Raw genomic sequence first — 288,358 nt, 5'->3', positions numbered from 1 at the left:
GAGTGAGTGGTTAGGCTGGCTACGTGTAATCCGTCCGCTTGATGGATGGGCAGTTGTTGGGGGTGGATGTACAGCACTGCTCTGGTTGTTGGTTCCATTACCATTGGGCAAATCAGAAGCTGAAAATGAGAGAAGAGACATTCTAAGTTTTCAGGCATCTTCTTTCTTTATATTAAAATTTATTTGTGCTTTGCCCATGCAGATAAAACAGATGTTCAATGTAATGCTTATATTTACCTTCCCTTTGCTTCCCATCACTGTGTTGATCTATGGTAGTGAGGAGAAAGAGCCCAGTGTAAGCTGTAAGTCATGAACTGAAAATTTCACAGGGCTGAGTACTCTTTCCAACCACATGTGACAGAGCTGGGTGCCTAAGCAGCCAATCATCAAGCACTAGAACTCTGGGATGTGGTAGGAAGAAAAGCGAGTCATATGATCCTCAAAACCTGGAAGTCCTGGGTATGTAATTTTACTTAGCTGGGCAAATAGAAAGGCAGAGAAGTGAAGAGAAGGGAAGCAAAAGCAGATATTGTGGGATTGCCATTAAAGTGATCCTGTTGCATCCCCTAAAGGCTGCATTCACACCTGAGCATTTTGTAGCCTGAAGCTATAAAACGCTAGAGGGAAAAAAATACATTATTCTCTATGGAGATGGTTCACATCTCCACTCCAAAACGCTTGAAGCTCAAACAAGTTCTGGACCCTTTTTTGTTGCGCAAATCGGGCGGATTTGGGCGTTTTTGAACGTTTGTATTCCCATAGAAACGAATGGAAACGCTCGATTCAATCGTCTAGTGCGACAACGAGCATTTCTACAGGCGTTTTGTCGCTTTAATCTGTTCTGTGAAATAGAACATTCACCCAGGAAGAAGATAAAAAAAATCTACAAACATAGCAACAAGTGATGAAAGAGATGATCATTTTTCCTATTGGCTAAAATAAAAAACGCGAAGTTCAAAAACGTCGGACAACGCTGTATTCAAACGCGCTTATCCGTGTGAATACGCGCGACAAAACGTGCGACAAAATGCCAGAAAAAACGTCCGAAAACGCTACGCTCAGGTGTGAATGCGGCCTAAAGGCCAAAGCTTAGGTTTATTTTAAGCTATATTTATGGTTGCATTTCTACTTCTAGTAAGAAAACATGTAGGTATTCTGTTGGGAGATTATATATAAATACTTGGGGCCAGATTCACAAAGAGATACGACGGTGTATCTACAGATACACCATCGTATCTCTGACTTAGACAGGTCCTATCTATGCGCCTGATTCATAGAAGCAGTTACGCATAGATAGGGCGAAGATCTGACAGGTGTAACTGTGTTACACTGTCGGATCTTTTTTTTTAATTAAAAATGGCACCGGGGGCGTTCCCGCTGATTTACACTGAATAATATGTAAATCAGCGAGATACGCAAATTCACGAACGTACACGGACCCGACGCTGTGTTCTTACGTCGTTTCCGTAGCGCGGTACCCGTCGTATACTTACCCTTTCTAAAAGCAGGCGCAGCCAATGTTAAGTATGGCCGTCGTTCCCGTGTCGAATTTGAATTTTTTTGCGTAGTTTCCGTAAGTCGTTCTCGAATACGGAACTACGTAGTTTACGTACGCGTCGCAACCACTGACGTCCTAGCGACGTCAGTGGGAGCAATGCACGCCGGGAAATTTCGCGGACGGCGCCTGCGCATTTAAATCGGCGCGGGAACGCGCCTGATTTAAATATGACACTCCCCTAGCCGTGGAATTTGAATTCCGCTGGGGGATTTAGGATCCGCCGTCGCAAGTTTGGAGGTAAGTGGTTTGTGAATTAGCCACTTGCCTCCTAAACTTGCGGGAGCGGATCTTAATTCACGTAGATCGAGCGGATCTATAGTTCCGCTGAGCTACGTGAATCTGGCCCTAAAGGTGCATGCACTTAAAAAGTTATTTTGATCATTACCTGCCGGAGCCACACTGCTGGAGGAGCTGTGATTGGCTGTTCCTGGCAGACTGTCTGCTTGTGCCTGAAATTATAAAGTCAAATGTAAATTAAAAGCAAACAGAAAGCCCTCATGACTACACATGAGAAATCTTGTAACCCTTGGAAGCTTTGATAATTTGTAAAAGTGTTAAAAAGGGAGTTCAGAATTGTCATAAGATCTGAATCATTTTGACATTGAAACCTTGTGACTCCTAATAAAAGCCTAAATACAGCCAAAATAAAAACCACAAAAATCAACACAAGGGACATAACTTAAAGTCAGCGGAATGTGTCCCTTGTGCTGATGCCTCTTCTCTTAGATAAAATCCTCTTTTGCAAATGGAAATCCCTCCCGACTGCAGTTGCATAAATTTGATCCATGTGTGGGCAGGCTGAATGTAACAAATTCAAAAAACAAAGAAGGGGAAGGCCCAAACCCCTAGTGCATTATCCGAGGAAAAAAGGAATTTGTTGATATGAAAAGCAACCAATGAAATGCATACTCACAAAGGTGAAAGGATAACATGAAGTAAAGAATTCAAGTTTCTGCAACCTCACATGCGCCTTTCCCTTCTTTGTTTTTTGTAGTTCCACATGGGATACAGTGCATTGAAAAAATATTCATACCCCTTGAAATTTTTAAAATATTGTCATGTTACAACCAAAAACGTAAATGTATTTTATTGGGATTTTATATGATAGACCAACACAAAGTGGCACATAATTGTGAAGTGGAAGGAAAATGATTAATGGTTTTCAATTTTTTTTACAAATAAATATTTGAAAAGCGTGGCGTGCATTTGTATTCAGCCCCTTCATTCAATACTTTGTAGAACCACCTTTCGCTGCAATTACAGCTGCAAGTCTTTTTGGGGATGTCTCTACCAGCTTTGAACATCTAGAGAGTGACATTTCTGCCCATTATTTTTTGCAAAATAGTTTAAGCTCTGTCAGTTTAGATGGAGAGCGTCTGTGAACAGCAATTTTCAAGTCTTGCCACAGATTCTCAATTGGATTTAGGTCTGGACTTTGACTGGGCCATTCTAACACATGAATATGCTTTGATTTAAACCATTCCATTGTAGCTCTGGCTGTATGTTTAGGGTCATTGTCCAGCTGGAAGGTGAACCCCCACCCCAGTTTTAAGCTGTGGATCTCAGCAGCTCCTCCAAATTACCATGGGCCTCTTGGCTGCTTCTCTGATTAATGTTCTCCTTGCCCGGCCTGTCAGTTTAGGTGGACTGCCATGGCTTGGTTGGTTTGCAGTTGTGACATACTCTTTACATGTTCGGATGATGGATTGAACAGTGCTCCGTGAGATGGTCAAAGCTTGGGATATTTTTTTATAACCTAACCCTGCTTTTAACTTCTCCATAACTTTATCCCTGACCTGTCTGGTGTGTTCCTTGGCCTTAATGATGCTGTTTGTTCACTAAGGTTCTCTAACAAACCTATGAGGGCATCACAGAACAGCTGTATTTATTCTGAGATTAAATTACACACAGGTGGACTCTATTTACCAATTAGGCTGCCTTCTGAAAACATTTGGTTCTGCTAGATTTTAGTTAGGGGTATCAGAGTAAAGGGGGCTGAATATGAATGCACGACACACTTTTCAGATATTGATTTGTAAAAAAAATTGAAAACCACTTTCCTTCCACTTCACAATTATGTGCTACTTTGTGTTGGTCTATCACATAAAATACATTTAAGTTTTTGGTTGTAACATAAAAAAATGTGGTAAATTTCAAGGGGTATGAATACCTTTTCAAGGCACTGTATGCCCACCCTAGGAGGGCTGCATCTAATGGGCATTGGACCATGTATGTAATGTGATACTGGTTGGCTATCCCTCTGGGGAGGACAACCGAGCACTGGGAGTTGTTGACTGTTTTTTCTTGAATGTACCAAGAAGTAGCTCGATCAACTCGGGTACAAGCAGCCTGTCGGATTCACTTGCGATTATCACTAACAGCTGCTATAACCGCTAGCCATAATCACTGCAACCCCCCCCCCCCCCCACCACAGGGAACAGACAATTGCTTGGCAGGAGGTTCTGCTGACCAGCTCCAGATTAGCTGAGTGCGCTGACCGGAGTGTTTTGGCGGGGAAGCTGTCGGAATACAATAGAACAGAAGGGGAGAGCGCTATACTAACATCGGATTGTTAGTACAGAGGCTCTGACCTAACCTGTCAGTTTTTTTTTGTTCAGGCTGCTGGGTTGAGCAGAAAAAAGTAGAGTGTACTAGGCTTAAGAGTGCCCAACTATGTTTCTGTCTAGTTGATCCATTCATAGAAGCCATACTACAGCTTTATGAGTGAAACAGAAAAATGTTATATACTGTATAACTGAAATTGGTCACAACAGGAATTATCTTCCCTTAATTAGGATTCACAAGGTGACAAGGTGACAAAATAAACTTTCATTTACAGTTGCACACGTATGGATGCTAGTTTTCAAAACATAAAGAGTGAGTGCAGGCGGTTATGCATTTATAGCCATGCACAGCGTATTCTGTAATGCATATCAATGGGAACAATTACACTGAAGCTGTGCCTCCCAGGTACCACAACAGCTGCCATAGTTAACTCTGTACGGCTGTATGCCCTTATGTATGTCTGTGTGCAAGAGCCCTTTTTATGTGTCCAGAGTTTTGTGTTGTGTACAGCATGAATGAGTATTTTTTTTACATGTCTGAAGCCACTTGGAGCTGCATGCAAGCAGCCTATGTAAGTGAACAGGTACGCAACGGCTGTACAGACACAACTGCATATCTGAGTTTAAAAGGTGTGCAGGGACAGGTGCTCAATGCTGTCCCCCACCATGCAACAAATTCATGTACCTCTTTCTGACAAGCACAACAGAATTATAAAGATTCTATGACACCTTTACTGAATTCCAAGGAATATGTAGTAAGACTGTGCCATCTTTGATCGCCATGTCATCAGGACAAACAAAACTCCTCTCTTCGTCTTCACCTGACAGGTTAATGCAATGCACATGTGGTTAGAGACTGATTCCCTTTTCTTCAGAAGTAACAGAGTAGTTGGTTTCTATCTTAACAGAGATTTTCCTACAGCTTAGAAATTGTTCCCGATAGCAAAGACATCTGACTGTCAGAAGCATTTGTCTTCTCTCTCCAGGAGGGACCTTTATGTGTTCTGATTTTTGGCCTATTGCCACAAGAGATTATGAAACAGAATTTAATAACTGAGATAAGATGGGGCCTCACCACCAGAAATGATCATACATGAGATTTCTACTACTGCTAACAGAAGAGACATTCACCTGTTTGTTTTGGGATTGCTGTGCCACATACTCAGGGTTTGGTTCACTAAAATTAGGCGCTTCAGAATATAACATGCAAAATCTGCAAAAGAAAATTGACAATTAACACAAAAATGGATCAATAAAATCAGAAAACGATCAAACATTTGACAGCAGATGTTGTTTTTTACAGGTGATGTACAGAACAAAGAAAATACTGAAGGATCCGCATAGACCAATCCTTTGGTGTGGTTCCAGGTATGTCTGAGAATCCATCATTGCAAGCTTACTGAAGAATTCTGTAGACTTCCAGGATTAATCTAACTAAACTTAAAACTGCCCCACCCTCTTCTAACACCTATAATAACTACCAAGAGGAAGAAATATACTGTACATATACTCACCTATTCTTAGGCTACTTCGTTCCAGTTATGTGATGTCCCCTATGTCAGGCAGCGCCAACTACAGGGTAAATAAGGGAGTGCTCTGACAAGGGCTGGAATGCCTAAGCAGTGACATCACCCAAAGCCTTACTATGGGCCATCCGTTGTCAGTGCTCCCACCTCTCCCATGAAGCTGTTGCTAGCTGACAGACGGAAGCTGATCGTGTTACCGCAGAAAAGCAAATTGAAAATAAGCAAGTATATACTTCCACAGGGTAGTTAGTATTGGTGTTAGAAGAGGGGGTTGGGCAGTTTTAGGATTATTTAGATTTAACCTGGAATTCCACTTTAAAGTTGAACTCCAGCCATATCTTAAGTCATGCACAGTTGTGCCGGCTCCTCCCCTGTACTGAAACTGCTTAAAGCGTAGTTTCACCCAACTTTACAAGAAGGTCTTAAACAAAAGACCACCCCTTGTTTTTGGATGTATACATATTATTATTATTTATTTATTTTTTACCTTTTAGGAAGTACAAAGATGTACTTCTGCCCCAGCCAGGCCACAGTGAATACATAATTCCTTCTCCCTCGCTGCCTTCTGGGACCTGTGTATGTTCCAGAAGACAAGGTGGTCAATTATACAGCACCACGCGACTCGCGTATGCGCAGTAGGAAACCGGTTGTAAAGCCTGAAGGTTCCTCTGCCAATTTCCCTTAGTTGCAATGGTGGTGCCTGCACCCATTCCTGTGGACAAATCCGCCTCAGGTGGCCGACATTGCGGGCTCCCCTGACAGGTAAGTGTCCTTATTAAAAGTCAGCAGCTACTGACCTTTAGAAAAATCTTTTTTGAGGCTGGAACCCTGCTTTAATCTGATATTACTGCACACTGTGAGCTTCTCAGTCTGACACCGTGGCTCCGATCGTGGTATGAAGCCTCTGACAGAGACTTCTTACCACGTGATCAGCTGTGACCAATCGCAGCTGATCATTGCGTGAACCAGGAAGTGCTGGTAAACAGCTTTCTTCGCTTTACACTGACAGGGAGAGACAATCCGTTGCTCTCCCTGTCAGGGGGGGGGTCTGTGCTGATAATCAGCACATTAATTATCAGCACAGCCCCCATCAAAAGTTGCCCATCAGCTGCCAATCAGTGTCCAACACCTGCCAGCCTGTCCCCATAATAAACATTTATAGCGCAAAAAAAAATAATTAAAAAACGTAGAGGTGATCAAATACCACCAAAAGAAAGCTCTATTTGTGGGAAGAAAATTATAAAGTTTCGTTTGGGTACAGTGTTGCATGATCACGCAATTGTCATTCAAAGCGCGACAGCGCTGAAAGCTAAAAATTGTCCTGGGCAGGAAGGTAGGAAAGTGCCTGGTATTCAAGTGGTTAAATCATGGAGGCTCAGCATCATATATGGGAATTACCTAGGGCAATTTGCATGCATATACAGACTGCCTAGGGGTGTCCAATCTTCCAGACTGACATTCACTCATAAAGGCATTTTTGGTTTAGCATAACTTTTGTCAAGGGCCAGACTGCAACACTGCTTGCATGAGGTCTGAGGGCTCTTCAGAGGCATACTGAGACATGGCGATGTGATGTTTTCAGTAAACTAGAAACAGCACCCTGCTGGTCCCTCCTACTACCTCTCACCATCACCACCTGTCTGCATTTCATAGAAAAGCATTAGTAACCCACTGTTGATGTCACTGGTATGTCATGAAAAATGAAAAGGTTTTATTTTAAATGCAACTAGCATGTTTGTTAGGGGGGGGGGGGAAGAATCAGACAAGGCAAAATATAAGCAGTCTAAACATATATAACATTATCTTCCAACTTAAAAATGTTTTGGAGTCACTAGCAAAAGTGCACCTAACATCCCACTGTGACCTAGTCACAGATAAACAACATTTATGGCTTTTTATGGCATATAAAGCCAGCAGCCCATAGAAGCCACCCCATCCCTCTTCTCCTGTGTCTCTGAATATCTGCCACTTCATAATGGGAAAAAGAGTTGTAGCGCAAACAGAAATTATTCAGATTCAACATTTATACAGCCTGTATGCTGTATACAAGAATATGAACTGCTAACCATGTGACTGTGAAAGGAGATTTAGAGAAGGGGAAATTATATTCTTTATATTATACAAATAACAACAAGGCAATGGATTTTCAAGAGCACAAATAACAATGTAAACAAAATTATTTTCATGTATATGGCCTGTTAGGCATTGTAACGGAATGACCTGTGACAAACAGAGACTTTTGAAGGATGAGGGGTACTCCTGTGCCAACGTCACTAATAACTCTTGGGTCTAGGTCACCTTGTGTCCGTTTTGGGCATAGGGTGACTGATAAATATTAATTAGAAATTACATGAGATGGGACATTACTGTTAATTCATGTATTGAGCCAGGAAATAAGGGACACATGTTGGATTGTTTTAGCATGGACAGTAATCCACAATACATTTCTTAATGTCTGCAAAGAACTAATATGCTGACTCTACCGGTCAATAATGACTCATTCCTCTGTGTAGCACAGGCTGTTGAGATGGTAATTGAGTCTGTACTGGGGTGAGGTGGATTTGAGCTTGGTAGACAGCCTGGCTCCTGAAAGATCTTTCATTAAGTATGCTAATACTGTTTTATGTGTGGAATGTGACTTCTTAGCTGTAGTAATTAGGTCATGTTAAATCGGTGCCAAGACCTCTGTCATAGAAATGTGTATTCTGCCGGTGAATCACTTATTGTCGGAGACGGAATGTCTGGGGAATAATTAGCTCAACGGGATGTCATTGTCTAAGAGAGTGTGTATTGAAGTGATGTGTGGGTGGAGAGTTCTTTGTTCCTTTGATTACTGTAATATGTTGTATATAAGGAGAGAGTGGGTAACCGCTCAAAGAGAACCAGGCAATCTGATTCCTGTGGTCCGAGCCAAGGGTGCAGGCAGTGCAATCAAAATGCAGGTTAGGATGAAGGAAAAAAGCTGGGACAGCCGCACTCCAAAAAAACTCCTCCTTTAATTAAAAATCACAAAATACATGCCACAGCAAAAAACAGCACAACAAAAGAAAAGCTGACGTTTCGCACTATGCCTTAGTGCTTCTTCATAGCTATGAAGAAGCACTAAGGCATAGTGCGAAACGTCAGCTTTTCTTTTGTTGTGCTGTTTTTTGCTGTGGCATGTATTTTGTGATTTTTAATTAAAGGAGGAGTTTTTTTGGAGTGCGGCTGTCCCAGCTTTTTTCCTTCATCCTAACCTGTTGTATATAAGACTGAGAGTTACCATTAAAAGTGTTCATACATTTTGACTCAGAGAACGGAGCTTGTCTCGTTATTTCTGGGGAATGGAATGGATCAGGTCGTGTCTGATGTCTGTTGTATTGTTGAGTGTCAGATAAGCTGTCGTGTGGCTGATGGAATGGGAATATCGTAAACGGTGGTGATCGTTACAGGCATACTTATTAAAGCTCTGACAGGTAGATAGGTTAGCAGGGGTGAAGTACAAATGAAAGCTCTGTGAGCTGAAAGTTGAAAACATCATGTGGTTAAGGGTTGTAGCCTTACTCTCCAATCTTCTGCAAGTCACCTCCCCGTCCTGTGTAAAGAGTCAGACAGCCTTTGAAGACAGAAGCATAGCTGCAAATAGACAGAGATATATCAAAGATAAAAAAGATGATTAAAGACCAAATCAATCGAATTTTTTTTTTAACTGGATAAAATAAGGTAGGGCTTCAAACCTCAGTTAGATGTTTATAATGAATGATATGAGGAAGTCAGCATGCCAAATAATCCCAAATGAGAACATTTACTGAAGTCCTATAGCAGCAGCAAGGTTACACCGACGGCAGCTATCTTTGCCAAGGTGACAAGCAGAAACTTAAAGTGGAAGTTCAGGCAAATGCATCCAACGCTAAACCTGCTGCCGCATTCTAAACCTAATCTATCTAACCCTGTAAAGCAAAAATCAATATACTTACCTATTCTGCAGCCGATCCGGTCCCAGCATCAGCTGTCAGCGGCAGCTTCAGTGTGGAGGCGGGTACAGGAGAGACAGCTGACAACTGAAGCCCCATAGTAAGTCTATGGGTCATGTCACTTTCCAGCCATTTCACAGCCGTCGTCATTCGTCTCCTACACACAGCTTATGCCGCTGAAAACCGGAGCGGATCGGCTACAGAATAGGCACAGTGCCTTGAAAAAGTATTCAAACCTCTTGAAATTTTCCACATATTGTCATCTTACAACCAAAAAGTTAATGTATTTTATTGGGATTTTATGTGATAGACCAACACAAAGTGGCACATAATTGTGAAGTGTAAAAAAAATGATAAATGGTTTTCAATTTTTTTTTACAAATCAATATCTGAAAAGTGTGGCATGCATTCATATTCAGCCCCCTTTACTGATACCCCAAACTAAAATCTAGTGGAACCAAATGCTTTCAGAAGTCAACCTAATTAGTAGAGTCCACCTGTATGTAATTTAATCTCAGTATAAATACAGCTGTTCTGTGAAGCCCTCATAGGTTTGTTAGAGAACCTTAGTGACCAAACAGCATCATGAATGGGAAGGAACACACAAGACAGGTCAGGGATAAAGTTTTGGAGAAGTTTAAAGCAGGGTTAGGTTCTAAAAAAATATTCCAAGCTTTGAACATCTCACAGAGCACTGTTCAACCCATTATTCGGAAATGGAAAGCGTATGGAACAACTGCAAACCTACCAAGACATGGCTGTCCGCCTAAACTGATAGGCCGGGCAAGGAGATCATTAATCAGATAAGCAGCCATTAGGACCATGGTAACTCTGGAGGAGCTGCAGAGATTCACAGCTCAGGTGGAAGAACCTGTCCACAGGACAACTATTAGTCGTGCAATCCACAAATCTGGCTTTTATGGAAGAGTGGCAAGAAGAAAGCCATTGTTGAAAGAAAGCCATAAGAAATCCTGTTTGCAGTTTGCGAGAAGCCATGTGGGGGATACAGCAAACATGAGGAAGAAGGTGCTCTGGTCAGATGAGACCAAAAATTGAACTTTTTGGCCTAAATGCAATGTGTGGCGGAAAACTAACACTGCACATCACCCTGAACACACCATCCCCACAGTAAAACATTGTGGTGGCAGCATCATGTTGTGGGGATGCTTTTCTTCAGCAGGGGCAGGAAAGCTGGTCAGAGTTGATGGGAAGATGAATGGAGCCAAATGCAGGGCAATCTTAGAAGAAAACCTGTTAAAGTCTGCAAAAGACATGAATCTGGAGGTTCACCTTCCAGCAGGACAATGACTCTAAACATACAGCCAGAGCTACAATGTAATGGTTTATCAAAGCATATTCATGTGTTGGAATGGCCAAGGTCCAGACCTAAATCCAATTGAAAATCTGTGGCAAGACTTGAAAATTGCTGTTCACAGATGCTCTCCATCCAATCCAACAGAGCTTGAGCTATTTTGCAAAGAAGAATGTGCAAAAACTTTACTCTCTAGATGTGCAAAGCTGGTAGAGACATACCTAAAAAGACTTGCAGCTGTAATTGCAGCAAAAGGCGGTTGTACAAAGTATTGACTCGGAGGGGTTGGCTGAATACAAATGCACGCCACACTTTTCAGATATTGTAAAAAAAAAAATTAAAACCATTTATCATTTTACATCTACTTCACAATTATGTGCCACTTTGTGTTGGTCTATCACATAAAATTCCAATAAAATACATTTACCTTTTTCGTTGTAACATGACAAAATGTGGAAATCTCAGGAGGTATGAATACTTTTTCAAGGCAATGTAAGTACAGTGATTTTTGCTTTACAGGGCTAGATAAATTAAATTTAGAATATGGCAGAAAGCTTTACTTTATGTCTCAAGTACTGAAACATGGACAATAAAGGGGTGATGCATGGGTTAGTGCACTGCCGTGCTATTCATATATTTTTTTTTAGCACCCTAACAAACTACTGCGCCTAGTGGTAACCTTTGTAGGAAAAGATGCTACCGGTCAAGTTTTCTGTTGATTCTGGTGAATTGGCAGGTCATGATTGAGGGAATTCACAAAGACTGGAGCAGACAGAATCGGGTGCTGCTGTGCATGGTAACCAATCAGCTTCTAGCTTTCATTTTCAGAGCATAAAGTAGAACTTTATTCAGGAAATTTAGTTTTGCTAGATCATATCAGGCTGGCTCCTTTTGCACATGCTCAGTTGCCCTCCATTTTTAGGCACTGAAGTTTGTAGAGGCCGATCTGTTGACAGCCTTAGGCATCACTCACACCATGTGCAGAGACATCAGTTTTTCTGCACGCGTTCTACAAGGGCACAAAAAAAAAGAAAGAAAAACAATTGTTCTCTATGTGACCTATTTACACCACAACACTAGTATGACGCGCTGATTTTTTTTGTGCAGGAATCTGCAACATGTATAAAACTCACTGAAATGCACATGAAAACAAATGTAAACTTGTGCGTCTGCAAGTGAAATCTGCGCATGTTTCCATCAGTTTTTCTGCACGTATGGTATGAATGAGGCCTAAAATAAACAAGCCCTCCTATCCTTTACAGCCAAGGAAGCTTCTTCTGTTTGATCTGCAATTGTCATGGTGTTGCACAAGTGATCAGTTATGACACCAGCATTTTGATGGTTTGACAGTTTTGGTTGAGGACACAAGCAAATGTAACAGTTAGCAATTCTGGCATTCTAGGAATGCAACAGTTTTTTTAAACCATTTAATCAATGGGTTTATTTCTGCTTTATGATTTACTGCTGTTCATGGGCTCTGGGCTTCAGCAAAATGGCAGCCTCCAGCAAGAAGAACCAGCAACAAAGCTGGAGGCAATTTACAGCACACACTAATTTTGGTAGCATAATTATTAAAGTGGAGTTCCAGTCTCCCAATCCATTTTTTTTCTAAAAACTCCCCTGTAATTGTTACTACTTCCGCTGCAACATTAGGATAATGTCAGCAATGCGGTTCTTTTTGTTCTTATAAAATCATTATAAACTAGCTAGATCTTGGAAGCAGGCAGGGTCCATGGCTGTTGTGGGCATCTAAAGCCAACTTGTCTTAATTTCTGCGATTCGGTGCACCTGGCTACCCAGCATGCACCTTCTGATCTATCTTGCACAGTAATCCCACTGTGTGGCAATGTTTCTTCCTGATGTGTTGCCATAGCAATAGCGCCTAACTCCTACCGGTTGCATAATTTCCGGTCTGAAAATGACACAAGATTTTGGTATTAGGCGATTCCCATAGACTCATGGAATAGATGACGCTGATATCCCAGGAGTCCATAGGAATCGCATTGTGACATAATCGCCTAGGTGGCCTAAGCCGGAAGTGCTGCATAAAAACATAGAAAAAAGGTTATTTAGAAAAAAAATATTATTGCCTTTTAGGATAGCTGTGAGGATAGCCATGGGAATGACTGCAAATTAAAAAAAATAGATGGAACTCTGCTTTAATGTGGAATGTATCTTCCTTGTTGTTGTTATGGGTAAAGTTTAGCTTTAACTGTACGAACTGAAGATAGAAGCTGATTGGTTGCCATGCACAGCTTCTCCAGATTCTGTCTGCTTCTGGTTTAGTAATTTAGTGGGAATTTATCAAAACTGGAGCAGATAGATTCTGGCGCAGCTGTGCATGTCAACCAATCACATGCACAGATGCTCCAGGTTCTCTTACATAGCCACACACATAAAATATGTGTGTTTATGTCACTAGCATTTTCAATATACCTGACCTGTACATTGTGTTTGCTAAGAAACCCGTCTAGAAGGTTTTTTTATTATTTATCTACACTCACCGCTGACACCGCCAACTGTTCACAGCCTCACCTCTCTAACAGTAAAGATACAGTTTAGGAATAAACAGATTTTTGTCCAACTTCATTGTGTAGCCTTTTGTCTTCTTTAGAGACCTAAGATGAAGTAGTTTCCTCCCAATGCTAGAGTTACCATTTAAAGATTTGTATACTGCGATCATATGCACTCTAAGGTGTCTATTCTCCAGGGAGAATAAGTTTCATGTTTGTAGTCGTTCCTCATGCATGCTAGTAGTCTGAAGGCTATGCTTGCTGCAGCTTGGCACTGCATGCTATTGCTAAGTCTGTGATCTACAAGAGCCCCCAGATCCTTTTCTATCCTCGATTTTACCAAAGGTTCTCTCCCTAGTGTGTAACTTGCATTCATATTTTTAGTTTCAAAATACAATACTTTACATTTTGCTACAGTGAACCCCATTTTCCAATAAGCTGCCAACCCCTCTATTTTTGTGAGGTCTTTTTGTAAAGTTTCTATATTCCGTTGTGAAGTTATTGCCCTGCTTGGCTTGAAATATTCAGCAAACACTGAGATTTAACTATTTATTCCAACCTCTACATCATTTGTTATGAACAAGTTAAACAGAACTGGTCCCAGGACAGAGTCCTGGAGCACTCCATTCACAACTCTAGACCATTCAGAAAATACACCATTAATCACCACCCTCTGAACCCGCTCCTGTAACCAGTTTTCTATCCATATACATAGGATTTCACCAATGCCAAAATGTCTAAATTAAGCATTTATGGGATACTGTGCCTGAGCAAAATACAGATACATTATGTCCACAGGCTATCCTCTACCTAAATTACAGTTAACCTCCCTCATATAATAATGAAAGGTTGGTCTGGTAAGTATAATCTGCTTCATTATTTGTAAATTCCCTTCATAACGTGAATTGATGCAACACATGAATGTGCTGTAAATGTTATTGAATATCCAAAATATTTAAATCAAAACAACAGCTATGATGAGACACTTAACAGAGATTTAGTCTAGATCAGGGGTCTCCAAACTGTGGCCCGAGGGCCAGATGTGGCCCTTTGCTAGCCTTAATCTGGCCCTTGGGCACTATTCCTCCCACTGACACCAACAATGGGGCACTATTTCTTCCACTTATACCAATGATACTATTCCTCCTACTAAGAGGGGCACTACTCCTCCTATTGACTATCAACTCTGAGGCCATATTTATTCTTACTGATTTAGGGCACAGGACATTTCTACCCCCACTAGCCACAATCCGGCCCTCCTAAAGTCTGAAGGACAATAAACTGGCCCTTTGTTTGAAAAGTTTGGAGACCCCTGGTCTAGATGGTGTCCAAATCTATAACTGTAGTCAGTTTATATGTCCTGTACAGTCATCATCTCCACCAATCATTTACCCTTTTGTAAGTCTGATGATATCCCCAGGCTGGATCAAGTTTCCCACATCATCCCAAACAGAGATGTTGATGCTTCCCGTCTTGTCAGCCACTTTACAAGTTCTCACTTCATGTCCATCCTTTGTCTTGGTGACTCTGCCTGACAGTTAAAGTTGTGAACAGTGGTTAATAGAAAATGTTTTTCCTACAATTAAACATAATTATGCATTATTAGGGAAATTGCAAACTGCATCGCATATTCAAAATAAATAAAATTGTAATGCTGCATTGTACTAATATACACCACATACTAGCACATTATGACAGACTTACCTGTACATAAAGCCCTCCAGCACAGCACTGTCACGGCCTGTCTATGCTGCCATCTTCACCTGGTCTTCCTTCCAGGTTTGCAAGTTCCGGCTGTATGAGTGGCCGGGGCTGTTATGACGTCACTCCCACACAGGAGCCCTCTCTGGTATGGTATGCCGTCCCTTCAGAGCGCATGCATCGCTGACTGCATGTTGTGTGAATATCTCCTAAACAGTGCACGTTTAGCTGATATTCACTGTACCCTAAAGTTAAGCCTACAGGCCTACCTGAAGGTACAAGTTCAAAAGTGGAGTTTAATTCCACTTTAAAGGAGTGGTAAAGACAGAAGGTTATTTTATCTTAATGCATTCCATACATTAAGATAAAAAGACTTCTGTGTGTAGCAGCCTCCCCAACACCCCCTAATACTTACCTGAGCCCCATCTCTGTCCAGCGATGTCCGCGAGTTCCTCGGCTATCCGGCACTCTCCTCCTGATTTGCTGAGACACAGCAGTGGCGCCAGTTAGCCAATCAGGAGATAGAGGGGGCAGGGCCAAATGGCAGCTCTGTGTCTGAATGGACACACAGAGCTGCAATTAGGCTTGGGTGCCCCCATAGCAAGCTGCTTGCTGTGGGGGCATTCAACAGGAGGGAGGACCTGAGAAGAGGAGGATCCAGACTGCTCTGTAGAAAACTACTGCACAAAGCAGGTAAGTATAACATGATTGCTATTAAAAAATCTTTACAATTGCTTTAAGTTTTTTTTTTTTTAAAGGTGTTTATTTATGATTTTTCATGAACACAAAAATAAACAATATAGTACACTACAAAGATCACTTGAAGTTTAGTTATAAAACAACCCATACCCCAGAAAGATCTAAATACATAAAGGTAGAAAGTGCAATAGAGATGTGGGAGTTCAACATCTAGTTTTAATTCAGCTGAACTCAGATTTATGAGCCTCTGAATTCTGATTGGTTGCTATAGGTTTGTGAATTTAGCAAAGCATTATTTGCTTTGCTGAATAATTTCAAAAGTGCTCCAAAAAAAGCTGGGCACAGATGACTTTTTTTTTTTTTTCCGATCATCCAGCAGGCTGAATGAAAAAATCTAACTGGGGGCGTGGTCTGAGCATGGCTGTGTGAGGACGCACAGAGCAGGAGATCCACCTGCAGATCCAGAGGAATGGCATCTCCCTAGCTGAATGCTGGCCGGTATGAGTACAGTTAAGCAGCGGATTACCAGGACCTCTCGTAAAGCAGGGGAGAGCAGTAAGACACAGCCGGACATACAACAATTTTTCCCTGCATCTGGGAAGTGAGAGCAAAGAGAGGATGCGGAACTACTGAGAGAGGGGTGCGAATTGAGAGGAAGTGGAGAGTGGATAGGAGGGGAGGACACCCGGAATATATTGGATACTGCGGCCGGAACAGATAGCGTGGCTGCTTGGAGAGAGACGGAGAAAGATCTGCGGGCGTTAATTCAATTCAGGCTTTACCTACTAGAGTGGACCTGGAAGCATTGCCCACAAAAATGAATATAAAGGCTCTCATCTCCAAAGTGAAGGAGGTGCATTTGGCAGATATGCAACAGGTGTATGCTGAGATCAGGAAGGTAACAGAGTGCTTTGATACAGGTGAGGAAAGACTATCATCCCTGGGAGAGAGAATTGGTGTTCTGGAGAAAGAGAGAGAAAACTATATGGAAACAGTATCTGATATGCAGCTCCAGATTGAGGAATTGGGGGACCGCAGCTGTCGTTGTAACCTGAGGCTGAGGGGGGTCCCAGAAGTTCCAGATCAAGAAAACCTCCAGGAGAAGGTAATGAAAAATGTTCATATGGTACTAGAAGGTAAAGTTCCAGCTAATATGGACATGGATAGGGTACACAGGGCTATGGGCCCCAAATCAACTAACCCCAAGAGGACACGGGACATAATATGCTGCCTACATCGGTATGCGCATAAAGAGACATTACTGAGGAAAGCACGGGAGGCAGGCACAATTAAAGCTGAGGGGGTGATGGTGAAAATCCTACCTGATGTCTCCCGTGCTACACTGCAGCGTAGAGCTATGATGAGGCCATTGGATTGTGTAAAGCGGGAAGGGGGGACATACCGCTGGAGTTATCCCCTGGCGGTGGTGATAAAAAAGGACTCGGCCACGTTTTTGTTGCAAACGCACAGTGACCTTCCCAAACTGTTCGCATTTTTGGGGGTGGAACCGCTCCTTGTCCCAAATTGGAGAATACCAATGTTACAGTCAAAAAATGATAAAGAAGCTTAAAAAAAGTAAAAAATTAGATGCAATAATCAGCTGACTTATGTTAAATATTAAAGTGGCTCTTGTCAGAGGGAGAGGAGAGGAGAAATAATTACAAATAAGAGAAAAGGGGAAGTCCCAAACCCCCGCTGTGTTGGGTTGGGGTGCTGGTCCCCCTGCCCCTCCCCCCCCTCGGGGGAAAAATTATTTCTTTCTGAAGAAGTACACATTGGAGAGTCATTGAAATAACATCATGATAAACTAAGGAGAAGAGGAAATATATATAACACTCATATTATGACTGACAATCCCTTTTGGATGGTGTTTTTTTTTTCTCCTCTCGAATTATGGAATTTAACCCAAACTGGTCAGTTGACCGAATAGGATAATGGATGGAAATATATAAAAATCCAGTCTGGGTTATTTGTATGAACTTTATTTAATTTATTATTTGAGAAGGGGACTAAAGAAAAAGGAATAAATTATCATATTTGTTATAATGATCAATCCCTAGTTATGGTTATTGAAATATTTAAAAGTTAATTAGGTAGTGGGGGCGGAGCAAGGAGTAGGGGGAGTTAAAAGGTGGATAGGTTTAACATAAAAATCACATTAAGGGAATAGAAGTGGTATAGAAGAGAGGGGATGATTTTTTCTCTTGGGTTTTTTTTTTTTGTGTGTGGTGTTTTTGGATGGGAAGCGGCGTGAGAAGGCTTTCCCTTATAAGGTGGGGGGGTAATAACACAAAAACGATAACACAGAGGACACAAAGAGGGAGGGGAGTACATAGGGGTAGGAAGGAGGGGGGAGTAGGAGAAGAAATATATGATATTATAATATAATAACACAGTTATATAAAATAATATATATATATATATATATTTTTTTTGATGTTAGGATTATGGATGGAAAGCGGTGTGAGAAGGCTTTCCCCTATAGCATTAACACTGGGGAGGAATTGGAGGGGGGGGAGGAGAAGGTGGGGGGGGGTAAAAACACAAGATGATTACATAGATGACACAGAGAGGAAGTGAGCACATAGGGGTGGGAGGGGAGGGGGGAAGGGCACGGGTAGGGTACATATATAAAAGGGATGTATTTTTGTTTTTTTTCCTCTATTCCTTTTGATTCAATCCCATTAGGCTAAAGGATCAATAACAAGATTGGGTTCCCATGTTAAAAAGGGAAGGAGGAAGGAGAATTGTAAAGAGGGGAGAATAGATAAGAAATATAGAAGTTAAAATAGGTAATAAGATGCGTAATATTAAAATGTATGATGTGTATATATAAGGGTGTACATATAAGTTATGGATTTGTATTGAGACTCTGGTGAGGGGAAGAGAGAAGAGGAAAGAATAGGGAGAGGGAGGGAGGGCAACCAGGGGACGAGATAAGAATAAGGGACATTGGGGGAATTACATGTAATAAAGAATAAAGATTTCCTCTCCTTTCTATTTCTCTTTAAGAGCGTTATTGAGCTGTATTGGGATATATGCTATTAGTAAGATATGATGTATACAATAGGTGGAATTTGCTTGGAATGCTCAGGCCTGGGGCAGCTGTGCCCAACCTTGGCCCCTCAATAGGTTAACACTCAAGGAATCGGTTTGATCAGAGATTGAGTGAATAAAGCAGAATAGCTTTCGAAGTCCCCGGGAGGCTTTTTGCTTTCCGTGGAGCTCTTAGATAGGTAGGGAGGGGGGAGGGTGGGTTTTTATTTTTTTTCTCCTCTCGTCCTTCTCTTTCTCCCCTGTGTGTCCTGGTCCATCTGTCCTCTCTATGGTATTTTGTTTTTGCTCTGGGTAACAGAGATTGGGAGCAATGGAATCTTTGTTAATCATGTCGTTTAATGTAAGGGGATTTAATATCCTCGAAAAACTTTGGATGTTATTACAGGACCTCAAGAGACAGCATATTGATATTGATTTCATTCAGGAAACCCATTTTAAGGAAAAGAACCTTTCCATGCTGAGGAATAGAGATTATTCAGTGGTGTACCATGCAACTAACCCAGTCTTTAAAAAAAAGGGTGTATCAATTTTGATATCTAATAGGGTGGCCTGGGTCCACAGAGACTCCTTGATAGACGGGGAAGGAAGATATCTGTTTTTAAAAGGAACAATTGGAGGGATAGGAGTTATGTTGGCGTCCTACTATACCCCCAATATACAACAAGAAGTATATGTTCAAAAAATGATGAAAAGATTAGTGGAATTCACAGAAGGGCAGTTAATTCTGGGAGGAGATCGTAATGTTCCGTTAATACCTAGTGAGGATACTTCATCAGGGACATCATCAGTACCACCTAAAGTAAGCAAGGGGATTACAAAGGCAATGATAGAGGCAAAAATGGTGGACATATGACGAATGCTGCATCCTAAAGAAAGAGATTTTTCTTGTTATTCTAAATCTCATAAGGTATATTCACGAATAGATGTTTTTTTTATTCCTCACAAACAATTACATTCAGTCAGGGAAACCACTATTGGTATGATCACCTGGTCAGATCATGCACCGATCTTTCTGAGATATGATTTGACAGAGAGAAACCATTCAGCACCAATAATGTGGAAACTTAATGAAAGCTTACTGCGGGACCCAATGGTTATGGAGGATATTCGGAAAGAGGTGAAATGGTTCTTTCAGGTGAATGATAACTCAGAAAGTACACTGGGAGTAATTTGGGAAACACATAAAGCTGTAATACGAGGTGTGCTGATTAAACATGGAGCAAGGATTAAGAAAGAGAGAGAAGTTAAATTAATAGGTCTATTAGGAAAAATTCAAACCCTAGAGGCACGACATAAGCATTCCCAGACTACGGAAGTAGAACAAAATTATTAGAAACCTGAAGACAAGTGACTGAGCTACTAAAATATAGAGCTAAAATGGCATTACAAATAGGACGTAAATGTAGCTATGAATCAGGTAATAAGTGGGGAAGACAATTAGCAAGAGCCTTATGGGAAATACAGACAAGGACATATATACCCTTGGTTAAAAAGAAAGATGGAACTGAGGTTCAATTGCCTGGAAAAATTGCAGAGGAATTTGGCGACTACTACTCCTCACTTTATAACCTAGAATTGAATGAGCCAGATCAAGTAGAGATGGAGGAATATTTAATTTCAAGTGGTATGCCGAGTTTGTCGACAGAGGTTGGTGAGGAGTTGCAGTCTCCAAAAACATTGGAAGAAGTTCAAAATGCAGTAAAATTAGCAAAAGTAGGTAAAGTGCCAGGTCCAGACGGATTTACAGCACAGTACTATAAGACGCTTATTTCTGAGTTGGGACCTTATATGGTCAGAATGTTTAACGAACTGGGGGATACAGCTACCTTTCATCCAGAGACAGTGAAAGCTACAATTTCAGTGATACCAAAAGAGGGTAAGAACCTACAACAATGTAGTAGTTATAGGCCAATATCATTGCTGAATGCTGATTTGAAAGTATTTAGTAAGATAATAGCCCTAAGGCTACAACAGCAACTTCCCTTCTTGATTCATCAGGACCAAGTTGGATTTATACCAACAAGAGAAGCAAGGGATAATACCATCAAGGCCCTAAATCTGATGCATATAGCCAACTCGACTAAGACCCCCAGCGTCTTTTTTGGAACAGACGCAGAGAAGGCCTTTGATCGGGTGGGATGGGGGTTTATGTTCTCGGTTCCACGATATATAAAAGTTGGAGAGAAAATGATTAATTGGATTGCGAGTATGTATAAAGGACCCACAGCGCAAGTGAAAGTAAATGGAGTTGTCTCCCACCGTTTTGAAATAGCAAATGGGACAAGACAAGGATGCCCGTTGTCCCCTTTGATATTTGCATTAAGCTTGGAGCCCCTTCTGTGTAGAATTTGGTTAAATAAAGATATTAAGATAATTGAAATAGGGGGATTACAGCATAAAGTCGCAGCATATGCAGACGATATGCTGTTTGCAATGACAAATTCAATTGTTTCACTCCCAAATTTGCTTAAGGAAATTGGGCTATATGGTCGTCGTTCGTATTTCAAAATAAATTGCACAAAGTTGTAAGCCTTGATGGTAGCAATCCCAAAGAAAAGGATGGAATCAATAAGGCAAATCTATAAATTTAAATGGTCAGATCAAGGGCTGAAGTATTTAGGGACTAGATAGCAGATAGGGCTAGAATCTATGAATTAAATTTCATACCAATATTAAAGCGGATGTGCCAGTATAAAAAAATATTAAAAGCCAGCAGGTACAAATACTGCAGCTGCTGACTTTTAATATTAGGACACTTACCTGTCCTGGAGTCCAGCGCCGTCCGCAGCAGAGGATGAGCGATCGCTCGTCTCTCTGCTGCTCCCCCCGCCATCCTCAGTGAGGGAACCAGGAAGTGAAGCGCTCCGGCTTCACTACCCGGTTCCCTACGGCGCATGTGCGAGTCGCGCTGCGCCCGCTGATTGGCTCCCGCTGCGTGCTGGGAGCCGAGTGTTCCCAGCACACAACGGGCGACAGACGGGAAGTCAGAAAAACCCGTCTTTTGCCCGTAGCGTGTGGCCCGAAGTGGGTGCAAATACCTGTCTTTAGACAGGTATCTGCACCTCCCTCCCCCTGAAAGGTGTCAAATGTGACACCGGAGGGGGGGCGGGTGCCGATCAGCGTGAGTTCCACTTTAGGGTGGAGCTCCGCTTTAAGTAAAGTGAGTGAACTACTGGAGAAATGGCACAGGGGTATGTTTTCATGGATTGGAAGAAGCAATATAATTAAAGGATCACTAAAGGAATTTTTTTTTTAGCTAAATAGCTTCCTTTACCTTACTGCAGTACTGGTTTCATGTCCTCATTGCTCGTTTTTGCTTTGATGTTGCTGTAAAACTGCTCTGATCTCCACACTTCCTGGTTGCCTGTTTCCTTATAACCATCATACTGGGAGCTTTTCACGATGGTCTAAGCCAGTGGTTCTCAACCTGGGGGTCGGGACCCCCTCGGGGGTCAAATGATAATTTGCCAGGGGTCACCAAATCCTGGGCTTTTCCTGAAGCCCACACCTCTCTCCCAGCCTTTTTGTGACCGTCTACTCGGTTCACGGCATGGCTGAGGTGCAGAGACTAGAGGTTATCTGACTGGTGAGGCACGTGAAGTGGGAGGGGCTGAAGGAGACAGTATCTCCTGAATTCGGCATAGGTGTCACTGCTGCGAGACACCACAAAGTTGGAGACACAGTGAGTAACACTACCAGTGATTATAGATGCCATTAAAAGGCCCCACTACAGTTCTCAGATCAGCAGATGACCTGGATCAAGAGCACCTACATTGGATCAGAACTCCCCCCAGCACTGCCACTCATCCCATTCCCCCCACCAAGGAGTAAGAGAAGGAATAAAAATAGAGACTACATGGAAGGGAGCGGAAAAGAGGGGGAAGAAGAAAAGAAAAAGAGAGAAACAATAAGGCCCCGTACACACGACCGAGTTTCTCGGCAGAATTCAGCCAGAAACTCGATCGGAGCTGGATTCTGCCGAGAAACTCGGTCGTGTGTACACTTTTCAGCGAGGAAGCCGACGAGGAACTCGTCGGGCCGAATAGAGAACATGTTCTCTATTTCCTCGTTGTTCAATGAGGAAAGTCGGCCCGCCGAGATCCTCGGCGGCTTCAACACTGAACTCAACGAGGAACTCGATGTGTTTGGCATGTCGAGTTCCTCGGACGTGTGTACAGGGCCTAAGAGAAAGGACAAGAAAGATGGCTAGAGAGAGGGATGGGGAAAAAAACAAACAAGAAATTAGGATAGAGAGAGAAAAAAGGGAAAGAAAGGAGAACAAAGAGAAAGCATGGTATATCCTAAAATGTACCATAAGGGGGTTTTAATACTATACGAGTGGAAGGGACTCAGGGAGCTCTAAATGTCCGTGGGTTAGGGGCACAAATTACTTGTCTTGCCTTGGGTATTGACAACCCACACTATGAAAATAACTTTACCATTAGGGGTCCCCACAACTTGGGACATTTTATTAAGGGGTCACGTGAGAACCACTGGTCTAAGCTGTCATTACTGTGTGTCTAAAACTTAACAGAATCAATCGGATTCATTTTAAAAACAAAACACTGCCCTGGATTTGTTTGTTTTTGTTTTGTGTGTCTCTCTAGCTCACATGAACATGAAACCAGTTTAAAAGTGAAACTAAACTGCAGGCACATTATATGATTGATTTTTTATCTATTTGTTATAATTTTTAAAAGGAATCAGTTAACTTGTATGTCTTTATTATACCCTGTAAACAGTCATTTCAGCAAACATTTTTTTTTTCCTTTAGTGACCATTTAAGATGAATATCCTACCAAAGATCCTGTACCTTCTCCAGGCAGTCCTAATTGCAATACCAAGAATATTTTTTAGACATATCCAAACATTATTCATGAAATTTATCTGGGCAGGAAAACAACCGAGGATTAAGAGGACATTGTTATCTTTACCAAAACAGTATGGAGGGTTGGCTGTCCTTAATGTATATAAGTATTATCAAGCAGTGCATCTAGGACGAGTACTGGACTGGTGCCGACATAGGGATATGAAAATCTGGCCAAACTTAGAACAAGCACAATGTAGGGAATTATTAAGCAGAGCCCCCTGGTGTTATAAAAATATTACAAATAATACTAACACACGGTCGTTTTTTGTCTTGTAAAAAAACGTTGTTTTTTCTCATGAAAAAAAAACATTGTTTTTCAAACTTCATTTTAAAAAACGACGTTGCCTACACATCATTGTATTTTCAAAATGCTTTAGCAAAGCGTGGTTACATTCAGCACGTACGACGGTACTCTGTTCCATTCAAGCTCGCGTCATAACTTGCTTCTGAGCATGAGCGGGTTTAAAAACGTTGTTTTAAACGTCGTTTTACCCACACACGATCATTTTAAATGACACAAAAAAACGACATTTTGAAAAACGACATAAAAAATTTAAGCATGATAAAAAAAAATTTGGGTCGTTTTTCAGAAGATAAAAAACTACGTTTTGCCCACACACGATCATTTTAAATGACCGTTTTTTAAAACGTCATTTTATTTCATCACAAAAAATGACCGTGTGTACACGGCATAAGAAGCATTCAATAATAGGGCCCACATTACGAGTTTGTCAAAATCTTTTCTCTGGGGATAAAATATCGACATGTAATTCACCATTGATGCCTATATTAGGTAATCCCCAATTTATACCGGGTATACAAAAAGGACCTTTTGTTTTATTAATGAAAAGGTAAATGGCCAACAATGCAGGAGCTGATGCAGAAGAATGGCCCTTTCCAACTCGATTTTTGGCAAGCAGCACAAATAAGACATTTCTTAAGTACGGTAGGGGCGCCAAGTAGGCTGGACCGAAGTCTAACACAATTTGAGAAACAATGTATGTAAAAAGAACCAATAACGCATGCAGTATCTAGAATGTATGGGCTATTGACTAAACCCTTGGAGAATTTTCAGTTGCCCTTTTTTCAAAGATGGGAATTAGACCTGGGGAGGACTTTCTGGGAATCTCAAAAAATTAAAATGATAAATGCAATATTTAAGACAGAAACATGTACAAAAATGCATGAAACAAATTACAAAATTATCTTACAGTGGTACAGAACCCCGGAAAGACTCCATAGATTCTTCCCAAAGGTGACAGGGGAATGCTGGAGATGCCAGACAGAACAGGGTAGTATGCTACATATGTTCTGGTCCTGCTCTAGAATTAGGAAATTTTGGAAGGATGTTCGAGAGACCATTCAAAGATTTAGTGAAGCAGAAATACCGGAGGATCCAGCATTTTTTCTTTTGCATTTATCGGAGAGTTCCATTCTGTGTCACTTATTGAATGCTGCTAAAGCGTGTATACCACTTAAATGGAAACAGAGACAACCTCCTACTATGAGTATGTGGTATCAAAAAGTGGAGGAAGTGAACAGGATGGAAGACCTAGTATGGACAAGTAGGAAAAATAGAGAAATCTATTTAAAAATTTGGTCACCATGGAATGATTTCATTGCCTCGGGAGAGGGGGCGGATGGAGGGGGACTGAGGGGGGGGGGGAGGCGGAGATGTTGGGGGGTGGGTCTGGGGGGTCTCTTCCTTTTTTATTTATTTTTTTGGGGGGGGGTGTATAGGTAGGAGAGCGAAAGGGGACTACAAATAGGACTCCTGAAAAAACTACCATTTTTAAAACTTTTTTTCCATTGATACATGTTCCCTCGGGCAAGACCCGGGTTCTCAAAGACGTTTTCACAGGCATTCTATAGACACCCAGCAGGTACAATATTTAAAGGAATTTTTCATTTTATTTTATTTTTTAATTTAAGCATCGTTAAAATCACTGCTCCTGAATCTTTAGATGCAAACTACAGAGCACACGGCCAGTACACACCAAGTAGCTTTAGGTGCAAACTACAGAGGACACTATAAACCACGTAAGAATACTGCAGCTAGCACAATCACCTGCCTGCCAGTAAATTAGAAAGAACTGATCTAGCTAAACTATACAGTGTATAAATATATTTACAACACCTGGAATGTATATATATATCCTCTACACACTGTAACATTAACTGACTAGCCTGCCTGCTCTATCTACCTGCAAAAAATGACACTCTCTTAACCACCGCAACACACTACACAAGGCCGACCTGCAGGCGGCCTTTTATAGTGTGGGGCGTGTACTAAACCCCCTGAGCCATAATTGGCCAAAGCCACCCTGGCTTTGGCCAATTATGGCTCTCCGTTTTTTGCAAGCTGTGATTGGCCAAGCATGCGGGTCATAGTGCATGTTGGCCAATCATCAGCCAGCGATGCCACAGTGAATTATGGTCTGTGAAACGTAACTCGAATTTGGCACGAACGACCTGTTTTGTTCGTATTTCGATGAACGATCGAACATACGATGTTCGAGTCAAACATGAGTTCGACTCGAATACGAAGCTCATCCCTATAGTGGACCTGGAAATCCGTACCTGGCTAACGAATTAGCAGAACAAGGTCTGGAAGGTTACTTCCAGACTAGCCTCGTAATGTCCAGTTTAACGAGGTCTGGGTATGACACTCCAAAGATAAGCTTTACAAAGGCCAATCCAGAAAGTTTTCATGTAGAGACCAGTTCAAAATCTACGTACAAAAAATCTTGATTTATTCGAGAGAAAAGATGCTAGCAAAAAAATTGGAGAGACTTTTCTTAAAATAGCTGAGAAAAATGCTAGGACACTATCAACATGGGGTTTTCTGTGTTGGCCTACAATCTTTGCCAGTTTCCAATCCTGCTGTTGGTAGCAATATAACTTGACAGTTAATTGACAAAAAATAAAATGTAAATGTTTGATTTTACCCATACACTTTAAATGTTTTAAAAGAAACAAATTAAAGGGGTTGTAAAGGATTTTTTTTTTTCATAATAAGCATCCTTTACCTGCAGACATTCCTCTTTTCACTTCCTCATTGTTCGTTTTTGTTCAGAAGTTGCTCTATTTCTTCTCTGTTCTGTTCACTTCCTGCTTGTCTGATTTTACTGACCACCGTGATGGGAGGCTTTACTGCGGTGGTCAGAAACGTGCTCACCCCCTCCTGGGAACTACATCTGTGTGGCAGGACGCTCTCTACGTGTTAGAGACTTCAAGGAGGTGTGAATTACTGGGCGTGCCGCAATTCATACTGGGAAATGTAGTTCTTACATGAACTAGCGATGCAAACCAGGAAGTGAATGAGAGAACAGGAACTAAAACGCCGGAGGTGATATAGATGAAGGAATTTCATAGGTATTTACTTGTTTTTTTAACAGAAGCATTACACTATTCTGTCTGTCTACCTTGCAGACATTAATTTTAGGCAAAAAAATGTTCTCCTTTACAACTCCTTTAAGATTTCTTTAAACTGAATGAAAAAAAAAAACATAACGTATAAATGTATGTATTCCCTTTAATACAATATAATTGAAGCTCAGAATGCTGTAGTCACTGTTTATTAAAATTAAAGTCTTGGTTGGGAATTGTGAGCAATGAACAATGGCGAATATTGGCTGTAGATCCCGCAGAAATTAAAAGTTTAAAGCTTTAAATCGTGAAGATTTACATAAGGCTATGGATTTCAATTTTTAGCCATGCATGTGACTGTAATATTTAAATCTCCCTGGACTCAGCTTTTTGCCTTATCACTTTTTTTTAAAACAATGATCTTTATCCTAGTATATTAGATTTGTGGATTGAGCCTGTCATACTATAAATATTCCTTCAAGACCATAAAAATAAAAACTACCTTGAAATTTTACATACCTGTTTCAAGAACAATAAAAATTACATTCAGGTTTTTGAGACCAGGCTTCACATCTTTTACAAAGGTTTCAGTAGTCATAATTGCCCTTCTGTAAAGCTGACGCTTTAATCACTGTAAAAAAATATAATTCAACAGTTATTCATGCACATTGATGTAGTCCTTTCGGCCTTAACTACCTAGAACTAAAAGCCAACCAGCACAATAGGAGTGTCCACAATGTCATATTCCATAATAATGTATCTGCGTGGCTTTATGACTGTTAACATCACTATCATGAATTACGTAATGTAATAACTTTATATATGTTCATCATCCCCATTATTTAGCAGAGTGTAGAATCGCATAATACTAATGCAGGTTATAGAGGTTTGTGTGGGACTTTTTTGTTTATTATAGTTGTTAGTAAGATCAATGGTTCAGCCAGCCAGTCTCATTAATATAAAACAAGTTATTAGCAATGGTACTTACACACAAATATTGCTATGAATTTCAGACAGACTGCCTTTTGTACTTCAATTTTCCATCTTTTAATTAGGTGTTATGGATTTTTTTTTAGGCAGGTATGAAAAAATCCTGTTAATTAAAGCAGCAGTAAAGTCTTAAAAAAAAAAAAAAAAAAAAGAATTCCACCTGCAAGGCAACATTCATAATGTGCTAGTATGCACCGCATACTAGCACATTATGAAAGACTTACCTTAAAACGAAGCTCGCCAGCGGCACGCTGTCACAGCTCAAGAGGCTTTCATCTTCACCTGGGATTCCTTCTGGGTTCGGGGACTCCGGTTGTCTGATTGGTTGAGCTGCGAAGTAGTCACTCCCGCTTACACACGTGGGAGTCGTGGCTGCTGCACACAGGTCTGAAGGAACGGCACAGGTATACCGTTCCTTCAGAGCGCTTGCACGGCTGACATGATTGACTGCCTCTTGCTAGAATATCTCATAAATGGTTCACTTTTAGATGATTTTACCTATAGGTAACCTTTATTTTAAGCTAACCTGTAGATAAAAATAACACAAAAAAATAAGTTTACCACCAATTTAAGAATGCTTTCAGAAATTGAAGTGTTAATAGTTTATTTTTATAAATTAACAAAATGGAAATCCAGGTGAAATCAACCACCCTTTGCCTTTAAAACAGTGTAAATTCTTCTAGGTACACTTGCACAGTTTTTGAAGGAACTTGGCAGGTAGATTGTTCCAAACATTCTGGGGAACTAACCACAGATTTTCTGTGGATGTAGGCTGCCTCAAATCCTTCAGTCTCTTCATGTAATCCCAGACAGACTCGATTATGTTGAGATCAGGGCCCTGTGGGGCCCAAATTATCACTTCCAGGACTTGTTGTTCTTCTTTATGCTGAAGAGAGTTCTTAACCACTGCCCTACCAGCGCATTGTAAAATGATACTGGCAGAGACATCTTCTTCCTCCAGGGGGGCATCATATGACGTCCGCCCATTTTTTTGCATCCCAGGGGTGTCCAGCGCGGCGATCGGGAATAAGGCGTCAGAGTAAGGAGCCGATGAAAATGTTTTTTTACCACGTGACCGGCTGTGTCCAATCACAGCCAGTCACATGCACTGTCTTTGTGTATGCCTCCAGGGGTACGCAGTGCGGCAATCAGGGATGAGAAGTGTCACTCTGACACAGCTCATCCCCGATCAGGGTAAAGAGCCAATTAAATTGGCTCTTTACCAAGTGACCGGCTGTGTCCAATCACAGCTGGTCACAAATTTTAACAAACTGCTGTAACTAGCGGTTACTGGGTTCTCCCTCTCACACACCCATCCTGTGTGAGGAGGAGATTGTGGTAACAGCTAGTTATCACCTACAGTACACAGTAATTGCCCCAGTAATAAAGAGCACCTGTCACCAGCTCATCAGAGTACCCGAGTACCTATCTGCAGCCCATTAGAGTACCCGAGTACCTGTCTCCATCCCATTGGAGTACCCGGGTACCTATCTCCAGCCAGTCACATGCACTGTCTTTGTGTATGCCTCCAGGGGTACGCCGTGCGGCAATCAGGGATGAGAAGTGTCACTCTGACATCAGAGTACCTGAATGCCCGTCTCCAACCCAGAGTACCTATCTGCAGCCCATCAGAATACCTGTCTCCAGCCCAGAGTACCCGAGTACCTAGCTGCAGCCCTTCAGAGTACCCAAGTACCTATATGCAGCCCTTGAGAGTACCCAAGTACTTGTCTCTAGCCCATTGTACCTAATAATATCAACTTTTTTTTTTTACTTATATCACAAAAAAAAAACAGTAGTGATTAAATACCACCAAAAGAAAGTTATATTTGTGTGAAAAAAATAATAAAAAGGTACACCCCCAAGAAGTACACAGGGGACTTTAAGGACAACTATATTAAATACTGGATATATATATATATATATATATATATATATATATATATATATATATATATATAAAACATAGAAGATTTATTGAAAATGTTAAAAAATAGGTGCATACATCACCATATAACACATTGATAAAAACAATAAATGCAGTTGATTTGATTGAAAATGTTATTCTCCTGTTATATCGTCCCAACACAGGAATGCTTTCTTTAGGAGCATTTTCATGAGGAGATTTTTGCAACTAATAACAATCTATAATTAAGAAAAACATATGTTTAGAATAAAAAAACAACAGAGACATGGAATGAGCATCATGGGAGATACTCTTAAGAAAAATCCTAACAATCAACCGAGGGCGGACATTATTATTGCAAAACTAATTTTCTTATACCTGCATATATATCTTTACAGACTGCTCTTTGATGTGACTGTGCTGTGTCCATGTGCCACCTCTAAACTAGTGGCATCTGCAAGCTGATTTTTATCTACAAACGTCCAAGGTCCATATCTTTATACGTTTTCTGGGAAGCCATACAAACCCTAGGATACCACTGTTCTGCTTGGGAGCCTATCAGAGTTATCTATTTCTTTGCCTCTATGCACCAGTCGTCTTCACATATGTGCTTGTGCATACATGTCAAAGTATTCCTGTATATCTGCTATATCACTGGCAGTGCTTGGGTGCAGACCTCGGTTGATCAATAGTTTTTTTTCTTTAGCGTATTGCCCATAATTCTCATTCCATGTCTCTGGTTTTTTTTTTTATTCTAAACCTATGTTATGCTTTATTAGAGATTGTTATTAGTTGCAAAAATCTCCTCATGAAAATGCCCCTGAAGAAATGATTCTTGTGAGATCCTGAAACATGTTTGGCGATATAACAGGAGAATAAAATGTTCAATCGAATCAACTGCATTTATTGTTTTTATCAATGTGTTAGATGGTGATATGTGCATATATTTTTTAACATATTCCATAAATCTACTATTATATATATATATATATATATATATTAGGGATGCACCGATATATCGGTGGCCGATACATATCGGCCGAAAATAGCAATTTTAGGGACAAGCCGAAACACATTTAAAATCGCCGATAATGACCGCCCTCCGTGGGCGGTACCATTTCGTCTAGGAGGGGGGCGCAGTTTTTTTTACAAATGCATTTGCGGCCGTTAGACAAGTACAGAGCGCGGGCAGCGGCAGTGGCACTGTACAAATTGTGTGCCGACTGCCGATCGCGCTCCACCGGAGTCCTCCTAGCCCCTCCTAGCCCCATTTCCTGATTTTTTTACTCCCCCCTACGGGGGAGTCTCTTGGTACAGTCCAGCGTCGTGCGCCGTGTGATGTCACTGCCGGAGGGGAGGGAGGACTCGGAGCGCTGTGTCGGAGCTGCCTGTGACACAGAGGAATCGAGCAGTGTGCTCCAAAAAAAAGTAAGCACTAGCAAAACATAACCTGTTAGAACTTGAAATAAAATGAAATAAGGAACTTAGAACAAATGAAATCGCTGGATTGGGGGGGTGGTTAATACTGACTGAGGTGACTGACCAGCACTTAATGAAAAAATGGCAGGTAAAAATAAAAATTATCTGCCATTTTTTCACAGTGGCACAGTGAGGCTGCAATTAATGTTTTTTTTGGTAGTCAGAGAAGGCAAGCATGGCTCAATAACACACAAACGTTTTTTTTAAACGTTTGTGTGTTATTGAGCCATGCTTGCCTTCTCTGACTACCAAAAAAAACATTAATTGCAGCCTCACTGTGCCATCACATGCAGCCACTGTGCCAACACATGTCGCCACTGTGCCCATCAAACGCAGCCACTGTGCCAACACACGTCGCCACTGTGCCCATCAAACGCAGCCACTGTGCCAACACACGTCGCCACTGTGCCCATCAAAGGCAGCCACTGTGCCCATCAAACGCAGCCACTGTGCCAACACACGTCGCCACTGTGCCCATCAAACGCAGCCACTGTGCCAACACACGTCGCCACTGTGCCCATCAAACGCAGCCACTGTGCCCATCAAACGCAGCCACTGTGCCCTTCAAACGCAGCCACTGTGCCCATCACATGCAGCCACTGTGCCCATCACATGCAGCCACTGTGCCCATCACACGCAGCCACTGTGCCCATCAAAAGCAGCCACTGTGCCCATCACACGCAGCCACTGTGCCCATCACATGCAGCCACTGTGCCCATCACACACAGCCACTGTGCCCATCACATGCAGCCACTGTGCCCATTTAAAAAAATGTAAATATGGGGGGGGGGGGGGGAAAGTAATTTTCGGTTTCGGTATCGGTTTCGGATTGATTTTTTTTTTTTTCGGTTTCGTTTCGGTTCTGAAATTTCCATTTCGGTGCATCCCTAATATATATATATATATATATATATCCAGTATTTACTTTAGTTGCCCTTAAATTCCCCTGTGTACTTCTTGGGGGTATCTCCTCTCTTTTCCATGGTTACTAATTATGGGGATGTTGGCAACAAATACCGTATATACTCGAGTATAAGCCGACCCACCTAATTTTGCGACAAAAAAATGGGAAAATGTATGGACTCGAGTATAAGCCTAGGGTGTCCATCTGCATGTCTCACTGTGCCTCACTGTGTCCATGCCTCACTGTGCCCATGACTAGACTTACGTTTAACATGGGAGTATATAGAAGGGGTGCTTTGAAAAATCGGTGCTCCCCAGCCATAGGTCTCCCAGACAGCAAACACACTTGTAGAGGAGAACTGGGGCTACACATGTGCCAAGTTTCGGGTCCAGGGGACCTACGGCCGGCCGATACCGGGTCCCCAAATTTACCAGAGAAATTACCCTTTAACATGGGAGTCTATGGAAGAGTTGCCCGAATTTGAAAAATCGGTGCTCCCCGGCTGTAGGTACCCCGGACAAACAACTTTGCACACTTGTAGAGGAAGAGCAGGGCTATATGTGTGCCAAGTTTGGAATCCAGGGGACCTACAGCCAGCCGTTACCAGGTCCCCAAAGTCCAGGTGATCAGGCGCAAAAAGGTGACTTAAGTATAAGCTGAGGGGGCATTTTCAGCACAAACAATGTGCTGAAAAACTCGGCTTATGCTTGAGTATATTCGGTAGGTATTTTTTGGGTGAATCTTCTCTAATTTCAAAATATTGTTTGGGTACAGTGTAGCATGACTGAATAATTGTCATTCAAAGTGTGAGAGCACCGAAAGCTGAAAATTGGTCTTGGCAGGAAGGGGGTAAAAGTGCCCTGTATTGAAGTGGTTAATGACATTGGCTGTATGTTTGGGGTCACTGTCCTATGGCAGAAAAATCACACACCTCCTTGATGGTATGACATGATGGATAAGTATTTGCCAATTGCCTGTATTTCTCATCACCAGGGACATCATTGATCCTGACCAAATCTCCAACTCTATTTACAGAAATTCAGCCCCAAACTTGCAAAGAACCTGCACCACCATGCTTCACTGTTTCCTGCAGACACTCATTGCCCGCACTCCAGCCTTTCAGGGAACGAACTGGTTTCTGCTACAGCTAAATATTTCACATGTTGACTTGTCAGTTCAGAGCACGCAATGCCATTTTTTACTGCACCCCAGTTCCTATGTCTTTGTGCATAGTTGAGTCGCTTAGCCTTGTTTCCACGTCAGGTTTTTACCTGCAATTCTTCCTTGAAGACCACTTGTGGCCAGACTCCTTCAAACAGTAGATGGGTGTACCTGGGTCCCACTGGTTTCCACCAGTTCGGTGCTGATGACACTGCTGGACATCTTCTGATGTCGAAGGGAAGTAAGCATGGTGTGTCTTATCTGCTGCATTATGTTTCCTTGGCCAATCACTCTGTGTATGGTCTTTAACATTGTCTGTTACTTTGTGCTCCTTCAAAAGAACTTGAACAGCAAGCACATCTAGAAACCCAAGCTTTGAAATATTTGTCTGGGAGAGAGCTTTCTAATGCAGTATAACTACCATTGTGTCTACTCACTTTAGTAGCAGAGTTTGGCTGTTCCTCACCCAGTTTAAAGCCTCCTACACAGCTGTTTCTGTTTATGACTGTGTTTCAAATTACATTTGAAATTGGTGATCATTGACACCTGCTTTGGTTAATCATACACCTGACTCTAATCCTACAAAATCCTTGAATTTGTTCAAGTGTACAAAGTGTGCAAATGTAAGAAGCCAATCTGATTTGATTTAGATTGTCCTTCTGTTGCATTTTGTAAATTGATTACATTTTTTTTAAATGTTTACATAGTGTCACCAGTCAGTGTTCCTATTCACTGCCTCAACAGTCATATGATAATGCTGCACTGCTTTAGTGACTGTATGTAAAAGTAAATGTGGGGAAAAAATTTATTTAATTTTCTCATTTTCCAAAAAACTATGACAAAAAATTACGCACCATGACTCTTACTAAATACCTTGGACTGTCCACTTTAAAAAGGGGTCATTTGGGGGTAAATCTGTACTGTCCTGGCATTTTAGGGTGTCAAAAAATGAGGCAGGCAGTAAGGACCTGGATTGATCAATCTTCAAATATATATGCCATAGTTTGTAGACTATAACTTTTATACAGACTAAATAATATACACTGATTTGGGTTATTTTTACCAAAGAAATGTAGCAGAAAACATTTTGGCTAAAATGTATGAAGAAAAGTTAGCTATTTAGTTCAATCTTTTTCACCTCAATGCATTCTATGACTGGTTCTGTGACATAAATGGCAACTGAAAATCAGCCAGTGACACCACATGCTCCTCTTGGGAGGAAAGAGCCACATCATCTGATAATTATATGAGAAGATCTCCCATAGACCCAGGAATATTAGACCCTTTTCACACTGGGGCATTTTTCAGGTGCTTTAGCGTAAAAAAAAAGTGCCTGTAAAGCGCCTGAAAGAAGCTGCATCTTTCCCAATGTGAAAGCCTGAGTGTTTTCACACTAAAGCACCTGAAAAACGCCCCAGGGTGAAAGGGGTCTTGGCGTTAAAAATAACGCCTGTAAATCGCCTCAAAGAAGCCTCATCTGCAATCCCAATGTGAAAGCCCGAGGCACTGCGCTGGCAGGGTGTCAAAAAAAGTCTTGCAAGCAGCTTCTTTGCAGCGCTTTAGGAGCGGTGAATACACCGCTCCTAAAGCGCCCCTTCCCATTGAGGCGCTTTTATTAACGACAAAGCGCCTGAAAAATTCCTGCCCTGCAGTCTTCGGTGTGAAAGCCTGAAGGCTTTCACACTAAAGCGGTGCGCTAGCAGGACCGCTCCAAAAGTCCTGCTAGCCGCATCTTTGGAGCGGTGAAGGAGCGGGGTGTTTACCACTCCTTCCCATTGAAAGCAATGGGAAACCGCGGTAATACCGCCAGCAATGCGCCTCTGCAGAGGCGCATTGCCGGCGGTATTAACCCTTTTTCGGCCGCTAGCAGGGGTTAAAACTGCACTGCTAGCGGCCGAATATCGCGGTAAAAACGACGGTATGGCGGCGCTAAAAATAGCACCGGTATACCGCCAGCGCACCTCCTGCACCCAGTGTGAAAGGGGCCAAAGGGCTCTGAAAGCACTCAGGCTTTCACATTGGGATTTCAGATTAGGCTTCTTTCATGCGCTTTTTTTAACGCCCAAAGTGCCTGAAAAATGCTCCAGTGTGAAAGGGGTCTTAAGCACCTCAGAGTCAGAGTCTGCTGGTGAATGCATGTTTTTGACCGGTGGTCTCCAAACTGCAGCCCAGGTGCCGGATGCGGCCCTTCACTTGCCTTTATCAGCCCCCCCCCCCGGAGCACTTTTCAGCAGCAAGGAGGGGCAGAGGCAGGCACTATCACAAGCTGACAGGTAGGGAGGGGGGAGAGGAGATGACGGAGGCACGTAAACTGACCACGGTGTCAGGGCTGAGCAGCAGTGATAAGCTGTGGTCAGTCTACAGAGAGGAGGGGAGAAATTGGCAGGGTCAGCCAAGTATTTTAGGGGGCCAATTTACACAGCAAAAGCACTGTGCTGTAATAACATGCTTTAAAGGGACAAGATCCACTATTATTTTATTTAGGGTAACAAACACTTTAACTTGATGGGTTTAGTTCCACTTTATGATTTACTGCTGTTCAGCAGCTCTGGGCTTCAGATAAATGGCCGCCTCCAGCAAGAAGAAACAGGAGCAATGCTGGAGGCAATTTACAGCACATTAATTTTATTAATGTGGAATGTACGTTCCTTTCTAAAAGAACATTATTTTTTATCAAGTTGTTATGGGTAAAGTTCCCCTTTAAGGCTGCGTTCACACCTGGGTGCAATTTTCGCATATTTGATGCATGCTAAAATGCATATCAATAAATACGCTTGGCTTGTGGATAAAATTTGGTACATGAGCTCTTCTTTTGACACATTTTCCACACAAGGGGAAGTCCAGTCAAGTCAATGGGTTATCAGGTGACTGTAGCCTCAATGGGGCAGTACATACATGACTGAACCCACACCATTATCACCATGAACTTCCATAGTATATACCTGGATTATTTTCAGCATTAGGTGACCTGGCTTTGCCTGTCATTATGGACAGTAATGGTCTGCTGACTTCTGAAGTGAAATAATCACCTCCTGGGAAGTCCTCCAACCCCCCCTGAACACTACAAATAGCCAAAATGGCGGCTACATGTACTGAATGCCGTAATTACTGTCTGTATCGAGGCCCGTGACGTCAGGAAACATTGACTGGCAACTCCCTCCTGATTGGACGGACAGTCTCGTTGCGTCAACAGCTGAAGAATGAGTTAAAGGACAACCTCACTTTTGCCATAAAACTGCCCCAGCCCTCCTTCATAATCCTGTAACCTAATGTAGAGCAGAGCCCCCCCACTCCGGAGTGTATCTACCTCTCCGTCACTGCAGCGGCCTCCTCCGTTCTAAACATCCTCAGTACAGAAATCTCCGGCACGAGCCGCGCCTGCGCAGTAACTCCCCATAGAATTGAATGGGGCTGTACTCCAAGGAGGGGGCAGCCAGCGCCGGAGGTTCTGCACCGAAGATGTAAACACCGGAGGAGCCCCCCCCCCCGTCACGGAGAGGTGAGTGAACACGTGTGTGGAGGGGGTCCAACTCACATTAGCTGAGGGGCTATGGAGGAGGAGGAGGGGGGCAGGGTTTGGTGAACTTGTACTTTAAAGGTTTTCCCTATCCCCAGGAAACATTCAGCCTTAATCTCCCGCCCTCTTCTTAAGCCCCGCCCCCTCTCTTCTATCATTGGCTGTCGGAGCGCAGAGGCCACGCGCTTTTAGGACAGCTCGTTTACGCGATTGGCTGAGACGTCCAGTCGGTCAGGCAATGGAGGGCGTGGCTTGGCGGTGGGTTGCGTAGCAGCAGCGCTGTGAGACCGGTGGTGGCGTCAGCGTCTGTCAGGGGGAGCGGAGAGACGGAGTGTCCGGGGTCCGTAGGCTCCCTGCCCCGGGAGAGGCGGCGTCCACTCCACTGGGGTCGGGGGTTGGGTACGGTAAGTACTTTCGGGTGTCTTTCCTGCCCCCCTCCCGGTGCGGCGTAGGGAATGGTGTGAGTGAAGAGGAGGCCGCTGAAGGGGGGGTGAAGATGCAGGCAGGTGTGGAGAACTGTGTGGTATTGTATGGTGGTGGGCACCTCAGGCCCTGTACTGAGGGGGGAGACGGCGAACAGCTGTTACTTGTACGTTTTGCTATTCGTATGTACATGGAAACAAACCTAGCGAAGAATGAATGGTGAGGGCTGGGGGAGTCCTAGGCGTCATGGGACGTTGGTTTCTATCTGCAACTACTCATGTCTGACAGTCCTTTGGAATGGATTCCTTTCCAGTGCAGACAGTTTCATAGATTTACTATTTTTAATGAAATCATAAAGTGGTTTTTAAACCTGAATATTTTAATATCAATTCCAGTGACTTACCATTTTTCTTCTTCTTCAGTAAGCCAGTACAACGAATAGCAGACTTCCTCTTCTGATGGAGTGGCTCCTTTGCCCTGTTTAGACCCTATGGAGCCAGCATGCAAAGGTGGCTCCATAACACCTGATGCACAGACCACAGGCAGCAACAGAAGACCAGTAAAGTCCAGGAACAAGTAAAAACATTCAGGCTGGGTTCACACTGGTGCAATGTGGGAATCGCAACAATTCAGATGCGATAACCCGCACAGGAATTGCAGGCAGTTCACACTGCTCTCTGCGAACTGCCAACGGTGTCACTATAAAGTTAATCGCACCCCCAAATCGGTTTGCAGAATGCATTCCGACCTATGGCATCAGATTGCATGGGTCTTAACACCCATGCAATCCGATTCCACTGTGGCCCACAAAAAAAAGGGGGCCTGCACCATTTTGGTACAAATGCAGTTCCAGCTGTACACACTGGCTGAATTTGATGTGCACAGGCATGCGGTGCGAATCGCATGCAATGTCTGGCATCACACCAGTGTGAACCCACCCTTCGCTATCCACGGACTCCATGAATGTATCTTGGAGATGACCAAGACACTCGTGCTCTTCACCACAAATAAGATTAACCTCTTAACAAATATGAAAGATCCCCCACCACAGAGATCAGCCAGGCATGTAATTAAAGTGGTACTGAACCCACAACCGTAAAATCGGTCTGTATGTGCAGTAAAGCATGGATGTTATACTCGCTGTCAAGGGGTTAATCATCCTCACGTGTAAAAAGGCCTCTCCTCCTTCCACTGCCCTTATTCCATCTGCTGACAGAACGGTGCAATGGGGGCACTCTGCACAAACTGTGTGTTCCCCCTCCCCCTTGGAGATTGGCCCTAGCACAGGGCCAATCAGTACTGTCCAGACACAGGGTCAGGGGGTTCTGCAACCTCATGGGACAATCAGGGGAGAATAAAAACTCCTTCAAGCTTTAGAGACACTGATGGAAGGCTCAATACTGCTATACACTGCTGATGAGAAAAGGTATTTTGCAGTTCATGTTTGCTAAAATTGCCTTTCCATGTGTACTGTGGGAGACCAGATATTGTGAATGCAGTGTCCTGGGTTTAGTAACACTTTAACAGACCTCCAGACAATGGCAATAGCAGGACACCACCTTAAATTTCCAATGATCAGCATGTCAGCTCAGGCCACATCCACACTCCTTAAGGCTGCATTCACATCTAGGCGGACGAAATCGCGGCGTTTTGTTGCCGCAAATCGCGGTAAAAATAGCGGCGTTTTGTACCGCGATTTGCGGCGACAAAACGCCGGTATTGTCCGCCTAGATGTGTCCCAAGATGACCCCCTCTATGGAGATGATTCCCATCTCCTAGCCGAACGCTCGAAGACGCCTGAAATAAAGGTCCGGGACCTTTTTTCACGCGACAGGCGTCCGGCGTGGAGATGTGAACCATCTCCATAGAGGGACATCTGTTTTCAGCCCTCTGGCGGCAGCGGCGTAGCGCTACAGGCGTAAAAACGCCTAGATGTGAATGCAGCCTTAGAACAGAGGCCATACATAGTGTAAAAACTGTCAAACGATTTTATTTAAAACAATAGACCGAGGCAGGGTGGATTTTATTTAAATCGCTAGTAAAAAGGCTTTAAAAATCATAATTTTTTAAAGAGCAACTGTCTCCTCCTCTGACCTGCTGTTGACTCACTGACAGTCCCATTCACTTTAATGGGAAGGCTGGTGATTCGGCAGAGACACAACAAGGTGAGGGACATGGTGGCAGCAGGTGAGTGGATGCCAGCTAACAGGTGCTGCCCTGATGGATCTGAAATGACAGGTGCCCCTTTTAAATGTAAGGACTTATTCATGCTGGTAGTTAGAATCTTTGCAACCATAATGAAGGTTTCCTATTTAGAATAATAAGCTGTCAGGTTAGTTAAACAGCGATATCCGAACCAATTCAATCATACAGTTTGTAGTGTACATAGATTTGCAAGACAATAGGATAAATTAATATTACTGAACTTTTGTTTTATCTCATGGTTACAGGCAGCCCCCAGGTTACAAACAAGATGGGGGCTGTAGGTTTGTTCTTAAAGGGTCACTAAAGGAAATTTTTATTTTTTAGCTAAATAGCTTCCTTTACCTTACTGCAGTACTGGTTTCATGTCCTCATTGCTCGTTTTTGCTTTGAAGTAGCTGTAATTCTGCTCTGATCTCCACACTTCCTGGTTGCCCGTTTCCTTATAACCATCGTACTGGGAGCTTTCTCACGGTGGTCTCATTACTGTGTGTCTAAAACTCCTCAGAACCAATCAGATTCATTTTAAAAACAAAACGCTGCCCTGGATTTGTTTGTTTTCGTTCTGTGAGTCTTCTCGACTCACCTCTCATCCGGAACTTCATGTATGTACCTTTAAAACCGAACGTGAAACTAGAGGCACATTATATGATAGATTAAATTCAATTTTTAATCATTTTTAAAAGGAATCGGTTAACTTTTATGTCTCTATACCCTGTAAACAGTCATTTCAGCAAAAACATTTTTTTCCTTTAGTGACCCTTTAAGTTGAATCTGTAAGTTGGAGCTTCAGCCCAAAAATCTATTAACCCTTCCCTATGTTATCCAAAAAGCTTATCAACCCTGTAACATTTGTTTTGCTGTCCGTGCACCTGTTCAGAAGATTTCACCTCGCTTCCTGTCCCAATGAGAATTGGATTTAGAAAATTCAGTTTTTTTGGGGAAACATGGACTGGTGATAAAGCATCAGTGGATACACCTTTTTCCCATAACTCTTACAGGAGTGAATTTCCTCTTCTAGGGGTAGATTTTTCTCTCACTTCCTGTTGTGTCCCCCAGTTTGTAAGTAGGAGTCGTTTTGTAAGTAGTGAACCGCCTGTACTGTGAAATTTGTGTGAATGCAGTGCTTGGATTCATTAAGTGAGTTAACCAAAAATGTAAATATTGCAGAATATACAGCATCGTGCTACATAACTAAGCCCCATTTCATGCTGAATAAACAAAATGTATTAATTTATCTTAAATAGAAAACCATCTTTAGATCGATCATTCTAAAAGCATTTTCTGGATTCAGGATGTGCACTCATTGAATGTGTATACATTGACATCCATTGTGTATACATTGACAGCCCTCTAATCCCTCCTGTATTGTAACTGTACTGTCTTCCCGGATGTTATAATGCGCTGCTTAAACTGTTGGCGCTATATAAATCCTGTATAATAATCCAATATTCTGATGTTTAGTGGATATCTCTCTATCGATTATTTTCATATTGATTTGTTGGCCGATTATTGTTTCGATTATTCAAATAGCCTTAAAAAAAAATATATATATATAAAAAAAAAAAAATTGTGCCAATTTGTTGGGCAGATTACAAAACACAAATTGCCCCAAAAACACATTACATGCTTTTCTGCAGCTTCTCCATTGAAGTATATTGAACCAGAAAAAAAACAAATGGCACCGTTTTGCGTTAAAGTCCTTGCCCTTTCCAAATACACCCCGCAACACCGATCTAGGTAAAGAGTCTCCGTCGAAGACTCGTTACCACGTGATCAGCCGTGTCCACGGCTGGACACGGCTGATCACGATGTAAACAAGAGCAGCCGTGATCGGCTTTTCCTCACTCGCATCTGTCAGACGCGAGGAGAGCCGATCGGCTGCTCCTCTGACGGGGGGGGTTTGTGCTGATCGATTATCAGCGCAGCGCGCCCCCCCCCCCTACCGAGGATGCCCACACTAGACAACCAGGGATACCACCAGGGATGCCCACCACCAGGTATGCCACCCTAGACCACCAGGGATGCCATCAGTGCCCACAATGGGTATCACTGATTGGTAGGCATTGTTTGGCACTGGCATCCATCAGTACAAAATATTACAGTACATCTGTGCTGCCCCATCTGTGCCCATCCGTGCCGCCCCATCTGTGCGCAGCCGTGAAGGATAAAACTGACTTATTTACAAAGTTTTGTAACGGAAACAAAAAAACATTTGTTTTTCAAAATTTTCGGTCTTTTATTTTTTTTTTTTTGCAGAAAATAAAAATCTCAGAGGTGATCAAATACCACCAAAAGAAAGCTCTATTTGTGGTAACAAAATTATAAAAATTTAGTTTGGGTACAGTGTAGCATGACCGCGTAATTGTCATTCAAAGTGCAACAGCTGAAAATTGGTCCAAGCAGGAAGGTGCATAAAGTGCCCAGTATGGAAGTGGTTAATAATATAAAACATTTGAGGAATTTTTCTTTCTTTCTTTTTTTTTTTAAAATATACTTTACCAGTTGCTATGTAGTGCTCCCAATCTTCCTTCCTTCCTAAACTTCCTGGTCTGCAGCGCTCCTTCACTTCCTTCCTTGCCTGTGCTCCTCGGAAATGTGAGTCGTCATTTTAATGGGAGTCTGTGGACAGTACTGTGATAAAAAAATCGCGTTATTTCCCGACAGGAAATTACACGATTTAATGAAGTTACCATAACTGGGTGGGACGTTCCTCCGTCGCCGTCCATTGTTATGGTAACATTTGGAAAACAATCGGCGCCATGGAATGCGCGATATCGAGACCCGCATGCACCTCTCCATAGCTAGTCCCAGAAGAGGCAACGATTGGGCTTCACATGCCCACAATCATGTTGGCAACGGCCAGAAGATTTACTAAGCTGTCAGAATAACACACGTCCGTAATCTTTTTTTCTTTTTTTAATGTTAATAATGCATTATGCTCGTATAGCAGGGTGAAAAAAAACATGGCCGTAACTCTGCTTTAAAGAGGTTGTAAAGACCCTGCAAGGCAAAGGCATAATGAGTTGGTATGCATTGCATACTAGCTCGTTGTAAAATACTTACCTTCGACCAATGCCCTGAATCGGTGTTCTTCCCGTTTCGTGGCTCTGACGGTGTGATTGGCCAGAGTCGCGATGACCTCACTCCTATGCATGCACAGGTGCAGCTGGTCGCATCACAGCTACTAAAGAAATGGCATGAGTGGCCCATTTGTTCAGTGCAAATGTGCTGACGATGTCGGCAGCTGTGCATATGCGGAATATCTTCTAAACTGCAAGTTCAGGAGGCATTCAAGGTACCTACAGGTAAGCCTTGTTATAGGCTTACCTATAGGTAAAATTGGTGTAACAGGGTTTACAACCACTTTAGGCTGCATTCACACCTCGGCGTATATACGCCTGAAGTGCGACGCTCGTGCCGCTGGAGGGGTGAATTTCCATTGATGTCTATGAGATGGTTCACGGCGAACGCCATACGCCTGCCGCCTGAAAACAAGTCCCGGACCCTTATTTTCAGGCGGCATTGGCGTTCGGGCATAGACATCAATAGAAATTATCTGTAAAAAAAAAAAAGTAAACAAATCGCGGCAAAATACGCGGCGTTACAATGTGAATGCAGCCTTAAAGTGGATGTAAGGATAACAAATTGCGAACAGGCAGGCATTTTTGTTGCCAAAGAAACCTTCAGTTTTCTCTTCTGAAATAAAATACCTGCCTATGCACAAACGTCTGCAGAACGTATGTCAAGCATGTGCAGCTCAGTTTACATTCCACCACAGATTGACTCCTGTGTATATGCGATAGGGACGTCATCTCGTGCCAGCCAATCAAAAGACTAAAGAGCTACACCTGTAAGAACCCAGGGGGAAGATGGGGGCGACTGACCTTGTGGGCATTGGCTCTTTTGGAGCTTGGGCGAGTATTTCTTATGTTTTCTTTAGTTCCGCTTTCATTGTCTCTGATATAAAGTTGTGTACAGGGATGTTTATTCTTCTGATAAGGTGACCTTGTGATGTGCCTAGTCGGAAATCAAAGGCCTCACATGGCTGCAGAGGGGCATGCGCCATAAAAAGGGGTATTTCTGTGCCTAGGAGTTAAAGGTGTTCATGCACAGCCTGTAAAAATCAGTGATAGGCTGACAGACGCCACTGTATGAACTTCAGAGCATTTACATGCATGCAGCAGCAGATGACCGGCCCTGGACACAAATTGTCTGCTTCCAGAACTGCTTAGCCGTCCCTTATTTAGGGCTCATTTACACTTGCTTTTACTTCAACACGCATTAAAGCACCTACCCTTTTTTTTTTTTTCCCCCAATATGTGTTTTTGATGCTTCTGTGATGCTTTTTTGAAGCTTGGCAGATGCCTTGTTTGTCTTAATACCAAACCTGCAATTTCTCCAAACAAAGCACAGCTAAAGCTGAATGAATGCCTCTCAAAAGATTCAGGTGCTTCATGCAAGCTTTGTCATAGACTTATATGGAGGCTTTAAAGCACCACTGAAGTGATGAGGGGTATCATTTTTGAAGTGAAGCAAACTGAAGGTGTTAACAGGACTGTGGGGTATCTATTTTATTTAGTGACAGGGGCTTTGGCTTTCATAGAGCTTTAAAAAAGTGTTTTGAAGAAAATGTTAAGCCCTTGCTCTGAAGTAACTGCTCAGATGTGCAGGTAAATGTGTACAGCTGCAGCCTGTCATTGATTTGTATGCTATATTTAAACACATGCGAGTCCTGGGCATTGAGATTATGCTTCTTTGTGCACTCTGGCCAAGTGAAGTCTACAGAGGAATTTCAAAAATCAAAAAATCATTCTGTTACCACGCACCTTTTTGGTGTGTGTGTGTGTGTGTGTGTGTGTGTGTGTGTGTGTGTGTGTGTGTGTGTGTGTGTGTGTGTGTGTGTGTGTGTGTGTGTGTGTGTGTATATCCTGGGTAAGCATACTTTTAAGTCCTAAAAATGTCTTCATTGTCATTTTCTCCCCCATTGCTCTAGTAAACAAACACTTGGTTCAGCATTTTTTGTCTTTAGCAGAAAGCCATTTATGCAATAAATATTTATTGGCTGCAGCAGGGTTATTTTATCACATGGTAATCCTATGCTGCCCTGATTGTCTTTGTGACAATGTCACAAAGACAAATTGTGATTACTATTCTATTAATGCTCTGCCAACATCTGTGTATTTTTCCTAGATGGTTTATCTGACAGAACCTGTACTTTACAATTATAGAGATGATTGGATGTTATTACTGGCATGGTTGATATAGCTGTTGCTGTCTAGTTGTTCAGATTCCTCCTCTTCTTCTCTAGTGAGGCTCTTCAGTACTGGTGGTGGGTTCACACTAGGCGGGTGACCCCCCCCCCCCCCTTGTCTACTGTAGCAGCGGGACTGAATGACGCTCTGCTTCTCCCTGTGCTGATTGGAGCAAGAAAATGACAGATCAGGATGTCATGGAATGACCCCCCCACCCCTTTGAACTGACAATGTGATTTGCTGCTGGCAAGTGACCAATCCTCTGCTCTACACCAGTGTTTCTCAAGGCCTCAACAGGTCATGTTTTTAGGCTTTTCATTATTTTTCACTGTTTTTTTTATCAGTTTCACTGCCTTAGTTATTACCACGGCTGCTTCACCTGAGACCTGTTGGTGCGCCTTGAGGACTGAAATTGGTCCTCTGGTCTACACACACACGAGCTAGTGTATAAGGTGCTGTTTTTGTATCCCAAATTTATTGAACAAGGTATGAAATGCTTTAAATACTTTTTATTCAGAAGTGATCTAAAAGGCAATTCTTACCATTTTGTGTGTGTGTGTGTGTGTCAGCATGCCTCCATTTCATTCATGCTGAAATCAACTTGCTTGTTCTGAATGAGGAATGTGTAAGACACATGAGAGCACATGACTTATTAATGCCACCATGCCTTGTGTTTAAAGGGCTAAGTTCACCTTTAAGGAAAAGAATATGCTCATATTTCCTGTTCTTCTGTAGGGGCTTTCAGTTGGAGAGCTGGAGGAAGTGTCACTGGCCTAGGAGTGTGGTGATTATTGCACTTGTATTACATTAAAAATACTAGTCCATCTGCAGCGGCAACATGTCGCCACCCTGAATATTGGTTGTGCAGGATGCCAGGGATGGGTCCTGGGTGGCAGGTGTATTTCCATGCTATTTGGTTGTGGTCCCTTTTTTGATTTGATGGTTTGAAGTCATTGTTGAGTACTTGGCAGTTCTTGTCCATGCAAAGTGAGGGGTTCTGGGGTAGTCTGTTTGACGCTAGAACTAGTTTTCAGTATTCTATGGATTGCCAAGTCCTCATTGGGGACACTGAATTTGGAGGTTCAGAGAGCTATTCGGGTGGCAAAGAATCTTTAAAACCTGACTACAGGGGCTTGGGTCCTAAAGAGGTTAACCCCTTTGTGTAAAAGTCCAAAAAAGGGGGGGGGGGGGATAACGCCCATCACCTGTCTGAGGGAGCGAGAAGCTGTACACATTTAGGAGCAGGAGTGGTGAAATATTTGTGGCTGATATGGTTAAGCTTCTGTTAGTGAGTGAGTGAGAAACTTATATAGCGCAACAAATGCGAACTTAATCGCCTCAAGGCGCTGGCGACCAGAGTTGTACAGGACTTTCAGAAGAGGTGGGTCTTCAGTTTTTTTCCTAAAAACCCGATGGTTTTCTTCCATGCGGATGGTTGTGGGTAGAGCATTCCAGAGCCGTGGTCCTTGGACCGAGAATCTGCGTTCTCCCTTAGATTTGTAGTGAGATTTGGGGATTTGGAGAAGGTTTTGGTTGGTTGACCTAGCCATTGGGACCCCTGGAGAAATCATGGACTTCAGCCCTGCATGGACAAGGTTTTTGTGAGCGGATTATTTTGTCTTTGTCTGTGTTTAATAAGCGACTTTTTTTTTTTTTTTCACTGTAGTATATTTCACTGAATTAAGTGTGGATCTGAAACCTTGTCTTCAGAGAAATGGTGAACTGTCTGGGTGGGAAACATTTCAGCTTGTTGGCCAACCTACTGCCAATTTTGTTGCCATTGGTGTAGATTTTTTCTGTTTTGTCTAACTCGGATGATCTGCCTTTTCAGTCCAGCAAAGATTCTGGTCTATTCACTCCTGTTGCTCTGCATATTTAGTTTGATTAGATGGGTGACTTTTGAAGAGTTCTATTGTGACCGCAGGGTCAAGATCCTATACCCTAATGTGCACCAGCCATTCCTTATGTTGAGGCATGCTGAATTATATGAATGTGAACTACTGGGGTATGACAATGATGGGTATAGGCTCTATTGATGAGATGGGAGTTCTCGCCATTTGTCAGCTAGACAACTTGGAGGTGACTGCTGAAGAGGTCTGGTTGAGTTTAGGATTAAGCATTAAATAGGTGTTCCCACATAGTAGCAATGTCCCCTTTGCGTGGGTTTGGAGCAAAGAGAAAATATGAGAAAGAAAAGGTGTTTTGCATCTGTTCTGTGTGTATTTTGAAATGCAGGTACACTCTAAATGCCTGTGCCCACATTCTTCCTTTGTACTTCCAAGTTTAAACTTTAATACAGATTGAACTACAATTGTACTGTAAAAGCTAGGGGTGCACCAAATGGAAATGTTTTAATCCAAAGTGAGGGAGAGAGCCCTAATATATTTTCCTCCATTTCAAATTTTATTTTTGGCCATGATTGGCACCTTTTTAGTGCAAGAAAGGTCAAGAAAATTCAGTTTACAATCCCTAAACATCTCTTGTTATGTCTGCCATCTCTTACTTAAACACACTACTTAATGGTATTGGCAAGATTTCCATTTGGTGCACCTCTAGCCAACATGATACAGGAGATGGTCAGAGACTGTAGACGTGATGCAAAAGATCAGATGCTGCCTCACCAGTGTCCATCAGATGCAGCCTGCATGTGCCGTGTGCCTGGATCAGAGCAGCGATCTCCGTCTGTCACTGAGCTGGATTTAAATTGCCAGGGCTCCAGTAACGATGTTCCCCTTCCTGCAATCATGTCACACTAATTCAATGTCCCACCATTTTATCAGTGTGCCGTCTATCACAGGAGGCTGGACATTGTTACTGCGGTCCGTGCAGTGTAACTCCGTGACACACCAGAGATTATCACTCTGTGAGAGGGAGGAGGCAGGGGAGGACTAGGGTGTGCCAGGATGACACCCCCCTGCAATGGCTGACACCAGGGGCAGACCCCACCCCTTTTCCGGCTTCCATTGTTTTCTTTTGGCTGATACCAAAAAACACAATTTTCAGCGGCTAAAATTTCGGTGCACCACTAGTAAGGGCACCAGGGTACGCAAATCTGTGACATCAATAAAGCACAGCATAGAAAAGTAGTGCAACACACATGTCAATATGGCAGTGGTGTAGAAAGGAGAAGTTGTGGTTCAGTCAGGAAGGGGCAGGGGCTAGGATGGGAGGGGGGGAGAGGACCAGGGGGAAAGAGTAAAGAGGGGCTTTAGGTTAAGGAGGGCAGGAGGGGTCCAAATCTATTTTCAAACCTAGTTTAAGGGATTAGGCTTAGAGACTGGATCTGTGGGGGCAGCGAGTCATCTCCCCCCAACCTCATTATGGCAACAGGTCCCCATGCTTAAATTATGGACTCCAAAAGGGGCTAGAAGGAGACCCTTTGTACTGGAGAAACAGAAAAAATATATAATGCAAACTGTTTTGGGGTAGTGGCATGTAAGGAATTGTTGAACAAAAAACGGACGAAAGCAAATTAGCTGAAAACATACAACACACATTTGGTGCAGCTGTGCATGGTAGCCAATTGGCGTGTTCAATTAAGGTTTAACAAAAAAAAAAAATGGATGCCGATTGGTTTCTCTTCCAAAGGGACTAGCAGTAATAAAACCGTAAGAGGTCATGTAGTCACAATCCATATATAATGCGTAGGAAGATTAAGGTAATGCTCCTGGGTGCAGAAAGTAACCATTGTTATAGTAGGCGCTCTGCAACTGGAGAGTTCTACCAGTAATGCATGGCACCTCAGGAGGGCCGAATGTGAGTTACTTGGTTCCTTGCAGTACAGACACCAGAGAAAGGATACTGGTGTTCCCAGCCCATAGCCAAATGGACACAACAAGGGTGTGGTCTAAAAATCGCCAGAAATAGGCCACGAAGAAAAATAGTCCACCGTGGTAGAGGTGGGTAGTCATCCAGCCACCTGGGAGCTGAAAGCTTGAGACCTCTAGGTGCATTGATCATTAAACGGAGTTTTGGCTTTAGTGGTCCAGGAGTGCACTGAAATTGAGATGAAGTTGATTGCTGGGATACACAGATCTGCAGGAATCCTCAGGCCCTTGATTTGCAAGCGGTATCGGAGGTCTTTTAAGTGTTAGGCCTCATGGCAGTCAAACAAAGTTTTTTTTTTTTTTTTTATTTTTTTTTTTTTTTTTATATATGTTTTTTTTTTTTTTTTTTTTTTTATTGCTTGTTGTGTTATAGATCTGGAGGAGAGCCCCCCCCCCCCCCCCAACAGAAAGGCAGTTTCATGTCGACCAGACCATAAAAAGAAACAATGGTATTCCAGTAAACCTAGCATAAGTACAACCAGGCACTAGGGAGACTCAATACACCAATAATGAAACTTTAGATTGTACCTAATGAGGTAAAAACAAGGTATGCCCCATGTTATATAGGACTGGGAATTATCAGAGCACTGGATACCCTAAGAAACGGGTACCACCCAACTCCTCTAAAATGTACATCAATAAAAGGAGGGGTGGGAGGTGGAGTAGAAAGATGGGTGAGAGAGACTAAGAGGGCTGGGAGGGGGACAAAATTCTATGGATAGATTGGTGGTATATCTCGGCAAAGGAACCCAGTAGTCTCCTACAAACACTCTATTCATCAAAACTAATTTTCCCCTTTTTCAGAGAAGACAAACCTATTCCACAGAGACCAAGTTTGAGTTACATTCACACTTATGTTGTGAGTATCAAGTCCCCCATTTTATTCCACTTTTTTAAACCAGAGGCCAATGGTCGGTGCCTGTGGACACTTCCAAATAAGAGGAATGCAAGACTTGGTGGCGTTAAGGAGGTGACTAATAACCGATCACTTATACATTTTCGCTTGGATGGTAGAAACGTGGCAAAAAAAAACCCAATTCATCTGGAGCCTTTACAGTCTGTAAAATGTTGACTATCCTCCAAACCGCTCTCCAGTAATACTTGAGTTTGGGACAAGACCAAAAGAGTTCATATAGCGTTGCCAGAGTCACCTTGGTATCGCAATCCTGCCCATGATAAATAGGAATCATCCATCAGTGACAACAAGAGTACCCAGATGTGTCCATGGTAGTCTGCCAGAGAGCATGATGGAGACTCACTTAGATTTGGCAGCTTAGTTAGTGATGTCATAGGGTTAAACTGTTTTTAAGAAAGGGACGGTTGTCATCTCTGAAATGGGTCTCTTGAATATATGCTACTTCTGTGTGAGTATGTTTCAAGTCATGCAATAGCATGTGTCTTTTCTCAGGGACAGTAAGCCCTCAGGATTGAGGGATGCTATGGGTATAGTCAGGGCCGCCATCATGGGGGTGCAGGCAGTACGCCCGGATGGCTACCCCCCCTTTTTTTTATAATTTTTATTTTTTTTATATATTCTTTTTTTGAATTCTCTCAATTGGCGGCGCCCCCCCCCCCCCCCCCCCCGCTTCTCAATTTCAGGCGCCAGCACCCCCATCCCGGTTCTCTGCAGCCTGAGGCTGTGTACGTGGCCGCATAATTCCTGATGGCAGGCCTGGGTATAGTGTCCATCATAAGAGGGGGGAGGCAAAAAATGAAAGTGTGTGTGTGTGTATATAGATACTTTACATCTTAAGAGTTTTAAGATTACACTTCTGAATTGCATATTTCCAAAATTGGAATACTAGGTTGTTCATTTTTGGCCATCATGGCCAAAAGGCGACCATTGTGATCTCCCTGCTCAAAAGATTGTATAGATCCATCCTCGTGGCCTCAGCCATATGCAAATGTAAGGGGTCCGTTTGTATAGCATTAACGTTGGATCAGCAGCATATTGGGCTGTTTTTTCATCCACTATAAACAGTTGTTTTTTTTACTCGTTGAGCCTTATTAAAGCGGAAGTCCGCCAGTTTTTTTTTCGCAGCTGCTGATTTTTAAAATAAGCACACTTGCCTGTCCAGCGTGCCTGCGATGTCTGCACCCGAGGCCATCCCTCGGTCCTGCTGCCACTGCCCTTTTCGGTAAGGGAATCAGGAAATGAAACCTTTCCCTACTGCGCATGTGCGACTCGCCACTGCCACCTGCTGTCTTCTGGGAACCGTGTGCCTCCCAGAAGACAGGGTCGGGGCACCGGAGGCACCCATCACCATTGACAGGGTTCTCGGAACTCTTTGACCCAGAGATCCTGCAGAAGACAGACCCAGCGATGTCCTTTGCTGCCTGCACAATTATGCTGTTAAGGAAGACATTCTCCAGCAGGCCTGGCACAGAGGAAACGTGGATTTTCATGGGGTACAGATTACTCTTCTGCTTGATGTGTCCCAGAGAACCCTCCAGATGCGCTGTTGCCCCTGCTAGAGAAACTGGGCGACCAGGGGATCACTTACAAGTGGGGCCACCCTTTCCACCTCATCGCATGCAAGGGAAGGCCGCTTTTAAACCCTTCGCCATCCATCAGATGTACCTGCTTTCCTCAGCTTACTCAAATTGCCCCCTGTGTCGCTGCCAACTGGCTGGCAGCTGTTCTTCCGGCAAGCAATAATAACCCTGCTGCAAACCTATCTGGCAGACCCCAACGGTCTCGGCGCAATCGCCGGTCGCAGAGGAGATCGCAGGCTCCTCGGGATAATGAGCCTCCAAGGTTGGCTTTTACAGGTTTAAGGCCTGTCTTAAACTTGGGAGATCCCCCTCTGTATGTAAATTCTGCTTCACTTTTACATTGTACCTGTTGCCTCACTTGCCGGAGACTCCTTGGACTGGTGTCCCTCCTCAGGGGTGACCTCTGGTTATCCTAGACTGACTGTCGCAGAACCCCTGGTCTTAACTGTCCCATGGGAGGACTTCATGGGTTCAGTTCTGATTTATCTAAGGGGGGGGGGGTCAAATAGATTCTCGTGTCGGTCTCATGTAGAGGTTGGCTGGGCCTACTGTGATGAGTGGGAGGGTGCTGCTTTACCTGGGTGCTCATCCGGGGACCCCCCCTACCCACTGGTTTTCCACTTGCCCTGCGGGTTTGATCTGCAAGAGGACCATTTACTCACTCAGGTCAGTGTGTCCTTTATTTTTAGTACCTGTGACTGGTTTGGGAGACTGGGGGGGGGGGCTCTGGGGGGCTGCCCAGGGCGCATGCTCAACCAATAAGCTTGGGTCAGACTGAGATGCCACAGGTGTCTGCAGTGGTGCTGGATCTGCAGATGCCTCTCCCTCCTGCCTATCATCTGAGTTGTTTTTGTTTTTTTATTTTCTTGAACACTGGTTTTATACATGTTGGTCAATGTATAATAGCATTTGGTAACGTGTGCCCATATGGCGGAGAGTGATCTGCTGTATCTGGCCTTAGGAAAAAAAAAGTGTGTGTGTGTGTGTGTGTGTGTGTGTGTGTGTGTGTGTGTGTGTGTGTGTATATCTATATCTATATCTCTCTCTATCTTTCCCCCTGATTTGGTTCACTTTTGGGGCCCGAAAGATGTTCCCATCTAGGAATAAATGTATTTAGCAGTACTTGAATAGTAGACGGAGCTATGGTTCGCTCTCACTGGGTACTGACTCTCGATGGGGCAAGCGGTCTCTCCAACCGTCATATTTCTGTAATGATTTTATGTTTGTAAATGTTCCATTGTTGTTGCCACTCCCTGTACTCTCTGAAATGTTACTTCTGTTTTAGTTATTTTGTTATTGAGAAGTTTACCATTTGTAATGCGGTTCCTACTTCGACCGCCTCCAGCGGGAGATTGCTGGGGGTATCCCGCGCATTGGGGGCTCAACTCCTAAAGTGGCTTACCCACCCCCTTCCAACTAGGCCTTAGCTGCCCTAATTCTCAGTAGCCCCCCGTTTGGGAGATTTTGTTTTCTCCCATCTTTTCTACACCTCCCCAACCCCTCTAACAATGTCATTAAAATTTGTGTCCTGGAACGTGAAAGGCTTAAACGCTCCAGTTGTTTAGCTGAACTCTGGAGACAAAGGCCTCAAGTAGTGTTCTTGCAATAAACCCATTTCCAAGCAGATAAGATCCCAAAACTATACAATAAGCATTTCCCAACAGCTCATCTGTCGCCCACCACAAAATCAAAGGTCACGTGTATTCTCCTGGCCAAAACTGTACCCTGGCAGCTGTTGGACCTCCATACCGACCATGAAGGCAGATACTTTTTTGTAAAGGGTACACTCCAGTCGCAAACTTTCATTATGGCTAACCCGTACCTGCCGAATGTAGATCCGCTTCCAGTACTTGAATCCTGCCTGGCTGCATTGGCTTCCTTTGAGGGAACTTTAGTGTTGGGAGGGCGACTTGAACCTCGCCATTGATTCCCCTGCAGAGACTACTTGGCCATGTCCCAGAGATCTCAAAACGGAGCCGGAGAGCTGTTGCACTCACATCAGCTAGTGGACATCTGGCATATCCTCACCCGCAGGAGAGGGACTACACCTTTTTTCTCGGCAGTTCATGACTTCCATTCCCAGGCTAGATCTTTTCCTAATCTCCCAAACCACGATCCCACTTGTTTCTGGGGCCCAAATTGGACATATCGCTCTCTTGGACCACGCTTCGATCTATAGTCCTTGCCTCGCAGCACCCGGCACCTAGATCGGCCACGTAGCGACTAAATGAGTCCCTTGTACAGGACCCCAAGTTTAAGACATTCTACGGGAGCTGGAACTTTTTTTCGAGAGTAACACTCGGTTCCGAATCCTCTGTTTGGTCAGTACATAAGTGCTACATTAGAGGAATGTTCTTTAAACATGGTCACAGACTTAAGGTGACAAGAGCAAAAACGCTGTCCAGGTTGCTTGCAAAACTCCATGACTATGAAAAACGCCATAAATTGCATCCAGACAGGGCCCTGGAAGTGGAAGAAACCAGTCTCTCAGAACAAATCAGGAAACACTCCTTATTTCAATCTCAGAACAGACTTGAAGGTGCGTAGGTCCTTTTATGAATATGGTGACAAATGCAGCAGGATGTTGGCGAATGCCATTCGAACCCAATGCAACTTATCCTACATTCCTGCTTTATCCACCTCAGCGGGAGTTAAAGCTCACGATTCCATGGAGATGGCGGAGTCATTCTGTGCTTTCTATGAAGCCCTTTATAATCTGTATCCCCGCCCTTTGGTGGACGGTCCCCAGAATGGAGTGGAAGCTATACTTATCTTGCGGCGGCAAACCTGCCTTCTCTCAATGCAGAGGAGGTGGAATTGCTTTCACAGCCTATAACCACAGACTAACTTGTGTGCGCTATTGCTGGATCTCCGAAGGGGAAAGCGCCTGGCCCTGACTGCTTCAGTTTCCTATTATAAAATCTTCCAACTGTTGGAGATCCACTTTGTCACCGCCTTCAATGCAATTCTAAATAACCATACCATGCCACTGGACCTTTTGCAAGCATCACCGTTATTCCTAAGCCAGGAAAAGACCCGCTTCTTTGCAAGTTACAGGCCCATTTCCCTGCTTAATTTTGACCTTAAAGGGGTTGTAAAGGTTCATCTTTTATTTTCTAAATTGGTTCCTTTAAGCTAGTGCAATGTTGGCTCACTTGCCTTTTCCTTCAATTTCCATTTAGAAGGGAAATGGAAGGAAAAGGTAAGTGAACCAACAATGCACTAGCTTAAAGGAACCTATTTAGAAAATAAACGAACCTTTACAACCCCTTTAGTTATTCACAAAAATTCTGGCCAAGAGATTAGGTTCTGTCCTCTAACGCATAGTCCCCTTAGATCAGGTATAAATTTGATGCATGTGATACTATGCCACTGTGTAAACCGTTTATTTTTTGATTTAAAAAAAAAAAAAAAATCTGCTTATCCGGTATCGAAACACCTCTAGAAGAAAATGTGGAGTATGTAACATGGTAAGTCTTCTCTACCCAAGGCTTCTTAAGGGTCAAAAGCTTACTCTCCATAAAGTGAGTTTCTTGAAGTGGCATGAACACTCCAGTTTTAGTGACTCAACCCATATGTGTCCACGCATGTGTTTTTGATCGGTTGTTTGGAAGCTATTAAGCATGTCTCGGAAAAATGTTCATGATCTGTGTAGTTCATGCTGGCAAAACCACCACATGTTGTGAACTGGTCAAGCTTAATTTTGGCATTTACAATTAAAAAAAGGAAATTGTGGGGAAAAATATTAGTGAAGTTGAAGCTTTGTGATCCAACTATTAAACTCCCTGTTACAGGAGTCAACCCTGTGTAATCTCTGATAGATGACATCTCTGCCCTGACTGGGCAGCTGACATTGTCCCTCTTAAAGTGGAGTTTCCATCCCCAATTTTTTTTTTTTTTTTTCATTATTGTGCTCATTAGACCTAAAAAAAAGTTAATTTTTTTTTTTTTTTTTTTTCTCATCTGGAAATGCCTGTTGCTATGTGGTCCCACGAAATCTGCCTATGAAATCACCTAGGATTCTGACATCTCCCTCTCTTCTAATGCTCCTGGGAAATGTGTTTCATCATTTCCCAGGATGCAGTGCGCTGTCCAATTATCACTCCCCATCCAAGACTTCCAGGAAGTAAGTGCCTGTAGGCTTCACAATGACCACAAGCAAAATGACAACGGTGTAGACATAGTTTTATAAACTATCTTTTTTTAATATCTATGCGGATCGGCGGCGGATTGTAAAATAGTAAGTGACCGGATTTATATTATAAAAACGCAGGAAGAAAGGACATACATTTAAAAAATGCTAATTGTGGTTCGAACTTAAGTTCATTGTCCCATTTAAGATATGTAGTATGTAGATATGTAGTAAAAAAGTGTTTCTGCTTTATTAGTAAACTGTAATTGCTAACGTCATGTTAATGAGGCTGTAAAGAGTTGGCATTTTTCTTTTTTGTGTGTGTTTTTTTTTTTTTTCTACTCTAATGCTTTGTGTGTGAGTTCATAGGGTTGTTGCTACTATTTTTCTGTATCTAGTTTTGCAGGTGATCATCGTTCTTCTTACGTTGCACAGATTTGTCAAGACATCCTAGTGTAATGTATGATTTTGGGTAGCGCTAAAACCCCTACCGGTTCATTTTTCCTGTCTACTATTGGGGAAATCTCTTAGCTTCCTGTCCTAGCAAAGCAAGAGGAAGTTAAAGGAAATCTCCCAAAGTAAGTATACATGGGTTGCGTGTGTTGATTTTACTTTTCATAATTATTATTATTAATAATATTATTAGTGAACAAAAAGACAGATCCCTACATCCACACAAGCAATGTGGATCACCGCCCCAGTTTTGTATTCTGCCCTAATGCTGGTTTTCCTGACAGAACACCCATACTGAAATTTGTCTGGCTCCTGCTGAATTTCGATACGTCTATAGCCAGCTTTAGATGGATCTCCCTTGTGCAGGTGTCCACATTTTGGAAGATTTCACCTTGCTACTTGTTCTGGGGTCAACTCTGTTTTTGGACTTCCTCTCGCTTTTACTTCTCGATGGCAATGGTCACTAGTACAAATGAAGGGGGGCACAGATGGCAATAAAAACTTGTTACCCTTCCTTAAGCTATCCAAAACTAAAAATGGCTTCACTTGGAGATGCTCTTTTGTGTACATTTTATCACCTAAGAAAGATGCATAAAGATCAGGGTGGATTACATTTTTTACTTGTCGATTTTAAATCCAACTTGCTTTAAATCCATAATTTTGAAAGTGCAACTGTCATCTGTCCCACAGCAGCTCCTCTGACCCGCTGTTGACTCGCTGACCACCTCATTCTCTTTAATTGGACTGCTGTGAGGGACGTGGCAGGTGAGTGGATGCCCGCTGACAGGCGCTGCCATGACAGATCTGAAATGACAGGTGCTCTATAAATGTAAGGGCTCATTCTAGCTGGAAGTTGGACACTTATTATTCGCAAACAAAACAAGGGTTTCCTGTTTAGAATAAGCTGTCAGGTTAGTAAAACTGATATATCTGAAACTGATTCAGTCATAGTTTGCAGTTTACATAGATCTGCAAAACAATGGGATAAAGCAATATTTCTGACCTTTTTGTTTTCTCATTGATGGGCTACTTTCACACTGGGCCGTTGCGGTAAAGCGCCACTATTTTTAGTGGTGATTTACAGTCTTTTGCGGCGCTATTCATTGATTTCAATGAGCAGGGGTGCTTTATTAATAGTGTATACACTGCTCCTACAGCGCCTCAGATGCAGCTGGCAGGACTTTTTTGAGCGTTCTGCCAGTGCACCACTCCAGTGTGATAAGTCCTTTGGCTCTGAGTAAAAGGAGAGGCTTTCAGGGCACTTTGCAGGTGCCATTTTTAGCTCTATAGCGCCTCAGTGTGAAAGTAGCCTTGTTGTGTGAATGCATCTAAATGGAATGTGTTTGTTTTTTTTTGTTTTTGTTTTTTTTCTCCTCTAAAAGCATTTTTATTAAAATGTTGTTTTTAAAGTTGAACTTTTTATCAGGGTGGATATTAAAATAAAAAATAAGATATCCTGCATTCTGTTCCTTTTTTTGTTCTATTACTGCAAAAAGGAACACCTTTTGAAGAAATTAATGCTTGACATCCCCCCCACTGTTGCACCATACAGAGTGTGCAGTTGCTGAGCTCTGAGGCTGATTATTAGGTACTTGCCTACACAACTCTTTCTAAATGCGAGGTAAACTTATGGAGCAGAAATGCATAACTACTGTTTTACAAAACAATGTGACAAACTATGCTGCAGCCAGGTGCATGCATGGCTGTGTATCTTGTGTACATGGCCTTGGAGGAGGTGAGCTGTCAGTTCTTGGCTGTGATTGGGGGTTGCACTACGTTGTTTAACAAATGACCAGGTGTCTGTGGGTACATATTGGAGATCTTTTAATGCTCATGAAAGTCTTGTCTTAGCTGGGTGGCTGCCTCCACTGTGAGTAGTGAAACACCTTGGCTGCTGAGATGTACAGAGATGTGTTGCAAAAACGTACACCAGCCTTTTGCACTCAGACGCTTGATGCAACTCGGTGAGAATCTGAAAGGCAATTTGAAGCATCTGAAGGCATACTGCATTTGATTTAATTCCGTGTCTGAGCCCTGGTTCACACTGGGTACGATTTGGAACGATTTGAGATGCGATTTGACATGTCAAATCGCATCTCAAATTGTCGGCAATGGCACTGTCCTAATCAGTGCGACGCCGCATCTGCGATTTCAAAAAGTAGTTCCTGTACTACTTTTGCGATTTCGGGCCGCGATTTACATTAAATTGCGGCCGAAATCGCGGCAAAATCGCGGCCGCGAAATCACGGTAAAATCCCGCATTTTACCGCGATTTTGAATTCGCAGCAGTGTGAACCTAGGCTCAAGGCCAGCTCTGCAATTCCTTGACTTGGCCAGAGAAATTTGCCACACATGTATACAAGCTTAAAGTAGTTTGTTACACATACCTAGCGCTAGTCATCTCTCTAATGTATGGCTAAAGCTTTTTACAGTATAAAATGTTTTCTTTGGACATTCATACAATGGGAGTTGCCCACAGCTTCTGAGTGAGAAGTCTGACACACCCACAGTAATCTGTAGTGCTTTATTTTAGGATCCTTTTTTATATTTGGTATAGTTGTCGTCAGCTGTGAGTAGCTATGTTAATTAGTGTGTGTGTGTGTGTGTGTGTGTGTGTGTTTTTTTGTTTGTTTGTTAACTTGGTTGAGCCTGTATTTGGCAAAGGATCTGGTGTAAGTTCAGTGGAATCCTGTGTATGTGATATTGATCTATGCATCATTGTTGGGTAGCCCATACCTTGGTCATTTGTTTTTCCTTTTAACTAGTGAGTTGAATGAAAAATACACATCCTAAGTAGATGGGGGAATCCTTCACACAGGTGTTGTTTTCACAGCAGGGACACTTTCCCTGACGAAATATACACTGATTAGTGCTGCTGGCAAACACATCGGAAGCCTTAGCAAGTGGTCACATGTACTTGCAACAAAGAGCTTTCTAGCTGTGCTTAGGGTTGTGTTTAAATTTTGGCTTGTTGCTGTAGTTCTGCTGTGTTTTTGAAGCTAGCACCTCTTGTGCTAGGTATTTTTAGAAAAGTAACAGCATAGCAGAGAACTGCAAAGTGGCGAGAATTGAATTAGCAGAGTTTGTTATTTAGTGACTCTGGTGGAATGTAAGGGGGGGGGAGAGAATTGTCCCTTTACAATGTGTTTCAGCAGAGCCACTAGTATGTGTGTTTTTTTTTTTTTTGAGTGCGCTATTCATTTTGCATCCAAAAAACATGCCCAAAGCTTGTGTGCCAATTTTCTCTCAAGCGTCTTCCAGGACAGCCCATGAGACCTAGGGCTCCTCCTACCAGGACAGGAAACACGTTAACCCCCACCAGATAAAAGGGCGGTCCTCCAGGCCCCATGCCAGTATTAGTGTTTCCTCCGGACGGGGGGTAACATGTTTCAAGGAACCTGGTCCCCTAGGTCTCATGAGCAGAGGCTCTAACGGCTGTTTAGGGGTATGTGCTAATTTAAAACTAACCTCCGTGCCATGTGCAGTGTCCACTGGAGAGGTGGTAATCTGCGGCTCTTTTTCTCTGTGCCTGGAGAGGGCCAGGACCGGGATGGCGTCGGGTCCCTAGCGTCTTAGCAAAAGCTGCAGCCGTTTGGTGGTGACGGGTCCCGCACACAGCATGGCTGTCTCGTGCTAGGATTCCAGGAAGTCACTGGCGCTGGAGGGGCGGAGCTTCTGCCCTCCAAGCTGGCCCACAGGAAGATCCGGAGGGGTCGCTTCCGGGTCGTATGACGTCATCATCGGGCGCCGGAGACGCGGTTCCAGTCTCCAAAACGGCGCGAAAAAGTAGCTTTAAATGGCTGGCTGGTGATCGCTGGTAGAAGCAGCACAGGCTGTTAGAATACCAGTCGGGCGGCATGGATTCTCCTGCAGTTCCTTCTCAGGCAGATGCAGTCTCCAACACCAGCACCTCTCAGGTAAGCTTTAAGTATGGACTTTTTTTGCTATCCTGATGAGTGTTCTCCCCCCCCTCCCAATCATAGGATTTGGTGTTAGGGGACACACTTTCCCTTCTCCTGCACGTGGTGATGGAGTATTTATTTGTGGTTTGTTACTTATGGGGGTTATTTATTTTATGTCTTCCAGGGCAAGACCCAGGAAAAATCCCAAGCGCAGCCACATAAGAGAAAGTGTGCGGTAACAAACTGAGCTCCACTTGGAACAAAGCAGTTTGTCGCACATGTATAGATGCTTTAGTGAAGGATGACCCAGTGACCTCATGTCAAAAAATGTTGACTTCGGTCAGGGATGAGCTTGCTTCTACTTTTGGTTCATTTAGAAATCTAATTGACAAAATGCAGGCTCCCCAACAGGGTACATCTTCAAAAAGAAAGGCTTCAGTTGCTTGCACCCCACAGGTGAGCGTAGAGAGTGAAGACTCTGAGGCTGAAGCCAAATCTACCCATTCTTCTCCGGAAGACTCGGAGTCAGATACAGAGACTAGGGATAGAGTATCCTCTAAGGGCTCAAGGTTTAAACTGTCTTTAGAAGATGTGGATAACTTGTTAAAAGCCATCTATACTACCCTTGAAATGGAGTCGGAGGAGGTACAAATGTCCAAACATGACCTTATGTACAAAGGGTTGCACAAAAGAAGTAAAAACTTTCCAGTGCACGATTCCCTCCTTGATACGATCAAACTGGAGTGGGAGAATCCAGAGAGAAAACCTTTCTTTTCTGGTAACCTAAAAAGACGGTTTCCATTTGATGAGGACGCAGCGCTACCGTGGAACAAGAACCCTAAGTTAGATGCTCCTCTTTCAAAGGTTTCAAAAAATTCGGACCTGGCGTTTTATGACATGGGTACGCTTAAGGATCCTATGGACAAAAAATGTGATGTCCTCCTTCATAGAGCTTGGGATTCAACTATGGGGAATCTCAAACCAGCTTTAGCTTCCACTTGTGTAGCCAGAAATTTGGAGGAATGGCTTACACAAATCCAAACCCATCTTTTGGCAGGTACTTCTAGGGAAGAGATTTTAAAATCCTTTCCTCTCCTGTTTAGTGCTGTGGGGTTTTTGGCTGATTCTTCTGCAGAATCAGTAAGGATGACGGCCAGGACTTCAGCTTTGGTGAACTCAGCCAGAAGAAGTGTTTGGCTTAAAACATGGTCTGGGGATGCAGCATCTAAATTAAGATTATGTGGGCTGCCTCTGACCGGGGAGCATCTTTTTGGCCCAGGTCTGCAGGAGGCTCTGGAACGTACGGCTGATAGGAAAAAGGCCTTTCCAGAAAAGAAAAAGCAGACTGGAAGAAAAAATTTTCGTGGCCAAAACAAAGGCCTGCCATGGCAACAGGGTCCTAAAGAAAAGGACAATAGGCCCAAGAAACATTGGACCGGATACAAAGGCAGAGGAGGTGTTTTATTTAACACACCTCAGCAGCCCGCCAAACCACAATGACCAGCTTCTGCCAGTGGGGGGAAGATTGAAGGCTTTTCTCCCACAATGAGCAGCTGTCACCTCAAGTCCCTTCATCCTGGATCTGGTGGCAAATGGGTACAGACTAGAGTTTTCCTGCCAGCCACCAGAACGTCTTTTGATCACCTCTCCTCCCAAAGATCGGGAGAAAGCAAGAGCTCTGGGTCTCCAAGTAGGAGAATTGTTAGACCAAAAAGTCCTGATTCCTGTTCCCCAGTCAGATCAGAACAAAGGGTTTTATTCCCACATTTTTGTCATCAGAAAGCCGTCAGGGAAGTATCGGCTCATTCTGAATCTTCGATCTCTAAATCGATCGATCAGGTACAAGCACTTCAGGATGGAGACAGTGTTCTCTATCAAGAATCTGCTTTACCCAAACTGTTTTATGGCCACATTGGATCTAAGGGATGCTTACCTACATGTCCCGATCCACCCAGCATTCCAGAAATTCCTGAGAATAGCGGTAAAAATGGGAACGGAAATCAGGCACTTTCAATTTCAGGCCCTCCCCTTCGGTCTGTCCTCATCCCCTCGTATCTTCACAAAGGTATTGGGGGAGGCGCTGGCACCACTAAGGTTAAAGGCGATAACTATCATCCCTTACCTGGACGACCTATTAATAGTGGCAGAATCTCACCAAAAATTACTAGCAGATCTCCAGACTGTGCTAGACTTTCTTCAGTCCCTGGGCTGGCTGATAAACAGGGAAAAATCTTCCCTAGATCCAGCCCAGAGGGTGAAGTACCTGGGTTACGACTTTTGCTCAGTAGTCCAAAAAGTTTTTCTCCCAGAAGAAAAGGTCTCCAAGATGGTGCAAGCAGTGTCAGCCTTACAGACCAATCAGTTGGTCTCGCTGAGGGAAATTTCAAGGACGGTAGGTCTCATGACCTCATGTTTCCCTGCGGTACCATAGGCAAGGTTCCATCAGAGACCATTGCAGAGATTCCTTCTGAAAAATGGGATGGGGACGCCAGGTCCCTAGAGTCAAAAGTTTGGTTACCTACCAAGGTAAAGAGAAGTTTGTGGTGGTGGAGAAAGAATCTGCACCTAACAAAAGGCCTGCCATGGTCCATCTCGATATCCAAGAGGATCACGACAGATGCAAGCGCCTGGGGATGGGGAGCCCACCTCAAAGATCAGGTCGCACAGGGAAAATGGTCCTCGAAGGAAGCAAGAGCTTCATCGAACCAGAGGGAACTGCTAGCGGTTCACAGAGCCCTGCAAGCCTTTCAATCGGAGATCAGGGGTCACAATCTCCAGATTCTGTCAGACAACATTGCGACAGTGGCGTACCTCAACAAACAAGGAGGCACGAGGAGTCGAATTCTTCAAGGAATAGCACAAGAAATGTCCTGGGCAGAAGTAAATCTAGGCTCAATTTCAGCAGTGCACCTGAAGGGGACACAAAACAGTCTGGCAGACTACCTCAGTCGCCACAGGGTGGAGCGAGACAATTGGTCGCTTCATCCAGAAGTCTTTGCGGAGATCACCAACAAATGGGGTTGTCCCGAAGCAGATTTGTTCGCGAATCAGGACAACCGCAAGACAGGAGTTCTTTTCTCTAAACCCAGAGGATCGATCTCTGGGGATAGATGCCCTGGCAAATCCATGGCCCTTCGACCTTTGCTATGCCTTTCCGCCGATCAGACTCATTCCAGAAGTACTCCGGAAGTTTCTCCTAGAAGAGACCGACCTTATTTTGATCGCCCCCTTCTGGCCCAAGAGGCCATGGTTTTCCCTGCTACAGTCTCTGGTCTCGGAGCCTCCACTGAGACTTCAGAACAGAGAGGACTTGCTGTCGCAGGGTCCAGTGTCACACCCACAGGTGGTTTCATTAAGCTTAACAGCTTGGTATCTGAAGAGAAGATACTGAAGGCTCAGGGGTTTTCGGACAAGGTGATTAAAACCTTGGTAAATTGCAGAAAACCAGTCACTAGAGCCATTTATTCCAAAGTTTGGAAAAAGTTTAATTCATGGTTGTCTGAAAACCAAAGATCAACGCATGATGTTCCTTCTATTTTGGAATTTTTTCAAGAGGGTGTCGACAAGGGTCTTTCAGTTAGTACCTTGAAGGTGCAGGCGGCAGCTATCAGCGTTTTCCTCCAGTTTTCTCTTTTGGAAAATCCCACGGTAGCTAGATTCTTTAAATCCATTTCAAGGGCCAGGCCAGTAGTGGTAAGACAGGGATCCTCAAACTACGGCCCTCCAGCTGTTGCAGAACTACACATCCCATGAGGCATTGGAACACACTGACATTCACAGACATGACTAGGCATGATGGGAATTGTAGTTCCTGAACAACTGGAGGGCCGTAGTTTGAAGACCCATGTGGTAAGAAGTTGTCCAACTTGGGACCTGTCCCTGGTACTTCAAACTCTGGTAGAGTTTCCTTTTGAACCTTTAGAGGATATTTCTGTTAAACTACTTACCTTAAAAACATTTTTTTTAGTAGCCATTACCTCAGCTCGTAGAGTAAGCGAGTTACAGGCCTTATCAGTGAGGGAGCCTTTCCTCACGATTCTGGAGGATCGAGTTGTATTAAAAACTGATCCAGGTTTTTTGCCTAAGGTAGCTAGTACATTTCACAGATCACAGGACAGTGTACTGCCATCCTTTTGTAGTTCACCACAGGGTGATCAGGAAAAGAAATTTAGTTTTTTGGATGTAAGAAGAACCCTTCTTGCATATCTAGAGGTCACCAAGACCTTCAGGAAGACAGACGCTTTATTTGTACTATTTTCAGGTACACACAAAGGTAAAGGTGCATCTAAAGCCACATTGGCTAGATGGATCAAGCAGGCAATCTCAGAATCCTATAAAATCAGAGAAGTTCCCACACCTTTTGTTACAGCGCATTCAACAAGGGCTTTGGCTGCGTCTTGGGCTGAGAGGGCTGGTGCTTCACCGGAACAAATCTGTAAAGCTGCCACATGGTCCAGTTACTCGACCTTTATTAAGCATTATCGCCTGGATCTGCTATCCGCTCAAGATCAGGCGTTTGGTCGAAAGGTCCTTCAGGCAGTTGTCCCACCCTAGACTGGTAAGTTCTGGCTCATCGTCTCATGGGCTGTCCTGGAAGACGCTTGAGAGAAAAGCTGAGTTAGGCTTACCGGTAACTCCTTTTCTGAGAGTCTTCCAGGACAGCCGGATTCCCACCCGGTTTTGTTGTATGGAAGTTATGTTATTAATGCATATGTTTTTCAGGGTAGTCCTACGGTTCTCGAAGACTGGCATGGGGCCTGGAGGACCGCCCTTTTATCTGGTGGGGGTTAACGTGTTTCCTGTCCTGGTAGGAGGAGCCCTAGGTCTCATGGGCTGTCCTGGAAGACTCTCAGAAAAGGAGTTACCGGTAAGCCTAACTCAGCTTTTTTACACTGAGTCTGGCATATTTAGCATTGTGTGCTTTGTCACGCTTATTGTGGCAAAATCATATCATCAAGTGTTGTGATTCTGGAATCGCACATTTCTGCCTACAAATCCAATACGCTCGGGTGCAAACAGGCCCTAGTCTTTATCAGGATCATACGTGACATGTTGACCGTACAGGACATATGTTCCCTCATATTAAGAAATATCTGAACAAATGCCATGGCAGTATCGTGGCAATGATTCCTGTAACGAAAGCTTGTTTGAAAAAAGACAGCATTTTGAAATTACACTAACATGTTAAGATCTTATAGTAATTGTGCTTACATTTAACTCGAGAGGAAACTAAAAAAGCTTTATTTTAAAACGATGCTGGCTGTGGGGCGTTTGTGTTTTTTGTTAGGTTTTAATGCAAAATAAAATAAAACGTTTGCTTGCCAGCAATGTACACTGACCGTACCAGGCCGCATGCCCTCAACATTGGGCGGTTGGTGTTTTGGGGCAGGGGGGCCCTGCACCCCCACCCAAAGCACCTTATCCCCATATTGATGAGGACAAGGGCATCCTACTGACAACCCTGGTCTTTGGTTGTCAGGGTCTGCCGGTGGGGACTTACCAGAATCTGGGAGCCCCCGTTAATAAAGGACCCCCAGATCCCGGCCCCCCACCCTATGTGAATGAGTATGGGTTACATTGTACCCCTACCCATTCACCTGGGAAAAGTATCAAAAATAAAATGCACTACACAGGTTTTTAAAGTAATTTTATTAGGCAGCTCTTGGGGTCTCTTCCATCTTCTTCCCTGTCCAGCTCTTCTCCGCTCTTTGGTTCTTCTGTCTTTCCGGTGTCTTCTGCCGGGTTTCCTCCACCTATCTTTTGCTCGGTCTTGCCCGGTCTTCCATCTTCTTCCCTCTGCTGCTCTTCTGATCTTGACACAACGCTCTCTCCCGCTCTAATGCACATTGTGCCACCTCCTGTTTGTAAAATAAACTCGGTATGAATGACCCAAAACCAGTTTGTGCTCCTCCAGCTGTACGAAAGTCAGGTTTTTGATTTTATTATTTTTTTAATGTGTGTGTGTGTGTGTGTGTGTGGTTTTTTTTTTTGTTGTTGCAAAAAAAAATCCAGCTTTTCCTCCACAAAACTGATTCATTGTGCATGTAAATGAATCAACCTCAGTGTCAGATTGTGTATAACTAACCTACTTTGGCTGTAAAAAGCAGGTTTCTGTATCTGAAATTCAGCCAGGAGAAGGTGTGACATCACAAAGTTCTTGGACTTCCTGTTTCCTTTCTTTACCAGTCCTGATACATGTCCCATGACCCTTTTGAGCCTCTGTAGTTGCAGGGCAGGTGATTGGACAAATTGTCGAACCTGGCATAATGTGGAACCTACTTCACTTCCTGTGACTTGACATCGGCTGTTTCACTTAACTGCACGCACTGCATCATTAGTTACGTCAGCGCTGACATCGGGAAACGTTAAAAATGGTAAACAAAGGACACAGAAAAAAAATTCCAGCGATGTACCATCTCGATCGGAGGGGGAAAAAATATAAAAAAAAAAACCTGCCGTCACGATCCGCCTCCATGGGCGGTTCCCGTCGAATGACACTACACCCGCCGTGACGCCTCTTAAATAGTGGTGGCCCCGCCCTTGACTCGCGTGCGTGGATGCCCCCTCTGACGCCACAGGGTTTTTTATTTTATTTTTATTTGCATTGATACACCTTTTATGACAATACCATACATATAAACCTTTAAAATTGGCACTTTTGATTTTTCTCTAGACTTTTTTTAAAGTGTTCCGTGGCTTTCGAATTTGACACTAACACGCCAAATTGTTAGCTATTCGGCGAACACCCAATGTTCACGTTGAGCTTGCGTTCGACTCGAACATCGGGCCCATCCATAGTCGGGACAAGTCTGATCATAGGAGGAGAGTAGGCTGAGTTCCCAGCATAGCTAGAGAACTGACCATGGTGTGCTGACCTGGCAGGAACACCAGGGATTTCACACAAAGGAAACGATACAGAGAACAGGATACATTCTTGATCTAGTACATTATACAGTAGGCACATATTGGAAATATGAAATGTTGCAGTAACAAAGGCTTTAAGCTGAATTTCAATGCATGTACAGTTGAGCTACCAATCAACGTTTTTAATAATTTTGTCAGGTTTCTGTCGCTCGATCAGCACACCTGGCAATAGCAGGCTGATCAGTGTATTCTGAAAGCAGGAAAGTCTCCTGGGTGTCAGAATACAATGGCTCAGCTGGAGGAATCCCCCATCTACATCAAGTTGGAATACTCTGATCAAGCAACAAAAGAGGGCAGTTGAACAAAATACTTATTTATGGGATGCAGGGGACCTCGCCAAGGGACCCTGCTGAAGCATTGTAGAATATAATTTTTATATACTTTTTGCTTTATATTTATGCAAATGGGGGGGGGGGGGGGGATATTTTGTGCCATTTTTCAGTCCACTATACCATCATATTTCTTCCATACATTCCTTATGTGTTTGTTTTGTTGAAGTTAATTTGTTTTGTGTGTGTGTGTGTGTGTGTGTGTGTGTGTATATGTGTGTGTGTGTGTATATATTTGTGTATATAGTGTATATAATTTTTTTTTTTTTTTTTTTTTTCATGTCTGAGTGTTACGGCTTTATAAGGCAGAGACTGCTGCAGGGGCAATATCCAGACTTGGGTGCATCTCATTTGCATGCTATTAACCCAGATCTACTGTAAACTATGAAAGCTGCTGAGAATTTAATACTGGTGTCACTCGTTAACTATTCCACAAATTATTACTTTTTTTTTTTTTTCTGGCACACTTCCCCCAGCTTTATTAAGTTAAGCGCAACAAAATTTCTTTCTTTTGTATATGCGTTATAAAATGTGCAACTTGTACAGAGCTTTCCTCTATATAATTTTTTATTATTTCAGAAGGTAGCCGAGCAAACCCCTTCTTTTTTTTTTTTTATTTTTTTATTTTTTTTTTCGTGGCTTAAATAGGGATTTAAATGTTTGTTTTTGTTTTTTTTTTTTTTTATTATTATTTTTTTTTTTTTATCCAGACTGATTGGTAGGCAGATTGTTTTGGCAGCAAAATGTTTGTGTGTGCGAGCTATCGGGATTGCGTCTCTTTTGTATAAATGAAGGGTGAGAAGTTTAAATTCAAAAAACTTATCAGATCACAAATGCAAGTTGATAAAAAATAAAAATAAAGAAATGGGTCTTCTAAAGTGATATTCCAAAAATTGTACTTGTGCAAACTACAAACTAAAAACAAAACCTATGTGCTTGACCAAGACAGCTGGGAAAGCTGCTTGAATTGACGGTTAAAAGTACAATTCTGTTAACCTGTGTGTGTTCTTCTGTTTTTGTTTGTTCTAAGCTACAGAATTCTCTGACAGTCTCTAGCAGTGGCAGTGCGGTGATATTGGGCGCAATAGCGTCTCCCCCCTCTCCTGCACCGCCACTGAAAAAAATACATAGATTCATGCATTGCAGCAGTTATTTTGTATTTGGAAGTGTCTATCAGAGCCAGCGGCTCTGGCTGACCCCAGAAAGGTAAGTGCCGGGGGGGGGGGGGGCAGCAATCTGGCAGCATTTTACAGGACACAGTGTCCTGCGTTTGGCATTGCAGTGTCTGCGTTTGATGGCACAGTGAGGCTGCAAATTTTTTTATTTTTTTTTCCGCTTGTTTGCGCCCCCCAAAAAATTTGGAGCACCAGCCGCCACTGGTCTCTAGTGCTACTAGGTATGCCAGTGACCTCACTTCATTGTTCTACACCAGAGATAATTTTGCCCCATTAAGCATGCAATGTAAAATATTAATATGTTGAATTAGTGAAGCAGTAAGCAGCCTTACCCCATCCTGCCATCCCTATTCTCAGAAAAAAAAATGTTTCCGTAATATGGAGACTTTATATACTATTGTGTATCTGTGCACTGACAGTGTGCTGGTTATTTTGTGTGTGTGTAATTAATATATATATGTGTGTGTGTGTGTGTGTGTGTGTGTGTGTGTGTGTGTGTCTCTCCGGAGCTAGGCCGAAGCCGCGGCCTTTCCTGATGCTGTGACCGCAGCGGCAATCCGCGGATTGCCGCCGCGGTCACAGCATCAGGAAAGGCCGCAGCTTCGGCCTAGCTCCGAAGCCGCGGCCATCTTTGTACACCCTGCGCGGCAGCCAACCAGCGGGCCTGTAACAGCCAATCGGCGGCGGCCGCTGCCGACATCCTCCACTCTGGGGGGGGGAAAAACGTCCCCTGACATGCTGCGCGCCCTGCCTCTGCCTAGAAACCCCAGAATGCAGCGCCGGCCTGCGCTGCATTCTGGGGTTTCTAGGCAGAGGCAGGGCGCGCAGCATGTCAGGGGACGTTTTTTTTTCCCCAGAGTGGAGGATGTCGGCAGCGGCCGATTGGCTGTTACAGGCCCGCTCTGCCTTCTGGGGATTGTAGGCAGAGGCGGGGCAGCACGTCAGGGCCAGGGACATTGGAACTTTCTTGTGCTGGGTGATGGAACAGAGCCTGGAGCGCTCCGCTGGTGGCAGTGAATGACATTGGGCTGTACTGGTGGGCACTGATGAGGTGATGCACTGATGAGGTGATGCACTGGTTGGCACTGATGAGGTGATGCACTGATGCGCGCTGGTGATATGCGCTGGTGAGATGCACTGAGGATATGCGCTGGTGAGATGCACTGAGGATATGCGCTGGTGAGATGCACTGGTGGGCACTGATGAGGTGTGGCACTGTTGAAATGATGCACTGATGAGGTAATGCACTGGTGATGTGCGCTGGTGAGATGCACTGATGAGGTGATGCACTGGTGATATGCGCTGGTGGGCACTGATGAGGTGATGCACTGGTGGGCACTGATGAGGTGATGCACTGGTGAGATGCGCTGGTGGGCACTGATGATGGGATGCATTGGTGGGCACTGATGAGGTGGCACTGGTGGGCACTGATTGACACCAATGAGGTGGCCCTGATGGACACTGATAGGCTGCACTGGTGGGCACTGATGCGCTGCACTCCACCCTAAACAATTATCTCCTCTCCACCCTAGGTTTTTGGAGATGAGGAAAAAAAATCGGCCTAAAATATCGGCCGCAAAAATCGGCAACACATATCGGCCCCCCCGATTTCCATATTTATATATATATATATATATAATTTATATAATGTGTGTGTGTGTGTGTGTGTGTGTGTGTATATATATGTATGTGTATATGTGTGTGTGTGTATGTGTGTATATATATATATATATATAATGTACACCCCTTAAATTTTTTTGTAAATATCTTGTATCTTTTCATGTGACACTAAAGAAATGACACTTTACTACAATGTAAAGTAGTGAGTGTACAGCTTGTATAACAGTGTACATTTGGTGTCCCCTCAAAATAACTCGACACACAGTCATTAATGTCTGAACTTCTGGCCATAAAAGTGAGTATACCTCTAAGTGAAAATTTCCAAATTGGGCCCAAAGTGTCAATATTTTGTGTGGCCGTCATTTATTTTCCAGCACTGCCTTAACCCTCTTTGGCATGGAGTTCACTGGAGTCCTCTTGTACTCCATGACAACATCACAGCGCTGGTGGATGTTGGAGACCTTGCGCTCCTTCACCTTGAGGATGCCCCACAGATGCTTAATAGGGTTTAGGCCTGGAGACCTGCTTGGCCAGTCCATCACCTTTACACTCGGCTTCTTTAGGAAAGCAGTGGTCCTCTTGGTGTGTTTGGGGTTGTTATCTTGGAATGCTGCCCTGCAGCCCAGTTTTCGAAGGGATGGGGATCATGCTCTGCTCCAGAATGTTACAGTACATGTTGGCATTCATGGTTCCCTTAATGAACTGTAGCTCCCCAGCACTCGTACAGCCCCAGACCATAACACTCGCACCACCATGCTTGACTGTAGACGAGACACACTTTTTAATCATCACCTGGTTGCGGCTACACATGCATTACACCATCTAAGTCAAGTAAGTTTGTCTTGGTCTCATCAGACCACAGGACATGGTTCCAGTAATCCATGTCCTTGGTCTGCTTGTCTTCAGCAAACTGCGGTCTTTCTTGTGCATCTTCCTTCTGGGATGACAGGCATGCAGACCAATTTGATGCATTTTGCGGCATATGGTCTGAGCACTGACAGGCTGACCCCCCCACCCCTTTAACCTCTGCAGCAATGCTGGCAGCTCTCATACATTGATTTCCCAAAGACGACCTCTGGATATGAAGCTGAGCACATGCACTCAACTTCTTTGGTCGACCATGGCGAAGCCTGTTCTGAGTGGAACATGTCCTGTTAACCGCTGTGTGGTTTTCGCCGCTGTGCTTCAGCTCAGTTTCAGGGTCTTGGCAATGTTCTTATAGCCTAGGCCATCTTTATGTAGAGCAACAATTCTTTTTTTTCAGATCCTCAGAGTTCTTTGCCATGAGGTGCCATGTTGAATTTTCAGTGACCAGTAAGAGCGATGACGCAAAAAATTATTTTAACCATAAGTGGTTTAACAGGACATGTTCCACTCAGAACAGGCCTCGTCATGGTCGACCAAAGAAGTTGAGTGCATGTGCTCAGCGTCATATCCAGAGGTCGTCTTTGGGAAATCGGTGTATGAGAGCTGCCAGCATTGCTGCAGAGGTTAAAGGGGTGTGTGGGGGGGCATCAGCCTGTCAGTGCTCAGTCTCTCCTCCGTGTGTCACGGAGATGCAGGCTGTGTGTTACAGAGCCGGTTTTCCAGGTCTGTGTTCGGCGGCGCTGTAGCAAGGTCCCGCCCCCCTAGACCAGCTCTTGTGATGGTAGATTAAATCAGTGTTTCGCCTATCGCACAAACCGGTCTAGGGGGGGCGGGACCTTGCTACAGTGCCGCCGAACACAGATCCGGCTCCATGACGCACACCAGTGTGGCTACATTTATGGGCGCAGTAAAGCTGCATTTGATGGCTAATGTGAGGCTGCACTGATGGTTACTGATATGCTTTATGTCAGGGCTCGACAAATCCCGGTCGCCATGGCGACTAGAAATAGCCTCCTGGCGACTTGGCTTGGAAGGTGGGCAAAAAAAAAGTCCCCAGCTCTTCCTTGTGTGAGCTGGCGCCATCTGGTGGTGGCCGTTGGTATTACAAGTTAAGCATTACAAGTTAAACAGCAATTCTAATGTAATTTTTCATTATTTTCACTGCCATCTTCTTCCCTCTAATTAGAACCCTCAAACATTATATATATTTTTTTATCCGAACACCCTAGAGAATAAAATGGCGATCGTTGCAATACTTTCTGTCACGCCGTATTTGCGTAGCGGTCTAACAAGCGCACTTTTTTTGGGAAAAATAACACTTTTTTTAATTAAAAAAATAAGACAACAGTAAAGTTATCCCCATTTTTTTTTTTTTAATATTATGAAACATAATGTTACGCCGAGTAAATTCATACCCAACATGTCACGCTTCAAAATTGCGTCCGCTCGTGGAATGCCGACAAACTTTTACCCTGTGTTTAGGGGGGGGGGCAACTGGTGGCAAGTAACTTTCAAGGCCTGGCTAGTGACTTCAATTTTTTGAGCCGTGTGTGTGTGATTATATATATATATATATATAATTAGTGCTGTCAGTTAAACGCGTTATTAACGGCGTTAACACAAACCCATGTTAACGCCGTAAATTTTTTTTATCGCTCGATTAACGAGGCGGCGTTCGGGGGTTATACCGGGATGATGATTGCAGCCGCAGGCATCATCCCGGTACCGTTGTTTAGAGCGGGCGATCGGCTATCCAAACATAACAACCGATGCGGCTAAAAGCCGCTCGGTTGTTATGCCGGAGGAGCAGGAGGGGACATCCCCCCCCCCTCCCGCCGCCTTTCGCCGCTCTGACCGGGCCTCCCTTCCGCCGCGTTCTGTGTCCAGGCGGAGACTGACACTAAGCCGTAAACGGCTTTGATTCAGTCTCCGCATTAAAACCACGGAAGCGGCGTCATGACGTCACTTCCGGGTTTCTCGGCTGCCAATGGCGCCGGATTTAAAAAAGTACACAGTATTCAGACAGGCACACAGTATCTGAATACTTTGAAGTGCAAAGGAGGGCTCGGAGGTCTTTTAGACCCCGATCCCTCCATAAAGAGTACCTGTCACCACCTATTGCTGTCACAAGGGATGTTTACATTCCTTGTGACAGCAATAAAAGTGATCAAAATGTAAAAAAATAAAAAAACACAATTTAATATTATATAAAAAAAAAAGAAAACAAAATGTTTTAAAGGGTGAACCTCCTTAATCGCGCGATTAATCGTGAGTTAACTATGACATTAATGCGATTAATCGCGATTAGAAATTTTAATCGCTTGACATCACTAATTATATATATATATATATATATATATATATATATATATATATATATATATATATATATATATATATATATATATATATATATATATATATATAAAAAAATTTTTTAAAGTTCAGATTTATCATGGTCTCGTTTTAACAGGGGAGGAGACTAATATTTTTAATACACACACATATATTGCATATAATATAATCTGTATGTATTAAAAATATTAGTCTCCTCCCCTGTTAAAATAAGACCATGATAAATGTTTTTTTTTTCTTTTTTTTTTTTTTTTAAATGTGACCTATAAACTGTACCACTCAGTTGAACAGACTAAAATCTTTTGGGGGGGGGGGGGGGGGAAAAATAAAAAAAATGTGGTTGCATAAGTGTGCACACCCTCTCATAACTGGGGATGTAACTGTTCAGAATTAAGCAATCGCATTCAAACTCATGTTAAATAGGAGTCGGTACACACCTGCCATCATTTTAACCACTTGCTTACTGGGCACATATACCCCCTTCCTGCCCAGGCGAAATTTCAGCTTTCGGCACTGTCGCCCTTTGAATGACAATTGCGCGGTCGTGTGACGTGGCTCCCAAACAAAATTGACTTTTTTTTTTTTTTTCTTTTTTTCAAATGGAGCTTACTTTTGGTGGTATTTGATCACCTCTGCGGTTTTTATTTTTTGCGCTATAAACAAAAATAGAGTGACAATTTTGAAAAAAACAATATTTTTTTTTGCTAGAATAAATATCCCATTTAAAAAAAAAATATTTTTTTCAATTTAGTCCGATATGTATTCTTCTACATATTTTTGGTAAAAAATATAAGCGTATAGTAATTGGTTTTCACAAACCTTATAAGGCCTACAAAATGGGGGGATAGAATTATTACCATTTTATTTTTTACTAGTAATGGCGGCGATCTGCGATTTTTGTCATGACTGCGATATTACGGCGGACACTTGACACATTTTTGGGACCATTCACATTTATACAGAGAACAATGCTATAAATATGCACTGATTACTGTATAAATGTGACTGGCAGGAAAGGGGGTTAACACTAGGGGGCAAAGAAGGGGTTAAATGTGTACCCTGGGAGTGATTCTTGCAGTGGGGGGAGGTGACCGATGGTTGTCCCTATGTACAAGGGACACACCATTTGTCTCCTCTCCCTAACATGATGTGGATCCCTGGCTCTGTGACTGCTGATCGCGGGTGCTTGGGTGACATCGCGGCCGCCAGGAACACGCATCGGCACCTGTGTGGCAGGCGCGCGCCTCCTGGCAGATTAGAGCCACCTTGCGGCCGTGAATAGTCAGCCGCCGGATGGCTAGTGGTTAAAATGCCTCTGATTAACCACAAATCCAACCGCGGCTAAATTCTGCAAAAACGCATCTGACGTCTCCCAAAAGCATGTGGGAAATGTGTTCTGGTCTGGGGAAACCAAAGTTTAACATTTTGGCCATAATTCCAAAAGATATCAACAGTTCTAAATACCAGTCAATACTGGCACATCCTTCAAGCTTCTGCTAAAAAGCTGAACATGAAGAGGAACTTCATCTTTTAGCATGACAATGACCCAAAGCATACATCCTAATCCACAAAGAAATGGCTTCAACAGAAGAAGATTAAAGGGTTGGGAGAAAAAAAATATAGTGTGTACAATTGTGATCTAAGTCATATTGGATTTAGGGCCGAAACAACTAATCGATTATGAAATTAATCGACAGTTTTCATAATCTATTTAATCTGCCAGTAACATAATGGGGTTAAAAATAAAATTAGCCCTTTATAGTACAAAAAAGCAAATTGCTACTGTAAATATTACTTTCACTGTCCCACAGTAAAAAATGAACCCCCTTACAGTAGCGATTATTTGCTCTTTGTACTTCTTTTTTTTTTTTTTTTTTGGTGCTTTTTGCAGAAACACACTACAGTTCATTCCCATGTTTTCCTACGGGACACGTTCACATCCATGATTTTTTTTCAGCTGCTGCGTATTTGGAAAGGGCAATGACTTTAACACAAAACGGTGCTATTTTGTTTTTTTGGGCTCAATATCCTTCAATGGCGAAGCTGCAGAAAAGCATGCAATGTGTTTTTGCGGAGTGTATATGTGTATATGTGTGTATGTGTGTATGTGTGTATGTGTGTATGTGTGTATGTGTGTATGTGTGTATGTATATATGTATGTATAATATATATATATATATGTGTGTGTGTGTGTGTGTGTGTGTGTGTGTGTGTGTATATATATATATATATATATATATATATATATATATATATATATATATATATATATATATATATATATATATATATATATATATATATATATATATATATGTGTGTATGTATATATATATATATACACAAATTTCTCTTTTTTATGGCTATTATCCGATTAACCAAAACAATCGGGCAGCTAATCGATTATGAAAATAATCATTAGTTGCAGCCCTAATTGGAATTGAATGTTCTTAAACATTACTTTTTTTTCCTCATTAGGTGTAATGGGAGTGGTTTCATAACTCCCACTAAGTACAGAGGCACAGACAAACACATTTCCTAAATCTACATAATATAACTGGGTACTAACATTTATAGGTAAAGTTAATCTGGGGAACATCCGATTGCCTCTCGGGGGATCAGGAAGGATTTTTTTTTTACCCTGCTGTAGCAAATTGGTTCATGCTTTGCTGTTTTGTTTGTTTTTGTCTTCCTCTGGATCAACTGTGGGGGTATAGAATTTGGGTACATGTGATTGTATATTTTATTTATTTTCCTTGTTGTGGAAAAAAGTGAATCCAATTGAAAATTTGTGGGGTGATCTGAAGAGGGCTGTGCACAGGAGATGCTCTTTCTATCTGACATATTTAGACTGTTTTGGCAAAGAAGAGTGGGCAAACTTTGCCACGTCAAGATGTGCCATGCTGATGGACTCATACACAGACTGATTGCTGTAATAAAATCAAAAGGTGCTTCAACAAAGTGTTCATTCAACCGCTTCTCTCTGGGGCAACGTCATGATGTTGCAGACTTTAAAGGGGTGTTCCAGTAATTTTTTATGTTTATTAAAAGCCAGTAGCTACAAAAAGTGTAGCTGCTGGCTTTTAATAAAAATACTCACCTGCTCCACGTTCAAGCAATGCGCCAGCCGGGGCTCCGCGCCTCTTCCACCCCCCCCCCCCCCAGCCCCCCCTCTCCGGCCGGCGTTATTTTTTTTTATCATTCTAAGTGTGGGCACCTGGCCGTGACGGCTTTCGGCTTCGCGAGCGGCGCTGCGCAATCCGATTGGACAGGCGATCGCCTAGAGGGAGGGGCTGCCAAAAGGCGATCTGACTATTCGCCTTAGCAGCCCCTCGGCAGAAGGAGTAAGTGGGACAGGAAGTCCCACTCCTCCTGAAGGCCCCCCCCCCAAAAATTACATGCCGAATGTGGCATGTAAGGGGGCGAGGAGTGGATTAAGCAGAAGTTCCACTTTTGGGTGGCACTCCGCTTTAAAGCGGAGTTCCAACCACAATTGGCATTTTTTAAATGTATGTCCTTTCATCCTGCATTTTTATAATATAAATCTGGTCACTTACTATTTTACAATCCGCCGCCGATCCGCATAGATATTCAAAAAAGATAGTTTATAAAACTATATCTACATTTTGCTTGTGGGCATTGTGAAGCCTACAGGCACTTACTTCCTGGAAGTCTTGGACAGCGCACTGCATCCTGGGAAATGATGACACACATTTCCCAGGAGCATTAGAGGGAGATGTCAGAATCCTAGGTGATTTCAAAAGCAGATTTCGTGGGACCGCATAGCAACAGACATTTCAAGATGAGTAAAAAAAAAATTTTTTTTTTTCTTTTAGTCGTAAGCTACAGTTTAAAGCAAAATTGTTTTTTTGATGGAACCTCCACTTTAAGTGGTGATATCTGAATGATGCCTGCGGTTACAGGCATCATTCAGAATTTTTTTTTTTTTTTTTAACCTGTAGATTCCCTGCACCTTAACAATTGTAGCGATGGGAGGGGACGTGTGTGGTCATCCCCCCCCCCCTTCTGGTGCTTCTACTGGCTTGCCCTTGCGATTGTCGAGCCGGAGAAGGAATCTGCCGACACTGGAAGTTTTGCTATAGAGAATCCTGCAGGCCTTCTGGTCCCCAAAAATCTGACCTTTTGGAGGCCCGGCGTGATGTTTTGACGTCACGCCTGGCCTCTGCATTTGAAAAAATGTCGCTGCCTCAGCTGGGAAGCTGAGATCGTGTGTTGTGCCTAGAGGCGAGATCTGGGGACCTATAGACCCTAGATCTTGCTGTAAAGAGGACCTGTCATTCCCATTTGCCATTCCCTATTACAAGGGATGGTTATGTTCATTGTATTGGGAATAAAAGTGATCCAAATGCGTTTTGAAAAATGTCTGCACTAATACCATGCGAGATAAAAAGTTGCAACGACCACCATTTTATTCAATAGGACAGGGGTAGGCAAACTGCAGCCCTCCAGCTGTTGCAGAACTAAAAGTCCAATTGTACCTCTGGGAGTAGTTGTAGCTGCCAGCCTTGCAATGCCACAACAGCTGGAGGGCCCCAGGTTGCTTACCCCCGCCCTAGGGTCTCTGTTTAAAAAAACATATATAATGTTTGGGGTCCTAATTTTCTAGAAAAATATTTATATTGCATTTAGGAGAGATGTCAGAATTGGCTTGGGAGGCAAGTGGTTAAAGCGGAGGACCCCCCCGAAATTTTTAAAAGCCAGCAGCTACAAATACTGCAGCTGCTGACTTTTAAAAATGAACACTGACCTGTCCAGCGCACCCACGAAGTCGGCAGATGAGGACAAGCAATCGCTCGGTACTTGGATGCTGCCGCCGCCATGCTCGGTGAGGGAAACCGGAAGTGAAGCCTGTTTTTATACAGGTATCTCTCTACCCCCTTCCCCTGAAAGGTGTCAAATGTGACACCAGAGGGGGGGGGTTCCAAAAAGCGAAAGTTCTCCTTTAAAAGTGGATTTACACCCAAAAGTGGAAGTCCAGTCTGAGCTTGTTTGGCTGGACTTCACCTTTGGGTCACAGGAGTACACTTAAGTTTTGAACTCCTGTGACCCGGTTTCAGCTGAGCGGTCTGAAGTCCGCTCTCCGCTGTCACTGAAATCAGACCAGGCACTGTCATCACGACAATTTAAGTCTGAATTCGGCAGGTGCCTGGACTGATGCTTATCTCGGCGAGCTGCTGACAGACTGAGACGACCACTCTGCTGCTCCTCCACAGCTCAGTGCTCCAGTGAGCGTGGAGATAGACAGGAGAGCTGCTGACTGACAGCAGCTCTCCGTTTGGGGATCTGTGAAAACTGAGCCATCGGTGCTGTTCCATGGCTCGGTTCTCAGTGCAGAGGCGGCGGGGGGACAGATGCAGCATTAGACCAATGCTGCATCCACCTAAGTAAGTATAAATGGGGGGGGGGCATACTTTACTTTTTAAGGGTGTGTGCACTTATGCAACAACATTTTTACTTGTGGCCTTGTAAACCACAATTATTTCTGAACTGCGTAGTAAGTCTTTGTGAAATTCCTTGCTCCAGCAGTATAAAATATCAGCCCTTGCCAGGTCAAGAAGTTGGAGTATGACTGAGAACTGGGTTGAAAAATTCATTGGGCTAGTCGGCATGGCTGTGAGAACTATTGGTCATAATACAAACTGTTACAAAATCCATGATCAACAAAATGGAAGAAAAACATCTCACTTTTTTTTTATTTTTTTAACTGGGAAGAGTTTATTAGACAAATCAGCATTACATTACAGGTGCACTGCATTAAATACAATGATGTACAAATCCAGTATCAGGAGCATACATTGCTGTAGGACCCCAGGCACAGTCTCTTTAAAGAATAGACATTCAGAGAGGATGGCAAATTAATGAATGCCAGCAAACACTGTGCAGCCAGCCCGCCCAAACTTCAAAACAGAATAAATACAGGGGAGGGACCTCAAACATTAACTGTCCTATGGGGCCCCCGTGAACACCCCCCCCCCCTCAGTCAGGAGAGGGGGGGTCAAGGGCAACCCGTGTTTCTGTACAACTGGACCAGATCTTGTCAAATTTGTCCGGGCACTGTCTATTTTCGTAGGTCAGCTGATATAGGGGTAGGACCGAATTTACTGTGCGTTGCCAAGGGGCACAATTGGGAGGATCCTCTGATTTCCACTTCAACAGTATCTCACGTCTAGCATAAAAGAGTGCAAAGGTCAGTAATAATTTACAGTACCTATCCCCCATAACGTCCTCTAAATGGCTGAGTAACAGGATTGTCGGGACAACCAGAATAACCGTCCCACTCACATCAGTCAGTCTGGAGGCCACCGCCGCCCAATACTGCTGGAGCGTGGGACACGGCCAGACCATGTGCCAGAATGTTCCCAGTTCTAATTTACACCTATGGCAGTTGGGGTCCCTCGACGGGTAGATACAAGCTTACCGCTGCTGGGTGTAAAAAGCTCTGTGAAGGAATTTGAATTTGCGGCGATTAAAGAGGGGATATATGAGGAAATGCAGTCCTCCCAGCCCTCCTCATCCAAGGACGGCATATCAGCCTTCAACTTTTCCCAGGACCTAGTAACCTTGGTATCATACACCACCGTTAGACGCAGGTATAAGGACGATAGAGGGCGCACCATCACACTGGAGGTCAGGAGGCGGCGGCGCTCAACAGTCTGACTCCAAGGTCAGGGGGGGGTCAGAGAATTGGGCCTTGAATGCATGCGCAAGCTGCCAGTACCTAAATTGAAAAGAGATCGGCAAGGCATGAACACGCCGCATCTCCCGACAGGGCATAAGCCTGCCCTCATGAACTATCTGACTCAACTTAATAATACCCTTCTTAGCCCAGAGGGAGGGGTCCAGGATGCTGTTCAGATGGGGCAGCATAGGATTGCTCCACATGGGCATATGCGGGGACACAAGGGTGGGCTTCCTACAGATAAGCCGAGCTTCCTGCCAGACCTTAACTGTGGTCCACATGAGGGTCATCATAGAGGGATTTGCCTGGAGACCCCGGAATGGCAAATTACTCGGGGCCGCATATGAGCCCAGAATGCCGCCTCCAGCGTGATTGCCGGATTCTGCCTGGGCTGGGAGAACCAGCACTGCCGCCCAGTAGTAGATCACAAAATTCGGAAGTGCTTACCTCCCTCCAGATAAATTGCGGTAGAGGATCTGCCTCGCCACCCGCGGTGGTCGCCCAGCCCACACAAAAGATAAACTCTCCAAACGTTAAAAGAACGTCCTAGGTATATGCCAAGGGGTATTACGGAAAAAGTATAAGAACTTTGGAAGGTAGACCATTTTCAACAAATTAATCCTGCCCATCGGTGTTGTCTAGTTGCCAGTTGGGACATAAGTGGTTGAACATTCTTGCCAAAGTACTCACCCGCCCCAGTACTAACCCTAATACCCAGATATTTAAACTCCTTCACCCATGGAAGCGGTGTGTGTCGAGGTTCGCAAGAACGAGGGATGGAGCGGGAACAGGACCGATTTATTCCAATTGACGCGTATGCCCGAGTACCAACCAAACGATCAATAAGGTCCAGGGCCACTTGCAGTGAGGATGAGGCATCTACCAAATAGAGGAGGGTATCATGCGCATACAGAGACACCTTTTCCTCTATCGGCCCTATCTGTAATCCCTTAACTCTCGCGTCCGCTCTCAACAATATGGCAAGGGGTTCCACCGCCAGGGCAAACAAGCCTGGGGAGAGGGGACACCCCTGCCCAGCTGGAATGTGTCAGAAAGGTAGCCATTAGTTCTAATCCTGGCCGAATTGCAGTTGTATAGCATACGCACCCATTTTATGAAGGCCGGTCCGAACCCGAAACTAGAAAGCACCTCCCACAGGTAGCCCCTTCTCGACAGTCGAAAGCCTTGTCTGCGTCGAGTGAGGCCACCCCCCCCCGCTGAACCCTCCCCGGCTCTATCGATGTGAGTGAGAAGGCATCTAATGTTGATGTCTGTTCCCCTCCCCGGCATGAAACTTGTTTGGTCCGAATGGACCTGGGCAGTTATGGCCAGGTTTAGTCTGTTCGCAAGGATCTTTGCGTCAACATTGAGCAAAGAGATGGGACGATGCGAGGAACACAAGGTAGGGTCCCTCCCTGGCTTTGGAATGACCACAATCGCTGCCTCACTCATGGAATCAGGGAGCCTCCCCAATCGCGAGAAGGGAATGAAATTTACAGACGAGATTCACAGTGTAGTGCTTATACTCCACAGGGAGTCCATCAGGTCCCGGCGTTTTCCCCACTTGCATGGACTTAAGGACCCACTGAACCTCCACAACCGTAATGGGGGCATCAAGTTTCGTGCGATACTTCGGGGTAAGAACCGGTATGTCCATGTCTTCCAGGTATATCCGAAGATCCAAGACCTCGTAATCTGCCTTTGAGCTGTAAAGGAGTCTATAGAAGTCAGCAAAGCATTAACCGATGCCCTCCGGCAAACAGATAAGTTCCCCCGCAGGATCCTGAACACCCGAGATACACATCCCAGTAACATCCCACATTTTAAGATGCATATTCAAAGTCTTTTCAGTACCTGAGGAGCAATTCTAGGCACCATGTTGAGGCCTCGTACACTGCTTTTTTGGCGTGGTTTTCTAGTTCCTCCCTTTATGGCTTGCTTTTTATTTATTTTTTAAAAGGTAATGTGCTAGTATACATCGCATATGTGAAACTTGCCTGAAAACTAAGCATTCCAGCGATGCTATGGCCACTTCCATCTTCACCCAGTCTTTCATTCTGGTTCCGGACTCCGGCTGTGTGACTGGCCAGAGTCACGATGACGTCACTCCCGTATGGCCGTTCCTTCAGAGCGAATGCACCGAGGACTTCATTGGCTGCATATATAGTAAATATCTCCTAAATGGTGCAAGTTTAGGAGATATTTGCAGTGCCTATGGGCAAGCCATATAGGAGGGGGAATAAAAAGGGAAGAAGGGGAATTGACTTGCATGAAATTTAACTTTTGGGTGGCATTGGTGAAATTTTCCTTTTACTTGCCTGGAGACAACAGAAAATTAGGAAATCTCTCCAATTGGGGGGATTGCTTCCTTTGCATTTTGTTCTGGTTACATCTGTCCCAATGACAATGGACAACAAAACAAATGGGAGAAGGTGGTGTGTGTTGTGTGGGTTTTTTTTTTTTTTTTTTGGAGCTAGGAGGCATGGACAGAACAAAAGTACTAATCCTCCTACTCTCAACCAAAAAAAAAAAGTTTATTATAAGGTGTAATTGTTCTTTTCTCTAAAAATGTATACTCCTGGTTTGAATGAAGAGAGGTGGACACATTTATGAAGAGGGTACATTTTGTATCGCCCATAGCAATTAGAATTCAGCAGTCCTCATCTGTGCAGCTAGGGAAAGGAAGGATCTGGATGCTGTGGGCAACATTATCAAATAAATGTCTTTAAAATGTAATGCTATATTTTATTTTTTCAGTGTTCAGTGTCGGTGATGAGCGATGGGGTATGATGTAACACGCTTCCAGGGTGATGTGGACGAAGATCTTATCTGCCCCATATGCAGTGGGGTTTTGGAGGAGCCAGTGCAAGTAAGCGGTTTTTACTTTTACTGTGAATACTGTTTTGGCGACCTCGCTTACAAAAAGATACTGATAAGATAGAACGCGTGTAGAGACGAGTGACAAAAATGGTGAAAGGTCTGGGAGATGAAACATATAGAAAGCAACATCAGGAGCTTAATGTGTACGGTCTAGCAGAAAGGGAAGACCTGATTGAAACCTTTAAATAAATCAAAGGGAGTAAAGTTTCAGGACGGCAAGAAAAAAAAAAATATATATATATATATATATATATATATATACCGTATTTGCCGGTGTATAAGGCGACCGGGCGTATAAGACGACCCCCTAATTTTACATATTTTTTTAAGATTTTTTGCCTGTACTCACCGTATAAGACGACCCCCCTTCCGACGCTTTATATTTCTTCCTTCTGGAGCCAATCACAGCGAGCAATGTATTTTATTAATGAATACAGAGCCTGCTTGGATTGGCAGAGGCTGTAACATCATCAGCCCACGCCTCTCTGACTCTCAAAGCCAATCCGAGCAGGCTCCTATATGTAGCCTGCTCGAGTTTGGCAGAGGCTGTTATTCCAATCCGAGCAGGCTCTGTATTAATTTGAATACATCGCTCACCGGGATTGGCTAAGCGGTATATACTGTATGTAGCCGAAGCTACATACAGTATTACCACACATCCAGCAGGCATCCGAACAGCTGACCCGGCGTATAAGACGACCCCTAATTTTTGGCCAGTTTTTTTAAGTGTAAAAGGTAGTCTTAAACGCCAGCAAATACAGTGTGTATGTGTGTGTATATGTATATATATATATATATATATATATATATATATATATATATATATATATATATATATATATATATATATATATATATATATAGCCAGACTATGGACTTACTCTGCCATCTCTCCATCTCCTGATGTTATATTGTAGATTGAGGTACTATGTGGTGTACGTACTTTTCTTGTGTTACTGAGACTTTGCCTATTCTGCCATTGTCAATGTACTACTTTGATTACTTCCATTTTACTGAATTTTGTACCATGGCTTTTTTGTTTTCTATAAAGGAACAAAAAAAGCTGAATGCAATATAATGGTATGGCGGGTAATTGATATTTCCATGTATTGGGAACTGTGAGCTATTAGTACTTTATTAGTATTTTTTTTCCCTATTTAATTTAGGGTTTGAGATGTATAACAATATTGACCATAATTCCCTCCATAAATGATGATCTCTGCTCCAGGGCAATTTAACAACATCAACCCCCGGAAAGGTTACCTACCCCCCCCCCCCCCCCCCCCATTTATGACCAGGCCATTTTTTGCAATCCGGCACTGCATTACTTTAACTGACAATTGTGTGGTCGTGCGACGCTGTACCCAAATAAAATTTGATAAATTGCTTTCCGTTTGGTGTTTGATCACCTCCTGTGTTTTATTTATTTATTTACTTTGCACTATAAGCAATAAATAAATATATATATATATATATATATATATATATATATATATATATATATATATATATATATATAAGATTATGACTATTTTTTACTTTATGCTAAAAAAAAAAAAAACTACCGATTAAATGTAAAAAACAAATGTATTCATCAATTTAGGCCAATATGTAGTCTGTTACATGTTTTTGGTAAAAAGCCAATAAGCGTATATTGATTGGTTTGTGCAAAAGTTATAGCATCTACAAACTATGGGATATATCTTATGAATTTTTTTTTTTTTATAGTAATGGCTGCGATCAGTGATTTTTCAGCAGGACTGTGACATTGCGGTGAACACCTAGCTGACTTTTTTTTTTTTGACGCACTCTTTGGGGGACCAGTGACACTAATACAGTTATCAGTGCTAAAAAAAGCACTAACTATACGAATGACACTGGCAGGCAAAGGGTTAAGTGTGTCCCTAGGAGATGCTTTCTGGCATAATGGCAGATTTATTTACTTGGGCAGACCCACTGGTTGGCTCCCTTTGTGCCCGATTACAACGGGAAGGGCTCGCTGGCGGTGCACGCCAAAGACCCGTGCACGAAATCGTGTACAGGTACATGATTTCATGCAGGATATCTGCGTGTGGCAATCCAAAATGTTTTAAATACAATACGCTGCGCCGCCGTAATAATGCGCGCAGATACCTGAATCTAGCCCTACATGTTTTGGCCATTAACTTGTCTGCCTAGTCCTCTCCTAGTAGACGGAACATAACGCACAAGTCAAAAGTATAAGGAAGCTGTTTTCTCAGGCCAACTTGAGAACATATCAAAGCAAACTAGTGCTTACTTGTAGGTCCCTATTCTGAGCATCTGACTAGAAGTCTAAAATGATCTCTGCACCCTGTACCCAAACTGCAGCAAGATTGCAGGACTCCTCTACCATAGAGGAACCATTTTTGAGAGGTATTTTTGGTGGTAAATTAATGTAAAACTTTTGTCTGACCAGTTGAAGCGCATTAAAGAGAATTCCATTTGTTAGACATGACTTGAAAAATGTGAGTGCGCACCCCGGAGCTAGAAGGTAGTCACTGTGGAGTACGTGAGAACATGGTATAGTACCAGCTAATTGCTACATTGGCTTTTCTCCAATCTTTATAAAAGGGACCAAGATGTATCACCAGGAACTACAAACCAGTTGGCCTAAAATCAATATTATGCAAGCTCTTTGAAGGCACTATAATACAAGATTTTAGTAATGAATATGCTATCATTAGCAGTAATCGGCATGGACTCGTGAAAAATCATTCTTGCCAAACAAATCTACTAACCTATGAGGAGGTGAGCTGCCATCTAGATGAAGGAAGGCCTGTAGAATATAGTGTATCTTGATTTTTGCATAGGCATTTGATACAGTTTCTCACAAACATTTACTATACAAGCTGAGGTCTGTCGGCATGGACCAAAGGATGAGTAAATTGATTGAAAACTGGCTACAGAGACAAGTTCAGAGGGTAGTGATAAATGGTTAATACTCGATGGGGTGCCTCAGGGTTCTGTCCTGGGACCAATCCTATTTAATTCATAAATGACCTGGAGGATGGGATAAACTGCTCAAAATCAGTATTTGCGGACGATGCTAAGCAGGGAAATAACTTCTCCGCAGGATGTGGACATTTTGCAAGAAGATCTGAACAAATTAATGGGATGAGCAACTACATGGTAAATGTTAAAATGTTTCCACTTTAAAATAATGAATTTAGGTGGAAAAAACATGAACGCAATCTACTCACTAAAGGGGGAGAGTCTCTGAGGGAGTCTAGGATGGTAGATGACGGGCTTGGCAAAGTTGATGGAATATTAGCATGCATTAAAAAGGGCATTGACTCCAGAGATAAAACGATGATTCTCCCACGCTACAAGACTCTGGTCCTGCTGCACAGCTGTCCCGTTCTAGGCTCCAGTCCTCAGGAAGGATGTACTGGAAATGGAGAGGGTACAGAGAAGGGCAGCAAAGCTAGTAAAGGGACTTGGAGGATCTTCGTTTTGAAGAGAGATTGCAAGCACTGAACTTATTCTCTCTGGAGAAGAGACACTTGAGGGGGATATGATTTCAATTAGTGCTGGGGAAAAAATAGATTTGAATCGAGTTGAGAGGTCAAATTGATTCAGATTTTCAGCAAATCCTTTTTTTATTTTTCTCACCAGGACGGGCGCTGACACCGCGCCGACCTTTAAGAGCTGCGGGCAGGAGTTTTTAGGCGAGTCTGCAGCTTCGGCCTTATCCGCGAGGCCGGACGCCGCGGACTAGGCCGCAGCCTTGCCTAAACTCTTGCCCGCAGCTCCTCAGGACCGGCGCGGTGTCCATAAAAAAAAAAAAAAAAAAACCTCATTGAATCGAGTGTGTGGGTTTTTTTTTTTTTTTAATCGCCCAGCTCTAATTTCAATGTACAAATACCCTAAATTAGAGGAAAAGCCATTCAACCGGAAACGGCATAGAGGGTTCTTTACGGTAAGAAAGTGGAATTCTCTTCCACAGGTTGGTTTCAGCAAGGAAAATTGATAATTTAAAAAAACTATTAGATGGTCACCTGAATGACCACAAAAAACAGGGATATACAATGTAATATTGACATAAAAGCGCACGCACACACAGGTTGAACTTGTGTCTTATATTTTTTTTTTTTTTTTCAACCTTGCCAACTACGTAACACTTATGAAACGGGAGATTGAACTCCTTTTTATTAAGTTTTGTAATAACAATTACAGATAAAACGGTACAACAAAAGCCAAATCGGGCTACACACCATAACACAACATACACTTCTTTAGCATTTGGCTCATGGTCTCTGCGTTATACAGAAACAAGAGTAAAGACCTCCACGTACTCTATCTCTCTTAGGGAAAGTAAACCATTCTTTGGCCCAATCTATATGCCCCCCCCCCTTCAAAATACCAACAGCATTTATATGTATATATTAAAACTTTCGCTGCCAGGTCCATACGGACATACAACGCTGCCCCCAGGTGGCCAAGTCCGTACTCCTTTTTCTCCCTCCTATAAGCTCATGGTCACTTCAAAGACCAAATTATTTTTATAATAGAATTTGACTCTGCTGAACAATTCTTTAACTCTGATCAGCGAATTACAACCCGCTGATCAGTTATTAACCCTAAATGTGACCGCCCCTCTCCATACTGCTGCTTGCCTGTCCCAAGCCTACTCCACCGCCCCCTCACTCTCCTTTCCTATCCTTCACCCCCAACACTGAGTACCGATCCGACCCCCGCAAATTTGATCCCCTGCAGCTATCATCATAATCCAGCATCCCTCCGCTTCAGGTGCTGCGTGGGGTTTTGGGGGGGGGGGGTCCAGATGTGTTCCCCATCACTCTGATCGCCCCGCACCCCCAATTTATCCATGATAAATGATGCTTGAGGAGGCTTGATAAACATGTGTTTACCACCCCCCTCAGTGTAGCACCCTGGTCGCATGCAGCGATGACTATGATCGCTCCTTTATGCCTGACATCTGATTAATAGTAACAGTGAGTGTTGCTATGTATCAGACTGTCAGTTAATGAATGGAATCTCCATACAGATTCCATGCATTCATTAAAGCAAAGTAAAGCAGAGAAAAGGTTCCTCTTCCGTCCCTTTCTCAAAAAAAAAAAAAAAAAAAGTTATAGGGTTGTTTAAACCTCTGATATCCCACCAAAGGCATGGGGGGAAAAACTCATACATGCGTATGAGTCCAGCGCCCTGCATGGGAGCTGTGCCCCTAATGGACCAGCCACTCCTGGTAAGACCCCTTTTACATGGAGCAGATCTGGCTGCTGATCCCCGCTGAGCAGGCGGATGACAAGTCCTGTGTATACTCTGCTAACTTTTAAAATCCTGGTGTTCTGTCTTTGCCTGTTTGCTTGCAACGCACCATACCTATTTTGCAAGGCTAGAAACTATTTTATATGCTATCTTTACCTTTGTGATGTTTTGAAAGCTCAACATTTCACGACCTCGCTTGTAAACCAATTAGTATAAATTTAGGCTCTGTGCCAGTGCAAAGCATTTTATGCCTAGAGTACACATTAATGTTTCCCGTGGGTGCCCGGAGTACCTGTCACATGAGTCAACTTGGAAGCTGTTGTCTACGTGGCAGTGTCCCAAGTGACGCAGTACACTTGCATCCTCTTTTGCTGCTGCTTTTCCACGGTAAAAAAGCTATACAAGATAATTTCTCAAATGTCTGCAGTGTATGCAGTGAGTGTATAAATAGTATTCAGCTGACCTGCAGTGTATGACAGTTCTGCAGAGCTGAAGGCTGGTAATATTGTTCCTGCAGCGGAAAGACTTGACAGCCTGTCATGGACATAACCGAATGTGTAAAAGGTAGACTGTCTGACCCTGAGCAATATCAGCATAATGCACTTGGTACAGAACATGTATAGACTTTTGTTGGTGCTGGAACATGGATAACTATTTTTTTAGTTAAGACGAGTTATAAGAAACTGGTACGAGCCTTTTTAGTGTTATCTGGGTGTAATTGAAAGTGATGACAAAAATTAGGTATAATATTCGTTGTTTCACATAAACAGTTTCTGCTTTTGTTATAAATGTGCTTGATATGCTGCATGTGGCGCATCTCTGTGCATGGTATTGGGGCTGCATATTTTTTCAGAGCAGCATGCAGTGACAGGCCATAATAGATTGTGCACCTTCACTGCTTTTTTTTTATTTTATAAAAAAATTTTTTTTTTTGTGTATTCAAGGGATTTCTTAGAGATCGGGTGGGATGAAATCCCCAGGCCTGGGTTCGGGCTTTGAGACTGATCGGCACACTGATTTTTCGTGTGTGTGTGTGTGTGTGTGTGTGTGTGTACCAGCATTCTGGGCTCCACCCACCTGAGGAGACCAGGCTTGCAAGGGAGAAGCCAGAGAGTGCAGGTGTGCACAGTGAAAGTCAGAGACCTAAGTCTGAGGGTCAGAGCAGTGAGGGGCTGCTACCTGTATGGACATTGTTGGCAAAGGGGACTAGTCTGTAGGAGACAGACAAGAGCCTGAAGCGGGATGCCTGAGCAGCACTGCTGTATGTATAAGCCAGGAGGCTGAAGTGATTATTTTGTACTGACGGTGAAAACTCCCTGTGAGGGGAAAACGTGTGGATTTTTGTTTTCTTACACTTTTCTTAATAAAAGTGGGCCAACAAGCCCTGAAATTGAATTTCTGGCGTGGATTGTTCTCGCTAGCGGGTGCTACACTTGAGCTAAACAACCCCCAACTTTACTGTGTGTATATAATATATATATATATATATATATATATATATATATATATATATATATATATATATATATATATATATATATATATATATATATATATATATATAAATAAATAATAATTTTAAAAATTAAAAACCTGCCAGAAATGCTCTCTGCTTATAAAGTGGAGCTAAACGCCAGAATACTTGCCTCCCTTCAGCTGTCTGATATCATCCATCATCGCCAATGTCTGACTGTCTTGCGGTAGCTGGGCTGTGTCCGTTTTCATTTGCCGGCACTAGATGTCACGCCTGCGCAGGACATTTCACACAGTTGCTGTGCCGCAATGTAAAAACAGAGCTGCACAGAGTGCTGTTGGAGATGTGGAGTGGAGCGAGGAACTCTGCTGCATATATTCTGGTCTTGCGAAAAAGTAAGACAATACTGGCTGGAGGTGCAGAGAATCTCTCAAATTTGCAGAATTTCCCATACCAGATGATCCGTCTTTTTCTTGCTCCACTGTTCACAAATCCCGGTGCTGACCTACAAAAAATCTATGCTGTGTCACCTGATGCTGCTAAAAGCGGGGTAACCTTACAGTGGAGGGATGCTAGAACACCCTCCATTGTGAGATGGCTTAATGGAGTACGAGAGATGGGAGCTATAGAAGATCTGGTCCTTCGCAAAATAAGAGAACAGTATGTTGAAACATGGTCAGGATGGAATCTATTCATGTACTCTGAGGGGAAGAGAATGCCAGCGGAGGAAAATGTGGAGTGAGGAACCCTCGGTGAGTGTGCTGCTGTATGTGAGTTACAGTAATAAGAAGATGGTCCCTCCATCTCTTAAAGTGGGTTTTTGGGGGGAGGGGGCAGAGGGGAAATGGGTGTTTTTTTTGGGGGGGGTGGGATATATAAGGAAGGGGAAATAAAGAGGGTAGGGCGAAGAAGAATAATAAAAGTAATATTAGAGAATGGATTAAGATGTCACCTCCCCCAGTATAATGCCATCGGGAAAGAGCTATAGATATGTTGTTTTCCTTCTGGGGTGTAATATGAATATGACTATATCTCCTTTTTACCATGATAAACCCTCTTTGTTGACTTGGATATAAAAATAAAGGATATGAAAAAAGATTATATCTCCTAAAACGTGCACTGTTTAGGAGATATTCACGATTTCTGCAGCTGGTGATGTGACCAGCACATGCGTGCTGCACTTTGCTATCCTTTCAGAGGACTGTGCTGTGGCCTTGGCTCTTGTGCGCATGCCAAATTTAGATCCATGTATGGCTAGCTTTAGAGTGTAGCCATGTGTTTCAAATTTCTACCAGTTGACCAGGAATCCCTGAGCCTCTCATTTTTGTTTCTTGATGTCATGGACAATCTTATTGACCAATAGGGGAGTTCAGGAGTTTGTAGTGATGCAAGACCAAGCTTGACTTTCTGTAAAACTTCAGGTGCTTGTATTTTGTGATCTCCCATTTGCTTAGACAAGTGGTTTTCTGGTCTTTATCTCTAGCTCTCCTGATCGCTTAAGGTACCACATTGTATGATTTCTATCCATCGATTACCCCATTCACACTTAATAGTATGTATGGAAGAATCTACCCTGCCAGCTGATGTATTCTGACATCCAGCAACAGCAGTCCTTTTAAACTAGAATGCAGTGCGGGAAAGCCACGTTCCCACGCGGCTTCACACTGTGATCTGCTAGGAGGGTAAGTTAAGTCATTGACGCCCCAAACGCAGTGCGTTGGCCTGCAATAAATTGCATGGTCCAAAAATGCAATAGTAATATACATCACTTTTTTTTTTTTTTTTTTTTTTTTTATGTCTTCCGAGAATTTTCGTATATTTTAATAACCTCCATTTTCGATATGTGACTAGCTCGCGCACAGAAGCGAACGCATCCGTGAGTAGCGCCTGCATATGTAAACGGTGTGCAAACCACACATGTAAGGTATCGATGTGATCGTTGGAGTGAGAGCAATAATTCTAGCGCTAGACTGCCTCTGTAACTCAAAACGTGTAACCTGTAGAATTTGTTAAATATCGCCTATGGAGATTTTTAAGGGTAAAAGTTTGTCGCCATTCCACAAGCGGGCACAATTTTAAAACGTGACATGTTTGGTATCCATTTTTTATTTTTGTTGGTGTTACATCTTTCACAATATAAAAATAATTTGGCTAGCGTTACTGTCTTATTTTTTTAATTCAACGTTTTTTTTTTTTTTAAAGTGCGCTTGTAAGGCCACTGCGCAAATACGGTGTGACGGTATTGTAAGGACCGCCATTTTATTTTCTTGGGTGTTGGAAAGTTACTTTAAACCCCAATTTAGTTGGCAATAGAAGCCCACAAGCACCTACTTCCTGACTGCGGTGAATGCTATCTTCCCAGCATTCTCCGCTCGATCCGCGCATGCTCAGTGTTGACGATGCTGTGCGCCATCAACACTGAGGGTTGCCATCACAACATTCACGCAAGATTTCGTTTTTTGTCGTACCGCACTGAATGTTGGGGAGCATGACGCTTGGCGGTGCTTCGGGTAGACGGCAAACACGTAATCTCCCATGGGAGAAGGACACCGGATGTCCGAAAGAAAAGATAAAATATAAGGTATTTAAAAAACAAATGATTGGGGTGAGAATCGATCATCTCTATAACATTAACTGAATGGCATAAGACATTTATAATTTCGGGTGGAACTCCGCTTTAAGTATTTTTTAAAGTTGTCTCCCCAACCACACACACTTTTACAAAAATGTGTCATATTAACAGGTTATTTCTCACATGGTATATGCATACTTGCATCTACAACCAAAAACATATTCTGCTACTACATGTGAGACTTTTTTACAGTCTGGCCACATAGAGGCCAAACATGCAGGGAGCACTGTCGGGTGTTCTACGGACTAGGATAATTACCTATTACACCATTTTGAAAAGCAAACACCCCAACACATAATCTAGGAGGCATGATGAGTCTTTTGAACATTGTTTTTTTGAAATTGTGGAAAGAAAATTTACTTTTTGTGAAGGGGGGGGGGGGGGGGGAGTTGTAAATTTGTATAAGATTTCTAACAGCATGTACATAGCAAAATCTACACCCCAGAATATGTTCTGCTACTTCTCCTGAGTATGGCGTTACCGCATGTGTGGGGCCCAACATGCAGGGAGCACCGTCAGGTGGTGTTGGGACATAGATGTTTAATTTTCCTGACTACTGTATTTGCCGGCGTATAAGACGACTGGGCGTATAAGACGACCCCCTAATTTTTCAGGAAAAATTTTGGTTTTGGGATATACCCGGCTACCCCCTTCCTACTAGTCTTTCTGGAAGCGAAGGGGTAGCCAGAACAACTGCTGACAGAAACGAGGCTTTTTTCAGATCTCGCTGTGCCATTGCATTACATTACATGCCTCCACTGTGCCACCACATGCCTCCACTGTGCCGGCTAAGACGATCTCCCTACCTTACTTTTCTTTTCAGATTTTGGCATCCAGGCTGCGGGCATCGATGATTCAAAAGCCGCGCCTCCTCAGGCTGTTCCGTGATAGGCGGAACACTAATTTTCCCAGCAGGGCCTCTGTTCAGTGTTCCGCCAATCACAGATTTCCTCTTGTCCGAGGATGAGAAGGCATCCGTGATTGGCGGAACACTGAACAGAGGCCCTGCTGGTAAAATGAGTGTTCCGCCAATCGCGGAACAGTCTGAGGAGGAGGCACGGCTTTTAAATCATGGATGCCCACAGCCTGACGGAGACAGGTACCGCCGTATAGGACGACCCCCAACTTTGGATGCATTTTTTTGCATCCAAAAGGTAGTCATACGCTGGAAAATACGGTACCTATTAAACTTTTGTGAAGCACTGTAGTGACACAGATGGGCACTGATGGGGCACGAATGAGGCATGAATATGCATTTAAGATCCTCTCCTCACAAGCTGTACTGATTGGTGTGAGGAGAGCTGAACCGGACATGTGACGGCTTGTTGACAAGTGATCTGTTTGTCATTGGATGGAGCTCTCGTGTGGTAAAGGGCTGTTGTCATTGGCCCTTTACCCGATCCCAACCCGGCCATCACCTACTTTGTTTTTCTTGGTATGTGTGCATACCAGGTGTCCCAACTAGAGGTTGGCCGATATTTGGTGTTTTTTTAATGCATCGGCCGATTTGTGCTGTAAAAAAAGCAGATTTAAACTTCAGCAGCGTGACTTACAAAAAGCTTCTGTAATAGAAGTCGACGCAAGTTGCCTGAAGTTTCCAGTGGAAGAGACTTCTCCCTCCTGGGCAGCCTGCCAAGTCGGAGAAAAGAATACAATGTTGCTACTTATCAATGAATTGAACTCTGTGTAGGAGAGTTCTCAGTTTAACCATTTTAAGAGCCCATTCACACTGTAACGCCGCGTACGCTGCGTATTTTGCAGCGATTTGTTTAACTTTTTTTTTTCTCACAAATTATTTCCATTGCTGTCTATGGCCGAACGCCAATGCCACCTGGAAAAAAAGGGTCCGGGACTTGTTGGCAGGCGTACGGCGTTTCGGCGTTCAGCGTGAGATGTGAACCATCTCATAGACAGCAATGGAAATTCGCCCCTCCAGCGTATCGAGCATCGCACTTCAGGTGTTTTGTCGCCTAGGTGTGAATGCAGCCTTAAGGCTAAATCTTTTTTGACACTTGTTGCTTACAAGTAAAAATCCTGTATTTTCTGCTATAAAATCACTTGGAACCCCAAATATATATGTATATGTGTGTGTGTAATCCCAGGTATTTGATCCCTCTTCCGGGCATAGATCACCACAGTGACTGTGGTGAACTACACCACATCTAGGGCCTACTCCGCCCCCAGCTTTCTTCTGGGAGAAGCACGGGTCCCAGAAGACAGCAGGGACCAGTAGGATAGTGCAGCGGGACTCGCGCATACACAGGGAACCAGGAAGATGGTGGCGGCAGCACCCAAGGAAGACATCGGCTTTGGGTGCCAGCATTGCGGACACCCAGGACAGGTAAGTGTCCATATATTAAAAGTTAACAGCTGCAGTATTTGTAGCTGCTGACTTTTAATTTTTTTCTGCAGAACTTCGCTGCTTTCACACTGGACCATCATTCTAGCGGCGCTATTTGGCTGCTAGCGGGGCGCTTATATCCCAGCTAGCGGCCGATGAAGGGGTTAAATGCTTCCATGTAGTGCCACTGCAGAAGAGCTTTGCAGGCGCTTCGGCAGCGGTGCCCATTCATCTCAATGTCCTAGTCCCAACACATGATATGCACAAGATTATTTTAGATCAGTGGTGCCCAACCAGTGGCTCGCGGAGCCCTCTGTGGCCTACGACCTCCTGCTCTGGGATGGAATAGAATACTGTTATTAATATCGGTGTATATATGGACATATCTGTTCTGCAGTGGTTACTGGGCTGCTTTCAAACTGATCCACAGGTACAGAGAAGTGCACCTGTGGGTTACCGGCAGGGCCGGTACAAGGCAGGGGCGAAAGGGACGAGTGCCCTGGGCGCTACCATTTTGCATAGGAGGGGGGCGCAGTTCTGACACAGGCATGCGCGGCCGCCAGACCAGTACACTTGTGTGTGTCATAGTAGTCAGCGCGGGCAGTGGCACTATACAAATTGTGTGCCGACTGGCTGCCGAGTGCGCTCCAGCGTCTGGCTCCCTTTCTTGTTTGTTTACTCCCGTCTCCCCCTATGGAGGAGCCAGTTGGTACATTCCAGCGGCGTCAGCCGCGTGACGTCACGGCCGGAGGACGCGTGGTGAGAGAGGGAGGACTCTGAGCACTGCACAGGGAGCTGTGTCGGCGCTGCTGAGCTTGAGGTCTAGTCACGAGTAGCGAGGAGCTTGCCTGCCTGCCTACCTACCTACAGTGCCTAGGAACATGGCAGACTGTGTGCTACTGCAAAGAAGACGATTGAAGTCTGCACTTGTGTAAAAAGTAAGCAGAACATATTGGAGAAAATAATTAAATGGCTGTATAGGGGGGGCTGACTGAGCACTTTGCACTTTAATGAAAAATGGCATTTAAAAATAATGTTTTTGTGTTGCCTTCTCTGACTAGCAAAAAAAAAACATCAATTGCAGCCTCACTATGCCCAATGGCTGCGTTTGATTGGCATAGTGGCGACAATTGATGGCACAGTGGCTGCGTGTGATGGCACAGTGGCTGCGTTTGGTGGCATAGTGAGGCTGCAATTGATGTTTTTTTTTGCCACTGTGTGTCAATTGTCGCCACTGTGCCCATCAAACGCAGCCATTGTGCCATCAATTGTCGCCACTGTGCCCATCAAACGCAGCCACTGTGCCATCAGTTGTCGCCACTATGCCCATCAAAAGCAGCCACTGTGCCATCAATTGTCACCACTGTGCCCATCGTTCTATTGCTTTAAGTATATTCTTATTTTGAAACAACATTGATTCTTTCTTAAAAATGGGGGGGGGGGGCCAGTTTGCCATCTTGGCCCTGGGCACCAAATGGCCTTGTCCCAGCACTGGTTACCGGTACTGAGCCACAGACTTCTATTATCTATGAGTTTGGTGTACTTTCTGAAAGTGCACCACACCTACAGGATACAATTGGAAGTCTATGACAAAGTGCAGCTAACCTGCAGGAAAGCCACAGGTGAACTGTGCTGCACCCACGGTGTGGGTCAACAGTGCATCGGTGTAAAGGAAGCAGCCTTGGGCCCCTTTCACACGGTCAGTCTGACCAAATCGGAACCTCCCTTCACCTCTAAGGAGTGGAAGATGTAAATGGACTTTTGTCCATTTTGTTTCCTGTTCATTAGCAATTTCACAGCTGCCTCTTCCTTGGTCATTTAGGCTATGGAATATTGAGTTGAGGAGGCTTTACTTTTAGACTCCACTTGCATGTCAGGTGTAGTCAGGCAAATAATATTTTCAAACTGTTGGCAGTGGCTGACTACATATTTCTCAATTTATTTCAGCTTGTGTGTGTGTTTTTTTTTCTTTCTTAATCTTATCTTGGTTTTAAATGGCAGTAGTGAATGCTAGCAACTCGAGGCTTGTTTACCTGGTCTATTTTTAGAGTGTGACTGTGAAATATTTTGCAGGGAAAATTGGTAACATTTTGAAGTGTATGTATACTTTGGTCATTCCTTGCTGCCAGTTTTTTTGGATTTACCTTTTTTTACCCCCCCCCCCCCCCGTTACAAAATAAACCTTCCCAGTAAAATTAAATCGGTAGAAGGCGATATGAATGTATAAAATGTGTAAACGCTGCTAATTGGGATGATGTGGGTCAGCCCACTGAAATTATAAAGTTGGCTAGATGCTGTGGGTTTCTGCATTGGGATTTAAAAAGGGTAATTTTTCAGAATACTATACAAAGAACTGCAAACTGCATTAAAGAACAATCGGCTGTTTACCGCTCTGTACAGATGCCTCCCGCAGAGACATTATGTTCTCCTGGCAGGGGTGAGGCGAAACGGGGAGAGCTGTCCCTGCTGGGAGAACAGTGGTAGCGGATGAAAAAATATGACGTGATTGTACCCAAGTCGATTGATTAACTTTGTTACAATCTGCCTGCCCATACAGGGTTTGAATCTCGGCCATCAAGGGTTGTGGTGTTTTTTTTTTTTTTTTTCTTCTTCAAAGTGGAACTTCTGCTCATTTGTCTCCTCTCCCCCCTCTGGTGCCACATTTGGCACCTTTTCAGGGGAGGGGGGAGCAGAATACTGGTCTTTGACAAGTATCCTGTCTCCACTAATGGCCGTCCGGGCTGTAGCAAATTATATCAGCAGCTTGACTCCCTCCTCCTTCCCCCGCCACCAGGCCACTAGGACAGCGCAGCGGTGTCTCGCGCATGCGGAGTAGGGACCTGTCGTAATGCTGCAATGCCAAGTTCCGTTAGATAGAGGCGGCAGCACCTGAGAGCTGATGGAAACATCAGCTGTGGTGCCAACATCGCTGGACTCAGGACAGGTAAGTGTCCTATTAAAAGCCAGCAGCTGCAGTATGTATAGCTGCTGGTTTTTCATTTTTTTCGGTAGTGGGCGGACCTCCACTTTAACTTGTGTGGGAAAACTGTCATGCGTAGGAGGTGGTAATAATGCAAACTAGCTTTGTACCTTTTTTTTTTTTTTTTTTTTTTGTGCCATTCGTTTTTTTTAAGAATGATCATGTTTGAAGGAAATTCTAAGTCGATTAAAAGGGCAGTTTAGCAAGAAACCTATTTAGGATCCTTTTTTAAAGCGGTATGAAAAAGATAACCAGAGGAAGAGATAAAAAGATGGTGGAAAGGTGTTGGGGAGTGGAAAGGGGTTATTTCAAAAATGTGTGTACCCTGAAAAAAGGGGAGGCTATCAAGCGTTTGTTTTATGGTGATGTGACCGAACCCCAGCTTGAATTTCTTATGTTGGTTCAGCCTTTTTAATAAAAAATGTTTTTTTTAAGTTTTGAGGACTAAAATAAATTGATGTACTTTCCTTTTCGTATCATGGGCACAGAGCAGCTATAGTAATTACTATCTGGTTATACGAAACCTATAGGTTAATGGACACAAGCCAAAGGCTGTCCCGGTAGGGTGCTGTACAGGTCAAAGGGTGTGGCCCCAAGAATGCTAGGGGGAGGTTCGGTCCTTGATACGATGATAAATATAAGTTTCATCTTTAAAACAAAAAAATTAAAGTGGTTGTAAACCCTCATGATTTTTTTTTTTTCTTCTTCTTCTTCTTCTTCTTCTTCTTCTTCTTCTTCTTCTTCTTCTTCTTCTTCTTCTTCTTCTTCTTCTTCTTCTTCTTCTTCTTCTTCTTCTTCTTCTTCTTCTTCTTCTTCTTCTTCTTCTTCTTCTTCTTCTTCTTCTTCTTCTTCTTCTTCTTCTTCTTCTTCTTCTTCTTCTTCTTCTTCTTCTTCTTCTTCTTCACCTTTAATGAATCCTAGCGCCTGTCAATTTTGATGGCTTTATGTGACTTCATTGGTTAGATGCAACCCTTCCAATATGTCCCATTTGCCATTATTAGTAAAAGAAAATCCTACATTTTGGGTTGTCCCCCGAAATTTTCCGCTGGGGATCCCTAACAATTCCCTTTAATTTTCAGGGATTTCCTCACTTCCTGTTTGGCCATGGGACAGGAAGTAAAGGGAAATCCTGTGCAATGGGACACAGATGGCGAAAATGGAAACTAAGTTTTGCCTACAGTTTTTTTTTGATATTTTGAGTCTTGCATTCTCTATTTGCTTCCAAAATAGATTTTAAAATATATGCATTCAACCTATACCTAGGGAGGTAGCGCCTACTCTTTCGTTTCATTTTAAAATTGTTGTATTTAAAAAATATAATATTGGCATATCTTAGTAAAATGCTATTACATTTTTGTTTTTCTACTTAAATCTATAGGCTCCTCATTGTGAACACGCCTTTTGCAATGCCTGCATCACACAGTGGTTCTCCCAGCAGCAGACCTGTCCTGTGGATCGTAGTGTTGTAACGGTAGCTCATCTCCGTCCAGTCCCCCGCATCATGCGGAATATGCTCTCCAAATTACAGATTACTTGTGACAACGCAGTTTTTGGCTGTACCACAATTGTGCGACTTGATAACCTCATGTCTCATCTTAACGACTGTGAACACAATCCAAAGCGACCAGTAACATGTGAGCAGGGATGTGGGTAAGTAGCAGTTTATATCCTTGTTAAAGTGACAAGCCTTAGTTGTATGTATACATATCACTGTGCTTGCTTCTACTCCTACTCATAACAAATCCGACCATTTCCCTACACCTTCTTACAAGTCCCATCATGGCTATAAAACATCTTACTGAATTTCTGCAGTATCCAGGCTTCTGCCTGGTCTCCTGTGGACCTACCACTATATCTCTTATAATGTGATGGACATATACTCCCTATCAATTCACACATCAATTTAGTCCTTGCATTGCTGAAAAAATCCCTACACTCTGTAGTGATATTTTTATTAGATCCCCATTTACACCCTGAATATTTATTACCTTGGGTGCCATGGATTTTTTTTTTTTTTTTGCTACAGAACGCCTGAGCCCAGTTATTTGAATAATTTGCCACATGCTAATGCTCACATCCAATCCTGGTGTCCTTCTCATTCACTGTCTCCCTTCATTACATTTGTGTCTGTCTGGTTCTATGTTCAGGAACATACTCTCAATAGCCCTCCTCGTTTTGCCCCTCCATGAGAATTTATCTCAGAATCTGCTGGCCGACTTTTTGAGGCAGTGCCTTCCCTGTTTTATTCATGTGTTTCTGACATTGTCTTGCGGCGTACCAAAAAGATGTAAAATCTTTTGTGGCACACCTGAAAAGATTTGCAATGTAGCCTCACCAGTGCCCATCAATGCAGCCTCACCACTGGGGCAGGGCAAATATGGGGGGGTGAGATGTGGTGGTCAGCTGGGGGTGTCGGGGTCTCTCACCTGGCAGGTCCTTTCATGCCACAGACTCCTAGGGGGGTGATGGTCCTGGGGGGTAAAGTTGCCGCCTGAGCCAGTCGCGTGTCCCGACTCCTTTGTGCTATTTGACACTGAGCATAGACTACAACTCCCAGAATGCAACGCCGCCTGCTGCGGCTGTGCCCTCAGCCCGCCAGTTGCAGTGACGGCTCCCAAGATCCCTGTGGCACACCTGCAAATGTTGCCCTGGCATAGTTTGAGAATAACTTACTTGGGGTCACTAGGACTCTTCTCACTATGTGGAGAGGTTGGCTCTACTACCTAGAGCCCTTTTACTCTTCAGAGCCACACATATTGCTACCAACCATTAGACTGCTCTGATGTGTCCCTCTCCTTGTTTCAGGGTTTTGAATTGCCAAGTTCTGCTTGCGCCTTCTCAAAAACCTGGTTGACTTCCGTTTTTTTTTGCTGGTTTAGTGCTGGAGAAGATTGCATTGCTCCTGTTCTAAGTGCTTCTCTTCTGTTTTTTGTTCTGTGTGTGTGTGTGTGTTTTTTTTTCCCCCTCGCCACCACAAGGTTTAGGTACCCCTCTTACTGGAGACTTCGCTACAGTCTTTTTTTTTTTTTTTTTTTTGCCCAGAGATCACCCAGCATCTCTAATTTTACATCTCTAGGTTGGGTGTAGGGCCGAAACAACTAATAGATTATGAAATTAATCGATTACAATTTTCATAATCGATTAATCGACCAGTAACCATAATGGGGTTAAAACTAAAATTAGCCTTATATAGTACAAAAAGGCAAATCACTACTGTAAATATTACTTTCACTGTCCCACAGTAAAAAAAAAATCCCCTTTTACAGTAGCAATTATTTGCTCTTTTGGTACTTATTTTTTGTTTTTTTTTTTAACCCCATTATGTTACTAAACATCTCAGGCCTGGGTTCACACCTCTGGAACATGTAAATGAACACACTACAGTTCAGTTACATGTTTTCCTATGGGACACGTTCACATCTATGATTTCTTTTCAGCTGCTGCGTATTTGGAAAGGGCAAGGACTTTTTAATGCAAATTGGTGCTATTTTGTTTTTTTGGTTCAATATCCTTCAATGGAGAAGCTGCAGAAAAGCATGTAATGTGTTTTTGCGGAAATTTGTGTTTTGTAATCTGCCCAACTTGTTGTTGGGCAGATTACAAAACACAAATTGCCGCAAATGGAGTCCAAATTATTATTATTTTTTTCCATCTAGTATCCGATTAATCAAAACAATCGGCCAAATCGATTATTAAAATAATCGTTGGTTGCAGCCCTAGTTGGGTGCCCACCTTTCCTTTTGGGGCATGCCGATTAGACATGTGCACTGCCAAAAAAATCATTTTTTTTTTTGGGACAAAGTTTAGACCATCGGTTTATGTAGATACAATAGTCTACTCAAACAATTTTTCACATGGATGGGGTCAGGACTGCCATCTATGGCAACTTTCCACTTCCTCCCTTGACAAATGATTCCTTTTCTGTTTTCCCACAAAATTGTTTTCCTAAAGGAATTCCTCTTTCACAGGGTTGGGTGGCTTATTTTGTCTGTCTTTCTAGAGTTTCTACCCACAGAAGTGAGCATCTCCTTTCCCTTCCTGAGCCCATTCTACCAGAGAACTTTTTTAATTTTCAATTTTGGGTTATTTTTAGCTGACATGAGCAGAATGAAGGAGAATTTTATCTGCTAATGAGGGGTACAAATATACAGTGTAACACTTTCAGCAGGGCAGCCATCAAACATTTTGGGTCCCCTCACACAGCTTCAGGCATGAGCTCCCTGGAGCAGAGAACTTATGGGGTGGGGGGGGGGGGGTGCTGCTGCAAATAATTGAGAAACGGGGTGGGTGGTGCCGCGCATTGAGAACCGGGGGGGGGGGGGTTTGCGAAAATTTCCGGATGCAAACAAGTGTTTTTGCTGCAACGAGGGGGGGGGGGGGCTACAGGAATTAAAGTTTCTCCTCAGCTGTGAGCTGAGAAGGGGGGGCGACCGGGCCCCTGGGAACATTCAGGCCCCTTACAGATGTAATGCCTGTACCCCCCTTGCCTGTCGGTGGGTCAGAAGTGTAGGGCACAAGAGCTACAGGGTGCTTTGAGTAGTAGGTGGATATTCAACACCTATCCCAACTTTAAACTGATGTCTTCCCAGTCTGCTCTCCACGCTGGGTAGGGAGATATATAACAGTCTTTTACATTTACCTTCAAAAGTGTATTTGGTGTTGGGTGGATGCGCTCTTTTCATTCTGTTTTATGTCTGTAAACTACAGTGAAAAGTGAGAACTTTCGTATGCATATTGGTAAGTTGTTTAGCATGATTATGTTCAAGTTTTTGTACAGTTATAGATTTTATGTATGTTTGAGTCTTTTCACTTTACTTGTATTATTATGTATCTTGACCACCAGCCTAGAAATGCCCAAAGATGAACTACCAAACCACAACTGCATAAAACATCTCCGTTCTGTGGTCCAGCAGCAACAAACACGTATAGGGGAACTAGAAAAGGCAGCCGCTGAAAACAAGCATCAGTTGTCTGAACAGGTACTGCTTTAATTTCTTTTATCTTGCAAGAATTGTGTATGAAACCTTCTGTGAAATTGCTTTAAACTGTATCGCCACTTTTGCGGGGGGGATGTAGCAAGCAAAAATGGCGCATACAAATTTTTAGGGTGGTATCTGTAACCTGTTCCTGATGCGGCAGCAGCTGCCCGGTTTCGGAATTAATGTATGGGGATTGATGCCTGGTTCCCGGGATTGACGTACAGGCACACAGATGGTGACAGATCTGCAGGAGACTTGTATGACACCAGTGATCTACTGATCGCTGGTGCAATGCTTTACCGGCTCCAAAAAATATATTTTTATAAGTGAACTTATCCTTTAATGTTCTTTAAACCTTACCTTTCCTTGTCACTTCACAGCTGTGGTAATTGTCTAAAATTCAATGCAATATTGCAAGCCTTCTGTACACAGGTGTGCAGAACGTCCCCAGAAATGTAATTTTCAGCTGAAGCTCTTAATCTGAAATTTCCAGGATTTATGTAACAAGTGCAGGGCAGTTTTCTGCTCAGAGCTGTCAAAAGGAAAGCCGGCAAAGTTTATCACCACATTAGTCAGCGCTGAGAGATGCATGGTTTATTTTTATCATTTGGTTCTTTTAGATCAAAGGGATGAACTTTGGTCTGTAAATGAGGTCAGTTTAACCACTTAACGGCTAAGCCGTATGTGTATTATATAATATAATATCATCTTTTTTGTTTTTTAGCAGTCGTTGCAATATTTTGTCACTCTACTTGCGCACAGTTATTTTATTTAGGTTTTGTGCTGCCCTAGCCCTGATTAAACTTGTGCACCCGTAATTTAAATATGACCCACCCTGAAATTTTTATTTTTAAAATTCTAGTCATCCTCCTGTAGGAATTATATTTTTGGTTAATTACTTCTAAAGGGATGCTGCTTTCCTCATTCCTTTATTCTCTAGGGTCTAGAGCTGCATAATTCTGGCTGAAATAAGAATCTCGATTCTCGTGGCGTAACATCATTCACATCATACAAAAAATTGGGCTAACTTTTAGTGTGTGTGTTTGTTTGTTTGTTTTTTCCTCCTTTTGACAGCTGAGTGAGCAGAGAACTCTCTACATTTGTTGCCTGAATGGGAAATTCTGCATAGAAATGGTGAGGGGGGGTTGAATCGAGAATCAGTATTTTTTGCTATAAAATTACTTGGAACCCCAGACTTTTTTTTACGATTAATTGTGCAGCCCGACTAGGGTCTCTGCTTTTTAGGGTTCCAAGTAATTTTATAGCAAAATATATATTTTTTTTTAACTGTGAAGCTACACCAGATTTTGCACTTTCCAGTTTTAGTAAATTAACCCCTATGTATTCCAGAACAAAAGGGTTGCCTGTCCCTTCAACGAATCGACAAGTTGGGTGAATATGGACATGTGGATGTAGTTTGTAGTGTCATGGCTAACTGACTTCCCAAGACCCCTTTCACACTAAGGGCATATTGCAGGCGCTATAGCGTTAAAAATAGGGCCTGCAAGCCGCCCTTAAAAAGCTGCTCCATTGTTTCCAGTGTAAAAGCCTGAGGGCTTTCACACTGGATAGTTGCGCTAGTAGGACAGTAAAAGTCCTTCTAGCAGTGTGTATACTGCTCCTCCACCGCTGCTGCCCATTGAAATCAATGACACAGCCCGGCTATACGCAGGGCATTGCGGGCAGTTTTAACCCTTGGTCGCTAGCGGGGTGCAAAATGTGCTGCAAGTCCGCACATAGCTTCGGAGGTAAAAATATCGGCATTTTACCTCTGACGCTATGGGCTGCTCTGTGTGAAAGGGGTCTTGCATGCAAGCCCATTATTAGAAGGTGAGGAATAAACGGCACAGGTATTATAAATATACGAATGTTAGAATGGCAGAAACCTTTACATTTTCAAATAGGTTTTTATTCAAGTTTTTCACAATACAGATTAAGGGCTATCGGATTGATTTCAACAGTGTATCATTTTCATAGTCCATAAAACATGCAGTTTATTTTTATTTATTTATTTTTTTTTCAAATGTTTTTTATTGTATTTTTCAAAGATACACAATAAAGCACAAATAAGAGTCATAACAATACAACAGTTTCTTAGTCGTACTTTGTGTTCAACAGTGTGCCTGGGTAGGCTTCAAATTATCATTTTACTAAACAGTAACCATATAGGGCCTTAGTCCAGTTGGATAGTGGTCAGATGCTTAAACAAGTAACTAGCAATCCCTGTTTACCCCAACAGGATCATGCTGTAAACAAGGGATTATGGATGGCTCATTATCTTATATTATATTATATTATATTATAAAATCAAAATTAACATAAAGGGGTATCAAGGGAAGGAGGGGAGGGGAGGGGAAGGTGAGTAGGAAGTTATCTTTTACATCCGGTCTAGTTTAGGAGTGTAGTCGTTCAGGAACACACTTAATAATTATTAAAATTCTTCAGAAAATTTGAGGCCCTAGGATGAGTAATCCATTCATTCCAATTTTTAATGAATTTACTTATGGTTCCTTTCCTATGTGCTAACATTAGCTCATAGTGAGCCTGAGTATTGAGTCCTCTGGACAACATCAGATAAGTTAGGTGCTAAGGTAGATTTCCATAGTTTTGTTATGGTGAGTCTCGCTGCTGTAAGGAAGTTGGCAACTATAGTTCTAAATTGAGGAGGATAGACATCTAGATTTAAACCTAGTAGGGCTAATTCAGGTGTGAGTATTTTTAGATTACCAGTGAAGGATGCGATAAAGGAGGATACATTATTCCAGAAGCTAGATAAGGTTTTACAATCCCAGAGGGTATGTAACAAATTGCCAGTGTGGGATTCACATCTCCAGCATATGGGGGAGGAGCTAGGGAATATTTTGGATAGTCTGTAAGGGGTCAAATACCAGCGGTTTAGTATTTTCTGGGCGTTCTCCCAATGTTCTACACTTGCAGAAGAAGAACTGTTAATATGGATGGCTTTTTGCCATTCTTCCCACGTAAAAGTTTGTGATAGATCAGTGGTTCTCAACCTGGGGGTCGGGACCCCCTTTGGGGGTCGAATGATGATTTGCCAGGGGTCACCAAATCCTGGGCTGTTCGTGAAGCCCGCACCGCTCTCCCTGCCTTTTTGTGGCCACCCAGCAGGGCTGTTACTGGAGCCCGCGGCCGCCTACTCAGCCTCTTCGCAGACGCACAGTCAGTTCACAGCATGGCTTTGGCAGAGACTAGAGGTTAGCTGACTGGTGAGGAATGTGAAGTGGGAGGGGCTGGAGGAGACGATATCTTCTGATTTCGGCATAGGTGTAACTTAAGCCCCGTACACACTATCAGTTTTCCTGCAGGTTTTCTCTTGAGGTTTATCAAAACCATCTAATATGAGGTTAAACCTCAAGAGTTTCAATTTGTATGCAATCAGGCAGGCCCTTGCACTACATGGTTTTGGTAAACCTGCAGGAAAACTGATAGTGTGTATGGAGCTTCATACGAGACACCACAGAGCTGGAGACACAGCGAGTAACACTATCTGTGATTAGAGCTACCATTAAAAGTCCCCACTACAGTTCTCAGATCAGCAGATGACCTTCATCACGAGCACCTAAGTTGGCTGATCTCACCCCCGCCAGCACTGCTACTCATCCCATTTCCCCCACCAAAGAGTAAAGCCCTGTACACACTCGGTTTTCACGGCAAAAAAAGTCCGCCGTGAAAACCAAGGGGAAAGCCGAGAACCCGGCAGAAAAACTGCCATGGAGCTTTGGCCGGGAATCCCGGCCATGTTTATGCTCCATGGACTCGCAGTGTTTCCCATAGAGCATTAGTAAATCTTGCCGGGAATCCCGACGGGAAAATAAAGAGCAGGTTCTCTATTTTTCCCGGGCAGTTTTCTCGTCGCGAAAACTGCTAGGGAGCATACACAGGTCAGGTTTTCCTGTCCAAAAGCTCTCATGGCAGTTTTCCCGACAGGAAAACTGGTCGTGTGTACGAGGCTTAAGAGAGGGAATAAAAATAGAAAATACATAGGAGAGAAAAAGAGGGAGAAAGAATAAGAGAAAGAACAAGAAAGACGGCTAGAGAGAGGGATGGGGGGACAAGAAATTAGGATAGAGAGAGATAAATTGGAAAGAAAGGAAAACAAAGAGAAAGAGTGGTACATCCTAAAATGTACCATAAGGGGGTTCAATATTGTACAAGTGGAAGGGACTTATGGAGCGCTAAATGTCCGTGGGTTAGGGGCACAAATTACTTGTCTTGCCTCAGGGGCTGACAACCCACGCTATGTAAATAATTTTACTGTTAGGGGTCCCCACAACTTGGGAAATTTAATCAAGGGGTCACGTCACTAGAAAGGTTGAGAACCACTGTGATAGATCCTTCTCCCATTTAATCATATTTAAAGTTTTGGTTTGAATTGGAAAAGATGAACGTAGTGTATGTATGTATGTATATATATGTATATATATGTATATATGTATATGTGTATGTGTATATATATATATATATATATATATATATATATATATATATATATATATATATATATATATATATATATATATATATATATATATATATATATATATATATATATATATATATATATATATATATATATATATAATGTGATATGCCTCTCTTCCCACTTATTTTATAGGAAGTGAAGAATTCCCACAGCGCCCTAGGGAGTTCCACACTTTTCTTTGGGTCAAAGTTTTTATTGAACGGTTTGGCTATGAGTTTATTCGTTATTTTATGTATGTCATCGGGTGATAGCTGATCAAAAAAATTGATTCCCTGTTTGGACCAGGGTGTGGTAGTAATACTTACTTTACAGTAATCGATTACTCCTAGTGGTATTGGCATTAGGACTGGGTTACATGTCGGCTGTAATTTTGTTAGAGCAAACTTCCAGGCTGCCAGAGTAGCTCTAATTGTTAGGAAGTTGGGTGTATTCATTTTTGGTAGAGCATAGCAGGCCATGGAAAGGGAAAATAGATCCTCCTCTTTAGACACTTCTCGTTCAATGTTCAACCATAATTTATCATTTGAATATCTGAACCAGTATCTCATTTGATCAAGGAGTGAGGCGAAGTAATATAGGTGTAAATCTGGGAGGTTTAGGCCTCATTTAGCTTTAACCAATGACATAGTAGATAAAGCAATTCTAGGTTTCTTTCCCAACCAGACCAAGTTGCTCAATTTCAAGTTAATTTGTGTGAAAAATGTAGTCGGTAATGGGATGGGGAGGGAGCGGAAGTAATATAGAATTTTTGGTAACGTCTTCATTTTAAAAGCTGCTATTCTTCCAATCCAAGATAGTTGTGTCTTTTTAATAGACTGTGTATCTTGAGTGATTTGAGTTAATAAGGAGGGATAATTTGCTTCATACAGTTTATTAGGTGGGTAAGTAAGTTGAATCCCAAGATAGGTAATGGAGGGGTTGTCCCAATTGTAGCTAGATTGTTTTAGTTTAACAACTAGGTCTGGTGGGATGTTCATAGGTAGTACAAAACATTTACTATGATTAATCTTATAATAAGAGACTGATCCAAATTTATCTAGGATAGCGGTTACATCTTCTAGTAGTGTGTCGGTAGCGGATAAAGTTAAAAGAATGTCGTCTGCGAATAATCCCAATTTATGTTCTATTTGACCGACCTTGATTCCTACGATATTGGGGTTAGATCTGAGAGATATCGCCAGTGGTTCAATTGCTAATGAGAATATAATGGGTGATAAGGGGCATCCCTGTCTAGTACCGTTTGAGAGACTAAACTGTTTAGATATACTTCCCGATGTAAATACCCTAGCAGATGGTGTAGTATAGAGAGACATTATGGCTTCAAAAATAAATCCTGTGAGACCAAATTTCTTAAGGGTTTCCGCTACATATCCCCAGTGCACTCTGTCGAATGCCTTCTCCGCATCCAGTCCGAGAAGCAGAGAAGGCATCCGACCGCGCTCTACATGGCTAAGTAGATTAATCATCCGTCTGGTGCTATCCGGGCCTTGACGACCCTTCACGAATCCAACTTGATCTGGTTAAATCAGATAAGGAGTAATTTCTAATAGTCGATTAGCTAGAACCTTAGCAAAAAATTTTAAATCAGAATTAAGTAGCGAGATAGGTCTATAATTAGTTGGAGACGTCGGGTCTTTCCCTTGCTTTGGTATTGTGATAATTGCTTCAAGCATTTCCTTAGGGAATGAGCGGGTGTTGACAGCTTGATTAAACAATCTGGTCAAGTATGGAGAAAGCATATTTTCAAATGCCTTAAAGTATTCACTAGATAGGCCATCTGCGCCGGGCACTTTATTTAGTGGTAACATTGAGATTACTTTTTTGATTTCATTTACTGTTATAGGATCATTTAATTTTTCTAATGTAGCGGAATCTACTGTAGGGATGTTAAGTTTATCAAGAAATTGGGTTATATCTTTTAGGGTTGGTTGGGTGACAGTATGATCTTTTTTTAGATTATATAGGCCCTCATAGTATTCTGCAAACGCATCAGCTATACTCTGTGGGTTATACAATACTTTTCCTGACTTGTGGTGAACAATTTCATGGATTTTCTGTTTGTTCTGTCTAATATGTAGTTGCATGGCAAGTAACTTACCTGCTTTATTTCCTTGGGAGTAGTGGTTTAGTTTTATTTTTTTGAGGTATTTTTCATGATCAGAGATCAAAGTCGCTCTAGGCTCGTGTCTGGCTTCATGAAGTTGTTGGAGGAGGAGGATGTGTTTGGGGGCTAGCTTGTGTTCCTTCTCTAATTTGTCTATTTTCACTAATAGATTATTTACCTCCTGTGACCGCCTTTTTTTTCCCCCTAGATGTCAATTGTATCGGCATTCCTCTGGAGAAAGCTTTGTGGGCACACCATATACTAGAGATAGAGACTTTGTCGTTGTCATTAAATTTAAAATATTCTTCTAGTCTTTCCTTCATCTCCGCCAGAGCTCCTCTATGTGACAAAATATATGTATTGTTCCTCCAAAGAACATGCTTCGAATTTTGTTGGGCTAGATCAATAATTAAAGAGATTGGAGCATGGTCAGACCATGTTATGTTATGTATATGGGCATCTGTGGTTTTCTGGAGGAGAGCTCTGTCAGTGATGAAGAAGTCGATCCTAGAATAGGATTTATGGACATTTAAATAAAACGTAAAGTCCTTTTCTGTTGCGTGGAGACACCTCCAAGGATCATGGAGGTCTTCTTGTGAGAAGATGTTCTTCAAACCTCTTCGTTTGGATTGGATCCCTTTAGTGGTGTCCAGAGTAGGGTCCATCGTTGCATTAAAGTCCCCACATAAGATAATATTGCCTTTTTGTATTTTCTTTGTTATTGTGATAACTTTTTGAAGGAATTGTTGTGGGTTCCTATTTGGTGCGTAGATATTGACTAATGTTAGTATTGTATTTTCAATCTTTGCAACCAGTATTACATACCGACCTTGTTGGTCAATTTTTGAGTCCAAAAGTTGAAAGGAGATTGAATCCTTGATCGTCAGGACTCCTTTTTTTTTTCTTACTGTTGTGAGATGCGAAGATATGCGGGAATTTAGGCTAGGTTCACACCTATGCGAATTGAGTGCGGTTTAAACCGCATCTAATTCGCAGGACATTTCAAAATACATTGTTTTCAATGAGGCTGGTTCACATATGTGCGATGCATCCGCACTGCGTATTGCCTCCAAACCGCATGCGGTTTTTATGTCTTGCGGTGCGGCTCAGGTGCGAATTCAGTCCCATTATCTTCTATGGGTACGCATCTAATTCGCACATGTGTTCAGTTCTCTGCAGGAGTTTCTCTCATTCAGCTCAATACAATTCTCCCCCACTCTCCTCTCACCCGGAAGTTCTCCCAGGTCTCCAAATTCGCACCTGATCTGCAGCTAAACCGCAGTTGATCTGCAGAACACCCTCTAGAGAAATCTGCAACGACAACGCAGCTCAAAAAAGCAACGCACTAGTGTGATTCCGGCCTTAGGGTGTGAAAATTGAGGAGGGTTGTCTCTTGCAAAATGCGATTCTTGAATGCAGAGTATGTTGCATCCGAATTTTAGGGCATCATTCCATAGGGCTTTTCTTTTGAAGGGGCTGTTGAGGCCCTTCACATTTAATGAGAGTAGTTTTAGATTAGGCATAGCGAATAATTTTCATATAGATGAATTGTATATGTATCGAATGTAGTAAAGGCAAAGCGTGTCCATCGACTACATAACTTCCATGGAAAAAGAAGATTGTATGATATTGCTTGTGAGGGGGGGGAAGGGAAGGAAATTAGGATCAGGGTCAAAAACAGAGACAAAAACACAAAATTAACATGTAAAAACAAGCGAGTTGTCGAGCAACTCTTGTGTGCATAAATGTGTGCACTCTTGTTGTGGGGGCTTTGTTAATCATAGATCAGGGGTTCAGGATAGGGGCTCCCTGGGATTCATGTGCCTGAGGAACTTAGGCCATGATAAACTGGAGAGAAAAGAGACAAAAAATTTTATACCGGCGGTTGTGTCATCCATGACTGACGTTCCAAGGAGCGGTCAGTTTTTCTTTGGTGGTTCCATCGATCGGGGTACTTTCATAATTTGGGAGTAGATTCCATTTTTTCAGAATCTTGAGGCCATCTTCCAGTGTGTGTATTGTATGAGACATGTTATCTTTTTCCACAGATAGTTTGGTTGGAAAACCCCATCTATAAATTAATTTGTGGTTTCGAAGTATTTTGGTGATCGGATTCAGGTTTTTCCGCGCCAAGATAGTAGCTTGGGAAAGATCGCAGTATAGGATAATTCCCGCGTAGGGGTCTGGTAGTGGTGCATGGTGTCTTGCAAAATGCATTAGCATGTCTTTTGTCTGGAAAAAATGGATCTTGGCGATCACATCTCTCGGAAGTTTCGCTGCGATGTGCGAGGGCTTAGGAAGTCTGTGAGCTCTGTCGATCACTAGATCTTGTTTTTGCAATGAGGGGATAAGGTCCACGAACATTTTTTGCAAAAAGATTCTTGGGTCATTATTTTTTACGTTTTCAGGGATGCCGCGGAATTTAATATTGTTTCGCCTAGACCTATCCTCGAGGTCTGAGACTTTAAGCTTCAGTTGCCTGACTTCTTCCTCAAGAGCAAAATGGTCATCAACTAATTAATTATGGGCGTCAGTGAAGTCAGTCATTTTGTTTTCAATATAGTCCACTCTTTCACCCAAATCTCCTATTTCCGCTTTAGATTTTTGCATAAATGCTCTCATGTCATGTTGGATCGCTCCATGCAATGATTTTAGCATTTCCTTCATATCGGTGTCAAGCATTGCTTTGCCAGAGGTGGGAAAGGAGTCCAATTTTACCGCATAGGGGTTAATATCAGAATCAGTCTATTTCAATGTCACTTACTTTATCTCCAGATGACACTTTTCTCCTTTGTTTTACAGGGATGATGAAGTCTGATTCAAAGGCTTCATTTTGTTGTTCCTTCTCAGGCTGCTGCAGCATCAGAGCCTGTGTCTTTCTCCTCACAGTTGCCTGGCAGCTGGTCTGTGTGTGTGAGGGAGGAGGCGCCATCTTTTTCCTGAGGGGATTCAGCCGGACTGATAACCCCAATTTGCGCGGGTTTCTTGCGGGAATTGCGTTTCTCCATAATGCTGGAGATGTTCTCTGTCCTCTCCGGATCGATACTGTGTCCTCGGGCGCGCTTTTCGTCGCTGCTAGCCGCTTCAGGAAGGTATTAGAACATGGAGCTCTAGCAGTGAGCTTCCATACAGATTCCCTGCTGGCCACCCCCCCCCCCCCATAAAATATGCAGTTTAAGCAAGTCTAGTCTGTCACCCACTCTGTTGAGGCAGGGTATCGTATTCCCTAGTGTAGTCCTTTTCTCATCTATAGTCTTGGTTTAGATCGAATAGCAAGTTGTGCAGTGGACCATCCGTCTTGAGCTCCACGCTATATGCTGTATCCTTGTATCATCTCAATTGTGAGGGCTCCAGGGTATGTCCCCAAAGCCAGAAGACGCCAGTCACCCCAACAAAGGGAGGGGAATCAAAGAGTTTAGGAGAAGGGAGGAAAGCGGAGGGGGGACTCCAGCAGCACTGTGCTACACCGGGGGGAGGGGGAAGCACTGCGCTACACCAATCGGGGAAAAGCACTAGTCGGTGATTGTCCGGGGATCACTTGTCGAGTATCTGATCCGTGAGTCCCATATTTTATTAAACTGCTTCATTTTATCCTGCGCATTCGCAGTCCGTCTTTTTTGTTTTAACATGAGCCAAGAAACGACAAACATTTAAACTGTGTACATGCCTTTTTAAATACCTCATTCAAAATAATGGGCCATTTTTGGCCCTATATTTAGGTTTGAACAGAATAGGAACTAGCCCTCCCTAAGGCTGCATTCACACCAGAGCAGTTTCAGCTCGTAAAACGCATAAAAAACGTCCAACAAGCAAACTCCTATTGACTTCAATGGCACTTGTTCACATCTTAGCGTTTTTTGTCACCTGAAGCAAAACACCTTGAGCTCAAAAAAGAACATGAGCTTCTTTGGGGCAGTTTACAGGCATTTTTCTGCTTTTTACATTGGTGACCTGTACAAAATCGCATCCAAAACGCGTGACTGTGAAACCCTCAGGTGTGAATGTAGCCTCAAGGTCATTTTGTGTTAACTTAATTGTGTGTCCATGTATGGCATCCTTTCTCAGCATCTAAAGAATGTTCTGCCTGTCTGTATTGTCTGACCCAGTGAGCTTGCTTTCCTTTTATGCAATAGGGGAGAGCAAAATGAATTGGCTGAATATGCTTTTCCGAATCCAGAATACGGATTAGTACTTTTCTCAGTTTGTTTTGGGAGTCCTTCTATATTATGGGTCATAGCAAGAACTATGTTTGATTCCATTAGTAGCTTGACTTTAGAAGATTAATAATGTGCATGGGCAGGAATCTGAATTTTTTCCGCTTTGCTACATCTTGTGGTGATTTTGTGAATAAAAATTGTATTGTTTTGCGTTGGATAGAACTACTGTGGGGGGGGGGGGGAATATCCCAGTGCCGTATTATACAAGTTTTAAGTCTATGTTTTTGGTTTTACTAATTTTTTTTTTTTTTTTTTTTTTCTTCTGGAATTCTCACTGTAGCCATATAAATAAACACCACTTTGTTTAATCACTTCCATACCGGGCACTTACGCACCTTCCCGTCCAAGCCAATTTTCAGCTTTCAGCACTGTCGCACTTTGAATGGCAAATGCGCGGTCATGCTACACTGTACCCAAACAAAATTTGCGTCCTTTTTCCCCCCACAAATAGAGCTTTCTTTTGGTGGTATTTGATCACCTCTGCGATTTTTTTATTTTTTATTTTTTGCGCAACAACTAAAAAAGACTGAATTTTGAAAAAAAAAAGTTTTTTTTATTTTTTTCTGTTAATTTTTTTTGTAAATAAGTAAGTTTTTTCTCTTTCAATTACGGGCACTGATATGGCGGCACTGATGGGCACCGATGAGATGGCACTGATGGACATCGATGATGTAGTACTGACGGGCACAGATGAGGTGGCACTGATTGGCGCCGCTGGTATGCGGCACTGATGGGCACACATGGGCGGCACTGATGGGCACACATGGGCGGCACTGATGGGGCGACACTGATGGGGCGACACTGATGGGGCTGCACTGATGGGGCGACACTGATGGGGCTGCACTGATGGACACTGATGGGGCGGCACTGATGGACACTGATGGGGCGGCACTGATGGACACTGATGGGGCGGCACTGATGGACCCATGTGTGCCAATCAGTGCCCATTTGTGGGCACTGAATGGCTTTTTTTTTTTTTTTTTTATTTTGCCTTTCCCTGGTCCAGGGTGGGCTTCCCTGGTGGTCCAGTGTGGCGATCCGAGGGGGGGCTGCGCTGATAAACAATCAGTGCGAACCCCCCCTGTCAGGAGACAAGTGAGGAAGAGCCATCAACGGCTCTTCCTGTTTACATCGTGATCAGCCGTTGTTGGACTCGGCTGATCACGTGGTAAAGATTCTCCGTGAGAGACTCTTTACCGAGATCTGTGTTGCGGGGTGTCAGACTGACACCCTGCAACAACGGTCGCTGCGATGCGCGCCCCCGGGGGCGCGCAGTGGCTCAGAATCCTGAGGACGTCATATGACGTCCAGTCAGGATTCTACAACCACTGTGCCGCTGTCAATATGTCATTGGCGGGCGGGCAAGTGGTTAAAGCCCAAAGCCAGTTGTCATAGTTTCCATAGCTTAGGAGGTCTTAAAATGTATTCAAAGTTGCTGTGTAGTAACCGTTTAACCCGACAGCTGTACACATACATGTAGAGGCAGGGTGAATGGGCCGTAGCACCCAGCCACCGCACGTGTCCACTGGAAACCGTCATTCTACTCTAGACACCTTTTTAGGTGATCCTGAAAACTCATCTAACAACAAGTAAAAACGTATTTTCTCCCTCTGCTCATCGAATAGTCACTATGTTTTGTATCACTTGACTCTTAAAAAGAGCGGGGCCCTCAGATTTCCTCTTGTCTTGTATTGTAACTGTACGGTCTGACTTTAATTTTGAGAAGCACTGTGCAAACTGTTGGCTCTATATAAACCCTGTACATTAGTAAAAATATAATAATTCTATGCAAAGTGCACTCATTGCATGCCCAACAGTAATCGAGCTGTTGAGGTCAGCTCCTGATGATTAATTATGATTGGTTGTCGATGCACACATGATCAGCAGTTACAATCACAGCAGTCATTTAATCAGGACCTCTACCTATCAACGTTAAGACTGTTAATCAATACCAGGCAGTGGCAAGAGGTTATAAATAAGGTATCTACTATTATTTTTTTACTACTTTTGCAAGATGGTACAGCTCTTTCTGCGGTTCCCGCTCCCTGTGATATTGGCACCCCAGATCACTGGTGCTGGTGTCTACTCCCCTGTCTACCCCTGGCCATTCACAAAATGCACTGAAATTGGCAGGGACCAAAAGTACAAAAGGAGCTGTAATATCTGCTAAACACCACTGTCATGTGTTATGTCAACAACCTTTAAAGAGGAAGTAAAACCCTAATGGGTTTTACTTCCTCTTTTGCTACCTAAAAAGCCTGCAAATGAAAAGCATAATGGGCAGTATGCATTGCATACTAGCCCATTATGTGACACTTACCTGCAAAAGAATCCAGCGATGTCCCCTGTGTAGGCATCATCCATCTTCTGTCTCCTCTTCCTACCGGGCTGCGGACTCCGGCTCTGTGATTCGTGACGTCACTCCCGCGCATGTACACTTTTTGTTGCTGCTGACTTTTAATAAACATACAAATGGCTGGAACTCCCCTTTAATAACCAAGTTGGCTATACATATTGTGAAACCTTTTTTTTTTAATAGAACGGTTGTTTTTTTATTTTTTTTCACTGGGACTGTGTGTGTGTGTGTGTGTGTGTGTGAATGTATTTTGATATTAAGATATTATATGTGTACTGCATTTTGCTTGTCCTTCATTAAACTACAGCTCGCTTTTCTCCCCTCCTTTCTTTTTCTTTTTTAACCTTCTAACAGAAGCGGGACATCCAGCTACTAAAGGCATATATGAGAGCAATCCGCAGTGCCAACCCTAATCTTCAGAACTTGGAGGAAACAATAGAGTATAATGAAATTCTTGAGTAAGTAGTGGTATTGATGGACATTGTACATTCTCGTTTGATATCGGGTGCATCTGTTGCCACTGAAAAATAGATTGGAAGTTATTAACTGGCTGGTCAATGTTGGGTTTAGCTCATTGACCTGGCTAAATTTAATGGTAAAGAGGTCCTAATCTGGGATCATAAGGACATGCAAAAAAGGTTACATTTGTGAAAGGTATAAAACTCATTTGAATGACATGGAAATAACAAGATTTAGGTACAGGTAGTTATGTACGCCAAGCCAAAGTTGGTCCTCTCCTAGCAACTTTCTCTCAAAGCCAGTCATCCTTAGTTTCATTGCCCTGACCCCTTTTGTTCACTTAGAACAGTGATGGTGAACCTTGGCACCCCAGATGTGTTGGAACTACATTTCCTATGATGCTCAACTATACTGCAGAGTGCATGAGCATCATCGGAAATATAGTTCCAAAACATCTGGGGTGCCAAGGTTCGCTATCATTGACTTGGGATATCTGCTGCATATATCTGTTTTTGACATGGGGTACATCAGCTTGATTCCTATACGATGGAGCTCCTGTGATCCCAAATCTCTCTTACGTAGTTGTCTGCTCCATTCAGCAGGAGGGACCTGTGAGCAGATGTCAGGGTTTTTAAATACATCTGTGCTGCTGTTTCAGTTTTAATGTGGTCAAATTCTCAAGACTACAGCGCATAATGGTAACCATAGGCAGGTTTTCTAAACCAGAACCAGCTGTTCAGAATCTTCCCATCCTTTTAATTGCCAAATGTATGTATATGTAGTTTTTATGAAGCACTTGATAGTTGTCTCTAGTAAACTCCTTCATTGTTTCATTGCAAGTAGTGTTTGAATTTGTCAGATGACTTGTATGTGTTGGGGCATTTAAGGATTTTTGAAATGATTGTCTGACTTGTGTAATGATTACATTCTCCCTTTGATTTTTACCACACAGGTGGGTAAACTCTCTACAACCTGCACGCGTAACTCGATGGGGTGGAATGATCTCAACGCCAGACGCTGTGTTACAAGCTGTCATAAAACGCTCACTAGTAGAAAGTGGCTGCCCAGCATCCATAGTGAATGAGCTCATAGAAAATGCCCATGAGCGCAACTGGCCGCAGGGCCTAGCCACACTTGAGACACGACAGATGAACCGCAGGTATTACGAGAACTATGTGGCGAAGCGGATTCCAGGAAAGCAGGCTGTTGTGGTGATGGCCTGTGAGAACCAACATATGGGAGAGGACATGGTGCTGGAGCCTGGCCTGGTTATGATCTTTGCTCATGGTGTGGAGGAAATATAAATGCACTTTGGCAACTGTATACACACTTGTTTTGCTTCTCCATGTGCTCCATGTTACCTGAGATAACATTTGAAATGCTAAGTCTCCAGACCCTGCTCTTGCCACTGGTGCCTACTAGTTGAGTACTGTGTGATGACTTGCCATTGTTGTAGTTTTTTTTTTTTTGGAATAAAGACAAGCTAAGCTTTTAGTTTCCCTCATCGTGCACTATGGCCAAGCTTCGAGCACAAGCAAACCCAGTCCAAAGTCATGTTTCTTTCATTCTGCTTCATGTTGGCTGGATGTGCTATTACTAGTTCCTCAGGAGAAGGGAGCCATCTTCAACAACGTGGCAAAAACTAGAGAGAAAAGACTAACAGAAGACACTACAAAGAAGGGGCATTGTGCAAGATTTATGGGCATTTGTAAGTTAGGGGTGCCGAGGCACCATTTTAAATCACTGGCATCTACAACTTGAATTTGGACTTGCGCAGACCCACTAGAACCTGATCTGGCAGGGATATTTTGTGCAAGCAGGCTAGAAGAAAAATTCGATATTTTTTTATTAATCCCTTTATTACTTGGCACTAATGTTAGATTATTGGTTTCTGTTCTGGTGTGGCCTGTGTCACAATAAAATATGAATAAGCAGCAGACAATGCAGCAATCATACTACACTCCAAACTTTTGTGTGCAAGCCGTTTTCATGATTCAATGTGATCGGATAAAATGCTCCAATCTTCCATACTCTGTCTTCATTGGATGAATGGCAAACAATATAGCTGTGGACATGTATTAGAGTATGTTGTGAGTTATGAACTTGATTTTTTATTTTTTTTTCTTCTACGCAAGGGATCATGCACTTATTTTGAGGTGCTTGTACAGAAGTGTAATGATTTTGTTTTACTTATCTGTGCACCAAACAAGCATTTATTCATGCAGTGGACTTTGGTGCAGCATTCTTGTCTTCAAAGCTTTTATCTTGTGTATCTTTTTCTTTTCATAACTTTAATTTCACTTTTTTTTTTATGTCAAGCGTGCATGTTAAATTTACCATATTCTGCAAGAGTTGAAAAGGTTTCAATGTTGATTTGACAGTGGAAGAGAGATTGCAGGATTTTAGTTAAACTTTCAATACTACAGTTCATATCTGCATTCTGACCACATTTGAGGTTTAGCATGTACATTTTTTCAACAAATTGTTGCAGAGATTTACACCTCAGTGGTGCCTTTTCTTGTTTGTAAAGAAAAAAAAAACTTGAAGGTCATGCAGAGCACTGCTTGTTCTGTGTTCCAGTACCACCTGTCTTTATTTTCTTGTTGATCTTGCAAAAGCTTTATATGTATTTTTGTTTCTCTGTTCTGTTCAATATTTGTGCTTCAGTATTTTTTTATTATTTGTTTCTTTGATTTTTGTATGTATGGTTCCTTTGTCTATTTTAATATACATAAAACAAAGTACATGTTTTTTGTGCGTTACCTTAAGTCACCTTATTATTTTACCATCAACCTAAAGCAATTGTTAGTGCACAATTAAAATGGTTAAAAATGCTTCACCTGTGATGTGTGCTGAAAATGCTTTTCAACAGACCTCCCTATTATGTATTTTTTGCTAAGATGGTTTATACAAAATGCCCAGAGCATATACACTACAGCAGTGGATCTCAACCTGGGGGTCGGGACCCCCTCGGGTCAAATGATGATTTGCCAGGGGTCACCAAATCCTGGGCTGTTCCTGAAGCCCGCACCACTCTCCCAGTCTTCTTGCGGCTGCCCAGCGGGGCTGTTCCTGGAGCCCACACCTGCCCACTCAGCCTCTTCTCAGCCGCCTATTCAGTTCAAGGCATGGCTGGGGGGCAGAGACTAGAGGTCAGCTGACTGGTGAGGAATGAGAGTTGGGAGGGGCTGGAGGAGACCTTATCTCTCCTATCTTTCAGGATAGGTGTCACTGCTACAAGACACCACAAAGTTGGAGACCCAGTGAGTAACACTACCTGTGATTATATTTGCTATTAAAAGTCCCCACTACAGTTCTCAGATCAGCAGATGACCTTCATCAAGAGCACCTAAGTTGGCCGATCAGAACTCCCCCCAGCACTGCCACTCATCCCATCCCCCCTCCACCAAGGAGTAAGAGAAGGAATAAAAATAGAGAATACATGGAAGGGAGAGGGAAAAAAAGGGAGAGAAAGAATAAGAGAAACAACAAGAAATACGGCTAGAGAGGGGGGAAACAAGAAATTAGGATAGCGAGAGATAAAAGGGAAAGGAGAACAAAGAGAAAGAGGGGAACATCCTAAAATGTACCATATGAGGTTTTAATACTTTACAAGTGGAAGGGACTCGGGGAGCGCTACATTTCCGTGGGTTAGAGGCACAAATTACTTGTCTTGGGTGCTGACAACCCATGCTACAAAAATAATTTTACTGTTAGAGGTCCCCACAACACAATTTTTTTTATCAAGGGGTCACGGCACTAAAAGGTTGAGAACCACTGCACTACAGCTTTACTACATGCTGGTATGTGCTGATTCTTGGTGAACAGAGTAGACCTAATTTCCATTCAGGCTTCAAAGACCTCGTGGAGAATCTTTACTCTTAATCCTCTTAGGCAGTGTCCTTTTTGAAGTCGGATAAACATTGGATATTAATAATTTTTCAGTTCTTGGGGTTCTTGTGTATTAAGACGAGTAAAGAGCAGTTGTGTATACATATTCTTGTTTGTGTGCAGGTATATGTATTATGCTGCTATTTGTAAAATACAAGGGGTTCTCTGCTCTTTTTGTTTACTAATAGTGTGTGTGTGTGTGTGTGTGTGTGTGTGTGTGTATATATATATATATATATAATCTCTCAGCACCTACTGTAAAGGTTGCTATTTGTAAAAAGCCATTATAACAGCAGGTGAAAACCTTGAACACGGCAACCAAAGAAACAAAATGCTAGCAGGTACAGTGATCACTGCCACCAGTGCATGTAATATGGCACCAAAGTCACAGGAGTTATGATTTGTCTGTTAACCTCTTCTCTCCAGGTTCAAATTTCCAGATTGTTACAATTTTCAGCTGGCATGCACGTGATAATGGGGATTTTTAATTTAGAAGGGTGCTGAAAATTGCCAATGGCAAAAAAAAAAAAAAAAAATCGTGCAAAAAAAACAATTGTTCAATAAATATACATACGGAGCTAACAGAAATGGTCTTTTGCTTGACGTTCTTTAATTTCTGGACAAGTTCAAACATCTCATGTTTGAAGGGAAAATATAATGAATGAGTGTCAAGTATATATCTATACTGTTTCTATATAAAACCTTTAATATATGGCAAAGGACAGATGGCCTTGGGTTAGCTGAAGACACCAACTCTTTTTGAGGCATTGTATGTTGGAATAAAGTTTCAGATTGCATCCAATAAGAGACTTGCCCATTTGCGCTTGGTGTCTTAGAATGGAGGTCTTCCTTTCTGTGAAAACATTTACTCTACTGAGGAAACGGCATAAAGCTGAAGTATTCCAATTGTGGGTGGGTTTATCCTATGCCCTATGCTGTCTAGCATTTTTTTCTTGCCAGTAGTCAGGTGAGAGCATAAGCAAATATTAACAGTGACTTTTTATTCATAAATGTACAGTTATGGAATATATTTCCTGTTACTTTTGCTGGCCTCCCCCCCAACTGGGTTCAGTTGGCAGTGGCACATTTGTGGTTTTTGTCAAACATCGGGCAGCTTCCTGGAGTGTTGGGTAGAGTTCTTGTTCTGGGTGGAGCTTGCGGTGTCACCGATTCTGGGGGGAATAAAAAAAAAATGTCTGGTAGACCAGTGGTCCCCAACCTTTTTGGCACCAAGGACCGGAAGAATATTTTTTGCCAAGGCACGGTAAGAGGAAAGTGGGTTTGCAGGGTTCTCGCATTGCAGCAGTGTGAACCGGCCCTTATTAAAAGTCCCAGTATAAAAGTATTAAGGGGAGGTTCACACTGCTGCGGCACAGGAACCCTGCGAATCCACTGCGGGTTCCCGCATTGCATGGTTTTCCGGCGGCAGTTCACATTGCCCTATGCAAACTGCTGGGAGTGTCCATTAAAAGTTAACGACACCCCCAAATCAGTTTGCATATCGCAGTGCGATCTGCAAACTTGGACAGGAATCGGATCGCATGGGTGTGAACAGACAAAAAAAGGGTCTTGTGCGAGTTTGATGCAAATTCAGCCATACAATTTGTATGGCTGAAATCGCATCGCACAGAGATCGCATGTGATGTGCACTGCAGTGCGGTGCAAATCACATCTGAACTCTGACATCGCTGCAGTGTGAAACGGCCCTTAATGTCCCAGTATAATAAAATGATTAAATGTCCCAGTATAATAAAATGATTAAATGTCCCAGTATAATAAAATGATTAAATGTCCCAGTATAATAAAATTATTAAATGTCCCAGTATAATAAAATTATTAAATGTCCCAGTATGAAAAATTATTAAATGTCCCAGTATAAAAAAAATATATACAAGTCCCTCTGCAGTGCCCACTGTACTTGCAGTCTCAGCATGGGAATGTGAGGGGGAGCCGTTAGAGATTGCGGGAATGCATAGCGAGGGTGGGCGGAGAGATGTCATTTTCTCTCTCATATCTGGTGGCCGCGCCTCTGTGTAGCGTCGCTTTGCAGCCCCGTATGTTAGGGAGGGACAGCGGCGTGCCTCTGCATAGTGCAGAGAAATGGTGTCATCTCTCTGCTCGGGCAGCTGCATTGCTGACGGTCTCCTCCGTGGCCCAAATATAGCGGCAGTACGGCCCGGACAGTGTCCTTTGCGTTGCGGCCCGGGAACAATCATCTAAAAGTGTTCTGAAACATGTCTGTTTCAGAGAACCCCTAAGGTGTGTCAGTTCAACTTGATACAAGACTAATATGCATATGCTTCTTATGGACTGATTTCCTGTCCTACTTCTTGGTTGCTGGCTTGATGACTTGAAACTCGGTATCTAAGATGGGGCCTTTTTATCCTGACAGCCCCTAAGGCTGGCCATACGTTTATACAATTTTCATTTAGATTTACCAAAACCATTTAACATGAGGTCAAACCTAAATACTTTAAATTTGTATGCACTTCCTAGTTGAAGGTAAATCTAAAGGAAATTGAATAATAAAATCGTATAGTTTTATAGCTAGCTTTAATCCTTTTTGTAAAAAAAATATATATAAATATTCTAAAACATGGAAAACCCTTTAATTTGTGTGATTCTCTGCAATTTTTTATTTTTTCCCCTTCATATGTGTTTTTTGTTTTTGGGGTGTGCCTTGTTCTTCGTGTTTTGTTTTTATTTATTTATTTTTTGTTTTGTTTTGTTTTTTTCCCTCCAGTTGAAGGCTTGCTAATCGTATGCAGATTCATACTGCTGTATAAGGGCTTATACACATTGGAATACTTTTTTTTTTTTTTTTAAATAGACCTCTCCAATCATTGTTAAAATGTTGCTTGTCAGTGTTACAAGGACCTATTTTCCTTATTGTGTATAAAACAGGACATTGGGTATCTTTTTATATCCATTACTATAGGGCATAGGTGCTCAACCTGTGGCTCTCCAGCTGTTGTGGAACTACAATTCCCATGAGGCATTGCAAGCCGCTGACAGGTACAAGCATGTCTCCCAAAGGCTGAGGCATTATGGGAATTGTAGTTTTGCAACAGCTGGAGAGCCACAGGTTGAGCACCCATGCTATAGGGTTATGCTACCACCTTCAGGTAATTGGATACTGGCACTAAAGACAGGAAATCTCCACCAAGGCAAAACCCCCTCCCAGCATTTCAGTTTTTTGCTAGTGTCTTGGGTGATCGCCATGCCTGTGCAATCTCTGCACTAGATGCATATAATTTATTTTATCTCTTGCCTATGGATAAAATTACCAAGAAAATGGCACCCACACCCTGCTTTGGTCATGCAGGGATGGTCTGCAAATATGATCTTTTGACACTTGGCCCTGCACCCAGAGTTGTGGGATTTTTCTATTGTCTGTGGTGGACTGTTAAGTTGCTTTACAAGTCCAGGGTGGTGATTCTTATACGGTTTCCCTGAAGGCTGTGAGCCTGTGCCTGCCAAGAAAGCTGTGATAATGTGCCTGCATAGATGGCTGATGATTTGAACCCTTGGGGCTACTGCTGCATGGACTGGTGAGTTCCCTGGTAGATTCCTCAGGTGGCAGTACCCTGGGGGGGCAATATTACCCTTTAACCACTCCCCCCTTCCCATAATGACCAGGCCATTTTTGCAATCCGGCACTGCGTCGCTTTAACTAACAACTGAGCATTCGTGTGATGTTGTACCCCAAAAAAATTTACTTTTTTTCCCCTTTTCTTTTCTTACAATAGAGCTATTGTTTGATATTTGATCACCTGTGTTTTTTTGAGTTCTAAGCAAAAAATTTATCAATTTCGAAGGAATAAAAAAACGATTTTTTTGCTTTGATATGCATAAAGAATTTACCATTTTAAGCCAATATCTCTTCTGCATATTTTTGGTAAAAAAAGATCGCAATAGGCTTATATAGATTGCTTTGAGCAAAAGTCATAGCGTCTACAAAATAGGGGATAGATTTATGGCTGTGTGTTTTTTTTTTTAACTAGTAATGGGGGCAATTAAGGGGTTAAATCTATTCCCCTCATGTTTGTAACTGTAGGGGGTGGTGGGTTTGACTGGAGGAGGAGACGGATCGCTGTCACTAGGAACAGCAGATGAGTCGCTCCTCTCAGAACTTGGATCTGTGTGGTTACATACATGGATTCCCATTCTGGCTCTCGTGCCTGTGTTTGCTGGCCATGTGCATCGGGTCCCCAGCAGTCTATGCATTAAGGTGAAAAACGTTTGTGCTTTAACACTCAAGTCCTGCTGTCTGTATCAATGGATGCAGGACTCAGGAGTAGGCCTGCACGATTTCCCCCAATAAAAGGGCTTTCAAAGGGGAGGGGCCAGGAGTGCTGTGTGCAAAACCCTTGCACAGAGGAGGTAAAGTATGAGATGTTTGTAAAGCTTCTGTTTAAAAAAAAAAATTTGCTTTAGCTCCTTGATGCCTCTGGTGTATATTTTAACTGTATGTCGGCACATCTACCACAATCTAAACAGCAGAGGTAAATGGTGGCATTTCTTAATGCACGAAACACCCAGTGATAAAGGTGTTCATATCATAGCTTGTAAAAGAGCTAAAAAAGAGTACAGGGCCCCCCGGCAGAAGAGTACCAGACGGTGGTGAAGACCGGGACCCCCCCCCCCCTTGGCAGGAGACAACAGAAGATGCCTGGGGTCCCCGCTTGTAAAAGAAGAAAGTGGGGTTTGCACATACTGCAGTGACCTATGCTTTACCAAAAAGAGGAAGCATACAAGGACTTAGTGATCACAGGAGGACATCCGTATGCCCTCCTGGAAAAGTAAGCCCATGCTGTAGCAGCCTTTCGGCTATAGCACTGGCAGAAGGCCGAAAAATTCAGGACCCATCCAAACCTCTCTAGAGTCTGCACCCTTTGATTCACATTGGGCTCCAGAAGTGGAGCAGACTTCCCCTCCCTCAGAAACAAGTCCTTCAGGTAACCTTTGACAGGAATACCCAAAGTATACAGAAGCCCCAAGATTGGGGCAAACACTTTGGTGAATACTCTGGAAGCAGTGAACAAGCCACGTGGCAGATAAAGTGGCACACTGTAACCTGGATGGAAGCCCTTTCGCCAAATAGGCCAATTTATAGTCTGTTAAATAAAAGTTCAGAGTGAAATGAAAAGCCTCTGGTATAGGTGCTGAAACTATAAAGAGCTAGAAAAAAAGAGCTAGAAAAAAAACTAAAAAGAGCTAGAAGGTACTCTACAGCAGTGTTTCTCAACTCCAGTCCTCAAGGCGCCCCAACAGGTCATGTTTTCAGGCTTTCCATTATTTTGCACAGGTGATTTGATCAGTTTCACTGCCTTAGTAATTACCACAGCCATTTCATCTGAGGGAAATCCTGAAAACATGACCTGTTGGGGCGCCTTGAGGACTGGAGTTGAGAAACACTGCTCTACAGAGATATAAGAAAGGAAGAGAGAGCAGTTAGAGGTTGTAAACCTAGGGGGGGAGGAGACAAAGAAAAAAAAAAAACCTGCACAGTATACTAGCTCATGAAATACTTGCCTCAGAACGATGCCCTGAATCGGCATCAGCACTCCAAGTACACAGCCGACATCTTCCACCGGAGTTACTTCCAGGTTCGCGGCTCCGGCGCTCTGATTAGCCAGAGCCGCGATGACGTTACTTCCACACATGTATGCAGGAACTGCTGGTCACAGCACAGCTACTGAAGAAACTACACCAGCGGCCTGTTTCTTTAGTGCGCATGTATCCATGACGTCAACAGCAGTGCATATACTGAATATCTCCTAAACTGCAAAGTTTAGGAGATATTTAGGGTACCTACAGGTAAGACTCATTCTAGGCTTACCTGTAGGTAAAAGTGGTGCAACAGAGTTCACAACCACTTTAAGTACATTTTACTGTGAAGCATGCAGCTCGGTGTGGCAGATCATCAGCAAGTGTTCACACATGCGCTGATCTGCCACATTTGTACGTTGCATTCTTCACATTGAAATAAACTTATTGCAAAGAGAAATTCTCTCCATATGTTGACTTTTTTTTTTTTTTTCCCCAGAGTCCAGGAATTGGAGAACTGGAATCGGGGCTTGGGTTTAAATCCCAATGCCTGTAATTGATGAAAAATGCTTTTTTGGAAGTTGAAGGGGGCACCAAGCATTTGTATTGCCAGCTTTGCCTTCTTAAAATCGGCAACAGGGTACAGTAATTTTTTGGATGTACTTACCCAAAGTGGGGCCAAATAAACATTCAACCTGTCTTTTACAAGAAGTTGTTATCAGAAAAAATCCAAGGATAGCTCTGATCCTAACGCTCAAGAATAGATTTAAAGCAGTAAAGCAGCTATTATATAATGGCAAGATAAACTGAGGAAAGATACAGTGCCTTGCAAAAGTATTCGGCCCCCTTGAACTTTGCGACCTTTTGCCACATTTCAGGCTTCAAACATAAAGATATAAAACTAATTTTTTTTTGAAGAATCAACAAGTGGGACACAATCATGAAGTGGAACGAAATTTATTGGATATTTCAAACTTTTAACAAATAAACTGAAAAATTGGGCGTGCAAAATTATTCAGCTCCCTTAAGTTAATACTTTGTAGCGCCACCTTTTGCTGCGATTACAGCTGTAAGTCGCTTGGGGTATGTCTCTATCAGACTGACATTTTTGCCCATTCCTCCTTGCAAAACAGCTAGAGCTCAGTGAGGTTGGATGGAGAGCGTTTGAACAGCAGTTTTCAGTTCTTTCCACAGATTCTCGATTGGATTCAGGTCTGGACTTTGACTTGGCCATTCTAACACCTGGATATGTTTATTTGTAGACCATTCCATTGTAGATTTTGCTTTGTTTTGGATCATTGTCTTGTTGGAAGACAAATCTCCGTCCCAGTCTCAGGTCTTTTGCAGACTCCATCAGGTTTTCTTCCAGAATTTGGCTCCATCCATCTTCCCATCAATTTTAACCATCTTCCCTGTCCCTGCTGAAGAAAAGCAGGCCCAAACCATGATGCTGCCACCACCATGTTTGACAGTGGGGATGGTGTGTTCAGGGAGATGAGCTGTGTTGCTTTTACGCCAAACTTAACGTTTTGCATTGTTGCCAAAAAGTTCGATTTTGGTTTCATCTGACCAGAGCACCTTCTTCCACATATTTGGTGTGTCTCCCAGGTGGCTTGTGGCAAACTTTAAACGACACTTTTTATGGATATCTTTAAGAAATGGCTTTCTTCTTGCCACTCTTCCATAAAGGCCAGATTTGTGCAGTATACGACTGATTGTTGTCCTATGGACAGAGTCTCCCACCTCAGCTGTAGATCTCTGCAGTTCATCCAGAGTGATCATGGGCCTCTTGGCTGCATCTCTGATCAGTCTTCTCCTTGTATGAGCTGAAAGTTTAGAGGGACGGCCAGGTCTTCGTAGATTTGCAGTGGTCTGATACTCCTTTCATTTCAATATTATCGCTTGCACAGTGCTCCTTGGGATGTTTAAAGCTTGGGAAATCTTTTTGTATCCAAATCCGGCTTTAAACTTTTCCACAACAGTATCTCGAACCTGCCTGGTGTGTTCCTTGTTCTTCATGATGCTCTCTGCGCTTTAAACGGACCTCTGAGACTATCACAGTGCAGGTGCATTTATACGGAGACTTGATTACACACAGGTGGATTCTATTTATCATCAGTCATTTAGGTCAACATTGGATCATTCAGAGATCCTCACTGAACTTCTGGAGAGAGTTTGCTGCACTGAAAGTAAAGGGGCTGAATAATTTTGCACGCCCAATTTTTCAGTTTTTTTTATTTGTTAAAATTTGAAATATCCAATAAATTTCGTTCCACTTCATGATTGTGTCCCACTTGTTGATTCTTCAAAAAAAATTAGTTTTATATCTTTATGTTTTGAAGCCTGAAATGTGGCAAAATGTCGCAAAGTTCAAGGGGGCCAAATACTTTCGCAAAGGCACTGTATGTCTCATTATAACAACAATAATAATAAAACATTAACAGCGCTTGAGAAGTATCTGATAAGGGTAAGGATTGGGAAAAGCAGCAAAAGTATATACCTGCTGTTGCCACACATACACACCCCAACCCAACTCGACTCAAGGTCAGATTTCAATGGTTATGAGCCCTCATAGATTGCCAATTGGGGTTCCCCAGAGTCCAAGCCCCAGCCTGCTTCTTCACCAGGACCCCTGATGGTGGGGATGGACTTGCAGCAAGCTGTAACCCCCCCCCTTTGGGTTGAACAATAAATAACTTGCAGTGTGATTGGGATCCAGCCCTATTCCGCCATCTCCTCCCTCTTCTTTCTTTCTGAATTATTCTCTCCTAGTCTGAGACCTCCACCACCTTTCTGTGCATGTCCACCAACTTCTTTCTGCACGCCTCAATCCTCTTGGAGTACTCCTATCTCCTTTCTATGTCCCTCCTTTTTTTTTTTTTTTTAGTCCCTATCTGTCCTCTTCCAGAACATGCCCTAGCTACAATGGGAGGTGGGGACACAATTATTTAAATGGAGCTAAGGATTGTGGAGTAGAAGCATCTGATAGGGGTAAGGAATGGGGAAAACAGTGAAAATGTAACCCTCATTCCTAACGCCCTTATCAGATGCTGTTGTTGCTCTTCCCCCCCCCCCACCACTCAACTTTAGATCAGATTGTCAAATTTCAATGGTAGTAGGCCCTTGTAGAGCCAACTCTGGGTTCCCAAGCATGTGAAGTCTAAAGCCCAGCCTGCTTCTTCACCAGGGCCTCTGATGGTGGGGCTGGACTTGCAGCAAGCTGGAACAGGGTCGCGGCCCTCCTGTGTTGAATGGTAACTAATTTGCAGTGTGTACCAGGGTTAAGTCCCCTTTCCCCATCTTTACCTCCCTCTTCTTTCTGATTTCTTCTGTCCTCCTAAGACAGTGGTGATCAAACCTGTCCTCAGGGCCCACTAACAGACCAGGTCTTATGTATTACCTTGCAGACTAGAATACTGCAATCACTGAGCAGCAAATGATATCACCTGTGATGTATTTCAGTTGTCTTGCAAACCTGGCCTGCTAGTGGGCCCTGAGGACAGGCTTGATGACCAACCTCTCCATCTTCTTTCTGTGCACAATCCACCAGCTTCTTTCTGTACTCCTCAAACCTCTTGGAGTACTTCTCCATCTCCTTTTTGTGCTGCACTTCCCTCTGCTCCTTATACTCCTCCAGCTACTTTTTGTACTCTTCATTGCATTTTCTTGCATCTCCTCTATCCTCTCCGAGTACTTCTCCCATCTCTTTTCTGTGCTCTTCCTCATTATTTCTGTCCTCCAACATCCTCTTAATGTACTCCATCTTCCTGCGCTCTTTGTTCTTCCTCTTCCTGGACTTTGAACCCCCCCCCCCCCACGTTACTGTCCTCCTGCTTTGTGTCGAGCTCCTCCAGCATTTCCTTTCTGTTCTTTTTCTTTCGGTCCTCTTTCCTCATCTCCTTGCTATCCCCCTCCTCTCTCTTTTCTGAGCACTGCTCCAGCTTCTTCTTTCTGTCTTTCTCCATCTTCTGTTTTGACTCCTCTGCTCCTCTACCCCCTCTCTTCATCAACGCCTCCTCCATCACTATCATTTTCTTGTCCACCTTTCTCTACATCAACTTCTCTTTCTGCTGTCCTCTTCCCCCTTTTATTCTGTCATCCTCCACTGTCCTGCTCTCTACATCCCCAATTCTTTTCTCTCACGCTTCTTTCTTCATCAATGCCTTTTCCTCGGTCATCTCCTTGTTTTGCTCAGTAAGTATTTCAGCCTAAAAAAAAAAAAAAAGAGGGTAAGTGAAAGTACAGAATTTAAAGTGGAACTATGTAGCACCCTCCTTACATAGGTTGCTTGGCAAAAATGCTAGACATTAGTGTGATAGTCACTGGGAAGAATGTGCTTTAAACTTGTGGTTGGCATTGGGAAGAATTACCCCTTACAGATAGCTAAAAATAGCAATGGTGGTGTCCATGGGAACTTTATCTGAGAGGCAGAAATTGCCCATTGTGCATAGAGCTCCTAGCAACCTCCTGGAGGAAACCTAGAGTCCCATGGAACCCTGGTTGATATACCCTGTCCTAAACGTTACTGGAGCCAGTGTGAATGGAATGGTGCTTGTGTGATCAGGCAGCCTCTGTACTTATTGGATCTTAAAATCAGCCGCCCTTGCAGGGGTAGTGCTATACATATTACAAGAGTAAATAAAAAAGATTATATAGATACTTATTGGTACATAGTTCCAAAGACTTGCCGCCACTTCTTTTGCTAAAACCGTAAGTAAAAGTATCTTTGTGATTTGTGTATTAGAAAATGATATACATTTCCAGATACAATGTATGCAAAGATTGACTGAAGAGATCTGCAATAAGCCTGAAAGCTGTAATAGTATTCAGGAGTCTCTTTGGATGAAAACATCTGAAAACTCAGAAATAATCAACAATCTGCAACTATGTTTCAAGAAAATGGTTGAGAGGGGTGGGACTTTGAATGTGCCTCAGAGGAGTAAATAAATGTATAAATACTAAAAATATAGAAAAATAAACAACTTTTATTTTTCTGCTAAAGGGCAATAATATTAACAAATCAAACGAGATAAAAATAAGTTGCAGTTTTTGAAGTTTAAGATTCAGGGTGTGCGATTCCCAAGCATTGGAAAACATTTTTCCTATGCGTTTCGCGGATTTCCACTTCGTCGGGGCCTTTAAAAGTGGCACATAAGATATCGTATAAACTCTAAAGATACAATGTTGATAGAAAAATATATAAATACCATATTTAGTATAGTTCAAAAATGCAGATGAAAAAAAAAAAGGAATAAAAATACAAAGAAAAATAAAATGAGTACATCAATTCAATATGCATTTGTAACATTCAACATAAATTGTTACAAACTAAATATTAAGCTATGTTCTATTAAAAAACACTTCAAGCTATGCGTACAGTTGCATTTATGTTTCCACTGATGTACAGCAGTGTCCCCAATGCAGCCAGTGTCCCCATAGCAGCCTACCTGTGCTGTATGAGAGGAGCCAGAGCGGCCGCTGCAGCCTGGTTGATAGACAGATCACCCATCCAATCTTGGGATGGGTGATCTGTCTATCAAAGTGCTCGGACAAGGGGGAGGGGCTGTATATGGCGGCTCGCCACGGGGAACATAGCTATTGAATTGAAAGCGGTCATGTTCCCTGTGCTTTGAACAACCAGTCGGAGGCTCCTCTCCTTGCTCGCCCCCCCTGCTCCCAGGCAGCCCACACTCGCCAGCCCTCAAAATTTACTCGCAAAATGCGAGTGCAAATTTTGAGGGCTGTTTTAATATATATATTGTTGCCTGTATCTTCCTGACATACAAAAAAACGCTGTACATCAGTGGAAACATAAATGAAACTGTACGCATAGCTTGAAGTGTTTTTTAATTGAACTTAATTTAATATTTAGTTTGTAACAATTCATGTTGAATGTTATTAATGCATATTGAATTGATGTACTAATATTATTATTTTTCTTTGTATTTTTATTCCATTTTTTTCATCTGCATTTTTGAACTATACTAAATATGGTATTTATATATTTTTCTATCAACATTCTATCTTTAGAGTTTATACGATATCCTACTGTGCCACTTTCAAAGGCCCTGATGAAGCGGAGATCCACGAAACGCGTAAGCCAAACATTTTCCAATGCTTGGGAATCACACACCCTGAATCTTAAACTTCAAAAACTGTAACTTGTTTTTATCTCATGTTTGATTTGTTAGTATTACTGCCCTTTAGCAGAAAAATAAAAGTTGTTTATTTTTTTTCTATAATTTGAGTATTTATACATTTATTTACTCCCCTGAGGCACATTCAAAGTCCAACCCCTCTCAACCCTTTTCTTGAAACATAGTTGCATATTCTTAGGGGATGGTGCCTCTGTAGGAGCTTTTTGTTATTCCACATACACCCCAACTCCTACAGCTAATCAACAATCTGGAAAGAGAATAAAAAACATGATTATTTTAAATTTACTTGAAATAATAACATGACTGTTTTAAATTTACTAAACCACCTGACCTCCGGAAGGTTTCACCCCCTTTACGACCAGGCCATTTTTGGATATTCAGCACTTAAGCTATTTTAACTGGTAATTGCATGTTAATGCAAAGCTGTGCACAAATGAAATTCATATTTCTTTTTTTTCTTCTTTCTGTTATAAAACATATGTAGTAATAAAAAAAAATGTGGGCATATATTTAGGCCAAACTGTACTCTGCTACATGTCTTTGGGGGGGGGGGAGAGAATCACCCCTTTTAATAAAATGGTACAACTGGTAAACGTAGTCAAAACATAGCCAGGGGGAAGGCAGAGCTCTTATCCCCTCTTGCTTTCTCTCCCCACAATCCCCCAGAGCTGCTCCTGTTCGTGACACACCCACACACATCCTTGCCCTCAGTATTGCAGGAGTTCCAGAGAGTTGGATCAGTTAGTAATTTCAAAGTGAATTACAATAAATTGAAAATCCTTAACATATATCCTTGTCTAAGTCAGACCTCCAAAGACTCTCGACCACTTTCTCTTTCAAAACGGGTTCCACTTCCATCAGGTACCTCGGAATTCATGTACCAGTCGACGCATCCCAGCTCTTTTCCCAGAACTTTACTCCCTTGCTCCTTAGAACCCAAGCGGATTTATCTACCCATGTGTTCAAATGGCTCTCATGGCTGGGTAGAGTGAATGCTCTGAAAATGGATGTTATCCCTCGATTCCTGAATTTGTTCCAAACCATTCCTATATACATACCTTGGTGAAAGAAATATTGCGCTTATTCAGAAAATTACAAGCAACCAACTAAAAAGTGTTATACTACAACAATAGACATATGGAAAAATAAAAAGCTGCGCTAGTGTAAAATCCAAGATGCATTTAATAAACTTAAAAATGTTCACGTCCCCTTTGAGATGAAACGTTGGGCAAGCGATGTTCTGACGCCACCACGTTACCCTCCGAACCCAGAAGACATGGGCAGGCAGATCGAGGAGCCGGCCGGCTCGATACTTTTAATGCTTCCAACATTGGATGTCTCTGTAAGTGCACATTTTTAAGTTTGTTATTAAATGCATCTTGGATTTTACACTATGTGAGTCCTTCTCTCTTATATGGCACATCTATATATACACTGAATGAGATTACCTACAGCAAGGCTTTTCTGGGTGGAGATGCGTTTTGGAAGCTTTCAGCTTATATGCGATTGTGACCTTTTTTTTTTAGCTGGTAAGAGGTAGCAATTACTTATGGTGGAGGTGCTTTTCTATCCTCACGTTTCCTGGATGTTGTGGATTTCTCACTTGAAGACTACAATTTGAACACATTTATGTGGATGGATTATTCATTATTTGGACTTTGAGTGATTTCACCTGTCACTGGGTTATCACATTGTATATATGTATATGCATTTATTTTCACTGTCCTTTTGGAGAGTGTCTCAGTATAAGTATAGCACTTATTATTGATTTAATTTACATTTATATTTATCATCACTTCACTAGCCAGCTGTTCTTCAAATTTATTTGGAATGTTGCCCAAGCCAGAATACAATATGAAACATTATCTCTCTCTACAGACAGGTATCTGCACCCACTTCCGGCCCTACGATGCGGGAAAAAGACGGGTTTTTCCCTTGCTTCCCGTCCGTCCCCCGTTGTATGCTGGGAACACTCGGCTCCCAGCACACAGCGGGAGCCAATCGGCGGGCGCAGCGCGACTCGCGCATGCGCCGTAGGGAACCGGGCAGTGAAGCCGGAGCGCTTCACTTCCTGGTTCCCTCACCGTGGATGGAGGGGGGAGCAGCAGGGTGACGAGCGATCGGCTCGTCATCTGCTGCGATCGGCGAGGGACTCCAGGACAGGTAAGTGTCCTTATATTAAAAGTCAGCAGCTGCAGTATTTGTAGCTGCTGGCTTTTAATATATTTTTTTAGTGGCACATCTTTAAGGAATGCCTGGCTTGCCCCAGGACGAAGTCAATTGTGACGAAACGGCGTAGGGTACATACAGTGTCCCGGAGTGAACGGGCTGTGTTAGCCGGCCGGCTGGCTACATATTTTCACATGCTAATTTTTATCTACTTATTGTAAGTGTGATTTTAAATAATTTTATATTAGATGGTTTTACTGGATTACGCTATGTCAGGCTTTTTTCCTTCCTCACCTTGGCTATAATCATTATTGATCATCTGTGAGCGGTGGGAGATTTATCGGATACCGGATATCCTGCTACATAGACCCCTAGGCTGGGTAGAAAGCCACACGCCAACAGAAGATCTCTGGTTGGGATCTTCCCTTTCGGTAAGAGGCAGTTTGTTTGGAAGGTGGAGGATTTTCTTTCTATCTTTTCACTGTTCTATGGTTCCCTTTGGTTTGATGTTACCATTTATTTGAAGGAGAGCGGTATATTTCCAGTCACCAAACTACCATCTGATGCGTCCTTTTCTTGAAAATAAGACATTGATTTTTTCAATCTCTTTTTTTTATTTTTTTCACTGGGACTCATTGAAATGTATCACGAATAGGGCAACCCATTTGTTTTAAGTGATTTCAATTTAACAATAGCACAATGTCATAATTATGTATGCTAGTTGATTTGATGTTTGAACTATCACGTTATTTGCGTGGCTTGTTTTTACTTTACATTGGTCTTATTTGTGTGTGTCTCACATTTAAAGCTGCATGCATATTTGTCTTCTGTCTATTTACTGTACTTGACAGCGCAGTATTACCACATTTTTCACCTGGCATTATATGTGGATGACATGCTTTTGTTTCTTGAGGACCCTGGGTCCTCGCTGCAGGCAGCCCTGAAAATCAGAAATGATTTTACCACCTTCTCCGGCCTGAAGGTGAATAGGAGTAAATCCTCCATTCTGCCTTTGGATGAGGGGGCTAGGGAGAAGGCCGACCCTAGTCTGCTGCTGAAGTGGGTCTCCTCCATCACTTATTTAGGAGTTAAGAACACAGCAAACTGCACTGATTATATGACACTTAACTCGTTGCCCCTATTGACTTTCTTTAAGCAGAAGGCTCAAGCCTGGCAAAGGCTTCCACTGTCACTTATAGGAAAAATAAACTTATTGAAGATGAAAATTCTTCCAGTCATTTTGTACTTCTTGCGACACACCCCGGTGTGGGTCCCCAAGTCCTTTTTCAAGCGGTTGGATGGCATTACTAGTTTGTTTCTCTGGGCCCCTAAACCACCACACATAGGACTTAAGGTGCTTCAAGAACCCCGGGGACAGGGGGGGGTTGGCTCCTCCTGACTGGAGATAATATGATCTTGCCAGTCAACTGGTGTTTGCCCATAGATGGTTGACTTCTGATGATGGGGATTCTGCTACAGTAGTTGAAGCAGCTCACTTAGAATCTTATAAGACCCTTCGATTGGCTGTGCATAGAGGTGCTAAATCGAACCTACCCCTCACTCAGTCCATGAAGGCTACTATTAAGGCATGGGATGAGGCAGTTGAGTTAGCATGCCCAAGTTATTTGGGTTTCTCACCTCAGACTCCGCTGTGGGGGAACCCTAAATTGCCTCACTTCTACTCCTTCTCAGATCCCATAGTGTGGGTGGTCAAGGGAATAAAGCTCTTAAAAGACATCACAAGGGATTGGGTACTACTGACTTTTGACCAATTCAAGGCCAGACATGATCTCCCTCGTATTTTTTCAGGTTTATACAGCTTATGGTGGAAGACTCTGTCTGTCACATATAAGGAACTGTTTAAGAAGAGTCCGGTAGCGCTGACCAAATGTAGGGAGCATTGGAAGGGGGAAGTCCCTGACATAGAGGGGGAGGAATGGGATGATATGTAGGATCACCCTTTTAAACACTCTTAGCCAGATTCACGTATGGCGACGTATCTTTATGCCGGCGTAGCGCATCCCATTTGCACTACGCCAATGTAACATAGTGAGGCAAGTACTGTATTCACAAAGCACTTGCTCCCTAAGTTACGTCGGCGTAGCGCAAATGGCCCTAATTCAAAGTAGGCATGTAGTGGGCGGGCTTCATTTAAATTAAGCGTGACGCCATGTAAATGAGGGCCGTTGGTACGGCGCATGCTCAGAATCACGTCGCAAATACTCATTGCTTTCGACGTGAACATAACCTACGCCCAGGCCCATTCACGTACGCTTACGCAAACAACGTAAAATACGACGGCTGTTCCGTCGTTAATACCTTGCATGGGCTGCGCCATCTTTTTGGTGGTTTATCTTTACGCCTGAAAAACGCCTTACGTAAACAGCGTATTGGGAGCAAGTACGTTCGTGAATCGGCATATCCAAGTCATTTGCATATTCGACGCCTAAATCCACGTACACACCCCTAGTGGCCAGCGTAAATATGCACATAAGATACGACGGCGTAGGAGACTTACGCCGGTCGTATCTTAGCCAAATTTAAGCGTATCTGGTTTCCAGAATACGCTTAAATATACGACGGCGCGCATTCGGACTTACGACGGCGTTTCTACTGATACGCCGTCGTAAGTCTTTTTGAATCCGGTTATTGGTTTCTGCAAGGGATAGACATATACACTTCAAATTTTTACACATAATTTACTTCACTCCTGCCAGGCTTTCAGTACCCGTCTGTCTCCTCGAAATGCTGGAGATGCTCTTATTCGCCGGCAGATGCTAACCATATCTTCTGGGAATGCCCTAAGATCAAGACCTTCTGAGAGGCGGTGGTCTCCTGCATTGAAGAAATACTGAAGGTGCCTAACCCATATAAATTAGGGTATGTCTATTGGGCCTAGTCAAGGAAGTGGTTCCCTCCAGAGCTCTTAGAACGTTACTGAACATCCTATTCTTTTATGGGAGGAAGGCTACCTTACTTAAATGGAGATCATCCGCACCTCTCAGTATACCCTTTTGGAAGAGGATTGTGAATTCCATGATGCCCTTTTATAAGGCAACCTATCTCTCCAGAGGGTGCAGGAAGAAGTTTAACAAAGTGGGGCAAGCATGGTTTAACTCTGTTGACTAGGTCAGCCCGCTGTCTCGTCCGCTGTAAGTAACAGCCCCTGAGCCAGGGCTCATAGGACCCCTAATATCTCCCTTTCACGCTGAGGGTGGAGATGAAATAATTGTAGGTATGTTCTCTGGATATTGAATTATACTGCTGGTGGTAGGAAGACATTGTCCTGTCATTACTTGGGCCACATTTGTATGTCCGTGGTATGTATTCATGTGTATCCCCTTGTTTTCTTGGTGCATCTGCCATCCGAGCACTGTGGTGAACTGAGTTAAGGGCTGTTGGGGGGGGGGGGGGAAGGTTTACAATAAGTTTGTATAGTTAGTTGCTTATGTTAGGTAGATTGAACATGTGTTATAATTGACCATGTTGGTCGTGGAGGGGCCTGGCGTTGTGTTAGGATCACTCATTTTCAATGTTTGTATGTCCGTTTTAAAAATGCTTTAATAAAAATCATTTTACAAAAAAAAAAAAAATATGAAGGTTTTAATTTTTCACAGTATTCAGAATGTGTGAAAGACACCCCCCCCCCCCCAATATATTTTCGGAAAGCATAGGACCAGTAGAATAAAAAGAAGGTGCTATTCATTTTTAAGGCCCCATAATATTTGCGCAAATGTTTACCAAAGTTTACTAAATTCATTATTAGCAGATACAAAGAGCACATTTTACAAAATTCCTGCTAAATTCCTACTAAATATAAAATCTTGAACTGTATTGAGTTAATAAATAACAAATATTTGTACATTTTTAATTGAGCCTTTTTGAGAATTACTGAAAACCGGAGGTACGCAAAAGTTTTAGAAAAGCTGGAGGTTTTCCTTTTTCACTTACAGCACTTGTCCAGTAGTAAAAAAAAAAAAGGTGCTACTGATTTTTAAGGCCTAATGATATTTGCGTAAATGTTTATCCAAACAATATTTAAAAAAAAAATACACTAAAATCATTAATAGTGCACTTAAAACACAACATAACTTACAAAATTCCTGCTAAATTGCTATTAAAGCCTCGTTCACATGTGGCATACTAAACTGTATGCCCATTGGGCGTGAGGGGAAGGAGAGATGCCACCCACTCTGAGCAGCCATGGATCGGGGGTGCGAGGGCAGTTGGCACCTGAAGCCGACGGGAGCGGCAGAGGAGGGATGTCGAGTAATAATGGTGGCTGCAGGGAGCCGGTTTGGGGGAGGTTCAGATCAGGTGGAGGGGGGTAGGATCAGTGCTGGGGGGGGGGGAGGTAAAGGGGATAGGAAAGGAGGGACAGTGGACAGGGAAGCGGTGGCATGGGAGGGGGGGGGGCGGTCACATTTAGGGTTAATAATTCTAATCAGCGGGTTGTAATGTAATTCGCTGATCATAGTTAAATAATGGTTCAGCAGAGTCTGCTGAACAATTCTGATATAAGCTTATGGTCATTGAAGTGACCATAAGATTATAGAAGAGGGGGAAATGAGGTCCGTACTCCGTACTGCTTTGGCCACCTGCAGGCACTTCTGTAGGTCCGTACAGAATTGGCAGTGAAAGGGTTAAAATGCAAATCAATTTATAACTTTTTGTAAATGTGTTTTTCTGGATATTGTTATGCCGTCTCTCACTGTTAAAATAAACCTACCATTAAAATTATAGACTGATCGTTTCAGTCAGTAGGCAAACATACAAAATCATCAGGGGATCAAACCGTCCATTGTAATCTCCATATGGGGCGCCGGATGCATGGATTTCACTGGACGGGGGGTTTGAAGCACGTGATGAGAGCCAGAGGCGCTAAGAGGCTTCAAAATAAGGGTGAGCTCGGGGGGCAGAGCACTGCGCTCCATGCCCACCCAGTTGTTCGATAATAGCGAATGAATATTGGGTGTTACCCCAAGGCATAGGTGTGAAGCCAACCTTTAAATTTTTTAGCATACAGCATGCTATTTACAGTTTTGCATAGCTTTGATTTTCAGTTTTGGAAAAAGGTACAATTTAAACTTGTAAATATTTGTTATTAACTAGGTACAGTTTTATATTTTAAATTTAGTAGATGTTGTGTTTGCATGCACTAACAACAGTCTTAGTAAATTTTTTATGTAGCACTGTCCCCGTAGGGCTTTCTGAGTGTTGACTTCATAGGCCTCTCCCTGGTTACCTGCAGCTGGTTGCTAGGGGTTTCCACTTGTCTCACCATTACTCCCACTTGCTTGTTACTCAATGACAAGTCCAGGATATTTGTGGTTTTGTATTTTATTTTGGAACATGCATGGGAGAAGGCAGTGGCAGCTGGTGCTCAATATTTTTGGGGGCGCAAATAAACTAAAAAAAAAACATCAATTGCAGCCACTGTGCACATAAAACGCAGCTACTGTGCCCATCAATTGCCACCACTGTGCCATCAAACGCAGCCACTGTCCCATCAAGCGCAGTCACTGTGCCCATCAAACACAGCCACTGTACCCATAAATTGCCACCACTGTGCCAAACGCAGCTACTGTACCCATCAATTGCTGACACTGTGCCCATCAATTGCTGCCAGTGTGCTCATCAACTGCCGCTACTGTGTCCATCAACTGCTGAAAGTGTGCCCATCAACTGCTGCCCATGTGTCCATCAACTGCCGCTTATGTGTCCATTAACTGCTGCCAGTGTGCCCATCAACTGCTGCCCATGTGCTCATCAACTGCCACTACTGTGTCCATCAACTGCTGCCAGTGTGCCCATCAACTGCTGCCCATGTGCTCATCAACTGCCGCTACTGTGTCCATCAACTGATGCCAGTGTGCTCATCAACTGCTGCCCATGTGCCCATGAACTGCTGCCAGTGTGCCTATCAATTGCTGCTATTGTGCCCATCAAATGCTGCCGGTGTGCATCCTCCGCCCGCCCCGGCACTTACCTTGTCTCGGTGGGGCAACCGGTCACGGCGGCGTTGTCCTCCACGCTCCTCGATCTCTTCTCCCACCTTCTTCCCGTCCTCTGCTATGATTGGATGCCTGATTGAGGCTGTACAAGGAACACACCATTGGTCTCCTCTCACCTGACAAGACGTGGATCTGTGTGTTTACACACACAGATCCACGGTCCTGCTCCATTACTGGGCAATCGCGGGTGCCCGGCGACATTGCGGCCGTGCACGCGCATTGGGTTCCCAGTGAAGTGGCGGGAGCAAAAACTGACGCCAAGAACGCCTGCCCAGAACGAGAGCTGCACCATCTGGCCGTCAGATGATGGACGGCGGTAGGCTAGCAGTTAGCAAACATCTTAGTGTATCTATAGAAGAAGTTTCTTCATTAAGAGACTCTGCTGAATGAAAGTTTGAGATGCTCTTGAAGGTTCTCTTTATTCTCACAGTCCCAGCTCTGTAAACAGCAATTGCTGCAATTTTTTTTTTAAAACTGCAGCTAATTTGACTAGGGCAATGAACAACCAAAACCATCCTGTATTCCAGGACCATACCATGGCCCAGCAATTACCTTCTTCCTTGTTCTTTTGTGTGGAGGGCCTGGAACAAGTATTGACACAAATCTCCAGAATTGCTCTGATTTCTGTTCACATGCGCAGACTCTTATGGTGCAAGGCCTGGTTAGCTGAAGCGGTCTGTAAAAGACACCTCATATGTATGTCTCAGGGCTGGGCTCAGCCCTTCCTTATCTGAGCTGGCCACTCAGCTGTCGGCTAATTGCCAGCTCCTATCTTTCCACAGTGACTCACCTGTTGATGATCCGTCTCATCAATCCTGCCTACTTAAGCCTTCCAGTTCACTTGCTCTCTGCCTTCGCCTTGGTCAACATCACAGAGACTTTCTCCTGCGTTCCTGTTGAAGACTTTGCTTGGCTGACATTGCTTCTGGCTCCTGATTCTGCTTGCTGTTCTATTACGTTCATCTCTGGCTCCCTGACCTTTGGCTTGTCTGAGTATCCGATTCCTGAACTCTGACTATGTTTTGACTATGCTTACTCTGTTTATCTTTTTTTTATTATTACTAAACAAGTGTGATTTAATTGAACTTCTGTCTCGGTCTGATTCATGGTTCCTGACAGTATGTTCTTTGAAGACGGACATCTCCTTGGTGAGGACTCACCAAATTCATAAAAGATATCACGGAAAGAAAGGCCATTCTTCCAAGGCAGAAGTTTCCAAAATCATCTTCTCCACGGGCTTCTACCTCCTCAAAATGCAGAGTGCCTTGAAACCCTACCCAGGCTTCAATTGATAAGCCAAAATTCAACCTTTATTTTTGGCACAAGACTTGGAACACAAAATCCTCAAGTCTACACCAAAGCCCTCTTCCCAATGAAGTGGCACCCTCACTATTGGGGGACATCTGTTACAGTCTGAAACTCTGTGTCACAGACGTCCCAGACCTGTTCAATCAGTAGTTTCAAAGGGGTACAAAATAGAGTTCCAAACTCTTCACTCACCACTGTTTTCTTCTCTCAAAGCAAACAAAAGCTGCTCAAGGACAATCGGCTTTGCAGAACACGCTGGGACAAGATTTTGTCCCAGGGAGTAATCGTTTCAGTATCTCTGGAATAAAGGATTCTATTAAAACCTGTTTACAGATTCCAAAAACCCAATCGGGGGTATTCATCCTATCCTGGACCTAAAATCCATAAACTAGTACCCCCTAATTCCAAAGTTTAATTTAGAATCCCTAGGGTCAGTTATTGCTGAGACAAAGGGATTACCTGGTATCTGTTGACATCCAAGATGCTTATCTGCATATCCCATATGGATAAAAATCAGATAATGTGTGGCGTCACTTTAAGAAATTCTCAATAGTGGAAATAAAATAACCCAAAGTGCAAAAGAGTTCAATCAGCATATAAAGTTACACAGATGAAGAAACAAAATCCCTAATATCTGTATAAAGTCCAAAGTAATACATTATATCAAGCGGGAAAAAACGCAGCACCTTCACACGTGCAAAAAAATCTTCTGAGAGTATGTTCAGAGGCCATTCACCAGCTCCCTATAGAGTCAACACTCACCAGAGCTGATGGCTGCTATTACAACAGCATACAGTATCTCACAAAAGTGAGTACACACCTCACATTTTTGAAAATATTTTATTATATCTTTTCATGTGACAACACTGAAGAAATGTCACTTTGCTGCAATGTAAAGTAGTGAGTGTACAGCTTGTATAACAGTTTAATTTTGCTGTCCCCTCAAAATAACTCAACACACCAATATTTTCCAGCACTGCCTTAACCCTCTTGGGCAGGAGTTCACCAGAGCTTCACAGGTTGCCACTGGAGTCCTCTTCCACTCCTCCATGATGACATCATGGAGCTGGTGGATTTTAGAGACCTTGCACTTCTCCACCGTCCATTTAAGTATCTCATACGTCTACATCTATTTCCCAAAGACAACCTCTGGATATGACGCTGAGCATGTGCACTCAACTTCTTTGGTCGACTATGGCAAGGCCTGTTCTGAGTGGAACCTGTCCTGTTAAACCGATGTATGGTCTTGGCTGCAGCTCAGTTTCAGGGTCTTGGCAACCTTCTTATAGCCTAGTCCTACTTTATGTAGAGCAGAAATATGCAATTAGCAGACCTCCAGCTGTTGCAGAACTACAAGTCCCATGAGGCATAGCAAGACTCTGATAGCCACAAGCATGACACCCAGAGGTAGAGGCATGATGGGACTTGTAGTTTTGCAACAGCTGGTGGTCCGTTGTTCTTTTTTTCAGATCCTCAGAGAGTTCTTTGCCATGAGGTGCCATGTTGAACTTCCACTGACCAGTATTAGAGAGTGAGAGCGATAACACCAAATTTAACAAACCTGCTCACCATTCACACCTGAGACCTTGTAACACTAACTTGTCACATGACACCGGGGAGGAAAAATGGCTAATTGGGCCCAATTTGGATATTTTTACTTAGGGGTGTATTCACTTTTGCTGCCAGGGGTTTAGAAATTAATGGTTGCGTGTTGAGTTATTTTGAGGGGACAGCAAATTTACATATACAATCTGTAAACTCCCTACTTTACATTGTAGCAAAGTGTCAATTCTTAAATGTTGTAACATGAAAAGATATAGTAAAATATTTACAAACCTGTGAGGGGTGTATTCACTTTTGTGAGATACTGTATGTGCCCACAAGAAACTTTGAAGTCTTGTGCTGAAGTCACGCTGCTGCAAGATTCCAGATCGGCAGCTGCTGTTCATGTAAGTGCTTTTGCTTTTTCGTCATTGATACATACATCAATTTTCCATTATAATACTGCACTATTTGAGATTATTTTCTGTCTCCCCTTCAGCTTTATTTATCCCAGCTACATCTCGCCTACATCCCATTGAGAGGTGCCACCTAAAGCAAATCTGTAGTTCTAAGTTCTATATGCATGCTGTGAATGCTTTAACAAATATTGTGGGTGCATATGCTGTTGTAATGGCAGCAATCGGTTCCTGTGAGTTTTGACTCTATAGGGAGATGATGATTGGCCTCTGAACACACTCATAGAAGAATTTTTTGCACATGTGAAGGTGTTGCATTTTTTTTTTGCTCAATATACTTTATTACTTTGGACTTTATACAACTAATTGGGAATTTGTTTCTTCATCTGTTAAAATGTTTATGCTGATTGAATTATTTTTCACACTGGTTTATTTTTGTTCTTAAAGTGGCACTACACATTGTGGCCCACATTCACGTAGGAGATACGACGGCGTATCTCCAGATACGCCGTCGTATTTCTGAGTCTGAGGCGTCGTATCTTGGCGCCTGATTCAAAGAATTAGATACGCCAGAATTTTGGTAAGATACGACCAGCGTAAGTCGCCAACGCCGTCGTATATTAACTGCATATTTACGCTGGCCGCTAGGGGCGTGTACGCTGATTTACGCCTAGAATATGTAAATCAGCTAGATACGGCAATTCACGAACGTACGCCTGGCCGTCGCAGTACAGATACGCCATTTATGTTAGGCTTTTTCCGGCGTAAAGTTACCCCTGCTATATGAGGTGCAGCCAATGTTAAGTATGGACGTCGGGCCAGCGTTGAATTTTCTGTTGATTACGTCGTTTGCGTATAGGGCTGTGCGTCATTTACGTTCATGTCGAAAGCATTGGCTTTTTGCGGGTTAATTTGGAGCATGTGCACTGGGATACTTTCACGGGCGGCGCATGCGCCGTTCGTAAAAAGCGTCATTTACGTGGGGTCACAAGAAATTAACACAAAACACGCCCACATGTTCCATATTTGAATTTGGGTGGGCTTACGCCGGCCTATTTACACTATGCTGCCGCAACTTTGCTTTGTGAATACTGCACTTGCCTGTCAAAGTTGCGGAGGCTTAGCGTAAATAGGCTACGTTACGCTCACAAATACGCGCTCCCTACGTGAATCTGGGCCTATCTGTTTTTTATCTATGTGGGTTATATCTGTTTATCACGCCACAGCGGGATTCTTCTATTTTTTTTTTGTCAAATAACTTTTTATTGAAAATAAGAAAGAGAAGGAGTACATCTCCTACAGAGTACAGAGCCACATGTCGCAGCATGGGGAGACACAAGTAGACAAGGCACAGGTCAACTTTCCTTTGGTTTCCTACTGCTGCAGTGTGGATAACAACAAGCATGAACCGTCTACACGATCCTATACAATAACAGGTACATAACTGGGTTAGGAATGTCGCCGCACAGCGACCCACGTTTTCATGTTGCGAGACTGCGCACACAAAAGGGTAGAGATGGATAAAGAAAGTGAGAAAAGAGAAAGAAAAGAAAAGGAACAGAGAGAAGATAGGAGGGGAGGGGTGGGAAGAGGGGGTATCGATCATCGGAATAGCACAGCTACCTGGTCAAGATGTATCCTCCCGGAGGCGCCATGGTTCCCAGACAGTGTCGTGGGTCTCCAATCTGTCCTGTATCCTGGCAGTCATTCTCTCCATCAGCTCCACATCCTTAATCCTGGCATACAGGGCCTCAGGGGTAGGGGGAGACCGTGTTTTCCAGTTCAGGGCAACAAGACAGCGGGCAGCCGTGAGAATGTGGCGTAACAGTTTTTTATAAGGTGTGGGAATCTTCAAGGGGGATAGACCCAGAAGAAAAAATTTAGGGGACATGGGGATCTGAGTATCTAGGAGGCGGCTCAGCAATTGCTGAACTTCAGACCAGTAGGGGGCAATCAATGGGCAGCTCCAGTAGATATGGAAGAGGGAGCCCCTATCCCCTTGGCATCGCCAGCAGCGATCGGAACTAGCGGGATATATAGCATGGAGCACATCGGGAGTCATATACCAGAAGAGAAGTATTTTATATGCGTTTTCCTTGTACAAGGTGCAGAGGGAGCTCTTAGCTGCTTGGGACCAAATAGTCCGCCATTGCTCCAGGGGTATTTCCTCGTTAAGAGCTTTCTCCCACTTTAACATATAGGAGTGTTTACCTAGAGATTCCAGGGGATAGGCATTTAGAATTTTATAGATATCAGAAATTAGGCCTTTTTGGGTTGATCCGGCCAGGGCCAGTCTTTCAAAGGGAGTTGGGGGGGAGAATTGCAGATTGGGTGTTATAAACAAAGCGTAGTGGCGAATTTGCAAGTAACCGTAGAATACCGTCTTGGGAAGATCATATTTGGCCTGAAGGGTAGAAAAGGGGAGTAGTTTACGCGATAGTGGATCCACCAGGTTCCCAAAGTGGAATAGGTTCCGTGACGTCCACGGATGAGACATCTGGTGGGTGAGGCTATCTGGCACTTTGGGATTATACATAAATGAAATCAAAAGTGAGCGCTCCGCTGAAAGTCCGCATGGTCGCGATAGTCGGCGCCATAGACGTCGAAGCTGCAACACCGAGCCCAGTAGGCGTTCAGGGGGGGCCCTTCGCATCTGCGCCCCAAAGTAGACTGTTAGGGTGGGTCGGGGCCAGCCACAACTTCTCGATCTCCGTCCACCTGTTGTAGGACCGTTGGGTGAACCAGGAGGTCACTGCGCGCAGTTGCGCAGCCTGATAGTACTTGACCATATTAGGAAACGCAAGGCCGCCGTCCGAGCGCGCTACCATTAGTACCTTCTGGGGTACCCTGTGTCTCTTGTAGTTCCATGTAAATTTAAGTAGGTCAGCTTGAAGTTTTCTCAGATGCTTAAGGGGGACTGGAATGGGCAGTGTTTGAAAAAGGTAAAGGAGCTTCGGGAGAATCGTCATCTTGATCGAGGCGATCCGGCCGAGCAAGGAAATATGATGCTTTTTCCATTGCAATAGCAGGGATCGGATAGATCGGAATAGGGGGGGGAAGTTTTCTTGATACAGGGTAGTGAAGCTTGGGGTGATATGTATCCCTAGATATTTCAGGGAGGTCGTCTTCCATTGGTAAGGGAAGTTGGCCCGTAGGTGATCAACCTCCACGGTAGGGATGTTAACAGGGAGGGCCTCAGATTTAGTAGTGTTAATTTTGTAGCCCGACAGGGCTCCATATCGGGCCAACTCTGCATGGAGGTTTGGGAGGGAGATCCTGGGTTGCGTGAGGGAAAGGATGATATCGTCCGCGAATAGGGATATTTTAAATTCCCTACCCCGGACAGTCACCCCCCGAATAGACGGGTTTCCCCGAATGGTGGCTGCTAAGGGTTCAACACAAAGTGCGAATAGGAGGGGCGATAGTGGGTACCCTTGCCGGGTGCCGTTGGTAATGGGAAAGGAGGGCGAGAGGGCAAAGGGTGTCTTAACCTGGGACGAGGGATCGAGGTAGAGGTGGCGAATTGCATTCATAAATGGGCCCCGAATCCCCACATGCCGTAATGTAGCAAACATGAAGGGCCACCCAAGCCGGTCAAAGGCCTTCTCGGCGTCCAAACTAAGAAGCAGGGATGCCGCCTTTTCCCTGTTCGCCACATCCACCAAATCAATCACCTTTCGGGTGTTATCGCCCGCCTGCCTAAGGGGTACAAAGCCCACTTGATCCTTGTGGATAAGGGAGGGGAGAATCCCGTTCAGGCGGATAGAAAGTAATTTTGTAAAAATTTTCAGGTCCGAATTAAGCAGGGCGATGGGTCTATAGTTAGCGCAGAGTACGGGGTCCTTGTCCGGCTTGGGGAACAGAGTAATAAAGGAGCGTTGCATATCTGCCGGGACAGGAGTGTCTCGGAGGAAGGCGTTAAAAAGTTTGCACATGTGGGGAAGGAAGAGGGGCAGGAAGGCTTTATAATATTCATAGGGTAAACCGTCTGGGCCTGGGGACTTGCGGGAGGGCAGGGATTTAATAGTCTGCTCTATCTCCTCTTCGGAGATCAGCATGTTGAGGGATGACAGGTCGGAGGGCTGGAGGCGGGAGACCCCACTCTGTTCCAGATATTGTCTTATACTAAGGGAGACGTCCGGGGGGGGTGGGTTACCGGGGATGTTAGGGTCATTATAAAGTTTTGTGTAAAAGTCTGAAAATGTCTGGGCTATGTCTCTGGGATGGGACTGAAGGCATCCCGAACCGTCCTTAATTTGGTGAGGTGTCGTCGCGAGATGTGTATCACGTAGTTTCTTTGCTAACAGTGAGTGGGCCTTGTTGCCCTTGTCGTAATAGATCTGTCGCAATCTAACCAGAGCCTTCTCTACGCAGCCAAGAGCCAGGTCCCTCAAGATTGCTCGCAGATTTTTGATTTTCTTAAGGAGGGCAATGGAGGGGGTTAGCTGCAAGCGGCGTTCCAGACCCACTAGCTCCTTCTCGGTTCTCTGTTTAGTGGCCTGTGCATCTTTTCTCAGGGCGGCTGATAGTGCTATGCATTTACCTCGAAGAACTGCCTTATGGGCCTCCCAGAGCGTGGGAGCAGAAATGTCAGGCGTGTTGTTCTCCGCAAAGTAAAGTTGGAGAGTGGAGGTGAGTTCTGTCTTGGACGGCAGGTGCTGGAGGAGGAAAGTATTTAGTTTCCAGTTACAGGGCCTACGGGTGGGGGAACCTAGGTCTAGCGTTAGAAGGACAGGGTCTGACCATGATATCGGAAGAATCTGTGCCTCAAGTGTCGCCCGGAGTGTGCTACTATTTGTGAAGAAGTAGTCGATACGGGAATGGGTTCTATGGGGGGCCGAATAGAAGGTATACTGCCGATCCCCTGGGTGGAGAGCCCTCCAGGCGTCGAAGAGAGCATATTGTCTAGTGATTTGGCGGAAAAGCTTCGAGTCTCTGAGGGCTCGAGCTGACGGCCCCCGGGGGCCTACCACGTGGCGATCGGCAGTTGCAGATTGGGTCAGATTGAAATCCCCCCCCACCACCAGTAGTCCATGGTCTGACTTAAAGAGACGGGTGAGTAACCTAGTTAGAAACCTATGTTGCTGGACATTCGGGGCGTAGAGTGCGCAAAAAGTGACCTCCCGTGTCTGCCACATGCCTCTAAGGATGACGAAATGTCCCAGGGGGTCGCTATAGCAGCTAGAGCAGGTGAACGGAGATCCACGCTTGAGAAGTATCGCAACCCCAGCTCATTTGCGGGGGCCCGAGGAGGAGTAGATTTGTGGGAATTGCTTGGTGGCGAACGCGAAGGACCCGCCGCTATCAAAGTGCGTTTCCTGGATAAAAATTACGTCAGCGCCCGACTGTCTAAATTCTCTCAGTGCCAGATGCCTTTTCCTATCTGAGTTTAAACCATGCACATTCAGGGACAGTATCTTAGCCATGGGATTGGATAGAGGGAGGGGGGGAGCGTCCTACCTGGTGTGGTGTGGAGCTGACGGAGATCAGAGGCCGAGGGTGGAGGCGCCCCGGGAGGAATTCCAGGCGGGTTCCACAGGTTCCATAGCGAACCATCCGACGATCAGGGAGAAGGGAGGGGGGGTGGAAACTGAAAGAGAAAGAAGGCGTCAGAACACAGAACAAAACAACACATAATCAAAAGTAACATTTGCATCAGACCTCGGGAGGCCAAAGGGCCTAGGTCAGCATGGTTTCCCAAAGACCCATCCGGCCACATCCCGGAAGAATGCGCCAGATAGGTGCCCGGGAGCCCTAGGGTGGTCATCAATAAAAAACTAAAAATGCAAAACGAGGTTAAATACATTCGCTAGACCAGGGGGGGGGGGGGGGGGTCAAGCGGAAAAAAAAAAAGAGAAAAAACAAAGGCAAAAAATAACTCCTAAACTCTCAGGTCTCGGCAGAGACAAGCCCAATGTAAAAACTAGGATTGGTGTTAAGGGCATTTTCAGGGGGGACTAAGTGCAAAAAGAAAATGTCCAGGGCAGAAACAACGGTCCCAGTGGGACAGAAGAAAAACAAAAAGTGGACTGTTCAGGCTAATAAGCTAAATAACAGAGTCCACAAAAAAGGGGGGAATCTCCAAGTCCAGGCCTTCAGGTGCCTCCATGGCGGGGTGATTTGCGGGGTGGTCCCCCACTTCGATGGCGGTTGGGCGGGGGCACCTTCTGCCAGACCACTGGTGGAGGAGGTGGTGTAGCCACAAGGTCCCACTCAGGGAGTTGGGGAACAGGAATTCCCAGCACGTCGCAGAAGGTGTCGAGATCCTCCGGATACCTCAGGATGGCCGATTTGCCCTGATGCTTGGCTGTGAGGCTGAAGGGGAAACCCCATCTGTAAATTATATGTTCATCTTGCAGGGCGCGCAGCAAGGGTTGTAACAGTCTGCGCTTTTGAAGAGTGATCCACGAGAGATCCGGGTACAGTTGTATGGGTACCTCTTGATGCATCACTTTGCGTGCCAAGCGAGCTTGGCGCATGATCTCTTCCTTCAAAGGGTAGGAACTGATCCTGCAAATTATGTCTCTTGGCTTAGAGGAGGCGTTTTTTGGACGCAGGGCCCTATGCGCCCTATCCATCGCAATGCGGGCGTTAGGCGGCTCCCCCAGAAGGTTATTGAATACTGACTGTAGCGTGTCTTGGAGATCCTCCGGCCCATCAGTTTCCGGCACCCCCCGCAGCCTGATGTTATTTCTGCGCCCCCTGTTGTCCAGGTCCTCCAAATGGCGCTGCATGTCCCTCAACAGGGTGCGGTGATCTGCCCCCTGGAGTTGAACTCTATGGACCGCTAACTTGGTTTCCTGGAGTTCTTCTTCTGCCATCTCTACGCGGTCCGTCAGGTGCTTCATGCCAGACTGGAGCACCTGAATTTCTGAGCGGCATGCCGACTTAACTTCCTCAATCAGGAGTTTAAAGTCCTCTTTGGTAGGGATAGCTTGTAGATAGGATTGCCACTGGAGGGGGATGGGGTGAGCGTAGGTCGGTGTCGGTGAATGCCCAGAGGAGGAGGGGTGGGGGGGCGGCTGCTGGGAGTTTGGGGTGACATAGCCATGGGCCAAATATGCCAGCTCTGTGGGGGAGTGCCCCTGGTCGGTCCCTGGCAGATGGGTATAGCCTCCGGTCAGAGGGATAGGCTGCAGGAGAGCCTGCTTTCTGGGCATAAGTAATCAGTGCAGGACGCACCTCAGGAAAGCCAGAGGGCTGCGCCTCCGAAAGTCTCTGTGCCTTAGGGGGGGATGGAACCGATGCACAGGGGTTGTAGGCCTCACGGATCTCCCCAGGCCCCTGCAGTGCCCGATTCAGAGAATACATAGGGGCTGGCAGGTCAGGAAAGTCCCCTGATGAGACTGAGGGGGTGGGGGAGCCCCCTTCAAAGTCCGGGAGGCAGGGGTCTGACATGGTCCTCAGCAATTAAGGGAATGCCTCAGAGCACTGCGTGTACAGCGGGGGGTGGAGGGGGCCTGTCATGGCGGCCTGCGCTCCATGCGGTGAGACCCTGGAGAGGGCGAGGGGGCTTGGGCTAGGGGAACTCACCGCTCCCAAGGTGGATGGAGAGTCCGTGGAGCCTGATGTAGCTATCAGGAGTCTCCCGGGAGACAGGGACCCGGAGCAGGCTGGTTGGGAGAGCCGCGCTGGTGACTCAGGGCGCACTGTGTGAGGATCCGGCGCCATCTTGGCAGCTCCGTCAGGCGGCGTGTTCTGAGCCATAAAAAAGGACCGGAGGTTTGTAGCCGTGCTCGGCGGGGGTTGAGAGGATCCCCGATGTTTCGTGGAGCGGGTGCCCCTGGATCTGCCCATAAGAGTGCGGATTAAAGTCCCCTAGAATGCCTTCTCAGTGCGGGCTGTATGAGAGCTGAGGAATCAGGCTGCCATCCAGGTCGGCTTCCGGTCACGCCCCTGGGATTCTTCTATTTTTATTTGCACATCCCTATATACCCACCTCATATATATATATATATATATATATATATGGATTTTAAGGGGAACTCCGCCCCAAATTTTTTAATTTCCCCCAAAAATCCACACCAGACCCCTTATCCGAGCACGCAACCTGACCGGCCGCAGAAAAGAGAGGGGACGAGAGATCGCCCCCCCTCTCCTGAACCGTACCAGGCCACATACCCTCAACATGGGGAGGATGCTTTGAGGTTTCCCCCAAAGCACCTTGTCCCCATGTTGATGGGGACAAGGGCCTCTTTCCCACAACCCTGGCCGGTGGTTGTGGGGGTCTGCGGGCGGGGTGCTTGACACCCCCAGGCGAACAATGGTGGATACTCCCAGCACAGTCACAGCTGGAACAGAGGCTAAATTGCCCCTAATTACTTATATCTGAGCCAAATAACAGCTCAGACTCCACTAAATTTAAAGCAGCACCTGTTCAACAGGAGCAGGGCGCTACATTTATATAGGCAGATCCTCGTTCTGCCTCTGTGGAGAATGATTGCGATGTCCGCTGGACCCACTGATTGGCTTCCCCTCTGGCCAATCGGCGCATGATTGCACCCACACATGCTAGTGTATGAAACAACATACAGGTACGTTGATTCGTGCAGATGTGCCACCTTGCCACAGTACAGCTGTGGTAGGCAGTTAGCTAGTGGTTAAAGCAGGGGTGGCCAACCAGTGGCCCGGGGGCCACATGTGGCCCGCGGAGCCCTCTGATGTGGCCCGCAACCTCCTGCTCTGGAAGGGCGGGTTGGCAAGCAAAGATCACAGGTTGCCAACCTACCATACCACAGTATCAGTGTTGTGACGTGAAGCTGGTGGTAAAGGAAGAAAGCGGCTACGGAGCAGAGCCCAATAAGCTGAAGCTTCCTCTACAGCGCCGGCTTTTGCCACAGGCGGAGTCTATGGCAAAGTTCAGCTAACCCCCAGGATAGACACAGCTGCACTCGCGGTATGCGTAAACTGCAGCACATTAGTGTGAAAGCAGTCTTAGGCCCTTTTCACACGATCAGCCCGACCAAATGGGACCCTCAATTCACCTCTACAGAGCGACAGATGTCCGTTTCTGCTCATTGTGGCCCGCGACTGGTTACCAAGTTGCATAAGTGGCCCTCGCTCTTCAAAAGGTTGGGCGCCCCTGAGTTAAAGGGTAAATTTTATTGAAATGTTCTAATGTTTTCAACATAGAAAAGAAAGAAAACAAGACCAAGCACAAATACAAAACCAAAGCATAGCTCAGCAGTCTACAAAACAAGAGAAAATTACAGTATGTCCAAACCTACTAGTGCAATGATGGAGAAAGGACCAAATACCTGTGCCTGAGACAGAACCATGGCACAGGGGATATATTACAAATGTTTCAAGGGCATAGGTATATCAAATGACCCCAGAGCCAATGGGAGTAAGTAATTATGTACTGTATGTGCCACTTTGTGTTGGTCTACACATAAAATCCCAATAAAATACATTTACTTTTTTGGTTGTAACATGACAAAATGTGGAAAATTTCAAGGGGTATGAATACTTTTTCAAGGTACTGTATGTGATTTGAATAGCTTTTACATTTTTGCTATATGCTTAATAAAATGTTATGATTTTATACATGATTACTTTGTCTGTTTGTATTACACATAAGGAGGTATTTATAAAGTCCCATTTTTTCTATAGCCTTTGCATATTCTATCTCAAGCAGAGAAAACCATAGGAAATTGTAGATGCTATAACTTTTGCGCAAACCAATCAATATACGCTTATTGCGATTCTTTTTTACCAAAAATATATAGAAAAATACATATCAGCCTAAACTGAGTAAAACATTTGTTTTTTTATATATTTTTTGGGGATATTTATTATAGCAAAAAGTAAAAATTATTGCTTTTTTTCCTAAATTGGCGCTTTTTTCTTGTTTATAGCGCAAAAAATAACAACCGCAGAGGTGATCAAATAACACCAAAAAAAAACTTTATTTGTGGGGAAAAAAAGATGTCAATTTAGTTTGGGAGCCACGTCGCACAACCGCGCAATTGTCAGTTAAAGCGATGCAGTGCCGAATCGCCAAAAATGGCCCAGTCATCCTCCGGGGCTAAAGTGGTTAAGAGGAAGGAATATTTTTAAGAATAGGTATAGTTAGGTTTTTGTTTCCCACTTTAAGGGCTCATTTACACCACATTCTCTGCATTTACTGTATGTTTCTGCATGTGCGTTTGCATGTGTTTTTTTTGGTGTGTTTACATGCTTTTGCAGTGTATTTTTAATTTGCGCTGTGCTTTTGGGAGTACTTTTTTCATTTATTTCAACTGATCTCCTTTACAAAGTTGGTTTTACATATGTTTGCACATGTGTATGCATGTTTGTGGTGTGTTTGCTGCATTTATGTGCGTTTTCAGCACAGAAAAATGGAGCATGCTATTTTTTTTTAAAACGCACATGCGTCCATTGATTTTTTTAAAATCAATGGAGACTCAAATAATTAGTTCCAGTGTCACTGCTAGTGTTTGCAGTACCACATGTGGCCAGAGGTGGGGGGTGCCGACAGTTGGAAACACGCTCTGAGACACTTGCTTTGGAGTGACGTCATCAAGGCCCAACCATTCAAGCAACCAGATAGAGCTAACCCAAAAGGAAGACCAGGAGATTATGGAAGCACCCTGGACCGGCTAGAGCACAAACACCGCGGCACAGGAGGGCTTTGTTTGACAGGTAAGTCTGCCATAATGTTCTACTATGCAGTGCATTCTTGCACATTTCAACATAAACCTCCTGGGGGTCGAGATAAAAAAAGAAAAATATATGCATAGTGGATTTTCATTTTGCTTTAAGGGCCATTTTAAGACACTCCAGCCCAGTAGTGTTTCATACAGAGCTCAACAAATTGTGATTAGGTAGGATTATTAAAATGGATTTCCAGTAAAATTCTAACTCAAGCCTCGTACACACGCACGTTTTTTTCGGCAAGAAACAGCAAGAAAACTGCTGGCAGAGCTTTCTTGACGAGTAAACGATTTCTTGTCAAGAAAACTGCCCAGAATCTAAACGAGAAAAATAGAGAACCTGCTCTCTATTTTCTCGTTGTGATTCTCGGCAGTGTTTTCCTGCCGAGAAACCTGAGCGTCTGTATACTTACCTGTCACTGTGGAAACCCGTGCATGCTCGAAATGACTTTGACGCATGCGCGGTAGCTTCCTAGGCATAGGTAAGGTGTAGCAAGATGGCGGCGATGGCATCGAATGTGACGAGCGCATGCACGTTCTTTTGAATGGCCCGTGTGTACACTCGGCTGGCAAGAGGGGAGGGGGCAAGCAGGAGAGTCAGGACGCCCACTAACACACAGCTCCTTTCTCTATCTGCAAAGTAGAGAGCGTCCTGACCCTCCTGCTCACCCCCTCCCCCCTCAAGAGGCTTTCTTCACACCAGGGAGAAAGCCTTGCATTACTGTGTGTAGTTACAGACAGAAGAACAGGAAGTGAGGATTTCTCAGAAGAAATAAGGACATTTAAAAGCAAAATGGAAGGATGAGGTAAGTGAAGGAGGACTGCACTAAGGTAAAGGAAGCTATTTAGGGAAACATTTTTTTACCTTTACAACTCCTTTAATGCATAGAATGCATTAACAGCGTCCCGTGTACATGAAAAAGCCTGATTTCCACCCAAAAGTGGTACTCCCGCTTAACTGATTCCTCCCCCTTCCAGTGCCACATTTGACACCTTTTGGGGGGAAAGGGTACCTGTTTTTGACAGGTACCCTCTCCTCACTTTCGTCGGACCTCACCACAGCGAGGTACGTCATAAGTTTGGCCCCTGCTGCTGGGCCAGTAAGAGAGTGCGCATGCACAGTAGGGACCTGGTTGTGAAGCCGCAAGACTTCACAGCTGGGTTCCCTTACCGGCAATGGGGGTGGCAGGACCTGACAGGCGTCAGAAACATCGGCTGGCGTGCCAACATCGCTGGATTCCAGGACAGGTAAGTGTCCTAATATTAAAAGTCAGCAGCTACAGTATGTGTAGCTGCTGAGGGTGGAGAGGGCGAAACACTGCTTTAAAGAACGCAGAAAAAAAAAGCACCACTCTAAGTGCAGTATGCGATAAAAGACCATTGTTTTATTTATACAATTAGCAACTTACAGTGTAATAGACATGAAATCGCATATCGGACCCACCAGGGGTCAAAAGGGCAGTCGCGTAGGGACCTGCGTGTGGAGGCAAGGACGTCCGCACCGTATAGAGTCTGTCTGGGTGGTATGCAGCGTGTGTGGACGCTGAAGAGAACAGGTGTCCACAAGATGCCAAGCATTGGTGGCAGGGCCTGACATGCTGGGGGTGGGGTTGGGTGTGGCTAACGTGTTTCAGAGCTGCCTATGGCTCCTTTCTCAAAGTCTCTGAGATCTACTACACTTTAAGTTGCTAATTGTACAAATAAAATGATAGTCTTTTATTGCATACTGCACTTAGAGTGGCGCTCCTTGTTTTTGTGTTCTGATTGCTTCTGCCTTTCTGCCATTGCTGTCTTTGCTTTAGTGGGTCCCTCGTGCCATTACCATCTGCTGTCACCTTGGATCTTGTGTTTACTCTACCTACTTGCTATGCTTTACAACCACTTCAATCTATCAAAAATTAAAAAGAGTTCTGCGTTTAGGCTCCATTCTAATCGGTGCATTTTGGGAACGCAGAAGGAATTAAAAACATGCATCATACTTGTGGAACCATTAACTGTGAAGTGATATTAAAGCTTTGTTTTTAAATGACAAACATGTCATACTTACCTTCACTGTGCAGCTCGTTTTGCACAGAGTGGCCCCGAACATCCTCTTCTGGGGTCCCTCATCAGCTCCCCCCCGCATTAGATAACCCCCTAGGAAAAGCGCTCCCCCGAGGGCGTTACCTTGCCAGTGCGCTTCTGAGTCATTCATTTGGCGTCCATAGACGCTGAGTGTATGACTCGGCCCCGTCCCCTGCGCCCGCGTCATTGGATTTGATTGACAGCAGCGGGAGCCAATGGCTGCGCTGCTATCAAATCTATTCAATCAAAGCCGGGGACTCCGTGGAGAGAAGGAGGGGGTTGCCTTGCGGGCGCGCTTCTGAGTCATTCATTTGGCGTCCATAGACGCAGAGTGTATGACTCGGCCCCGTCCCCTGCGCCCGCGTCATTGGATCTGATTGACAGCAGCGGGAGCCAATGGCTGCGCTGCTATCAAATCTATCCAATCAAAGCCAGGACTTCGTGGAGAGAAGGACGGCGGGACGCACCAAGGAGATGAAGGGGCTCAGGTAAGTAAAAATGTCCGGTGACTGCCAGGTGTTTTTTTTTTAAAAACATAAGCCCCAAACATAATACCCCAAACTTGCAAACGCACAACAAATGCAGTAAAACATGCGTTAAAAAAAATTGCAAAACAGTAACGCAGCAAAATGCTCCTTGAGCTACTGTACCGCATGGGTGTGTGTAGCGCAGCCTATCCAAATGAATGGGCTGCCCTAAACCTGTGGGGGTAATATTGCGCAAAAAAAAAAAAAACGCACGTCTCAAACAGTTCGATATGAATGGGCCCTTAGATCTATTTTAAGTCCCCATCCGGTTTTGGTTATGTTTTTTCCTTTGGATGCGATAATCATGCAGTAGCCTGCAACAAACACGATTGAAGTACACCACGCGGGAATGAACTTCGCATAGAAATCTTTGTGCATCTGTCACATTTTCCAGTTTGAATTATGTTGGGAGAATTAAAATCCTATCACTAAGCAAAAAAACTGAAGCCGTCACGAACAGGATTCGAACCTGTGCGGGGAAACCCCATTGGATTTCGAGTCCAACGCCTTAACCACTCGGCCACCGTGACTGTCAGCCAACGGCCTCGCGCTGCTCTTTTACACAGTATATAACGCCCCCTGGCTGCTGCCTGCTGATTGGTTCGATGCTGGTTTTCTTGTCCTAGTCACACAGCCATGCCGGTCATTGAATCGAATCACGTGGGGGACCCGGATTCTTTGTAATACGGAGTGACACCGACAATTCATTGTAAATCTCTGCAGACCTTGATGGAGTGAATAGTATTCAGCAGTGGCCGGGTGTCTGGGCTAGAAGCTCTCCTGTACAAACAGCGGCCTGCAGAGAGTGCTCCAGTGTATTGTTCAAGCACAGCACTGGCCTGAAGGATTCATGAGGTATTGTCACACCCTGAGCACAGGTTAGACAGTGTGCCTCGCTGCCTTATAACCCTCCACGTCTCTTTCCTCACGCGCCCCCCTAGTTGTCACCCTCAGTTCAGTGGCAGTGTCTGCTGTGTTGTAGTACCAGATGGGGCCGAAGGTGTCGCTCTTGGAAGGTTCCTGTAACCCGTCTCCCCGCAGTTTGCAATGTGGCCACCAGATGTCACCAAACTGCAAGTCTGAAGGTGCCGGTCAGGCTGGCAGAAGATGGCGGTGCGGAAGAAGGACGGCGGGCCGAACGTGAAATTTTATGAGTCCTCAGACACTATCTCCCAGTTCGACAACGTGCGGCTATGGCTGGGGAAAAACTACAAGAAGGTACTAGCAGGGGCGGCCCGGTGTCCTGGCGAGAACCGCGCCGTCTCCTCCCTGTCTGTACACCGAGAACAAAGAGCCAGGCCCGGCTAGGGGGAGGGGGAACGGCGGCACCGGGAACGGGGAGAGCTACCGGCTGGCATGGCCTGGGCTTATCTGACACCCCGCTGTGGTGAGGGGAGGGGGCAGTGCCCGGTCCATTTTTCCTATTATAGAATGGCATGTGTGGGGCCTACAGGAGACCAGATGTCAGCATATGACACCCCATATGGGAGCCCACACACCCCTCTACCATCATAAGGACCGCTCCTTATCCATCCATCACATACAATGTGACACCATACACAGCATGGCATGACAACTGTCATCTCCAAAATCATCACCTTCCATACACAGCATGGCATGACAACTGTCATCTCCAAAATCATCACCTTCCATACACAGCATGCCATGACAACTCTGTCATCTCCAAAATCATCACCTTCCATATACAGCATGGCATGACAACTGTCACCTCCAAAATCATCACCTTCCATACACAGCATGGCATGACAACTGTCACCTCCAAAATCATCACCTTCCATATACAGCATGCCATGACAACTGTCATCTCCAAAATCATCACCTTCCATACACAGCATGGCATGACAACTGTCACCTCCAAAATCATCACCTTCCATATACAGCATGCCATGACAACTGTGATCTCAAAACTCATCCTCCATACACAGAATGGCATGACAACTCTGTCATCTCCAAAATCATCACCTTCCATATACAGAATCGCATGACAACTGTCATCTCCAAAATCATCACCTTCCATACACAGCATGCCATGACAACTCTGTCATCTCCAAAATCATCACCTTCCATATACAGCATGGCATGACAACTGTCACCTCCAAAATCATCACCTTCCATACACAGCATGGCATGACAACTGTCACCTCCAAAATCATCACCTTCCATATACAGCATGCCATGACAACTGTCATCTCCAAAATCATCACCTTCCATACACAGCATGGCATGACAACTGTCACCTCCAAAATCATCACCTTCCATATACAGCATGCCATGACAACTGTGATCTCAAAACTCATCCTCCATACACAGAATGGCATGACAACTCTGTCATCTCCAAAATCATCACCTTCCATATACAGAATCGCATGACAACTGTCATCTGCAAAATCATCACCTTCCATACACAGCATGGCATGGCAACTGTCATCTCCAAAATCATCACCTGGCAGGTCACACATCTGTACATTCATGTGTCATGTGACCACTGTCCTCACTTACCCTGACAGGGGGGGGAGGAGGTCATCCTGAATATACCACACTGCTCTTCTCTACAGATCAGACATCTTATATGTCCTACATATTCCCACAGTCATGATCTATAATCCACCATCCATGATAAATTCTCCTGTCATGATATATAAGGCTACAGTCATGATATGTAATCCACCATCCGTGATGTATAATCCTACAGTCATGATATGTAATCCATGATCTATAATTCTATCATGATATATAATTCATACAGTCATGATATCTAATCCATGATCTATAATTCTATCACAATATATAATTCATACAGTCATGATATGCAATCCACCATCCGTGATGTATAATCCTACAGTCATGATATGTAAGCCACTATTCACAATGCCTCTTTTACATATACTCCTCTATTATGATATTCAGTCATGAGATATATTCCACCATTCATGATGCCTATTTTATATGTAATCTTCCATTCATGATATATATTTCTCATATGATATATAACCTTCCTACCATAAAATATATATATATATATACACACACACACACACACACACACACACACACTTCATATCATGTTATATAATCCACCATCCATGATATATAATTCTTCTATCATGATATATACAGTTGCTCATAAGTTTACATACCCTGGCAGAATTTAATTTCTTGGCCATTTTTCAGAGAATATAAATAACACAAAAACTTTTCTTTCACCCATGGTTAGTGTTTGGCTGAAGCCATTTATTATAAAACAACTGTGTTTACTCTTTTTTAAATCATAATCACAACAGAAACTACCCAAATGGCCCTGATCAAATGTTTACACACCCCAGTTCTTAATACCGTGTATTGCCCCCTTTAACATCAATGACAGCTTGAAGTCTTTTGTAGTATTTGTGGATGAGGCTCTTTATCTTCTCGGATGGTAAAGCTGCCCATTCCTCTTGGCAAAAAGCCTTCAGTAAATTCTTGGGCTATCTTGCATGAATTGCACGTTTGAGTTCTCCCCAGAGTGACTCAATGATATTGAGGTCAGGAGACTGAGATGGCCACTCCAGAACCTTCACTTTATTCTGCTGTAGCCAATGACAGGTCGACTTGGCCTTGTGTTTTGGATCATTGTCATGTTATGCCTCCTACACACGATTGGTTTTCCCATCAGGAAAACTGGCATGACCGCTTTTGGCCAGGAAAACCGGGCGTGTGTATGCTCCATCGCAGTTTTCCAGACGAGAAAACTGCAGGGGAAAAAAAGAGAACTTGTCCTCTTTTTTTCCCCGCCGGTCTTTTTCCCCTTCGTGAAAATTGGTCGTGTATGCTAAAAAATTAGAGTTTGAACACTGCTGATTGTCATTCTCAATTCCTTGGATATCTTTTTATATCCCTTTCCTGTTTTATACAGTTCAACTACCTTTTCCCGCAGATCCTTTGAGAATCCAGAAAAGTCAGTGCAGCACTGGATGAAAGATGCAAGGATCTGTCAGGAGTCCAGAAACTCATTGACCTTTTATACACACACACACACTAATTACAAGCAAACAGATCACAGGTGAGGATGGTTACCTTTAATGGCCATTCAAACCCCTTTGTGTCAACTTGTGTGCATGTTATCTGGCCAAAATCAGCAGGGTATGTAAACTTTTGATCAGGGTCATTTGGGTAGTTTCTGTTGTGAGTAAGATTTAAAAAAGAGTAAACACATGATTGATAATAAATGGCTTCAGCCAAACACTAATAATGAGTCTAAGTTTTTGTTTTATCATTCATAGTCTCTGAAAAATGGCCAAGAAATCATAAATTCTGTAAACTTATGAGCACAAATGTAATAGTCTGTTCATGATATAAAATACTCTCTATTCATGATTAATAATTCTCCTATCATGATATATTATCCACCATCAATGATATATAACCTTCCTGTCGTGACCTAGAATCCTCCTGTCGTGACCTAGAATCCCCCTGTCGTGACCTAGAATCCCCCTGTCGTGACCTAGAATCCTCCTGTCGTGACCTAGAATCCTCCCGTCGTGACCTAGAATCCTCCCGTCGTGACCTAGAATCCTCCCGTCGTGACCTAGAATCCTCCCGTCGTGACCTAGAATCCTCCCGTCGTGACCTAGAATCATTATAGTCCACTATACATGATATATAATTTTCTGTTCCAGATATGGGGTCCAACATATATGATGACTACTTTATAAATAATCCACAAGTTTGTATAAAGATTTCTTCCTGTGCACATTGATGCCACATTTAGGCTGATCCATATATAATATATATGTAGTCATATTTACCAGTTCTATGTAGTGATTGGTGTCATTCCATATCGATCATTTCCCGTCCATGTATTTTGTCATTTGTGTGTATTGTGATTGGAGGAGCAGCAGAGAATATTTTTGCAGTGACAGTGAATGCAGCAGATTGGAGTGTAATGTTTACAAACGGGTGTATTGTAGTAACTGCACGTGGTTTTGTGGATATAATCCTCGGTTACCTTTGACCTAGTGTGTATTCAGTGAGACAACAGGCATTCCTGCTGATCTTCACAACCCATGTCTCTCATTTGTCTGAACACGTCTTTTAAATTGTATGGAGCAAAAAACAAAAGTGAAAGCTGAATCAGCTCATGTGAAGGTTTAGATTTTTTCTGTCTTATAAGAATGTTTGTTATCCAGATGCAGCATCATTCTAGGGCTGCAACTAACGATTATTTTCATAATCGATTAGTTGGTCGATTATTGTTTCGATTAGTCGGATAATAGCCTTAAAAAAAATAAATAGAATTTTTTTATTTTTTTTTGGGCCAATTTGTTGTTGGGCAGATTACAAAACACAAATTGCCGCAAAAACACATTGGGGTAGATTCGGAAAGAAGTTACGCTGGTGTATCTATTGATACGCCGCATAACTTCTAGGATGCTCCGGCGTATCTTTTTTCTGTATTCAGAAAACAAGATACGCCGGAATTGGGCTAAGATCCGACTGGCGTAAGTCTCTTACGCCGTCATATCTTAGTTGCATATTTATGCTGGCCGCTAGGTGGCGCTTCCGTCGATTTACGCGAGGAATATGCAAATTAGGTAGATACGCTGATTCAGAAACAGACGTCCGCCCGTCGCATTTTTTTACGTCGTTTACGTTAGGCTTTTTCCTGCGCAAAGTTACCCCTGCTATATGAGGCGTATCCTATTTCCCGCGTCGAATTTTTAAAATTTGACGTTGTTTGCGTGAGTCGTTCGCGAATAGGGCTGTACGTAAGTTACGCTCACGTCTAAAGCAATGACGATTTGCGGCGTAATTTCGAGCATGCGCACTGGGATTCTTTGACGAACGGCGTATGCGCCGTTCGTAAAAAATGTAAAATACGTGGGGTCACACTAAATTTAAGTAAACCACGCCCACATCATCCACATTTGAATTAGGCGGGCTTACGCCGGACCACATACATTACACCGCCGTAACTTAGGGCGCAAGTTCTTTATGAATACGAAACTTGCGCCCTAAATTACGGCAGCGTAAACGTATCTGAGATACGTTACGCCCCCAGATAGATACACCATTGTATCTGAATCCGGGGCATTATATGCTTTTCTGCAGCTTCTCCATTGAAGTATATTGAACCAAAAAAAAAAAAATTGCACCGTTTTGCGTTAAAAAGTCCTTGCCCTTTACAAATGCGCAGCAGCTGAAAAAAAAAATCATGGATATGAACGTGTCCCTTAGGAAAACATGTAAATGAACTGTAGTGAGTTTCTGCAAAAAGCAGTTTGTTAAAGGGGTTGTAAAGGTACAATTTGTTTTCCCTAAATAGCTTCCTTTACCTTAGAGCAGTCCTCCTTCACTTACCTCATCCTTCCATTTTGCTTTTAAATGTCCTTATTTCTTCTGAGAAATCCTCACTTCCTGTTCTTCTGTCTGTAACTCCACACAGTAATGCATGGCTTTCTCCCTGGTGTGCAGTGTCATGCTCGACCCCTCCCCTGGAATACAGGAGAGTCAGGACGCCCACTAACACACAGCTCCTTTCTCTATCTGCAACATAGAGAGCGTCCTGACTCTCCAGTAGTCCAAGGGAGGGGGCGAGCACGACACTCCACACGAGGGAGAAAGCCTCGCATTACTGTGTGGAGTTACAGACAGAAGAACAGGAAGTGAGCATTTATCAGAAGAAATAAGGACATTTAAAAGCAAAATGGAAGGATGAGGTAAGTGAAGGAGGACTGCACCAAGGTAAAGGAAGCTATTTAGGAAAAAAAATTGTACCTTTACAACCCCTTTAAAGCTTACCTTCACCCTCTTCCTTATGATCCTCTCTCCTACCCATCATTCTTACACAATTGCAAAAAATAAAAAAATACTATGTTTTCATTATTTTTTTTTACTTTATATCTACAATCCTCACCTAGGCGAGAATGACGTAAACCAGGGGTTGACAAATTTGCTTGGAATCTAGGAGCCAGCTAAAAAAGTTAGGAGCCAGAAAACGCACCCCGTCCCGACGAGCTTGCGCGCAGAAGCGAACACATACGTGAGTAGCGCCCGCATATGTAAACGGTGTTCAAACCACACATGTGAGGTATCGCCGCGATCGTTAGAGCGAGAGCAATAATTCTAGCCCTAGACCTCCTCTGTGACTCAAAACATGCAACCTGTCGCCTATGAAGATTTTAAAGGGTAAAAGTTTGTCGTCATTCCACAAGCAGGCGCAATTTTGAAGCGTGACATGTTGGGTATAAATTTACTCGGCGTAACATTATCTTTCATAATATAAAAAAAATGGGGATAACTTTACTGTTGTCTTATTTTTTAATTAAAAAAAGTGTAATTTTTTCCCAAAAAAGTGCGCTTGTAAGACCGCTGCGCAAATACGGCGTGACAAAGTATTGCAACGATCACCATTTTATTCTCTAGGGTGTTAGGATAAAAAATATATATAATGTTTGGGGGTTCTAATTAGAGGGAAGGAGATGGCAGTGAAAATAGTGAAAAATTACATTAGAATTGCTGTTTAACTTGTAATGCTTAACTTGTAATACCAACGGCCACCACCAGATGGCGCCAGCTCACAAGCCAAGTCGCCAGGACACTATTTCTAGTCGCCATGGCGACCGGGATTTGTCGAGCCCTGACGTAAACCTTCCCTGTGCTTGCACAGAAACGGCTTGGGTCTTTACCAGTAATATGCCCGAGCCCCTGCAGAATTTCTGCACATGTACAACATTTTACAAACTGTCTCCTGGGATGTGTGATGTAGTATGCGTAGACATGCCACAGGGGCTCTGCCATGTTACTGGTGAAGACACAAGGCGGTTCTCCATATGCACAGGGATATCTGGCACATGTAGACATGCCGCAGGTCTCTCTATAACAGGGGTCTCCTAACTGCGGCCCGAGGGCCAGATGTGGCCCTTTGCTAGCCTTTGGAGACCCCCTGCTTTATAAGGTTCCATAGAGTAGGCAGAGGCTCATGGTGTGTATGTGCCAGATCAAAATTAAAGATGGCGACGCAGGAGGAGAGCGATGTAGTGGGAACTTTGCTGGTAAGCATTACCCCGCTAGACTTCATGGACTAGTAAGAATTTTTTATACAGGGACAAGTGTTAGGTATTTAAAATGTAATTTTTAATAGATAAGGTGAGGTTCCTTACCCAGGTATATTGCAGGGATACAGGTCCCGAAAGCCCTGCGGCACATCTGCACGCGCTTGGGTTTTCCCTGTAAATCAGTGCAGTTGTGTGATATTCCCGCACTTGTGCACTTGCGGGAAATATCCTGCCCATGCATAGATGTGCTGAATTGCTCTGCCTGGACCCAAGGGCCAGGCAAAGCCTTTCGGCATATCTGGACAGGCACCATAATGGCAATGTTGTGGTGATGGTGCAGACGGAAACCCAATGCAGGAGGCTAGTGTGAAGGTAGCCTTAAGCCCCGTACACACGGTCGGAATTCCCGACAGAAAAAGTCAGATGTGAGCTTTTGGTCGGGAATTCCGAACGTGTGTATGCTCCATTGGACTTTTTCTATCGGAATTCCCGCCAGCAAAAGATTGAGAGCAGGTTTTCAATTTTCCTGACGGAAAAAATTACTATTGGGAAATTCGATCGACTGTATGCTTTTCCGACCAAAAAACAAAACAAAAAAACACACATGCTCGGAAACAATTCAACGCATGCTCGGAAGCATTGAACTTCTTTTTCTCGCCTCGTCGTAGCGTTGTACGTCACTGCGTTCTTAACGCTCGAAGGTTCAGAGAACTTTTGTGTGACCGTGTGTATGCAAGCCAAAGCGGAATTCCTTTGGAAAAAACATCCAACTTTTTTCCGACGGGAATTCCGCTCGTGTGTACAGGGCAATAGGCTCTGTTCACATACACTTTATTGCCAAAAGTATTGGGACACCTGCCTTTACACGCACATGAAATTTAATGGCATCCCAGTCTTAGTCCGCAGGGTTCAATATTACGTTGACCCACCCTTTGCAGCTATAACAGCTTCAACTCTTCTGGGAAGGCTGTGCACAAGGTTTAGGAGTGTGTCTATGGGAATGTGTTTCCATTCTTCCAGAAGCATTTGTGAGGTCAGGCACTGATGTTGGATGCGAAGGCTTGGCTCACTGTCTCTGCTCTAATTCATTCCAAAGGTATTCTACTGGGTTGAGGTCAGGACTCTGTGCAGGCCAGTCACGTTCTTCCACCCTAAACTCGCTTATTCGTGTATTTTTGGACATTATTTGTGCACTGCTGTGCAGCCATGTTGGAACAGGAAGGGGCCATCATCAAACTGTTCCCACAAAGTTGGGAGCATGAAATTGTTCAAAATGTCTTGCTGATGCCTTAAAGTAAATGTAAACACGATTCATGAAATTTGAGCTGGTCACATATATCTGCAGTGTTTTTTTATCTCTCTCCAAAGCCTTATGTCCCATAGCTGTCTCCTGCTCAGTTCTTCTGTTATCAGAATGATAACTTCTGACAAGTTCTCCATTACATATGATAAAAGCAGCCTTCGTTTTGTTTTGGGGGGGATGCTACAAATAAATTAGCAGCGTGCTGAACTATTCAAAGATCAGCTCTCAAAGTCTCTGACTATGAGGAGAGGGGGGCGTGTGCCTTTCCTCCAATCAGCTGTCTTTGCTGTATTCCCCAGCGTCACTACAGTGCTATCCAGGAGAAAATCTTCTAACGCGATCTGAACTTTCAACACAGTATATAAAGCTGAAGACAGCAGATATACATGTAAAACTTACGTAGGGAGATTTGTTTCATCTCTGTGTATCATCTGAGACGGTTCAATTCACTGGGTAAATGTGAGGGTTTACGTCCACTTAGTTCCCTTAGCTGGAACTAAATGGCCAAGCCCAACATTTGAAAAACAACTCCACACCCTAATTCCCCTTCCAGTAAATTATTTGGACCAGTGCAGAAAGCAACATCCATAAACTCAATAATGAACCCTAAGGACTAAGACTGTTGTGTGTGTAAAGGCAGGTGTCCCAATACCTTTGGCAATATAGTGTATATGCGCTTTGAACCCCATCCGATTCGTATGGCATGTGAGCCAAAACGGCTTTCTTTGGAGCCGGTTCACATAGCTACGCTGCAGCGCCAGTGAAAATTCACTGAGAACCCCTCTCGCACTGATCTGCTGCAGTTTCCTCGCCGTGCAGGTGCAGCGCATTGTACCCATGTGTGGGTTACCTGCGCTTTGCCATAGACTTCCATTCGATTGTGCAGTTTTGGTGCATTTTCTGAAAGTTCAGAAAAAGTCCTGTGTGCAGCATCTTTGGTGCACGGTACCCTGCACTGCACCCATGCTGCAGGGAAGCCACAGCAGATCAGTGTTGAAGGGTTTGTAATTCTGGCTATCCATTTTTTTTAAACCCTTGTAGAATTTCAGTGCTACTGATTTCCTGCAGGGTCTATACTGCCATAACCTTTCTCCATCCACTCCAGTGATGGCCCGTTTGGCATTCCTTAGGGTAAGATTCCTGATGGTGACAAAAGTGGACTTTGCCTGCGTGATGTGCAATAAAACAGCCACCTGTCATCTCCATCAGAAGCCTGTGTGACAGAGGGCCAACAAATGAAGACAACTGTAAGACTAGAACAAAGCGTTGTCATCTTATAACAGGAAGTGCTTTCATGACTGGATCACAAGATATTGCATAAAGCTGCATATTTAAAAGTACTGAACATTATTTTTAAAATTAATTTAATGTGTTGACATTTATCTAAATTTCAGTGAAGATCAATCAGGAACTGGGTGTGTCACCTGTTTGGGAGAGGAGTAAGGAAAATAGGGGGATTAACGCCACTCTTCCAAACATAAAAAATGGAGCAGATGCTGCTTCATATTAAAGCGGGAGTTCACCCAATTGTGTTTTTTTTTCCTCTTTTCCCCTTAGATGGATGCTCGTTTTGTCTAGGGGAATCGGCTAGTTGTTTTTAAATATGATCCGTACTTACCGGTTTCGAGATGCATCTTCTCCGTCGCTTCCGGGTATGGGTCTTCGGGAGCGGGCGTTCCTTCTTGATTGACAGTCTTCCGAGAGGCTTCCGACGGTCGCATCCATCGCGTCACTAGTTGCCGAAAGAAGCCGAACGTCGGTGCGGCTCGATACTGCGCCTGCGCACCGACGTTCGGCTTCTTTCGGAAAATCGTGACGCGATGGATGCGACCGTCGGAAGACTGTCAATCAAAATAGGAACGCCCAGTCCCGCAGCCCATACGCGGAAGCGGCGGAGAAGATGCATCTCGTAAACGGTAAGTACGGATCATATTTTAAAACAACTAGCCGATTCCCCTAGACAAAACGAGCATCCATCTAGGGGGAAAAAGTGTCATGTGCGGGTGAACCTCCGCTTTAACAAGTTAATTAGGAGTAATCAGTTCTCTGTTCTGCCATGTCTGTAACAGGCAACACAAAGAATGGAGAGCTGAAGATGCATGCTGGTTTCTGATGAACAACAAAGGAGCCAGGTGGAAAAATGTTAGCCAAAAAGTGTTTGCATCTGTTCAGGTATTTTGACAGCTAGCAGGGCTGTCTGTCAAAATGCAATAGGCACAGTGGGAAATGTGTCCATCTGCGCTGTATAGTGTAGATGGAGGAATTTGTTGTATTTTTTATCGTTCAGCCTCAATCAGTATATAGCCAGCTTAAGGCCAATGCCTGGTACATACCATGAGTTCTCTGTTCATTCAGCCCAGCGGGCTGAATGAAAATAAACCGAGGAACTTGCGAGGAGGTCTCGGTACTAACTATGCCCCCCGCTGGAACACACAGGTCACTGTAAGCGCTGATTGGATGCTGATCTGCAGATGTTTTTCTGGCATGCCCATTCTACAAAAGCTGGACGTTCAACCAGTTTCTGTCGGACAGGCTGCCATACACACGGGCTAAATGTTGAATGGTTTCTGTTGAACCAGCTGATATTCGGCCCGTGTGTGCCAGGCTTAAAGAAAATTACTACAATTAAAGCAGGCTTCCTCTGATGACCTATCCTTCAGATTTGGATGGACTTTGGCTGGCTGATTTACAAACTGGTTTCTTCTGAAGCAATTTTAGGCACTTCAGTAGGAGTTCCTAACTCGGCCTCCTGCAATGGTGGAGTCTCACTCTTCAAGTTGTATTCTTCATCTTGGATCAGGGTAAGATAGAACCCATAAAATAGCCAGGACAGATGCATAAACCTGGGATTTCAAGCACACAAGCTATGCATAGCATTGTCTGTCCATAATGTGACCTATCCATTAGCTACCTAATACAGGGATTTCAGTATTCATTGTATTCACCCATTTATCATTGCAGGTTTATATAACACAGAAAGACGACTACAAAAGATTTCTAGGCTTGTACTGTATCATAGCTGGGTAAAATCACATGACTAGGATTTTAAAACCATTGTTGCCTGCTTTTCATTGCAGTACATTCAGGCTGAGCCTCCTACTAACAAGTCCCTGTCAAGCCTGGTAGTTCAGCTGTTACAGTTTCAAGAAGAGGTGTTTGGAAAACATGTCAGCAATGCACCGCTCACTAAATTGCCGGCAAGTATACTTTTTTTTAATATGTATGTAATCCTTTTTTTAATAAACGAGATTGGTTAAATGAACATTATAATGTAACGGCTGAATGTCATTATACAGTTTCCATTTGTAAAATAAAGCTCTATTATATGTCAAACATGTCTGAGTGTTATTTATTTTCCCCATCTTGTTTTTTGGAATGAAAGCAAACCTAACAAAACAACCAGGGGGTAACGAAAAGGGAAAAAAAGGGTGTAGGGATAAAAAGGCCTTAGACCCGTGGTCTGTATCTCGGGAGGGAAGAAAATGTATGGTAGCACCTAGATCAGATTCAATTTAGAGTTGTCTGCAGGCAAAACATAGGGACTGCATCGTCGGACCATTCTACCAAAAGTAGTTTGTTTGAATTATGGGGCACAATGGTATCTAAGAGAGGCAAAATGCAGCCATGTGTCCTAAATTGTAAAAAAAAAAAATTGCCATAATGCACTCTGTTTCCATAATCCCATCGTTTTTGGTAATCTAATATCATCTTTTAGAGAAAACAAACCATGTGTGGGGTATTAATGTGGTTCTGTTGTATTTGAAAAGAGTAAACTTTCTACATGCTGTTGTGGCTGCAGCAACATTGGATGGGTGTCCGAAAAGTGAGAAAAGCATGGTAATGAAATGCCCTTCTTAACCAAAATTGATAAACTTTGAATATGCTCCTGTAGCTGCAACAACATTGGATGGGTGTCTGAAAAGTAATTTTTTTAAAATAACAAACATGTTATACTTACCTTCACTGTGCAGCTCGTTTTGCACAGAGTGGCGCCAAACCTGGTCTTCTGGGGTCCCTCGGCAGCTGTCTCGGCTCCCCCTCGCAAGAACCCATCACCTTTATGCGAGCGTCATTGGATGTCATTGACAGCAGCGCCAGCCAATGGCTGCGCTGCTTTCAATCAACCAATGAATGAGCCGAGAAGCCTGCGCGTTCACGGCGCAGAACTTTCGAAGGGTCAGGTAAGTAAATGGGGGCTCAGGGGGGCCGCAAATGCTGAGATGTTTTTTCACCTTAATGCATAGAATGTATTAAGGTGAAAAAACATACCTTTACAACCCCTTTAACCAAAATCTAGTAATTAAATAAAAATGTTTTAGGTGTGTTTAGGAGAAAGTGTTTTTTTTTATTTTACTTGAAGTTTAATTTTAAATAACTTGTATCTTATATTGGAAAACGTTGCCTCCTATGTGTTGCCAATTACTTGGTGAGCTGTGTGTAATACACCAGGTTATTCAGCTCAGCAGGCACTGCCCACTGGGTTCCTTGCATTATTCTGCTGGTTTCACCTTTGACAGCAGTATGATGCTGAACGTGATGTCTGTGTAGTCAGACATATACCATCTTTATGGACAAGCTTTCTTGTATTGGGTACAGAAAAAGCCACGATATAATAGCTACTGCTTCTTGAACATGAATACTCAGAAGTATTGTGTGTGTGCAACATCATAAATCTAGTTTACAATTTATTATGCAATAAGTTTAAACTGAGTTCTTATTCTATTTACTGTTTTGCATTACAGATGAAATGCTTTCTAGATTTCAAGGTGGGAGGTTCTCTGTGCCATATTCTTGCTGCTGCTTATAAATTCAAGAGTGACCAGGGATGGTAAGAATAATATTCAATATATTGTCTTGTGGCTTAAAAAGGAGCTCCAGTCATATTTGTGTTTATTAAGTCAGCAGCTACAAGTTTTGTAGCTGCTGACTTAATAAACAGACACTTACTTGTCCAAGGATCCAGCGATGTGCTCACCCGAGCTGTTCTTTTTATCTGTGTTCTGTCTCCAGCACCAGCAACTCAATTGTGGGCACCCCGGCTGTGCAGCTGCACTGCGCATTGTGAATGGTCCCATAGTCTTCTGGGACCTGTGACGTCTCCCAGAAGACTGTGCGGAGGGGGGAGGGTAAGGAGGGACCTTAAAGCGGAACTTTCATTTTTGGGTGAATCGCCTCTTTAAGGCTTTATTCACATTGGACATGCTGCACATGTACTCATAGGACATTTCCTTTTTTAAATCAAAGTGGTATTAAACCCAAAGCCAGACACTTATTATATTGCAGTTTACCAGTTCTTCGATGTGATGGTTGTATTAATTTTCTATTTTAGGCTTTATTTTCTTTATTTTCAACTGGTAATCCAGACAGTCAGTTTTTCAACAGAACAAGCTTTCCTACAGCTTTATCTGTTGAGTGTTGAGACAAACCATTAACCATTGACAGGGGGTGTTTATGATGATCAGCTTTTATTTATTCATGTAAAACCTGAATACAAGGCCCTCAGCCTTAATCAAGCACGCCAGGCTATTTTATGTGGCCCTCGCTCCTCTCCTGCCTCTGCTGTACCTCTCTCATCTTCGCCCTGCCTTGTCTCAGCAGTAGGCAGCAGAGAGGACAACCGCACACCTCCCAGATTCTGCAGCCACAGCACCCCCCTTGTCTCCGCCTTCCCTTGTCTCAGCATTTAGCAGCTTTGGGCAGCTGACTCCATCCCTCTGGTCCTCTTCCAGACCTTGCACATTCTGCTACCCAGCTCTGCCCCATCTTCTCCCCAGCAGGAGCACAAGATAATGGGATGCACTGTGATGTAAGGGATGGTTGGGGACTCTTGACTTCTGATGCTTTGGGCATCTAGTCTTACAGATATAACTGGCCCTTAGAGAGCAACCATTATGCTGGTGCAGCCCGCGATTAAATTGAGTTCGACACCACTGCTGAAACTGCTTGTGTAACTGCAGTGTGAGCTGGAGTTTGGCTGTTATACCACAGCGCCAGTTTGAGTGGTTATACCAGGGCCATGGCTGCAGCTGCAGTCATGATCCCAGTATCTTTTTTTAGAGTCGGTGATGCTCTACAATCTGAAAGTGATCTTGGCTCTGTGCTGGCACTGACTTATCAGAATCACTCAGATCCATCCTGGAAGCCCTGCAGAAAGAAGGGGGAGAGGAGTGGTTAGTACAGCAGGGACCAGACGGGTGGGAAGCCTAAAGATGTTCATCTTTAACTTTTTTTTCATAAAAAATGAACTTGCGCTTTAAGGAAGTGATACAGGATTATAGTAAGACGTGCTAGTGCTGGTAAACCCAGTCATGTCGACCATTTTATTTATTTTTTATTTTTGTAAGCAAACCTTTGGTATATATGTTTTTTCTTTACAAAATGGAGTTGATTGAGGTTTTCCATTGGTCAAACGTGGGTGGTATGTGGGACAACCATTACTGGGCAATATGTTTCAGGACAATAAACAATATTCTAGTCAGAGATGTTTGAATACGTTCTAGGACTGTTTTCAGCCAATGTGCCCAAAACACCTATAGCTGCAAGAAAAAGTATGTAAACCCCTTGGCCTTAAAGGGGTTGTAAAGGTAAAAAAATGTTTCCCTAAATAGCTTCCTTTACCTTAGTGCAGTCCTCCTTCACTTACCTCATCCTTCGATTTTGCTTTTAAATGTCCTTATTTCTTCTGAGAAATTCTCACTTCCTGTTCTTCTGTCTGTAACTCCACACAGTAATGCAAGGCTTTCTCCCTGGTGTGGAGTGTCGTGCTCCCCCCCTCCCTTGAGAGGGCAAGCAGGTGAGTCAGGATGCTCTCTACGTTGCAGATAAAGAAAGGAGCTGCGTGTTAGTGGGTGTCCTGACTCTCCTGCTCGCCCCCTCAAGGGAGGGGGCGAGCACGACAGAAGAAAGAAATAAGGACATTTAAAAGCAAAATCGAAGGATGAGGTAAGTGAAGGAGGACTGCACTAAGGTAAAGGAAGCTATTTAGGGAATTTTTTTTTTTGCCTTTACAACCCTGTTAACTGTTTTTCTGCAGTAATTTGCCGTAAATGTGATCTGATCCTCATTCCATCACAACAATAGACAAATATAATGTTCTTAAGCTGATAACACACAAACAATTCTAATTTCTGGTGTCTTTGAAAAAACACATATTAAACATTTACAGTGCTGGAGGAAAAAGTGACACCATAGACTAATTCAACAAAAGGTAATTGGAGCCAGTAGTTTGCACATCTGGAGTTCAGTTAATTAAATTAATTTGAGGTGTGGTTTATGCCGTTTATCTGACTTTGTCCTGCAATTTGTAGTCAGAGATGCATCCTACTTCTTTTACAAAAGTTTTATTGTCATACAGTAGAGTACAGGTTTACAATATAGTGTTATAACACATGAAATACAAAGAGATGCATCCAACTTCAATGAATGGGGATCCGACTTGGATCCCCGCCAATACCAGGCACTGTGTTTGGTATGAATCTTGAGAGGGAACTCCTCACCAAATTTTAAATAAAAAAACGGCATGGATTCCCCCTCCAAGAACATACCAGGCCTTTCGATCTAGTATGGATTTTATGGGGAACCCCCTACGCCAAAAAAACAGCGTGGGGTCCCCCAGAATCCATACCAGACCATTATCCGAGCGCGCAGCCCAGCTGGGCAGGAAAGGGGATGGGGACGATCGAGCGACACCCCCCCCCCAAAGCACCTTGTCCCCATGTTGCTGAGGACAAGGGCCTCTTCCCGCCAACTCTGGCTGTTGGTTGTTGAGGTCTGGGTCTGGGCTTATCTGAATCCGGGAGCCCCCTTTAATGCCTCAGATCCCGGCCCACCACCCTATGTGAATGAGTAGGGGTTACATCGTACCCCTACCCATTCACCTAGGGGGAAAAGTGTCAATAAAAAAAACACACTAGACTTACTTTTAAAGTAATTTATTAGGCAGCTCCGGGGGTCCTCTACTGACTTCTTCGGGGGTCTCTTCCGACTTCTCCGCTCTCTCTGGCCTCTTCTCCCACTCTCAGGTGTCTTCTCCGCGCTCTCCGGAGAGTCTAGTGTGTTTTTTTTATTGACACTTTTCCCCCCCCAGGTGAATGGGTAGGGGTACGATGTACCCCATACTCATTCACATATGGTGGGGGGCCGGGATGTACCCCATACTCATTCACATATGGTGGGGGGCCGGGATCTGGGGCCCCCTTATTAAAGGGGGCTCCCGGATTCCGATAAGGCCCTCGCCCACAGACCCTGACAACCAATGGCCAGGGTTGTCGGGAAGAGGCCCCTGTCCTCATCAACATGGGGACAAGGTGTTTTGGGGGTGGAGAGGCCGCAGTGCGCCCCCCTGCTCCAAAGCACCCACCCCCATGTTGAGGGCATGCGGCTTGGTATGGTTCAGGGGGGGGGGGGGCGCTTGCTCATCCCCACCCCCTTTCCTGACCGTCCGGGCTCCATGCTCGGATAAGAGTCTGGTATGGATTTTGTGGGAGCCCCACGCTGTTTTTTTGGTGTAGGGGTTCCCCTTAAAATCCATACCAGACCGAAGGGCCTGGTATGCTCTTGGAGGGGGAATCCATGCTGTTTTTTTATTTAAAATTTGGAGTGGAGTTCCCCCTCAAGATCAGCAGAGCACAGTATGCATTCCAAAGTCAGATCATGCAAGACGGCGGTCCAACTTTTATCCGACTTAAAGCGGAAGTAAACCCATTGATTTAACCGTTTAAAAAAGCAGTTACATTTCCGGCATGCCGGGTGGCTAACTGTCACATTGGTTGTGCTCTCAACCAAACTATCAAACCATCCAATGGCTGGTGTCAAAACTGATCACATGTGCAGCACCATGGCAGTTGAAGATAAAACATAGGCCAAGATGGCTGCTTCCTTGGCTGAAAATGATAGGTGGGTTTACTTCCACTTTAAATGATATTCAATGGGCTGAAGTAGGATCAAAGTCGGACCAAAGTAGTACAGGGAGCATTTTCAAAGTCGGACCGCCATGTGTCGGACCAGTTAAGGCTGCTCCCATAGGGAAACATTGATTTTCATGCGACATGAGCTCCCAATGTCGGAGCGTTTGTCGCACCAGTGTGAAACCAGCCTTAGAGCTACTTTGATAAAGAAAAAAAAGGCACTAAATAATTTTGGCCCTCGTTCTCATTAAATGCGGCTTTGAAATCATGCATCTTTATTTGAAAGACATCTGTGCGGATTCATACACACATGACTATTGAAGTCGCACCCAAAATCGCCAAAAGTAGTGCAGGAACTACTTTTGCAAATCAGTGCGGCACTGCAAAGTCAGCGTTTCACCGATTTTGAATAGTGCTATCGCTGGCAATAGGCTGCGACTTGTCATTTGATTTGACCTGTTAAATTTCACAACAAATGGCTCCAATTTTAATGGGGCTCAAGATTGCTGTTCATTAGAAGCATCAGCTGATGTGTACCTTGCTTCTCAAGAATTAACTTTCTGAAGACAAATGATCAAGAGTAGTTGATCTGCATGAGGCTGGAAATAGATACAAAGCAATTTGAAAGTGTTTGGGCATCCATCAGTTGACAGACAATGTCTATTGATGGAGACAGTTTGGGGGATATAGCCAGAATGGCGCTCTGACCGGACGCTTATCCCTGAGCTCTGCTGGAACAAGTTCTGGATTTACCGTTCGCCATGAATCCTGAATCCTGCTCCAGATGTGTCACAAACCTTTGTGGAGATCTAAGGTGGGGTAAGAAACTTTGTTTTTCCCTCTTGTATTCAAGACTCACCTAGCCCGCGACTACAGGTGGCAGCCCTGGAACTGTCTCCAATATGGTGTCTCAGACTGACCCTGTGAATGGCACTGACTTTCAGGTGCCTGGTATCTCAGATGTCATGGTGGCTATTACTGTCTTCCAGATTGCCTTGACTTGCAAGATTGATGCTGTGCAACTGTGCAAAATCCAGTCCAGGCTTACTACTGCTGAACATTTTAACCTCTGAGGATCAACGACTTTCTAAGAGCATTAAAGGAAGGATTGAACGTGTAGCAACCACTTAGTGTATATATATCCCCTGTTGACTGGCCCCCAGGAAGAGCGACCCAAACATTGACTCGCTCTTCACGGGCTTCACTTTGACACAACTATTAAGTATAACCAATTTGGAAGGTTCACTATCAGTTTGGATATAGTCACTTAAGAGGAAGTGGATCTTATTTAATAACAATACTACAAGTTAACCTCTGGAAGGATTTAACCATATCTCTACCCATACTATTATCTAATTGGAGGGTAGCGCCACTTACCCCAATACCACACATCCTTTACACAATTCAGATCCCTAGGGGAGGCAGTTGCCCAGGAATATTTCCTAAGCGCGGATTTAACAATTATACATAAAAATTGGAAATTGTTGGCCTGGCTAGCCAAGGGTGAGTTTACTAATATTCAGAGGGTTTGGGATCCACATGAACAGGTTCTCCCTATCCCAGAACAAATCGGCCTCCATCATCATGGACTACTATTGTGCTTTATATACTTCCAGAGCCAACTATAGTACAGCTGCACTATGTGGGATGGGATTACTTTCCCTTCACTAGAGGCTTCTGCTAGGGACCACCTATATTTTGGTTATAACTCTTGAGGAAATGCAAGAAGCCTTTCGCCACTTACAGACCAGGGTCGATGTTATACCAGCTGAAATTTACTCTCAATATATTGAGCTTCTGGCTCTTAGGCTTAATGCTGTATTTGAACTATTCAGCTCCCAGGGATCCCTCCGCAGGTCTGTGTTGGAGGCTGTCATTGTTCTGTTGCCCAAGTCAGGCAAGGATCTAGAGGACTTTGCATCATACAGAACATTGATGCTAAAATCCTAGCCTGTTGAACCATGTTGATGCCATAATCTTAGCCACCCATTTTCTCGTGTTTTGGATGTCCTTGTTCAGGCTGACTAAACTGGTTTCATGTCTGGCAAGGATGCAACATCAATCTCCAATGCCTCTTCCTTAATTTGGTGATACAACACTCTAATAGTTGTTCTGGAATTATTGCTTCTTTTCACCCTGAAAAGGCATTTGACTCAGTGAAGTGAAGTATATGCATGGTACATAAATCGATATAAGCCATCGTGACCAAAATAGTAGTACATACATAAACACATTGAAGTACCCATGTGACAGAAAGCTAAATACCCAACAGAAGTGAAGCCAACACATAATAAAGAAGAAAAAAAAAGGAAAAAAAGGGGGGGGAGGGGAGATGAGGGATGAACATATCAAGTACGCGTTTCAGCATCCGTCAGCCATCTGCTCCAGACCTTCTCATACTTGAACGGACACCCTCTATGTACATAGATCAGTTTCTTTAAAGGAAGAGTGTCATTAATCTCTTTTTTTCCAGCACTGGATTGTAGGTTCAATAAGATTGTATTAAGAAGAACATTTTTTGACAGCAGTAAAAGAATACATGAACCGACTACCCAACATGTAAGCGGGCCAGTCCTCCGAATAATGAGTATTAACATTCCACATCATGAAATCCAGTATGAACAAACTTTGCTACATAGTAAAAGTAATTATACAAGCACCTGTGCCTCGTGGTACTCTGCATCTATCAGGGACTTCCTCCGACCCAGGCGCCCCTCTGGGAGGCTGCTGCGCCCAGGGCCAGGCGGAAGTGAACATATAAACTAGGTATGGCAGGAGTACAAAGAGTAGTGAGGTAGCAACAAGTTCACACAACTTACACAGTCTGTGGTAGGCCAATGAACTCACAGATTGCAGGAAGTAAAAGAGAAGATAATCTTGGCCAGACCAAGTCGGTCTGTGGAAGACGATAGAAATGTCAGGAAGGATAGAGGAGGGACAGAGTAGTTTGAAGAAAAAAGCAAAGGAGAAGAAAGTAAGGAGGGGGAAGGGAGGGGAAAGGGAAGGGGGGGGGGGCGGTGTGCCCGGGCTCCCCGCGCCGTGGATCTACCAAGTGTTCCCAAGTTCTCCTAAGGCGCCAGCGGCGGCAGAACACTCAAGCTGGGTGGCAATCTACTTTTGAGCTTGTCTGAGGAGGAGTAATGCCTCCACACTCCCCAGGTGAAGGAGATTTTGGCATGATTGTCTAGGGACTTAGCCTGCAGTTCTTCCATAAGCATCACCCCATTCATCTCATTCACCCACTCAGCCAGAGACGGGGGTGAGGGTGACTTCGAATGTCTGGAAATCAATTGTCTGCTAGCACTGAGGCAGAACCTAAGGAGGGTATGCTTCTGCAACTTGAAGGTAGCAGGGAGAATGGATAGGAGGGCAATAGAAGGTGAGGGAAGGAGGGGCTTGTCATACAAATCCGAATAAACTTGGAATACCTGGTTCCAGAAAGGGCGAATCAAATCACAATCCCACCAAATATGTTGATACGTACCGGTGGCAGAGTTGCATCTCCAACATGGTCCGAAAACGAGGGAAACATGATCCTGAGGGCGGTCGGCACCCTATACCAGTGATCATCAACCCTGCCCTACAGGGCCCACTAACAGGCCAGGTTTGCAAGATAACTGAAATACATGACAGGTGATATCATTTGCTGCTCAGTGATTGCAGTATTCTAGTCTGCATCTCCCCAAAGTAATACATAAAACCTGGCCTGTTAGTGCATTTTGCATTTTGGAGTGACCCAGTCAGATACTTGTACAATATGTTTTTCTTCTGCATTTGCTATGTTACAGTCTATGGATAAGGTGCTATAACTTTTTCTTGTTAATACTGGTATGTGTGAATATTCTTCCATTATCATTCATGTAAAACACAGAATTCTTAATTTGTCAGATTCAATTGATTTTGCCTTGAGCTGTCCTTCCTATTACCATTCCCGGAATGTTGCCCCAACTTAATCAATCAAATAAAAAATGGTCATTACATCTCTCATTACATCTCTCTCTCTCTCTCTCTCTCTCTCTCTCTCTCTCTCTCTCTCTCTCTCTCTCTCCCCCCCTCTCTCTCTCTCCCCCCCTCTCTCTCTCTCCCCCCTCTCTCTCTCTCCCCCCTCCTCCCCCCTCTCTCTCTCTCCCCCCTCCTCCCCCCCCTCTCTCTCTCTCTCTCTCTCTCTCTCTCTCTCTCTCTCTCTCTCTCTCTCTCTCTCTCTCTCTCTCTCTCTCCCCTCCCTCTCTCTCTCTCTCCCCCCCCCTCCTCCCCCTCTCTCTCTCCCTCCTCCCCCCTCTCTCTCTCCCCCTCCCCCTCCCCCCTCTCTCTCTCCCCCCCTCTGTCTATCTCCCCCTTCTCTCTCTCTCCCCCTCTCTCTCTGTACAGTATAGTATGCACTCAATACTTGGTCAGGGCTCCTTTTGCATGAATTTATGCATCAATGCAGCGTGGAATAGAGGCGATCAGCCTGTGGCACTGCTGAGGTGTTATGGAAGCCCAGGTTGCTTTGATGGAGGCTTTCATCTCATCTGCATTGTTGGGTCTGGTATCTCTCATCTTCCTTTTGACAGTACCCACAGATTCTCTGACAGAGGTCTCAAAGTACCGGTTACAAATGGTCTGCAGGCAGGGTCGATCCTGGGAGGGTGTGTGGGATGCATCATACTTAGGCACCGCAGAGGAGGGGGGCACCAAAGTGCCTGTAATGTCAGGTGAAGTGGCGTCGCTAGAGGGGAACGATCGCCCCCCCTAGTTTATTCCTTGCCCCTGCTTGTGTCACATGTGGCAGCACGCACGTCTTGGGAGCTTTCTCTCTTTGTCTCCTGTGTCTTTTCCCCTGCATACTGCTGCAGCCCAGCATGCACAGCATAGGAAAACAGACAGCACAGGAGAGCAGAGCGAGAACAGAGTGGAGAGAGGCTCCACCCATCGCCTCGCCCACCTAGGTATGATCGACATTGGAGGCTGTGCCCGGCCCCAGGGTCCTGCTGCCACCTCGGGGCGGAAGTTTGTGTCGTTCTCAGTATGCCCTGCCACTAGACCTGTGATGAAGCCAGAATCTGACAGGAGGGGAGGACTTGTGAGACAGAAGATCAGGCCACCAGCTGACTGCCAGGAGGAGAGGTAAGCTAGCCATCACACAGAGGCTGAGCAAAGTCCTTAGTGGATGACTAGGGTTGATAATTTGTGAAGTGTGTGTGTGTGGGGGGGGGGGGTATTTGTCAAGTGTGTGTGTGGGGGGGTATTTGTGAAGTGTGTGTGTGGGGGGGACGTATTTGTGAAGTGTGTGTGGGGGGGGGGGGGGGTATTTGTGAAGTGCGTGTGTGGGGGGGTGTATTTGTGAAGTGTGGGGGGGTATTTGTGGAGTGTGGGGAGTAATGCTGGGGTTAATAGTGCGTCTGCTGACACCAATGCTGGGGGTTAATAGTGCGTTGGCTGACACCAATGCTTGGGGTTAATAGTGCGTCGGCTGACACCAATGCTGGGGGTTAATAGTGCGTCGGCTGACACCAATGCTGGGGGTTAATAGTGCGTCGGCTGACACCAATGCTGGGTGTTAATAGTGCATCGGCTGACACCAATGCTGGGAGTTTAGTGCGTTGGCTGACACTAATGCTGGGGGTTAATAGTGATAAACCACAGTGGACCAACACCAGCTGATGACATGGCTCCCCAAATCATCACCGAAACTTCACACTGGACCTCATGCAACTTGGATTCTGTGCCTCTCTGGTACCTTGATTTCCAAATAAAATGCTAAATTTTCCACAGTCTGTGATGATTTGGGGAGCCATGTCATCTGCTGGTGTTGGTCCACTGTGTTTTATCAAGTCCAAAGTCGGCGCAGCTTTATGGAGATGCTGATTTCATTTTCCAGAAGGACTTGACACCTGCCCACAATGCCAAACCCTGGTTTAATGATCATGGTATCACTGTGCTTGGTTGGCCGGCAAACTCGTCTGACCTAAACCCCATAGAGAATCTGTGGGGTATTGTCGAGAGAAAGATGAGACACCAGACCCAACAATGCAGACAAGCTGAAGGCCACTATCCAAGAAACCTGGGCTTCCATAACACCTCCGTAGTGCCACAGGCTGATCGCCTCCACGCCACGCCGCATTAATGCAATAATTCATGCAAAAGGAGCCCCAACCAAGTGTTGAATGGATACTATACTGTACATGGACATACTTTTCAATAAGCCAACATTTCTGTATTAAAAATCCTTATTTTTTTTGTAATCTAATTTTCTGAGATATAGAATTTGGGGTTTTCACTAGCTGTAAGCCATAATCATGAAAATTACAAGAAAGAAATGCTTGAAATTTATCACTCTGTATGTAACGCATCTATATAAAGTATATGAGTTTCACTTTATATACAGTGAGGAAAATAAGTATTTGAACACCCTGCTATTTTGCAAGTTCTCACACTTGGAAATCATGGAGGGGTCTGAAATTGTCATCGTAGGTGCATGTCCACTGTGAGAGACATAATCAAATTTTTTTTTTCCAGAAATCACAATTTATGATTTTTTAACTATTTATTTGTATGATACAGCTGCAAATAAGTATTTGAACACCTGTCTATCAGCTAGAATTCTGACCCTCAAAGACCTGTTAGTCTGCCTTTAAAATGTCCACCTCCACTCCATTTATTATCCTAAATTAGATGCACCTGTTTGAGGTCATTAGCTGCATAAAGACACCTGTCCACCCCATACAATCAGTAAGAATCCAACTACTAACATGGCCAAGACCAAAGAGCTGTCCAAAGACACTAGAGACAAAATTGTACACCTCCACAAGGCTGGAAAGGGCTACGGGGAAATTGCCAAGCAGCTTGGTGAAAAAAGGTCCACTGTTGGAGCAATCATTAGAAAATGGAAGAAGCTAAACATGACTGTCAATCTCCCTCGGACTGGGGCTCCATGCAAAATCTCACCTCATGGGGTCTCAATGATCCTAAGAAAGGTGAGAAATCAGCCCAGGACTACACGGGAGGAGCTGGTCAATGACCTGAAAAGAGCTGGGACCACCGTTTCCAAGGTTACTGTTGGTAATACACTAAGACGTCATGGTTTGAAATCATGCAAGGCACGGAAGGTTCCCCTGCTTAAACCAGCACATGTCAAGGCCCGTCTTAAGTTTGCCAATGACCATTTGGATGATCCAGAGGAGTCATGGGAGAAAGTCATGTGGTCAGATGAGACCAAAATATAACTTTTTGGTCATAATTCCACTAACCGTGTTTGGAGGAAGAAGAATGATGAGTACCATCCCAAGAACACCACCCCTACTGTGAAGCATGGGGGTGGTAGCATCATGCTTTGGGGGTGTTTTTCTGCACATGGGACAGGGTGACTGCACTGTATTAAGGAGAGGATGACCGGGGCCATGTATTGCAAGATTTTGGGCAACAACCTCCTTCCCTCAGTTAGAGCTTTGAAGATGGGTCGAGGCTGGGTCTTCCAACATGACAATGACCCGAAGCACACAGCCAGGATAACCAAGGAGTGGCTCTGTAAGAAGCATATCAAGGTTCTGGCGTGGCCTAGCCAGTCTCCAGACCTAAACCCAATAGAGAATCTTTGGAGGGAGCTCAAACTCCGTGTTTCTCTGCGACAGCCCAGAAACCTGACTGATCTAGAGAAGATCTGTGTGGAGGAGTGGGCCAAAATCCCTCCTCCAGTGTGTGCAAACCTGGTGAAAAACTACAAGAAACGTTTGACCTCTGTAATTGCAAACAAAGGCTAATGTACCAAATATTAACATTGTTTTTCTCAGGTGTTCAAATACTTATTTGCAGCTGTATCACACAAATAAATAGTTAATCAAAAAAAAAAAATGTATGGATTTTTTTTAAGTCTCTCACAGTGGACATGCACCTACGATAACAATTTCAGACCCCTCCATGATTTCCAAGTGGGAGAACTTGCAAAATAGCAGGGTGTTCAAATACTTATTTTCATCACTGTAAGAGCTGTTCTACCAGCCATACCCTCACTTCCCCAGTCTAAACCCTCTGTACAGTCGGTTCCAAGAGGCTGTCAAATTTCAGGTACCCACACTAGCAGAATTAAGTTAAATTAATAATTTATTAATGAAAATGGATGCAATGATTTGTGTCCTATAGATGTCATCTATAAAGCCCCTGCACTTTGTGTAGCTGTATACTGAAGGGGTTCTGTCACCTCTGGACCCTTGGTGACTAATCATTTTTAGAGTTTAAAATGTTTTCTTTTTTTGTGACAATGTTGTTCAGGCTTAGAAACCCATTGCTTTCATCTTTTTAATAAGGCTGTTTAGCTCTGAGTTCCTCTGTAGTCTTAAGATGTTTTATTGAAAGCCAAGCTGGCTAGAGTTATATTTGGGGAAGTCCACACTAGTTTTCTTTTATGTAGCTAGAGGTTATATTATTGCTCAGCTCACTAGATTGTATTAGCAGTTACTGTAACATTTGTTTTGGGTAGGGGGTTTAATTCATAGTTACAGTAATTTAGTTATATAATTTTTTTTTATAACTTCTCAGGCGCAGGTTTGACTTTCAAAACCCATCTCGTATGGACCGGAATGTGGAGATGTTCATGACCATTGAAAAGTCCCTTGTGCAGGTAGTGTCATCCTTCTTTTACTTATTTTGTGATATAATGTGGGATTTCTGTTACACTTTAAATATCTGTATGTATCTGATTTGAGTTTCTGTTCCACCTATATTTTTATTTTCTCTTTCTAAGGAAACCTGTGTATTAAGAAAGCGTGGAGGCTGCCATTGAAAAATGCTAATTGCCTGTCTGTTTTGCTGATCTAATAGCTTGAAAGCGAAGTATGGGATTTAAACAAAATAAACATCATTACTCACCTAGGTGCATGAAGCATAAGTCCAATGTGTCCCCCACCGCCTCTACAGTGAGAACTGAGCAAGAAAAGACCGCTGATCGTTCAGTTCTTGGTCTTTAGTGAGCAGAGAGCTCTGCCCCCACCCACCAATGTTCACTGGATCGCTGGGCTGTGGTAGGGGTGGGAATGGCAGGCTCAGGCTCTCAGCAGCATGCTGAGAAGCTGAATCAGCTGTCAATCAGGCATTTGGTTGGATCCTGACATTAAAGCTGGGATTTCTTCAGATCCCTGACCGGCTGAGTGACATCAGCTTACAGTGGACTTTAGAATATAGGTCACAGAAGCCCAGAACTAAGTGCACTTCTGTGACCCACATGAGAAGTAGGGCCAGAAGAGTTTTGGCCCTACGTCTCCTTTAAGCACTTTCTGAGACATTGTAAAGTAATGAAAATTAGGAGTCCTAACCTAATTTTTTTTTCTAATTTGCATGCTTATAGCCAGAGAAAGCCAGAAAACCAGTATTTTCAGAAGGAGGCCAACAGTGGCAGCCGCCCAACTTTGTTCAGTACAGTTTTTCGTTAAAGTGTTATTAAACCACAACAGTAAAATCAGTCTGTACAGTATATGCAGTAAAGCATGCTTGTTATACTCACCTGTGTTAAGTTTGACATCAAAATTTCAATTTAGTTTTAGTTATAGTCTTTTGACTAAAATACCATTTTAGTTTTAGTCGTATTTTAGCCATCTGAGTTGTTTTAGTCGACTAAAATCTCCAGTACATTTTATTCAACTAAAATCTAATGGGTTTAGTTAAATTTGAATGTATTATTTATTTCGAACTGCCAAACATTGTAAACTCCTGGAGTAAAAATCGAGTAGCATGTTTATTATTTATGGTTGTAAGGTTTGAATATGCACTACAGACACAGATTTAGCCGTTGTGATATAAATTCAATTTAGTTTTAGTTCTAGTCTTTTGACTAAAATGTCATTTTAGTTTTAGTCGTATTTAAGTCATCTGAACTGTTTTAGTTGTATTTTAGTCGACTAAAAAAATATTCTCCACATTGTGTAAAAAGGCTGTTTTCTGATCCTTTCTTCACTGATCCTCCACTTCTTTCACATTCCTCAATCAATCTCCTGAAAGAACAGAGCCATGGGGGCACTCTGCTCATGCTCAATTTAGTGTGTATTGCTAGAGAGTTTTTTTTTTCCTTTTTAGTAGGGTGCATGGGATCAGCACAGAGCCAATCAGCACTGTCCAGACAGAAAGTCAGGGGTCTTGCAGCCTCATAGGACAATCAGGGGAGAATGCAACGCCTCCTACAGACTTTAACCAGTGCTCGGCCGGACACGAGACTGCTATAAACTGCTGATGAGAAAAGATATTTAGCAAAATAAAACTAAAATAGTTGCATTTCCATGTTCTGTGTACTGTGGAAGACCGGATATAGTGAATGCAGGGTCCTTGGTTTGGTAACACTTTGTCAGTTTATTTCTTCTCTAATGTTTTTTTATTAGCATAATACATCAATCTGTGTAATTCTCTGCTTACAGCCTATAATAATTCCACACTAGCACTGTGTAGAATTTTCTCCTCTTTGTTTCCTTCTTACAGAATAATTGTCTGTCTCGACCAAATATATATCTTCATGCAGACATAGACTCCAAACTCCAGAGCAAGCTGAAGGACATTGTAAAAAGACATCAGGTAAAATGTGTTTTATTTTTTTTCAGTACGATTTTTAATATTCTGAAACTTATGGTAATTAACAAATGTGCAGCTCATTTTAGTTGGAGGTAATTTGGAAAATATGTAACACTTATTCATCTTCAATGTCTCAAAGTTTTTTAACCACTTGCTGAATGCATATATGCAATGGCAAAATGGATTAGCTTTAACACCAAGAACAAATTGTTCATCACAGCAGGAGGTTGTGTACTGAGAAGCTCTCCCAGCACATTGAGTGAGCTGTCCCGGGAATGCCAGCCGGATGGGCGCCTGATTATGTGAAGGCAAATGACAGAAGTCACATGATATGTGAGCCACGCTGGCTCCTGGTTCATAAGAGCCCACTTAAAGGACTGCTGGGAGGTGGAATTAAAGCAGCGTTCTACCCCAATTTTTTTTTTAAAGTCATCAGCTACAAATACTGCAGCTGCTGACTTTTAAAATATGGACACTTACCTGTCCAGGGTGCCCGTGATGTCCTAACACGCAGCCGACCCATCCCTCGGCTCCCGGGTGGAAGTGCCGACATCTTCAGTAAGGGAATAAGGAAATGAAGCCTTGTAGCTTGTGTCTTTGCTCCTAGTGGTTTAACTGAGCAGCATGCAAAGGAGAAACATATGTATTGCTGGGCATTAAAGCAAACTTGTTTCTTTTTTTTTGTTTAAAAGCAATGAAAGAGAAAAGGTATGGGCATATATTTTGTCCTCTGTAGCTTTACTCTCGTCCTTGACACATTATTATTATTTTTATTTTTTTATTAAAAGGTTTTTATTGCAAAGCAAAAACTGCAATATACTTCAGTTTGTCATAATGAAACCAATTGCATGGCAAATAGCCACATCACGTAATAACCAACAAAGAGTGAATATTCATATCATTGTAATTGCGTTGTGTACCATCAATTGTAAAACATTACTAACCCGGGCAGGTATACAAACAACTAAACTTTTCCTATAGTTTTCCTACATTGTTAAACACCCTTCATCCAGTCAGTGCCTATGAGTACCTTGAGACCTATTGGCATTGGAGCAGCCTCATCTGAACAAGTTCTTTGGGACTAAATCCTGGTGTATCAAGCCAGGGGGCACATAGTTTGTCAAATTTACCAGGCCTCTCCCTGTGTTGATATATGTACCATTGAAGGATAAGGGAATATTACCCATGTGTTGAATACAGGATTTAATAGTCAGAGGAGTGGCAGATTTCCATCCCGTAAATATTGTTTTCCTAGCTTGGAACAAAGCTTCAAGAGAAGGCTGTCCTCGTCATCTCCTCTGGAATTGCCTCCTCCAATACGCCTAGGAGACAACACAGCGGATCAAAAGAAAACCTTATTAAGTGTGGCAAGAACCCCCCTCCAGTATCTTTGGAGCTTGGGGCATCGCCATTGACACACATTTTAAAGATGATTGCACCAGGAAAAGTGCTTTCCTTGACATCTTTGATCATCGTACCTTGTCTCTCTAGTTGGCTGCTTCCGTATCTGTACAGGATGTGTAAATCCTAACTGTGATTTGCCATTAGCTATTAACTAAATGATTGCAAGTTTATGGTAGAGCATAACAGTGAAAAAAACATAACTTACCTAGTGGTGGGGAGAGTCTTTGTCTAGTAGTTTGAATGCCTCCTCTCAGGATGAGTGAGTGAGAGACTTATATAGCGCAGTACATGCAAACTGAATCGCCTCAGGGCGCTTAGTATCCATTCCCTACTGTATTTTTTGCCTTAGAATAGATAGGTTTTGAGTTTTTTTTCCAAAGGCCTGGTGATTCACCTCCATTCGGATGCTGATTGGTAAAGCGTTCCACAGTCTAGGTCCTTGGACTGCGAATCTTCGTTCTCCTTTGGACTTGTATCTGGCCTTGGGTATCTGGAGTAAATTTTGGTCGGTGGATCGGAGAACGCGATTGGGGTTGTGACATTTTAATTTATCGCATAGATATTGGCGGGCACTTCCTTGAACACACTTATGTGTCAGACAAAGTGCCTTAAATGTAATTCTGTCTTTTACTGGCAACCAATGAAGGGATCTCAGGGAAGGCGAGATTGATTCCCATGTTTTTTTCCCAGTCGCAAGTCATGCCACTGTATTTTGAACGACTTGTAGACGAGAGATTTGGTATTTTGGGAGTCCCAGGTAAAGGGCATTTGCATAGTCGAGTCTGGAGTTGCAACCACGACTGCTATGTCTTCTTTTCGGGATAAAGGAAACGAGTCTACGTAGCAGGTGCAGCAGATGGTGGGATCCGCTGACTACTGAGCCTATTTGTGCATCCATTGTCATGTGGGTGTCAAAAGTGACTCAGAGACTTTTGACTTTGGTGCTGGGGGTGATGGTTTGTCCCAGAATAGGCGGGGGTGTCCATGTTGTTGCGGGGAGTCTCTTTCGGTTGGCTTGGAACAGGAGAAGTTCTGTTTCTGAGCCATTGAGTTTAAGGTAACTCTTCGTCATCCAATTTTCTATCAGAGTAAGGCATTTCTCAATGCCCGAGATAATGATCCTTTTTGTTGCAGATGCGAAAATAAAGTTGGGTGTCATCCGCGTAGGAATGGTAGAGTAACTTCTGGTCACTGATGATTTCAAAAAGAGGGCGGAGATAGATATTGAATAGTACGGGCGACAAGGGGGATCCCTGAGGGACTCCGCATGACACTGTGCATTTTTCAGAAGTGAAAGGACCTAGTTTCACTATTTGAGATCGGTTTTCCAAGAAGGAGGAGAACCAGGGTAAATCCGAGTCTGCGACTCTAGCTACTTCAGCTAGGCGAGTCAGTAATAATTTGTGGTCTACAGTATCAAATCCTGCGCTTAGGTCCAACAGTATCAGAAGACAAGATCTTCCTTCGTCTGCTGCTTCGAGAGCGTCATCCCAAATGTTGAGAAGCGCTGTTTCTGTCCCGTGACCCGGACAGAAACCTGATTGAAAAGGATCGAAAGTAATTTGTGGGTGTCTAAATGAAGTTGTAGCTGTTGTACAACTTCTTTCTCCATTACCTTGGAGAAGACGTTTAGGCCTGTTATGGGTCGACGATTGTTTCGGATGTATTGGTAAAGTGTGTAGTGGGGAACTTTGACGGATATGAGGGATAGTTTTGCAAAAGCTCACTAATGAGATCCCTTTGCAGCCCCCTTGCACACATTTATTGGGGTTGTTATAATTCACATTTGGTTTTATCATCTTATAATACATGGCTATAATTACTCACAAGGTCATATATGTCCTTACCTACCCTGTGCTATGCAGACCTCTCTAGCAAATGCTTCAGCTTATCAGCTGACCTCTTCTTATTACCTATAGTGGAGTTGCGGCTCCACTACATTTAACAGTTTTAACTAGGGTTGTCCCGATACTACTTTTTTAGGACCGAGTACAAGTACCGATACTTTTTTTCAAGTACTCGCCGATACCGAATACCGATACTTTTTTTTTTTTTAATGTGATGTGACAGTGGCGTTTTTTTTCTTTTGTTTGTTTTTTTTTTACTTTTTTTTATTTTATTTTTATTTTTTACAGTGGCGTTTTATTTTTTTAGAGGGGGGGTAGTGGATTGTCAGTGTGTTTTTGAATTTTTTATTACCATTTACATTTTTTTTTATTTTTTTTTTTATTTATTGCAATTTTTATTTTATTTTTTAATCAACCCTGTTGGGGGGGCTTTGGTGAGATATCAGGGGTCTTAACAGACCTCTGACATCTCCCCTTTGAGACAGAGAAAGGGACTAGGGATACAGATTCCCCTGTCCCTTTCTCAGCAGCATCAGCTGCGCTGACAATGAATGCAGAGAAGACAGCGTCTTCTCTTCATTCATAAAACTGAAACATTGTAATCAACAGGTTACGATGATTCAGTTCTGTGAATGGACAGAGTCATCGCTGACTCTGTCCATTCGGAACAGTAAGGAGCCGGGTTTACCGGCTCCTACCGCCGCTCTCCATCCTGACAGTTCCGGGGGGGGGGGGGCACAGGGGAGAGACGGAAACAGCGGGGGACGCACGGGGGGAGAGAAGGAAACATCGGGACGCACGGGGGAGAGAAGGAAACAACAGGACGCACGGGGGAGAGAAGGAAACCGCGGGGGGGCACGGGGGGAGAGAAGGAAACATCGGGACGCACGGAGGGAGAGGAGGAAACATCGGGGGTCACGGAGGAGAGAAGGAAACAGCAGGGGGGGCACGGGGGAGAGGAGGAAACAGCGGCGGGGGACAGGAGGGAGAAGGAAACAGCGGCGGGGGCACGGAGGGAGAAGGAAACAGCGGCGGGGGGCACAGAGGGAGAAGGAAACAGCGGCGGGGGGCACAGAGGTTGAGAGACTGCATAAAAAGGGAGGGGGGGCTGGAGGAGGACACAGGACAAGTATCGGGTGAAGCATCGGGAGCATTTGCCCGAGTACAAGTACTCGGGCAAATGCTTGGTATCGGTACCGATACCGATACTAGTATCGGTATCGGGACAACCCTAGTTTTAACCTTTTACTTATTCCTTGACTAGATATATACTTTAATTCATCATTACACTGCACTTTGTTGTGTTATGTTTATTTTCTCCAAGTTAAGCATAATTTCTTGTCTCCTTTCTAGGGTACTGTAACGGAGGACAAAAGTCATGCTTCCCATGTGGTGGTTCCAGTTCCTGGCAACTTGGAGGAAGGTCAGAATTTGACTCCATTTTATGTGCTATTTTGCAAATCAAATGCTGCTTTTAGCAGGAGCATGACTTGTACATTTGAATTGGAGAAGGCTGTTTTAGCCTGGGTTTCTCACTATTGCAAACACGGACATCACGTGATTCACACTGCATTGCTGTGCATATCACATGTGATGTCTGTGCAATGCGAATTCAGCCTTACAGTTGTATGGCTAAACTCGCATTGGATTCGCACGAAAATGGCGCAGGAACCGTTTCTTTTCCACACCAGAATCTGGTGCCATGGGTGTTCACACCCATGCCATCCGATTCCTGTATGAATTCACAGTTCACATTGCAATCTATTGACACCCGCAGTGGTTCCCAGAGGGCAGTGTGAACTGCCTGGAATCGCACTGGTTCCCGCATCGCAGTAGTGTGAACCAGGGCTTGCATCTAAGTTCTGGCTACGTAAAATGTTCTTGTGCTTCTCTAGTTATGACTTTGTCTACCTAATGTACACCATTTTGATTTTTTTTTTTTACTTTAATTTTTTGTACTTACCATTCTGATGTCTGACTATTATATGATACACCAAAGAGCATTTTCATTGGTTTATGGTTACTGTCGTCTTGATGTGCATGTAATAATTCCGGTGGGGGCAGGAGTTAGTTCTGTGGTCTCTGTGCTGTTTGGTGTATTGTAAGCGTGATTCTTTGCGGCATTTGCGTAGTAATGGCTTTCTTTGTGCGATTCGACCATGCAGCCCATCTTTCTTCAAGTGCCTCCTTATTGTGCATCTTGAAACAGCCACACCACATGTTTTCAGAGAGTCCTGTATTTCACCTGAAGTTATTTGTGTGTTTTTCCTATTTGTCACAAAACAACAAAATCTGGGTATATATGATCAGGCCGCCGAAAGAAAAATAATAATAAATAGTTTAGAGAATGTCAACCCCCACCACATTACATGCCCTTTGTTAGTGATATGCATATACTCTTGATTCCATAGAGTGTGCTTAATATTTGTTATGCTTTTCTGTATTTAGAAGAATGGGTGCGACCCATACTGAAGCGTGACAAGCAGGTTCTTCTTCACTGGGGTTACTATCCTGACAGGTAAAACATATCATTGTTCAAATTCATTCCATCTTCTAGATTCAAAGACATACTTATCTAGGTTTCATTTAAAGTCATGCAGAGATAGAAAATGATGTGCAATTAGCAGTTCTCTGGCTACTAAAATAAGATCATTTAAACATGAATACTGATTAGTCAATATAAACCTTCTTTGTCTTAAAAAATAATCCTGATTGTCTGTATTTTGGAAGCAGACGTTTTTACAAGGTAGTGTTAGAATGCACCCTTTTAACCACTTCCCATCCGGCCCAATTCTGGCACTTTGTTTCTATATGAAAATATCATAATTTTGATAGAAACTTACTTAGAACCCTCAAACATTATGTATGTTTTTTTAGCAGAGACCCCAGGGAATAAAATGGCGGTTGTTACAACTTTTTATCTCGCACAGTATTTGTGCAGCAATTTTTGGGGAAAAAAAAACAGTTTCACAAAATAAAAAAAACACTAAAGTTAGCCCAACGTTTTTTTATAATGTGAAAGATGAGTAAACAGAAATCTAACATGTCATGCTTGAAAATTGCGCACGCTTGTGGAATGGTGCAAAACGTTGGTACTTAAAAATCTCCATAGGCAACACTTTTTTTTTACATGTTAGCTGTTTAGAGATACAGAGGAGGTCTTGGGCTAGATTTATTGCTCTCGCTCTATTATTTGCAGCGATACCTCGCGTGTGGATTGAACAATGATTTCATATGTGGACGCGATGTACGTATGTGTTCGCTTCTGCGTGCAAGTTTGCGGAGATGGGGGCACTTTACTTTTTTTTATTATTGTTTATTTTATTTAAAAAAAAATATTTGTACACGTTCCCTTAATTTTTTTTTTAGCACTTTTATTTCTTTTACAAGGAATGTAAACATCCCTTGTAATAGTAATAGTGCATGACAGGTCCCCTCCAGTCTGGAAAGCCTAAATATACAAAAAAAAAACCTGAAAGATCTCTGCAGTATTTACAACTGTGGGCCTCCGAGAGTCATAGAGAGTCATAGAGATGACTGGGGGCCATCTTTTCCTCTGAAACATTCCAACCATACATTCACTGCAAAAATGAAGGGGGATGTCTGGACAGCCCCACTTCAAAAAATATATTGCTTTATTGTAAAAAAAAAAATCACAGGATAGATGCCACAGCAAACAGGATACATTCTGATGCGTTTCTATGATTCAGCACTAAGTTCTAGTGTGAAACGCGTTAGTATGTATCCTGTTTTCTGTGGCATGTATCCTGTGATTTTATTTTTACAATAAAGCAATATATTTTTTGGAGTGCGGCTGTCCAGACATCCCCCTTCATTTTTACATTCCTATTTGCATTGCCAGCACCCGTGGCTTCAGATCCAGTGAGGAGGTTCATCATTTCTGCCTTGAGCGGTGACTCCCTTTCTCTAGACATTCCCTGCAGCTGTATCTTCCTGGTACATATGTTTAAAATTACAGTGATTTTAAGTGATTGCAAAGTCTTGTTTTATTTTATTTTTTTTAATAACAAACATGCCATACTTACCTCCACTGTGCAGCTCGTTTTGCACAGAGTGGCCCCAATCCTCGACATCTGGGGTCCCTCAGCGGCTCCTCCCCGCATCAGATAACCCCTCTAGGAGAAGCGCTCTTCTGGGGGGTTACCTTGCGGGCGCGCTCCAGAGTCCAGCATTTGCATCCATAGACACGAATGCTGGACTCTAATGGGTAGTGTAGTTTCAAATATGAAAAAAAAAAATGTTTTAATTAGTTTGGGACTAATTAGTATGGTTAGATGCGCAGGCATGATCCCATCCTCAGGATTGTTATTTGGCTGCCTGTCCTATAGACTTGTAGGCTTGGCTTGTATGAGTGTATTTGTCCAAACTTATGAAGCAGGAGCAAGATGGAACATCCTGCTTATTTTCAGAAAAAATAGTGATTAGACCAGGTTTTCCATTCTGACCATCTTTAAGACCAAGGGGTGTTTCATATTGCCCACAGACCCATCTCCCGTGTCTCTTACAGTGAGGAAAATAAGTATTTAAACACCCTGCTATTTTGCAAGTTCTCCCACTTGGAAATCATGGAGGGGTCTGAAATTGTCATCGTAGGTGCATGTCCACTGTGAGAGACATAATCAAAAAAAAAAATTCCAGAAATCACAATTTATGATTTTTTAACTATTTATTTGTATGATACAGCTACAAATAAGTATTTGAACACCTGTCTATCAGCTAGAATTCTGACCCTCAAAGACCTGTTAGTCTGCCTTTAAAATGTCCACCTCCACTCCATTTATTATCCTAAATTAGATGCACCTGTTTGAGGTCATTAGCTGCATAAAGACACCTGTCCACCCCATACAATCAGTAAGAATCCAACTACTAACATGGCCAAGACCAAAGAGCTGTCCAAATACACTAGAGACAAAAATTGTACACCTCCACAAGGCTGGAAAGGGCTACTGGGAAATTGCCAAGCAGCTTGGTGAAAAAAGGTCCACTGTTGGAGCAATCATTAGAAAATGGAAGAAGCTAAACATGACTGTCAATCTCCCTTGGACTGGGGCTCCATGCAAAATCTCACCTCGTGGGGTCTCAATGATCCTAAGAAAGGTGAGAAATCAGCCCAGGACTACACGGGAGGAGCTGGTCAATGACCTGAAAAGAGCTGGGACCACCGTTTCCAAGGTTACTGTTGGTAATACACTAAGACGTCATGGTTTGAAATCATGCATGGCACGGAAGGTTCCCCTGCTTAAACCAGCACATGTCAAGGCCCGTCTTAAGTTTGCCAATGACCATTTGGATGATCCAGAGGAGTCATGGGAGAAAGTCATGTGGTCAGATGAGACCAAAATAGAACTTTTTGGTCATAATTCCACTAACCGTGTTTGGAGGAAGAAGAATGATGAGTACCATCCCAAGAACACCATCCTTACTGTGAAGCATGGGGGTGGTAGCATCATGCTTTGGGGGTGTTTTTCTGCACATGGGACAGGGCGACTGCACTGTATTAAGGAGAGGATGACCGGGGCCATGTATTGCGAGATTTTGGGCAACAACCTCCTTCCCTCAGTTAGAGCTTTGAAGATGGGTCGAGGCTGGGTCTTCCAACATGACAATGACCCGAAGCACACAGCCAGGATAACCAAGGAGTGGCTCTGTAAGAAGCATATCAAGGTTCTGGCGTGGCCTAGCCAGTCTCCAGACCTAAACCCAATAGAGAATCTTTGGAGGGAGCTCAAACTCCGTGTTTCTCAGCGACAGCCCAGAAACCTGACTGATCTAGAGAAGATCTGTGTGGAGGAGTGGGCCAAAATCCCTCCTCCAGTGTGTGCAAACCTGGTGAAAAACTACAAGAAACGTTTGACCTCTGTAATTGCAAACAAAGGCTACTGTACCAAATATTAACATTGATTTTCTCAGGTGTTCAAATACTTATTTGCAGCTGTATCATACAAATAAATAGTTAAAAAAATCATACATTGTGATTTCTGGATTTTTTTTTTTTTGATTATGTCTCTCACAGTGGACATGCACCTACGATAACAATTTCAGACCCCTCCATGATTTCCAAGTGGGAGAACTTGCAAAATAGCAGGGTGTTCAAATACTTATTTTCATCACTGTATATAGTTTGTTTTCTCTGTGTTACTGGGAATCACATTGTAACAGCTATTAATGGACACATGCATTTTGTTCTCATTTTGTTCTCTTAGTTATGACACTTGGATCCCTGCAAGCGAGATTGAGGCACCAGTGGAAGATGCACCTACTGCAGAAAAGCCACGCAAGGTAAATCAGACTTTTTATCTGAAGGTTGTGTGCGTGCAGTAGTTTGTCATGCTTTTTACATTGTTGTAAGTTGATCATTTGACTGGTTAACGATGAACTCCAGGGAAAACAAGTATTTTCCTTTTTGTAGCGGTGGCTAGAGCCACTCAATCACTATACCCTCCTTCACCGTCAGCCACAGTATGGAGAAGGCTTGGAACGGCTCATGATCCAAAGCACACAACGTCCTCTGTCAAACATGGTGGAGGCAGTGTGATGGCATGGGCATGCATGGTTTCCAGTGGCACTGGTTATTGATGATGTGACAAAAGACAGAAGCAACCGGATGAATTCTGCAGTGTTTAGAGATATACGTTCAGCCAAATGCAGAAAAGTTGACTGGACGACGCTTCACAGTACAGATGGACAATGACCCAAAACATATTGCAATAGCAACCCAGGAGCTTTTGAAAGAAAAGAAGTGGAATATTCTGCAATGCCGAGTCAATCCCCTGATCCAATTGAGCATGCATTTCACTTGCTGAAGGCAAAACTAAAGGCAGAAAGATCCACAAACAAAGAACAACTGAAGAGAGCTGAAGTTAAAGCCTGGCAAAGCATCAGAAAGGAGGAAACTCAGACTTTGGTAATGTCCATGGGTTCCAGACTTCAGGCAGTCATTGCCAATAAAGGATTCTCAACAAAATATTAAAATATTAATATTTTATGATTATATTCATTTGTCCAATTGCAATTGAGCCCATGAAAATGGGGGGACTGTGTGTAAAAATGGTTGCAGTTCCTAAAATTTGTACTTGATATTTATGTTTAACCCCTTGACTTAAATCTGAAAGTCTGCACTTCAAGTTCATTTGGATTGTATTGTTTTAACCACTTAAGGGCCGCCGATATACGTTGGCAGAATGGCATGGCTGGGCACAGGCACGTACAGGTACAGTGCCCTTTAAGTGCCCAGCCGGCGGCGCGCTCGCGACCCAGTCCGAAGCTCCATGATTGCGCTTGCCTGACCCGTGGACCCGATCGCCGCCGGTGTCCCGCAATCGGGTCACAAGAGCTAAAGAACGGGGAGAGGTGAGTGTAAACACACCTTCCCCGTTCTTCTGTGTGGCTTGTCACTGATCGTCTGTTCCCTGTTATAGGGAACGAAGATCAGTGACGTCACAGGTCCAGCCACGCCCCCTACAGTAAGAATCACTCCCTTAGGGCACACTTACCCCCTTAGAGCCCCCTAGTGGTTAACCCCTTCACTGCCATTGTCATTTTCACAGTAATCAGTGCATTTTTATAGCACCTTTTGCTGTGAAAATGACAGTGGTCCCAAAAATGTGTCAAAAGTGTCCGATGTGTCTGCCATAATGTCGCAGTCACAAAAAAAATCACTGATCGCCGCCATTACTAGTAAAAAAAAATGTCATAAAACTATCCCCTATTTTGTAAACGCTATAACTTTTGCGCAAACCAATCAAGCGCTTATTGCGTTTTTTTTTTTTTTTTACGAAAAATAAGTAGAAGAATACGTATCGGCCTAAACTGAGGGAATTTTTTTTTTATATTATATATTTATTATAGCAAAAAGTAAAAAATATTGCATTTTTTTCAAAATTGTCGCTCTATTTTTGTTTATAGCGCAAAAAAATAAAAACCACAGAGGTGATCAAATACCACCAAAAGAAAGTTCTATCTGTGGCAAAATAAGGACTCCAATTTTGTTTGGGAGCCACGTCGCACGACTGCGCAATTGTCAGTTAAAGCGACGCAGTGCCGAATCGTAAAAAGGGGCCAGGTTGGTCCGGGTCTTAAGTGGTTAATTTTATTTTGGTGGCATAAAGAGCCAAAAGTATGAAAATTGTGCCTGTGTCCAAATATATATGGACCTAACTGTATGTAAGCATAAATTGCACCACCCATGTTAAGTATTGCTGAAAACGTTGGTGTGAGAGCAGTAATTCTAGGGCCATATTTCATGGTTAACTCTAAACTGATAACCTATAAAGGCTCTAACAAGAATTTTGAGTACCAAAGATTGAGTTGGGTATTTATTTACTCAATGCAACCCTATCTCTTGTCAAAAATTGCATGCATGCATGTTGGTTTGTGTGTGTGTGTATGTGTATATATATATATATAGCGCCCTATATATATATATATATATATATATATATATATATAATCCCTTTCCTTGCTTTGCTGGTGTCGGGGAGAATCCCTTTCCTTGCTTTGCTGGTGTCGGGGAGAATCCCTTTCCTTGCTTTGCTGGTGTCGGGGAGAATCCCTTTCCTTGCTTTGCTGGTGTCGGGGAGAATCCCTTCCCTTGCTGTGCTGATATCACGGAGATTGCTTTATCTTGCTGTGCTGTGTCAGGGAATGCTTTGCTGGCATCGGGGAAAATCCCTTTCCTTGCTTTGCTGGCTTCTGGGAGAATCATTTTCCTTGCTTTGCTGGCATCAGGGAGAATCCCTTTCCTGGCTTTGCTGGCGTCGGGGAGAATCCCTTTCCTTGCTTTGCTGGCGTCGGGAAAAATCCCTTTCCTTGCTTTGCTGGCGTCGGGAAGAATCCCTTTCCTTGCTTTGCTGGCGTCGGGGAGAATCCCTTTCCTTGCTTTGCTGGCGTCGGGAAAAATCCCTTTCCTTGCTTTGCTGGCGTCGGGGAGAATCCCTTTCCTTGCTTTGCTGGCGTCGGGGAGAATCCTCATCCTTGCTTTGCTGATGTTCATTTGCCTTGCTGTTCTACTGTTTTGTGTGATTTTTTTTTTTTGGTGTCGGGAGATTCATTTTCCTTGCTTGACTGGTGTGATGGATATTGCTTTCCCCTTGCTGTGCTGGTGTTGAGAGATTCCTTTCTCGTGATTTGCTGGTGTCAGGAGGATTCTCTTCCCTTGTGCTGATGTCAAGGAGAGTCTCTTGTCAGGGTAGGATAATTCCTTTCCTATGCTGTGCTAGTGAGAGAGATCTTCTTCCCATACTGTTCTGGTGACGGAGAGATTCTCTTCCCTTGCTGTTCTGGTGTCAGGAGGATTTCTTTCCGTCGCTGTACTGGTGTTGGGGGATTCGCTTTCCTTGCTGTGCTGGTGTCAGATTATTTTCCCTTTCTGTGCTTGTGGCAGAGTTTTCCTTCCCTTGTTGTGCTGGTTTTAGGGAAAGTACTTTCCCTTAGTGTGCTAGTGTCATGAAGATTCCCTCCACTTGCCCTGCTGGTGTCAAGGAGATTCCCTTACTGTGCTGCTCATAGGAAGGTTCATTTCACTTGGGCCCCTTTCACACGGGCGGACCATTCAGGTCTGCCTGTACGTTTTTTAGGCGGACACTCCATGCAGGTCTATGGAGCGATAGATGTTAGCGGCGACATGTCTGCTGACATCCGAACCGCTGAATCCAGACGGATGGAAACCCTATTTTACATCCATAGACCAGATGAAAACGGACAGGCGGCCCGTTTTCATTAGATCCCCCATAGAGGAGAGCGGAGCTCTGGCCGGTCCATCCCTGATCAGTGAAAGGGGTCTTAAACTGTTGGTGTCAGGGAGATTTCCTAACATGTTGTGCTGCTTTCAGGGAGAGTTTCTTCCTTTGCGGTGCTTTTGTCAAGGTGATTCCTTTCACTTGCTGTGCAAGGGTTCAGGGAAATTTCTTCCATTTGCAGTGCTGCTTTCAGGGAGATTTCTTCCCTCCCAGTGTCAGCAGTCACTGGGAGATGATGTTAATGGAAACCTCAGTAGGGACCTAGACAAGGGTAAAAACTTGACAGGGGTTTGACACTTTGCCCACTCTATTGTAAGTACAAAGAAGTTTTAGCTGGAGTTTCATTTTAACTTAAGACTGTAAATTATTCATAACTTTTTTTTCCCTGTGTAGGTGCATGCCAAATGGATTCTAGATACAGACTCCTTTAATGAGTGGATGAATGAAGAAGATTATGAGGTGAATGATGATCGTAATCCTGTTGCACGTCGCAAGAAGATCTCAGCCAAGACGTTGACTGATGAAGTGAGATCATTACTGCAATCTCCTGTTATAGAGGTCACTTTGCTATGCTCTATTCTTTTCTTATCCTTTTACTGTAATTTCTGTTTAAGCTGTAGACTAATTGGTGCATCATTTTTTTCAGGGTTATATTGTTGATTGTAATTGGGAGGTCTGCCTTCTTTATGATCATCTGAACGATCTCTGCTGAAAAGCTGCAATGTTTGTATCCCTTTTAGAGCCTCGGATAGTATGTGGTCAAATTAATCTCCTATTGCAGGAGGTGACTAAATTTGATTTGAAATTTACTGCACGTTTATGTGCAAAGCAGTGAGGTAATCGCAGGGGCTGGAAATATTTCTGGGATAGTGCAGCTTGCAGATCACTCCCAGCTGGCCATATTGCAAGGAAGCAATGGATTTTTGATGGTCAACATAAATTACAATAAGTACAGTTGATTTTTTTTGGGGGGGGTTTCCTTTAAGCAGGTGACTTTAGAAGCTGAACAGCCAAGATTCCCTTCATTGATTTGTTTTGGGTAATAGGGGATTTCCCCTTGCCATGTTAATGCAGCGTTTTTGATTCTTACTTCTGTTTTAATTGATCTTTAAACATTTTGTAAATATTCTTACTTTGTGAATGCATTTAAAGTGTTTTTTACCTTTCAAACCTCTTTCACTGGCAGCCCCTCTGTTTTATCCAGGGAGAATGCACTGTATAAGTGTTTTTTTTGTTTTTTTTTTACATCTAGCCTCTAAATACCTTTTTTGCAGCTACATTCAGGCCGGTCACATGACTCTTGGCCGCTCTGCTACTCTGATAAAGGGCTACAGCGGGAGGGGCCAAGATCTCCCTCTGACGTCAGCCGGGGAGATCACAAGGCCGCTTGGTTCTTGGATCGGAGTAGCAGAGTGCCCGGGAGTCACATGACCAGCCTGAATGTAGCTGCAAAAAAGGTATTTAGAAGCTACATTTCTAAAAAAAAAAAAACACTTATATAGTGCATTGTCCGTGAAAAAAACAGAGGGGCTGCCAGTGACAATTCTTAATTTTTTTTAACTACTGATTGTGGCAGAGGTAAGGGGGACAGAGGAGAGCTACGGATGATAGAGTCTTGCTTACTGACCATGGTAGTCAGTGCTCAGCAGCCATGATTATCGTGGTCAGGACACAGGGGGGGGGACACAGGAAGTGGCAGGATCAGCCAGGTTTTTTACAGCTTAGAGAGGAGCAGGTTATAAAGGAACAGGAGACCCCTTTCACACTATTGTGACTTCAAAGTTGCGTGCTTTTACAGCGATTTCACGACTGCGATTTCAGGGAATGCCTGTGTAAGTGGCATCAAAATTGGATCAAAGTAGTGCAGGGACTACTTTGAAGTTGGAACAACATGAAGTCTGAATGGTTGTCATTGGAAATCATGGGAAACGACTTGTCATTCTACTTTGCCATCACAAATCGTGGGAAAAGTTGTATAAGTGCAAAAGGGGCCTTAAGCAGATAAGGCTTTTCAAATTGCCAAGCCTGTTTAACTCTCTGGCAGTGCGAACCAACCTGACATAGACTTCCTAGATCTACTCCTTCCACTTTTATTTGCATCGTTGCCAGCACCGGAAGGAGAAAAGCTGGCCATAGATGGGTAGAATTTAGAATGGAAGTTCTTAGGGAAATAATGGCCCAGATTCAGTAAGAATCTGCGCCTTTCTTACGCAGGCACAGGGCAGCGTTTTTGCCCTGCGCCCACGCAAATTTTCTGTGCTGCCCGCGATTCACGGAGCAGAAGCTCCGTAAATTGCGGGGGCGCTGTGTTAACTTGCCCGGCGTACGGGCGTCTAATGTAAATGATCCTGCCGGGGGCGGGAATCATTTAAATTAGGCGCGCCGAGCGTAGAGCGCATGCTCCGTCTGGAAACTTTCCCGACGTGCATTGCGGCAAATGACGTCGCAAGGACGTCATTTGCTTCAAAGTGTACGTGAATGGCGTCCAGCGCCATTCACGATCCACTTACGCAAACGACATAAAATTTGAACGTCACGACGCGGGAACGTGGCCATCCTATAGCATTGGCTGCGCCTGCTATTAGGATGTGTAACGTTGCGCGAAACCCGACGTACGCAAATTACGGAATTTGCGTACGCAGGGCCAGCGCAAGTTTGTGAATCGGTGTTAGTATGCAATTTGCATACTATACACAGATCACAATGGGAGCGCCCCCTAGCGGTTTTCGCTAGAATGCAGCCTAAAATCTGCGTGGCATAAGAGCCTTATGCCGCGCAGATTTTAGGCTGCTGTCGGCGTAGCGATGTTCCTGAATCAGGAGCATTCGCTATGCCGGAGCAAGTAAGCAATTGCGCCGTGTAACCTATGGTTACACGGGCGCAATTGCTTCTTGAATCTGGCCCAATGTTCTAAGAAAGTTGGTTTGTTTTTCTGATTATTAGTGGGTTAAACTGACATTTGTTTTCAGCTGCAGTGACCAGAAAATTCCAAGGAGCAGGATGGAATTTTTTTCTCGCTTTATCAAATTTCTAACTGTGTATGTGGTTTTTCATTCAGTAAAGTCCATTCATTCCATAATCAAATGTTAAAAGCAAATGAAATCTTTCAAACAACATTCCAATGTTCTGAGAATTTTCGGATTAATTTTTCTAAGAATTTTTGTTCTAAATTCTTTAAATCTATGGGCAGCTTAAATGCAGTAATACTTCCACAAAGGCTAGAATTTTTGAAAAGCAATGTCTGCAACTTAAAGATGCACATATATATTTAAAAGTAGCGGCATGTATGCTGCCAACATTTTCATGGAGGTATTCCTTAAAGCGGAGGTCCACAAAAAAGTGAACCTCCGCTTTTCGGGGACCCCCCCCCCCCCCCTCCGGTGTCACATTTGGCACCTTTTTAGGGGGGAGGGGGGAGTGTTATTGTTGCAATGTAAATATTTTCTTTTTTTGTCATAGTTTAGATCAGGGGTGTCCAACCAAGACATTTTAGAGAACACATGCGGTCGAAAGAAAAGTCTCTTTAAAGTACATTTATATGTTTTATCTTCCCAAAGAAAAATATTTTTTTGGCAGCACCTATATATGTGAGCAAATATTTTCAAGGATGAAGCACAAGAAGGGCAAAATTGGAACCAAATAATCTAATGAACACTTCAGAATTCATTGAGAATTGCTACTATATCCAGTGAACCAGATATTGATGCGCATTAGTTTATCAAAAACAGTGTCAAATATCGCACTAGTTTTATGTTGCCCTCTTTTACTTTCGTAATAAAAAAAAATATTACAAAAAAAATCGTTTTATTACTCAGGTACATTATCTATATCAGTGATCATTAACTTGTGATCTGCTCATTGTCTATCCTTATTTTGGGTGTATTTTAAATGCCCAAGATAATTCCCCCTTTTCCGTAATAGCCCAAGAAGATCTAAAGGTTGAACACCTCTGGTTTAGATAAAAATATTACATTTTTAGACTAATTTGGATATTTGTGCAGAAATATTGACTTTACATTTTTTTTAATTAAAAGTGATTAAAGAAAGCTTGTCTTCTGAGAAATGCAGGGGCTGCCATTAATGACTGCTTACTGAAATGCTAGTCGTCTGATGACTTTGGAGATCCAGGAAGACTGAGTTCCTGGCCTAGAACATAATACAGATTAGTTCTGACTTTACTCTAAGTATTCAAGTAAAAGGTTCAGAAGCCAGCCAGGCAGCTAGCATTTTTAAGAAGAAATATTTCAGTATGGCAGCCTACGTTATTTCTCTTATGGCAATTTTCTTTTAAAGAATACTGTCATTTCATCTTTTTAACATGCAGAAATAGAGATTTGGACGGTGAGCCAGTAAAAGCTGATGGCCTGACAACTCTGAATCTTGAACTATATTTTTAGTTTTGTGTTTTTTTTTTTTTTTTGATGCTTCTTTCTACTTAAAGGTAAGCAGTCCTGATTCGGACCGCAGGGACAAGAAGGGACCTAATTACAAAAAGAGGAAACGTTCCCCTTCCCCTCCCCCAAGTGCAGAAGCAAAGAAGAAGAATGTCAAGAAAGGGTAGGATCACATTCTACCTGCTTGTACGTTTTTATCACTCTTTTTATATAGTTGGCTTAGTACTTTTTTGCTGGTACCTAGTCCCCTTTGCGTCTCTCATGCAATCCTGACCCACTCCCACAAGTGCTTCAGAGGTTGCAAACAGATTTCTCATTTAGAGCCGGTTCACACTGGGGCGACCTGGGATCCGACTTCAAGTCGCCCCAAGTCGCGCGGTCGAGAAAATGAATGGAAGTGAATGGTAGCCGTCTTAATGTACACTACTGAAGTCGCTCCAACTTCAGAAAAGGTTCCTGTACTACTTCAATCTGACTTCTAGGCGACCTGTACCCATTAATTTCAATGGAAGTTGCCTCCAAGTCGGATCCCCGTTCACAGTGAGGCAACTTTACAGGAAGTCGCCCCAGTGTGAACCTGTTCTAAGGTAAGCTCCCCCCCCCCCCCCACAGGGGAACTCCACGCCAAATTTTAAATAAAAAAACTGGCATGGGTTCCCCTCCAGGAGCAGCATATCAGGCCCTTAGGTCTGGTATAGATTTCAAGGGGAACCCCCTACCCCGAAAAAACGTCATGGGGACCCCCCAAATCCATACCAGACCCTTATCTGAGCACGCAGAACGGCCGGTCAGGAAAGGGGGTGGGGACGAGCGAGCGCCCCCCCTCCTGAACCGTACCAGGCAGCATGCCCTCAACATGGGGGGGGTGCTTTGGGGCAGGGGGGCGCCCTGTGGCCCCCCCACCCCAAAGCACCTTGTCCCCATGTTGATGGGGACAAGGGCCTCTCCCCAACAACCCTGGCCTTTGGTTGTCGGGGTCTGCGGGCGGGGGGCTTATCGGAATCTGGGAGCCCCCTTTAATAAGGGGGCCCCCAGATCCCGGCCCCCCACCCTAAAGCTTGCCCTATTTCCTCTTTTAAAGTGGGAAGTTCTGCTCATCCTCCTCTTCCTACCCCCTCCTCCTTTACATTTGCCACTGTTTTTTTGGGGGGGAATGGGTACCTAATTTTAACAGGTACCTGCTCCCCCAGCTTGCAGTCAGATCGCCGCAGCAATCTAAGAGGAAGTTCAAACCCTCCTTCCTCCGCAGCCTTCTGGGACACATCACAGGTCCCAGAAGGCTTCATCACAAATCGCAAAGCGGAGTGTGGTTCACGGTTTCCCTTACTGAAGATGCCGGCGCCTGCACCCAAAGCTGATTGAAGAATCTGCTTAGATGAGGACAACGCTGGATCCAGGAGCAGGTAAGTGTCCTTAAATTAAAAATCATCAGCTACAGTATTTGTACCTGCTGACTTTTATTTTTTTTTAATTTTTGTTGGGAGGAGACTGGAGCTCCTCTTTAAGATTATCTTGTTTGCAATTATTAAAGCGGTTGTAAACCCCGCTTTGGTTCATTTTAAAATGAATATCTCCTAAACGTGTACCGTTTAGGAGATTTTCACCCTGCAAGCAGCCAGTGACATCACTGGCTCATGCGCGCTAAAGGTTCGGCATACCTTGCTGGAACTTTAGAGCTTTGTGTCGCACACACGGGAGTGACGTCATCATGGCTCCGGCCAATCACATAGTCGGAGCTTGCAAACCCAGAAGAAAGGCAGGGGGAACGTGTCGGCCCTCTTAGCAGTGACTTTACAGTGCGGATGGGCTTCACTCTAAGGTGAGTATTTCATAATGTGCTAGTGTGCCATGCATACTAGCACATTATGCCATTGCCTTGCAGGTTTATTTTCTTTTTTGAACCAACGTGGTTTACAACGAGTAAGACACATTTTTTTTCTCCTGTTTTATATTATAAATCAAATATATAAAATCAAATATTATGCGTAAATGTGTATAGTTCTTTTTGCTGTAAATATACAATAAAAATGGTCAGTTTAGAACCAATTACATTTTTTTATGTTATAGATTTTACACTTATTATATACTTTTTACAAATTTTATAGAATCCTTTTTTTTACTTTCCATTAAAAAATTATTCATATTTTCTAACCTTCGACCTGAACAAACACATATTCCCTTATAATACAATTCCTTAAAAAAACATTATACGTGCTTAGAGTATGGTTACTTTTTTTGAATCAAAAAGGTTTTTATTGCTCACAGTACATACAGAATATAAGAATATGACATACCATACACAATATGCAAACATAATGACAATACAACTCCCAATCTTGCACAGAATAAATAATGAATATATCCAGCATCATGCCCCCCACCCCCAACTGCTAATGAATCACAAACTATATCCCAAAGGCCCCATCCCATGTCACCACCGGAAAACCTCCCAGCCGTTCAGGTGTTCATACTGGTGGCCAGCCGGTCCACCCCACTCCACCACCTACAACACTATACACCCCTCTACAACCTCATACGGTCAAGCTCCAGGGGGCTTAAGCCAGGCATGGCAAGCCATGAATCCCACAGCCTATCAAATTTATCCGCATTTCCCCTGTGTTGGTAAATGTATTTCTCCATTATAAGCTCTTTACCCATGTGCAGCAACCAAGTTTTAATCGTAGGGGGCGCCTTCGATTTCCAATTCAAAAGAATAGTTTTTCTGGCCTGAAATAGCGCTCTGGCAAACGCCATTCGAGCCAACTCCTCCGGTATCACCCCCTCTAGAACTCCAAGCAGGCAATGTAGCGGGTCAAGAGGGCCGTTGGTCTGGAACACTGAATTGAGTGTAGCCAAGACCCCCGTGCAGAACCTGTGGAGTTTGGGGCAACGCCAGAGCAGATGAATCAAATCACCAGACATTACCCTGCATCTGTTGCACAACGGGTCAGGGGTCCTGCCCATTTTGAAAAGTTTAACCGGAGTGTAATGGACTCTCAGCAAAATGTACAGTTGAGACACCTTCTGTGCTACATTAAGCGAACACATGTTAACTGCCTGCAATGCCTCCTCCCACATCTCCCCCGTTATGGGTCTGGCGTCTGCCTCCCACTGACCACTGCTCTCATGGGGTGCCCCTCCAAAAATGAAGCTAACAACACGTTGTAACACTGTAAGATAATGCCCTTAGTCTCAGAAGCAGCCTGTAGGATGCGGAAGACCGGATTGGGGAACTGAACCCACTACACCGCATCCCCCTTTTTTGTGCGTGTCGTGTGGCGCCTCCGGTGTTCCGTCAGATTAGGCGACCCATCAGAATTGGTAACGGAAGTGACGTTCCGTCACTGCTATCTTGCTACACCCCGCACTCCACCACAGTAAGGATACACTGAGAAGGATGCAAGTGGACATTTTGTTACACCCACCGGAGTTTTGCATTCCACAGTTATTTTTAACAGGAAACTGAGCTTACCGGTATATAGTGAAATACAGTATTTGGAAAACCATCGGACTGTTTACATGTTGAATTGTAAAAGCAGCGGGTTCTGTCACATTAGCAAACTTGTGAGATTAGCAGGCTTGCTGCTATTTTTAAAATTCAACATCTAAACAGTCCGTCGAATTTCTAAATAATGTATTTCACTATATAAGCTCAGTTTTCTGTTAAAAATAACTGTTAAATACAAAACTCCGGTGTGTATAACATGATGTCCGCTTGCCCCCTTTTCAGTGTATAGTTACTGTGGAGGAGTGCAGGGTGTAGGAAGATGGCGGCGACGGAACGTCACTTCTGTTACCACTTCTGAAGGGTCGCCTTTTTTTTGACGGAACACCGGCACAGTATATGAAAGGAATCGCCCCATGACAAGGTTTTTAACTCTTACATTCTCTATCCAAAACTAGAAAAAAAAGTTTAGGCTTTACATTTTTTTTAATAGCCTGATCCCTATACTGTACATACAAATGGTACATGCTGTACATTGCTATATTTCCTTAAAGCCCCACTCCAGAATCCCTCCCCCCTAACTGCTGGTATAAAAAAGAAAAAAAACTGTACAAACGCACCACATTACTTGCCTGAAGCCAAAGTCATGTGACGGTGCCAACCCAATCCTTCTCTTCTGTTTATTTACTGGGGTCCTACTTCAGATGGCCACATCACTGCCAACTTGATGTGAACATCTCCTATTGCTGGAAGCAACACTCCCAGCGCCGGGTCCTCTTTCATAGGCTCAATAAGGAGAATTCACAGGGGTGGTTAGGGGACAGTTCGTTGCCCAAGAAGATAAAAAGCTTGGAACATTGGCATCAACTTACCTGCCATCATCTTGTAATGATCTTGTTTCCATTTCCCATAGGCTTTTATTTGAATTGATAGAAAAAAGTGTTACCCAGTATTAGCCATCCATAGTATAGGTTCTTTTTCATTTGCAGGTTGGAGAAAACAGGTACTTATTTTTAAAGAAGTGAATGTGAGGACCACCAGTCATTCACTGCAGGTGAATCGTTTTAATGCTTGGGTTTTTAAAATACAGTGATTGCTTCAACTGCAGTGAATAAGTGGTGAAAATTCATTCACTGCTTTATAAATATGTCTGTTAATGTAATTCATTCAATGAGCACTTGATTTATGAATGTTGCTGCTTTTCATGTGTAATGTATCCCATGTTGCATTACAGTTGATATGTTTCTTCATCTGTGGGCTATGCATTGCTCTATACCAGGGGTTTCTAAACTTTCTAAAGAAAGGGCTAGTTTACAGTCCTTCAGGCATTAAGTGGGCTGGACTGTGGCAAGTGAAAGTAGAAAATGTCTCGGCATCAGTGGGAGTAAACAATTTCCCATTGATGGTGTCAGCCCAATTATTGGTGTCAGTTGGAAGAAAAGTGTCCCAAGGACCGGATAAAGGCAAGCAAAGGGCCACAGTTTGGAGATCACTGCTCTATACAAATGACTGTAATCACTTGGTAAAATAATAATCATTCTTATAATTTATAACATTCATACACCTAGACCCTCGACTCCTTACACTAAATCCAAGAGGGGTCACCGCGAGGAGGAACAGGAGGATCTGACAAAGGACATGGATGAACCTTCACCTGTGCCTAATGTAGAAGAAGTAACCCTACCCAAAGCTGGTAATTGTGTTTTCCAGAAGGCAAAGCTTTATAATTCACTTCTGACCAGAATGATGATTATTTATATTTTCTTTCCAAGTCAACACCAAGAAAGATTCTGAATCTGCCCCAGTAAAGGGAGGCACTGTGACTGATCTTGGTGAGTGAGTATATATAGTTTGTTGTGTGACCACTATGACATATGAAGCAGTAGTATTTTTTTCTTATAGAAAACTCTATCCAGACCTTTAGATGTAAGCATGGTGAAATTTCCAGGGTGGGCTGACATGTCAGCTCAGGGGGTAGATCACACCTAGGCAATAGTGGGATATGTAAACAGATGGACACCAGTCACTTAGGTGAAACAAAAAAGGAATTTATTAATGTCCACGGCAGAGAGTTACTGTTGCAATGTTCTAGGTTAATGCAGAACTCTTGTCACTTCAAATGTCACAGCACAGGAAAGGGCTGTGTTTGGAATGCCTCTGTAGACAATGGGTTTATCAACCATCTTCTGCAGGAGAGTTGACCATATCCAGACATACTCAGATCTCAGACAGGCCTGAACAAGCAGTTCTAAACACATACACCCTCCCCAGGACAGAGCCTGAGGGAAAGAGAGCTTGCATTAGCTCCCCCCAGTTGTATATATACCACTCCTGCTTACGACAGGCTGGCTACAAAAACTGCAAACTTCTCTTATCTGCTTGTTTTTGTCTGATAAATAAAACATTATGACCTTGTTCACATGGGTGTGCTTAAACGTACATTCGTGCAAAGGGCCCTGTTTGCCTGCACAGGTGTCCCATGTATCCCCATGCAGGAAGTCCCATTCATGTCTTTTGAGACGCAGCCGCTGCTCTTACTTTGACTGTGTGGGTGTCGGTGCCTAAATGGACAAAGAGAGCAAACATGGCCTTTCACATGGATGTTTACTTAAAGTGGAGTTCCAACCACAATTAGCATTTTTTAAATGTATGTCCTTTCATCCTGCGTTTTTATAATATAAATCTGGTCACTTACTATTTTACAATCCGCCGCCGATCCGCATAGATATTCAAAAAAGATAGTTTATAAAACTATATCTACACAGTTGTCATTTTGCTTGTGGGCATTGTGAAGCCTACAAGCACTTACTTCCTGGAAGTCTTGGATGGGGAGTGATAATTGGATAGCGCACTGCATCCTGGGAAATGATGACACACATTTCCCAGGAGCATTAGAGGGAGATGATGTCAGAATCCTAGGTGGTTTCTATGGCAGATTTTGTGGAACCGCATAGCAACAGGCATTTCCAGATGAGTAAAAAAAAAAAAAAAAATTTTTTTTGATGGAACCTCCACTTTAAGTATGCACCTTTTGAACAGGGCTTAAATATGCTTATTTTGTTGATTGTTATGGTTTATGCACACAGCAGCAAAAAAAATGTGTTTTTCATCTTTTTTTTTTTTTTTGATCTGATGGCAGGGGTATTCTTTTATATGGGCCCATGCACACAGCTTAGTAAAAATCAGTAAACTTGCCCTGCGTTCAGATCCTATAAAAAAATTGAAAATCTGTGTCTGAGCATATGAATTGTATTTTACACTGCATGTACATTTGTGCCAACATTTTCATGCGTACAGCACAAATGTGCTCTATTGAAGTACAAGCGACACTTGCAATGGAAGACTCTAGTAACAAAGGATGTTGGGCAGCAATAGCTGTAGCTTATATCTTAGCAACGGTGGACTCTAAGAAGCCCTAGCCATCTGTGTCCTAGCAACAGAGAAGGCAAGGTGACATTAGCCGTCTGTATCCTAGCAAAATAAGGATGCTAAGCATCAATAGCTGCCTGGTCCGAGCAATGAATAATCCGCATTAATGCTGCACGCTTGTACACACGTAAACATTATTGAAACGTTACATGTGTACAGAGCACTTTTTACACAGCTTCTGTCGGCAAGATCCTGTGTACTAGTTGCTGTATTATCATTCGGCCATGGGCATGTACATTCGTTAAATATACATATTCATATTTTTTAGGAATTGTATCTAAATTACAATATGAAACCCATATTTTCTTAATTGATCATATAACTGATGTTTTACCTTGAGAGTATTAGTGTTGATAATTCCGATATCACCATTTCTCTTGAATGTTTCTTGCAGATGAACAAGAAGATGAAAGCATGGAAGCAGTGACAAAGGTAGGGTTTGCATATTATGAATAGACAATCCAGAAATTTAGCTGACAGCTTTTGATTTACATGAAATCTTTTGGATCAATTTTCATGCTACATTACTGGAGTTTGGTTTAACTTCAGCTACAAGGGAATGAATGTATCACAAGTAAAACAGTTGCTGCCATTTACGACTTTCTTTCTCAAAGATCTGACTTTCATGCAGACCTCTCTGTTTTGGTGCTTAAAATCAACAAGTATGCAGGAAAACCTATTTCTGACTGTTCTAAACTGTGTATTTGTATTTGTGAAAGTATTTAAATCATTGGATCAGCAATCAGGGAACTAACATGTTTAGATTGATGTTGCAGTTGCTATATTGTTTAGGTGTCTCTTTAAGCTGAATTGCTGGCATATATATATATATATATTAGGGCTGTGACTGATTAAAATTTTTGTGTTCGATTAATCGTTTTTTTTTTTAATCGATTAATCGACTAATTTAGATTAATTAACGCACATACAGATACAACTACTTTTAGCTGATCTCCTTGCATTGCAACTCTGCATTAGCCACTGGTAAATGTGGTGGGGGCAGTATGGGGGCAGATGTGTATATTCTTGCAGTATGGGGGCAGATGTGTATATTACAGCATCTGCCCCCATGCTGTAATATACACATCTGCCCCCATGCTGTAATATACACATCTGCCCCCATACTGCAAGAATATACACATCTGCCCCCATGTGTACATTACAGCATGGGGGCAGATGTGTATATTCTTGCAGCATGGGGTCAGATGTGTTCATTACAGCATGGGGGCATATGTGTATATTCTTGCAGCATGGGGTCAGATGTGTACATTACAGCATGGGGGCAGATGTGTACATTACAGCATGGGGGCAGATGTGTACATTACAGCATGGGGGCAGATGTGTACATTACAGCATCTGCCTCCATGCTGTAATATACACATCTGCCCCCATGCTTTAATATACACATCTGCCTCCCATACTGCAAGAATATACACATCTGCCCCCATGTGTACATTACAGCATGGGGGCAGATGTGTATATTCTTGCAGTATGGGGGCAGATGTGTACATTACAGCATGGGGGCAGATGTGTACATTACAGCATGGGGGCAGATGTTTACATTACAGCATGGGGGCAGATGTGTACATTACAGCATGGGGGCAGATGTGTACATTACAGCATGGGGGCAGATGTGTACATTACAGCATCTGCCCCCATGCTTTAATATACACATCTGTCCCCATACTCCAGGAATATATACATCTGCCCCATAATGTTACCACACACAGATGGTTGTCCTTTCTTACCTGACTATCAGGCAGGCAGACCCATCTGCAGAGTAGCTGATGGACACACGTGCGCAAGGGAAGAAGATGCAAGCAGGCGGGCAGGTGATGATGACGTCAGCGCGCCGCGGCTCCGGAGCTAGGCCGAAGCCGCGGCCTTTCCTATGGGCGAGACCGCGGAGCTCACTCCGCGGATCGTCAATCGATCAAAATAATTTTAATCGACCAAAGAAATTAACGATTAATCGACCAATTAATCGTTAATTTCCGCAGCCCTAATATATATATATATATATATAAACAGAAAGCAATGCAACTCTATTCAATTTTTGTTATAAAAAATGAAACCTGCTAAAGAAGTTGTGTTTCTGTTCCCCTGGTTGATTATACAGCAGTGTCAGAAAACTAGTATCCAGCAACTAGTACCCAGGGTGTTGACTGCTTGTTCCTCAATAGGACATTTTTTATTGTATTGTCAGACTTAAAAACAAATTTTTAGTGGGAACCACTTGGTTTTAAGGTGTCTTTGGTATGTCTATATGAATTTAAATGGACAGAACAGCATAAACTTCAACAGATGGGTTAATTTGCTAGGCTATTTGCATGTTAACCACTTAAGCCCCGGACCAATATGCTGCCTAAAGACCCAAGGGGTTTTTACAGTTCGGGACTGCGTCGCTTTAACAGACAATTGCGCGGTCGTGCGACGTGGCTCCCAAACAAAATTGGCGTCCTTTTTTCCCCACAAATAGAGCTTTTTTTTGGTGGTATTTGATCACCTCTGCGGTTTTTATTTTTTGCTATAATAAATATCCCCCAAAAACATATATAAACATTTTTTTTCCCTCAGTTTAGGCCGATACGTATTCTTCTACCTATTTTTGGTAAAAAAAATCGCAATAATCGTTTATCGGTTGGTTTGCGCAAAATTTATAGTGTTTACAAAATAGGGGATAGTTTTATTGCATCTTTATTTTTTTTACTACTAATGGCGGTGATCAGCGATTTTTTTCGTGACTGCGACATTATGGCGGACACTTCGGACAATTTTGACACATTTTTGGGACAATTGTCATTTTCACAGCAAAAAATGCATTTAAATTGCATTCTTTATTGTGAAAATGACAGTTGCAGTTTGGGAGTTAAACACAGGGGGCGCTGTAACATTTAGGGTTCAGTGTGTGTGTGTTTACAACTGTAGGGGGGTGTGGCTCTAGGGCTGACATCATCGATCGAGTCTCCCTAATAAAAGGGATCACTCGATCGATGCGCCGCCATAGTGAAGCACGGGGGAGCCGTGTTTACACACGGCTCTCCCCGTTCTTCAGCTCCGGGGAGCGATCGCGACGGAGCGGCTATAAACGAATAGCCGCGCCGTCGTCCCGGATCGCTCCCCGAGGCTTGCCGACCGCCGCATGTACCGGGGGGGTCCCGATCGGACCCCCCACCCGCGTCAAGCAGAGGACGTATAGGTACGTGCATGTGCCTGTCCGTGCCATTCTGCTGACGTATATTTACATGAGGAGGTCGGCAAGTGGTTAATGATGCAAAATTAATTAAATGCAAGTCTTCATGTATATTTCAAATTTGACCTTTGCTAAGTGAAATAGATAAGTGAGTGCCAACTGGTAAAGCCAGAAATATGTGTGTACATGGTAATAATGTACCACATTTCTTTTTTGGTACAATGTTTTTTTGTTTTTAATTTAAAAGAAAACCAGATGACAAATTCCCACTCAGGGGATATAAACATGAAACGTAATACAGAAGTTCACTCAAAAACACAACAAAAAGTATGCTATAAGATATAGATTATAGACTAACTGTGACCCTCGGGCTGGGGGTCAATGCGGAGTGCCTGAGCCAGCACACTCAGGGGCTACGGTGGGCAGGGGGAGCAGAACTGTCTGCAATAATGGGGAGAATAAAACCAAACTAGGCACGGATGGCAAACTAAAACAAAGGAAAACCCTCACCCACACCGGGGGTGGGTACCACATTTCTTTAGATCTGTTTCTTCACCATATATGTTTATACTCCTATATTAGGAAGAAATATGATGATAATTGGAGATTTTCCTACCCTCGGGGACGGAAAATATAGATTTTATTAAAAACAGGAGGCGAGTATTATGCTATAATCTTTCTTTACTGTCATCCAGCAGCAAGAGAGTTAATGAAAAGAAAAAACGTTACACAGATAGGTATGCAAATGAACATAGGTAGACTGTCCAATCAGGTAACAGGAGTATGTTATAAAGGTGAGGTACAGGTGATATTCTTCCTCTTTCTTGATGATAAAACTAGACTGGAAATAACTTGAACTGGAAACTAATTGGAACAACTTGAACTGGAACTCATTCTTCAATATGTCATGAAGTCCACAGTAGAATAGGCGCATTAAGCTGAAAAAGAATGCATTATGTAAGAGCAAAATAAATCTTGAAGGGTAGGGTATTAGGGTGGGATAATACTCGCCTCCTGTTTTTAATAAAATCTATATTTTCCGTCCCCGAGGGTAGGAAAATCTCCAATTTTATGGCAAACAGGAGGCTCATATTATGCTAGTTCAAAGCTGTATACTCTAGAGCATTAAATAAACGTACAACCTATAGTTATAATACATTCATAGACACATGAGATTCAGGTCTAAAGTAGAAATTCTTAAAAGTGGATTCTAAAGACCAGTTTTCGGTTCGCATTAAATCTGATAGAGAACCACCTGATTGAAATACCTTAGTGGCCATTGCACCTCTGGTGGAGTGGGCGCCAAATATGGAAATGTCAATGCCTGCCAAATCCATGGTTTGTCTCACCCATCTAGCCAAGGTGGGTGAGGAAACTGGATGGAAGGGTTTGCAGTAGGAAATTAGTAATTGAGATGAGTCAGGGTCTCTAAAAGGTTGAGATTTGGTTTCATAGGTTTTTAGACATTGGACTACACAAAGGTTTGGATTGAAGGGAAAGGCCGGATAGAAGAACGAATGTAAGTTGGTCTATGTGCGTCTGAAAATGGAAAATTGAACACCCTGGGGAGAGAATTGTCTACGGGATATATCTAGGGCTTTTACATCCGCTACTCTTTTAAGGGAGATGAGACAAAGTAGTACTGTTAGTTTGAAAGATAGAAGTTTTAAAGACAGATTCTCATTATCACCCCAGGAGTTAAGAAAATTTAAGAGGATGAGGATTCTGAAATAGGTCTAGTAGAATAGAAGGGAATACTGGGAGTAATCGTGGGTAGTCTATGCTCATCTCCAGAGCCTGAGGGAACCATGTTTGGGATGGCCAGTAAGGGGTTATCAGAACTATGTTCGATTCTAGGTAACGTGTCAGAAGGAGAGCCCTTGATATTAGAGCAAAGGGGGGGAAAGCGTAAGATGTTCCTTTCGGTCAAATTTGTAGAAGGGCATCTGTCCCCAATGCTTCTGGGTCTGGACGCCAATTGAAATATGTTGGAATCTGTCTGTTCAGGCGTGATGCAAACAGATCTATCTGGAAAGGACCCCACAGGGAGTTTTAGATGTTGAAAAATTGTCTGGTTCAACATCCAATCGCTGGAATCTGTTAGATAACAGGGAATTCCAGTCTGCAATGGAATTGGATAGGCCTGGGATGTATTCCGCCTTCAATATAATGTTCTTGTCCAGGCAAAAATGCCAAAAATCCTTTGCAATGTTCGCCAAAGGTTTGGATTTTGTACCTCCTAAGCGATTGATGTATTGTACTGCGGATATGTTGTCCATGCGCAGTAGAATACAACAATCGGATCTGTCTCTCGCAAAACTCTTGAGAGCAAATGATCCCGCTAAGAGTTCGAGACAATTTATATGTAACAGAGCTTCGTCTGGAGACCATTTCCCTCCTGTTGTAAGAGGGCCGCAGCGAGCACCCCAACCTGAGTTGCTTGCGTCTGATTCTATTATTAAATCCGGATGTGGATGGAAAAAAGTCTTCCCATTCCACATCTGGATGTGAGTCAGCCACCAAAGTAATTCTTCTTTGGTGTCCGGAGTTAGTGTTATCTCGTCGGAATATGCCAAGCCGTCTCTTAGATGTTGGGCTTTTAGTCTCTGTAGTGCTCTGTAGTGTGGAGGTGCCCGAAATATCGCTTGAATGGAAGCTGATAATAGACCGACAATCCTCGCAATTGTCCGCAGAGATATTTGACTTTTGTTCAGGACTGAGCGAATCTCTCTTCTGATCATCTTCAATTTCCTGTTTGGAAGACTCAGAAGGGATAGTTGGGTATTGACAAGAAAACCCATAAATTCTACCTCCTTTGAAGGGGTTAGGATGGATTTCTTGTAATTGATTATGAATCCCAGCATGTTCAGAAGGGATATCGTCCATTGAATGTGTAAATGAATAGTCTGAAGTGATTGTGCCATGATCAAAATGTCGTCTAAATATATTATTAGACGAACACCCCTGCTCCTTAGAGCTGCTACTACTGGTTTCAGTCGTTTCGTAAAGCACCAGGAGGCAGATGACAGACCGAATGGTAGACTGGTGAATTGCCATTTCTTGTTTTGCCACAGGAATTGAAGAAATGGTTGGGAATTCTCGTGCATGTGCACTGAAAGATAGGCATCATTCAGATCTATTTTTGCCAACCAGTCTCCTTGTAATAAAAGGTATTTTAACAGGTGAATACCTTCCATTTTGAAATGGCGGTAATGGACGAAATTGTTTAGATATTTCAGATTTATTACTGGTCTGAAACCTCCATCCTTATTTTTGACCAGGAACAGGTTGCTCACAAAACCTGGAGTTTGCAAGGGAACTTGAACTATGGCCCCTTTGGAGTAAAGCTCTTTTATCTCCAGTGAGATGAGCTTTTTGTCCTCTTCTGAGAACCTTATTGGAATAGGATCCTGACTTTGAGTCGGTAAAGAGGTGAAATCTATCTGGTAACCTAACACGGTGTTCAGAGGGCCTCTGGGGAAATGACCTTCGGTAGAAGATCTGTTGGGAAATCGGCCCTTGCGTTTCCCAGCTTTGGGAAAAACTTTGGTTGGAAAACCTTTATGAGTGATGATTGGGCCTTGTCTAAAGAAGTAAAGAGAGCTACGTATTTGTTGATCTCTTTAATAAAAGAGTCACCAAAAAGTAGACCCTTGGTGATGGAAGATGGTTGAGATGAAGCGAGATGCATTAGCTGTGGATCCAGCTTCGTCAGAATCGATCTTCTTCTTTCGCTAGAGATGGCCGCATTGGCGTTGCCAAATAGTACAATGGCTCGCTGAGCCCAACCTTTCAGGACATTTAAATCTATTGGGGTGTTAGATTAAACTGCTTCTTCTATTGAATCTAGAATCTTAGCTAAGGGGCCTAACATGTCTAATAATTTATCTTGACAGAAACGATATTATCTGTCCACCCCCTTTTTTGGGTGTTTTCCTGATTTTAGAAGGAATTTAACTAATGCGGGGTCTAATTAGGGTGTATTGGCTAATTTCTTTGGGAGGGACGGTCTCGGGCACTCTGCTCTTAACTTACTAGCCTCGTTCTTATCTAATGGTTTCTGGATCCAGAGGCTTAAACATTTCGTAACTAGGGAATGGGTAACCCATTCCCCTGAACGGGGATGTTTAATTTGACCTGGGTCGAAATACGGATCACCAGAGCCGTCTATAATAGCATCCTCGGATTCCTCCTTTTCAAGGGTATTCCTTCTTCTGCATCAGAGACATTCTCATATTCAGAGTCTCTTCCTTCTTCTGATAAAGATTCCTTATCAGAAGAATAATTGCTGGAAGAGGTACGGTAAGAGTCTGGTTTTTGCCTCTTTGAGGCCATTTTTACCCGTTGTAAGATCAACTCCTCCCGGGCAGAGGGTATAACGTGTGACCTCTTGTCACTGACAGTAGCATTTCCTTTACTAGGAGGCTTAGAAGATTCACCCTGGTTCTCCATCGGGACCATTCTTTTAGAATGGGAGGGACCGGTATGAGATATATGATGTCGTTTTTGAGACACTTTACCCGCTTTTTTCAATCCCTGAATCATGTGGGATGTAGAGTCCTCCGCTGACCAATAAATGTCAGATGGGGTAATAGGTAAAGGTTCAGGGGTAACCTGAGGTTTACTTTGAGACAGGGCCATGACTACCGATTGTGCAATGGAATCATGCATGGCCGTCTGCATAGCAGATTGGATGGATTTATCTATTATGGATTGGATTTTCTGGTTTTCCTCAGGGATATCTGAGGGGGTAACAGTAGTGGAATCTTTATTAGACATAGTGAGGTGTGAGTAAATGTGATTGACTTAAGACAAATTATTCTGAAAGAGAAAAAATAATAGAACTAATTAATATATATGCAGCAGAACTATATATATTTTTTGTATCAGCAGACAACATATATGTCAGCAAGAGGGCACATATATTATGAGCGTACACCCAAACATATACATATATATATTTATTACTAATATTCTGACTGCAGTTCAAAGTGTGTAAGTATATATGTATATATATATATATACATACATCCATATATATACATATATATAAAAGTATATTGTAATATTGGGGTGTTTATAGCTCAAGTGGGATATGCGGTTTTTAAGCGATTCACGCCAGTCCAGAACTATATTTAAGGGCCTGGTAGCCCATTTTTATTAAAGGCAAAAATAAAGTCCAAACAAAATAATGACTTCAGCCTCCTGGCTCACACATGTAAAAGGAAATGCCAAGCCACCTGGCCGTTTTCAGCAGTAGCACCACTGCTCAGCATGAAGCCCTCCTGACGCCTGTCAGCAACCTCAGATTTTGGTCTCTGGGTTTCACGGTGCACAACTGCACTCTACAGCTCTCTAGCTACTTCCCAGTGCACACCTGCACTCTCTGAGTTCTCCCTTGTAAGCCTGGACTCCTGGGGAGGGTGGAGCCCAGAATGCTGGTCCTGAGTCTCCTATCAGGCCCACACACACCTGCACAATCAGTGTGCTGATCACCTCTAAAGTCTGAACTCAGGACTGGGGATTTCATCCCACCCGGATCTCTACGAAATCCCCAGGCTCCAGATCCCAAAGTGGATTTTAGTAAACACAGAGGAAACTGAAAAGCCAGTTTCCTCTTAAAATAGCAAATACCCTGGAGCCCCTCAACCTGCCTGGTTGAGAATCCTGGGTCACCACACCCCTGGGGTACCACACTACTACATATCTCCCCCCCTTGTTTCGACCCAGAGGGCGGAACACACCAGTACAACCTCCTCACTTTGGCATGACCATGCAAGCTACCACCCACATGGGCCAAACCTTGTCCCATCCGGTGACTTTCTCCGCGTCCCCCTGCTAGATTTACTCGGGGTCTGCAAAGACACTCCCATGCCTTTTTACGTGTATGCTTCCAAAAGCGCTGTCTTCCCATTTCCCTTGGACCTACACTAGCCACCTTATCAGTAGGGAGTTTACTACTCTTGGCACCTTTTTGCACCCAAGGCTGATTTCTGAGCTTTGAGGGTCCGATACCATTAAGGCTACCAAAGTCTCCCTCAATTTCCGATAGACCACCCCCTTTCCCTTTATTTAATTTGTAAGGGATCATATTTTTATACACTTGTTTAGTAATAAGCGGGGGCTCTTTTATTGGGGTGACGCTGGTCCCTCTCTGAGCTCTATGTACGGGCACCCACTTACTGTCCAAACTTAGCGTCACTTGTTTCCCCATGTACACTGCATGCTTCATTATGTCAGTTTCATCACTAACACCCTCATATGACTGCGGCCTCATCCTAGTCTCCCTCTGAAGGACATCCTGACTGTCTCGCCACTCTGAGGTTTTTAAGTCATGTGACACCTTGCTAAGTTTTGGGCTTTTTCCCTCCAACCATTTTTTACCAGGATCCTTCTCAGATCCTAGAAGTTCCTTGAACCTCAGGAAACCTTCCCCAGAATTACCCTCCTGAACCTGTAGGGGGCCTAATTCTGCTTTACTTTTTACCTCTGTGTCAAACCTATCATTTCCTGTCTTGCTACAATCTTCAGGGTTTGCTACAACCATATCAACTTGACCAAGACCATCAGGTCTACCTTTATTTTTGATGTCACCCATGGCAACCATACCATCAAAAATCGCCAACATGCTGCATTTTTCATCATGGTCAGAAACATCAATGCATTTGTCACATTTAATTTCACCCATGTTTGGCAGGGCAGTATCTGGAGAGGAACTACAGCCAACGGAGTGGTTGTCTCCGGCAGCTTCAGTATACACCAACTCCATTGGCATGAGATCCTCTGCCAGCAACTGTCCTGACCGCTGAACATCGCATAACACAACATTTGGATCTTTGACTACAATCAGTTCACTTATTGCTGTGCCATCTGGCATTTCCACCAATACCAGCTCATTTGGCGCGGCATCATCCATTACCATATCATTAGGCCCTTTGTGGATCACAGACATGACCTCTTCTGTGCGTTCGCCGTTACTTGGCGTTACCATCTTGTGAGCAACATCATCTGCAGCAGCAAATGCACCATTGCATACCAGTTGCTCTGCAGGTCCTTCATCTGGCACTGCAGAAATCATGTCTGCTCCACTTTTACTAACAGAGGCCTTTTCCAACAAAGCCAACAGGCCTTTTGCCCATCTGTCCCAATCTGTTATCTCTGCGCTACCAGAGGGACAGAGTGGCACAGCAACAGACACATTGCAAACATCACTTTTGTGTAAACCAGACTGTGGTAATACATTTTTAACCATTGCAGGCTGCAATACCACACTCTCACCACCTTGCTCTGGTGGCGCTTCATTAAATGCATGAACACCTTCACACCTGTCATTGCCAGACTGCATTAACCCCTTTTCACCATGAGTGTTTTCAAACATTTCCATTTTAGCATTTAACATTTTGTCATCACCATGTTCAGGTACCCTCCTATTCACCAGAGCGGCACCATAGCTGTCCCAGGCAACCTCCGGCTCCAAAACGCAGAGCTCCCTGGGGGTTTCTAGGGACACCTCTATAACCTTTGTCTCAGTTGCTAGGGGAGATCGCACATCTTTAACTACATTCATAGCAACGTTTTTATCTCTAGTGTGCTGCACTAGCCCATTAGCAGCTGGGCCATCAACTTTAGCCAACACAATATTGTCAGTTTTACCCATCACATTGTCATATTCAACTTTACCACTTGCCTTCCCACTGAACAGGGCACTGCAGCGAGGCAAGTCCTTTTCCACACAAACAGCGGATCTCCCATTTGGGGTCATTTCAACTCCAGTGTGCACATTCACATAGTCAATCTTTTCTATGCATTTACCAGCAAGAGTCTTACCGATCACTGTAACAGGGGTTGTCATGCTCATTTGAGTACGTTGTCCATCCTTTATCGCACTTTCACTGGCCAACTCTCCCTGGTGGCCATGGGATGAAACTGCTGACTCCTTAGCACCCCCTGCAGGCACAACAGGTACTTCCTTACTGTTGCCAGAGGTGATTGCAAACACACTTGCACAAGGACCTGGGCTTGCAGACAAAGACTTGTGCCCAGTAGCCATATCTCCAGCCAAGTTCCATAATCTGGGACAAGAAAAAATGCCATGCCCCAGCTGACCACATTCCAGGCATGGTACATTTTTGCACACATCTTTAGTGGGACGCCTTCCCACATCTCCACTGTAGCTCCTCCTTCCGGTTGACATCTGATCTTTCGTTGCTAAAGGAGATGGCACTCTTCCAGCTGTACTTTGCTGACTCTCCCAAATGCAGCGACTTTGCGATTCTTGATGCATTGTTGCTTTCAGCTTGCCACGATCCTCTGTCGGCAATACGTTTCTCACGTGGTCTGCAGACTTGACATCACCACCGTTGCTACGGGCAACCACATACCTCTCAAACTTCTGATCCGCCTTTTGGACACTCCTGGCACTCAAATTAGGTTTCCCAAACATGGTCGCAGACCTTTGTCTGGCCATGTCACCTTGTCTTGGCGACTGAGACAAAGGGCACTTGGAGACAACATGCCCCCACTCTCTGCACCGCAAACAGCGCTCTTGCTTCAGAGCATTAGCAGAACGTTCCCAACTGCATCCTCTTGTAAGTATGGGACTTTGCATATTAAAAGCTGGCCTGCCTGCACCAGCGTTGCCAGGGGCAACCACATGCACTTCCCCTTTAACTGGCGTTGGTTTAGCAAAAAACAGTCTGCAATGCTCTCCAGCAGGCTCAAACCCTTGCATCATCTTCGCAGTCACTCCACCAAACTTTTGCACCGTCCAGCAAAAATGAAGCACTGTCACTTTAAAGCAAGTTGCTTTTCACTTCATGCAAGCTCTCCTCAGCTGCACACACATATTGTGCTGTCTCAAGCACACAAACACAGTTCATATGAACTTACTTTTGCAGAGATCTCCAGTTCTGCCAAGATTCTCCTTTCACAGGCACATAACCTGCAACATGCAATGCCTTTTTCCTGGCTGCACTTCCGCACACATCCAACAGTTCCTGACGTGAACTCACTGTAGAGCAAGGACCCGGATGCCACCGTCTTGTGCCCGCATTCTCCACCACTTGTAATATTGGGGTGTTTATAGCTCAAGTGGGATATGCGGTTTTTAAGCGATTCACGCCAGTCCAGAACTATATTTAAGGGCCTGGTAGCCCATTTTTATTAAAGGCAAAAATAAAGTCCAAACAAAATAATGACTTCAGCCTCCTGGCTCACACATGTAAAAGGAAATGCCAAGCCACCTGGCCGTTTTCAGCAGTAGCACCACTGCTCAGCATGAAGCCCTCCTGACGCCTGTCAGCAACCTCAGATTTTGGTCTCTGGGTTTCACGGTGCACAACTGCACTCTACAGCTCTCTAGCTACTTCCCAGTGCACACCTGCACTCTCTGAGTTCTCCCTTGTAAGCCTGGACTCCTGGGGAGGGTGGAGCCCAGAATGCTGGTCCTGAGTCTCCTATCAGGCCCACACACACCTGCACAATCAGTGTGCTGATCACCTCTAAAGTCTGAACTCAGGACTGGGGATTTCATCCCACCCGGATCTCTACGAAATCCCCAGGCTCCAGATCCCAAAGTGGATTTTAGTAAACACAGAGGAAACTGAAAAGCCAGTTTCCTCTTAAAATAGCAAATACCCTGGAGCCCCTCAACCTGCCTGGTTGAGAATCCTGGGTCACCACACCCCTGGGGTACCACACTACTACAATATATACATATATCTATATGCATATATCCATATGAACAAACATATGTTTATTTAAATTTGTTTGTGTAAATGTGTTACTATTTGTTTGTGTGTGCCAAACATACACCCCTGAACCTAAACCGGGTTCAGGGTTGGTATGTGGCAGGCACACACCCACACAGGAGAACGGACTTTCTGTCAGGGAACGGCGGTATAGCAGCGCTGCAGCGCAGTGAGGAGACACACTGCCTGTCGGGCCGCGAATCTGCGCGGGACTGCGCCACAGCTGAGCACCAGCTGTGAGGAAACGATATCCCGGACTGCCGGGATACCGCCGAACGGCCGCGGTGAGGGGATGCGGGCCGTCGGAGAACAAGTGAGTGTGCTGTAAGCGGGGGTATTGGAATGGTGAGGAGACCACCTGGGAAGTTAATGAATAGAAGGGGGGTGGGCAATGCTGGGACTGCCATTAAGGATAAAAAGTATGGCCCTGCAAACTGTGACAAGCGCAGGGTTGCAGGGAAAACTCTACATATATATATATTTATATTCATTTTCTGCAATGAGTTATATATTGTGACAGGGTACATGATTCCATGTATGTCAGTGAGAGGTTGTAAAGATCAGCTTTCCCTGTCTTAGAAAGGGTTAAGCCTGGCCAACAGGAAAACCTCCTCTCTCTCCCTATTAATTACGCACACCTGATAGAGATTGGAGGAGGGAGAGCTCAGCCTGAGGCATGCTGAGCTGAACAGGACAGGTTGGAGACTGTCTTCTTTGGAGAAACAAGGTCTGTTGTCACAGACAAACACTTATTTGGACTATTATTTGTTTTATACTGGAGGCTGGAATAGCCCCTCCAGTACACAGTAGTCAGGGACCGTACTGTTAGCTTCCTAAGCTGAAGTAGGCCGTTTTGTTTTTGTATTATTTCTTTTGAGTGCAATAAAGCCATATTTATTGCTTAAGTTCAGCGACTTTGCTGCATTACATTACCGCTATTCCGTGCGACCTTGTCACAATATATATATATATAATATATGTAGAAGCATCTGAGGAAAAAATTTCAATGTACTTATCTGGCTGGAGCAGCAAGAAAGAGGAAGAATATCACCTGTACCTCACCTTTATAACATACTCCTGTTACCTGATTGGACAGTCTACCTATGTTCATTTGCATACCTATCTGTGTAACGTTTTTTCTTTTCATTAACTCTCTTGCTGCTGGATGACAGTAAAGAAAGATTATAGCATAATATGAGCCTCCTGTTTGCCATAAAATTGTGGCATATACTGCTGGACACCTTTTTTACTTTTTATGTCAGTCTAGGAACCATCTGAACACCTGAGTACTCTCTCTGTTGTAACACTACAACATTTCAGTCCACTAGTCTTTTGTGGATACAGTATTCAAGAGTTTGTGAAGCTGTGTATATTTCCTGAGCCTGTCCTGTCTGCCTTTATACATAGACAAATGCACATTGCTATAAACAAATTACAACTATAGAGAATTTCCCCCTGAATAATTAACAATACAGCTTATAGATATTTGGTCCTCTTAGGAAGAAGATGAGAACTCTTCTGGGATCAAAAGTGAACAAGTGAAGACCTCTGACCTTCATGAAGACAACGTAACTGAACAAACGCATCATATTATTATCCCCAGCTATGCGGCCTGGTTTGACTATAATAGGTACGTATTACAGTCATCTCCCTTGTTACCTAACTAATTGATGTTACTTCAAATCGCTGTTCATCTGATGTGATCATTGGATTTTTTTGCAGTGTACATGCAATTGAGCGCCGAGCACTGCCTGAGTTTTTTAATGGAAAGAACAAATCCAAAACCCCTGAGATGTAAGTATTAGCCCACATATGAATACTGTTTATTCTAATGAAAATTACAGTTATTTAGCCAGACTTGTTTCCTTGTAGCTCTTAAAAGTTACCCTATGTTGATATATAGGGTATGCTACATAGGACCAATAAAATAATCTTTCCATTAGCATCAGGATTATGGCTAAGTGATTCACACGCTTGCTTGTAGTTGTAAGGTCATGGTCTCTACATCAAATAGCTTGTAATATATAGCTTCTAAGCCACATTTTCTCAGAGTATGTGTGATTGTATCAGGTTGTTAGCTGCTCCGTAGTGGGGACTGGTGTGGATGCCTCTATGTGGTGCAGAAAGGTGTTCAATATATTGATGATAAATGTGTGAAATAACTTAATCCAAACCCATTAGTTACTTTAAAGTGTGTCAGGCCGAGTCTCTGTATTCAAATCCCTGACTTGAAGTTATTGACTTTTTATTAACCAAATTAAGGCATGTTCTACATTTTTAATGGCCATTTTTCACATCAAGAAAAATGCTCTGGAGCCCACACACAGTTGTTTTTAATGACATTTTAAAAAAATGGCATTCTTCACGTCATGAAAAACGGTCAAGTGTATGTGGCATTAGACTCGTGGTGATGTCTCACATGTGTAGTTTTGAATACCGTTTACATATGTGTGTGCGATTTAAGTATGTGTTCGCTTCTGTGCACGAGCAAAGAGGGTTGCTGGTGCTTTAAATTTTTTCATTATTCATTTATTTTACTTTGTCATTTTTGCACAGTCCCTTTTAAGCTTGTTTTTGGATCACTTTTATTCCTATTCCAAGGAATGTAAACATCCCTTGTAATAGAAGTAAGGATGCCAGGTCCTCTTTATGGAGAGATCTGGGGTCAAAAAGAATTCAGATCTCTTCTTTACCTTTAAATGCAAAAGATCAAAAAATAAATGTGTTCTGATCTTCTATAGTGCCGGTAAACCACTTACTAGCTGATATAAAATGTTCTCAAAGGTGCCAAACACAGATGACACACACATATTCAGTTATTTTTACCTATTTTGCCACCTTCCAGTTTTTTAAATTATATAATGCATGCTAAGTAATCAGTGCAACAAAATTATGTTTTTTTTTTTTTCCATTCTTTAGCTATTTGGCATATCGAAATTTCATGATTGACACGTATCGGCTGAATCCTCAGGAATACCTCACTTCAACAGCATGCCGGCGCAACCTGGCAGGGGATGTTTGCGCTATCATGAGGTGCGTATGACAATGTCTTCTTATGAAAATTAAAGGATGACCTCTGTTGTGATAATTCCTAGCAGAACAGTTTGTGATTTCTTCAAAAGTGATGGATGTTTTGTTTGCTTTATACAGGGTCCATGCCTTCTTGGAACAGTGGGGATTAATTAATTATCAAGTGGATGCCGAGAGTCGTCCTACACCAATGGGACCACCTCCCACTTCGCATTTTCATGTCTTAGCTGACACACCATCAGGATTGGTACCACTGCAGCCCAAAACACCACAGGTACTCCACTTATTGCCTGTAACTAAGGTGCTTTACAGGGAGTCAACCGCCATACATCACATAAGTACAGCCACTATTTTAAGATGTCAACTGTGTTTCAATAAAACAAGCAGTCTTCCATTTCTGAAGTTTAACCATCTACTGGACTATTGCAGTTGTTTAACAGGAAGCCGTTTACATTCAGGTGATTGCTTCTCAGCTTAGATATTTTTTCAGTATTTAAGCATTCATCCAAGTTTCTGATAAAGCTTTTTTCACGGTTTACTATCTCATCTTGCCTTTTCTACTTGTCACACATGTTTTATTTTTTATTTTTTTTGTATTCTCCTAATAGACCTCAGCCTCACAGCAGATGCTCAGTTTTCCAGACAAAGGTAAAGAAAAACCAAGTGACCTGCAAAATTTTGGCCTAAGGACTGACATGTATAGTAAGAAGAATACAACATCCAAGGTAAGTTTCAAGGTCTGGTTCTACAAAAATAATGCACCCTCTGTTGAGGTAATATGGGCAACAGTACATTACTGTGATTAAATTAAAGCGGTAGTAAACCACCACAAAAGTGAATAAGAAAAAAATTAGGCTCTCTGCAGGTTTAAGTCATAATGTACTAATCCTAGCACATTATCACAGATTTACCTGCACATTAAGCCCTCCAGCGCAGCTCTGCCACGGATCCCCCGCTCGCTCTCAAAGTGGGGGGGGGGGGGGCTGCATATGAGCTTCATATGGGCTGAATATGGGTGTAACATGTTGCAAAAGGTAAACTTATCCTTTAATTACTTCCAGTCCGGGCATTTTCTGGCACTTTTTGTTCACTTCACAATTAGTATTTTTTGCTAGAAAATTACTTGGAACCCCCAAACATTATATATATATATATATATATTTTAAAGCAGAGGCCCTAGAGAATAAATTGTTGGCAACTTTTTTAAGTCACATGGTATTTGCTCAGTGCTTTTTCAAATGACATTTTTGGGGAAAAAATAATGTTTTACATTTTAATGTTAATTTTTATGAAGTTACATAGAGTAAATAGATACCAAACATGTCACGCTTTAAAATTGCGCACACCCTTGTAATGGCAACAAATGACGTAAAATGTACTATCCATAGGCAACGCTTTAAAAGCCTTTACAGGTTACCACTTTATATTTACAGAGGAGGTCTGGTGCTAGAATTATTGCCCATAATCTGGCGTTGTCGGTGATACCGCTTATGTGTGGGACGAGCACTGTCTGCATGCGTGCGAGACCAAAGCATGCAGTTGCCTTTGCACAAGAGGACGGGGCACTTTAAAAAAATGTATTATTATTTATTTTATTTTTAACACTGTTGCTTTCATTTTTTTTTTTTGTAAATTCTGTTTATTTTCAAAAGTATAAAATACATACCCTGGCTCAAAAAAAAAAAAAAAATCAAAACAATTACTTGGTAACAGAATAGCTCTACTAGCTAAAGATAGAGCCCTAAGTCTTAAAACAGAGTTCCACCTTGAAACATGTTTTTCTTTTAAAAGTCAGCACCTACAAACACTGTAGCTGCTGACTTTTAACAAGGATACTTACCTGTCCAGGGAGCCCGCACTGTCGCCCCCCCCCCCCCCCGAGGCAGATTCGTCCATTGGATCGGGTGCAGGTGCCACAATAGTAGCAAAGGGAAACCAGCAGTGAAGCCCAACATAGAGGGGTAACTTAGACACCCACTACCCTGAGCAATAAACAAGGCCATTACCACCTCACTTCAATGGTCCTTATCTGACTCACTTAGTTTCTAATGATTCCAACCAAATAGTCCATATTTTATTAAATTTGTTCAAAAACCCATGTGAAAGGTATGTGACTTTATATAGGGGAACAGTTGTATTGACTAATGTCTTCCAGAAGTTTAAGGAGGGCGCCTCTTTTAGTTTACTTTTTAAAATTATTGCCTTCCGGGGCATAAACCAACAATAGCCCTATAAGAGTCTGTGTTGCTCGGCAATGTGCCAAATCACTGACAGGCCCTCAGACAGACTGAAATTGTCAGGGGGATCGGAATCATCACCAGAGAGGCTATAAATTGTTCTCAACATGCAAAATAATTGTAGTTTTGGGCAGGACCATACCAAGGGACAAAAGTCCGCTTCGCCTCCACTACACTTCTAACAACAGGGGTAGGCCCCCGGGTAGATTTTGTTAAATTTTTGTGGCGTTCGTTAAATTCTGTGGATAAGCTTGAACGGAATCAAACGATCCCTGACTGCCACTAACTTAAGAAACGAATAGTCCCATATGTCTTCCCAATACTCTTCATGACAGGGAAATCCTCCTGCCATTTAGAATATAGTCTTTGTAGGCCAAAATTAACTTTCTTTCTCGGCCAAAATGAACAGTGCCTTATAAATGTTAGGTGTAAAAAATATCTCCTAAACCCTTACGGTTTAAGAGATATTCCCCTCGCAATGAGCCGCTGACTGCAGCGGTGCATGCGCACAGGGGATTCTCGGCTAAAGGCCTGGCAGATGCCGGACCTTGCCGGAAAGAAGTCTCCCGCGCGCATGTGCGGGAGTGACAACATTGCGGCTCCAGCCACTCACAGCGCTGCAGCCGCGATACCCAGAAGACACGCCGTGGCAACATGTCAACTACCTCGGCGTGGACCAGGTTAGTTACTGACACCTCGTTCCAAGGTAAGTATTTCATGATGCATACTAGCTCATTATGCCTTTTGCCTTACAGGTGAGTAAAAAAAAAATTGGGTCTATAAAACCGCTTTAATAAGGATTCTAGATAAGATTAGATAAGATTAGATTGGAGGAGAGTTCAGGTTGAAAAGGCATGCCTAACTTGTAGGAATCTAAATAAATGATGGTTAGGTAATTCAAACTTTTGGTAAAGAGCATCAAAAGAGACAAGCATGCCATTTACACATATGTGTTCAATCGTTTTGATGCCTTTACCTGCCCACAACCCCGGGTCTGGGATAGACAAAAATTCAGAAAAAAATGGCTTGAGCCATAAGGAAGTGGCAGGAGACCAGCTGCACATTTCTCCCTGGTGCTTCCAGACCTGCGCTTGCCATGCCCAAATTACTAGATAGAGAAGAGTGCCGCAACAATAATGAATGTTTACTTTCGTCCCGACAATATGAAAGAGAAATTGAGAAAGGGAGGCTTACCTTGGACTTTAGTGGTATCGTACAACAACTGAAATAGTCATAAATAAAATATTTGATAAATTTTTTTACAAAAATATATATATACAGTTAACAATAAAGTATTAAAACCGGCAATGATAATCAAGAAAGCCTTGGTTCTGTGGTTACACCGAAGTGTGGTGACTAAAACATTAACACCATCTGTGTATTTGTTGCTCTACATGTTTCTCGGATCACATTTACCACTTCTTCAGGAGCTATATTGTACATATACACAAGGATTATAAGGCGATTATCATATAACTATACGAGAACATACATTAGTCAAACAGAACATATAACAGTATTTAAGATGGCATAATATAATGTAAAATGAGCATCAGCTGTGGGTACCCCCCAAAACAATCATCTTACCCAGAATGCTGAGTTGCCGTAGCCCACCCCGGAGGGCATGAGAGCCCCTGAAAAGGCACAGGACGCCAGATAAAGGTCTATTGAGAGATGGAATGTGTTTAGGATAGTAATTTAATTTAACCACAGTAACATGGCTGGTCATTAGTAACAAATGGTCAATAATAATAAATGGTCATACCAAAGGGGCTTGGCTCAGTCCAGGGGGCTTCAATATTACAGATAGTGTATAGTTTGGGTCTACAGCAGGGGTGGGGAACCTTTTTTCTGCCAAGGCCTATTCGGATTTTTGTAACATCATTCGGGGGCCGTACAAAATTTTCTTTCTGGATTCAAACAAACTTGAAGGTAGGCGGGTATAAGGGACACTAGTCTGTTTACATCCGGCCACCTGTAAATCTACTTGGATGAATATATGAGATATATATATATATATATATACACACACACACACACACAATGTATGATATATATATATATATATATATATATATATATATATATATATATATATATATATAAAATGTTCTGTGCTAGGAGTTATTGGCACAGCAATTGATCACATGTGTATAGTACATGAATAAGATGTGTCTGTCCTGTTGTGTTGAATGGCAGATGTACAATAGCAGACACTGAAGAAGAGGGGTAACAACGGTTCTTGCAGTAAAAGTACTTGCACAATATTGCTGCTATCTGTCTGGATAACAATAAGCCACTTTTTATGGTGATGCATTGCAATAAACCATACATAATCACACAGAATAGGGTGCACTAGTGACCCCCAACAGTATATCACTGCTAGCACTGAACACAGCAAAGGTGAATGATACATTTCTACACATCCACAAATCACAGTTTAGTGATCAGATAGACTTTTCCTTTGCTGGTCTATGGTCAGTGAAATGCTGTGCTTTGCTCATGGACCCTACAAGCACAGCTCCCCCTCCCCCCTGCACTCAGCCCAGGTAGTATTAGTAGCCACTGTAATCCACATACCAACACTGACAACCATAACTCTGCAAGGTTCACTGATGGTCTTTCTCCCAGAGCCCTACACAGACCTATCACCCAGAAAACATGCTGTTGCAGGGAATTTAGAGGCTCATCATATTGCTCCCCACTTTGCATTCCTCACAGCACACAGTCAAAGAAATGCAATGTCTATTGGCAGGCACAGCTAAGAGAATACAGTTAGGACAGCACAGAATGACAAGCATTGGAGGGAAGGCATGATGTTCCTGTGTCAGTGGATAACATCTCCCTCACACTCAGAGCATTAGACAAATCTCTTATTTATCTCCCCCCTCACAGGACACTGCTGTCTCTGTCTGCAGCCTCTCTCCCTTCCTGGCCAGTGACCTGAACATCAGCAAGAGAGGCAAGAGATCTGCTTTGAGCATTCATGCAGAACGAGGGACTGGGAGACAACAGAGAAATGTCACACATTTCTAACAAGCCCTGCTACTGACTACATGCATCCAGATAACTTACATTCGGCATTAGGTCCGTCCCAGCAGTGCAGATTCTGTCCCAGCAGTGTCCTATTCCTGCCGCCCTCCATTTCCAGCACCTCCTTCTCAGTCAAATGTGCTGGGCTGAAGAAGGGGGCGGGTTACAGTGCCACTCTCATTGGCTGAGAAGGCAATGGAAAGGCAGAGCAACCGCATTGGAGACAGAAATTGTAAGTCCGCCCCTGGGCACAAGTGACACATGCTGTATTTCTCACTCAGTCACTTCAGCCCCCAGCGATGCATCCGTCTGCTCAGTCAGTGGTGCGGACGGGACAGTATGGCGGCTCCTTCTGACAGCTCCGCGGACACACACTCAGCGGCACGGGGGGCCAGATGGAATGATTTTGCGGACCGCATGCGGCCCGCGGGCCGCATGTTCCCCACCCCTGGTCTAGAGGGTGAAAGCATATATGGATCTCATATTCAGTGCCGCATGTGATTATTAACGGGCCCATACAAGTTCAAAGGGGCATATAAAAAAAATATATAAATATACTATACCTCAAAAAGTCTGTGTATCACAAACGGATATATCTTAAATAGGAATGGAGGTTGGGAGCCTGTTCAAAAAATTCTCAAGGCAGTCTGAAACCAGAACCAAAATATAGGGTAATATAACATAATGCTATACGCACTGATGCCTTTATTACATACATAGTAACATAGTAGGTGAGGTTGAAAAAAGACCATCCAGTCCAATTTGTGTATGTGATTATATGTCAGTATTACCTTGTATATCCCTGTATGTTGTGGTTGTTCAGGTGCTTATCTGATAGTTTCTTGAAACTATCGATGTTCCCCACTGAGACCACCACCTGTGGAAGGGAATTCCCCACCCTTTCCGCTCTTATGCCCTACGATCGGTCCATCTGATGAAAACGGTCTGATGGACTTTTCCATCAGTTATCCGATGAAGCTGACTGATGATCAGTCGTGCCTACACACCATCAGTTCAAAAACCGATCGTGTCAGAACGCGGTGACGTAAAACACAACGACGTGCTGAAAAAAATGAAGTTCAATGCTTCCAAGCATGCGTCGACTTGATTCTGAGCATGCATGGATTTTTAACCGATGGACGTGCCTACAGATGATCGTTTTTTTCTATAGGTTTTTTTATCCATCAGATAATTTTAAAACAAGTTCCTAATTTTTTAACCGATGGATAAATTACCGATGGGGCCCACACGCGATCGGTTTAGTCTGATGAAAACGGTCCATCAGACAAACCGATCGTGTGTACGCTGCATTACAGTAAAGAACCCTCTACTTAGTTTAAGGTTGAACCTCTTTTCTTCTATTTTTAATGAGTGGCCACATGTCTTGTTAAACTCCCTTCCGCAAAAAAGTTTTTTCCCTATTGTGGGGTCACCAGTATGGTATTTGTAAATTGAAATCATATCCCCTCTCAAGCGTCTCTTCTCCAGAGAGAATGAGTTCAGTGCTCGCAACCTTTTCTCATAACTAATATCCTCCAGACCATTTATTAGCTTTGTTGCCCTTCTTTGTACTCGCTTCATTTTCAGTACATCCTTCCTGAGGACTGGTGCCCAGAACTGGACAGCATACTCTAGGTGCGGCCGAACCAGAGTCTTGTAGAGCGAGAGAATTATCGTTTTATCTCTGGAGTTAATCTCCTTTTTAATGCATGCCAATATTCTGTTTGCTTTGTTAGCAGCAGCTTGGCATTGCATGCCATTACTAAGCCTATCATCTAATAGGACCCCCAGGTTCTTTTTCATCCTAGGTTCCCCCAGAGGTTCTCCCCCCAGTGTATAGATTGCATTCATATTTTTGACACCCGAATGCATTATTTTAAATTTTTCTACATTGAACCGCATTTGCCATGTAGTTGCCCACCCCATTAATTTGTTCAGATCTTTTTGCAAGGTTTCCACATCCTGCGGAGAAGTTATTGCCCTGCTTAGCTTAGTATCGTCATTAAATACAGAGATTGAACTGTTTACCCCATCCTTCTCTTTTATGAACAAATTAAACAGGATTGGTCCCAGCAAAGAACCCTGGGGGACCCCACTATCCACCCCTGACCATTCCGAGTACTCCCCATTTATCACCACGCTCTCAACTCGCCCTTGTAGACAATTTTCAATCCAAGTACTCCGTGGTCCATGCCAATGGACCTTATTCTGTACTGTAAACGTTTATGGGGAACGGTGTCAAATGCTTTTGCAAAATCCAGATACAACCTGTCTATGGGCCTTCCTTTATCTAGATGGCAACTCACCTCCTCATAGAAGGTTGATAGATTGGTTTGGCAAGAACGATTCTTCATGAATCCATGCTGATTACTGCTAATGATACCGTTCTCATTACTAAAATCTTGTATATAGTCCCTTATCATCCCCTCCAAGAGCTTACATACTATTGATGTTAGGCCTTATCTGTAATTCCCAGGAATGTATTTTGGGCCCTTTTTAACCGCTTGCCTACGGGGGACTTTCACCCCTTCCTGCCCAGACCAATTTTCAGCTTTTAGCGCTGTCACACTTTGAATGACAATTGCACGGTCATGCAACACTGTACCCAAATAAATTTTTTATGATTTTTCCCCACAAATAGAGCTTTCTTTTGGTGGTATTTGATCACCTCTGCAGTTTTTATTTCTTGCGCTATAAACAAAAGAAGAAGGACAAGTTTGAAAATAAAACACAATATTTTTTACTTTTTGCTATAATAAATATCAATTTTTTTTTAAAACAATTTTTTTCCTCAGTTTAGGCCAATACGCATTCTTCTACATATTTTTGGTAAAAAAATCGCACTAAGTGTATATTGATTGGTTTGCGTAAAAGTTATAGGGCCAGATTCACAAAAGAGATACGACGGCGTATCTCCTGATACGCCGTCGTATCTCTGTGATACGATTGTCGTATCTATGCGCCTGATTCATAGAATCAGGTTACGCATAGATAGCCCTAAGATCCGACAGGTGTAAGTGACTTACACCGTCGGATCTTAGGCTGCAATTCTAGGCCGGCTGCTAGGTGGCGATTCCATTGCGGTCGGCGTAGAATATGCAATTGACTAGTAACGCCGATTCACGAACGTCCGCTTTGCCCGTCGCTGTAAATTTACGTCGTTTCCGTAGAGATACGCCGCGTAAAACTAAAGCTGCCCTCTAGGTGGTCTAGCCAATGTTAAGTATGGCCGTCGTTCCCGCGTCGAAATTTCACGTCGTTTGCGTAAGTCGTTTGTGAATGGCGCTGGATGCCATTTACGTTAACGTCGAAACCAATGATGTCCTTGCGACGCCATTTAGCGCAATGCACGTGGGGAAATTTTAGGGACGGAGCATGCGCAGGAACGCGCCTAATTTAAATGGTCCCCGCCCCATTTGAATTAGGCGGGCTTGCACCGGGCGGATTTACGCTACGCCGCCACAAGTTTACAGGCAAGTGCTTTGTGAATCAAGCACTTACGCTGAAAACTTGCGGCGGTGTAACGTCAATGTAACACGTTACGCCGCCGCAGCGTAGGGCGATTCTACGTAAATCTGGCCCATAGGGTCTACAAAATAGGGGATAGATTTATAGCATTTTTATTATTATTATTTTTTTACTAGTAATGGCGGCGATCAGCGATTTTTATCGTGACTGCGATATTGCGGACACATCGGACGTTTATACAGCGATCCCTGCTATAAAAATGCATCGATTACTGTATAAATGTGACTGGCAGGGAAGGGGTTAACACTAGGGGGCGATCAAGGGGTTAATGTATTCCCTAGGGAGTGATTGTTACTGTGGGGGGAGAAGAGTGACTGGGGGAGGTGACCGATGGTTGTCCCTATGTACAAGGGACACACCATCGGTCCCCTCTCCCTGACAGGACATGAATCTGTGTGTTTACACACACAGATCCACTTTCCTGCTCAGTTACTGGGCAATCGCGGGTGCCCGGCACTGGGTCCCCAGTGACGCCCCCTAGTGGGTTTTAAAGGCGCAACGTCATATGACGTCCACCCAGAATAACAGAGTCTTCAAAAGACGGCGGGCGGTTGACAAGTGGTTAAATATTGGTGCTACATTGGCTTTTCTCCAATCAGCTGGTACCATTCCAGTCAGTAGATTATCAGTAAAAATTAGGATCAATGGTCTGGCAATTACTTGACTGAATTCCCTAAGTACCCTCGGGTGCAAGCCATCTGGTCCTGGTGATTTATTAATGTTAAGTTTTCCAAGTCTAATTTTAATTCTGCCCACTGTTAACCATGGAGGTGCTTTCTGTGATGTGTCATGAGGATAGACATTTCAGTTTTGGTTACTGAAGCCCCCCCATTCTTTCGTGAAGACTGAGGACAAGAATACATTCAATACCTTTGCCATCTCCCCATCCTTTGTAACCAGAGGTCCTTCCTCATTCTTTATAGGGCCAATATGGTCTGTCCTCCCTGTCTTACTGTGGATGTAAACCCAATTTATAAAATTTGAGCTGGGCACATATATCTGCAAAAAGCTAAGTCCACTGTGATCGCTGTTACCTAAATTGTCCCGTATTTCCACACCGTGATCAGGTCTGTATTGTTGGTAATCAGTAGATCTAGTAATGCTTTGTTTCTAGTTGGTGCGTCTACCCATAAAATTGTCCTGCAAGACATTTAGGAACTGGAGAGCCCTAGATGAATGCGTGGTTCCCTCCACCCAGTCTATGTCTGGATAATTAAAATCCCCCATTATGATAACACTTCCCACCCTTCCTGCTAATCCAAATTATGATAAGAGATTTGTCTCCCTCTCCTCCTTCAGGTTAGGGTGCCTATTGTATACTCCCAGTATTATTTCCCCTTTAGCTTCATCGCTTTGGAGCTCTACCCATAAGGATTCCACCTCCTCCCTAACTCCCTTAGTGATGTCATCTCACACATCCACTTGTACATTATTCTTGATATATAGGCATACCCCTACCCTTTTTTTACCCTCTCTATCCTTGCGATAAAGGGTATACCCTTGAATGGTTGCCAGCCATTCATGAGAGCTGTTGGGCCTGTTGTGTTGATGAATCCCATGCAGCACTGGGAATCGTGATCCCCAGGTAGCACATGGAAGAGGCCCAGGACAGGAGTAGTAAAAATTCTTGTTGCAGCAATAGGCATGTGACAGATCCCCTTCTCTGCACTTAAAAGCATTCAAAAACATCAAGATCTTAAAGCGGGGGTTCACCCTATCGATTTTACCATAAAATCAGGCATTGTAGCGCGAGCTACAGTATGCCTGTCCCGAATTTTTTACCCCCGTACTCACCTTGTTCTCGTAGATTGAAGATACCGGGGAATGGGCGTGCCTATGGAGACGGAGGATGATTGACGGCCGGCTCTGGCGCGTCACGCTTCTCCGGAAATAGCCGAAATAGGCTTGGTCTTCACGACGCGTGCGCATAGCCTGTGCGCAGGCGCCGTGAAGAGCCGAGACCTACTCCGGCTGTCTTCGGGGAGAGTGACGTGCCAGGGCCGGCCGTCAATCATCCTCCCTCTCCATAGGCATGCCCATTCCCCGCGGAAGCCGAAAAATACGATCTCCGATTACAAGGTGAGTCCGGGGTTAAAAAAATCGGGACAGGCATACTGTAGCTCGCGCTACAATGCCTGTCTCGATGGTAAAATGTGTCGGGGGGGGGGTGAACTACCGCTTTAAATTCTGAATGCTTTCGATTTTTACAAAAAATGACGCCAATGTTTTCAGAGTAAACTGAAAGTGATGTAATCGCTTCCCGGTTACTATTACGAACAGCCAATGGAAGGGAAGTGGTTAATTTCCCTAACAGGGACACCGACACCAATAAAAACAGGTTCTTATCCTTCTACACCCTATTCAATCCAAAAAATATATAATTCTGCTTTTAGATATGGTTTAATCCGATTTCTGAAAAATTAACTATATTGAACAGTCATATTGTTACTTTTATAATGATAATAAAACTATAATTCCTAAAGAGAAAAACATATATGTGGGGGCGGGTGCTGAATCAACTCATTCCCTTTGGAGATATCATCTCTACCATAATAAACGGAATATACAGAAATGAGAGTACGTTAAACATGGGACTTCGTTACACCTTTGGAGGTATGTCATTTATTATTTTATGTATTACAGGTATGGTATAGCGCCATCAATTTACATAGATATATTGTACATTCACATCAGTCCCTGCCGATGAGGAGCTTACGATCTAAAGTCCCTAACTCGCAACCATACATAAACATACTAGGGCCATTTTAGACAGGAGCCAATTAATCTTGCAGCTTGTCTTTGGTGTGTGTCAGGAAACCAGGGTACCCCGAGGAAACCCACGCACGCACAGGGAGAACATTCCAGGCAGGTGGTGCAGTGGTTGGGATTCGAGCCACTTACATAGTGCTGCCAGGCGAAAATGCTAACAATTTAGCTGCTGTGGTGCCCAAATGTATTCATTAAAAAACATATTAAAACCAAACATCCAAGTTAGCTATTCGATGTTGCTGTATATAAGGCCTTGAGACCAACCTATGAGGGTCAACACGTTTCGCAGGGAACTCCGTTTCATCAGGACCTGGTAAATTAGTAAACAATCGTTTATTTAACTGTATTGTTACAGCACTTTTACATTGGGATCCCAGGTCCTGATGAAGCAGAGATCCATGTGAAACGCGTTGACCCTCATTGGTTGATCTCAAGGCCAAACATACAGTAACATTGCATAGCTAACTTGGGTGTTTAATTTTAAAATGTTTTTAATGAATATATCCATCACATCTCTAAATAAAGTGATAATCTTTGCTATATCTTTATCTTGTTAGACCTTTGGAGGTATATTTAAAGGCCCATGTGTAGCATATTTTCATTTCTGTTTATAAATCCTAAAGAGCAAGTTCTCCTTTTTACAGCGCCGTGAGGCGATTTAGTTCGCATTTGTAGCGTTACTCACTCGCTCATACAAGTTACTCACTCACAAACAATAAAGAGGTGAACTGATTTCAAATATTCTGACCACCCCTATGGACCTCACTGCGCACAGCACCTGTGATAACCCATACTGTTAAAGCCACACTGCAATGCACTGCCCCCTTTAATGAGTATTCATCATAATGTTCACGATTGCAAGCATCAGCCATTGGTCAGCACCAACACATGACCATGCTGACCAGTGAGATGTGCGCTTTCTTCTGGGGCACCTTACCAGAATAAGAAGCCTTGTATGATCTTCTCATTGGTCAGCATGATTACATGGCTGCGCTGACCACCGGGGCTGCGTATTACAATGCACAAATCATTACACCAGCAGCACAGAGGTGTATTTGCAGCGGTGGTCCTGAGAGGTGGCAGGGATAGTTAGTCAGTTCATACTTTTATTTTTTGTGAACAGGTGAACTTACCCTTTATGTAGCTTGTGCTGTTTCTTATATACAAATGCCTTATAATAACATAAGTAGACATTTCCTATTATGGCTATTATATTAGGAAGATGTTTCTATTGTGTGTTTAACAGGCACCATTCTTATTTCTTCTTTTAAATATTTCTCCATTGCTAGCTAGTGACTTCAGTTTATTTTTATATTGTTTTGTAGAGTAAATCTGCTGCGAGTGCCACAAGGGAATGGACTGAACAGGAGACTCTTTTATTGCTAGAGGTAATCTTTAATGGACAGGTACATCAATGCATTTCATGTAAATGTAACATTATGGCAATAATTTGAGTTTTTCTTTTCTTTCTGTCCTTTGCAGGCTCTAGAAATGTACAAAGATGACTGGAACAAGGTGTCCGAACATGTTGGCAGTCGCACTCAAGATGAATGTATTTTACACTTCCTGCGGTTGCCTATTGAGGACCCATATTTAGAGGACTCGGAAGCATCTATTGGTCCGTTGGCCTATCAACCTATACCATTTAGCCAGTCTGGCAACCCTGTAATGAGTACTGTAGCCTTCCTGGCCTCTGTGGTGGACCCTCGTGTAGCATCCGCTGCAGCCAAATCAGCTTTAGGTATTCATTACATAAATTTATTATATTATAGGCAGTGAACTTAATAGTTGCATTTGACAAGTCCTAGAGTTTTAGGACCTCTTCCAGTCTCAAAAATATAGTCGGATGTGGTAGATTTAGAGAAAAATGGCACTTTGACTGTTAGGATGTTCACTAGAAGGGATCTGAGCTCCAGTATTCTAGTTAAAGTGGTTGTAAACTCTTACTACCCAGTGAAGTGACTGTCCTCGGGTAATACACAGAGGTTAAATAAATCCTCCTACATAAGGTATATCTGTTTATCTGCAGTCTTCTCTTCTTTACATCCATTCAAAAAGTCCAGGATTTATAAAGCTTGTCTGAGCTGTCAGAAAAAGTTACACTCTGCAGAGCTCAGTTTGGAGAGCCCTGGGAGCTAATTGGAGGGAAAGGACATCCCCCCTTTACTTAACACACAAAAACAGAGCTGAGGTTGTCAATCAGTTTGAGGTCCCTCCCCTGTCACCTTTTTTCTCATGGTGTCAGGAAAATCTGTCAGAAGTGATTCATGCTGATAGCAGAGGAACAAAGCAGCAGATCGAAAAGACACTTGGTGCTCCTATTTGAGACAAGTACACACTATAGATGGTTATGCTTTGTTCATATTTCATGTCTGAGGTTTACAACCACTTTTTTTTAAAGACTTTACTGTGCTGGCGCGGTTCTCAGTAGTAAATATGGATTGTTGGGTTTCAGTCTCTGGTGGTGTGTGTGTGGGGGGGGGGGGGGACAGGGGGCACAGCCACTTCAGAGAAAGGCTCTATTTACAGAAGATTAGACATTCTGAAGTTACTCCTTCCATGGGAGGTTCATACACTTCTCACTGGTACACTTAGGTAACCTGAAAGTTGTTGAACTAAAAGGCACCCCTTATAGAATTAGATGAGTCAGAAGAAGCTCCCTGAGACCTCTTTTATCTTTTCTTGCTTCCCTTTTTCTATCTTTCCTGGGCTCTTTCCCTTGTTTCTTGTTCATCCACTTTTCTCTTCTTTACCTTTTGGTTTCTCCATTTAACTAACATATAAACCTAATGGGCCTTTAGAACATGGCCTGGTTATATTGTTTTTGAGTTTTCAGCTCTTTCTTGTTGTTTTTTTTTTCTGTGATCAAATTGTGGATTTGCAATTTCTTTGGTCTGATGTTTCAGCTAACTATAGAATTAACTCTCCAATCAGAGTGCATTTTCACTTTTTGTGATGTTGTGAAGTTCTAGATTTACACATCTTTTTGTTGTATGAAACTACGGCAATTCCCATATATTCACAAATACTGTTTGCTTTCGAATTGCTATGCCGTTGCCTCTATTGTGTATGTTATAAAGACAATAAAACCTTTTGTAAAAGAAAAAGATAGTCAGAAGTAATAGTATGAACATTTGATTGTATCAATAACTTGTTGCTGCTATTCTTTTTTTATTTTTATTTTTTAGAGTTTGTTTCTAAAGCCCCTTTCACATGGTCGGACCATGTGCAAGCAGATGCGCCCCGTGTGGAAGGGGCCTTACTGATTATCTGTCATCCTTTGTATTTTATTACTAGCTCTTCTGGTAAAACAGTTGCTAAAATGTTTTTTTTTCCTCATTCCTAATAGAGGAGTTTTCCAAGATGAAGGAGGAGGTTCCCACAGCATTAGTAGAAGCCCACGTCCGTAAGGTGGAAGATGCAGCAAAAATAACTGGCAAACCTGACCCAGGTTATGGCCTCGAGAGCAGTGGAATTGCTGGCACTACTTGTGAAGAGAGTGAGCGAATAAGTGAGCGAATAAGTGAGCGAATAAGTGAGCGAATAGGTAAGCGCAGTCCTTATATTTTTTTAGTCGTTTTCTGTTATCTGTCTGCTATAATTATTACTTCTAGCGATTATACTTGGAAGAGTCATCCTTTATGAACTGTGACCCAAACGAAAATTACAGGTACCACTCGAGGCTCCACCAGTTCTTCTTCTGTAGTAACCGATAAGTTCCACATTGGAGATGTGGCCTGGTTGGAGCCTGGGCTGAGGCTGTCTTACACCTTCTTACAGGGATTTGCAGATACAGTATGTGCGACTTCCAGGACTTTCCCCTTTTGCATCAGATCCCTTTATACACTTCATAGGTTATGTAGAGAGATGGAGACATGTTATACTTGAATTCATTAACTGACAAATAGTTGTCTGTTGTAATTTCTGTATGATATTTGAATTTTTTTTTTGTAGAGGAAAATACTACGGAAGAACCTCCTTCAGAACCACAGCCCACAGAAGAGAGGAAAGAACCAAAGGTAGCCCTAAATTTTACACAACATGATTATTTTGCACTTAAAGGATAAGTGCTCTTTATGCAAAGTGCAATAATATTTTTTGCCCTGACCTAAACAAACCCACCCTGCAAGATCTGGGGTAAGACGCCTGCTAAACCCAAAGGGAGGCCTTCATCAGCATAAAGGTATACCTTCACTTTTCTAGGTGAAGGGATGTGCATTATTCCCGATGGGTTCATAGATAGTTTGCCATTCAGCCATCTAGGTTCAGGGAATGCCCATTCAAAATGACAGACTAAACTCTTACCACCAGTGCTCTCTTCAGCTTCTAAACCTTCCTGTGCCACCACACAGACTACCAGACCTACCCCTACCCCAATGGGCCTCCTGTACTAGCTCGGTCTCAGGAACTGTATCCCAACCTGGCCAGTGGTCTCTCTACCAAAGAATACATTTGTCTCTTTTGGAACATGTGGGTCCAGCAGTTTTGCATGGAATGCATTAGATCTGCCATACCTGTCTGTCCCCAGTGAGGACCCTCTGGCCTTTCTTGTCGGCTAAGACATATATATACTGACTGACATTCTCCCAGGACTTTGACCTGGTCTTACCTCTGCACTCCAGATTTTCTCCTAGGTGCTGGTCCCATTGTTATCCATTGTGTTTTCTCATGGCACCCCCTTTGTGGAACACTCAGGGGACCTCTAATGGAGAAAACTGGTTAATTGGGAAACTGGCGCTCCAGGAGGTAATGCCCTTGAGATGGGATATTGTGCATTTACTGAAAAAGTCATAAGAATGATCATAAAATGGGCCAAAGGGAAAGGGGGTTGTTTAAAAAGAGATAGCCATCCTCAGAGTGTGCCCAGAAACTCTGTAAAACATGTAAAATAAACAGGGAGGGGGAGGCGCCACTCTGAGTTTAGTATTAAAGTAGAAACATTTATTGCATAAAATTAAAAGCACTTACAAGATATAAGTGGAAGTCATACTCATCAAGAGGTATACAGTCGTGGCAGCTCTAGTTTGTCCCACTGGCTCCACACGCGTTCTGTATTGCTGGTGGAAAGAGTCTGGTGGATGTTGTTTTGCTGGATGGATGGCTGTGCTTCATTCAGAGGAACCAGGAAGCTCCACGCTGACCAGCTTGAACTGCGGAAGATGAAATTCCATCACCAGCATGGGGCGGGAGGAAGGGATCAGGACTGTTTGTATGAGGAATATGCTATGCGCTTGGAGCTCACAGCTCCTTCTACTGGCCTGCTGCTCTCTGCGGGAGAGCATCAATAAATACACTCTCGAAAGCATTACGTCCGCGGCCGTGGAACTACAATGGTCAGCGGACTTAAAACAGTGGGATAAAAGAGTTAAAATACTTTCAAGTAATAAAATATGGGACATAAAAAGGTCTAGCAATATAAAAATTGACATCAAATGTAATATGGAGCACATATTGAGCTAAATTGAAAATTCTGCTAATTTGCAGGGACAGCAACATGTGTATATAGACATACCTACATATAAAAAATAAAAAAAAGTGTATAAAAACTTATTTATACATACATACATACATAAGGATTATGTTATATAAAATTCATATGTGCATATAGAAGACAGGTGTCATAATATGTATATGTGTGTACTCCTTGACTGCACCAACATGTGTAAGTGCTGCCTCCCTATAACCATAAAAAGCAACACATCTGTAATATTACATATAAGAGATGGTTACTTACAAATACCACCACCCCCAACCGCAGACTAAGAACCCATCGATGTCCAAATTCAAAATGATGACCATAAGGGTCCACTGTAAAAAAATGAAATGATGTTAAAGAAACTGGTCTATATGTGCATGTGTTATAACAAGGTATGTATCTCAAGCTCTTCATTGAGCCCCCCTGGCGAGAGAGTATTTAAAGAATATATCCAGAAAGTCTCCTGCCGGCAAAACTGTTTAAAACACTCTGCAGCAGGAAGATTTCTGGAGATGGCCTCAATCACCCAAACTTGGAGACCCACAGTGGATTTTTGATGTTCCATCAGAAAGTGTCTGGGGACACTGTGTTTGTCACATCCCTGCTTAATGAATCGCCTATGCTTGCCAAATCGGCGTAGGGGACAGATAGTCCTCCCTACATACAGGAGGCCACAAGGGCTTGTCAGTCATTATATAACATACTCACTAGAGCAATTATGGAACTCTTTAATGGTAAATCTCATTCATTTTGTTGTGTATGTTTTTTGCCCGTGATGAACAAATTTACACGTAAGGCATAGTTTTTTCTGCCATTGGAACGTGCCTACTAGTGGGATGAGGGAAGCACTAGGTGCTATTTGGCTTTTAATGTTTTTGGCCCTGCAGTAGAAGACTGGGTTTCTGTGTGAAAGACGAACCCGAGATGGGATCTTTCAACAAAATTGACCAATGTTTTGATTTGAATGTTTTCCATTTTTTTTGTAGCAATAATGGAATTGTGTCGTAAACCGTATTGGTTGGGGTTCATCTGATATGATGGGCTTAGGCAAAGGCTTAGATGTATACCGTTGAAAGGCATCTTCCTCAAGGGTGGAGGGGTATCCTTTATCCAGGAATTTATTGGTAACGAGTTGACCTTGGGTCTGGCAATCCTCGTCCTTAGTACAATTGCGGCCGATCCTGTGAAACTGGCTCCTGGGGATATTTTTGATCCACCTGGGGTAGTGGCAACTCTGGTAATGGATGAATGAGTTCCCAGCAGGGTTTTACGCAGTTGGTGGCATCTATACACGAGTCACTGTGGTAAAGTTCCAGGTTGAGGAAAGCCAGTCTGTCAGGATCCACCACATGGGTGAAAGATAACCCCAGGTTGTTGTGGTTACAATGCAATATAAACTGTACCAGACTATCTATGGTACCATCCCATATGATGACTATGTCAATCAATATAGCGCCCATGAAAATGATGTTGGCTATAAAGGAATTGTTGTGTAAAATATACTGGAGTTCCCAATATCTCATGGTTAAATTTGTATAGTTGGGGGAAAAATTTGCCCCTATAGCTGTGCCCTGGGTTTGTAAATAATGACTGTCCTCAAATTCAAAGTAGTTGTGTTTTAAGCAAATTCAATGACATGTCAATGACATGTGAGTATGTTATATAATGCCAGACATGCCCTTGTGACCTCCTGTATGGAGGGAGGACTATCTGTCCCCTACACCAACGATTTGGCAAGCATAGACAATTGAGCAGGAATGTAACAAACACATCATTTATTTTTTTACAGTGGACCCTTACGGTCATCATCTTTAATTCGGACATCGGTGGATCCTTAGTCTGCGGTTAGGGGTGGTGGTATTTGTAAGTAACCATCTCTTATATGTAATATTACCAATGTGTTGCTTTTTATGGTTATAGGAAAGCAGCACTTACACATGTTGGTGCGTATCTACATATGTGCAGTCACGGAGTACACACATATACATAATATGACATCAGTCTTCTATATACACATATGCATTTCATATAACCTAATTCTTTTGTATGTATAAATAAGTTTTTATGCACATTTTAATTTTTTTTATATTTAAATATGTCTATATACACATCTTGCTGTCCCATCAGATTAGCAGCCTTTTCAATTAGGCCAATATGTGCCCCATATTACATTTGATGTCAACTTTTATACATCATATATTGCTAGACCTTTTTATGCCCCATATTTTATTATTTGAAAGTATTTAAAACTTTTATCCCACTGTTTTCGGTCCGCTGACTGTTGTAGTTCCACTACTGTAGACGTCACGCTCTTCAGAGTGTATTTATTAATGCTCTCTCCCAGAGAGCAGCAGGCCAATAGAAGGAGCTGTGAGCTCCAAGTGCGTAGCCTATTTCTCATACAGACAGTCCTGATCCCTTCCCTCCGCCCCGTGCTGGTGATGTAATTTCCGCTTCCGTGGTTCAAGTTGGTCAGCATGGAGCTTCTTGGTTCCTTTGAAGCACATCTATCCATCCAGCAAAACAACATCCACCAGAATCTTTCCACCAGCAATCTGGAATGTGTGTAGAACCAGTGGGACACAGAGCTTCCAGGACTGTATACCCCTTGGTGAGCATGACTTCCACTTATATCTTGTAAGTGCTTTTCATCTTATGCATTACATGTTTCTACTTTAATACTACACTCAGAGTGGCGCCTCCCCCTCCCTGTTTCTTTTACATTTTCTTATGGAGAAGATGGTTATCGTGGATAACATTTTCTTGATAGTCCAAATGTCTCCAGGATTCAGCTTGAATTTTTATTGTCTAACATCGGTACTGGATGCCTTTGATTGCCTGCAGGAATTTAAACCAAAATGTTTCTTTGGTAGATGACTCTACCACATGCTGTCCCTTATGTCCTTTTCCCTTGGTCAGGGAGTTACCCGTCTCTCATCTGTTGCAGGAGAGTTGTGTATTGAGGGGTCTCCCTCTCTGTTGTATTTTCCTTTCCCCGGTCTCTTAGCTGTTGTGGATCAAGTCTTTGAGACAATTCAATGTCTGCTATTTAGGATGAGGTAGTTCCTAGTCTGCCTAATCAGCCTTTCAGTTCTGCAATTAGAGAGAACTTCTCTCCATACATTCTGGAGGATTTTGTCTAAAGCCGGCCATAGACTGTTCAAATCCTGGCCGGTTCAGTAGGGACTGGTCAAGATTCAACCATGTATGGGTGAGCAGATTGTACCCAAGTTAATCGATCGATCAACTTGGGTAGAATTTTTTTTTTCTCCTATCACCTTCCAGGACGGCACACCTGAGAGATGAGGGCTCCTCCCCACAGGAAACACAATCAATTGACAGCTTGTTATAATCCCCACCCTTCCTCCTTGATCCCCAGTCCTCTGAGCCCAGGGAATAAGCTTTCCTTAATCTATTATCCTTAAGTGGGTTTTTCCTTTTTCACTATGGCAAACAAATAAAAAGGGGACCCACAAGGATTATCTGTCAGGAAACCTTTTTCTAAATCGTTCTCCTGAACAGACTAGTGGTTTAAAACCAGATCCTCTTTGTTGACCAAAGTAGTTCCTTGTTTCACAGAACAAATCTCTGATTAGTCTTTTTGGTGGTCCTATGCAGCAGTTACAGACATTATAGACCACGATTGCTAGAAAGTTGACACAGTCAATCTTTCTATCTTAAAAAATTCACAGGCTCTCAAATTTTAACTTTAAGAGCCCATGCCACCTAGATCCTGCACCCTATTGGCCTCCACCCTAGGGGGGTTGGAACAGAGGTTGACAGCTTTAATTGCTGCCGCATTGCCCGAGAGGAAACGGGCTAGGTCCCCCTCTCCTGGTGTTCAGTCCCCAGGCAGGGAGTTTTTTTCCCTAGAGGAAGCCGTATTTCAGGGGGACCAAGCGGAAGAGGACCTAAGGGGGTCAGATTCTGAGGAATCGACCTTAGAGGAACCTTTTTCGGCTTCTCAGGCAGAGAAGCTTTGGGTCCAGTCCTTGGCGGATATGGTGCGCTCGGCTTTCAGATTGCCCTGGCCAGAGCCGGCAGTGAGCGCAGTGTCCTCTCTGGGTTCCGTTTTCCCTATCCATCCTCTGTTAGAGGATCTGATGTATCAGGATTGGGTACACCCGGACAGGATCTTTGTTCCCCCTAAGAGATTCTCTGTTCTCTACCCAATGGAAGAGAAATTCACAAAGAAGTGGTCTCTTCCCGCGGTAGACGCAGCTGTTTTGTGCGTTAATAAAAGCCTTACTTGCCCTGTTAATAATGTCCAAATGTTTAAGGACTCTGCCGATAAGTGGTTGGAAACTTTGCTAAAAGTATCTTTTACCACGGCAGGGGCAGTGATTCAGCCGGCCATAGCGGCCATTGGGGTTTGCCAGGCATTAAAAGACCAGACAAAGCAGGTCCTAAGGGATTTTCCTGCCCAGCAGGCTCAGGAGTTGGCTGACTTACCAAGAGCCCTGTGCTTTGCCGTCGATGCCATCAAAGACTTGTCTCTCGCTATCTTTAGTTCATATGCGGAGACTCCTATGGCTGAAGAATTAGTCAGCCGAGACCCCTTTCAAAAAACTCTTGGCATGTTTTCCTTTTCATGGCGAAAGGTTGTTTGGAGAAGATCTGGATAAATATATTCAGAAGATTTCAAGTAGGAAAAGTACCCTTTTGCCGGTTAAGAAGAGGGTCCGAGGTCCCACGTTTAAACGTTCTACCTCCTTCAGCCCTGGGGACCTCGGCCTCCCAGCAGTATCGACGGCCTCCAGGTCGATCAGGCATGGGGAATAAGCCACAGGGTCAGGCTCCAGGTAACGGGAGACCCTGGACCTGTAAGTCAGCCAAACGGGCCCCAAAGGCGCCTTTATGAAGGGGCGCCCTCACTCCCTCCGGTGGGGGGAAGGCTCTGGTTCTTCTCAGAAGTCTGGCAGGAGAAAGTTCCCGACAGATGGGTCCTCTCCACGGTCTCTTCAGACTACCAACTGGAGTTTCAGGGGTTCCCCCCTCCTCGCTTTCTTATTTCAAACGTGCCAAAGGACCTGGGAAAGAGGGATTCACTCTTGGCAGCCTTGGATCGACTCTTGTCTCAGGGGGTAATCGTAGAGGTGCCAGTTCAGGAACAGGGACGGGGATACTATTCAAATGTTTTCATTATCCTGAAGCCAAATGGCGACGTCAGGCCAATATTAGACCTGAAGGGCCTGAATCAGTATTTAAACATCCGGACCTTTCGGATGGATTCTATCCGGTCTGTAGCCACCACTTTACAGGGCGAAGATTTTCTGGCATCTATCGACATAAAGGATGCATACCTCCACGTGCCGATATTCCGTGCCGATATTCCCAGGCCATCACAAGTACCTACGTTTTTTGGTAGGCCAGCGCCACTTCCAGTTCGTGGCCCTCCCCTTCGGGTTGGCCACGGCTCCCTTCACAAAGATCTTGGCACCCCTGTTGGCCAGCTTAAGAGCCCAGGGGATCTCAGTGATAGCATATTTAGATGATCTCTTGTTGATAGATCATTCGGCCCTCAGCTTGAAGCGAGCTGTTCGTATGATGGTACGGTATCTCCAGTCACTCGGCTGGATCATAAACGAGGACAAGTCGGCCTTACAGCCAACAAAACGGCTGGAATATCTCAGGCATGTTTTTCGACACAGAACACCAGATCTTCTTGCCTCAACTAAATATCAACTCTATAAGAGAATTCATTTGGTCGGTCCTGAGCAAGGAAAAACCATCCATTCGCCTCTGTATGCGACTATTGGGGAAACTGGTGGCCGCGTTCGAGGCAGTACCTTACGCTCGATTCCATTCAAGGAAATTGCAGGCAGCCATCCTTTCTGCCTGCAACAGAGCGTCTCATACGTTGGACTACCCCATGTCTCTCTCTCCTCTGGTCCGGCAGAGTCTCTGCTGGTGGTTAACCCCCTGGAATCTGCAGAAGGGGAGATCCTTCAGCCCGGTCTCTTGGAAGATAGTGACGACGGACACCAGCCTGACGGGCTGGGGAGCAGTGCTAGGGAACCTGACCCAGCAGGGAAGGTGGTCAGTTTTGGAAAGGGATCTGCCCATCAATCTGCTGGAGATCCGGGCAGTTCGGCTAGCCTTAAGGGCATGGACGGCGGAGCTGCGGGGGTTCCCAGTCAGGATACAGTTGGACAACGCCACAGCGGTGGCATATATAAACCACCAGGGGGGCACCAGGAGCCAATTAGCCCAAAGAGAGGCCGATCAGGTCCTCACATGGGCAGAAGCGCATGTGCCCTGCATATCGGCGGTTTTTATCCCCAGGATAGAGAATTGGCAGGCGGATTACCTCAGCCGCCAACAGATCTCTCCAGGAGAATGGTGTCTCCATCCCCAGGTATTCCGGGATCTTTGCAGGAGGTGGGGTTCTCCGGATGTCGATCTCATGGCATCCAGGTTCAATACAAGACTAGACAGATTTGTGTCCCGGACAAGCGACCCGTTGGCGTGCCAGACGGATGCGCTCATGTGCCCGTGGACTTAGTTCTTCCTGATATACGCCTTCCCCCCTGTGCGACTGTTACCCCGGCTCCTTCGCAGGATCTGGGTGGAACGCAAGCCGGTGATTCTGGTAGCCCCAGCCTGGTCCCGGAGGTCTTGGTACGCTAATCGTAAAGATGTCGGTGGGGGATCCTTGGACCCTTCCGCTCCGTCCAGACCTACTCTCTCAGGGCCCGATATTCCACCCTTTCTTACAGTCGCTAAGTTTGACGGCCTGGTGACTGAATCCTATATCTTAAGAAGGAGAGGGCTCACCAACCCTGTGATCTCCACTCTAATTAATGCCAGAAAGCCTGTGTCTAGGCTAATCTATTACAGAGTCTGGAGGGCTTATGTAGCCTGGTGTGAAGCCAGGAGGTGGCACCCTCGTAAATTTGTTATTGGCAGGATTCTAGAGTTTTTTCAACTCGCTGTGGACATGAAGCTAGCCGTCAGCACCATTAAAGGGCAGATTTCGGCTTTGTCCGTTTTTTTTAATCCCCCGATCAGGACCCCCTTGTGTCCCTGGGACCTAAACTTGGTCCTTTCGGCTCTACAGAAACAGCCCTTTGAACCATTGAGGGAGATTCCCTTATACTTACTAACTAGGAAACTGGTATTCCTGGTGGCCATGTCTTCGGCCAGAAGAGTTTCAGAGTTGGCTGCACTTTCCTGTCGGGAGCCATACTTGATCATCCACAAGGATAGGGTCGTTTTGCGGCCTCATCCATCCTTCCTCTCGAAGGTGGTATCAGGTTTTCACCTGAACCAGGATCTTATTCTTCCATCTTTTTTTCCAAATCCGAGTTCTGAGAAGGAAAAGATACTACATTCCTTGGATGTGGTAAGGGCAGTCAGGGTCTATCTGAGGGCTACTGCCCAGATCCGGAAAACTGATGTCTTGTTTGTCCTGCCAGAGGGACCTAAGAAGGGCCAGGCAGCGTCGAAAGCCACTATTTCTAGGTGGATTCGGCAGACAATCTTGCAGGCCTATGGATTAAAGGGGAAGGATCCCCCAGTATCAGTAAGGGCTCACTCTACTAGGGCAGTGGGCGCTTCTTGGGCGGTGCATCATCAGGTCTCCATGGCTCAAGTCTGTAGGGCAGCGACCTGGTCGTCAGTCCACACATTTACAAGGTTTTACCAGTTGGATATTAGAAGGCGCGCGGACTTGGCCTTTGGGCATGCGGTTCTGCAAGCTGCGGTATAAATCCGTGCGGCCGGTGGCGCCTATATTTTGTTTGCTTCTGGTTCCCCTCCCCTCATTTGGCATTGCTGTAGGACATCCCACATAGTCATTACTAAGCTGCTCTGTGTCCCGTGATGTACGATAAAGAAAAGGGGATTTTTATTAACAGCTTACCTGTAAAATCCTTTTCTTGGAGTACATCACGGCACACAGAGCTCCCGCCCCTCTTCTGGGGAATATTGGGATCTGTATTGCTTGCTACAAAACTGAGGTGCTCCCGGTGTGGGAGGGGTTATATAGGGAGGGAACTTCCCGTCTTTGAGTGCCAGTGTCCATCACCTGAAGGAAGGCTCTATAACCCACATAGCCATTACCAGGGCTCAAAATTTCAAGTCTTGAGCCACTAGCCAGGCCTCAAGGGTTACTCGCCACCAGTTTCCCCGCCCAACCCCTACCATGCCCTGCCCCTAATTCTGCCGCTAATCACGCCCTCATAAATTATCTCCTGAAATGACACTTAAATGTTTTATGCAGAATTAAGTTACAAAAATAAATATTAACAACTTTATCATTGCAGCCTCATTGTGTCTTGGCTCCCCCACATTCTAGTCCTCGGCTCCCCCACACCCCAGTCCTCGGCTCCCCCACACACCAGTCCTCGGCTCCCCCACACAGGGCCGCTGTTAGAAATCATGGGGCCCCGTACAGCCTACCTGACGGGGCCCCCTTAAACCACGCCCTTGACCCCACCCCTGGCCCCGCCCCTGACTTGAAGCGATTTACATATGTGTGCGGAGCCACCGCATGCATTTGCAATTAATAAGCATGAAGGAGTGGGGGCAGTTTAAATTTCCTTTAAATTGTATTTTATTACACATAGAAAAACAAATCTTACACTGTATCTTTACTTTTTTTTCATTTTTACTTTCACAAGGGATGAACAACATCCCTTGTGATAGCATGGGTCATGACATGTCCTCTTTATGGAGAGATATGGAGTCTTTTAGACCCCATATCTTTCCTCTGGCCTCCAAAGCACAAGATCAAACCAAGATCAGTTTGATCAGATACTTGTTCAAGCCGTTAATGGCTTTTTAAAATGAGCCCGAAACCGAAAGTGATAAAATCCTCATCACTTCCAGTTTCTGACATTACACCTGGGAGGAACGACATCCATCCTTCTCAATGTGTCCCAGTAACCGGTTGCTACTGGTCACATGCTAAAAGCAGTAAAGGTGGAACCCCCTTCCACTGCCTGTAAAAGTAATCCAGGGGCTTCTTAGCCACTAGGATTACTTTTACTTTGTGCAGAATTGCTAAAATTATATCTTGATCATTGCTGTAGTGATGACCAAGATATCACCCTTCCAAACCAGTGAAGTACTGATACGTCGGATGGAAAACAGTTCGAATTAAGTGTAAATTATCATCTTATTATCTTATTATCATCAGCATTGCAATTTTCACACAGGTAGCAGTAGCACTGTAATCAGGTGCTCTATCATGTCTCTGTTATTGCTTTTGGGTGCTGACTTTGTTAACTTATTGCTTGCTGTACTTACTGTATGTAACAGCCATAACAAAGTCAGCACCCAAAAGCAATGTGACAGAGAGCCATGATAGAGCACCTGATTACAGTGCTACTGCTACCTGTGTGAAAATTGCAATGCTGATGACCTGCTGTGGTGTGAGATCAGGCCCGTCGAAACCCGACAGGCAAAGCAAGCATTTGCCTCGGGCCCCGAGCTGGCCAGGGGCCCCAGCAGGGAAGGCCCTTGCCGCACCGCTGCGTCCTCCTGCAGTCCGGTCGGCCGTGTACCATAACCGCGCGGTACAGGAGAATCAGGTTCCTGTTCCCGGCCGGACTGACAGGAAGTGCACACACTGAGTGTTCACTTTTCTTTCAGTCCGGCCCCGGGAACAGCAAACTGAATCTCCTGTTCCGCGCGGTAATGTTACACGGCCGACCGGACTGCAGGAGGACGCAGCGATGCAGCAAGGGCCCTCCCTGCTGGGGCCCCTGTGCGGACACCAACATCTGCCGGCGTGTGCGAGGATAGAGGTAAGTCGCCAGATATCACAGCGGTTGATATCGTTGAGATATCACAGCGGTCCTAATGAAACAGTGTTAGTGATGCCCGATCTATGGCATAGGCGATTGCTGGGAGAACAGCTCCAGATCAACAACAGCCGCCGGCGGTGCTTGCCCCCCCTCTCCCAGGCAGCCCAGCTCCTCGCCATACCTCATTTTCAAAATGCGAGTAGGCGAGAGGAAAACTTGAGGTCTGGTCATTACTATGCTGCTCTGTGTCCCGTGATGTACTCCAAGAAAAGGATTTTTACAGGTAAGCTGTTAATAAAAATCCCCTTATTTCTTCTGAGAAATGCTCACTTCCTGTTCTTCTGTCTGTAACTCACCACCGTAATGCAAGGCTTTGCATGCTGCTGCCTTGGCTGCTGCTGCTGTGAAGGCAAAAGTAAGTAATAATCTTGGCCTTGGTTGGCCCAGTTTTACCCAACAAGCCCAGGCCTCATATTCCTCGCTCACGCTCACTTCCTGTTCTTCTGTCTGTAACTCACCACCGTAATGCAAGGCTTTCTCCCTGGTGTGGAGAAAGCCTCCTGAGGGGGCGAGCAGGAGTGTCAGGACGCCCACTAACACACAGCTCCCTTCTCTATATGCAAAGTAGAGAGTGTCCTGACATGCCTGCTCCCCCCCCCCCCCCCCCCCCCGGAGGCTTTCTCCACACCAGGGAGAAAGCCTTGCATTAATGCGTGTAGTTACAGACAGGAAGTGAGGATTTCTCAGAAGAAATAAGGACATTTAAAAGCAAAATGGAAGAATGAGGTAAGTGAAGGAAGACTGCACTAAGGTAAAGGAAGCTATTTAGGGAAATTTGTTTTTACCTTTACAACCCCTTTAACACCTAAGTCCTCTTTTTATCAGATGAAGCTCGCAATGGCCGGCCAATTAATATATAGTTTGTGATTTCTGTTCTTCAGCAGGATTCACCCATAGAGCCTGTAGTAGAAGAGGATGTAAAGGAGCGTGTTTGTGATCCTGCAAAGAAAGAGGAAGAGAAGATCAAAGATGACACAGACAAGGACTCTGAGAAGAGTGATGTAGATATGGGTAGGTTTCTCTTTCTCCAAACTAATTTTTGTGCTTTACATTTTCTAGCAGGGAGCTGTGCCTCAGAAGCATATTTTCGTTGGATAGGTCTACAGTGTTCACCAGTCAGTGATGTACATGTTATCACATGCATCCTGGTCGAAATGAGCATAAAATAATTCGATTTTTTTTTTATTTAATTTTTTTTAAAAGCTTCTCTTGTGTTGACACTAATGGCATTATGAATGGTAGTTTTACCTCCCGTCTCATAACTTGCTTCTGGGCATGTGCGGTTTTAAAACGTAGTTTTTGCCCACACACGATCATTTTTTACGACACAAAAAAATGACTTTTTAAAAAAATGACATAAAAAATTGAAGCATGTTCGAATTTTTTTTTGGTTGTTTTTCAGAAGACAAAAAATTATGTGAAGCCCACACACGATCATTTTAAATGACGTTTTTAAAAATGACATTTTTTTTCATCACAAAAAGTGATCGTGTGTACGGGGCATTAGAAGTAAAGTGACATGGGGGTGTTAGTCCTGGAAAACCCTTGTCAGAAGATGAAAAAGAAAGTATTTTGCTTATGTGATATGTACAGTATTTACCATCACCTTCATGTGCTTTACTGTATTCTGCTGTTTGACTTTTCTTGTTGCGTTTTTTTTATTAAGGTGTCAGTCCACCTAAAATCAATGTTTTTGTTACATTTTGATTGATTGTACATCTCTCCCTGTCGCACTGTCACATCTCACACCACACTCTCTAAGTCAGCTACTAATCCAACATCCAGACGCAATAGATATTGCAGATCGGTTTCTGGCCTATCCTTGGCAATATGACCTGTTATATCTTAAATTCATGATGGGTATGTCAAATGCTCTATACTTTTGATTGGTGCCTGTTGCACTCTACATTTAAATGTATATCCTGTTTATTATGCTCAATCAATTCCACTTTGATTTAAAAAAAATGGATGCAGCCAGACTTAGTGGAGGGAGATTTCTGCAGCATATTTGGCAAGTACAGAATCGCAGTATATATAAAATAATATGCAAAGTGGTTGGAGGGAAGCTTCAGAATGGCAAAGATGTTTTTATTACAAACTATGTGAGCAGACTGCAGTACCTCTTTAATATAAAATAAATTTCAAGTCCAGCAGCCAGAGTGAGATTGACTCATAATGGTCACAGAATGTGCAGAAATCTCACTGATAGATAAAATATTTTCCCAGATGACTCCTGCATCTACCAGAAACTGAATTGTACCACAAACCAAAAAATGTAGAGGTCTCGCGCCACACTAATTGACTTTGTTTTACAATAGCTGTTCATCCCTCTCCAAACTCCTCCCTCAGTATTTATTGGGCTAACCTTTTAACCATATGTCGTATAGTAGAATAATAATCACGTGTAGAATAATACAGAGGTAATAGTATGTCAAATTCATGATATTTTACATATCCTGTATATGTGTATTTCAATTCTTATTTGCGTTCATTGCAGCTGATGGGGACAAAGTCTCTGATAGTAAAGAAGGATCAGAAGAAACAGATAAGGAGGAATCCACTGTGAAGAACAAGGTGGAGAGGGACATTGGAGAGGGAAACCTCTCTACAGCTGCTGCTGCTGCCTTGGCTGCTGCTGCTGTGAAGGCAAAAGTAAGTAATAATCTTGGCCTTGGTTGGCCCAGTTTTACCCAACAAGCCCAGGCCTCATATTCCTCGCTCACGCCATACGTGCAGAAAAACTGATGAAAAAAATTCAAAAATTTCACTTACAGAGATATCGGTTTACGGTATATAGAGAACAGTTGTTTTCTTTGTGCCCTTGCAGAGCACGTGCAGAAAAACTCACGTCTCTCTGCACTGTATGAACGACGCCTTAGGCCCGTTCCACACCAGGCGGGCGCCATTGGAGTCTGCTTGCTTAGCGAGGAATTTGTCAGTTGATCCCCACTGACCAGGTGGATGGCTTAAGCAGAGCGGACACAGACACAGCCTACTTTCCTCTATAGGCTGTCGGATGTAAGCCTGTTCCTTTTTTTTTTTTTAACCACTTAAGGGCCTCCTGCACATTTACGTTGGCAGAATGGCACAGCTGGGCACATGCACGTACAGGTACGTGCTGTGCTATTTTCCAGTCGCGGGCGCGACCCGGTCCGAAGCTCCGGGACCTGCGGACCCGATCGCCGCTGGAGTCCCGCGATCGGTCCACAGAGCTGAAGAACGGGGAGAGCCGCGTGTAAACACGGCTTCCCCGTTCTTCACTGTGGCGGCGTCATCGATCGTGTGATCCCTTTTATAGGGAAACACAATCGATGACGTCACACCTACAGCCACATCCCCCTACAGTTGTAAACACACAAGGTCACACATAACCCCATCAGCGCCCCCTGTGGTTAACTCCCAAACTGCAACTGTCATTTTCACAGTAAACGGTGCATTTTAAATGCATTTTTTGCTGTGAAAATGACAATGATCCCAAAAATGTGTCAAAATTGTCCGAAGTGTCCGCCATAATGTCGTAGTCACGAAAAAAATCGCTGATCGCCGCCATAAGTAGTAAAAAAAAAATAATAAAAATGCAATAAAACTATCCCCTATTTTGTAAACGCTATAAATTTTGCGCAAACCAACCGATAAATGCTTATTTTTTTTTACCAATAATAGGTAGAAGAATACGTACCGGCCTAAACTGAGGAAAAAAAACGTTTTTTTATTTTTTTTGGGGGATATTTATTATAGCAAAAAGTAAAAAATATTGAATTGTTTTCAAAATTGTCGCTCTATTTTTGTTTATAGCGCAAAAAATAAAAACCGCAGAGGTGATCAAATACCACCAAAAGAAAGCTCTATTTGTGGGGAAAAAAAGACGCCAATTTTGTTTGGGAGCCACGTCGCACGACCGTGCAATTGTCTGTTAAAACGACGCAGTGCCGAATCGCAAAACCTGGCCGGGTCCTTTAGCTGCATTTTGGTCCGGGTCTTAAGTGGTTAAATCGGATCATTTTTCTTATTTAAGACTAACACAAAAAACACAACATTTGTATTTTCTCATTACAGTACACAGAGAACAAGTACACTGTTATTAGCAAGGACACTTAGGCGACAATGTGATATGACAAAACAATCCAGTATGACATTTGTACATCCTATAATATAATAAGCGGAGAACTATATTCAGCAGCATATGTACCTTAACCACTTTACGCCCGGTCAATGGGGAATTGACGTCCGGGAAGTGGTTTCATTATCCTGACTGGATGTCTATTGACACACCGCTACACTGATCTTGGTAAAGAGCCTCCAGCGGAGGCTCTTTACCACGTGATCAGCTGTGTCCAATCACGGCTGATCACAATGTAAACAGGAAAAGCCACAGATAAGCTTTTCCTCACTCGTGTCTGAAAGACGCGAGTAGAGGAGAGCCGATCGGCTGCTCTCCTGACGGGGGGGTTTTTGCTGATGGTTTATCAGCGCAGCCCCCCCTTGGATCACAGCACCACCAGCATGCCGCCCAGGACCACCAGGGATGCCCCCTAGACCACCAGGGAATGCCAATCGGTGCCAAGGCAGCTGCCAGTCAGTGCCCATTCAAAGTCCCTGCCAGTGCCACCAGGGATACCCATCAATAATGAATATCAGTGCCGCATGTCAGTGCCCAATAGGCCCATTCAAAGTCCCTGCCAGTGCCACCAGGGATACCCATCAGTAATGAATATCAGTGCCGCATGTCAGTGCCCAATAGTGCCCATCAGTGCCATGTATCGATGCCCATTAGTGCCCATCAGTGCCGCCCATCAGTGCCGCCTATCAATTCCACCCATAAGTACCCACCATTGCAGCCTTTCGGTGCCCATTAGTGTCGCATATCAGTGCCCATCAGTGCTGCATATCAGTGCCACCCAACAGTGCCGCCTACCAGTGCTCATCAATGCCACATATCAGTGCCACCTCATCAGTGCCCATTAGTGAAGGAGAAAACGTACTTATTTACAAAATTTTATAACATAAAAAAAAATAAAAACTTTTTTTATTTGTATAGCAAAAAATAAAAACCCCAGAGGCGGTCAAATACCACCAAAAGAAAGCTTCATTTGTGGGGACAAAATGATAAAAATTCTGTTTGGGTACAGTGTAGCATGACCGCGCAATTGTAATTTAAACAGCGACAGCACAGAAAGCTGAAAATTGGCTTAGGCAGGAAGGAGCGTAAGTGCCTGGTATGTGCCCGGACACAGTCCCATAGTCTCCCAAGTACCAGAACTGTCCCCATAATGATGTTTTATCCTCCTCTTTCCTCAACCCTGACAAGGTCCCTGGGCAGAACAGGACACCACCGTACCCTAAACAGCAGGGGGCAGTGGACATCAAGCTCACAAATGAACCATCAGACAGAACACACAAAACAAGGGTAACATAAAACAAAACAGCCTCTGCAGGACCCCTACTCTACCCAGCAGACCCATAGCTGGTCCGCCATGTAAAGGAAGCAAAGATATCCTCCTCTACCCTCTGAAATAGCCATTTCCACTCATTATCGTCCCCTACTGTGACACATTTGTTGATGAGTTTACACCCCCGAGGATTCTATTGTGGACTAGACGTAGTGAAGCTAGTCCAGGAGAGACTACCTCTGTGCTTGCATGTGAGCTGTTCTCTAATAAGAGAGTCATTTACAGATGCAATCCATTCTGAAAATGTAGGGGTCGTTGCAGACAGCCATTTTCTAGCTATTCGTTTCCTCGCCAGGAACAGCAGTCTAAGGATGGCAATATACGTATGTGGTGTGTACAGTTCATCCTCTAGACAGCCTAGTAAACAGAGTTTAGGATTAGTGGTAAGTTTGAGATTCCATATGCTATTGATAGTGTTAACCACCGATGCCCAGAACCTCTGCAGCTTATGGACCAGTGTACCATTGTCAACCAGACACCGGGAACAGAGTGAATCATCTCCGTCTGTGTCATTTGTGCAATTTTTCAGGTGTGCAATGAATAATAAATAGTTGGGTAAGTTTTTTGCGAAGAAGATAGTGACACTTTAAGTACATTGTCTAAGATGGTGTTCCATTCCTCGTCCGAAATACGGCCTATGTCTGCTCCCCAGTCAGTTCTACACTTCAGAGTCATTGCTTTAGAGATGCCCAAGAAGGGAGTTATATATAGAAGACATCTGTCCCTTTCTAGTAGACGACCCAACCAGTTGGGTGAGCTCCACAGGTCTAGCGAGCTCCCAAGTGGAGGTCGCCGCCTGCGCTGCAATAGCATGCAGAAACTGCAAGTACTGGAAATATAAGGTATTAGGCAGGTCAAATTCTGTGTGCAGAGATTGGAAGTCGCAGAGTATTCCTCCACAATACAGTTGTGGAATATAGTTTACTCCACTCCTTGACCAATTGGAGACATTTTTAAGCTTGTGTAGTTCTGGGTAGTTACGGTTATTCCAGATGCGTGACCAGTGAGTTTACCCCGTGTATTGCAGGTGTTGTTTGGCCTTGTTCAATATTTTGTTTATAAGTATGAGTGTGGGGTATTAAGTCAAAGCTCCTAGTTCACCAGCCTCTATGCACTCCACAATTCCATCACTGGACACCTGTGTTCTTACTACATTCCTAATGGGATCAGAGGGCTCCGGGTATAACCAGCCCGTCAGGTGTTGTAGTTGAGCCGCCATAAAGTAATAGAATGGGTTTGGTACTGCCAGCCCACCTGAATATTTGGCCTCCTGTAAGGTTTCTAATTTTATTCTCGGAACCTGTTTCCTCCATATCAGTGCACGATAGATAGTTTTACACCTTTTAAACATAGGGATTGGGATCCAGATAGGGGCGTTGTGGAGTGCATCTAATATCTGGGGATTCCAGATCATCTTGACCAAGTTGCAGCGGCCAACTACGGAGAGCGACAACTTAATCCAGCTAGTCTATTTTTAAGCCTGTTCCTTTTACACCTGACTGTCATCCATTCCCCCAGCTGTTTTAACGGATAATATTGGATCGGATGTCGGCGGGCTGCTCGATAGAGGAGAGTGGAGGGTAAAAATGGGTCCACCTGAAATACTGACAGGCAAATACGATCGGTCCCCTAGTGTGAAAGTGGCCCAAGTCTTTTTTTCATTTTCCACAGAACTTCTTTTGTTTGTGAAATGGTACAAGAAGTAAAGGGATTGTTTTCACAATAGTGAATGATGAGTGAACAAAGTTATGGACTACTGAAGTGCAGATTGGAGTCACACCGTAAGCTGTGGTACTGAAGGAGCCACCTATGCGGGCAGGAGGGGTTATGGAGGATATGACAGGCATAGTTTAAAGACAGCCATGTTATTTCTAGCTTGCAATTATCAGTCAGCTAGAATGGTAAACATTTTAAGAGAAATGAATACATTATACACATCATGCATCAGTAACCTATCTAAAGGCTTGCAATTTCTGAGAAACTGCTGGTATTTGATCGGCCAGCAAATAAACATAAGCCATACAGGAAAAAGTCGTTTCTCAGCATCTGGATGGACGTAAATGGCCTAGTCTGAACCAAATAGTAGCACTTGTATAGCATAAATACCACCTATTTCTAATCATAATTATGTGCCATTAATTAGCACCTGGCTGCAGTGGAGGAACGCAAGATCAAGTCACTGGTGGCTCTGCTGGTGGAGACTCAAATGAAGAAACTGGAAATCAAACTGAGGCACTTTGAGGAGCTGGAAACCATCATGGATAGAGAACGGGAGGCGGTGAGTCCTGAAACATTTTAACATTTTCTACGTATGTATGTTAAAGGAAAGACTCTGTATTTTAGTTTTGGATATAATGGGAAAGGTTAGACCCTTTGCCAAAACTCTTACTGTCTGTCTTCCTTCTGGAGAGATTCACACTACCTGCTAAACACTGTCGCTAAAACAGAAAGCAAAGAAGGAATTCTAAATGTAAGATATGTCATGAGAGCAAGAGGTGAGGGAAATTCTTCCAGTATGGACAAATGTTCTAATGGCCATTCTCTAAGATTGTTATTTCTAGGGGGGGGGGGGTCCTCTTACTTCTGTTCTATCTTCAAAATAGGAACCCCATTGCTATCCAGCGATGTGCACAAGAGCTTCGGCTCTCCGGGGACTCTCCTTCCCGCCGCTGCTGTCAATCACAACCAGTGAGCCAGTGAGGAGAGAGAGGGCATGCTGCTCTGTATGTGAATGGACACGCAGAGCAGCAGGCGAAAGCCTCCTTGGGTGCCCCATAGCTAGCTGTTTGCTCTGAGGGCACTCTGCAGAAAGGAGGGGCCAGGAGCGCCAGTGGGGGGGGGGGACAAGGAGAGGAGGATCGAGGCTGCTCTTTGCAAAACCACTGTACAGAGCAGGTAAGTATAACATGTTTGTTTCATTTATTTTTTAGTGCCTTTAATATTACTTTAACTGTTCTCCACTATATCCAGAACATGCATTTTCAATATAGTTCAATATCCTTCCACATCCTATATAGATTGTCAAATAAAATGTATGGATTGTAACTGTAAATTTGTCTAATTATATTTATCTCTAGAATGCAGTAGTTAGTGTTGCTCGGTAATACTCTGAATGGACATCACCTGGATATGTGCACATTTAGGGCAGATTCCCATCTGTGTGTTTGCATCTTACCATAACACACATTAATTTAAGGATATAGCTGCGTTGCTCTATGCTCATGCTGCCATTTATTACAAATGGTACCCCAACACACAAATACAGCATACTATAACACAGATGTGAACACTGCATTGTGGTGCACTCTGTTAGAAAAATTGTGCGGGTGTCTATTTACATGTATGTAATATTCTATCACTACATCCAATGCCTGGATGCTGTCTGTCATCTGCAACATATGTAGAAGCAAGGTTTGTAACAGCACAATTGTCTTTTCTGCACATGAAAGTTTTTTATGTTAGACTTTGCAGAACGATAATGTAAGGCAAAGACAATCCGCGCTATCCCCTTAATAAACAAAGTGCAATGGTGCTATAATGTAATATGAAAAAATAAACAGTAAAAAATGAAATATAATGACAGTGCTGCACCTCAATACAAAAAAGCCTAATATTTGGCTTCAAACTTAGTGCATAAAAAAGGGAAAAAGGTGCGCTACCAAAAATTTAAGCAAGAAATTGCATAAGAATGTTCAAATAATAACACAAAATGTGGAATCAAGTTCCTAGATAATATTCCAAAAAAAAAACATGTGCTATGATTAAATGAGTCCTTGCACAAAACACATCAATGCGCTGGCTTGTATACGATCTCAATCCTCCACTGAAAGACTGGATGAATGCAGATAACTTATTAGTAAAACTTCCCACATATATAGAAATGGATGGCCGCTTACCAGCTTCGTTGGACCCCCCAAGGAATCAATCAGGCTCTGAGATTAAAGTATCCGTGGCTGGAACCAAGCGGCTGCTCCGGGTCTTCTCCTCTATCGGAAGCTCAGGAACAAACCTGCTGTTATCTTCCACCGGTTGAACCAAGATACAGCAGCCTCTCCAGATCATATGGGAACTTGTGGGTTAAAAGGGAAAAAAGGTGCTTCATAGTGCAGTAGTTTCGTTAAAAAGTTATTTATTCCAATCAGACTGACATTTGTTTAAAAAACGGCACTGCTACAAAGTTACAAAGTTTCAAGGCTTAGAAGCGTGTGCGAATCTAACCAGCATCGGCTCAGACCGATCAGCTGGGAGCGTGGTGACGTCAGCGGTACTCGCTCCACCCGACGCTGCCTTCCTCCCAAATGGGCATCGACAGGGAGGTTCCTTCCCTGTCGATGCCCGTTTGGGAGAAACGCAGCGTCGGGTGGAGCGAGTATCGCTGACGTCACCACGCACCCAGCTGATCGGGAAACTTTGTAACTTTGCAGCAGTGCCGTTTTTTAAACAAATGTCAGTCTGATTGGAATAAAGAACTTTTTAACGAAACTGCTGCACTATGAAGCACCTTTTTTCCCTTTGAACTCACACGTTCCCATATGATCTGGAGAGGCTGCTGTATCTTGGTTCAACCGGTGGAAGATAACAGCAGGTTTGTTCCTATGCTTCAAATAGGGGAGAAGACCCGGAGCAGCCGCTTGGTTCCAGCCACGGATACTTTAATCTCAGAGCCTGATTGATCCCTTGGGGGGTCCAACGGAGCTGGTAAGCGGCCATCCATTTCTATATATGTGGGAAGTTTTACTAATAAGTTATCTGCATTCATCCAGTCTTTCAGTGGAGGATTGAGATCAAGCCAGCGCATTGATGTGTTTTGTGCAAGGACTCATTTAATCATAGCACATGTTTTTTTTTTATATTATCTAGGAACTTAATTCCACATTTTGTGTTATTATTTGAACATTCTTATGCAATTTCTTGCTTAAATTTTTGGTAGCGCACCTTTTTCCCTTTTTTATGCACAGACTTTGCAGAACAACATCTAAAATTCAGATTGTGTTTCCCTTTATAATACTGTCCTTTTACATGCATTGTTTTGTGCATTGCAATGTTGAAAGACCTAACATAATGCATATTAATGAGTGTATGTTAATAGCCCCAACAGTGTGAATGGGCCCCAACCACATCTCTTCAGTTTAAAATAAAACGTTTCTCCTAATGGTTTTGTTTCAGAAATATTTTATTTATATGAAGTAGGAACGTTTCTCCGTATTTTGTTTTATATTTATTTAGATTTTGGTGACATCTTTGCCAGCAAAGTGACTTTTCTTGGCATTTTGATTTTAAAGATCTTTAGAACAAAACAAGGCTTGCCCCCATTTGTCTCTCTGGAAGTGCTGATATCTCTTCTATACTTGTATCAACATTAGGGGCCTGATAAAGATTGCTTTTACCAGTGGTGCATCCTTGTAGAGGAAGCTAGTCGGGAGTTTTTTTGGGAAATTGCTTTATTACTGAATAGTTATTGGTATCTATATTTTTATTTCACTTTGCAGCTAGAGTACCAGCGGCAGCAGCTTCTTGCAGATAGACAGTCTTTCCACATGGAACAGCTAAAATATGCAGAGCTGAGAGCACGTCAGCAGCATTTCCAGCACATTCAGAACCAACACCAGCAGCAACATCAGACCCCCCCTGGCAGCCAGCCTGTACCCCCCACTGCCCATTCCATCCCTGTAACACAAGCTTCTGTGACACCTGCACCAGGGAGCACAGCAATCAGTTCAGAAGGACTGGTACAGCCAAATGCACCCCCATCACAACCACCGGTGAACAGTCAGCAGCAGGGAGGGACACAACCCAGCCCAGCACAAGGTGAGTGACTTTTTTAGCTTCATTTGTGATTTTGTGTGATTGTCACAACATACATAACAGAGTACTGCCTTGCAATTAAATGTTCCTTTACACATTTATTTATTTATTAACTAAAATATGTCTGGGGAAAATTTAATAGGGACGTGATAATTTAAACTGCAATTTTTTCCCTTTACAAACTTTAAAGTGGATGTAAACCCTCCATACTCCCAGTGAAGTGAACAGCCTCAGATGATACACTGAGATTAACCAAATATCCCTACATGTCTGGGCATACAGCCAAGATAGCCAACATTGCTGATTGGAGGAAAGGCACACGCCCCCTCTCATCATAGGTAGAGACTCTCAGAGCTGTTTTGTAATAGGAGCTGCTCTCTGCTACTCTATTTTAGCAACCTCCTTTGACAAAAGATTCAGGCTGCTTTTGTCTAAAAAGTCAAAAAATATGTCAGGAGTTCTCAGGCTGATAACAGAGGAACCGTTCAGAAGAGAGCTATAAGAATTAGCTAATTGAAAAGAGATAACAAAATACTGCAGATATATGTGCCCAGCTCAAATTTCATGAATCGGGTTTTCATCCACTTTAAGTTTTTCTACAAATCTTGAGACCCCAGTAGGAAGTTTTTTTCCCCAACCCCCAAATTGTTTGGCTGAATTTGGCCTTTTATAGATCTGTACATATATGTACCTATTCCTAGAGGACTCGCTGGTCAGATCCCGATGATAAATAACAAAGAAATGCAGCCATGGGGGGACTTTGAGGCCCCAAATCAAACAACAATTGTATAAAAATGACAACGATTTTATTGAAACATGATTAAAAGATAACAAAATAATTTATAAAGAAAAAGACATTGTTACTGTAAATTCGTCATAAGGGCTAAAAAGCCCAGTGGTAACCCCTACACGTTTCAACTCGCAGAGTCTTCTTCAAGGGGGCTCTAATGAACAGAATAGTAATGGATTAAAATAGCACAATGGATAGGAGCTCAATCATGACTCAGAATAAGACCAAAGAAGGAGGTGATGTAGCTAGCAGGTATTGGAGTGATTTAGCCACACATGGTTCAACAGAGGCAGATACACTTCATAAAAGAGTGATAAAGGCCAAAACATATGGACAAATTTGGCACCATCAAGCTCAACAAAAATAGATGTATCTGGAAGTGAGTAATGTAATAGATCTAAGTCAAAGCTTGAATATCCATTCACAATATCGCCCCCATCTACATCACCAAACTCATCTGCAGATATCGCCCAAATCGTCCCCTCCGTTTCTCCCAGGACCTCCTGCTCTCTAGCTCCGTTGTTACCTCCTCCCATGCTCGCCTTCAGGACTTCTCCAGAGCCTTTCCCATCCTCTGGAACTCCCTGCCCGGTATGTCCGATCAGCCCCTAACTAACCTCTCCACCTTTAGGAGATCTCTGAAAACTCCATTTATTCAGGTTAGCCTATCCCACACCCACCTAACAACTGTCCCCGGGCCACCTCCATCAAATCATTCTCTGCAGCTATTACCTTTTGTACCACCACCCCCTCCCTTTTAGAATGTAAGCTCTACAAGCAGGGCCCTCCTGTACCTTCTGTATTGTACTGTAACTGTGCTGTCTCCCCTCTACATTGTAAAGTGCTGCGTAAACTGTTGGCGCTATATAAATTGTGTATAATAATAATAATATTGGACTTTGATATTGATTTTTGCACTTTTTCATCACTGGTGTTCTTTAGTGTAGCATTTCTCAACTCCAGTGCTCAAGGACCCCCAACAGGTCATGTTTTCAGGATTTCCAGGATTTCATTTAAGCACTTATCTTGTTTTTGATGAATTCTTTACAGTTTAAGAATTTTGTGATGCAAGAAAATTGTTCTGCCTATCACAGGGAATAAAGATCTGCCTACCATGCTCCCAATCCAAAAGGAGATCAAACCCCACCCACTTCAGTATTATTATTATTATTATTATTATTATACAGGATTTATATAGCGCCAACATTTTGCGCAGCGCTTTATATCAGGGAAGACAGTACAGTCACAATACAAATCAATACAGGAGGGATCAGAGGGCCCTGCTCGTTAGAGCTTACAATCTAGAAGGGAGGGTCAAGTGGAACAAAGGGTAGTTAGCTGTGGGGGATGATCAGATGGACTCAAATGAAAATACAGTTATGTGTGGGAAGAGTAGGCTTCTCTGAAGAGGAGGGTTTTCAGGGATCCTCTAAAAGCTGATAGAGAGGGAGATAGATGGATAGATTGGGGTAAGGAGTTCCATAGACTTGGAGAGGCTCTAGAAAAGTCCTGGAGACGAGCATGGGAGCAGGTGATGAGAGAGCTAGAGAGTAGGAGGTCTTGAGAAGAACGAAGAGAACGTACAGGTTGGTATTTAGAAACTAGGTCAGTGATGTAGCTGGGGGCAGAGTTGTGGATGGCTTTGTAGGTAATTGTTAGTATTTTGAATTGAATTCGTTGGGTGAGCGGAAGCCAGTGGAGGGATTGGCAGAGGGGAGTAGCAGAGACAGAGCGGTTGGTAAGGTGGATTAGTCTGGCAGCAGCATTCATGATGGACTGAAGGGGGGATAGAGTATGCAGAGGTAAGCCAATGAGGAGGGAGTTGCAGTAATCGAGGCGAGAGATGACCAGGGAGTGAATTAGGAGTTTTGTGGTGTCATTGGTTAGAAAGGGGCGTATTTTGGAGATGTTGCGAAGGTTGAGGCGGCAAGATTTGGACAGTGATTGAACGCGAGGCTTAAAGGAGAGTTCAGAGTCCAGGACTACTCCTAGGACCTTGACATGTGGGGATGGGCTGATAGTTGTAGCATTAATTTTGACAGAGAGATCAGGGGAAGAGGCACGTGGGGGAGGAAAAATTATAAGTTCCGTTTTGGATAGGTTGAGTTTGAGGAAGTGGTGCGACATCCAAACTGATATATCTGATAGTAAATTAGTGATACGTGAGGAGAATGAAGAAGTGAGTTGAGGGGTAGAGAAATAGAAATTATTATTATTATTAGAAATAAATCCTGTTTCTGGGAGCTTTTAAAAAAAAATGGGGCTTTGGATAATCTGGAAGAGTTATTGCTGTCTGTGTCCAGGTTGGATAGGCTAACCTGCGCTGTCCTAGTGATCACATAGAAAGCGAGGAAAGATCTCCAAGATGGAACACAGATAGTGGTTTTAACCTTTCCCTGCTCCTATTGTTGTCTTTCCTCATTGCTCAGACAGATACTGCTGGCCAGTAAGGCAGTCCATACATTGATCTTTTTTTTCTTCGTTCAACTAGCAGGTTGAATGAAAAAAAAAAAAAGATGACCTGATTCCCCCATCCACACATTCAAGATGGATGGAAGAATCCTTCCTGCTGCTGTATTTTATTCTGACAGCGTGGAGTGTTCCCTGCCATAAGAATACAGTGATAAGTGTTTCCAGCTATAGCCTGGGGCACTGATCATTCAGAAAAAATACGACAAAAGTCAATTGATCGACTTGTGTACAGCAAGTTTTGTCCATACATGATTCAAGATTCGGCCCGGTCCCTACTGAGCTAATTTAGACATGGAAAGATTATTCATTTTAGTTCATTAGCAGCAAGAAATCACTTCCTAATGGGTTTTTTTGCTTAGGATTCTAAAGCTGTGTGTAAAACATAATTTTTTACTTCCTCTGGTTGAAATGTTTGTGTCAAAGGCTTAGCCGTACATGATTTGATTTATTTTATTCATCCCACAGGGATTCAATAAATTCCCCCATCTCCACTAACCAGCATGGATGGAGGATGCTCCCCTGCTGGCTATTATTTTATGACAGAATACCAGAACAGTGACAGTCACTGTTTAGCTCACAAATATCCACCCTGCTCCTTCGATTTTTTTTCAATCAAAAATTGTCAAGCGGCGTGGTGTTGACAGGGGCAACCTTGGCTTGAATTCGGCCTATTCAGTAGGAATTTACTGAAATTTGAGCCGTGCATGTCTAGCATTACGTGCATTTTGTGTGTATTCTACTAATTAATATGGATGACTGTGATTTAATTTCTTTCTTGCAGGTTCTGGTTCGTATACAGGTCAACCACCACCCAATCCCATGATCCCATCAGCAGTACCTGCTCCTGCCCAGCCTCCGGTGCCCGGTAATCAGCACCCCAGCATGCCTTTGCCTGTACCATTTAACATGGGTAGTGACGTAGTTGATTCTGCTCATAACAACCCACCAATTAACCCCTATTCAACTCCCCTTCCAATGCATGGCTCCTTCCCTCCTGCAGCATGTCGGGTCGGTGGACCTTCCCCCATCCCACCTAACCCTTCCATTGCCATATCTTCAGCGCCTCCTAACTTGCCGTCTTCCCTGGGGTCAGCTGCCACACACAGCCCTGCGATCGTAGCTGCAATGCAGGGAGGGGCTCCCATCACAACCAGTCCTGTGCCAGGTGAGCTTAGTAGACAAGGTAAACCTAATTTTGAGTTTTAAAATTATTCTGGATCCCATGTTCTAGGGAAACCGCTGGACAATCCTGTAAGTATAATGATACAAAAAAACTGTCACGGTGTGGTATTATGACAAGGTAACAGCATTATTTTAAATGGATATTCTGTTTGTCATCAAGGAAAGTTGTGCTTAGAAAAAGACCTTTTGAAAATGCTAGCTGCTTATCTCTTGCTTTTGGTCCACTGACATAGAACAAGCCTGCTTTAGGACTTGGGATTTGCATTTGTTACCAAGGGTATTAAAGCCAAAGAATTGGCATGACAGCCAGTCATCTAGCATTTTTCGAAAGAACTTCATATTGCCAGCCTCCATAATTACTATGCAGAGGGGACAATGATTGACGGCCAGCTATGGCGCGTCACGCTTCCCGAGTAGGACTCGGCGCTTTACGGCGCCTGCGCACAGACTAGGAGCTGACTGCGCAGGCGCCGTGAAGAGCCAAGTCCTATTTCGGCTATTTCTGGGAAGCGTGACGCGCCATAGCCGGCCGTCAATCATGTTCCCCTCTGCATAGGAACGCCTACTAGTCTGAAACTTAACTACGGGATTAAACAGTGAGTACGGCGCAAAAAAATAAATAAAGGCATACTGTAGCTCGCGCTAGTATGCTGGATGGCATGTTAGAAAAAAAAATTTTTTAGGGTGAACCCCCGCTATAAGAAGAGGTAAAGAATGTAACACATCAATCTTTAAGAACCAGTGAGAGTATTTTAAAAATCTATAAAAGATACAGATTTTTAAGTAGTGATAGAAATAAAAAATAAAAAATTAATTCTGTTCTAAAGAATGAGCCTGATTTCTGGAACTTTCTAGTAGAACTCAGTTCTAATTAATTTGCGAATTAACGTTAATGTCTCTACATTCACTTTTAAGGCTGCCACAAGGGGGAGCAGTTACAATGCAGCTCGTATTCAGAATTAGCCATCCTTTCTGATGCATTTCTTTGCCTTCTGCTATTACCGTGTTTGGTTGGTTTCTGGCTTACGTTCATTTGTGACTCCTAGACATGTTTAGTTACATTATTGTGCGCCGCCAAACCCATTTGATTCTTGCGAATATTGATTCAGCATTTATTTTCTTTTATGTTTAATCATTCCCTCTATCCTGAAACTAAAATGTATCTTCTCTTTTAATGTGTTATTTGGCATTGGGGTTGATGTGAAAAACGTCACGAATAAAAAGCAAGAACAAAACTGAAGCTTTTGTCCAATTAGCCCTGGTAACTCTTCAGGAGAACAGAGGCACTTTTGGCAGCACATTTTCAAACTGCATTTTTCTATAGTTCTTTCTCATTTTATTTTGTTTGATGATTTGTACATTTTAAGCAGCATTTTTTAGATGTCTACTGTGTTTTTTTTTTTCTTAGATCCTGCAACGTCCCACCAGCCTCCGGAATCAGTGGGAAGCACAGTCCCCCCAGTCCAACAGTAACATTGGGACTTTTCTTGTTGTGGAGGGGGGGGATACAGGTCAGGGGAGAAATGTGAACGATTGTGGAAATGTATTTCAGACGCTTATTTCTGGAACCAGGCCTCCCCCAGGCTTCGAATCACACATTGAGCTCTCCAGGGACACAATATCCCTTTTGTGTCATGACTTTTCTTCGTTTAATGTCATCGGTGGCCTGGACCTCAACTGTTTACTGTTCAAGTCTACGGAAAGGTATTCTGTGAGGGAACAAGAGGAGACTATAGCACATCCAGGCTCCGTTTGTTACCCCTGTCTCGGCTGTGGAAGTGTGGAAAAGTAGTGCACAGCAAAGCAGGACTGTGTGTACCTGTAATAACACACGGGAAAAGAAGAATGAGCTTGAGGACTGAATGGGAACTGATGCAGCTAACCTAGACATTCTTACAAGAAACGCAGCTACTAAAGAAGTCAGGAAGATGAGCTGTGTCATTTCCGCTGCTGATAGAACCACGTTCCAGACTCTTGGGACTCCAATGACAGAGCTGAAAATACATTTTATTTTTGTTTTTCTATAAGATCAGCTGTGGGTGAATTTAGCTCTGCTGCTGCAGGTAGAGATGGCATTCCAGTACAATTCTGGAACAATGACTTCAGATCTCAGGCAGCAGAGTTTAATATATATACATTGCTGACAAATCCAGTTCTCTTGGTATTTCAGTTGTTGGTGAATTTTGCCTGTTATTCCAGAGGAGTCGGCGCTTCTCTTGTTGCATCTTTGCGTCTGTTGTAACCCGTGCAGAGAAAGCATCTCTTCCAGATAGAGGTATCCAGAGCGATGCTTACTGCAGACTGGATGTAATGGGTGTAAGGTAATTTCATAGTTTCATATTTGTGGGGTCTTAACAGAGAGATCCGCACCCCTTTGGTTTCTTTGTACAGAGTGGTAAAGTGCACAGCAGCCACACAATCAGGTTCCTCATTACATTCTTCCTTTGTGTCATGTTCCATTGGTTGAAGGAGAGGGGTGAGCTATGTGTATTCCTGTAGAAGGATGGCAATGGGGAATCTATGTCTCACTCTACAGTGCACTATTTGACTTGTTAGTAAAATATTTTAGCTTTTATCTATATAAGCTTTTTATTTGTTTTATTTTTTTTGTTTTTTTTTTAAACCATTGTATTTTAAATATTTCTGGCCAGGGCTGGGCAATCAGGGGTTCAGAGTGCACTTTAATAAAAGGAGGCTGGGCACTTTTTTTTTTTATACTGCAGGGTCTACTGACTAGAGAGGAAAGTGTTAGGTAATATGGTTTGTTTGAATGGAGAGGACTTTCCTCGTTTTGGGTGCGTGTGTAGCAACCTCCTTGGAACTCTGATTAACACCTGATTAATCTGACCCCTGTCTGTTTATGTTACCAGTACCTTATCCTGTGTCTGTGCATCTTACAATCCCCAGCCATGGGGCATTAAAATCTTAAAATTTATAACATCCATGTGTAATTTCTGGTTTCTTTCCTAATGTTTTTCTAGCCTATATGTATAAAAAAAATGGTTGAAAACGTACCATAATCTTGGTGTTTATTTTTCATCGCATCAAATGGATTTCAGACATGTTGGGATTGTTTAAAAGTTAACTCCACCTTAAGAGCATATTTAATTACACCCATATTTAGGGTGTAACAGCAATCACCCCCTGACGCGGTGGTCCTTTTTCCTGGTGGCAATTGTCAGGTTTGAATTTTGCATGACTCTGAATGAACTACAAGCTTCATCTGCTTCTGCCACAGATTGAAATATTTCATTAAAAAAAAAATGTTTGAAGATACAGTCACTATGTATGAAGTAAACAAGTTACAATCAAATCACACCAAGAACATGTTGAATGGAGTTTTTTTTTTTTTTTTTTAAAGGAAAATTTTTATTGAGTATTTATGCAATACAGAATTGTTCATATTAAAACAGTACATAAAGTGGTGAATATGTAATATGTCATAAACAAGCTTATTCAATTTAGGGACAACAGAATAGAACCCCCGCAGAGAAAACATTGATACACTTTTTAGAAAAAAGAAGACGTAGGAATTAAGGTGACTGTCCTATAAACCTTATGAAAGAACAGTAAAAATAAGACAGAACATCCTCAATCAGATAACACTTCAGAGAATGAGAAGTGGCTCCCCCCATCCCACCCACCCCGTAAAGGGAACAATCTGTGGGTGACATGTAGGGGAATATATCTCTTAGTAAGAAGGTTTCTTTCTCAAAAATATCAGCACACATTTGCCTAGTGCTACTTTGTTCCTAACTCAATGGTTCCTTTCTGCTCTTGGGAGGACAATATAGGGAAGTGGTGGGGGGGAACAATGGCTAAGAGGGGGGTGAGAATTCCGGTCAACCGACGTCCCCCCTTCCCGGTGTCGTTAAAGGATCTGTAGGACTGGGGACCGCTAATTGTGCAAGGGAATCTATGTAATGCAACCAATTTGCCCATGTGTGTATGTATTTTTCATGTGAATGTTTAGCTTGATGTATTAGTCTTTCCATTTCTTCTGTTTTGTTTACCCTTTTCAGCCAGTCATCAATTGTCGGGGGGGTTTTGGATCTCCAGTACAGAGGGATACATTGTGTGGCTGCGTTCACTAGATGGAGCGCCAGAGAATGTTGATATTTTGATTTTGTTATGGGAGAATGATGTAGTAAAAATTGTTCCGGGGAGAAAGCTATTGGCAGGGTGGTGACCTGGACTATGCGCTCGTGTACCGTTTTCCAGAATTGTGTCAATGAGGGGCACTCCCACCAAATATGTAGGAATGAGCCCTCTGCTCCCTCACATCTCCAGCAATTTGAGGACACTGTCGGGAAAATTTTATGAAGCTTGTCAGGTGTCCGATACCATCTAGTGCATATTTTGTATCTATTTTCTTGTGCTGTTACACTAATAGAGCCTTTATGTGTGTATTCCCAGGTAAGTTTCCAGTCCTCGTCAGATAAGCGTAGGGTAAGGTCGGTATCCCAGGCAGTTCGGGTGTTAGTGATAAGAATTTTATCCTGGGAGAGCAAGGAGTATAAAATCGAGATCAGATGGCGCATGGGTACCTTGGAAGCACATATCTGCTCTAGGGGTGACAGATCTCTACACCACGACGATTTTGACCGGGTAGAGCTAAAGAAGTGTTTAAATTGAAGGTATTTAAAAACTGAAATGGAGATGTGCGGAAGCTTGGTGACTAGGTCCGGATATGCTAAAAAATTGCCACTGTGGTAAAAATGGTGTGCTCGGAGTGTTTGAAGAGTCGGATCCGGTACTGGGTGAGTATAGGTTACGTCGGGAGGAAAGTCTGGGCTAAGTGATAGAGGCGTCAATGGACCTGGAGAGGGGTTTATTTTGAGGGTTTTACATGCCGCTTTAAAATTTAATATCTTGGGCCCGATTAATGGATGTTCTATGCAGTTTTTGGGTATTGAACCAGGTTTTATCCAGGGTAAATGGGAGATGGGAAATTTAAGGTATGCATTTTCCAATTCGACCCACTCTTTGTTAGACCCATGGAGGTGCCAGTCAACAAGTCTCGTGAGAAGGCAGGCTTTGTGGTAAGTGGATATGTCAGGGATGCCCAGGCCGCCGCTGCACTTTGGTTGGATCAATTTGGCCCAGCTTAGTCTCGGAGCTTTACCTGCCCAAAGAAAATTTCTGCAGTGCCTCTTAAATGTGTTAAAGAAGGTCTGTGGGAGCCTAATTGGGATTGCTTGAAGAAGGTACAAAATCCGTGGGAGGACATTCATTTTAAGTACTGCTGCCCTGCCAAACCACGAAATTTTGCCCTTATTCCAGTCCGACATGTCTGTCTTAATGGACCTCAAGGCAGGCAGAAAGTTGAGTTCGAACAGTTTATTTAGGTTTTTCGGGACTTTGATACCTAAGTATGTGATATGTTCTGTTTCCCATTTAAAGGGAACATTTTTTTTACATAAGTCTATTGTTGTGGTCGGCAGGGTGACGTTTAGCGCTGTTGATTTATCAAAATTTATTTGGAGAGATAATGAGTTAAATAATTTGAAGTCTAAAAGGAGGTTAGGAATCGAAGTGATTGGGTCAGAGAGGAACATCAGAACATCATCCGCATATGCGGCAATCTTATATTGTTTCCCCCGGATCTCAGTCCCCCTAATAGCGGCGTTGGCCTGCAATCTTCTGAGGAGTGGTTCCATTAAAAGGATGAAAATGAGGGGGGAAAGAGGGCAACCCTGACGAGTTCCATTGGCTATGGAGAAGGCATTCGATAGGTGGGCGTTAACTCTGATCCGCGCCGATGGAGCAGAGTATAGCATCAGGATCATTTGGACAAGACGAACCGGTAAACCAATTCTATACAGCACCGCTGCGCTAATCAGTGGTGAATGGATAGGTGAATAAACAGGTGGGGGAAGGGAATGCAGATAAAGTGTAATTGAAATGAGGAGCAGTATAGCCCAAATGGCATCAGCATAAAAATAAATATAAAATGATCAGTGAACAATAACAGTACTGGTGTAAATCATATGACTCCACAGGTTCCTCTTAGTGTTATGAAATACACTATAAATAATGGTGCAAAAATTCCCAAGTAACTGTGCTAGGTGACACTTCTATACTGGTGATGAGCAGTCCATCAACAGGGCTTGAAAAATATCAGCAAAAAATAAATATAAGTAAAATTTCAACAGTCCAAGAAAGCAAAGGTGCAAGTGTGGGTCCGCAATATGGAGTGAGAGGGGAATGGGTATCCAGTGATCCTTTTAGGGTAAGTAAGGATGTCCCCTTACCTTACTGCTGTAAGGTAACAGCATATAGGTCCAACCACATTAGATGGTTCTCTCGATGGGCTCTGATCCAACAACGGCAGGTCCTCCTTGAAGTTCTCGTCCCAGATTGGTCAGTTTCTCGCCCCCAAAGAAATAAAGCATCGATGGTGTGATACCGTTTTAAAGAATTTTAATTCTCAAAGAAAATAGACAGGGGTACTCACATAATCCAAAATACAATTGAGCATGTAAAAAGAGGGGCAATCTGTCGCCAACGTCACCTCCGATACCTCTCAGTGGACTCATGCGCATTCGTCACTATCATGTGACTTCCTCAGGAAGTCACATGATAGTGACGAATGCGCATGAGTCCACTGAGAGGTATCGGAGGTGACGTTGGCGACAGATTGCCCCTCTTTTTACATGCTCAATTGTATTTTGGATTATGTGAGTATCGGAGGTGACGTTGGCGACAGATTGCCCCTCTTTTTACATGCTCAATTGTATTTTGGATTATGTGAGTACCCCTGTCTATTTTCTTTGAGAATTAAAATTCTTTAAAACGGTATCACACCATCGATGCTTTATTTCTTTGGGGGCGAGAAACTGACCAATCTGGGACGAGAACTTCAAGGAGGACCTGCCGTTGTTGGATCAGAGCCCATCGAGAGAACCATCTAATGTGGTTGGACCTATATGCTGTTACCTTACAGCAGTAAGGTAAGGGGACATCCTTACTTACCCTAAAAGGATCACTGGATACCCATTCCCCTCTCACTCCATATTGCGGACCCACACTTGCACCTTTGCTTTCTTGGACTGTTGAAATTTTACTTATATTTATTTTTTGCTGATATTTTTCAAGCCCTGTTGATGGACTGCTCATCACCAGTATAGAAGTGTCACCTAGCACAGTTACTTGGGAATTTTTGCACCATTATTTATAGTGTATTTCATAACACTAAGAGGAACCTGTGGAGTCATATGATTTACACCAGTACTGTTATTGTTCACTGATCATTTTATATTTATTTTTATGCTGATGCCATTTGGGCTATACTGCTCCTCATTTCAATTACACTTTATCTGCATTCCCTTCCCCCACCTGTTTATTCACCTATCCATTCACCACTGATTAGCGCAGCACTACCCTCCCCATTATCAATTGCTTATGGTTTGATACACCTTTCAGTGCCGCAGCTGTACCTCCACTTCTCCTCACTTTCATTCCCCCCCCCCTTTTTTCTTTTTTTTCCCCCTCCTTTGATAAGCGCGTAATATCCATTTTTCCAATATACAGCACCGCTGTCATGTAATCCCAGGCCACTCTATCGAATTCCTTCTCAGCATCTTGGGATAAAACTGAAGCCAATGGTGTATGTTGAGAGCTTTGGTGGTGTTGTCCCTGGCTTCTCTACCTGGGACAAACCCCACCTGCTCTGTTGAGATTAGACTGGGGATCAGTGGAATAAGACGGTTGGCTATTATTTTGGCGTATAGTTTAATGTCCACATTTAGTAGTGAGATTGGGCGATAGTTGGGAACGTGGGTAGTATCTTTACCTGGCTTGGGGATTAGAGAAATATGCGCCTCCAGGAGGTCTTTGTTGTAGGATGGGGAGTCAATGACGGCATTAAAAGTTGTCAAAAAGTTTGGTAGTAGTAGGTCGGTGAAGGCCTTGTAATAGCTGACCGGTAAGCCATCCGGACCTGGGCTTTTCCCGGGTTTGAGTTGTTTTAATGCTTGGGTGGCTTCTTCCACGGTGATTGGGGAGCCAAGATCCTCAATGTCTTCGGGTGTGGAGTAGGATGGACAATGCTCAGCTAGAAAATCCTCAATCAAGGTCTTTCTATTTGGCGTTGTAAGTGGTGGTGTTGGTGGTTGTAGATTGTATAGGCCAGATAGATATTTTAAGAACTGTTCAGCAATTTCATTATTGGTTACAATGGAATTACCGGTTGCTGTTGTAATAGTATTAATGGTATAAGAGGCTTTTTTCTTTTGTAGGGTGGCGGCCAAAAGTTTGCCCGACTTATTACCATGTTCATAGAACAGTTTGTTAGTTAGGGTATATTTACGTATAAGCCTTTTCCTAATCTCCCCAAGAAGATCCTCTCTTGCTTTCACTAAGTCTTCTTGTACCTGGGATGCTAACGTACGTTTGTGTGTAAGTTCCAAGGCTTTGATCCTGTCAGACAACTCAACAATCCGTGCTTTGCGTGCTCTAGCCCTTTTAGCCATTATGGAGATGAACGATCCTCGAACCACACATTTGTGTGCAGCCCACACCAGTGGAGAGGGGGAGTCTTCTATTGTGTTTTCTCGAAAGTAGTCAGATAAGACCTTCGAGACGCTCGTAATGTTGGACTTGTCTAACAGGATGGAGTCATCCAGTCTCCAGATGGGTGATCTAGCCCGGTGAGAGGGGATTGAAAGTGTGATAGTTATTGGGTGGTGGTCGGACAATAGCATGGGGTCTATGGTTGCATCCACCAGAGCTGTAAGGTCGGCCTGTGATATAAAGAAATGGTCAATCCTTGAGTACTTCTTGTGTAAGGGGGAGTAATATGTGAAGTCTTTTACATTGGGGTATAGGGTACGCCAAGCGTCATGAAGGGACAATGTGATTAGGCAAGATTTGATTGTCCTTAGGGCAGGGCTCGACAAATCCCGGGCGCCAGGTCGCCATGGCGACTAGAAATGGGGCCCTGGCGACTTGGCTTGGAAGGGGGGGCAAAAAAAAAAAAAAAAAAAAATTTATTTTTTTTTTTTTTTGAGCTGGGGCCATCTGGTGGTGAGCCGTTGGTATTACAAGTTATTACCACCAGATGTGAGCTGGCGCCATCTGGTGGTGGCCGTTGGTATTACAAGTTAAGCATTACAAGTTAAACAGCAATTCTAATGTCATTTTTCACTATTTTCACTGCCATCTTCTTTCCTCTAATTAGAACCCCCAAACATTATATATATTTTTTATCCTAACACCCTAGAGAATAAAATGGCAAACGTTGCAATACTTTCTGTCATGCCGTATTTGCGCAGCGGTCTTACAAGCGCACTTTTTTGGTGAAAAAATTACACTTTTTTTTAATTAAAAAATAAGACAATAGTAAAGTTATCCCCATTTTTTTTTTTAATATTATGAAAGATAATGTTACGCCAAGTAAATTCATACCCAACATGTCACGCTTCAAAATTGCGTCCGCTCGTGGAATGCAGACAAACTTTTACCCTTTAAAATCTTCATAGGCGACGTTTAAAAAAAATCTACAGGTTGCATGTTTTGAGTTACAGAGGAGGTCTAGGGCTAGAATTATTGCTCTCGCTCTACCAATCGCGGCGATACCTCACGTGTGTGGTTTGAACACCGTTTACATATGGGGGCGCTGATCACGTATGTGTTCACTTTCTGCACGCAAGCTCGTCGGGACGGGGCGCGTTTTCTGGCTCCTAACTTTTTTACCTGGCTCCTAGATTCCAAGCAAATTTGTCAACCCCTGCCTTAGGGCATTAAATTTAATGCATGAAGATCCATTGGACGTATCTAGAATCGGCTGCAATGGGACATTGAAGTCTCCGCCCAAGATAAGTGTACCTCTTTGGAAGGCCGTCAATTGGTATGTTACAGAACGGAAGAAGGCTACTTGTTTCGTGTTTGGCGCGTATATGTTAGCGATTGTGTATGTTAAGTTATGTAGAGATCCGCGGATAAAAATGAACCTGCCATTTGGGTCTCGTAGAATTTCTTCGACCTGAAAGGGGCAGCGCGGGGAAATCAGGATCGACACTCCCTTAGATTTCGCTGTATTGTTAGGGGCGTGATATACCAAGGGGAAATTTTTATCGGTAAGTTTTGGAATTCCGTCAGATCGGAAATGCGTTTCTTGTAGAAGTGCAATGTGAATTTTTTCCTTCCATAATGTATACAATAGGCGTGATCGCTTTTCAGGGGTATTCAGGCCGCGGGTGTTTAGTGAGTATAATTTGATCCGATCTAAGGGTCCTCCCGGAATGGAGTTGACCATATAAAACCATTAAAAAAATGCTAATCCGTAGAGAGGCACTTATAGTATAAGCAACATAAAGCACATGTTAACAACTAATAATGCACAGCATGCAAGCATTTAAGTATCAAACAAAGGCCATTGCTATTACTTCAGACCAATTTAAGCATTGTAGTGCAAAGTATCCCCAAATTATAAAAGAAAATATTAAGCGAAAAATAACCTAATATGGGCTAGAAGTAAAGGAAACTGTGAAAAGATAGGACTACTGCAACATCCCAATTCTTCAATGAAGATTCAATGACCAAAGGGGGTGTGAAAACTAAGGGAGGCTATGAAGGTGGGTCTTCCTAAAATGCCATCATTCCCAAATGAGATTATGGGCCTCTAACTTATCCTGAATTCTAGCTGTTAGTTTGTCCATTAATTCTACATACTAGCATACAAAGCAGTGAACAGCCGTAAGGACATGGAGCAGCAAATTTTTGTAAGGTTCAGCAAGTTTCAAAGGAGTGCTTTCACATTGGGACGCTGCACTGGCAGGGTGTCAAAAAAGTCCTACCAGCAGCTTCTTTGCAGCTCTTTAGGAGCAGTGAATACACCGCTCCTAAAGTGCCCCTGCCCATTGAAATCAATGCAGCAGCGCTTTGTGGGTGCTTTTAACCCTTTTTCCAGACACTAGCGGGGGCAAAATCGCCACACTAGCAGCCGAAAAGTGACGCAAAAACTACGGTAAAGAACCGCTAAAAATAACAGTGCTTTACCGCTGACGCCCGGGTGCTTTCAGTGTGAAAGTGCTCTAAATGTGAAAGAGGGTACCTTTATCTCGCCAGAAACTCCAGCAGTGATCAGAGCTGGTAGGGTAGATAGTGTGGAGTATATCCGGTGTCAGGTACCACAAGTAGAGTATTTTATGTTATAGTATAGAATAGGAGAGGCAACTGTCAGGGCAGATACAAAGTACATGTATGGGTAGGGGTATGGTGATTAGTCCATTGGAAATAGTAGTAACAGGCAGTTCAATGGTTAAAAATGCAGGAGATTTGGCTGTTCAATGGCGGCTGCTGTCCTCAGAGAGCTGACTCTGTGGTAAACAAAAGAGGGGTAGAGAAAGGAAGCGCCACCTAAGTGCAGGCTTTGGGCTGATTGGGCTTTGTTCTCCCTGTCTGACCCTCCTCCTGGAAGTATTCCTCGGAAGTAATCACGTGACCTGTCACGTGACCTGTGAGGCTGGAACAGGCTTCATCCTGATGGCCACAGGACAGGCCTGAAGACTCCACACATTCTGCTTTCTTCACTTCTAAGCAGCCCATGGATCCAGGACGAGGACTACAGGATGTTACAGATGAGCCTTCTTTCCTTACCTTCTTGTAAGTGTGTTTTGTACAATGTGTCATTAAAAGAACCTCTTTAATACTGCACTTAGGTGGCGCTTCCTTTCTCTACCCCTCTAGAGTATTTTATGTGCATTTTCTTTATAAAGGGTACAAAGGTAGGTCTTGGCCTTCTGGGACCAGACCACCTGCCATGCTTCTAAAGAAATCTCACCCCTTTCCCAGCAAACATGTAAGAATGTTTTCCTTGATCTTGGATGGGGAAGGCATTCAATATCTGGTAAATATCTGAAATTAAAGCTTTTCGTGAAAGGCCCTCCAAGATCATTTTTTCAAAGGGGGACAGGGGGAGAATTGTAAGGTAGGAGTGATGGTCTTAGTGTAATGGCAGATCTGCAAGTACCCATAGAACACCTGGAGGGGTAGGTCAAATATGTCCTGAAGCTCATTGAACCAGGTGGGCGAAATGAAATAAGTTCCTCGTCGCCCGAGGGGAAGATATCAGGACCATCAGGCTATCTGGCACTTTGGGATTGAACAGGAAAGCAGTTGGCAAAGATGTTTCACATTTAAGGGCGTGTTGGTGAGATAATACATGCCAACTAAGCTGAGCCATTGCCCTTACCAACCGACTAGAATCTACCTCTGCAATTGCATTCCACAAAAGATTATTGGGATATATGGGTGCTAGCCAGAGTTTTTCAATTACAGTCCACTTGTATGAACACCATGTATGAACATCATGCACCTGTATGTAGTTGGGCTGCTTGGTAATACTTTATAAGGTTTGGAAATGCAAGGCCTTCATCAGTGTGCAAGGCCATAAGGACTGTGTGAGATATTCTATGTCTCTTATAATTCCAAACAAAATTCAAATGGTCTATTTGCAATTTTTTTAAAGTGGAATGGGAATAGGTAGCGTTTGAAATCTTAGAGCGAACTTGACAGAAGCAATACGTGCCAATAGGGAGATATGATGCTTCTTCCATTGGTTTATTGTTGATCTTATTTGCTAGTAAAGAGAGGGAAAATTCTCTTTATGCAACGTAATGTAAACTTAAGGTACTTAAGGGCTCTGGTTTTCCAAGAATAAGGGAAGCAGGTCATTAAGTGATGTACCTCAGCGGCAGGGATGTTAATGGGGAGGGCCTCTGACTTGGTTGAATTTGTTTTTTAGCCCGAGAGAGCACCATAATGGTCCAATTAAGCATGTAGATTGGGTAAGGAGGATTCTGAGTCTAGGTCAAAATGATACCATCCACAAAGAGTGACATTTTTAATTCTGTGCCCTGAATGTCTGGATTCCTACGGATAGATGCAGCTAAGGGCTCAATGCAAAGTACGAATTATAGAGGAGGGAGCTGGCAGCTCTGTCGAGTGCCATTGGTCACTTGGAAGGGGGACGAGAGTGCAAAAGGTGTTCTCACTTGGGATGTTGGGTTACAATATAAGATCGGAATCTTACATAGATTCGCAAGGCCATTTTATTATTTTGCGTGGGAGCTGGCAAACATAAGCTGTCACCTTCTGTACTCTATATGCCCCGAATATCAAACAAACTAGCTTCCTAACCAAAGTTTATTCTTGTCTTTCGATCTGACCATGAATACTTGCTTATAGGAGGTGACTTTTAATCTACCTTATTCTGCTATTCTCAACCATTTGGTGGATGCTTGCGGTTCCCAGGCTTGAGTCACTAAAGGTTCACAACTATTTTGCCAACTCTCTAGAACTGGGATATGCAATTAGCGGACCTCCAGCTGTTGCAGAACTACAAGTCCCATGAGGCATAGCAAGACTCTGACAGCCACGAGCATGACACCCAGAGGCAGAGGCATGATGGGACTTGTAGTTTTGCAACATCTGGAGGTCCGCTAATTGCATATCCCTGCGTCTAGAAGATATGTTCTGTTTGATGCTTGGTGGGTCCTCCACCCCTTAGATCGACAATATACCTTCCACTCCACTCCTCATCGAACGCATTCTAGCATTGACAATTTTTTTGTTAATAATCCTACACTTAGAATAGTGCAATCAGCTCATATACTTCTGATTTCATGGTCCGATCACGCCATTGCTAGTTTCTTTTAGCCGTAGACCATGTAATTGGCAATTGAACGATTTCCTTCTCAAACACTCCCCTTCTAAGTCAGGTTTGGAGTCAGCTTTGAAAGTGCATTTTGTTGAAAATGCCACCCTAGATGTATCTCTTTCGCCTCTGGGAAGCCCACAAAGTGGTTATTTGAGGTCCATGGATTGATATCTCTTCAGCCATGAAAAAAATGCTCTGGCCACCAATTTTTTTACCATGCTTTCTTTTTTGGGGGGGTGGGGGGAGTGGACAGTATGAAGCATCTAATGCCTGTGAGAGAGCGACGGTGGGGTAAGTCACAATTACCAATCTCCCTGTGCGGCTTTCAGTAAAGCTTCTGGAAGCCGTGGTAGGGAGAGGAGGAAAAGTGGCTGTCAGATGCTTTATTAAAAGCCGCGCAGGGAGATCAGTGATTATTACTCCCCCCACCTTCGCTCGGATCGTTCCTGACTGTCCAAGTATGGGGTCAAGCATCGAAGCATTTCCACAAGTACAAGTACTCGTAGAAATGCTTGGTATGGGCACCAGTGCAACCCTATTAAAAAGGATAGCTACGTCAGCTCTCTCACAGGCATTAGATGCTTGATAGATCTGGGGAAAATATCTGGATGTGAATGCAAAGGAGGTCCTCTTGTCTAGATGGGTCTCTTGAACTAAAATAACATCTGTCCCTGACTGTCTTAATTCCCTCAGTGCCAGGTGCCATTTTCTATCGGAGTTCAAACCATGAACGTTCAGAGACCAGGACCTTAACCATAGTGTTGGGTAAAAGCAGGCGGTACAGTACTTATCTGATCCAATGCCAAGACAGCTTAAGCCAACAGGCCATGGGGGTACAAAGCTGTTAAAAAAATATATAAAAAAAAAATGTAAAATGAAAAAAAAAATGTTTTTAAAAATAAACAAAAACTACTGTCACCTTGCTCTAAACTACTGACACATATCCACACACCATCCACTGCTCTACTGGCTGACACTGTCCATTTTTAACCAGTTGCTGACGGCCGTACGACTTTGTACGGCCTCAGCGCGGCTCTGAATTCCTAACAGGCCGTGTTTTTACGGCCTCCCCTTTGCTCGTTCCCCGCGCGCGCTCACGAGCGCGCAGCGGGGAACTACTGTCATCGCCGCGTCCCCTGGATACAGCCGCACACAGATCGCGGTAAATAGCCAATCACAGCGGCTATTTACAGCGCGATCTGGACAGCCAATGACGGATGATCTCATATGTAAACATATGAGATCATCTCTCATTGCCGGCGCTCTCTCCACACACAGACGCCGCGTGTGTGGAGAGAGAGTGAGTTAGTGAATTACAGTTACAGTGAAAGTTAAAAAAAGTGCCCATCAGCGCCCAATCAGTGCCCAATCAGTGCCCACCTGTACCCACCTGGTACCACCAGTGCCCACCTGGTACCACCAGTGCCCACCTGGTACCACCAGTGCCCACCTAGTACCACCAGTGCCCACCTGGTGCCCACCAGTACCACCTGTGCCCACCTGTGCCACAGTACCGCCCGTGCCACAGTACCGCCCGTGCCACAGTACCGCCCGTGCCACAGTACCGCCTGTGCCCGCCTGTGCCACCAGTACCGCCCGTGCCATCAGTACCGCCCGTGCCATCAGTACCGCCCGTGCCATCAGTACCGCCCGTGCCACCGTACCACCTGTGCCACAGTACCACCTGTGCCCGCCTGTGCCATCAGTACCGCCCGTACCATCAGTACCGCCCGTGCCATCAGTACCGTCCGTACCGCCCGTGCCATCAGTACCGCCCGTGCCATCAGTACCGCCCGTGCCACAGTACCACCTGTGCCCGCCTGTGCCATCAGTACCACCTGTGCCATCAGTACTGCCTGTGCCATCAGTACCGCCTGTGCCATCAGTACCGCCTGTGCCATCAGTACCGCCTGTGCCCACCTGTGATCAGGGCCCATCTGCAACACCTCAGTGCCCATCTGTGCCGCCTCATCCGTGCACATCTGTGCCGCCTCATCCGTGCACATCTGTGCAATCAGTACACATCTGTGCCGCCTCATCTGTGCACATCTGTGCAATCAGTACACATCTGTGCAGCCTCATCAGTCTCCATCTCTGCCACCTCAGTCCCCATCTCTGCCACCTCAGTCCCCATCTCTGCCACCTCAGTCCCCATCTCTGCCCATCTGTGCCACCTCAGTGTACATCTGTGCCACACACACACCGCCAGCAATGTCAAAACGTCGCTATTCCTTACAGGAGGCATTTCAGATTATTTCTGCACCTGATGAGAGCAATGTGGAGCTCCCTGTTTCTGATTCCCAATCGGATTCGGACGTAGACTATGAGCCAATCTACACCAGTGGAACAGCGACAGGCTCAGAGGGGGAAGATGGTCAGCCCGCCAAAAGAAGGCGCTCTGGTGAGGAGGCAGTGGCATCCACCAGCACCGACATGCCATCCACCAGCACCGACATGCCATCCACCGATACTGAAGTGCCATCCACCAGTACCGTCGTGCCATCCACCTCTACCGAATTGCCATCCACCAGCACCGCAGTACCCCAGCAACAAAGGTCAAGGACCCATGCCAGCCTTCCCTATGCCCTTCAGTACCCCCTGTGGCTTCCTCCAAATTCCGGAGAAGCCAACATTCCCCCCTTCACTGCCCAGCCAGGAGTCCAGGTAAACACGGACAATTTTTCCCCAATTCAATTTTTCGATTTATTTTTCCCTGAGGAACTGCTTTCTAGCATTGTGGCCCAGTGCAACTTGTATGCCCAACAATTTATCATCAAGAACCCCACATCGTCCTATGCCCGTCCCTTCCAGTGGAGAGACCTTACAGTGGATGAGTTCAGGATTTTTTTAGGCCTCACTTTTTGCATGGGACTCAACCCAAAAAATGAAAAACATTCCTTTTGGTCAAAACGCCCCATTTACCACATGCCAATTTTCTCCACAACAATGCCCAGATCCCGATATTTTATAATCATGAGGTTCCTCCACTTCAATGATAATACACAGTGCCTTCCCCGAAATGACCCCAATTTTGACAGGCTTTTCAAAATTCGCCCCTTATTAGATTATTTTTCGCAATTATTCCCCCAAATATATACCCCGGAACAAAACGTATGTGTCGACGAGTCCCTAGTAAAATTTTGTGGCCGACTTAAAATCAAACAATTTATACCCAGCAAAAGGGCCCGCTATGGGGTGAAGGTCTACAAACTTTGCGAACGAGCCACAGGGTACCTTTTATTCCTTTTTGGTGTACCAAGGGAAGGACACCCAGCTGAATCCCCCCGATTGCCCAGACTACTTGGGATCAAGTGGGAAAGTTGTCTGGCAACTCATCAACCCCCTCCTTGATAAAGGATACCACCTGTACGTGGACAACTTCTATACGTCTCTTCCTCTGTTCCACAACCTGCACCGAAAGAAGACGCCAGCATTTGGCACCGCCAGAAAGAACCGGAAAGGCTTTCCGCAAAGCCTTGTAAATACAAAGCTGAAGAAAGGGGAATCGGCGAGTCTGCGGAACAAGGAGGTTCTGGCAGTGAAGTGGAGGGACAGAAGAGACGTATATATGTTGTCCTCCATCCACAACGATTCTTTTGTTGAAACCCGCAGAAGGCGTGGCACCACCATCCAAAAACCCACCTGCATTCAGGACTACAATTTGTTCATGGGGGGAGTCGACTTAAACGACCAAATGTTGGAACCATACCTTGCCACAAGACGCACGTACCATTGGTACAAAAAGGTAGCAATTTATTTTTTTCATTTGGCCGTCTACAACTCCCATGTTGTTTACCGCAAATCAACCCAAAACCCCCTACCCTTCCTTGGCTACCTGGAGGAAATTACCACTTCCCTGATATTCCCCAACGACCTGCCCCAAAACATCCGATCGGATGTTCTAAGTCGGCTCTCCGAACGGCACTTCCCGGATAAGATCCCTCCCACAGCATCAGGCCGACGAGCTCAAAAAAAATGTAGAGTGTGTACCAGTGGAGGAATCAGACGGGACACAGTTTATTATAGTGCAGAGTGTCCTTCACAACCAGGCCTCTGTATAATTGACTGTTTCAAACGTTACCATACTAAACTAAAGTATTAGTTTAGTATGGTAAACGTAATCCTCCGTTCCTGCCTTCTCACCCCTTATGCCACTGCCTGCTTTTGTAACTGACCCCGGCTTGTTATTGGACCACCCTTCTGCCTAATGATTTTGCAATACCGCTGCCTGATTTGGAATTGACCCTGGACTGTTTTTCGACCATTCTTCTGCCTAACGATTCTGTACTGCCTCTGCCTGATCTGGAACTGACCTCGGACTGTTTGACCATGCCTTTTGCCTGCCTCTTGGACTGATCTTGTACCCTGCTACTGGACTAGTGGGATTCAACACAGGGGTCTCACATATGTGAGGGGCGCCAGAAAAGTTTTTCTGGATGAAGAAAACTTTTTTGTTTTCTCATGCTAGATTAGGGTCTGGTTGCCCGGAGGCTTCAAAGAGATTTGGGTGGGAGAAGCCTCTACCCCTGTCCCCATTCTGTCCTGAACGAGGCCCTCCTTCTGCCTGCTGCCTGTAGGACCTATGCCATCATGCCTCTGCCTGTTGCATGAACTGACCACTGATCCCTGCCTGGACGTTGCTGACCAAGTCCCTGCCTGCTGCCTGGACCAGTGCTATCCTGCTGTGTAGAACTGCGCTACTATTACCAAGGTAATCTTTTGTTTACGCTTTGCTCAGCATAATGTATTTTGGGGTGTAATTCTTGGTATGTGCATGCTATGTGTCTCTGGAACACCTGACGGTGTTCCTTGCATGTTGGATCTCTATATGTGGTCAGGCTGTGTAGAAGTCTCACACATGGGGTATCGTTTTACTCAGGAGGAGTAGCAGAATGTATTTTGGGGTGTCATTTTTGCTATGTACATGCTATGTGTTGGAAATATCTTATCAATGGACAACTTTGTGTAAAAAAAATGCGTTTTCATTTTTTTTCCACATATTCCAAAAACTTCTGGAAAAAAATGAACTGTTCAAAAGACTCATTATGCCTCATAGATTATACGTTGGGGTGTTAGCTTTCCAAAATGGGGTCATTTTGTGGGTAATTCCATTGTCCTGGTGTTGCAGGGCCTTCAAACGTGTAATAGGTTGTCAACTAGTTAGATGTGCAATTTATGCTCCTAAAACCCCTGATGGCGCTCCCTGCATGTTGGGCATCTGTATGTGGCCAGGCAGTGAAAAAGTCTCACACATGGGGTATCGTTTTACTCAGGAGGAGTAGCAGAATGTATTTTGGGGTGTCATTTTTGCTATGTACATGCTATGTGTTGGAAATATCTTATCAATGGACAACTTTGTGTAAAAAAAATGCGTTTTCATTTTTTTTCCACATATTCCAAAAACTTCTGGAAAAAAATGAACCGTTCAAAAGACTCATTATGCCTCATAGATTATACGTTGGGGTGTTAGCTTTCCAAAATGGGGTCATTTTGTGGGTAATTCCATTGTCCTGGTGTTCCAGGGCCTTCAAACGTGTAATAGGTTGTCAACTAGTTAGATGTGCAATTTATGCTCCTAAAACCCCTGATGGCGCTCCCTGCAGGTTGGGCATCGGTATGTGGCCAGGCAGTGGAAAAGTCTCACACATGGGGTATCGTTTTACTCAGGAAGAGTAGCAGAATGTATTTTGGGGTGTCATTTGTGGTATGCACATGCCATGTGAGAGAAATAAGCAATTACAATGACACTTTTGAGAAATTTTTTAAATAAAAATCTTAATTTTGCAAAGTGTTTTGGGAAAAAATGACAACTTCAAATAACTCACCATGCCTCTTACTAAATACCTTGGGATGTCTACTTTCCAAAAAGGGGTTATTTGGGGGGAATTTGTACTTTCCTGGCTTGTTAGGGTCTCAAGAAATGAGATAGGCCTTCAAAACATCAGGTGTGATCAGATGTGATAATTTATTATGATTTGCACTATAGCTTGTAGACTCTAAAACTTTCACACAGACCAAATAATTTCCCAAAAAATTGGGTTATTTTTATCAAAGACATGTAGCAGTATAAATTGTGGCCAAAATTTATGAAGAAAATGTAATATTTTGCAAAATTTTATCACAGAAACTAAGAAAAAAACTTTTTTTTTCTAAATTTTCGGTCTTTTTTCATTAATAGCGCAAAAAATAAAAAACCCAGAGGTGATCAAATACCACCAAAAGAAAGCTCTATTTGTGGGAAAAAAAGGACAAAAAAATCATTTGGGTACAGTGTTGCATGACTGAGTAATTGTCATTCAAAGTGTGAGAGCCCTGAAAGCTGAAAATTGGTCTGGTCAGGAGAGTGTTTAAGTGCCCAGTATGGAAGTGGTTAAGGTAGGTTTATTCTCAAACGCTAAAGATGCGTTTCCTCCTTGGTGGAGGGACGGTCTACTGACATTTTCTCCAGCTTAGTACAAAGACGTCCGAAAAAATAACGTTTTTCCCCAATGGGGCTTTGGACAGAAATATAAATGTGATCGAAGAGTTGTTTATCGAATAATAGTATACAACATATTTATTTGAGGATTGTCGAATGTCACAATTAAGTTACAATAAATAGAACATGTAAAATGGTCTGGCCAGATAAAATCCTGCATATTCCAATATTACCATACATACACAATGTAAAACAAGATTGCATAGCAATTAATGTAGGTGTAGATTACTGACGCGTTTCGACCATAGAGTGGTCATCTTCAGGGGGATCGTTGACTCTAAGAGACATATAAAATAACTTCAATATTCAAAACATATAATCATACATTACAATACAAGTATGGCATGGCGATATAGTTACCGCTTAAAAATGGATTAGACGGTTGCATGGCCAGGAATGTCAGGAAACT

The 288,358-nt window shown here is 43.5% G+C and overlaps 4 protein-coding genes and 1 non-coding gene across 16 annotated transcripts in view; 3 read left to right on the top strand and 2 right to left on the bottom strand.

Annotated features, from left to right (window-relative positions):
* NABP2 (nucleic acid binding protein 2) overlaps positions 1–36,975 on the bottom strand; it is a 37,321-nt gene extending 346 nt beyond the window's left edge. Inside the window, exons 1-8 of one of the 2 annotated variants that reach the window (XM_040341113.1) lie at positions 36,870–36,975; positions 27,642–27,753; positions 14,819–14,957; positions 9,192–9,263; positions 5,254–5,335; positions 1,944–2,007; positions 238–267; positions 1–119 (exon numbers count right to left, since the gene is read on the bottom strand). The exon at positions 1–119 is cut by the window's left edge and continues 346 nt beyond it. In XM_040341113.1, coding sequence (XP_040197047.1) covers positions 1–119; positions 238–267; positions 1,944–2,007; positions 5,254–5,335; positions 9,192–9,263; positions 14,819–14,957; positions 27,642–27,720 — 585 coding nt within the window. In that variant the 5' untranslated portion in view covers positions 27,721–27,753; positions 36,870–36,975. The remainder of the gene's footprint in view (positions 120–237; positions 268–1,943; positions 2,008–5,253; positions 5,336–9,191; positions 9,264–14,818; positions 14,958–27,641; positions 27,754–36,869) is intronic. The other variant, XM_040341115.1, reaches the window with a different exon arrangement.
* Positions 36,976–36,978: 3 nt separating this feature from the next.
* Positions 36,979–118,752, top strand: RNF41 (ring finger protein 41). 2 transcript variants are annotated; one of them, XM_040341112.1, is made up of 6 exons: positions 36,979–37,061; positions 82,497–82,608; positions 98,678–98,949; positions 102,143–102,278; positions 115,814–115,917; positions 116,871–118,752. In XM_040341112.1, the coding sequence occupies exons 2-6, from the start codon at positions 82,519–82,521 to the stop codon at positions 117,220–117,222; spliced, it is 954 nt and encodes a 317-aa protein (XP_040197046.1). In that variant the 5' UTR covers positions 36,979–37,061; positions 82,497–82,518; the 3' UTR covers positions 117,223–118,752. The 2 variants fall into 2 exon arrangements, with proteins under 2 accessions (XP_040197046.1, XP_040197045.1); XM_040341111.1 differs by lacking the exon at positions 36,979–37,061 and adding an exon at positions 37,286–37,483.
* Positions 61,282–64,323, top strand: LOC120928241. The gene is made up of 2 exons (XM_040339349.1): positions 61,282–63,462; positions 63,619–64,323. The coding sequence occupies exons 1-2, from the start codon at positions 61,315–61,317 to the stop codon at positions 64,321–64,323; spliced, it is 2,853 nt and encodes a 950-aa protein (XP_040195283.1). The 5' UTR covers positions 61,282–61,314.
* Positions 118,753–156,660: 37,908 nt separating the features above from the next.
* Positions 156,661–156,742, bottom strand: TRNAS-CGA. Its single transcript has one exon. It is a non-coding gene; the product is annotated as a tRNA-Ser (tRNA).
* A 107-nt stretch (positions 156,743–156,849) lies between these two features.
* Positions 156,850–270,748, top strand: SMARCC2 (SWI/SNF related, matrix associated, actin dependent regulator of chromatin subfamily c member 2). Of its 10 annotated transcripts, none has more exons than XM_040341105.1 (29): positions 157,274–157,430; positions 168,647–168,766; positions 170,312–170,397; positions 182,990–183,071; positions 184,916–185,008; positions 189,610–189,679; positions 190,705–190,774; positions 194,481–194,556; positions 198,408–198,572; positions 202,456–202,571; positions 207,422–207,546; positions 207,626–207,685; positions 209,677–209,714; positions 223,724–223,854; positions 223,947–224,018; positions 225,144–225,257; positions 225,375–225,528; positions 225,863–225,979; positions 238,147–238,209; positions 238,304–238,562; positions 240,171–240,368; positions 240,776–240,840; positions 252,991–253,120; positions 254,607–254,761; positions 259,703–259,837; positions 263,049–263,367; positions 267,408–267,491; positions 267,720–267,791; positions 269,217–270,748. In XM_040341105.1, the coding sequence occupies exons 1-29, from the start codon at positions 157,320–157,322 to the stop codon at positions 269,279–269,281; spliced, it is 3,345 nt and encodes a 1,114-aa protein (XP_040197039.1). In that variant the 5' UTR covers positions 157,274–157,319; the 3' UTR covers positions 269,282–270,748. The 10 variants fall into 10 exon arrangements, with proteins under 10 accessions (XP_040197040.1, XP_040197039.1, XP_040197038.1 ...); XM_040341104.1 differs by having other exon boundaries at positions 267,687–267,791; XM_040341106.1 differs by lacking the exon at positions 157,274–157,430 and adding an exon at positions 156,850–157,067 and having other exon boundaries at positions 267,408–267,791.
* Positions 270,749–288,358: the final 17,610 nt, after the last annotated feature.

The sequence above is a fragment of the Rana temporaria genome, chromosome 2, assembly GCF_905171775.1.
Source record: "Rana temporaria chromosome 2, aRanTem1.1, whole genome shotgun sequence".
Taxonomy (NCBI): Eukaryota; Metazoa; Chordata; class Amphibia; order Anura; family Ranidae; genus Rana; species Rana temporaria.
This window is presented reverse-complemented; position numbering and strand designations above follow the sequence as displayed.

What these genes read in the sequence shown, in the direction of transcription:
- LOC120928241 (XM_040339349.1), top strand. Translation starts at nt 61,315, where the DNA reads ATGAGCAGCTGTCACCTCAAGTCCCTTCATCCTGGATCTGGTGGCAAA. An exon ending in CAAGGGCCAGGCCAGTAGTG is followed by an intron (nt 63,463 to 63,618) that starts GTAAGACAGGGA and finishes AAGACCCATGTG; the next exon opens with GTAAGAAGTTGTCCAACTTG.
- SMARCC2 (XM_040341100.1), top strand. Translation starts at nt 157,320, where the DNA reads ATGGCGGTGCGGAAGAAGGACGGCGGGCCGAACGTGAAATTTTATGAG. An exon ending in TTCAAGAGTGACCAGGGATG is followed by an intron (nt 170,398 to 182,989) that starts GTAAGAATAATA and finishes ATAACTTCTCAG; the next exon opens with GCGCAGGTTTGACTTTCAAA. An exon ending in AAGAAGAATGTCAAGAAAGG is followed by an intron (nt 202,572 to 207,421) that starts GTAGGATCACAT and finishes TCATACACCTAG; the next exon opens with ACCCTCGACTCCTTACACTA.
- RNF41 (XM_040341112.1), top strand. Translation starts at nt 82,519, where the DNA reads ATGGGGTATGATGTAACACGCTTCCAGGGTGATGTGGACGAAGATCTT. An exon ending in TTTTGGAGGAGCCAGTGCAA is followed by an intron (nt 82,609 to 98,677) that starts GTAAGCGGTTTT and finishes TTAAATCTATAG; the next exon opens with GCTCCTCATTGTGAACACGC. An exon ending in AGCATCAGTTGTCTGAACAG is followed by an intron (nt 102,279 to 115,813) that starts GTACTGCTTTAA and finishes ACCTTCTAACAG; the next exon opens with AAGCGGGACATCCAGCTACT.